Here is a 211,321-nt window from a genome sequence, read left to right as displayed (position 1 = left end):
AACTATTCCTTTTGTCTCCTGCTTTTTGTGCGCATCTGTTCCGAACTATATGTAAATGACTGGGTTACATTTTCATAGTAGTAATTGCATATTTTGAGCTATCTACCTAGTATCTGGTAAATTGTCCAGTTATGTTATTAAAATTATTTTCTATCAAAAGACGTTATGTGCAGATTTAAAGTGTACGGTGGAAACTATTCACATTCTCCAAAGCTCTGCAAACAGAAGATGCAAAATCAAATGTACCCCTGCTTATGCAAAACTGGTCACTTTTTCCAACGTGGGGTGAGGTTTTTCAAACATTTAGAAAAGTTGAAAGAATTGTACAGTGAACACGCATATACCAACTGCCTAGATTCTACAATAAACATTTCCCTATAGTACTTGCTTTATTATGTAAGTATCCATCTATCTAACCAGCAATGCATCTTTTTTTTTTGATACATTTCACCCTGAACACCTCAGCGTGGGTATCATTAAAAACTTCTAGGCCAGTTGTCTCAGAGGTAGAACATCTGCCCAGCCTGTGGATGTCCCAGGTTGTTTGATTCCCGGCCAGGGCATACAGGAGAAGCACCCATCTGCTTCTCTGCCCTTTCCCCTCTCCTTTCTCTCTCTCTTTCCCTACCATAGCCAAGGCTCCATTGGAGCAAAGCTGGCCTGGGTGCTGTGGATGGCCTCCGTCTCAAGTGCTAAAATGGCTCTGGTTGCAACAGAGCAACGCCCCAGACAGGCAGAGCATCGCTCCCTGGTGGGCTTGCCGGTGGATCCTGGTCGGATGCATGCAGGAGTCTTGTCTCTCCGCCTCCCTGCTTCTCACTATAGAAAAATAGGAAAAAAACACACAAACCAAACCTATTTTTAAAGCCACCTCCAAATATCTGTCAATTACATTAAAAAGTAGATTCCACAAAACAAATACTAGTGAGATGATATTTACCTTTTATATAGCTAAAGAAGACTTTAAAACCCAATGGAGCCTGACCTGTGGTGACACAGTGGATAAAGCATCGACCTGGAATGCTGAGGTCGCCGGTTCAAAACCCCGGGCTTGCCTGGTCAAGGCACATATGGGAGTTGATGCTTCCTGCTCCTTCCCCCTTCTCTTTCTCCTCTCTCTCTAAAAATGAATAATAATAAAAAAAAACAAAACCCAATGGAGCCTGACCAGGCGATGGCGCAGTAGATAGAGCATCAGACTGGCATGTGGAGGACCCAGAGTGGAGACCCTTAGGTCGCCAGCTTGAGCGCGGGCTTATATGGTTTGAACAAGGCTCACCAACTTGAGCCCAAGGTCGCTGGCTCGAGCAAGGGGTCACTCGGTCTGCTGTAGTCCCCCGGTCAAGGCACATATGAGAAATCAATCAACAAACAACTAAGGAGCTGCAACAATGAATTGATGTTTCTCATCTCTCTCCCTTTCTGTCTGTCCCTCTCTCTGACTCTCTATCTGTGCCACAAACAAAAACAATGGAAAATGGGAATAATTGGTTCATTTAATATTTACACAAATATTTACAGAATAAACTCAAAATGGAACTAAATACTTAAATGTTAGACTCAAAACCATAAAACTCCTAGAATCAAACGCAGTAAAATCTAACATTTCTTTTCTCTTTTTTTTTGACCCAGAGAGTCAGAGAGATGGACAGACAGACAGGAAGGGAGAGATGGGAAGCATCAATTCTTCCTTGCTGTACCTTAGTGGATAGTCCGACGCTCTATCCATGCGCCACTGCCTGGTCAGGCTCCTAACATTTCTCGTAGCAATATTTTTTATGATACTTCTCACAAGAGAAACAAAAGAAAAACAAATGGGAAACCAAAGAAAAACAAATGGGACTACAAACTAAAAAGGATTTGCTCAGCAAAGGAAATCATAACAAACTGAAAGACACTATACTGAATTAAAAAAATATTCACCGGCCCTGGCCGGTTGGCTCAGCGGTAGAGCGTTGGCCTAGCGTGCGGAGGACCCGGGTTCGATTCCGGCCAGGGCACACAGGAGAAGCGCCCATTTGCTTCTCCACCCTTCCGCCGCGCCTTCCTCTCTGTCTCTCTCTTCCCCTCCCGCAGCCAAGGCTCCATTGGAGCAAAGATGGCCTGGGCGCTGGGGATGGCTCTGTGGCCTCTGCCTCAGGCGCTAGAGTGGCTCTGGTCGCAACATGGCAACACCCAGGATGGGCAGAGCATCGCCCCTGGTGGGCGTGCCGGGTGGATCCCGGTCGGGCGCATGCGGAAGTCTGTCTGACTGTCTGTCTGACTGTCTCTCCCTGTTTCCAGCTTCAGAAAAATGCAAAAAAAAAAAAAAAAAAGAAAAAAAATTCACCAATGATATATCTGATAAGGGGTTAATATACAAAATTTATAAAGAACTCATACAACTCAACACTAAAAAAAAAAAAAAAATCCAATTAAAAAAATGGGCAGATATGTGCCCTGGCAGATAGCTCAACTAGTTGGAGCATCGTCCTGGTAGGCCAACATTGCTGGATCAATTTGTGGTTGAAACACATAACAGTTTTCAACCAATGAGGGCATGAATAGGTGGAAAAACAAACTGATATTTCTCTGTGTGTCTGTCTCTTTCTCTCTACAATCAATCAATAAATTAAAATTTTAAAAATGGGCAGAGCCCTGACCAGGTAACTCAGTTGGACAGAGTGTCATCCTGATACTCCAAAGTTGCAGGTTCAATCCCCAGTCAGGGCACATTAAGAACCAACCAATGAATGAATAAATGGGTGGGACAACAAATCCATGTTTCTCTCTCTCTCTCAGTCTTCCTCCCTCTCTAAAATCAGTCAATAAATAAAAAAAATTTAATTTTAAAAATGGGCAGAGGAACTGAATAGACACTTCCTCCAAAGAGGATATACAGATAAACAAACAATAGATATGAAAAGATGCTCAACATCATTAATCATTAGAGAAATACAAATTAAAACTACAATGAGAGATCACTTTACACCTGTCAGAATGGCTATATCAATAAGTCGCCAAATAAAAAGTGTTGGTAAGTGTGTGGAGAAAAGGGAACCCTTGTACCCTGTTCATGGGAATGCAGATTGGAGCAGCTACTATGGAAAATTGTATGGAGGTTCCTCAAAAAATTAAAAATGAAACTGCCTATGACCTAGAGATTCCACCTCTGGGTATATGTCCAAAGAAACCCAAAACACTAATTCAAAAGAATATATGCACCCCAATATTCATTGCAGCATTATTTATAATAGCCAAGATATAAAAGTAACCCAAGTGCCCATCAGTTGACGAATGGATAAAAAAGAGTGGTGGTATAAATATACAATGGAATATTATTCAGCCATAGAAAAGAACAAAATTTCCAGTCCAGGTAGCTCAGTTGGTTAGAGCATTGTCCTGATACAACAAGGTTGCAGGCTTGATCCCTGATCATGGTACATATAAGAATCACCCAATGAATGCATAAATAAGTGGAACAATAAAAATCGATGTTTCTCTAAAATAAATCAATAAAAAATTTTGTTAATTTTTTTTTTTGTGTGTGTGCATTTTTCTGAAGCTGGAAACGGGGAGAGACAGTCAGACAGACTCCCGCATGCGCCCGACCGGGATCCACCCGGCAGGCCCACCAGGGGGCGATGCTCTGCCCATCCTGGGCGTCGCCATGTTGCAACCAGAGCCACTCTAGCGCCTGGGGCAGAGGCCACAGAGCCATCCCCAGCGCCCGGGTCATCTTTGCTCCAATGGAGCCTTGGCTGTGGGAGGGGAAGAGAGAGACAGAGAGGAAGGCGCAGCGAAGGGGTGGAGAAGCAAATGGGCGCTTCTCCTGTGTGCCCTGGCCGGGAATCGAACCCGGGTCCTCCGCACACTAGGCCGACGCTCTACCACTGAGCCAACTGGCCAGGGCTTGTAAATATTTTTAAAAAGACTAAAATCTTACCATTTGTGACAGCATATATGGACCTAAAAGGTATTATGCTAAGTGAAATCAGTCAGAGGAAGACAAATACCATATAATTTCACTTATATGTGAAATCTAAAGAACAAAATAAATGAACAAACAAAACAGGACTGATTCATAAATACCGAGAATAGACTGATGGTTGCCAGAGGGATGAGGATTGGGGGACTGGGTGAAAAGAGGGGAGGGATTAGGAAGTACAAATTGACAGTTACAAAATATTCATGGGAATGTAAAGTACAGCCTAGGGAACATAGTCAATAAATTATTGTAATAACTAGGGATGGTGCCAGGTGGGTATTGGAAATATGGTGGTGTGCAGGGGGGAACACTGTAAAATACATGATTATCTAACCACTATGCTGTACACCTGAAACTACATAATACAAAATAATATTGAATTTAAAATGTAATTGAAAAACAAAATTTTAATTAAAATACAGTATTATACAAATATTTATTGTTATCTTGGATAGTTAGATGCTAGAAATACAAAAAATATAACAAGATCTTGCCCTTAGGAAAACACTAGTTAGGGCAGAGGTTTTTACTATGGGATCCAGGGGGAGGTGAATAAAACTCCTCAAACTATACCCCGAATTTTCTGTGTCAGCTATGAAAAATGTTCATTGCTTTCATTTTACACTCCTCTCTCTCTCTCTCCCTCCCTCTCTCTCTCTCTTTTTCACGTGCGCACGCACGCACACACACACACACACACAACGGCAAAAGAATAAATAAAAAAATGTAAAAAAAACCCCTATTTGGCCTGTAGATAGCTTTATGAATCGATAAATTTTACTGCCACTCATTGTGGGGACATTTGGTGTTTATGTGCTGATACACACCTTCCTTGATTAATAGGCAAAAAGCAAATCAAGTAACGGAAGTTTGTGGTTATTTTTCCTTTTAGGTCCATTTACATGATTTTTGTTGAGTCCTGAATAATATTTACATAACCATATTGTGGTTGTTTCTAGTCCTTAGCTTTTAGAACCAACCAGGTGACATATATGGAACATCTATTTATTATTCACCATGGCAATGAAAAAATAATGGATTAGCAAAAAAAAAAAAAAAAAAAAAAAAAGGGAGGAAAGAGGCAAGATGAATAGGAATGTAGTGGAATTGCTAACGTCCTCAACTTCATTCCAAGGAGTAGGTTAATACTCTCTAAAGGGCTAATTCAAGATTCAAAGTTTTACTTATAATATTTCTAAAGATATAAAGAAAGCTTCTAGAAGAAATAAAATTAGCAAAAATCAGGAGTTGGAGAAGACAGAAGAGTTGGTGCAAATGGCAATAAATTTCTCATTTTTATTATAAGGAGTCAATAGATTCTAAGTTAAGACACAGATATACGTATATTTTTTTACAAAGTAGCAAGCAATTTTACCTTTCAAATCTAGTTATCCAGTGTCTAAAATAAAGTGGGGGTTCAGTGACTAGTTATTGAGTGCATTGATTTAATGCATATTTTTGGAGAGTCCACTATATGCTAGGCTGTGTAGTAGGAGTTGGGGAATACAATGACTAGGAGAGTCTTTCATAAGTTGATGTTTGCCAGATGGGCAGGGAGGTGGGTGCTGGGTAAAAATGGTGAAGGGATTAAGATGTACAAATTGCCAGTTATAAAAATAGTCCCCAGGATGTAAGGTGCAGCATAGGGAATATAGTCAGTAATATTGTATTAATTATGTATGGTATGAGGTAGGCACTAGACTTATCAGGGTGATCACTTCGTAAGTCATATAAATGTCTAATCACTATGTTTGTTGTACATCTAAAATTAATATCATATTGTGTGTCAACTGTAATTGAGAAATTTAAAAAAAGAGATTATCTGCATTTGTGCATCTTACATTCTATTGGAATGGATACATAACAAATAGCTATATAATGCAATATTTAATTAGTTGCAAGTACCATAAGGAAAGTAGACCAAGATAAAAGAATAGACAGTAAATTATTAATTAATTCATCCCTCAGGCTGTAAATATGAAATCTCTGTTCTAACATATTGAAAATATTTGTTCAGCGATAATTAACTGGAAATAGAAGAAAATTAAGGTAAACCAACCAACCATCAAGGATTTATTATTAAGTAAAACTTTGAGGAAGGCATTCCTGTTGACTTTTCTCTTACTCAAAGGATCTTCCTTTGATGTTTCAACAGTTCTGGTAATTCATAGACCTTACCATCATTTAATTATTATGGGAGCAGAATTGGGCAGTCTTGGAAAATCTGAAGCAGATATGTTAAGATTGTTACAGACATATGAAAACAATTTTTTTTTGCTAATGTTTTAAACTACAATTTACATTTAAGAGTCTTTCTTCCCCTCAGTCAAGTTTTAGAGGATATTGAATACATTAAGGGGACATTGTAAAAAGGTGAAATAGTTTCAAAAGGTGAATTCTACCTTTCATTTGTTTCAGATTTATTCATTTCTGCAAGAATTCAGTCTTCTCTAAAAACTGTGTGCCCCCAAGAGAAAATGAACAAAGACATTAAAAGACAATATAAGCCTGACCTGTGGTGGTGCAGTTGGTAAAAGCATTGACCTGGAACACTGAGGTCGCCGGTTCGAAACCCCAGGCTTGCCTGGTCAAGGCATATATGGGAGTTGATGCTTTCTGCCCCTCCCTACCTTCTCTCTGTGTGTCTCTCTGTCTCTTTCTCTGTCTCCACCCTCTAAAATGAGTAAATAAAATCTAAAAACAAAGACAATATAAAAAAGAAAAATGTGTAAATGGTCAATCAACATGAAAATGGTCAACATTACTAGGGATCAAAAAAATGCAAAAATAAAGCAATTTGCATTTTTGTATCTCAAATTAACAAAGTTTTATGTTTTTGATAATAATATGCACTATTAATTAGAGTAGAAGAAAATATTCTTATGCATTACTGGTAGAATTTCAAATTGTTATGAAACCTTTTATAAGTTTCAGTTACATTCAATTGATGCAATTTGGTATTCAGTAACAACAAAAAATTTTAAATATATGTCTTTTATCCAAAAATATTCTGCTTCCAGAAATTTAAGACATAATTAGGTTGAAGATTTAATTATAAGAATGTCAATAACAGCATTGTTTATAATGATTAACAATTTAAAACAATTTATATATTCAAAAATATAAGAAACCGGTTAAATTATTGTAAAATTGGTTAAGACACACCTTTAAAAATAATGATGTAAATACATACCTATTGACATGGAAAGATGGTAATTTTAAAATGTAGGTAAGAGCCTGACCAGGTGGTGGCACAGTGGATAGAGCATTGGACTGGGATGTGGAGGACACAGGTTTGAAACTTCATTGTCTCCGGACTCACCAGCTTGAGCGTAGGGTTGCTGGCTTGAACATGGGATCATAGACATGACCCCATGGTCACTGGCTTGAAGCCCAAGATCTCTGGCTTGAGCCTAAGGCAGGCATGGCCAACATACGGCCTGTAGGCCGAATTCGGCCCGCTAATGAGTTTATGTGGCCCACGATTAAATTTTTAATATTCTCTGCTACTTTAAAATCTCAGCTACTCAGCCCTGGCCGGTTGGCTCAGTGGTAGAGCGTCAGCCTGGTGTGCAGGAGTCCTGGGTTCGATTCCCAGCCAGGGCACACAGGAGAGGCGCCCATCTGCTTTTCCACCCCTCACCCTCTCCTTCTCTGTCTCTCTCTTCCCCTACTGCAGCAGAGGCTCCATTGGAGCGAAAAGATGGCCTGGGCGCTGGGGATGGCTCCTTGGCCTCTGGTCCCGACAGAGCAATGCCCGGGATGGGCAGAGCATCGCCCCCTGGTGGGCGTGCCGGGTGGATCCCGGTCGAGCGCATGCGGGAGTCTGTCTGACTGCCTCCCCATTTCCAGCTTCAGAAAAATACAAAAAAACAAAAAACAAAAAACAAATCTCAGCTACTCAGAAATGGAAGTGTCTTTGATTATTGGAAATTGAATTATTTAAGAAGATAGGATACGCGGAAAAGAATTCCACATGTGACTACTCTAGGGTTAACTTCCAATAATTGGTCAAATGGATTTGCAATACTTCCTTATTTTTTAAAAAAATTCCATTATAAAGATTTACAACTTTTGTACTCATCTGTAATCGATATGAACTGTTTGATGTTTACGGTGAGGTGAAACCCATATTCTTTTAGGCAGAGTTTGCCAGTGAGCACCCAAGATCAAACAATTCGTTATTTTTGTGGTCAGGTGTACTGAATCAAGTGGCATTGTAGCATAGACAACAGCTGCAGTTGATAACTGAAAACGTGTCCAGGCCATTTGTTAAACTAAATAATTGTTTTATTTGCGATATAACCTCTTCAAGCTCATTCTATTAATTAAATATTGTTTTGATTGATTGAGATACATTTTGGATATTTATACGGTATGTAATTATATTTTTATTAAAATAATATAGTATATTAAAATTTTTTCACTCACATTTATTCATAAACAAATCATATAATAAAATTTTGTTTACTTAAATGAATCGTTTTTGTATTTAACATTTTTTATTTTTATTTTATTTTTTTACAGAGACAGAAAGAGTCAGAGAGAGGGATAGACAGGGACAGACAGACAGGAACGGAGAGATGAGAGGCATCAATCATTAGTTTTTTCGTTGCGCGTTGCAACACCTTAATTGTTCATTGATTGCTTTCTCATACGTGCCTTGACCACGGGCCTTCAGCAGACCGAGTAACCCCTTGTTCGAGCCAGCGACCTTGGGCTCAAGCTGTTGAGCTTTTGCTCAAACCAGATGAGCCCGTGCCCAAGCTGGGGACCTTGAGGTCTTGAACCTGGGTCCTCTGCATCCCAGTCCGACGCTCTATCCACTGTGCCACCGCCCGGTCAGGCACACTTTTTAATTTTAAATTTTCATCTGGCTCGTGAAAAAAGTTTTCTTTCTAATCTGGCCCGGGGGCAAAAAATGTTGGCCGCGCCTGGGTTAATGTCTCTGGCTTGAGCCAACCCCTGTTAAGGCACATATGAGAAAGCAATCATTGAACAACTAAGGTGCCACAATGAAGAATTGATGCTTCTCATCTCTCTCCCTTCCTGTCTGTCTGTCCTTCTCTCTGATTCTGTCTCTGGGGAAAAAAATGTAGGTAAGAAAATAACATGCGCACCTGACCTGCGGTGGCGCAGTGGATAAAGCCTTGGCCTGGAATGCTGAGGTCACCAGTTCAAAACCCTAGGTTTGCGTGGTCAAAGCACATATTGCAGTTGATGCTTCCTAGTCCTTCCCCCATTCTCTCTCTCTAAAAATGAATCAATAAAATCTTAAAAACACATAAAAAAAAAGAATATAGCATGTGTAATATAAGCCTAATTTTTTTTTTTTTTTTTAGTGAGAGGAGGGAAGGGAAGGCAGAGACAGACTCCCACACACGCCCCAAGTGGGATCCACCCTGGCAAGCCTGCTAGGGGGCGATGCTCTGCCCAGGGCGGCGATGCTCTGCCCATCTGGAGCTCTTGCTCTGTTGCAACCACAGCCATTTTTTAGCTCCTGAGGTGGAGATCATGGAGTCATCCTCAGCATCCTGGGGCAACTAGCTCCAACTGAGCTATGGCTGCAAGAGGGGAGGAGAAGAGAGAGAGAGAGAGAGAGAGAGAGAGAGAGAGAGAGAAGCGAGAGAGGAATGGGTAGAGAAGCAGATGGATGCTTCTCCTTCTCCTGTGTTCTCTAAATAGGAATCGAACCCAGGACTTCCACACACCAGGCTGATGCTGTACCACTGAGCAAACCTGCCAGGGCTTATAAGCCTCATTTTTTAAAAATTTTAATTTATTATTTTTTACAGAGACAGAGAGTGAGTCAGAGAGAGGGATAGATAGGGACAGACAGACAGGAACAGAGAGAGATGAGAAGCATCAATCATTAGTTTTTCATTGCACGTTGCAACACCTTAGTTGTTCATTGATTGCTTTCTCAAACGTGCCTTGACTGCGGGCCTTCAGCAGACCGAGTAACCCCTTGCTGGACCCAGTGACCTTGGGTTCAAGCTGGTGAGCTTTTGCTCAAACCAGATGAGCCCGCGCTCAAGCTAGCGACCTCGGGATCTTGAACCTGGGTCCTCTACATCCCAGTCTAATGCCCTATCCACTGCTCTCCGCCTGGTCAGGCAAGCCTCATTTTTTAAAGACAAAATTATATGAAGACATGGAAAGGACTATTAAAAATTAACTAAAAATGGAAACTGGTTAACTGTAAAAATGTTAATTATTTTATAAAAGATTTTATTTATTGATTTTAGAGGGGCAGTGTAGAGAAGCAGGTAGCACCAACTCATGGTAGTTGCTTTTTGTATGTGCCTTGACTGGGCAAGCGCAGGGTTTCTGAACCGGCGACCTCAGCATTCCAGGTCAATGCTTTATAAAAACGTTATTTTTCTTAATTCTACATTATTTTTATTTTTCATATTTGTAGTGGAATTATTTTTTAAAAGAACATTAGGTATAAAAAAAACTTCACAAAGCTCAGCAACAGTCAAACAATCCAATTAAAAAATAGGGAGAGGACCTGAACAGATGCTTCTTCCATGAAGACATAGAAACAAATAGATATATGAGAAGATGCTCATCTTCGCTAGCTATTAGAGAAATGCAAATCAAAATTATAGTGAGATACCACCTCACACCTGTTAGATTGGCTGTTATGAACAAGACAGGTAACAAGTGTTGGAGAGGTTGTGGAGAAAAAGAAACCATCATTCACTGATGGTGGGAATGTAAACCGGTACAGCCACTATATATATGATAGAATGGTGGTTCCTCAAAAAAATTTAGAATAGAGCCTGACCATGCGGTAGCACAGTGGATAGAGCGTCAGACTGGGACGCAGAGGACCCAGGTTTGAAACCCTGAGGTCGCTGGTTTGAGTGTGGGATCATAGACATGACCCTATGGTCACTGGCTTGAGACCAAAGGTTGCTGGCTTGAAGCCCAAGGTCTCTGGCTTGAGAAAGGGGTCACTGGCTTGGCTGGAGTCCCCTGGTCAAGGCACATATGAGAAAGCAGTCAATGAACAACTAAGGTGCTGCAACAAAGAATTGATGCTTCTCATCTCTCTCCCTTCTTGCCTGTCTGTCCCTATCTGTCCCTCTCTCTATCTCTCTCTCTGTCTCTGTCACAAAAAAAAAGAAAAGAAAAGAATAGAATTACCATATGACCCAGCAATCCCTCTACTAGGTATCTACCCAAAAAGCTTGAAAAAATTAGTACATAAAGACACTTGCACCCCCGTTTTCATCACAGCATTATTCACAGTGACCAGGACATGGAAACAACCAAAGTATCCCTCTATAGAGGTTTGGATAAAGATGATGTGGTACATATATACAATGGAATACTACTCAGCCATATATAATGATATATTGCCATTTACAACAACATGGATGGACCTTGAGAACATTATACTAAGTGAAATAAGTAAATCAGAAAAAGGTAAGAACTATATGATTCCACACATAGGTGGGACATAAAACTGAGACTCATGGACATAGATAAAAGTGAAGTGGTTACCAGGGGGAAGGAGGAGAGAATACGGGAGTAAAGAGGGACATATGGCCCTGGCTTGTTGGCTCAGTGGATAGAGCATTGGCATGGTGTATGGACATCCTGGGTTTGTATTCCTGGTCAGGGCACACAAGAGAAGCAATAATCTGCTTTCTCCCTCCTCCCTCTCTCCTTCTCTTTTTTTTCCCCTCTTGCAGCCAGTGGCTTGATTGGTCTGAGTCATCAGCCTCAGGCACTGAGAATAGCATCAGCCCGACAGAGGTTTCCAGGTGGATCCTGGTTGGGGTGCATGTGGGAATCTGCCTCACTATCTCCTCTCATCTCACTTTAAAAAAAACCAACAGATTAAGCCTGACCAGGCGGTGGTGCGTGGATAGAGCGTCGGACTGGGATGCAGAGGACCCAGGTTCAAGACCCCGAGGTTGCCAGCTTAAGCGCAGGCTCATCTGGTTTGAGCAAAAGACCACCAGCTTGAACCCAAGGTCGCTGGCTCCAGCAGGGGTTACTCGGTCTGCTGAAGACCCGCGGTCAAGGCACATATGAGAAAGCAATCAATGAACAACTAAGGTGTTGCAACACGCAATGAAAAACTAATGATTGATGCTTCTCATCTCTCTCCGTTCCTGTCTGTCTGTCCCTATCTATCCCTCTCTCTGACTCACTCTCTGTCTCTGTAAAAAAAAAAAAAAAAGGATTAAAATAAATTAAAAAATATATACCTGATGGAAATCTTTCTTATTTATTTAATTAAAACAAACAAACAAATATTAGCCCTGGCCTGTGGCACAGTGAATAGAGTGTTGAGGTCACCAGCTTGATCCCAGGGTCACTGGCTGGATCCCAGGGTCGCTAACTAAAATAGTACTTTTGCTAATTATTAATTTGTCCTCTCATGGCTCCAAAACCATTCTTTTTCCCTGCTCCGTAAAAATGGATCTGAGCCTTTTAATCTTTTTCCTTTGCCAGCTGACACAACGTTTTGTCAGCAGAGGGTGCTGGAGAGACATTGGAGGAAGAAAGGGTTTTGCTTCTAGGTTCTTGCTGGTGGTTTCCCAGTGACCAGCTCCTGCAGCTTCCCCTGAATGTAAGGAAAAACTCACATCTCCTGTGTGTCTCCTCTACACCCAATACTTTACTATAACACCATTTCTCTTCTGATGCCAGATGTGTGGGTTTTCCACTCATTAAGCAATTCTTTGTCACTTTTTTTTTTCTTTGTCACTTTTGATACCGTGGTAACAAAACTGGATTTAATACCTGATGTAATTGTTGTTTCAACTGCCTCCAAAAATATAATATATATATTTTTAATTTATTAATTTGAGAAAGGAGAGAGAGAGAAAGAGGGGGGGGAGAAGCAACTCAGTATTTGCTTCTTGTGGGTACCTTTGACCGGGCAAGCCCAGGGCTTTGAACTGGTGACCTCAGCACTCCGGGTCAACACTCTATCCACTGTACCACCACAGGTCAGGCAAGAAACATAATCTTAACCAGTCTGGAATTTTCTGGTCAAATATCAGTAATCTGTTATGCGGGTCCTCTTCATCCGCCCCCCCCCAGAAAGAAGGGGCAATTGGCATGATAAAAAACTCTTGCCATTCTCTTCCCTCCCAAAACAAGATGTCCTGGTCTAAAAATTATCCTTTCTTCTTTTCTTTTTTTTTGTTTTGTAAATAGCTTTCTTGCCCACGATCTTCTTCCTATAAAAAAAATTCATTTGATAAAACCCCTTGGAGTGTCCTTCTAGTTCAGGGGTCGGGAACCTTTTTGGCTGAGAGAGCCATGAATGCCACATATTTTAAAATGTAATTCCATGAGAGCCATACAATGACCCGTGTACATTACATATTATCCAATAAAAATTTGGTGTTATCCCGGAGGACAGCTGTGATTGGCTCTAGCCATCCGCAACCATGAACATGAGCGGTAGGAAATGAATGGATTGTAATACATGAGAATGTTTTACATTTTTAACGTTATTATTTTTTTTATTAAAGATTTGTCTGCAAGCCAGATGCAGCCTCAAAAGAGCCACACATGGCTCGCGAGCCATAGGTTCCCGACCCCTGTATCTAGTTGCTAGATGAGATGCTGCCTGATTTGAGAATCACTTAATAACGCCAATTAGCTCTTCACATTTACTTGGCTGAATTTTTCTCCTTTTATTTTTTTATAGTGAAAGAGAGGGTGAAGGGAAGGGAAGGAGATGAGAAGCATCAAGTTGTAGTTGTGGCATTTTAATTATTCATTGATTGCTTCTTATATGTGCCTTGACTGGGGTGCTTTAACTGAGCCAGTGACCCCTTGTTCAAGCCAGTGACCTTTGGGATAAAGCCCGCAACCATGGGATCATGTTGGCAACCCTGCACTCAAGCTGATGAGTTCATGCTCAAGCCAGCAACCTCGGGATTTCAAACCTAGGACTTTAGCATCCCAGATTGCCACTGTATCACTGTACCACCACCAGTCAGGCTGAATATTTTTTAATTTTAATTTTTAATTTACTGTCTTGACATGGTTTGAAGTGGCCCCCTCAATGTAACACCCTCTACACCACGTATCATGCCCCACACCACAAATTTTTTTTAACACACTCAACTTGCTTGTTCTCAACTGCAGTCAAACAAGGCAACACTCTGCCTTCTTGTTATAGCTTTCACCCTGTGAACAAGTGTTTTTTTTCACCATCTATTTAGTGCCCCATTCCCCACATTTTTGTGCTTATTAGTAATTTTACTGTTTAAATGGCCCTCAAGCACCATTTTTGAAGTGCTGTCTAATGTTCCTAAGTGCAAGAAGGCTGTGAGATGCCTTTTGGAGAAAATACCTGTGTTAGCTAGCTAGGCTTTGCTCAGGCATGCGCTATAATGGTGCCTGAGAGTGAAATGTTAATGAATTAACAATATATAGTAAATAGGTGATCCTTCAACAGGAACACAAAGTAAGCTCATGTATTAATTGATGAAAATCTTGTGGCCAGTGGCTCACAAGAACATAATCCTGAATTACCCCTAAGAGTAATATATTAGATAATTCATTGTTCATAGCAACCTTATAGTGTATTACTTAGAATAATAAGAATTGACTGTATTAAAAACCTTTCCTGTTCCAATTACAATGTGATATCTCTCTTCTTATTGGATCAGACTGATAGAGTACTAAAATCATCATTAAATTATTGTTTCACTAATTCGTTATTTCTTCCACATATTAGTAGAGTCACACATTTTCTATAGTAAGTAAAGTTTCAGAGGTTCAGAAAACCATAATTGGAGAAAGCTGATTAATTCACATTTTTATGTGGAAATAATTTATTTGCATTTTTGAAATATATATATATTTAGATTTTGTTTATTGATTTTAGAGAGTGGATAGAGAGAAAAACACAGGAAGCATCAACTCATAGTAGTTGCTTCTCATATGTGTTTTGACTTGGCAAGCCTGGGGTTTCAAACCAGCAACCTCAGCATTCCAGGTTGATGCCTTATCCACTGTGTCACCACATGTCGGGCTGAATATGCACAATCTTTATAGCTACAAATAATGTTGGGTTTTTCATAATTTCAGATATTTCAGATATTCTCTTCTTTATGTATTTTAGAATTTACAAAGGCATTTCTTTTTTTCCAATGCTTAACAATGGAAAATTAATGGAATAAATTTAGCTGGCTGCTCTATTATCGCACAGCAATTATGGGCAGAATAGTTACTTTAAGCTGGTGAAAACGGTGTTTCTGAGCCGGAGACACACTCTACAGTATTTCAAATATTTCTTCCAAATGTCATAAATTCAAAATAGCACATTGCAGGTCTATGATGTCCATCACCCTTATTAAGAAATCTGTTGCATGTTTTAATATCTGTTGGGGCAAGACGGAGGGATGCAGAAGTCTTCCAAACTTATAAACAAGAGCAAAGAATGGATAAAACATTACTTTGTTTCAGCTTCATCCAACATTAACATGGTCGGAAAAGATCCTATTGATCCAAGCACCTTTCACATAAATCAGAGTCAACGTCAAGGCTTTGAGAGCTGCCTAGGTCATAAAGGCTAACTTCTTAGGTTCGGTTTTTCCACATCACCGCTGACATGCAATGATTTCATGACAGAATTGCTTAACAGCATTTCTGCTAACAGATGAAATGAAGAGTGTGATGGGAAGCAGACTTATATCCTCTTTCTTCTCACCACGCCTTCTGACCTTCTTTCCCAGCTAAAACACTCCCCCATATGCACATTCAGATAGAGAGGAAGCGGTGGGGGTGCGTCCTACCCCTATTTCCATAATTTCAAGCCCACCGACCCAAATAAAAATAATATAAAGAAAATATGCATAAAGCATAGCTATCTTTATGGCTCTGTAGCCACAGTCTAAGCAAAAACCTTGTGCTTACTGGGTGCACCCAGCTTCCAATCAAAGCATTCCCTTCCATTGATGGCTCTGGAGAAATGAAGAACGAAGGGCTCTGGAATGAAGGGGTAGGTGAGTGAGGAAATCATGAAAGAGGGACGATTAGATAAGGTTTCCTTTCCAGCCTCCCTCAAGCCTTCCTTCATGTGACAAGGGGAAAGAGAGCTGCTTCAAATTCCTGCCCACACCCACGGGTACAACCCATGTCTCAGAGCTGGTATTAAAGGAGTTCCAGGAACTTCAATGACCTTTTTTGAAGGTGGGGGCCTTAGCCGATTTCTTCATTCATTCATTGGAAAACTGACCTGTTGGTCTTGGAGAGCTTTAAAGCATAGTAGCCTTTTCGTTTGTCAGTAGACATTTCAGTATTAGCAAGAGAAGTTAGAAGATTTTAGACCCTGAGGTCCACTTGGTGGTTCTTATTAAGCCCTGATTCGTCTAAATAAAGTGAAATGATAATGGTTACAATAAACTTCACTGCAATAATTTTTTTATTTAGTTAGTATTTGTATTTTTCCCAAGTGAGAAGTGGCAGGCAGCAGACAGGCAGACTCTCGCATGTGCCTGACCCGGATCCACCCGGCATGTCCACCAGGGGGCGGTGCTCAGCGTATCTGGGGCGTTGCTGTGCTGCAATTGGAGCCATTCTAACACTTGAGGCAGAGGTCATGGAGCTGTCCTCAGTGTCAAGGCCAACTTTGCTCCCATGGAGCCTTGGCTGCAGGAGGGGAAGAGAGAGATGGAGAGAAAGGAGAGGGGGAAGGGTGAAGAGGCAGATGGGCACTTCTCCTGTGTGCCCTGGCCCAGAATCAAACCCAGGACTTCCACACACCAGGCCGATGCTCTACCTCTGAGCTAACTGGCCAGGCCTGTAATAATTTTAATATATTTTTAATGTGATCATTTGTTGGCAATTTAAATTTAGTGCCCATAGCAGTATTTATTCCCTGCTGAAAGGGTTCCTAGCAAAATTCCTGTTTTACATTTTAGCTCTAGTTTCCCTCACTGTTCAGAAATGTCAACGTTACACGACTTTGTTGCCTCGTGATTGCCAGAGGGCTCTGAATTGCAGCTTGCGTAGATGATGAAGCATCATGGTAATGAATTCATTTATCTGGGAGCATCTCTTCTTGTTCAAAGGCCATATTGTTATAAAGTACCGCACCCCAGATTCTGAAAGGCATAGTACTTCATTTCATTGAGTTCACGTAGAGACACCCAGTCCAGATGAATTTTGAAGAGTTTTATTAAAGAAGGAAATTTTAAATATACCGGCCGCATATGGCTGACATGGGGCATCTGCAGGCCCAAATAAATCATGCAGTCCTAAAAATAGTTCAGGGGCTGTTTATATACTCTTGATCACACACAGGTGAGGGAGAGCATGACATCATGGCACAGGCTAGCAACATTTGTTTAGGGCAGGTGTCCCCAAACTGCAGCCGCCGGTGGGCTGCATGCGGCCCCCTGAGGCCATTTATCCAGCCCTCGCAGCACTTCCAGAAGAGGCACCTCTTTCATTGGTGGTCAGTGAGAGGAGCACTGTATGTGGCGGCCCTCCAACGGTCTGAGGGACAGTGAACTGGCCCCCTGTGTAAAATGTTTGGGGACCCTGGTTTAGGGGATACAAAGAAATATTAAGACTTGCAAGGTAACACAATCAAAGATGTTTACAAATCTTTCAGGGTTCAACTTCCCTCACTAACCTAGAAGTATTTTACCCTCAAGAATCCAGGAAGGGGGAGGAACTACAATCAATGCAAGGTGATATGTAAATTTTGCCTCCTATTGAAAGAGAAGAAGTTTCTAGGTTAACCTTTATTTTAGATTTAAAACTGAATGACCTATTGTTCTTGCAAGCTAGAAACTTCTATACTCTTCTCCCTCCCCTCCCTGAAGGAGGGACGGGACAGGAAAGCCTGATAGGAAAGCCTGACCTTTCCTCCCAGAATATCAATATCAATTTTCAGCTTTTTGATACCTTACAACAATACAAGGGAATAGAGATAATAAACAAAGAGGCTTTGGTGAGCTAGGAGCCTGTCTAGCTGGGAAGATGCCATGCTGCTGATTTTGAAGTTGGGGAATGGGGAAACAAAGATTATGACTGAGAATTTAAGCTACCATGGGACTATGGGAGGAGCTAGGGTTTATGGGAGCAGTTCTTACACTAGGCCTTCCTACAGGAAAAGCTCTGCTCTCAGTAAAGCTCTACAGTTGTAACTGTCCCTCCCCTTAACTTCATTTTCTCTTCTACATATATTTCTCCATCTTGGTACACCCTGCAGTGTGTGCACCTGGCTTGCCGTGTCTGTAAGCACTGGGTTACAACCTTTTTCTTTTTTTCCAAATAAATCCTTTTGTCAATGAAACACTTAGTGGACATTATTTTTCAGTTGATAGAGGCCTTTGTGGAATGCAGGGGGCCTCTAGAAGCTGGAAAGGCAAGGAGATGCATTCTCTTCCAGGGCCTCCAGAGGGAATGCAGCCCTGTGGGCCCATTTTAGAATTCTGACCTCGAAAACTCGAAGACAACAAATGCATGTTGTTTTGAGCCACTAAATTTGTGGTAACTTGTTACAGCAGCAATAAGAAAATAATATAGGAAGAATATAAGTAATGAACAGAGATGATTTGGTGAGCTAGGAGCCTGCCTTGCTGGGAAAACTCTGACAGGAAGTTTTGCTTGGAACTAGTAGTAACAAGAACAAGGAGAAGGGAGGGCTAGAAATAGTGTAAGGCCAGTGGCCACCATGGCCATGCAGGTTCACATTGGATTCGGGCAGACGGTTAAGGAACTGTGGAGCCAGAAAATGGTGGGCCATTCTGTTTATTAAAGTCTCATAATGGTGGACAAACAAACAGGCAGGGAAAACTGCTTCCCTTTCTCTCAGGGCTCCCAAGCCCTGACTTGGTCTCCGGTTCTACAACCCAGACTCCTTCTCTGGGCTCACCCTCCAGACTCACAGGACCCCAGCAGCCTCAGCAGGGCTCCCAAGCCCCTCAGCACTCTCCAGCAAAACAGGCCAGGCAGAAATACCCACTCTCCAGCAAATAATTACCCCTCCCCATGAAGGCAGGCAATCAGCCGCCCTGAGGGCAAGCACCTGCAGCCTTATATAGACTATACACACATGGTGCTGCCTCACACCAGTGCAAAATACAAGTGAGCAAACCTAAACACACGTGTTTCACACTTGAAACACATTGGTTTGCCCAACAATAGAAGGGGTCAAAGAACACAGAAAGTGGCAGATTCCAAAGATTTGAAAAGAATGAGTGTATTAGTTGGTTAGGGCTGCCAGAACAAGATACCACATGGTAGGTAGGTTAAAGAAACACTCAAGTTAATTTCTTACAGTTCTGGAGGCTAGAAGTCCAAGGTCTAGGTGTCAGCTGGGTTGGTTTCTACTGAGGCCTTTCTCCCAGAGGGTCTCTCTCTTACTCTGTCCTCACATGATCTTTCCTCTGAGCATGCTCTGCCCAGGTGTCTCTGTGTGTCCAAATTTCCTCTTGTAAGGGAACCAGGCAGAGTGGGTTAGGGCCTATCCAACGGCCCCACTTTTAACTCAATCATCTCTTTAAAGGCCTTATCTCCAGATAGTCACGTGGGTATTAGGCTTCAACATGTGGATTGGGGGGGGGTACAATTCAGCCCATAACAGTGGGGTTGACAAATGGAGAAATGGTCTACAAAATAACTGTTTAGTGCCCAGATTGGAGAATAAGGCAATATACAACAATTCAATGCAAGAAAAGTGTTTTGGGTTTAGATGCCGGATTAGGAAAAGGACTTTCTTTAGTGGAGCAATTGGCAATACATATTTTTTATTTATTTATTTATTTTTGTGAGAGAAACAGAGAGGGACAGATAGGGACAAACAGACGGGAAGGGAGAGAGATGAGAAGCATCAATTCTTTTTTTTTTTTTTTTTTTTATAAATAAATTTTTATTTTAATGGGGTGACATCAATAAATCAGGGTACATACATTCAAAGAAAACATTTCCAGGTTATCTTGTTATTTAGTTCTGTTGCATACCCATCACCCGAAGAGAGATCGTCCTCCGCCACCCTCCATCCAGTTCTCTCTGTACCCCTCCCCCTCCCCTCTCCCTCCTTCCCTCCCCCCACCCCCCATAGCCAGCACACTCCTGTTCATGCCTCTTAGTCTCGCTTTTATGTCCCACCAATGTATGGAATCCTGCAGTTCCTGTTTTTTTCTGATTCACCCATTTCACCCCGCACAATGCTACCAAGACTCCACCATTCCGCTATAAGTGATCCGATGTCACCCTTTCTCCTAGCTGAATAATATACCATGGTGTATATGTGCCCCGTCTTCTTTATCCAGTCCTCTATTTTTTTTACAGTGATTAACAGCCTTTAAGCAAACTCTTGGCCAATACAGCAAGAATCCATGAATGAGTAGTGTCCTTAACATGTTCCCCAAGTCCAAGTTGGCCCCATCACCATGCCAAATCCCCGAAAAATGCAACCCAACCACAGTTCAGTCTGTTAGGAGCCGCCACAGGGAGCAGGAGTCCAGGAAAGTTCCCCACAGGAAAAGTCCGCATGGCACTGGAATTGTTGTCACCATTCTGTACTTTGCAGCTCATGTCCAAGTCCCAATGACCGCTGCTTCTAGCTGGTAATGATTCAGGCAGACTGGAAAAAACCATTTGCAGCATGCGTGGATATGGAGCTTCTGTTCTCCTCTGCCTGGAGAGTTGAGACCAGGATGCTTTTCCCTGGAGCTCTGTGACTGTGGCCTGGTAAAGAGAACCTTGGGATACACTAAGCTAGGTGGCAAAGGTAAATTCATAATACAAGTTGGCATAAGGAGGAAAGAGAGCTCTAAATTAAGAGTAGGTCTCAGCCTGAAATATGAGTGGGGCATTGAGGTAGGAGGGATAAAGGAAACACTATATATTAAGCAAAGCAGCAGAAAATAGGACTATCAACACCCACAACAGAGATCTTTGAGGGAAGAATAAAAAACCTGACTATTCAGGCAAAACATAGTTAAGTGGCCCTTGTGCAAATGAGATCAGTTTACCTGCTTCTTGGAAGAAATACCCTAGGCTCGTCCACAGTGTCGTAGATGGGGCCGACGGCCCTGGGCACCTTCAGCCTTCAGTGGCAAACCCCAGCTTTCTGGGCAAGGTTAGGTCATAGGTGGTTGGAGCAGGGCTGGAAGAGACTGAACCCTCCCTTAGAGGAGCGAGGGGGAAGCCCACCTTCCAGTGTCCCTGTTTCCTCACAGCAGAGGCGTGTAAGCCTGGCAGGCTTTAGCTCAATGACCTTCCTTTCCACTATTGAAGCAGGACCCAGATGGCATCCTATGAGACCCTTTTGGGTGTTGGAGCCTTTAAGGGTGTATCCTAAAAGCTGGTAGTTCCCCTGATCTCTATTGGGCTTTTTCTGCCTCTAGGTATCTTAAAAGCCATTCTCAGAAGATCTCGCTGAGGGGTTTGAGGATCCCCTTCCGCCTATATAAATCTTTTCCATATATCTGGAGCTATTTGGAAAAAAGACAAAACAGTGTTATTAGCTAGATCTAATAAAGAAGGTAGTAGTTTGCAGGCGAAAAAGATTTGGTGTCTCCTGTTCATCAGCATTCAAAAGAAATGTAAATTTTTTTTTTTTTTAAGTAAAAAGCATGATATGGTAGACCCGTCGGAGTCATTGGCCTGGTGTGCAGGATTCCCGGGTTCGATTCCCGGCCAGAGCACACAGGAGAAGCGCCCATCTACCTCTCCATTCCTCCCCCTCTCCTTCCGCCCGCAGCCAAGGTTCCACCGGAGCAAATCCACCCTGGACCCTAAGGATGGCCCCATGGCCTCTGCCCCAGTCACCAGAATGGCTCCGGTTGCAACAGAGCAACATCCCAGATGGGCAGAGCATTCCCCCCGGTAGGCATGCCAGGTGGATCCCAGTCAGGCACATGCAGGAGTCTGTCTGACTGCCTCCCCATCCCCATCCTCAGAAATATACAAAAAATAAATAAATAAAAGAAAAATACTAAAAAAAAAAAGGGGGGGGCATACCCTTGTGCTAAAGCACCAGGGAGCATGGAGTGAGCTTGAGTATGTCCTATGAAACATGGAGATCTATGTTTCTATATAAGTCTTTGAAGAAGGAGGAACTGCTGAAATAGTTTATCAGCATTTGTCCCTAAGACAGCAGTCTTTATAGTGGGAACACCATACGTAAATATTTGCTGTCTGTCTATAGATTAAGGGGGGAATATGGCAAATGCTGAAAGGCCATGATCTTTGTGCTCCTCCCCTCCCCCAACCCCTCCCTCTCCTCCCCCGACCCTGTAACCCCCACACTGTTGTTTATGTCTCTGAGTCTCATCTTTATGTCCCACCTATGTGTGGAAACATATAGTTCTTAGTTTTTTCTGATTTACTTCTTTCACTCAGTATAATGTTATCAAGGCCCATCCATGTTGTTGTAAAAGATCCGATGTCATCATTTCTTGTGGCTGAGTAGTATTCCATAGTATATATATACCAAAGCTTTTTAATCCACTCGTCCTCTGATGGACACTTGGGCTGTTTCCAAATCTTTGCTATTGTGAACAATGCTGCCATAAACATGGGGGTGCATTTCTTCTTTTCAAACAGTGCTATGGTGTTCTTGGGGTATATTCCTAACAGTGGTATAGCTGGGTCAAAAGGCAGTTCGATTTTTAATTTCTTGAGGAATCTCCATATTGTTTTCCACAGTGGCTGCACCAGTCTGCATTCCCACCAGCAGTGCAGGAGGGTTCCCTTTTCTCCACATCCTCGCCAGCACTTATTCTGTGTTGTTTTATTGATGAGCGCCATTCTGACTGGTGTGAGGTGATATCTCATTGTGGTTTTAATTTGCATTTCTCTAATCATTAGTGATGTTGAACATTTTTTCATATGCCTATTGGCCATCTGTGTGTCCTCTTTGGAGAAGTGTCTATTCATTTCTTTTGCCCATTTTTGGATTGGATTGTTTGTTTTCCTGGTATTAAGTTTTACAAGTTCTTTATAAATTTTGGTTATTAACCCCTTATCAGACGCTATGTCAAATATATTCTCCCATTGTGTAGTTTGTCTTTTTATTCTGTTCTTATTGTCTTTAGCTGTGCAGAAGCTTTTTAGTTTGATAAAGTCCCATTTGTTTATCCTGTCTTTTATTTCACTTGCCTGTGGAGACAAATCAGCAAATATATTGCTGCGAGAGATGTCAGAGAGCTTACTGCCTATGTTTTCTTCTAAGATGCTTATGGTTTCACGGCTTATATTCAAGTCTTTTATCCATTTTGAGTTTATTTTTGTGAGTGGTGTAAGTTGGTGGTCTAGCTTCATTTTTTTGCAGGTAGCTGTCCAGTTTTCCCAACACCATTTGTTGAAGAGGCTGTCTTTACTCCATTGTATTGTCTTACCTCCTTTGTCAAATACCAGTTGTCCATAGAGCTGTGGGTTTATTTCTGAGTTCTCTGTTCTGTTCCATTGATCTATGTGCCTGTTCTTATGCCAGTACCATGCTGTTTTGAGTACAATGGCCTTATAATATAACTTGATATCTGGAAGTGTGATACCTCCCGCTTTTTTCTTCCTTTTCAGGATTGCTGAAGCTATTCGTGTTCTTTTTTGGTTCCATATAAATTTTTGGAATATGTGTTCTATGTCTTTGAAGTAAGTCATTGGTATTTTCATTGGTATTGCATTGAATTTATAAATTGCTTTGGGTAATATAGACATTTTAATGATGTTTATTCTTCCTAACCATGAGCACGGTATATGCCTCCACTTATTCGTATCTTCCCTGATTTCTTTTATCAATGTTTTATAATTTTCCGAGTACAAGTCTTTAATCTCCTTGGTTAGATTTATTCCTAGGTACTTTATTTTTTTGGTTGCAATGGTAAAGGGGATTGATTCCCTGATTTCTCTTTCTGACAGTTCATTATTAGTGTATAAAAATGCCTCTGATTTCTGAGTATTGATTTTATATCCTGCCACCTTGCCAAATTCTTTTATCAGGTCTAGTAGTTTTTTGACTGAGACTTTAGGGTTTTCTATATACAATATCATGTCATCTGCAAATAATGATAGTTTTACTTCTTCTTTTCCAATTTGGATGCCTTTTATTTCTTTTTCTTGTCTGATTGCTGTGGCTAGGACTTCCAGAACTATGTTGAATAAGAGTGGTGAAAGGGCGCACCCCTGCCTTGTTCCTGATCTTAAGGGGATTGCTTTTAATTTTTGCCCATTGAGTATGATGTTGGCTGTGGGTTTGTCATAGATGGCCTTTATCATGTTGAGGTATGTTCCCTGTATTCCCACTTTGCTGAGAGTTTTGATCATGAATGGGTGCTGGACTTTATCAAATGCTTTTTCTGCATCTATTGAAATTATCATGTGGTTTTTCTCCTTTCTTTTGTTTATGTGATGAATCACATTGATTGATTTGCGAATATTGTACCAGCCTTGCCTCCCAAGAATAAATCCTACTTGATCATGGTGTATGATTTTTTCCATATATTGCTGGATCCGATTTGCTAATATTTTGTTGAGGATTTTTGCATCTAAGTTCATCAGGGATATTGGCCTATAGTTTTCTTTTTTTGTGTTGTCTTTGCCTGGTTTTGGAATCAGAATTATGCTCGCCTCATAAAAGGAGTTTGGAAGTCTTCCTTCCTCTTGAATTTTTTGAAATAGCTTGAGAAGGATAGGAGTTAGTTCTTCTTTGAATATTTGGTAGAATTCACTTGTGAAGCCATCAGGCCCAGGACTTTTCTTTTTTGGGAGTTTTTTGATAGCTGTTTCAATCTCATTTGTTGTAATTGGTCTGTTTAGGTTTTCTGATTCTTCCAGATTGATTTTTGGAAGATTATATGATTCAAGGAAATTGTCCATTTCATCTAGGTTGTCTAGTTTTTTGGCGTACAGTTCTTCATAGTATTTTCTTACAATATTTTGTATTTCTGTTGTGTCAGTTGTTATTTCTCCACTCTCGTTTCTAATTTTATTTATTTGAGTCCTCTCTCTTTTTTTCTTGGTGAGTCTTGTTAAAGGTTCATTGATCTTGTTTACCTTTTCAAAGAACCAGCTCCTGGTTTCATTGATCCTCTGTATTGTTTCTTTAGCCTCTATGTCATTTATTTCTGCTCTGATCTTTATTATTTCCTTCCTTCTACTAGCTCTGGGCTTTACTTGCTGTTCTTTTTCTAGTTCTTTTAGATGCAGGGTTAAGTTGTTTATTTGAGCTTTTTCTAGCTTCTTGAGGTATGCCTGTAATGCTATAAACTTCCCTCTCAGGACTGCTTTTGCTGTGTCCCATACATTTTGAGTTGATGTATGCTCATTATCGTTTGTTTCTAGGAATTTTTTAATTTCTTCTTTGATCTCAATGTTAACCCATTCATTGTTTAATAACGTGCTATTTAGTTTCCAAGTGTTTGAATGTTTTTCAATTTTTCTATTGTGGTTGATTTCTAGTTTAATGCCATTGTGATCAGAGAAAGTGCTGGATATGATTTCAATCTTCTTAAATTTGTTGAGTCCGCTTTTGTGCCCTAACATGTGGTCTATTCTAGAGAATGTACCATGAGCGCTTGAAAAGAATGTATATTCTGCTGTTTTAGGGTGAAAGGTTCTGAAGATACCTATTAAATCGAGTTGATCTAATATGTCCTTTAAGTCTGCTGTTTCTTTGTTAATTTTCTTTCTTGAGGATCTGTCTAATGATGTTAATGGGGTATTGAAATCTCCTACTATTATAGTGTTGCTGTTGATCTCGCCCTTTAAGTCTATCAAAGTCCGCGAGAAGCATCAATTCTTTGATGCAGACCTTAGTTGTTCATTGTTTGCTTTCTCATATGTGCCTTGACGGGGTGGAGGGGTGGGGAGGTGCTTCAGCAGAGCGAGTGACCCCTTGCTCAAGCTAGCGATCTTGGGCTCAAGTTGGTGAGCCCTCACTCAAGTCAGATGAGATCGCACTCAAGCTGGTGACCCTGGGGTTTTGAACCTGGGTCCTCTGTGTCCCAGTCCAACACTCTAACGACTGAGCCACTGCCTGGTCAGGTGGCAATAATTTTTAAAAGGTTTTCTTTATTGACTGATTTACAGAGAGAGGAGAGGGAAAGCAAGAAGTATCAACTTATAGTTGCTTTACTTTAGTTGTTCATTGCTTGCTTGTCATATGTGCCTTGGCCAGGCAAGCCCAGGGTTTTGAACTGGCAGCCTCAGCATCCACTGCACCACCACAGGTTAGGATTGGCAATAATTTTTTTTTAAAATTAATTTTAGCTTGACCAGGCGGTGGCGCAGTGGATAGAGCATCGGACTGGGATGCAGAGGACCCAGGTTCGAGACCCCGAGGTCGCTGGCTTGAGCGTGGGCTCATCTGGTTTGAGCAAAAGCCCGCCAGCTTGAACCCAAGGTCGCTGGCTCCAGCAAGGGGTTACTCGGTCTGCTGAAGGCCCATGGTCAAGGCACATATGAGAAATCAATCAATGAACAACTAAGGTGTTGCAACACACAATAAAAAACTAATGATTGATGCTTCTCGTCTCTCTCCATTTCTGTCTGTCTGTCCCTGTCTATCCCTCTCTCTGACTCACTCTCTTTGTAAAAAATAAATAAATTAAAAAAAATAATTTTAATGGGGTGACATTGATAAATCAGGGTACATATGTTCAGAGAAAACATCTCTAGGTTATTTTGACATTTGATTATGCTGCATTCCCATCACCCAAAGTCCAATTGTCTTCCATCACCTTCTAACTGGTTTTCTTTGTGCCCCTCCCTTCCCCCAACCCCCTCCCTCTCCTCCCTCCCTCTCCATAACCCCCACACTCTTGTCCATGTCTCTGAGTCTCATTTTTATGTCCCACTTATGTATGGAATCATATAGTTCTTAGTTTTTTCTGATTTACTTATTTCGCTCAGTATAATGTTATCAAGGTCCATCCATGTTGTTGTAAAGGATCCGATGTCATCATTTCTTATGACTGAGTAGTATTCCATAGTATATATGTACCAAAGCTTTTAGGATTGGCAATAATTTGAATAAGGTATGGAAATGAGGTACTTGTTTTGTTGTTTGATAATTGTACTGTGGTTATTTGGGGAAGCTTGGGTGAAGAATATATGGGAACTCTGTACTGTGGGGGTTCAGAGTCACCCCAAGATGTGCCTCTGTGGTATGGGGATTGTTTTGGGCTAAAGGCAACTTTTGTTTCTCCCTTGACTACCTGGAAGAACTTGAATTAGGGGCCTTGACTATAATATTATCAGAAAGAACATTTTTTGGCCTACCTGTATGCAGGGCAAACTACTAATTACTGAACATGGGCTCTCTCTGCAACGATCTTCTGAAGCCTCAAGTGTGTTACCTCATCCCTAGTTCAGGGTGTCTTACATACCTCAGTCCCCCTTTCTGTCTCAGATCCTCTCCTGCATATGGTGTCTCTGACTCTCATATATGTGGGGTTCATTATATATATATATAGTATGTATTAAATTTGGTTATATATATGTATGTATTATATATATATGTATGCATTAAATTTATATATGTATATAACATTATATATATATGTATGTATTAAATTTGGTTATTTTCTCTTGCCAATATGTCTCATCTATATATTATTATTTTAGAGAGACAGAGAGGAAGAGGGAGAACAGAAAGGGAAGCATTCATTTATTGTTTCAGTTAGTTGTTCATTCATTGGTCACTTCTCATATATGCCCAAACTGGGATTGAACCCCCAACCTTGGTGTTTCAGGACAATGCTCTAACTAACTGAACTAATCTACCAGGGTCTTTCCCATGTCTATTGAACTATTAGATCATCCAAAAGATCCTTGAGGGTTGGGGGGAATGTTCCCCACCCCAGTGGTCATGTAAGACATCAATATTTGGGGAGGTGTGGGTGAAAATTATATGGAAACTCTGTACTACTCTTGCAACTTTTTTTTCTGTCTGCAATTATTTCTAAATGCAGTTAAAATTAGAAAATTAAGTAAAATAGGGTTAAGAAAGAGGAGAGACACACACAGAGAATGAAAATGGGTTGGAAATTACAGTGAAGGAAGAAAAAGAATAACATGGGGAAAGAAGCAAGGAGACACTGAGTTCTATGAGGTCAAAGATTATATCTGCTGTTGGGTTCCCAATGATCCCCTGCTTCTAGGACAGTGCCTGGGAGCTCAGCATATATATATATATATATATATATAGGCAATATTCATCGAGTCACAAACTCTGAAAAGAAGGCAGTAGGCCCATTGAGCCCCACTTCACATTCATGAAATTTAAAATTTTAAAATTTGTATTTGTCTCCAAAGTTAGTCCATTGTGTGTGCAGAAAGTGTGAATTCCTCACATGTAAACATTTAAAATACACTGCCATCCTGGTAACTGAGTTTTGGTATCCATTCCCCCGCCCCCCCTTTTAAACCTTTTATTTGGGAGGTATAATTCACATACCATAAAATTCATCATTTTAAATGTATTTAATGCTTTTCTGTGCAACCATTACCACTATCTAACTAGAGAACATTTCATCACCCCCCAAAAACCCCCAATTAGCGGTCACTTAGCACCTGCTCCCCCTGGCCCCCAACACACAACCCCATCGCCCAGCCCCTGGCAACCAGTAGTCTACTTTTCTGCCTCCATGGCTTTTTCTCTTCTGGACATTTCTTGTAAATGGATCATGCATTCTGGAGAGCAGCCGCATTTTGAATGCTCAGCCCACAAAATGGCTAGTGGCCACGGGACTGGGTGTGCGCGCTGGGCGCCCAATCGCGCTGGAGCATTTGGCGGAGGCAGGTACAGGTGGCAGCAGGAGGCGCAGCCGGCTGTGTTGGAGACAGCGGCGGGCGTTGTGCCGGGAGCCCGCGGCGGTCGCTGGCGGGCGCCCACCGCGCGGCATGGCAGGCTGGTGGCGGGCGCTGCTGCGCACAGCCCGGCGCCACCCGTGGCCCACGAACGTGCTGCTCTACGGAGCGCTCTTTTCGACCGGCGATGCGCTGCAGCAGCGGCTGAGCGGCGGCCCGGCTGACTGGCAGCAGACGCGGTGTGTGGCCACGGTGACCATGACCTTCCACGCGAACTTCATTTACGTGTGGCAGCGCCTGCTGGAGCACGCGTTTCCGGGCCGCACGCCGCGCGCTATCCTGACCAAGCTGCTGTACGACCAGGGCGTCGGCATGCCGGTGGTCTGCTCGGCCTTCTACGTCGGTGAGGTGCCCGAGCGGGGTTCAAGGGGCTGGAGCTGGAGGGCCAGGGTCCAGGATTGGGGGAATGGAGGCAGGGGCCAGGACCGGGGCCATAAGCCTTGGTGGTGATGAGTGGGGCGAGGAGGGGGCTGGAGGCGAAGGTGCGAGGGCCTAGAAGTTTGGGGATCCGGGATTAAGGGGGTCGGGAGCGCAGTTCGGATTCTAGGGCTGTGAATAGTCCCAGGCTGGAGATTTCAGGGGGAGAGGCATTGGAGGGAGGCAGGGCTGGAGTCTATTTTCCCCTGAAAAAGATCCACAGAGTGTCTAGGAGACCCCATCCCGTTGTCATAGCAGCTGCAAGCCTGCTGACCTAGTTGTGGGTCAGCCCGTGCTGGTCCTGGGAAAATCCACAGAGCTTTCCACCGGTAGATGTTTCTTTCCAACCCATCAATAAAAGTGAGGGGACTTGGCTCTATAGGGATATTGTTGGTGGAACCTGAGATCTGGCCAGGTTCCCCAGAAAATTTAAGCTCAGGGTCCTAGCCCTGCCTGGGTAGGGTGGGCAATAGGAAGGTGAATCCTATCCTCACATCAAAAGCCACGGAAAATGAAGGGGACCTCTCCTATAGAGGACTCCCTACCTGTGAGTACCCTGGGAGTTCCTTCCTAAGAAAAGCCTACTCGGAGGGTTTGACTTTGGGAACCTTGCTCAGGGCCCTAAACACCAAAAACAATGAAAAGGGCTCTGTGACCTCCACTGTCTTCAATTTCCATAGCCTGGAAGGGAGTGGGTTGGGGAGGGGCAGCCATGTTCCTGGAAAATCCAAGAGTCCTGGACCTGGTCTTGGCATTGGGGATCACAGATCACCCCGAGAGGTCTTCTTGTCAGTGGCTATCGGTGCCTACTCAGTCAGGTTGAGGTAGTCAAGTCACCACCCTGAAGAAACCTACTGCCCCGTAGATCTTATTGGGGGCGGGACGGCAGATTCTGTTCTTTTCTTCACAAACCCCACAGAAAACTTGGAAGGACAGGACTGCTTGATGCGGTCTCAGCCAAACACAAGGCCCATGGTTTCAGGGAGGTCATGGAAGTCAGAGGAATGGAGAACCTGAGAGCAGGGACCCCCTGGTTTGTCAGATATGTGTCTGTTCCCAGGATGTGTCTTCCTGGCCAGATTTGCAAACTGGTTCATGATACCTGTTACTAGTGTTCTTGTACACTGGTGATGGGAGCCGGGGCTGGGAGTTTGGGAGTCAGATTACCATTTAATCCTAACAACCTAGTGAGGCAGGTACTCTTATTCCCATGTTACAGACCAGGAAACCGAGGCTCAAAGGGCTTTAAGTGACTTGCCCCGGGACAAAACATTTCTTGCCGTGTTCTCAGTCTCAATGAGTGTTGTCGGTATGATTGAAACCAAAAGACGCTTCAGTAGTAGGATTTGGGGAGGCCTATGGTTTCGGTCTGAGGCCCCGGAAACTGAGTCCTGCCCAGTTTTTTTTTTTCTTTTCAGATTTCTGGTCCAGTTTCCCTGTCCCCCTGTTAAACTCTAACCGGTAGTGTTAGATGTTTGCTTCAGGCCCTTCCAACTTGGAAAGTACCTATAGCACAGGGGTCAGGAACCTTTTTGGCTGAGAGAGCCATGAACGCCACATATTTTAAAATGTAATTCCGTGAGAGCCATACAACAACCCACGTACCTTATGCATTATCCAATAAAAATTTGATGCTGTCCCAGAGGACAGCTGTGATTGGCTTCAGCCACCCACAACCATGAACATGAGTGGTAGGAAATGAATGGATTGTAATACATGAAAATGTTTTATATTTTTAATGTTATTTTTTTTTATTAAAAATTTGTCTGTGAGCCAGATACAGCCATCAAAAGAGCCACATCTGGCTCACGAGCCATAGGTTCCTGACCCCTGCTATAGCAGAGAATCCTTTGTGTTTTGGGGAGCTTGAGTAGTGATTAAGAGGTTTGGGTTGGAGTCCACACCTGGGTTGGTCTTAAAACTACTATGAACCTCCCTGAGCTCTTTTCCTTCTCTGAATTCTGCCATCCCCAGCTGATGGTTAGGAGGTCAAATGAAATGCACCTAAAGTGCTTAGCACTTAATTAGTGCTGGGTAAGTGGACTGAGGTATTACCAATATTCCACTTGGGTTTTCTGATGAGTCCTGTTCTAAGAATTTACTGCAAAGTGACTAAAAAGATTTTTATTTCCCCTTCTTCCTATTTGGAGTTGGGGGAGAATTATATACCCTCCCTAAAATAGGAGGGTTTTTGTCTTTGCTTCTTGAACTTCTTTCAGGGTTGTTGAACATCAGTTTCAAAATGCTTTTAGGAAGGCTGAATTGGTGTTCTCCTTTCCAGTTCTGATTTAAAAGCTTCTTTCTTTGTTGGGAAACTTGTAGCTGCCAGAATACTCAGGGTCCATCAGCTGTTTTTTAAAAAGGTAACTAAGGGCCCTGGTGAGGCGGCTCAGCTTGCTAGAGCATCATCCCAACATGCCAAGGTCGCGGGTTTGATCCTCAGTTAGGGCACATACCGTACAGGAATCAACCGTCTGACCAGGTGGTGGCGCAGTCGATAGAGCATCGGACTGGGATGCGGAGGACCCAGGTTAGAGACCCCGAGGTCGCCAGCTTGAGCATGGGCTCATCTGGTTTGAGCACGGCTCATTAAAGTCACTGGCTTGAGCAAGGGGTCACTAGGTCTGCTGTAGCCCCTCCCTCCCCAGATGTGAGAAAGCAATCAATGAGAAACTAAGGTGCTGCAACGAAGAATTGATGCTTCTCATCTCTCTCCCTTCTGGTCTATCTGTCCCTCTCTCTGTCTCGCCACAAAATAAAATAAAATAAATAAATAAATTTAAAAAGAATCAACCAACTATGGCATGAGTAAGTGGAACAACGGACTGATGTCTCTCTCCAAAGTAAATAAATAAATAAAAAGTAAAAAAATAAAAAGGTAATTAAGTTTTAAAAATTTTAAGCATTTCACAAAAAGTTTGAAAGGAAGAGAAGTCATTAGTAGTCTCACTATCCTAACACTGCTGTTTTGTGAATTTTCTTAGTTTTTTTTAATCATTCCCCTTTATCTTTTATGCCCTACTATTCTCACTTCAAATTTATCATTCCTTTAAAAACGTATCTAGTTTTAAAAGGGAGATTATATTCTGTTTTCTGTGTTGAGTCAGAAGGACATATTGAGTGAATGAATAGTGGTGGTTACTTTACATATTGAAATAGGAAACTTGAATGTTGAAGTGTTCTTCCTACTAAATCTTTATAAATTCTTTTGGTGTGTGTTTTTGCAAATAGGTATGAGTATTCTCCAGGGAAAGGATGACATATTTTTGGACCTGAAACAGAAATTCTGGAATACATATAAGGTAAGACAGACATTTGAAAATGCAGCCATGGTGTTTTTCACATTTTTCACACTAACCACATATATTGAAACTAATAATCTGTAGGGAGGCACTTTAAGACCATGCAAATAAATATCCTGCTTCCCATTAGAATATTCCACCCCAAACCCAAATTTGGCACCCACTGGCAATTCTGCCTGAACTAGTCTTTGCTGCTGTGATGATTGCCAATTCCAGCACTGGTCCCACATTTACAGGGTGGCTCTTGGCGTTCTGTAAACAAATGCCCAGTCTTCTATCCCAGTTATTTATTCACTTATTTCTCTAATTATTATCAGTATGGACTCAGGGATCCTCATTTTTTTCCCACTGGCTTACATTTCATTACTGTGTGTAATTATTTTTGGTGCTTCAGTGTCCCAGATTTAGCCAGTGAGGTTCCCTTCAAGGTGGCTGCTATGCCTTGTGATAACCCCCACTAAAACAAAACAGAACACTTCCTTCCTTTTATGACAAGATGCTCTAGGTTCATCTTATATCTTCACCTGCCTGGTATCAGACCTGGAACTAGCCATTTCTCTGGGAGTTAGTGGGGAATGGGGAGAGCAGGGTCTGTGCACTAGACGATGTTATGTTCTGAAAGAAAAATATTGCCATAAGAAGTAAAGCCACGTTTGGATGAGTTTATGTTTCTGATCCTTTTTGCTAAAGTAGTGAATTCTTAAATGAATATATATTTTAAATAGCTTTTATTGCAATGGTTCATTGTAGAAATTTTAGGAAACAGATTAGTAAAATAAAAAGAAAATAATAGCACCTTTATATTACTAGTGTAGTACTATTTTTAAGGACTATTTTTAAAACCTATAGCTTTTTTTTTAAAGTTATAATTTACATACCAAAACCTCTATCTTTGAAAAATAAAAGTCCACAATGATGACATTTTGTCAGAATGTACAGGTTAAAAAGCCTGTTAAAATAAATCTATATCAAAATATTTTGTAAAAAACAAAATGTCAGCTAAACTTTTTTTTGTGTGTGGGACAGAGACAGAGAGAGACAGAGAGAGGGACAGATAGGGACAGACAGACAGGAAGGGAAAGAGATGAGAAACATCAATTCTTCGTTGCAGCACCTTAGTTGTTCAGTGATTGCTTTCTCATATGTGCCTTGACTGGGGGCTACAGCAGACCGAGTAACCCCTTGCTCAAGCCTGCAACCTTGAGTTCAAGCCGGTGACCTTGGAGTTTTGAATCTGGATCCTCCGAGTCCCAGTCTAACGCTCTATCCACTGTGCCAACGCCTAGTATTATTAGCAAATCGTTCCATAAAGAATGATTTGGCATAGTTTAAAAAATTTATCGATGATCCTTTAATAAATATATTCCGGCATTATTTGCTTGGGCTAACAGGAAAATTGCAATATATACATATATGTTGTTAATTTTAAAGTGGTTGTCTAACAGAATTGATACTGATTCTGGTAGTCTTTTTATTCTGCACCTGTGAATATAACTACTGGAAATGTCTTGTACCTCACAGCTTTTCCCACAATTCCCCACCCTCTTCTATTCAAGAGACCTTAGTAGTCTAATCGGCTTAGTCTACAATATAATACCACCTCTGTATTATATCTGCCTGGTATTTCTTAATCTTTTATAGAATGAACTTTGGGATTGATTTGTGTGATTAAAAGGCATTCTAATTAAAATTTTTAATTTTTATTCTAGAGTGGTCTGATGTACTGGCCTTTTGTACAGGTGAGTTATTAGTTATTGTTATTATTTTTTTAATTTTTACTTATTTTTTTGTGCCAGAGACAGAGAGAGGGACAGATAAGGACAGACAGACAGGAAGGGAGAGAGATGAGAAGCATCAATTCTTCATTGCGACATTGTTCATTGATTGCTTTCTCATATGAGCCTTGACCTGACCTGGGGGGGGGTAGCAAAGAAAGTAACCCCTTGCTCAAGCCAGCAACCTTGGGGTCAAGCTAGCGACCTTGGGCTTCAAGCCAGTGACCCTTTGGGCTCAAGCCAGCGACCATGGGGTCATGTCTATGACCCCACGCTCAAGCAAGTGACCAGGCGCTCAAGCTGGTGACCCCACGCTCAAACCAGATGAGCCCATGCTCAAGCCGGTGACCTAGGGATTCCAAACCTGGGTCCTCTGCGTCCCAGTCTGATGCTCTATCCATCGTGCCACCGCCTGGTCAGGCTTATTATTATTTTTTGAATAAGAGTTTATTTGAGCCACACTAATGACATATGCCTAGGATCAAGATCTCAAATGCAGGCCCTTGCTGGTTGGCTCAGTGGTAGAGCGTCAGCCCGGCGTATGGATGTCCTGGGTTCAATTCCCAGTCAGGGCACACAGGAGAAGCACCCACCTGCTTCTCCACCCTTTCCCCTCTCACTTCTCAATCTCTCTCTCTTTCTATGTCTCTCTCTCTCTTCCTCTCCTGCAGCGAAAGCTCAATTGTAGCAAGTTGGGCCTCGGGGGTGAGGATGGCTCCATAGCCTCTGCTTCAGGTGCTAAAAGCTCAGCTGCTGAGCAACAGAGCAAAGCCCCATATGGGCAGAGCATCGCCCCCTAATGGGCTTGCTGGGTGGATCCCCATTGGGCACATATGGGAGTCTGTCTCTGCCTCTCCTCCTCTCAATGAATTAAAAAAGAAAAAAAAAATCTCAAATGCTCCCTGTATAGGTGAGTTTTAAGCCACTCAGAATACTAACTCCTGCCATCAGTTTATAGGGAGCCCTAACATACTCTCTCTTTCTGTTACAGCTGACCAATTTTATTCTTGTTCCTCTTCAGTGGAGAACAGCTTACAGTGGGCTCTTTGCTTTACTGTGGGCCACCTTCATTTGCTATTCACAACAGAGTGGTGATGGCACATTCAAGTCAGCTTACACTGTCCTTCGTCCTCAGGAGGCCAACGCAGTTGAAAGGCCCCCAGAGACATGAGAAGTCAAGGATTCTCTGAAAGTGATAATATTTTTCCTTAAGTGTGGTGTCGATAATATACTTTACTTACCTGCAGTTATGTGCTCCATTTGGAAGAATTACTATTCCATAAATCCACTTGTTTCTTAATGATTCATAAGTACTTTAAATTTTATTCACCCTTTCCCCCCCCCATTCTAGTGTGGAAGTATTACTTCTCTAATATTTTTACTTTAATACTTTGGTAAATACCAACAGTGGCAAAATGGCATTTTATAATTGTTACTATTTTTATTCTTGTATTTTAATGCCACTTAGTTGTATTTAATTGATTTAATTATTAATGCCATTTAAGGAACCTGTTTTGATTGTATACATATCTTTTCTAACATCTCAGGTTATTCCAAAACACTCTTGAATCTGATTACCTTTTATACCAAAAATAGTTCTTAATAGAAATTTCTATTTACATAGAACTCAATCAAAGACAAGATTGAATAACCAGATTTCCCCTCACTCAGTACTATATAATTATTTTCTGCTGATACTAAAATTCTGTAAGTATATTTTATATCATAAGTAGTCTATGATTGCTATGTCTTATGTAGAATATATTTTATTGATGTCTTCTATTTTTGTAATTTCTAAGCTAAGTACTTTTCAGTGAATGTTTTTATTAAAAAAATTTTTTTTTTTAGTGAGAAAGAGAGAGAGAGGGACAGATATGGATAGACAGACAGGGAGGGAGAGAGATGAGAAACATCAATTCTTTGTTGCAGCACCTTAATTCATTGATTGCTTTCTTTTGATGGGGGGCGGGGAGGTTCCAGCTGAGTCAGTGACTCTTGCTCAAGCGAACAACCTTGAGCTCAAGCCAGTGACCATGGGGTCATGTCCATGATCCCACACTCGAGCTGGTGAGCCCACGCTCAAGCCTGATGATCCTGTGCTCAAGCAGGTGACCTCGGGGTTTTAAACCTGGTGCTTTGCATCCCAGGCCAATGCTCTATCTACTGCGCCATGGCCTGGCCAGGCTAGTTAATGTTTTTTAGTTTTAAGCATTTTCAGTACCCCATTTCTCAGACATATGAAATCTGACTTCTTAAATATATTGAGTGAAGTTTCTGGAAAATAAAAAGAACAATATTTCTTCCTTTGGAAGAACTCTATTTCATAGGCTTCCAGGGAAAAGAGTTACCCCAAATTTCATGATGATGTTATATTTTTAAAAGTCCATGCTGGCCCTGGCCAGTGGCACAATGGATAGAGCATTGGCCGAGTCTATGGACATCCCAAGTTTGATTCCTGGTCAAGTCACACAGGAGAAGCGACCATCTGCCCCCATTGCTCTCCATCTCCACCTCCCACAGCCAGTGGCTCGATTGGTTTCAGCATGGCCCCGGGCCCTGAGGATGGCTCGGTTGGTCTGAGCATGTCAGCCTCAGGTGCTAAAATATGTCAGTACTTTAAGCATTGGCCCTAGATGGGATTGCCAGGTGTATCCTCGTCAGGGCACATGTGGTAGTCTGCCTCACTATCTCTCCTCTACTCACCTAAAAAAAAAAGGTCAATGCTTTTTTTTTTTTTTTTTAAAGATTTTATGTATTGATCTTAGAGAAAAGAGAGAGAGAGAGAGAGAGACAAAGGTGGGAGGAGGGGAGGAGCAGGAAGCATTAAATCATAGTTGCTTTGCATATGTGGCCGGACTGGGCAAGCCCGGGTGTCCAGCGACCTCAGCATTCCAGGTTGATGCGTTATCCGCTGTGCCACCACAGGTCAGGCTAAAAGTCAGTGCTTTAAACTAAATTTTTATAGATAATCTTTAAGGTCAATAAGAGAAACTGGATGCAGTCTTTCAGATTTATTGTTTGTCTCACCTCAAAAGGAGTGGGTTTAAAAATTATATGACTATCTCAGGAAATTTCACCAATTTTACCTAAAACCACAACTCTATTGCTTCCAATGAAGCATGGCACAAATTTGAAGATGTGCAGCATCCTGAGAATTTTTTTTTAATTTTTTTTTTTTTGTATTTTTCTGAAGCTGGAAACGGGGAGAGACAGTCAGACAGACTCCCGCATGCGCCCGACCAGGATCCACCCGGCACGCCCACTAGGGACGATGCTCTGCCCACCAGGGGGCGATGCTCTGCCCCTCGGGGGCGTTGCTCTGCCGCGACCAGAGCCACTCTAGCGCCTGGGGCAGAGGCCAAGGAGCCATCCCCAGTGCCCGGGCCATCTTTGCTCCAATGGAGCCCTGGCTGCGGGAGGGGAAGAGAGAGACAGAGAGGAAGGAGGGGGCGGGTGGAGAAGCAAATGGGCGCTTCTCCTATGTGCCCTGGCCGGAAATCGAACCCGGGTCTCCCGCACGCCAGGCCAACGCTCTACCGCTGAGCCAACCGGCCAGGGCGCATCCTGAGAATTTATATTTAAAATTAATTTAAGAATGTATACTTAAAATTTTAAGCACACAATTTGTAATTAAATTTATGTAAGTCATAAGTATATAACGTCTAAGTATATGATTTATTTGAATTTTGAATTTTATTTTACATAATTGGGACAATGATAGAAAATTTCCAGATAGTTTAATTCAAAATAAAATAACATAGATGGACCTTGGGAATATTATGCTAAGCAAAATAAGTCAGAAAAAGCTAAGAACCTGTGATTTCACTCATATGTGGGATATACAACTGAAACTCACAGACCCAATTAACAGTGTGGTGGTTGCCAGAGGGAAGGGGGTGGAGCCAACTCTATGTTGATGGAAGAAGATTTGACTCTGGGTGATGGGCATACAATGCAATATACAGATCATGTATCATAGAAATGTACACTTGAAACCTATATGATCTTATTAACCAATGCCCCAATAAATTTAATTAAAAATCTATTCAATAAAATAATTTGTTATTTGCATTATTTTAAAAGTAGTTTAATACTGCAGAAAAACTAGTTCACAGTACATATGACAAATTTTGTCATTAAAACATGTATATGGAATAACGGTAGCAGGCGCTACCTGCAGTTTTTTTTTATCTGAGCTTCAGCATTCCTTGTAAGATGGAAGAACAGTGTTTACATTTTGTACAAAGTAATTGGAAAAACAGACCATGTCTATACTGTCAAGGGGGAAAAGCTTATTTTTCATAAAAGAGAATGATAATCTTTACCTAATAATGTGTTACTCTATGCTATAGAAAATATATAGAATGTATTCTCTGAATTTTTGCATGTAACACACTTTCCATTTTTAATGCAAGAGTGTTTTTGTGTGAGAAATGGAACTTATTCTGAATAGTGCACTGTTTGTTTTAAAATGTTGACATCCTTGGTAAAACACACTAGACCTTCCAGGGTTAGGAACCAGGCAGCTGGTCCCTTTCTTCATCGAGATTACCCTGTTCGGTAAGGTTTCTTTAATTTGGTTGTGTGTGGCCCTGCTGTGTTCTTCTGGCCCTATGTTTGCTCAGGTAAAGGCAAAACCTATAACTCATTTCCCTTAACGGAGCTGAGGTAGACTGATTTTAAAGGCAACGTTACCTGATACATGTAGAAAACAAAAAGGAAATCTAGAGGATGTCAAAAGAATTATTGTTGATTCATTGATTTTAGAGAGAGAGGAAGGAAGAGAGAGAGAGAGAGAGAGAGAGAGAGAGAGAGAAAGGGGGGAGAAGCAGGAAGCATCAACTCCCATATGTGCCTTGACCAGGCAAGAGTAGGGTTTCGAACTGGCGACCTCAGTGTTTAAGGTCGACGCCTTATCCACTGTGCCACCACATGCCAGGCCTTTGGTTGATTCTTGTATGTGTCCTGACTTGGGATCAAAACTCCAACCTTGGGGTACTGGGACAATGCTCCAACCAAATGAGCTACCTGGCCAGAGCCTCAAAAGAATTTTGTTGAAATGCTTACAGAATGTGGATTTCTGTTTCTTTTATAGTTAGCTTGAACTCAGGGATCACAAATCCTGTCCTAAGTCCAGGCATTTATCCTGTAGCTCTAATGGCTCCTTCCTGGCATTGTTTTCTGACTCCCTGGTTGTCACTGCATGATAATATCACTGGCCCTGGGAGCTAGCTGCCTTCTTGGACCTGCTGATACCATTAAAATCAAGAGTGCCTGAGTCCTTTACTTTTGGATTGCTGGTTTCCATTTCTGGTCTCAGAGATAAACCTCTTACACAAATAGTTGAAAATTATTTCTCAGTTCAGGGGAGGGGAGATCTTACCTTCTATACAAATGGATGCGACCACCCTGGTGACAAATGCTAGTAAATGTTACTAAATAAGTTGTAAAGAGGATAAAACATGATTATAACTGTGTTAAAAGAAGTTCATGATCTAGTTGGGAGTATAAGTAAAATAAAATAATCTGGTTCTCAGAGCATTTAATCCAATTTATCACTAATTGCTTGAGCAGCATTTGTGACAAATGGTCGATAGAAAGCTTAACTATTACTTAAGTAATGCCACTCAGCTGTAGGTTAGTGGCAGAAGCGGTAGGTACTTTGAAGTCATGGTGCCCTTGTAATCTGGGAAGGCTTCATGGAGGAGATGCTTGAGTGGGGTCCCAAAGGATGGGAAGTCACAAGACTAAAGCTCTGTGAACTGGAGTGATGATGAATGACATGAGATCTTGAAAGAAAGAACGAAGAGAATGGAAAGGCATTTAAGTTCTAACACAGAGGGAAATTTCCACAGCCTGCTCCTCAACTTTGAATAATGTAGATGCCTCTATCCAGTTTACTTGTAATTAAAAATGTATGATTAGCAACTTACCAGTCTTTTTCATTTGTAGGAAAATTAATAAAAGCTAATTTCCTTTTGTCTATGTCATGGTTGGTTTGGTGAGAGAAAATTAGGCAATGTGAGAGTTTGCATGTGTTTTAAATTTTCTAATACCAACTTTGAGAGTAGCATGTGAAAATATTTCCCACAAAATAGATTCAGTAGGGTGATTTGGTGTACAAAGTAATCGATTACTTGTCCACTATACAATCAGTAAAATTTAACATTTAAGGGTTCCTACAAATAAAGAAAGGGTGTTTTAGGAAAACTTTATCTTATAATATATTGATACTCTTCGGGTCATAGTAGGAAAACTAATGAGTGAAAGGGATTACAGCTATTAAAAGATATAGTTCACAGAGGAAAACATTTTTACATTCTTGTACTTCAATAATTTTTTGTTTTTTAATACTTTGAAGAAAAATTTGTTTCATTTTTTTCACAATAAAATCTATAGATAAAGAGATTTAATTTTGGGCCCTGGCCGGTTGGCTCTGTGATAGAGCATTGGCTTGGGTGTGGAAGTCCTGGGTTTGATTCCCGGTCAGGGCACACAAGAGAAGTAACCATCTGCTTCTCCACCCCTACTTCTCTGTCTCTCTTCCTCTCCTGCAGCCAAGAATCAATTGGTTCGAGCGCATTGATTCTGGACACTGAGAATGGCTCTGTGCAGCCTCTGCCTCAGGCACTAAAAGTAGCTCGGTTGTGAGCATGGCCCCAGATGGGGGTTTCCAGGTGGATCCTGGTCAGGGTGTGTGTAGGAGTCTGTCTCTATCTCCCTTCCTCTCACTTGGAAAAAAAGAAAAAAGGAGATTTAATTTTGGTATTTTGGGTTTTATCTAAACAAGTCCTCCATATCAATTATGTTAATTAAATTAAATGTAGTCTCTTTAATTGAGGTTAATTACCCAGAATTACAACTTCTAACTCATTTCTCATTGATATATACTTTACTTTTTTTCTTCCAAGCATCATCAGCCTTTAGGATTCATTTGAAGCTGTCAAAAAAATATGTATATATTTATATTTTGCTCCATCGGCAATTTAAATTTAGTTCAGTGGAATTTTATGTGAATTTCTAACGAATGTTTGTCAAAACAATTTGTATCCAGACAAGCTTAACAGTATATTCTAGAGGCAGCTTTCATTTGAATTTAGGTTCATATTCTGGAAGTATTGGAAAGTTAATGGAGTTTTGTGCCTGAAGGTTCTTTCCCCCAGTTTCCAAAGGCTTTATTGGTAAATACTCTGTAGAAAAGAAAGATTGATTCTGTTGCTTCCAAGAATGGAATGAAGAGCTGTGTCCAGGGATATACCCAGGTGGAGCCAAAGGGTACTGATGCTTTGTCCACTGATGCTTTGTTCATAGATTTAGTCAAAAGCACAAGGCTTGTAGTCAACCAATTCTTCGGGCTTAAAACATAGGCTGATTTCTCTCTCAGCACTTTTTACTGAAATACTGCCGTGAATGATATTCCTGCCAACTTGAATGCAGAAGTCTCCACAAATGGTGGAGAATCTGCTTAGAATCTAATCTAATCTAATTAGAATCTGCTCTAGATTCTAATCGGCTTAGAATCTGCTGGACTAGTCTCCCCAAGCATTATTCTCCCTGTCTTCACCACAACATTCAACACCTCCCAGACCATGGCCACACAGGCCCTGAGTTACTGTACTTTAAAAGCCACGGGCAGAATGGGTGGTTTTACAGGTCAATGCTTTGCTGCTTCAGGAGTTCCTCAGAGGCCCAAAGTAACTTCATGGCCACAGGGTGGGACCCCCTTCTGCTCAGAGTGCTTGATGGTGTCACCCACCAGTATGCTCTGCATGGAGTCTGGCTGGATGAGTAGGAAGGTGTGCTGCTTATTGGCCATGGCCTGTGCTGAAGGTGTTTTAACCTTCCATTGGCTACATTTCATCTAGTTTTGTCCATAATGATTATTAGAATCTAAAGGAACCAAATCACAAAAAATGAAATTAAAAAGCGATTAAAAATTTTTCTTTTAATACTTTTAATGACCAATAAGTGAAAGGAGAAATCTGGAGTTTAAAGATAAAGAACATATAAAGATCTGTGAATAGTGGCCAACAAGTGAATAGAAGAGAATAATCAGTGGGTAACATTTTAAGCATCTATCAATGAAAAGCTTTCTTTCTTTGCCTGACCAGGCAGTGGCACAGTGAGTACATCCTCGACCTGGGACACTGAGAACCCAGGTTCAAAACCCTGAGGTCACCAGCTTGAGCGTGGGATCATGAACATGACCCCAAGGTCGCTGGCTTGAGCCCGAGATTGCTGGCTTAAGAAAGGGGTCACTGTCTCGGCTGGAGCCCCCAGGTCAAGGCACGTATGAGAAGCAATCAATGAACAACAACTGAAGTACCACAACAAGTTAATGCTTCTCATGTCACTCCCTTCCTGTCTGTCCCTCTCTCTCTCTTGCTAAAAAAAAAACCTGACTTTCTTTTTCTAGTTCTCTTTTCCTTTGTAAGTCTGTTTTTCCTTAAGATAATATTCATTCATATCTTCCTCATTTGTGTCAAATGACCATATTAAATCCCCTTCTGTTTTTGACTTCTCCCTTAACCATAACCACTAAAACAGTTCCAGGAAAGCAGAATAATTTTGGTGAGGTTAGGGACCAGAGCATTTTTTTTAAAAGATATTTATTTTATTGATTTTAATTAATTTAGAGAGACAGGAAGGGAGAGAGAGAGAGAGAGACTGTATATGCCTTGACTGGGGATCAAACCAGCAACCTCTGTGCTTTGGAACGATGCTCTAACCAACTGAGCCATCTAGCCAGGATGGGACCAGAGCATTTAAGTGATGTGAAGAGAGATGGTAGCAGAAATGCCTCTTTGAGTCTCTTCTTCCATCTGGGGAAAGAAAAGGGGGAAGGATCATCCCTAGGGAGAACTTTGAAGTGAGTGAACATTCTGGAAGCAGCTTCCATTTGAAATTAGGTTCATCTGAAAAGAAGTGAACATTCTTATGCCTAAGATTTTTAGTTCACATTTTCCCTTTCTTGTCAGAGACCCTCTCCTTTCTCTGAGTATCCCTTCCCTGCATTCTCTCAGTCTATAGTTGTCTATTTTACAAATTAGTTTTCATTTCTTTCCTCACCTCTCAAAACTCTCGTTGTCTTCATGTGGGTGATTTCAGCTAGAGCATTGTAGAAAAGTAGGTTTAGGATGACAGTCTTTCTGGCTGAGTTATTATTATTTTTAGTTATTAACACGAAGAAATCTGGATAGAATTTCAGGAATTTTTGCTGTGGTGAGAGGGGGTGGATAGAAGAGGGTGTATTTTTGGAGGAAGACATCAGATATACTTTACATTATATGTGTCATGCACTTCCCACTGGACTCAGACCAGCCTGACAAAGATCATTACCACATGTCATAAACTTTCCAAAATGGGTGGTCATGACCATTTGCATATTGTATTTCCTGCCAGACTGTGAGCTTCTGGAGGGAAGACTGTATTTCTCATTCATATTTGTACCTGAGATGTCCACAGTATCTAGCACATAGCAGAAACTCTGTAACTCTTTTGAATGAATTATGGCAGTTTATGGATTTCTTGTCTGCTGCTTTTGCCTCTTGATTGGTGCTGGGAAGTCTGGACTGATCGCCCTTCCATTTTCAGCCCCATATGCAGGCAGCAGTCCTGTCAAGCTTGGCACAGCCCAGACTTTGACCTATTTTGGTCCCAAACCCTGAAAATTGTGTTTTTTGGGATGGTTATGACTTGTGGGCTTTGGTTCCCTGGCCTAACTTGCACATGTCCCTCAGAAAACCATCTCTTCACACCTTTCCCCAGCTCTACAAGACTGGATCATTTGTCTTTTTTTTTTTGCATTTTTCTGAAGCTGGAAACAGGGAGAGACAGTCAGACAGACTCCCGCATGCGCCCGACCGGGATTCACCCGGCATGCCCACCATGGGGCGACGCTCTGCCCACCAGGGGGCGATGCTCTGCCCATCCTGGGCGTCGCCATGTTGTGACCAGAGCCACTCTAGCGCCTGAGGCAGAGGCCACAGAGCCATCCCCAGCGCCCGGGCCATCTTTGCTCCAATGGAGCCTTGGCTGCGGGGGGGGGGGGGGGGGGGGGGGGAAGAGAGAGACAGAGAGGAAGGCGCAGTGGAGAGGTGGAGAAGCAAATGGGCGCTTCTCCTGTGTGCCCTGGCTGGGAATCGAACCCGGGTCCTCCGCACGCTAGGCCGACGCTCTACCGCTGAGCCAACCGGCCAGGGCCCTGGATCATTTGTCTTTGAGAATTGAGTCAAACCATGGTAGTTGAGTCTTTTTTTAAGCCACTAAATAACCTTTTTTGATGGTTAATTTTATTTGTCTACTTACTTGGGCCATGGGATACCCAGATATTTGGTCAAACATTCTGGATATTTTTCCGAAGATGTTTAAAACATTTTTTTCCAATTAACTTTTAGAGAGAAATATCGATTTGTTGTTCTACATATTCATGCATTCATTGGTTGATATTTGTGCTCTGACTGGGGATTGAACCTGCAACATTGGTGTTTGGATGACACTCTATCCAACTCAAGCAGATTGCTCTCCCCAATGTGGTGGGCCTTGTCCAATCAGTTGAAGGCCTAAATACAACAAAAAGTTTGACTCTCTCCCAAGTAAGAGGATTCTTCCTACCCTTAGATTGGTGTACTGGCTTCAGAATTGAACTGAAACATCATCTCTTTCTGGTCTCAAGCCTGTTGGCCTTCAGGTAGAAACTATAACATCAGCTCTCCTGATTCTCAGGCCTTCAGTCACAGACTGGAGAGAAACCATTGGTTCTCCTGGGTTTCCAGCCTCTGACTCACCTTGCAGATCTTGGATCACATATTCACATGAGCCTATTTCTTATACTAAATCAATATATATATTTTATTGGTTTTATTTCTCCAGAGAATTGATATAACCTTTGTATGTATGTTAATATTTTTTGTTTGTGATTCATGCCGTGTTGTTGTCTATGGGTGATGACCACCAGCTCACAACTGTTACAGGATTATGCTGTGTATTACTTTACTTTCTGGGACCCTTGAAATCATAATATAGAGGCTGTCACTCACTCCTACTTCACAGCCTCTCTATAGGACCCCAAATCTCTATGATCTGAAAATGGGAATTCAGCCAGGTAGCTAGATAATTACCAAATAACAAAACTCACTGTATTTTCACTTTCTGCTGACAGTGGATGAAATATGCATGTTGTGAATTCTGTGAATGTTGGGGGTTGAGAATTGATTTCAATTAGACTGCAAACCCTTTTGTTGGTGAGTTATTGCAATGCTTGATGATGCTTCTTAGTGAAGAACTCAGTCAAGGTGATTGATACTGTACTTCTCCACTGAGGTCAAATAGTTGGTCAAACATCTGCATGTTGAATATCGCCTTTTTAGTATTCATGATAAAGAGCTATATTGGTTCCATTTTCTAATACTTGTGTCAGTGATCTGTTTCCCTGAGCAGTGGAACCAGAAAGCTTTTTGTATTTTGTATGGAAAGGATTCAGGTGCTTCATTTATAAGTTTAAATGTTATGTATAAAATGTATATATTAAATTTTTGGTATAAAATGATTTAGTGTGTATAAAAAGTGAGTTTTACCTAAGTACAGCAAATGACTAGCTTTTTTGTACTATTGGTGATATAAATATTCTGAGAAATAGTAAAAGAAATGAGATTTACATCCTGTAATCTTTCCTAATCATCTTTATTGCAAATACAAGATTTATGCCTTTACTTTGGATTGAGATACAAGTTGTCCTTATCTGTTTATATGTGTTCTTTGTCACTTACTGAATTCTTCCAAATGTTTGGCCTATTTTCTATGTGTGTATGTACCGTATTTTTTGCTCCATAAGATGCATTTTTTTTCTTCTTAAAGTGGAGGGGAAAATGCCTGTGTGTCTTATGGAGCAAAAAATATGGTATTTTATTAAATATTTTAACACACCATTTGGTTCAGAATACTTTTTTTCTTATTTCCCTCCTTAAAACCTTAGGTATGTCTTATGGTCAGGTGTGTCTTATGGAGCAAAAAATACGGTATATATTCATAAAACTGAAAATTTAGAATTGAAATTATTCCCAAGTGAATATTCAAAAGCCATTTTTTAGCATAAGTAACAAAAAGATGCAGTATTAAGAACCTCTTATTAATACTAAGGAGGCAGCCTGACCAGGCAGTGGAGCAGTGGAGCAGATAGAGCGTTGGACTGGGACACGGGGGGGGGGGGGGGGACAACTCAGGTTTGAAACCCTGAGGTTGCCAGCTTCGGCTTGAGCGTGGGCTCACCAGCTTGAGTGTGGGATCATAGACATGACCCCAGGGTCCCTGGCTTGAGCCCAAAGGTCGCTGGCCTGAAACCCAAGGTCACTGGCTTGAGCCCAAGGTTGCTGGCTTGAGCAAGAGGTCACTCATTCTGCTGTAGCCCCCCCTCCCCCAGTCAAGGCACATATGAGAAGCAATAAATGAATAACTAAAGTGCCTCAAAGAAAAATTGATGCTTCTCAACTCTCTCTCTTCCTTTCTGTCTGTCCCTGTCTGTTCCTCTCTCTGATTCTCTCTGTCTCTGTCAAAAAAAAAATACTAAGGAGGCAAACTTGAGCTTCTGGAGCCCACTAATTCTTTTGTGATTTAAATTCTTTCCTACTGTATTGAATGAAGTAGATCTCCCCAAAATTATTCAGGAACTGAGGATGTATATATGAAAAGTATGTTGGATTGTTATGGAGTTGAGTTTAGCAAACATTTATACATTTGTTCTGTTTATGAATGTATATACACCTGTGCCTCAAGGTCACATTAGCTCTTTCTGTGGTGACCCTTTCTGTATTTATAGCAGGGGTAGTCAACCTTTTTATACCTACCGCCCACTTTTGTATCTGTTAGTAGTAACATTTTCTAACCGCCCACTGGTTCCACAGTAATGGTGATTTATAAAGTAGGGAAACAACTATACTTTATAAAATATATAAAGCAGAGTTACAGCAAGTTAAAGTATATAATAATAATTACTTACCAAGTACTTTATGTCAGATTTTCACCAAGTTTGGCAGAATAAATCTTTATAAAACAACTTACTATAGTTAAATCTATCTTTTTATTTATACTTTGGTTGCTCCGCTACCGCCCACCATAAAAGCTGGAACACCCACTAGTAGGTGGTGGGGACCAGGTTGACTACCACTGATTTACAGCATCTTCATTCTAGGTCCCTTCCTGTTGTTTCAGTACTATAATCAAATTATTATGGATATAATAAGAATATTAAGTAGCTATCAGGAAGTTAATTTGGAGTGTGGGAGTTGGAATTCACTTCCTTGTACACAACACTTAGCTTTTGGTTCTGTAATTTGATAGGGCTAGAACAATGAAATAAATTACAGGTAGAGCTCAGATTTCAGGTGTGTTCAATTTTCATGCGTCATTCTAGCTGAGTGTTTTCTGTATAAGGGTTATAAGTTAGAAAATTGAAATAATAACTACTAAACCAAAGTGAAAATATTCCCCGTTCATGTGATTTCCTCAATAACAGGCCTCTAAATTGAAGATTAGGAGAATGCTCTTGGATGGGGGTCGGGGGGTGGGGATATGTGTTAGTAAATATTCTTGTACATTTTGGCTATTTTACTGCTACTAAAAGAAAGTGGGAAAAAATAGTTTATGCTTGGGTTGAATTCCAGTGAAAATGCTTAATAATATTTAGAGGACTTAACAAAGGGACACGAAGTATTAAATTAATATACTGAACAGTAAGATATAAATGTCACAGGCAGAAATTATAATCTGTTAAAGTTTTACAGACTGTTTTTGTTCCTTAGTGATAAATAATACTAAAGTGAACTACATTTTCCAGGCTTTTGGCCAATACTGAGGAATATTAAAGAATTTCCTGCCAGTGATGTGTGAAATTTTTGAATAGCGCTAATGATTACAAAGAAGTTTATTTTATCCTCTGAGAGAAATTATAAAGAGCAATATATCCATCTTGAGTCATTTCTCAACAGTTTGGATCAACAGCCAATTCTAAGGTGAAGGCTAGAGGAGGCAATTTTTAAATGTGAATGTGTAGAAAGAATGATGAAAGGTACAGACAAATGTTAAAAGTGAAACCAACAGTTTATTTATTACCACTCCCTACTTCCTCTGCCACTAACAATTTATTTGTTACTACTCCCTGTTAGATTCAGGGAGTACTGGGGCTGCCAAAGGGTGTAACTATTGAAGGAACAGAGAGTGCTGCAAAGAGTGTAACTATTAAAGGAACAGTAAGTGCTGATTTGGCTCCTGTGAGGCTGGGAACAAAGAAGGTCAGAGACCCTTATCAGAAGTTTAGGTTTGAAATTCGCCCCTGTTGCTATGCCGGCCCCTGTTGCTATGCTGCGTGTGACCTCCCTAGCCAATAGCTAAACTGCCACATCTGCTTCTGTACTATGCTTGCTCACTTAGGATATATAAGGGCCTGGCTGTAAGCTCCAGGTGCGGCTTCCGTTTGCAGCTCCTTGTGGGCATGGTGTCTCCGGACATCTTGGGAGTTCGCCCCTGCGCAGGTTAAACTGGCCAATAAAGTAACATCTTAACTCCTGAAAGTCTCTGACGTTTGTTCTCATACCCGGTGGATGCTACACTCTCTACTTCCTCTGCCATAGACAACTTTCTTCCTGATCCCCTCAGAACATCTGATATTTGCTTGTGTGTTCCCTTCTAGAATGCTATGTCCTTTTTATTTAAATTTTACTTATTTTTTAAAAAAATTTTATTTATTGATTTTTAGAGAGAGAGGAGTGAGAGAGAAAGAGAGAGAGAGAGAGAGAAGGGGGAGGAGCAGGAAGCATCAACTCCCATATGTGCCTTGACCAGGCAAACCCAAGGTTTCAAACAGGCAACATCAGTGTTCCAGGTCGATGCTTTATCCCACTGCACCACCACAGGTCAGGCTCTAAATTTTACTTCTTAATCAAACTTTATTTTGGGGGTGGGGAGGTCTATGTTAGTATTTCATCTCTGTGCTGCATCCAGGCTGTATGGGCTCTTACGGTTTTCCCTTATGTCTTATGCCAGGAATTAAGGAAGTATGATTTATCAACTCCATGCAATTTAGAGGTCTGGGTCATGTCTGAACCACGGATGTGTCTGTCTTCCTGGAAACAGAACACTGCAAACACTGTGCACTGGATGCATACTGCATGCCTCATACTGCCCACACTGAACACTGTATGCACACTACAAACACTGCACACACTACGATCACTGCACGATGCATGCACACTGCAAACACTGCACACTACTGTTTGCAGACACTGCATTCTGCAAGCACTGCACACTGAATATTGCAAACTGCAGGTTGCAAACACTGCAAGCACTGCACACTGCCAAACACTGAACACCAAATGCACACTGATCGCTTCACAATGTAGTTTGCAAGCACTGTGCACACTGCAAACACTGCACATTGCAGTTTAAAAACAATGCAAACACTGCACATGGCTAACACTGCGTGCCATGCACACTGCACACTAAATGCATTGCAGTGTGTGCAATGTTTGCAGTGTGCGGAGTGCAGCATTTGCAGTGTCCGTAGTGTGCAGTGTGCGCAGTGTTTGCAAATTGAAATGTGCAGTATTCACAGTGTACGTGCAGTGTTCGCTGTGCAGTATTCAGTGTCAGTAGTGTGGGCACTTTTCACAGTTTGTGCAGTGTGCGGTGTCAGCAGTGTGTGCAGTGCTTACAGTGTTTGCAGCGTTTGTACAGGTGCAGTGTGCAGTGTGCGTATGGCATGCCATGTGCAGTGTGAGTGCAGTATGCAGCGTTTGCAGTGTGTGCAGTGTGCATGCAGAGCACAATGTGTGGCATACAGCATTTGCAAACTGCAGTGTGCTGTGTTTGCAGCATGCAGTGCGCAGTGTTTGCAGTGTTCGCACACTGCAGTGTGCAGTTTTGCTGCGTGCAGTGTCCGCAGTGTATGTGCAAGGCGTGGCACGCAGTTTGCAGTGTGTGCAGTGTTTTTATGGCATGCCGTGTGCAATGCTTGCAGTGTGCAGTGTGTGGCATTCAGTGTGCAGTGCCCACAGTGTGCACAGCGCTTGCAAACTGCAATGTGCAGCGTTTGCAGTGTTTGCAGCGCTCAGTGTGCTCAGTGTTAGGAAATTACAATGTGCAGTGTTCACAGTGTGCGCACTGCACACGGCACGCCTTAAAACTGCACACACTGCAAATGCACTGTGCTCACTGTACACACACTGCAGACACTGCACACTGCAAACACTGAACACAGCACACACATTGTGATCACTGCACATTGCAGTTTACAAACACAGCACACTGCGGACATTACACAGTGCACACTGTGTTCAAACTGCAGTGTGAAGTTTTTGCAGTGCATGGAGTGTTTACAAACTAATACACAGTGTTCATACTGTGAGTGCAATGTTCCATGTTTGTTTGGCAGTGTGCAGTGCATGCAGAGTGCAGTGTCTGCAGTGTGTGCAGTGTACACAAACAGTAGTGTGCAGTGTACGCAGTGCAGTGATCGTAGTGTCTGCAGTGTGCGTGCAGTGTTTGCAGTGCATGCAGTGTGCTGTGTGTGCAGTAAGTGTCCTTTATGCAGTATGCATACAGTGAGTGCAGTGTGCGCAGTGTTTGCAAACTGCATTGTGTGCAGTATTCAGTGTCAGTAGTGTGGGCACTATTTACAGTGTGTGCAGTGTGAGGTGTCAGCAGTGTGTGCAGTGTTTGCAAACTGCAGTGTGCAGTGATTACAGTGTCCACAGTGTGTGTACAGGGCGCAGTGCACAGTTTGCAGTGTGTGCAGTGTGCGTATGACGTGCCATGTGCAGTGTGTGTTCAGTATGCAGTTTCCGTAGTGTGTGCACTGTGCGTTTAGTGCGCAATGTGTGGCATGCAGTGTTTACAAGCTGCAGTGTGCTGTGTTTACATGCAGTGTGCATGCAGTGCGCAGTGTCCACAGTGCACAGTGCTTGCGAACTGCAATGTGCTGTGTTTGCAGTGTGCGGAATGCAGCGTTCGCAGTGTGTGCAGTGTTTGAAAATTTCAATGTGCAGTGTTCACAGTGTGTTCAGTGTTTGCGAACTGCAGTGTGCAGCGTTCGCAGTGTGCGTAAGTGTGCAGTGCTTGCAGTGTGCAATGTCTGCAGTGTGTTCAGTGTTTGCGAACTGCAGTGTGCAGCGTTCGCAGTGTGCATTAAGTGTGCAGTGTTTACAGTTTGTGCAGTGCTTGTGTGCAGTGTATATGGCATGCAGTGCCAGCAGTGTGGGCAGTGTGCGCAGTGTCAGCTGTATGGGCAGTGTGTTCAAACTGCAGTGTGCAGTTTTTGCAGTGAATGGAGTGTTCACAGTGTGCATGCAGTGTTCAGTGTTTGTTTTGCAGTGTGCAGTGCTTGCAGTGTGCACAGTGTGTACAGCGTGCAGTGTGAGCAGTGTGCAGTTCGCAGTGTGTGCAGTGTGTTTATGGCATGCTGTGTGCAGTGTGAGTGCAGTGTGCGGTGTTTGCAGTGTATTCAGTGTTCGCGAACTGCAGTGTGCAGTATTCACAGTGTGTGTGCACTGTGTAGTGTTTATAGTGTGTGCAGTGTATGCTGTGTGCAGTGTGTCTGGCATCTAGTGTCAGCAGTGTGCAGTTTGCAAAGCATACAGTGTAAGCAGTGTGGGCAGTGTGTGTGCAGCATATGCAGTGTGTAGTGTTTGCAGTATGTGTAATGTGTGCAGTGTGTAGTGTCTGCAGCATGTGCAGTATTTGCAAACTTCAGTGTGCAGTGTTTGCAGTGCATGTGCAGTGCTCAGTGTGTGCCGTGCAGTATGCGTCCAGTGCGCAGTGTTTGCAGTGTGTACAGCATGCAGTGTCCGTTGTGAATGTGCAGTGTTTACTGTGTGTGCAGTGTGCACAGAGCAGCATGCAGTGTGCGCAGTGTGGCATGCAGTGTGCACAGTTTGCAGTGTGTGCATTGTTTGCAAACTTCAGTGTGCAGTGTTCACAGTGTGTGCAGTGTGCAGTGTTCACTCTGTGTAGTATGTGTGCAGTGTGCAGCGTGGGTGGCGGGCAGTGTTTGAAGTGTGCACAGTGTTTTCAGTGTGTGAAGTATTTGAAAACTTCAGTGTGCAGCGTTTGCAGTGCTTGCAATGTGTGCATTGTTTGCAAACTGCAGTGTGCTGTGTGTACAGTGTGCAGTGTGCGGAGAGTGTGCAGTGTTTTCCAACCGCAATGTGCAGTGTTCGTAGTGTGCGTGCAGTGTTCACAGTGTGTACGGCATGCAGTGCCCACAGTTTTTGCAACGTGTGCAGTGTGCATGCAGTGCAAAGTGTCTAGTGCGCAGTGTTTGCAGTGTGCAGTGCAGTGTGAAGTGTTTGCAGTGTATGCAATGTTCAGTGCTTGCAGTTTGCAGTGTGTGTGCAGTTTGCATTGTCCACGATGTGTGCAATGCTTGCAGTATGCGCCATGTCCGCAGTGTGCTCAGTGTTTGCAAACTGCAGTGTGCAGTGCTTGCATAATGTGTGCAGTGTCCACAGTGTGCTCAGTGTTTGTTTGCAAACCGCAGTGTACAGTGTTTGCAGTGTTTTCAGTGTTTGCAGTGCATGCACAGTGTGTTGTGTGTGTTGCATGGCATACATGGACAGTGTGCAATGCGTGCAGTGTGCTCAGTGCTCAGTGTGTGCAGTGTGTGTGCAGTACACAGTGTGCAGTGTGTGTGCGATGTGCAATGTCTGCAGCATGTGGAGCGTGTGCAGTGCACTGTGTGTGCGGTGTACGGTGTACATTGTGTACTGTATGGGTGGTGTGCAGTATGTGTAGTGTCTGCAGTGTGTGCATAGTGTGCAGTGTGTCAGTGTATGCGCAATGTTCAGTGTGTGCAGTGTGCAGTGTGCAGTATGTGGAGCGTGCACAGTGCGTTGTGTGTGTTGTATGGTGTACATTGTGTACCGTATGGGCAATGTGCAGTCTTTGCAGTGTGTGCAGTGTGCAGTGTGTGCAGTGTGTGGTGTGTGTGCAGTGTGTGGAGTGTGCAGTGTCTGCAGCATGTGGAACATGCGCAGTGCATTGTGTGTGCGGTGTACGGTGTACATTGTGTACCGTATGGGCAGTGTGCAGTATCCACAGTGTGTGCAGTGTGTGTGCAGTGTGCAGTGTCTGAAGCATGTGGAGTGTGCACAGTGCATTGTGTGTGCAGTGTGTGGTGTGCATTGTGTACAGTATGGGCAGTGTGCAGTATCCACAGTGTGTGCAGTGTATGGTGTGCATTGTGTACAGTTTGGGCAGTGTGCAGTATCCACAGTGTGTGCAGTGTGTGGTGTCCATTGTGTACAGTATGGGCAGTGTGCAGAATCCACAGTGTGTGTGCAGTGTGCAGTTTCTGCAGCATGGCTTAGGCAGTGACTTAGGCAGTCTGTGAGACTTGACATAGCTCTCCTTTGAGGGTGAGATCCAGTGTTCACTCCAGAGAAATGGGAGTGGGAGAGGAGGGCTTTCAGTGCTGACTCGTCACCTCTCCAAGACCTGATTTCTTCCTTCTCAGCACCAGGGACCTTTCTTCTCATTTCTCTGTTTCCATCTAACCTCCATCTGTTAAGAAATCAATGTACCAAGGCAAGGTAACCTAATTCTTCTTCATTTCTTCTTCTTCTTCTTTTTTGTCTTGTGAAGCAGTGGGAGTGGAGAAAGAACAAAGAAATCTGTAACTGGCTGTAATCAATTAATTGTATACACCACCATGTTCAGACCAGCTAACTTTTCATTTATTCTTCACAGATCTATTAATCATTGCAGAAACTCTATGTCCTGAGTCCTTTGGGGCTGGACTTTACTCAGAGCTGTTTTTGTACTATAAGAGCTACTTAAAAGTCATCCTTCCATGATGAGTTTCCAAAGTCTGTTTTGAAATCCAAAAGCTTTCCTGGCTGGTTGCTCAGTTGGTTAAAGTGTCATACCTATATCCCAAGGTGGTGGATTTGATCCCTGGTTAGGGCACATACAGAAATCAACCAAAGAATGCATAAGTAAGTAGAACAACAAGTTGATGTTTCTCTTTCTCTCTCTCCCTTCCTCTTTCTCTCTAAAATCAATAAATAAGCCCTGGCTAGATAGCTCAGTTGGTTAGAGCATTGTCCCAAAGCACAGAGGTTTCCAGTTTGACACCTGATCAGAGCACATACAGGAGCAGTTTGATGTTGTTTGATGTTCCTCTCTTTCGTTTCTCCTTTCCTCTTGCTTAAATCAATAAATATTAAAACAAAATTAAAAATAAAATTAATCAATAATTTTTTTTTTAAATCCAAAAGCTAATAAATGACTGACTTCTGGGTTATCTGCATCCCCTCACCTTTTTTTTTTCTTTTCTTTTCTTTTTTTTTACTATCTACTGTTTCCCCTGAGCTATCAGAGCTGGGGAAGGGCCGTGTTATAATAAATGGTGGTGGAAAACTCAAGTTTATAATTCACTATAGGACCTACTACTCACTCATTTATTCAACAAATATTTATTGAATTGAGTACCTACTCTCTCTATTTTTTTTCTTCAGTGAGAAGTGGGGAGACAGAGAGACAGAATCCCACATCACCTTGACTGGGATCCACCTGGCAAGACCCCTACCTGGCAATGCTCTGCCAATCAGAGTGCATTGCTCCATTGCTTGGCAACTTGTTGTGGACCGGTAATGGCAAAAAGCCATTATAGATTCAAGGTTTGGCAGGGGGCTTAAGTTCTACCCCCTCCATCTCCATATTTGGCTTTGATGCTCTGTGTTTGCACCCACTCCCCTTCTTTCCTTGGGTTGCAGGAAGCAATATACATACCCTTCCTCTGACTCTTTGTTTTCAGATGTTTGTAGATTTCACTAATGTATACTGTTTTTGCCTTGGGAGAGTTCCTGTCTTAGCCTTTGATGTGCAACTTTGTATCAGGGTCCTTGATTTGCATAGGTCCATATAATAAAGCGAACTGAGGCTGTGAGGCACTCAGATGCTGCCAGGCAGTTTGAGGAGTCCTCCCGGTCCCATCGGTTTTGTTCTGACAAAGTGTGTTTCCTTAATTCCGCACCGTTATTTGGAAGCTGCGCTGGTCCGCGGCAAGTGGCGCCCGAACAGACGACTTGAGTACGAGGACACTAAAACTGAAGGAAGGTGACGGAACTCCCCAAAGTGAAGTGTGCACAGTGAGTAAAGAAAGTTTTTGGGGAAAGTGTAGTTGGGAGTAAAAGAATATGGGACAGATAGGGTCAAAAGTAAGGGACCTTTTTGTAAAAATGTTTCCATATGAAGACAAATCATTGTCTGAAGAGTATCAGGGTAAGCCGGAAACAGAGGGATGTAAATATGAGGATAACTTGAAGTCTGAGGATGACAGGGGGGATGAAAAATCCGTGGCTATGGCTGCCTTAGCCGCGGGGCCTCCGCTGCCCTCAGCTCCTTCCTACATTCAACCCTCTGCTCCTCCGTTCCCTTATCGGGCTGATTCCATAGTCTATAGCTCAAAATCTGGGAAATCTCCTCTCCAACAATCTATAGACCAGGCTCGAAATATAGGGGAAACAATAGATGGCTTTGCCTGTTTTCCTATTGTGGAAAGACAGGATGATACAGGGAGACTAGTGCGAGAACATGAACCTGTACCTTTTAAAACTCTGAAAGAGCTTAAACTTGCTTGTGCTCAGTATGGGCCTACTGCCCCTTTTACACTTGGTTTATTAGATACCATTAGTGCAAAGGCTCTTCCCCCAAATGATTGGAAGGCGATTGCTCGTGCTTGTCTCTCTGGGGGTGATTATTTGTTGTGGAAGTCAAACTTTCATGAAAAGGCTATAGAGCTGGATGAGAAAAATCAGCAAGAGGAGGTTGCTGTTACTGTAGATATGTTAACTGGAGAAGGACAGTATGCCCACATGGCAACTCAATTAGAATATCGACCAGCTATTTATGATATAATTAATCAGCTAGCCACACAGGCATGGAAATGCCTGCCTATTCCAGGGACCAAACCAGAAGAATTTGGTAAAATTAGGCAGGGTGCAGACGAGCGATTTCAAGACTTTGTCTCACGGCTAATTCAAGCAGTTGAAAGAATAGTAGGGGATAAAAATGTGGGAAAGGTTTTAATAAAACAACTAGCCTATGAAAATGCTAATTCTGCTTGTCAGGCTGCACTTCGGCCTCACCGCAAGAAGGGAGATATAGAGGATTATATTAGAATTTGCGCTGATGTTGGGCCTTCATACATGCAAGGTCTTGCCTTTACCACAGGTAATAAGGCAGGCAAGATTTCCAGGACAAAATTTTGATAAAGGACAGAACAAGCGAAGGAAGGAAGGTCAGGGAAGTACTTTTGCCCGTGGAAACTGTTTTCAATGCGGGGGTTCGGGGCATTTTGCTAAAAACTGCCCTGCTTTCCCCGGATATTGGTCTCGGCCTCTCCCTCAAGGACAGCCAGCCCTTAAGGCTCTGGACCTCTGCCCACTTTGTAGACATGGGAAACATTGGAAGAATAAGGGGAGGCCTAAATGTACTACCGCAGGACAGGGAAACGGACAATGGGGCCCTCCCCGGCCCCATCAAACAATAGGGGCAATGTCAGTGTTTCCTCAGCAAATTCAGATTCCAGCAGGCCAAACATTGCCCAACTCTCCCAGGCAACAACAGGCAGTACAGGACTGGACCTCAGTCCCACCTCCCAATTCGTATTGACTCCAGAGATGGGACCTCAAGCCATACCCACTGGAGTTTTTGGGCCACTTCCCAGTAACACAGTAGGAATCTTGTTAGGCAAAAGTAGTTTAACTATGAGGGAATTCTTTGTTCTTCCTGGAGTGATAGACTCTGATTATACAGGGGAAATTAAAGTAATGGCTCACACTTTGAGGAATATAGTCACTATCTCCCCTGATATGAAAATTGCTCAATTAATCCTTTTACCTCTTTTAAGACAAGGCCAAACCCTGCTAAAGGGACCCCAAGAGAATCAAAGATTTGGCTCCACTGATACTGCCTATTGGATTCAAAAAATAGGTCAGGAACGCCCTGAAATGGAACTAACAATACAAGGGCGTAAATTTAAAGGGCTTTTAGATACTGGGGCTGATGTATCTGTTATTGCAAAACTACATTGGCCTCCTTCCTGGCCCACTCATGCAGCAGCCACAGAATTACAAGGTATAGGGCAGAGTAAATCCCCTCAACAAAGTTCTAGCTTTTTACAATGGGAAGATAAAGAAGGTCATTCTGGATTTTTTCAGCCTTATGTGCTCCCTGGGTTGCCAGTTAATTTATGGGGTAGAGATGTTTTGAAAAATATGGGGGCATTGCTTGTCAGTCCTAATAGTTTAGTTAGCACTCAAATGCTTGATCAGGGATTTTTGCCCACTAAGGGTCTAGGGAAAGAACAGCGAGGAATTCTCACCCCCATAGAAGTGGCACCCAATACCAGAAGGCATGGATTAGGATATCAAAATTTTGCATAGGGGCCTTGGTAGCTCCTGCTACCCCAATAATGCACTGTGCAGACCCAATTACTTGGAAATCAGATAATCCTGTATGGGTAGACCAATGGCCCCTTTCTCAGGAGAAACTTAGGGCAGCTGCTCAATTGGTACAGGAACAGCTACAGCTTGGGCACATTGAACCATCTAATAGTCCATGGAATACGCCTATATTTGTCATTAAAAAGAAATCAGGAAACTGGAGGCTATTACAAGATTTGAGAGCAATAAATAAGACTATGGAAATTATGGGTCCTCTCCAGCTAGGACTTCCTTCTCCTACTGCCATTCCATGGAACTATCACCTTATAGTTGTTGATTTGAAGGATTGCTTTTTTACTATTCCTTTAAGCCCTCATGATTGCAAGCGTTTTGCATTCAGTGTTCCTTCACTTAATTTTCAGGCTCCCATGGAGCGATACCAGTGGAGAGTTTTGCCTCAAGGTATGGCTAATAGTCCTACCTTGTGCCAAAAATATGTTGCTCAAGCCATCTCTCCAGTACGAAGGCAACACCCTAGGGCATACATAATTCATTATATGGATGATATTCTTATTGCTCATCCAGATAAAGACACTGTGTTGACCATTTTGCAACAACTAGAATATTCTCTGAAAAAATCAGGACTTTATATAGCTCCTGAAAAGGTACAGCAATCTTTACCTTTTTCTTATTTAGGACAAATTATTGAGGGACAACAAATTCGCCCACAGAAAATAGAAATCAGGACAGATCATTTGCAAACTTTAAATGATTTCCAGAAACTGTTAGGAGACATTAATTGGCTTAGACCTTCCTTGAAATTAACTACTGGAGAACTGAAGCCACTTTTTGATATTCTTAGAGGCTCAGCTGAACCAGCTTCTCCTCGGCTACTTACACCTGCGGGACAACAAGCTTTAAAGCTTGTAGAAAAGTCCTTGCAGCAAGCACAACTAAAACGCATAAATCCTGAGGAATCAATTGCCCTACTAATATGTCCCTCAAGTTACACTCCAACAGGACTATTGTGGCAAGCTTCAGGTCCTATTGAATGGATTCATTTAGCTGTTACTCCTAAGAAAGTTTTATCTCCATATTTTGATCTTGTTGCCTCCTTGATTATCAAGGGGCGTAGGCGACTTGCAGCTTATAGGTTTTGAGCCACAGACTATTGTTGTTCCTTTTTCAAAGGATCAACAACAATGGCTCTGGGAAACTTCCACAAAATGGCAAATCGCTTTTGCAAATTTTACAGGCCAAATTGATTCTCACTACCCAGCTGATAAAATAGTTCAATTTTCATTAATTACTACCTTTATATTTCCTAAGACAATTGTTAATGAGCCCATTCCTGAAGCACCTACAATCTTTACTGACGGATCCAGCTCAGGAATAGCAGGCTTAATAATCAATGGACAGCTTTATACTGAAACAGTCACCTTAAAATCAGCCCAAAGAGTAGAATTACATGCCATTATCATGGCTTTTCAGCATTTGCCATACTCCTCCTTTAATTTATATACAGACAGCAGATATTTACTTATGGTTGTTTCCACTATAGAGACTGCTGTCTTAGGGACAACTGCTGATGAGGAACTATTTCAGCAGTTCCTCCTTCTTCAAAGACTTGTACGTCAACATACAGCTCCGTGTTTTATAGGACATATTCGAGCTCACTCCATGCTCCCTGGAGCTTTAGCGCAAGGGAATGCCCTTGTTGATCAAGCTACCCAAAAGAAAATTATTGGAGCAACCATGACAGATCAAGCAATTCAGTCTCATACTATCCATCACCAGAACGCTGCAGCCCTGCGTAAACAGTTTCAACTTTCTCGGGAAGCAGCACGGCAGATTGTTAAATCTTGTCCAAGGTGCCCTATATTACAATCTGTCCCTTCGTTTGGAATTAACCCTCGAGGACTCCTACCGGGGCAACTTTGGCAAATGGATGTTACTCATATACCTTCATTTGGCAAACAATCCTTTGTCCACGTTACAGTAGATACTTATTCTGGATTTATAGTAGCCTCTGCCAGAACAGGAGAGGCTGCTAAACATGTTATAGCTCACTGCTTGTATGCATTTTCTATTATTGGACTTCCTAAACTGATTAAAACTGACAATGCTCCTGCATATGTAGGAAAAGCATTTACTACATTTTGTCAGACTTTTGGACTTGACCTAAGGACGGGAATTCCTTACAATCCCCAGGGTCAAGGCATTGTAGAGCGTGCACATCAAACACTTAAAAACCAATTGGAAAAAATTAAAAAAGGGGAATTATACCCTCAAACTCCTGCAAATCTTCTTTGTCATGCTCTTTTCACTTTAAATTTTTTGAATACTGATGTACAGGGTCATTCAGCAGCAGAGAGACTCTGGAACCCTGCAAGGAAAGCCTTCCCTGAAGTGTGATGGAGGGACCCACTCACAGGAATCTGGCAAGGGCCAGACCCTGTTCTCTTATGGGGCCGAGGATATGTGTGTGTTTTTCCTAGGTCTGCTGAAGCTCCTCGGTGGATCCCTGAACGACTGGTGAGACACCATGATTCTAGATGAGAGACTCACTTCACAAGAGCAATTGCATAAGAGTTACTATGCTCTTTTCCCTTTCTCAATTATTATCTAATTTTTTTTAATGTTTTAGATCATTTTATTTTCCTGATCCATTGCTTGAAAAGAGGGCGAAAGGGGGGCCTGATTTGGGTATTGCTGAATAGAAATCTCATACGGCCATCTTGAGATTTTTCGAGAGAGATCTCTGTTTAGTATATATCCTTATTACGTTCCTATTAAGATAGCCCTACTTAAGATCAAGCAGGCCATAGTTCAATCTCTAAAACCCCGGGTTTCACTCTTGATTTGTGTGATTGTATGTGAAGTCTTTGTTTAATGTCTAAGTGTTTTTGTTTATAAGGCCTGAATAAGTCCTTACATGAAAAGTAATGATAATAATAGTTTTGGAAGTGCCGGCTGTAGTATTGAAAACAAAACGGGAATAATTTCATTTCCCTATATAAATATAATTTTGTTTGGAATAAGTAGAGCATGCTCATTTTGGATCCAAAAGACTTGCTGGTTTGGCCAGGCTGCTCCAGGCCGCAAGTGAAAGGCTTGAAGCAGCATAGATTTACATAATAAAGGTGTAAAGATTTTTTTGCTGTAGAAGAATAATGAAGATCACAATGGGATTTTTCAGTTTTGATATGTACTCTCTAAAGTGCCTGTTAATTAATGTTAAGGGGGTGTTTTGATAAGTGTGGGAATGTTGTTTGGAGGTGCTTTTACTCTATTTTTGTTAAAAGTTAACAAAGTCAAGAATTTCTTGCAATATTTGAAGTCAAAATATTGTAAAGTGTAATTCAATTGTAAATAATATAAAAAGAAAGGGGGGGGGAGTCATGTCCTGGAGCTCCTGCAGGTCTACCCTGTTACGCTTTTTACTTCAAACAGTTTATCTTGAATGCTGATGTACAAGAGATGCCCAAATTTTTGTCCTGCAAACTACTACCCTTTTTTTTTTTTACTTTTATTTGATTCCAGCTAATGACACTGTTTTGTTCTATTCTGAATAGCTCCAGATATATAGGCAGATAGGGACCCTCAAGCCCCTCAGCGAGATCTTCTGAGCATGGCTTTTAAGGTACCAAGAGGCCGAAAAAGCCCAAAGGAGATCAGGTAAAATACTAGCTCTTGGCATACGCCCTCAGAGGCTCCAACGCTCCAACTGGAACTTCATCAGGGCCCTGCTTCAATAGTGGAAAGGATGGTCATTTAAGCCAAAGCCTGCCAGGCTTACATGCCTTTGCTGTGAGGAAGAAGGGACACACTGGAAGGTAGGCTTCCCCCTCACTCCTCTAAGGGAGGGTTCAGTCTCTTCCAGCCCTGCTCCATCCACCTGTGACCTAACCTTGCCCAGAATACTGGGATTTGCCACTGAAGGCTAAAAGGTGCCCAGGGCCGTCAGCCCCATCTACGACACTGTGGACGAGCCTGGGGTATTTCTTCCAAGTAGCTGGTAGACTGGTCTCATTTACACAAGGGTCATTTAACTAGGTCTTGCCTGAATATTCAGGTTTTTTATTCTTCCCTCGAAGATCTCTGTTGTGGGTATTGATAGTCCTGTTTTCTGCTGCTTTGATTAATATACAGTCTTTCTTTTATTCCTCCTGCCTCAATGCCCCACTCATAGTTTAGGCTAGGACCTACTCCTAATTCAGAGCTCCTTTTTTCCTTTTTTGCCAATTTACAAAATTACCTCTGCCACCCAGCTTGGTGTATCCCAAGGTTCTCCTCACCACTCCATGGCTGTAAAGCTCCAGTATAGGACCCCTGGGTTCATCTTTCCAGTTTAAAGAAAACGGAAGCTCCGTCTTCATGCGTGCTGCAGATGGCTTTTCCAGTCTACCTGGGTCATTGCCAGCTGGGAAGCAGCGGTCATTGGGACTTTGATGCTAGCTGCAGAGTGTGGAAGTGTGACAGCAATTCCAGTGCATTGTGGACTTCTCCTGAAAGTGGACTTTTCCTGGACTCCTGCTCCTGTGACAGTTTTTGATGGACTGAACTGGGGTTGGGTTGCATTTGCAGAGATTTGGAATGGTGTTGGTGCCAACTTGGACTTGGTGAACACTTTAAGGACATTACTCTTTTATAGATTCTTATTGTATTATTAGCTTAAAGAGTTTGCTTAAAGGCTTTAATTACTGTGATGTATTAGTATACTTGTTTTGGGTATCTGTTAGCATTGGCTATACTAATTTTGTGTTTATTCTGTATTTTCTCCGTCTGCCTCCAAATTAGAAAATCAGATGAGTGCAAATCTCCGCACACAAATTAAAAAGAAAAGGGGGATATGTTGTGGACCGGTAATGGCAAAAAGCCATTATAGATTCAAGGCTTGGCAGGGGGCTTAAGTTCTACCCCCTCCATCTCCATATTTGGCTTTGATGCTCTGTGTTTGCACCCACTCCCCTTCCTTCCTTGGGTTGCAGGAAGCAATATACATACCCTTCCTCTGACTCTTTGTTTTCAGATGTTTGTAAAATTCACTAATGTATACTGTTTTTGCCTTGGGAGAGTTCCTGTCTTAGCCTTTGATGTGCAACTTTGTATCAGGGTCCTTGATTTGCATAGGTCCATATAATAAAGCGAACTGAGGCTGTGAGGCACTCAGATGCTGCCAGGCAGTTTGAGGAGTCCTCCCGGTCCCATCGGTTTTGTTCTGACAAAGTGTGTTTCCTTAATTCCGCACCGTTATTTGGAAGCTGCGCTGGTCCGCGGCAGCAACTGAGCTATTTTAGTGACTGAGGCGAGGCCAGGAGCCATCGTCAGTGCCTGGGGCCAACTAGCTCCAACCAAGCCATGACTGCAGGAGGGGAAGAGAGAGATAGAGATAGAGAAGGGAGGTGGGGAGGGGTGGAGAAACAGATGGGCACTTCTCCTGTGTGCCCTGACTGAGAATTGAACCCAGGACTTCCACATGCCGGGCCAATGCTCTACCACTGAGCCAATCAGCCAGAGCCCCTACTCTATATTTTAAAGTTGGTTTGCAAAGCTCAGCCCCAGTCCCTTGACCATGAAGCCATACCTGCCTGTTCTGGCTTGTATTCTGCTTCTTTTCCCCTGACTTTTTTTTTTTTTTGAAGCTGGAAATGGGGAGAGACAGCCAGACAGACTCCCGCATGCGCCTGCCCGGGATCCACCCGGCATGCCCACCAGGGGTGACGCTCTGCCCACCAGGGGGCAATGCTCTGCCCCTCCAGGGCGTCGCTCTGCCGCGACCAGAGCCACGCTAGCGCCTGGGGCAGAGGCCAAGGAGCCATCCCCAGCGCCCGGGCCATCTTTGCTCCAATGGAGCCTTGGCTGCGGGAGGGGAAGAGAGAGACAGAGAGGAAGGAGGGGGGAGGTGGAGAAGCAAATGGGCGCTTCTCCTATGTGCCCTGGCCAGGAATCGAACCCGGGTCCCCTGCACGCCAGGCCGATGCTCTACCGCTGAGCCAAACGACCAGGGCCTTCCCCTGACTTTTTAGAGCATTTGTAGTCTGTACCACACAATTTAGCACTTAATTCTGTATTACTTTGTATTGTAAGTCATCTCATGTGTGCTATCTTTTCTCCTAAATTGATACTACTTGAAATTAAGAACTATGTTTTATATTTCTTTTGTATTCCTCATGCCCAATGCCGTGCTCAAAGGAGTTCAAGAAATACTTGTTGGTTGATTTTCCCGTAAATCAGTTTGACAGTGGGATGAATCTAATCCATGCATAGAAACTTACTGAAACCAAACAAAGTAAATTTCTTTGACTTTGCTAGCTAGCGAATTAACGAATATGCCATTAAACTTTAAGCATGTGGAGAGGGGAGGAGGGGAAGTGGACGGCGGAAATGAAGACAGAGGGCCGTGGTTCTCAGCTGGGGATGATTTTTGTCCTCAGTGTAGGGTTGCCAGAATCAGCAAATGAAAATACAGGGCACCCAGCTAAATTTGAATTTCAGGTAAACAACAAGTAATTTCTCAGTATAAGTGCATTCCAAATACTGCATTTTGGACATATGAATGAAAGTTATTTGTTATTTATCTGAAATACAAACTTTACTAGAAGTTCTATATTTTACCAGGCAACTCTACACCCAGAGAATATTTGGCAGTGTCTGGGGACATTTTTGGTTGTTACAACCATGGGGGGAGGTGCTACTGGCATAAAGTGGGTAGAGGGCTCGGATGCTGCTAACCACCAGCAGTACATAACATCCCCCACAACAGAGAATGATCTGACCCCAAATGTCAATCATGCCAAGTTGAGAAAATCTGTTCTATGGGATATAAATAGCCTAGTTCTAGGATATCTTTGGTCCCGGTGAGCACAGTGCTTCTTAAGAAAACTTGAAACTTGAAATATGTATACACACAAACACACATGTGTTATGGCTTCAAAGTACAAAAAGCAAAACAAAACTTAGGCAATCAAAATAAATAAGTTTAAATGTCTTTAAAACATAATTTAATGTTGTCCAGTCATCTGAAGTAGAAAGCATATAATTAAATCATCTATATTAAATATAATGTGGGAGGTGGGTACATTTTAATATGTTTGATATTATGTAGTGTACTCCCTTAAAAGAAAGAGTGTCTGGTTTTTACAAAGGTTTAAAAGCCCTGCTGAAGTCAAGCAGCATCCAAAATATTGTTTCTGGATTAGTCCAGTGTGGAGAAGGACGAGGTTTTGAGACATGAAGGATACAAGAATATAAAAGCCACTCAAGGATCATAGCTAAAATAGCCAAGGAAGATTTGGGTGGAGACACATGGCGAACAGGACAATCGAGGACAGAAATTAGAGGCAAGGGAGAAAAAAAGAAAAAGCTTTCCTGAATTATCATGAATACAAAATAATTGTAAATTGCTAAAAATGCTTCCTTTTTTTCAGTTGTCAGATCTGTAAGTTATGTCACTCCTACGTGAATAAACCCTTGGAATGGTTCTCCATTTCACTCCAAGAAAGAGCCAAGATTCTTAGGGCAGGCTAGAGGTCCTGTTATACCTCACTGCCTTGACCTTCGGCCCTCAATTCCTACCCCTTTTCTTCCTCACAGTCTCGAGGCACACTCTTGTTTTAGGGTCTATATTAGTTTATTGTTGTGTAACAAATTACCCAAAAGGTAATTAAAACAGCAAAGGTTTATTATCTCACAGTGTTTCTATGGGTCAGGGATCCAGGAGTCCTTAGCTGGGTGGTTTTGGCTCAGGGTAGCAGGTTACAGCAGAGATGTCAGCTGGGGCTGCAGTCTATAAAGAGGACTTGAGTGGGGCTGGAGGATGTGCTTCCAAACTCACATGGTTGTTGGCTGGAGAACTGTTTTTCACCAGATGAACCTCTCCCTGTAGGGCAGCTCCCAGTATGGCTTTCCCCAGAGTGAGAGATCCAAGAGAGAGAAAGAGCACTTGAAAGAACACCAACACATGCCTTTTCTGATTTAGTCTTCCAGTCACACACTTCCGCTTCTGCCACCTTCTAGTCTATTCTCTTCTAAATCCAGCCCTCAAGGGCATGAATTACCAAGAGGCAGGGATTGTTAGGGACCATCTTGAAGGCTGGACATCACAGGATCTTTTCACTGACTCTTCCCTATGATACACTCATGGCCAACTCCCTCAACATATATATATATATATATATATATATATATATATATATATATATATATATATATATATATATATGACAGAGAGAGACAAAGAGAGGGACAAATAGGGACAATCAGGAAGGGAGAGAGATGAGAAGCATTGGTTCTTCGTTGCAGCACCTTTGTTGTTCATAGATTACTTTCTCATATGTGCCTTGACTGGGGGGGCTACAGCAGAGCAAGTGACACTTTGCTCAAGCCAGCAACCTTGGGCTTCAAGCCAGCAGCCTTTGGGCTCAAGCCAGTGACCATGGGGTCATGTCTATGATCCCACGCTCAAGCCAGTGACTCTGCGCTCAAGCTGGATGAGCCCACACTCAAGCTGGTGACCTCTGGGTTTCAAACCTGGATCCCCTGCAACCCAGTCCAACACTCGATCTACTGCACCACCACCTGGTCAGGCCCCCCTTCAATATTTATTATCTTCTTCAAGTCTTTACTCAAATGAATCTTCTCAATAAGGTTTCCTAACCCCTACCATCCTGGTTAAAATCGCTGTCAGCTTCTATTTACCCTGTATTCTCCAATCCTCCTTACTCCTCTGCTCTGCTTTATTTTTTATAGCACATAATGCCTTCTACTATCTCATATAGTTTATTTATTTATTATATCAATTACTTATATGTCTCCACTATGCCCTTTCTCCAAGCACCAAGAGGGCAGGATTCTTTCTTTTTTGCTCATTTTTCTGTCCCAAAGCCCCAGAAAAATACCTGACACATAATGGGTACTCAGTAGGTATTATTGATGGACTAAATGAAAACCAGAAAGTAGAATAGTTTATTTAACAATTAATTAAAATTTTCTAATGTCTCAAATAGACAACCATAGCTTGTATCAGAGACTCTTATTTCAAAAGAAACACTGGAATGTAAGCAAGTTCAGCCTTCCACAGAAAAGAAGAAGATAGATAGAAATGACAGATAAACTAGAAGTCTTTAACAGATGATGCAGGTAAGAATATGATGAGACTAATATACTTACACACTGCTGACGGGAGAATAAATTGAATCATCCCCTTCTGAAAAGTAGTACATGTCACCAGTTATAAAGTGGGCATAGCTTCTGGCACAGTTAATCAGTCTCCTGAGAATTTACCCCAAAGAAATAATTCAAAAGGAAAAAAAAAAGAAGACACAGAGCAATCTATATATTACAACCTCATGACAATGAAAATATGAAGATAACATGTTCAAATCTAGGTGAATGGTACATTAACCCAATAAACTATTATATTATCATAGAAAAGGATAAGTAGGAAGAATTAAAGAGCTCTGGAAGGGAAACTCTATGTGGCTATACAAACTATTGCCAAACTAAACTAGACTCATGCCTAGGAATGAGAACAAAGCATTGTCCTTTTCTCTCCACAGCTGTAGGATATTCAGTGTCCCATACACAATTCTTCTCCAGCAGAAATGATTTTGGCAGGCAGGAGAGGTGGGGTAGGGGACCAGGACTCGGAAAGTGGAGTTATTGGGTGTGTTCATTTTTCATTAGAGTAGTTTTTGATTTGCATATCTTTGACATATACATATATATATTATTTCTAGTTATGGCCTCTCTTTTTCTACTTAAAGAAGATCTTTTAAGATAAATTTCTTTAAAAGCTGCATTAATGGTCATGAACTCTATTAGTTTTTGCTTGTCCAGGAAATTCTTACCTATTTTCAATTTTGAATTTTAACCTTGCTGGGTAAATTATTCTAGGTTGTAGGTTCCTTTCTTCGGCACTTGCTACTGCCTTTCTGACCTGTAAACTTGTTGCTGAGAAATCAGCTGACAACCTTATAGGATTTCTTATGTTTGTAGCTTCTGCTTCCTTCAAGATTGTCTATTTAATTTCTGCCATTTTAATTATAATATGTCTTGGTGTGGCTTTCTTTGAATTTATCTTGTTTGAAACTCTCTGTGCTTCCTGGACCTGAATGTCTTTAAGAAAGTTTTAAGCCATTATTTCTTTAAATAAAGTTTCTATACCTTTTTCTCTTCTTCTGGGATCTCATATAATGTGAATGTTTGAGCACTTGATGTCAACCCAGTGGTCCCTTAAATTTTCCTCATTTTTTAAAATTCTTTTTTCTTTCAATCAAATTGGTTAATTTACACTAGGCTGTCTTTCAGGTCATTAATACATTCTTCTTCTTCTTCTTCTTTTTTTTTTTTTTTTTTTTTTTTTTTTTTTTTTTTTTACAGAGACAGAGAGAGGGATAGACAGACAGGAACTGAGAGAGATGAGAAGCATCAATCATCAGTTTTTCATTGCGACATCTTAGTTGTTCATTGATTGCTTTCTCATATGTGCCTTGACTGTGGGCCTTCAGCAGACCCAGTAACCTCTTGCTGGAGCCAGCGACCTTGGGTCCAAGCTGGTGAGCTTTTGCTCAAACCAGATGAGCCCGCGCTCAAGCTGGTGACCTCGGGGTCTCAAACCTGGGTCCTCTGCATCCCAGTCCGATGCTCTATCCACTGTGCCACCGCCTGGTCAGGCAATACGTTCTTCTGTGTTAGCCAATCTGATGTGGACTCCTTCTAATGTATTTTGAATTTCAGTTATTGTATTCTTCAGGTCTGCTTGGTTCTTTCTAATAGTCTCTCTTTGATGAAGTTCTCCCTAAGTTCCTCTATTTCAATCTCAAATTTGGTAAGCATCCTTACGTGATCATTTCTTTGAGTTTATTATCAGGCAAATTATTTATTTGTTTCATTAAGTTTTTTTTTCCCTGGGGATTTTTAATTTTGGTTCCTTCATTTAAGAGATATTCTTCTATCTTTTCATTTTGTTTGACTTTTTATGTTTGTATATATAAATTGGACAAAAATAGCTGTGTCTTCTAGTCTTGGAAATGTGGCCTCATGTAGAAGTGGGCTTTGTGTAGGCTGGGTGTGCCAGGTGGTTTGACAGGCCAGTAGGGTGCCCAAGGGGTCCTGGGCACTGGCCTACTGAGCTGGAGAGGTTATAGGTGGGGAGGCCACATGCATACAGTCAGGCCCTGTTGATCCTACTTGCTTCCTTATTCTGGCTGATATTAGCTCAGGCAGTGTGTCCAGAAATGTACTAGCGACCTTGAAAATAGGCCAGAGCACACTGAAAGGGACCCCACACACCCTGTGGAAGCAGATCGGGAAATAAACAATGGTGCTCACCAGCCCCCCTGACTTTGGAGAATACCCTAAGTCCCCAGACAGTTCCTTCCTGAGGCTCTCTCTTCTTCTCTACACACCTCTCTCTTGTCATACAGGAAGTGGTCCCATGTAGAAGCGATCTCTGCATAGGCTGTATGTGCTGAGTAGTTTTGGGAAGCCACTTGGAGCTGAGCCTCCGGGTAGGGGGCCTGGGGCTTCTGCCTGCTGGGAGGAGCAGGTCTCAGCAAGGAGGCCAGGTGGCTGTGGTGATACCCTGTTGTTCTTGCACGCTCCCTTTGTTTGGAGAGAAAAGGCAGAGTACCTGGGAACTAACAGTGGTGATCATGCAGGTAGGCCAACGCCCCCCCTCCCCGTAGAGCTTCTGCTCACCCTGTGGAAGTGGAAGGGAATGTGACCAATGGCACCACCGGTTCTTCCCCACAGCTCCCAGAGGGTCTCCCTGGCTTTCCAGCCTTTTACATTTCATCTGTTTCTCTTGTTTCTTGTCAGAAACTCTTCATCCAGGGCTCAGTTGTCATTGCAGTAGTAACTGCTTTCTAGATACGTTTCCATTTGAGTTTGCTCCTGTGAGGGGGTGAGTTCAGCACCCTCCTGTGGTGCCACCATCTTGGGCCTCTCTCTCTGACTTTGTTTTTTTTTAAAGTGGGACTCCAAAATATCACAGCATAAAGTGAGACAGTTGCCATGTCTAGTTAAACTGGTTAATGTAGACAACACATCTGGGAAATTCAAGTTGTAAAGTAAAATTTTGGACATTAAGCAATTGCTTATTTGTCATAGTTGTAATGTTTGTTTTTTCATTATAGGTTGTGTCAGCAGGGTGAACTTGCAGAACCTGTTTAGTTTCTTCTAGATTCTATATCTTCCATAAAGGTAATAGTTGGCTGGTCACACTGGCAAATTTTACTGTAAATATTAGATATAAACAACACACAATGTGGTAGGAGTGGGAACAGAGAATTAAGAGTCACACAATAGTAGAGTAGGTGAGTTGTTGGGGAAATGGTTCAAATTAGGCTTGTTTTCCTGCTGTGTAGCCATAATGCCTAATGTAACCAAGGACACCGGACCTTGAGCACTGCCTTAATGTAAGCACGTTATGTAACCAAGGACACGGTTATTGGCTAAGTGCCACTACTGTATTGTCTGATTAGCCATAAAAGCCCAAGAAGAAGGTCAGCAACCTGCTTGCTGCCTGAGGTCTGCTGCCTGCCATTGCTGCTGCTATGGTTCTTCTTGTTGCTACTGCCGCTGTCCAATAAAGCATGTCCTATCTGCCTGCATCATCTATGGCTGCATGCATCTTCTTCAGCTCTTGGCGCCTTGGAGCCTTGCATCCTGTGCCTCTGAACGTGAACCCGACAGAAGGGATAGTGGCTTAGACCAGTGGTCCCCAACCCCCGGGTCGCGGACCGGTACCGGTCCGTGGGCCATTTGGTACTGGTCCGCAGAGAAAGAATAAATAACTTATAGTATTTCCGTTTTATTTATATTTAAGTCTGAACGATGTTTTATTTTAAAAAAAAAAAGACCAGATTCCTTCTGTTACATCCGTCTAAGACTCACTCTTGACGCTTGTCTCGGTCACGTGATACATTTATCCGTCCCACCCTAAAGGCCAGTCCGTGAAAATATTTTCTGACATTAAACCGGTCTGTGGCCCAAAAAAGGTTGGGGACCACTGGCTTAGACTAAATATTTGTTGAATGGATAAGTAACAGGCATTCCTGAAATTTGTGTTGAAGTAGTGAATGAGTAAAGTTTCCAGGCCCTCACAATTTTTTTTTAAATGGTCCTGTTGGCTTGAACAGGCAGTTGTGCAGTAGATAGAGCATCAGACTGGGATGTGGAGGACCCAGGTTTGAGACCCCGAGGTCGCCAGCTTGAGCGCGGGTTCATCTGGTTTGAGCAAAGCTCACCAGCTTGGACCCAAGGTTGCTGGCTCGAGCAAGGGGTTACTCCATCTGCTGTAGCCCCGTGGTCAAGGCACATACGAGAAAGCAATGAACACCTAAGGTGTTGCAACGAAAAACTAATGATTGATGCTTCTCATCTCTCTCTGTTCCTGTCTGTCCCTATCTATCCCTCTCTCTGACTCTCTCTCTGTCTCTGTAAAAAAAATAAATAAAATAAAATAAATGGTCATGTTGGGGCCCTGGACAGTTGGCTCAGCGGTATAGCATTGGCCCAGCGTGTGGAAGTCTCAGGTTCGATTCCCAGCCAAGGCACAAAAGAGAAGTGCCCATTTGCTTCTTCACCCTTTCCCCTCTCCTTTCTCTGTATCTCTCTCTTCCCATCCCACAGCCAAGGCTCCATTGGAGCAAAGTTGGCCCGGGTTCTGAGGATGGCTCCATGGCCTCTGCTTCAGGCACTAGAATGGCTCTGGTTGCAACAGAGCAAGGCCCAGATGGGCAGAGCATCATCCCCTAGTAGGTTTGCTGGGTAGATCCCGGTGGGGCACATGCGGGAATCTATCTCTCTGCCTCCCCACTTCTCACTTCAGAAAAATACCCCCCCACACACACAAACACACACACATACACAAATGGGTCTGCCATGTTTTCAGCATTTCATAGTAAACATTTCTCTATAACATGACTGTGCAAACTTTCAGCTGGAGTCAGAGAAACTCAGATAGCAATTCTTAATTCTCTAGTTTCATTAAAAGTAAACATTACTTAATACATGCAATTTGGAAGACAAGTCTTTCAAAACAGGCCTTTTGTTGGGGGAAAAAGGCAAAAGTAGTCCAAGCAGTGGAGACTCTTGTGCTACTAAGTAGATACTCTTCAGATTAACTTGACATTTTTCAAGACTTCAATTTTATTTTCTTCAGTACAAATTCAAAGAGCAGGTGCTATTTAGAAAGTGTTTTTTTATGCTGTGCTAGGTGTGAGGCTATAAGCGGTGTGAGGATAAACACTTTCAAAAAGCCCAGTGGCATTCTGAATATAATTTGGATGCTAGTATCCAGAAGACATCAACAGAGCAGTTGTTTATTCAACAATAAACTAGGTGTGATTACTTTTGTGTTTTTGGTTTGGTTTTTTTGTTTTTTTTTTTTGTATTTTTCTGAAGTTGGAAACAGGGAGGCAGTCAGACAAACTCCTGCATGCACTCGACTGGATTCCACCCAGCATGCCCACCAGGGGGCGATGCTCTGCCCATCTGGGGTGTTGCTCTGTTGCAACCAGGACCATTCTAGCGCCTGAGGCAGAGGCCATGGAGCCATCCTCAGTGCCCGGGTCAACTTTGCTCCAATGGAGCCTTGGCTGCAGGAGGGGAAGAGAGAGACAGAGAGGAAGGAGAGGGGGAGGGGTGGAGAAGCAGATGGGCGCTTCTCCTGTGTGCCCTGGCTGGGAATAGAACCCGAGACTCCTGCACGCCAGGCCGACGCTCTACCACTGAGCCAACCGGCCAGGGCTGGGGTTTTTTTGTATCACATCTTTTTCCCCCCCTCACAATGGATAAAATAAAATTTCTTTGACATTCTGTATTGGTAGTTGCAAACTAATGACCAAATCTGGCCCACAGAGTACTTTTGATGGCTCCCTACCATGTTTGAAGGCTTAGGAAGTTTCATATTAAAAATCTGGGTTTAAATTAAGTACATAGAAGAAGACATAGGTACTCAACTCATGGACCTGGGTTTTAAAGAGCATTTTATGAATTTGACTCCAATGTCAAGAGAAGTGAAGGCAAAAATTAATGAATGGGACTACATCAGACTAAGAAGTTTTTGCTCAGCAAGAGAAACTGATAACAAAATAAACAGAAAGCCAACTAAATGGGAAATGATATTTTCAAACAACAGCTCAGATAAGGGCCTAATATCCAAAATATACAAAGAACTCATAAAACTCAACAACAAACAAACAAACAATCCAATAAAAAAATGGGAAGAGGATATGAATAGACACTTCTCCCAGGAAGAAATACAAATGGCCAACAGATATATGAAAAGATGCTCATCTTCTTTAGCTATTAGAGAAATGCAAATCAAAACGGCAATGAGATACCACCTCACACCTGTTCGATTAGCTGTTATTAGCAAGTCAGGTAATAGCAAATGTTGGAGAGGTTGTGGAGAAAAAGGAACCCTCATACACTGTTGGTGGGAATGTAAAGTAGTACAACCATTATGGAAGAAAGTATGGTGGTTCCTCAAAAAACTGAAAATAGAACTACCTTATGACCCAGCAATCCCTCTACTGGGTATATATCCCCCAAACTCAGAAACATTGATACGTAAAGACACATGCAGCCCCATGTTTATTGCAGCATTGTTCACAGTGGCCAGGACATGGAAACAACCAAAAAGCCCATCAATAGATGACTGGATAAAGAAGATGTGGCACATATACACTATGGAATACTACTCAGCCATAAGAAATGATGACATTGGAACATTTACAGCAAAATGGTGGGATCTTGATAACATGATACGAAGCGAAATAAGTAAATCAGAAAAAAACAGGAACTGTATTATTCCATACGTAGGTGGGACATAATAGTGAAACTAAGAGACATTGATAAGAGTGTGGTGGTTACGGGGGGGAGGGGGGAATGGGAGAGGGATAGGGGGTGGGAGGGGCACAAAGAAAACAAGATAGAAGGTGACAGAGGACAATCTGACTTTGGGTGGTGGGTATGCAACATAATTGAAAGACAAGATAACCTGGACTTGTTATCTTTGAATATATGTATCCTGATTTATTGATGTCACCCCATTTAAAAAATAAAATTATAAAATAAAAAAAAAAAATAAAAAATAAAAAATCTGGGTTTAACCACTACACCCAACACTAATACAAAATAATACTGAATGTAAACTGAAATTGAAAACATTTTAAAATAAGAAATGCCTCTGGATTCCTAACATCTCTTGAAAAAGTGGATGATCTGGTCACATGGTTACTCTGGTCTTCCACTAAGCAGTGAGCTGCAGTATCTGTCTTCACTAGATGGCTCACTATGGATTTCACTCCTTAGTGTCTTACAAACTCAAGAATGAGTTTGTGCTTATTATAGTTATAACTATTTCTAGCTTGTTTATCTTACTAATACTGTGGACCAGCAACAGTTTGTTTTCATATTCCCGGATATCACGCACGCCCAATGTACTCATTTTCATTACCTGCCTGGCCTCAGTAGGAATTTGAGTTTGCAACCTCTGATTTTGATGGCAGACTATGCTGGTGACATTGACTAGATGACCACGCGTTAATTATAAACTTATTTGATAATGAACATAGTACAGTGAAGTGTCATAGTATTATAACGATATTTCTTGCATTTGTCTGTTGATGTAATGTAAACCTGTTCGTCAGAGCCGGTCTATTTCCATCTTGCTCACTATTTAGCACATTACACTAATAGTGGTAACATTTGATGTGGTACAGCATGATTCAGCTTTTCCAGTCCACTCTTTGTGGCAACATCAAATGTTTCCTTCTCTGAGTCAGCATTAGCTAAAATGCTACTACTGACCCTGTGTTTTATTAGATCATAGACTTTTAACCACATAACTGTGAACAGTTAAGATTTTTCTTAATATTGATTGCACATGTAGGTCCCATAATTAGCCTGTGTTTTTAGCTCTGTGATCTGTGTATGGCTGCTACAGAGCCAGAGGGGGAAATACAACAGCATGTTCTTTGTTATGTAAGAATCATTACATTGTAATGAATAGGCAATATTAAATTGGGCTGAGGAGTCATATTACAGTAATCCAATATTTCCTTTGCAAGTCTCTGAGGTTTATACAAGGAAATCTGTCTTAAGAACAAGAAGAGTGATTCTGAGGCATGTGCCTCTCAGTATCTTGGTTTTATTTACTAGTCGTGTGATCCTGGGTAAGGAGCTTACTTAACCTTTCAGAACCTCAATTTATTCAGGATTAAGTGAGATCATATATATGAGAGCTTGACAATGCCCAGCACGATCAATCTCAGCATCTTTCCAAGGGAGGTTGATTCTGAAGATCCACAAAAGGATAGACTAGATCAGCCTTTCCCTTGAAATGTATTTTCCCATGGAATATGGGATCACATATTGTATACATACTGGATACTGCTTGAATAGATTTAACAGGGAAAAAGAAAAAAGATTGAGTATCTTCTCTTCCACTCTGAGGCCAAGCAAAGCAGACCATGACACTTTAGTTAGCATTTTTTTCTAAACTGACTAAAAATTATAGCATCTCCTTAAAATTCTGGAAATACACCCCAGTTTTAACCCCAGTTATAATGCAACTATTTCCAATTTGTTTATCTTATTAATGCTGTGAACCAGCAACAGTTTGTTTTCATATTCTCGGGTGTCATGCAAGCCTTTTTTTCCTTGTTGAAGTAATTTCCATAATTTTATCAGTTTGTATTTTTCATTTTAATCATTAACATTAAGTCAACAAATATTTAAGCTGTTTATGTCCCAGGTGCTATGCTAGGCATGAGGAATGGCTGAGGTGCATTAAGAGAAGGACCCTGCTCTCAGTTTGCTTATGGTCCAATAGAAAGACTGATAGACTTATAAGCAACTTACAGCTCCCACATACTGTGTGCCTGCAAACTGCAAGCAAGATTCTGTGCTATGCTCTTTACATAATGTGCTAACGGGTGTGGTGTAGCAAATAGTTGTTGGTTGCCTCTCCAGCATTAATTCCATCCATCTTCCTTACAGCTCTCAGTTTCTGTTTGAGGATCCTCAAGGGGTGGAATTCATAAATGAGGTTAAATCCAATCAGTGCATTTCCTGCCCCTGGCTGCAGTGATTGATTCAGAGTTGGTCATGTTGCCTGCAGTAGTCCAATTAGAGTGAATCTCCCAATTTTTTTTTTTTTGCTGGGAAAACAGGACAAAGGCATTCTCTCATTTTCAGTTTGGGGTGTTAATACAGATACAAGACCTAGAACTGCTGTAACCATTTCTATTAGCTTGAATGACACAGAAAGAGGAGGGTAGCCCTGAAAGAATCTCTGAGAAACCCTGATGATTCCATACCCTCTGGATCAGCGGTTCTCAACCTGTGGGTCGCGACTCCGGTGGGGGTCGAATGAACAAAACACAGGGGTCGCCTAAAGCCATTGGGGGAGAATGTCCATTTTAACACTTTAAACTTTAAGAAAACAGTTATGTATTTTACCACTAGAGTTTCCCAACTGATGTCCCTGCCTCTGGTCTTATGTTACTTCCACTCTTTCACCCCATTCTCTCCAGTCCATCAAATGACCTTTCGGAACTACTGACTACCTCTCTATCCTGCTTCAAATCAATGATTAAAGTCAATAGTTCCTTCAATGGTTCCCTGTGGCCTTCTGAAAAATGTCCAAATTCTTTTGACCTAAAAGGCAACATGGGTTTTTTCTGCCTGGCCCAGCCCTTGACTTGCACCTACATTACAGATCAATTGCAGCATAGCACCGTGGTGAGCGCTGCCCAACAGGGGCCTCAGTGTCCTATAGACTTGGGTTCAATATGCAGTACCAGTGTGACTTTAGGAATCTCACTTAACCTCACTGAGGCTGTGTCTTTATCTGTTTTTTCTTTTTTAAGGTTCATGTGTGGGCAGGTAGATAACAGAAGCTATCTCATAGGCTTCTAATAAGCCCTTGGCACAGAGCCTGACATAGAGCAAGCTCTCAGTGTAATAGCTGTTTTCGTTGGAATTCCCCAAACTCATTACACTTACATATTTGTGCCTTTGCACCTGTTGTTGCAGCTGCCCTGGAAACCTTTTGCCCTTCACTTAATTAACTCCTTTTTATCCCTCAAAACTTAGCTCAGATGTCACCCCTTCCAGGAAGCCTCATTTGTCATCCTGTTCATCTAAATCAGTGCTCCTGTGCTCTCCGACATGCATCCCAACCAGGAGTCACCTGGAAACCCTTGTCTGGGGCCAATACTCAAATCAACCAAGCTATCCTCAGCTCCCGGGGCTGATGCTCAGACCAATCCGGCCACTGTCTGCAAGAGAAGAAGAGAGAGAGAAGGGGGAGAGGGAGGGGGAAAGAAGCAGATGGGTGATTCTCTTGTGTGCCCTGACTGGGAATCCAATCTAGGATGTCCACACACTGGGCAGACGCTCTATCCACTGAGCTAACTGGCCAGCATCTGTGCTCTCCTCTGCCACGTTACTTTTCACAGATGTTGAGTTACCTGCATATTTGATTAACGAAATGGGGAAATCATATATTAACAAATGTGACTTGTTTATAGACAGAACCTAGCAAAACACGATGTTCCTGGGGAAATAGATAGGACAAGTCCTTGGTTGAAACCTTTATATCACTTCTCATGAGAATTTTCCAGTGTGTATTCTGTGGGATACGGTTTTGAGAACCTAGCTATTATCTGATAAGAGGGTTATTTGTTCAAAGAAGTGTGGGAAACAAAGGGTTACCCAAAACTGAACAGTTTTGAGAGCTTTTAAGATTCTAATATTCAAAATGAATTTCCAAGAGGGTAATATATTCTGTGGTGGCTACCTGCATCAGCCCACAGTTTCTGCCAGCTAATGGACATGCTTCTTCATGGCTGAACCCTGGCATCTAGCACAGATAATCTGTACTTCTCTGGAACAGCATAGGTGCTAAGAAATATCTGTTGAAAGAGTAAATGTTAAGTGAGTATTGCATTGTCTACTACCATTAGCTCAATGGTAGTAGAAATAAGAGAGAAAGGAATTAACCATAGGTTAATCAGTTTAGATTTACCTAATTGATATCAGTATGATTTGTAGGTCAAAATGCAAATTTTTAGCCCTGGCCAGTTAGCTCAGTGTATAGAGCGTCTGCCCAGTGTGTGGACATCCTAGATTGGATTCCCAGTCAGGGCACACAAGAGAATCACCCATCTGCTTCTTTCCTCCTCCCTCTCCCCTTTCTCTCTCTCTTCTTTTCTTGCAGACAGTGGCCGGATTGGTCTGAGCGGCAGCCCCGGGAACTGAGGATAGCTTGATTGATTCGAGTATTGGCCCCAGACAAGGGTTACCAGGTGACTCCTGGTTGGGATGCATGTCGGAGTCTGTCTCTCTATCTCCCCTCCTCTCACTTAAAACACACACACACACAAATTTTCTGGCTTGAATGGCTGGCTGGAACAAAAGTGTCACATCGTGGTAGGGAATACAGAAGATAGATTTTAGATGACAGGTTAATGGAGCTGTCCAACAGAGAGTTGCATATACACATATGAAAATATAGATTTGTGAATATTCAGCACCTCTTTGCTCATTTTACTATATAGTTTATGTCAACCCTCTTCCAGAGAGGTCCTGACCTGTATTGGTGATGATTGAAGAGTCTAAGATTGGGTCTGTATGTACCTAGTAAATATGGGTAGGATGCAAGGATTTTGCTCCCTAGATGGAGCAGTATTGTGAAACATCCAGAAATATTAGCCCTGTGTACAAAGTTTCCTATTAAATCAATTCCACATGAAAAAGTTGGTTGATTTGAACATAGCATATAGCAATTGTGTTATATGATTTTTTAAGCTAGATGCAAATTAGGGAGCATTAGATGGCTTTTTATTTTGTTTACTCAGTTTGTTCATTCATTTAGTCAACGAAAATTTGCTGAGTCTCTACCATGTGCCATTTGATATTCCAGCTCTGATGATTCACAAGTGAGTAGAACACATTTCTACTCCATGGGTATACTCATGTCAGTGTGAAAATTATAATAAGTTGTGCACGCTTCTGGTGAATGTTATTTGGCGTGAAATTCTGGAGGATGGCTTAATAATGGGCACCAAATGCCTTCGACAATGTGCACATCTTTTTATTGTTGTTAATTTATTCTGTTCATTAGCTTCCACATATGAGTGAAATTATATTATACTTGTTTTCCTCTGACTGGCTTATTTCACTTAGCATAATACTTTTCAGGCCCATCTATGCTGTAGCAAAAGGTAAGACTTCCTTCTCTCTTACAGCTGAATAGTATTCCATTGTATATATGTATCAGAGCTTTTTTATCCATTCATCTACTGATGGGCACTTGGGCTGCTTCCAAATCTTGGCTATTATAAGTAATGTTGCAATGAACACAGGGATACACACACACACACACACACACTTTTTATTTATTTATTTAAATTGATTGGATTGACATGGTTTCAAGTGTCCCACTCAATATAACACCCTCTACGCACCGCTTTGTGCTCCCCCGTGCCCCATGTAAAGTTTCTTTCCACTCCTTTTTGTTTCCCTTTGCTCCCTTGCCCCATATCCATCCCTCTTCTCCCTCTGGCTCTTACTACCTTGTCATCTGTATATATGTGTTATGTGTATATCATTTTGGTTAATCCCCTTATCTTCTTTGATCTTGTCCCCTCTTCCTCCTTCCCTCTGACAGATGTGCATCTGTGCCCAGTGACCTTGCCTCTGTTTCTATAATATTTTGTTCCTCAGTTTATTATGTTGATTAGAGTTCATATATAAGCGAGATCATATGGTATTTGTCTTTCTCTGTCTGGCTTATTTCACTAAGTATAATGATCTCCAGGTCCATCCTGGAGATCACAAATGGTAATATGTTCATTAAGCTATAAGTTCAATAAGTATAATATGTTCAAAATTTCTTTGTGTTTCACAGCTCATAGCATTTCATTGTGTAAATGGATCACCACTTTATTATCCACTTGTCCACTGTTTCCAGTATATATATGTTCTTGGCATGGCATATGTATTAATTCAGCACTTCAAGGAATTTATCCTAAGGAAATAAAGGACAACTGCAAAGCTTTAACTGCAAGATTCCTTACAGCTTTGTTGATAATGTCCAAGAAGTGGGGAACAATTTGATTGTCCGCAAACCAAGGAGGTTAAAGAAATTATTTTGCAGATAGCAGGAAGCCAGTGGAGAAAAATCCACTGGAGGGTTTGTTTGTTGTTTAGTACAAGGATGGTATTGTGTGTGTGTGTGTGTAATTTTAGAAGCAGTGTAGATTATGGTCTCCAGTGGGGAACAATTAGAAAAGAAAGTTTTTGCAGTAGTTTGGAATAAAGGTGTTGCAGAATTGAACTAGAGCAAGGGAGTGGGAATGGAGAGAGCTCCCTTTGGGAGACACAATAGGATTTGTTGACTGACCATGGGTGGGGGAGAGTGTGAAATATTGCAGAGTCAGATACTGAGGATAAATCTGATATTTCGAATTTAGGAGAAGCCGGTTTTTTTAGGGGGGAACATGAGTGTGATTTTGAACATGATCAGGCTGAGGTTACAAATCCTCTCTTGTTTATTGCCATGGTGATCCCTTGAGAAGAAAGGAAAGCTTTGAGAGGAGATATGGATTGTGATTAAGTGTTTGGGCTCTGAGGCTGGCTGGTTGAGACTGAATGCAGGTCCTGCCACTTAGGAGCAAGCAATTTAATCAGCCGCTCTGAGCTATAAGCCCCAATCTCATAGAATATTCTTTAGAGTATAGAGTTAAGCAGGGTAAGTCTTGCAAAGTGTTTCGTGTGTAGTAACTGCCCAATACGTGTCAGCTTAAAAAAAGAAAGTATTGTAGAAAGCACCATAATAGAGGGAGGGTCCCACATGCCCTGGGGATTTTTCTCAGACTCTCTCCCCACCCTATGCAGACACGCGGCCTTGGCTTCACTCAGTTACTGCTCCGGCTTCGCTAAAACATCTGCTACCACTCACTGAGCACTTCTTACAGAAATACCAGCTCCCTACTCTCTTACAGATGCAGAGCTTCACATCCTAAGGCTTGAACATGTATTTCCTCAGCTTCTTTTCTCTACCCTAAGCCTTCTTTAATAACAATACACAGTGTGCTTTCTGGCACTCTCTTTGACTTTATTTGCTCTTCCAAATCCACTTCCCTCTTTTGTCAGTTTTCCCAAGGTTGATATTTCCAAGAAGTAGGTGGAAATATCCAGGAGAGGGACTGGGGAGGGCACGTGCAAGCCATTGGTGTTGAGGCCACAACAAAAGATAGGTTTAACTAGGAAGGCATGCAGGATGAGAAGATGAAAGGATATACACACTGGAGAACCATTACTGAAGTGGGTGAGCAGTGGGGAGAGAGCTCGGGAAGGAGACAGAGAAGGGAGGGCTGGAACTTAGAAGCCAGAAGACCCAGGAGAGAGTACAGTCCTGGAAGCCAGGTAAGGTGGAAGGTTAGAGTACGGCCTGGCCCCTAGTAGTACACTTTTTTTTTTTTTTGGAGAGATTAAATAGGATGATGACTGAAAAGAAACTATAGGATATGGCAGTAAATACGCCATCAGAAATCTTAGAGCAGTTTTGGTAGAACAAAGGGGAAATGAACTGCCCAAGGTCGCTAGGACCTACCTAGGTGGTCTGTTTCCAGAGTCCATGTTCTCCATCGCTCTGCTCTATAAGTAATATTTTTTGTATGCCCACTAAAATGTTGGTTGCGTGTCTTGAGTATTTGAGTGTGTTGGAAACTGCTGGTATGCTATTTCATTGTTATACATATATACATGAAATGCCACAACCCGAACTCATATTTGCACACTGAATTCCATGTTCACTCTTCCCTAAGCTGAGAGAGGAGGTTTCTTGACAAGTTTGATTTATTGTACCCATCTGCATTTACTTTAGATGTCTAAGAAATACATCCATATTTGTTTTATGAAGGCTATGTCCGCCCAAGATATTGATTACAGAGCTTTACAAACAGAACAAACCAACAGAATATCCCAGTTTTGGTGAGAGAAGAGAGCTGTGATAACCCCGGCTCTGCATGTGAAAAGCGTATGGCTCTGCTTCGGTGTCTGCCTTGCGTGTGTAAATAGCAGCTGCTTTGCAGAACGGTTGACATGGGGTGGGCTCCTGGACCGGGCCTGAGACATGCAACTTGGTCCAATTCTAGAATTTTTTAGTCCTTTGTGAGTGTTATTCAGTGCTTCCTGAGACTCCTCAACTATAAAAATACAAGATCTCTGCTAACCATCTGTGTAGGAAAGCATGGATAACACTGATCTGCATTGAAGAAGTCTGTAAAAGGAGGAATATTTTATTATGACACGTCATGACAACACAGAGTTAAATATTCTAGAATTTATGTAAGGGCGATCTTGATATTTTGATGATTACAGCCTAACACTTAAGCCAGTTTTTAACTTCAAGTTATGATAATAATTATCATATTAATAATAATAAATGAGCCTAACCAGGCAGTGGTGAAGTGGTTCAAGTGTCAGCCTGGGATACTGAGGACCCAGGTTTTGAAACCCCAAGGTTGCTGGCTTGAGTGTGGGCTCATCAGCTTGAGCACAGGGTCACTGGCTTGAGCCCAAGGTTACTGGCTTGAGTAAGAAGTCACTGGCTTGGTTGGAGGCCCCCCTAGCCCCAAGGTCAAGGCACATATGAGAAAACAATCAATGAACAACTAAGGTAATGCAATGAAAAGTTGATGCTTCTTATCTCTCTCCCTTCCTGTCTGTCTGTCCCTCTCTCTCTCTAAAAAAAAGAAAAAGAAAAAGAAAGCAATCAATGAACAACTAAGGTTCTACAACTATGAGTGATGCGTCTCATCTCTCTCCCTTCCTGTCTGTCTGTCTGTGCCTGTCTATTCCTCTCTTTCTCACTAAAATAATAATAATAATAAATGACATCACTGTGTTAAGCATGCTACATATTGTAGATAACCCCATTTTATAGGAAAGGAAACTGCTCCTCGGAGAGCTTCAGTAATTGATTCAAGGTGCTATACAGGATCTTCACTGAGGCAGCTTGGCTTCAGAGCTCCGGTCTTACCCACTAGAACAGCGGTTCTCAACCTGTGGGTCGCAACCCCAGCAGGGTCGCCTAAAGCCATCGGAAAATACATAATGCATATCAGGTATTTACATTCCGAATCATAACTGTACCAAATTACAGTTATGAAGTAGCCACCAAAATTATTTTTTGGTTTGGGGTCACCGCAACATGAGGAACTGTATTGTGGGGTCACGGCATTAGAAAGGTTGAGAACCACTGCTCTAGAACTTTCTCTTCCAAATCTTTTTTTTTTTTTTTTGTATTTTTCTGAAGCTGGAAACGGGGAGAGACAGTCAGACAGACTCCCACATGCACCCGACCAGGATCCACCCGGCACGCCCACCAGGGGCGACGCTCTGCCCACCAGGGGCGATGCTCTGCCCCTCCGGGGCGTCGCTCTGCCATGACCAGAGCCACTCTAGCGCCTGGGGCAGAGGCCAAGGAGCCATCCCCAGCGCCCAGGCCATCTTTGCTCCAATGGAGCCTTGGCTGCAGGAGGGGAAAAGAGAGACAGAGAAGAAGGAGGGGGTGGGGGTGGAGAAGCAAATGGGTGCTTCTCCTATGTGCCCTGGCCAGGAATCAAACCCGGGTCCCCCGCATGCCAGGCCGACGTTCTACCGCTGAGCCAACCGGCCAGGGCTTCTCTTCCAAATCTTAACATTAATATTTCTTCTCATGTGAACAATGATTTCTAGAATTCTCACTTTCTAGCAGCAACACTTCTTATATTTCTTCGAGTCACTGGGAGATCCCCCCCCCCCTCAACCCCCATCTTAAGCTTTTCATTGAAACACAGATAAATTCCTCTCTGGTTGTTCCACTGGTTCTGTCATCACTGTGCATGACTGACAGGCTGTGATTCAGCCGGAACACAAGGCGCAGCACCATACTGACTACTGGGGGTGGTGGAGGCAATCCATTTAAATGGCTAGCAACTTTTTTCTTTCAAATATTTCTGAGTTTCCAAATGTTTTCCGGGAACCAAAGAGAGACAAAACTGATCAATGATAAAAGAATGCCCTATTAGGAGAAATTGGGGATATTAGGGGAATATCCCCAATTAGGAGAAATTGGGGATATTAGGGGAAGGAGCCCATTTTGGGAGGGTAAAAGGGGTTCAAGCAACATGAACACACATCCATGTCCATGTTCTTTCCCTTTCTCCTTGATTTAAAAGAGAACAAAAGGCGCATCACGGAAACAGGAAGGGGTCTTTGTGATGTTTTCTCATGAGTACTTTTGTAAGATTTAAACTTTTAAGATCGCTGCCAGATACAGAAGAATAGATACAGTCTTGCTAACAGCCTATTTGCTAGTTGCAAAACGACTAATTCAGTAAAACCCCACAATAATGCTGGACAAAATACATATTCAATGGGAGACAGAAAGGTGGGTAGGGTGAGATGATGGATGGGAGGAGTTTTCTCAGCCCATTTTTTCTGAATTGGGCCAATGCAATGGAGCAGGGGTCCCCAAACTATGGCCCCCCAGCTGCACTTCCGGAAGGGGCACCTCTTTCATTGGTGGTCAGTGAGAGGAGCATAGTTCCCATTGAAATACTGGTCAATTTGTTGATTTAAATTTACTTGTTCTTTATTTTAAATATTGTATTTGTTCCCATTGAGTTTTTTTACTTTAAGATATGTGCAGTGTGCATAGAGATTTGTTCATAGTTTATTTTTATAGTCCGGCCCTCCAACGGTCTGAGGGACAGTGAACTGGCCCCCTGTGTAAAAAGTTTGGGGACCCCTGCAATGGAGCAACTAACTAGGGAATTCCTGGAATCACTGTGTCTGTTTTGCAAATTTCAGTCAGCCACAGAACCTCAAGTGATCTCCATTCACATACAAGCTAGAATGGACAATCACTGTCAGGTGATGCCGGACCCCAGCCAGGACCAGGACAGGTTTGGACTGTGTGGCCCGACCCCTGGAATACCTGCTGGCTGGCTGCACAGGCTGTTGTTCCCAGTCATTTCGCTCACTTTGTGATGATGCACAGTGATTTAGATGTGTAAACCTCTCACTTGATGTCATTTTTCTTGGTAGCAGCTTTATTGTGATATAATGCACATACCATAAAACTCACCCTTTTAAAGGGTACATTTCAATGGTTTTTAGTGTGGTCCTAGAATTATTCAACTATCATTGCAATCAATTTTAGAACATTTTTGCCATCCCCAAAAGAAACCCTGTACCTTTTAGCTGTGTCCCTTTCCCCCCTTCCCTCACCTCCAGCCCTAGGCGACCACTAACCTTTCTTTCTCTATAGGTTTGCTATAGATATACTTTCTGTATAGATACAGTTCTAGACATTTCACATAAACAGAATCATACAATATGTTGTCTACTATGATAGGCATCTTTCACTTATAGTGTTTTTAAATTTATCCATGATGTAGAATGTATCAATGCTTCATCCCTCTTTATTACTAAATAACATTCCTTTGTAAGGATTGCCTTATGTTATTTATTCATTCATCAGTTAATGGACATTTGAGTTGTTTCCACTCTTTCAGCTACTGTGAATAATGCTGCTAGGGACAGTCATGCACAAGTTTTTGTGTGGATGTATCTTTCTTTTCTTTTGGGTATACCCAGGAGGGGAATTGCTGGATCATATGGTAACGATGTTACACTTTTGAGAATCTGTCGGACTGTCTTCCAAAGTGGCTGCACCATTATACATTTCCACCAACAATGCCTGATGGCTTTAATTTCTCTTCTTAATGTCATTTATTTATTTCTCTCTCTGTCTTTCTTTTAGTGAGGGAGAGAGAGAGTGTCAGAGAGACAGAAGGAGAGGCAGGGATAGAGGACAGGAAGGGAGAGAGATGAGAAGCATCAATTTGTTGTTATATCACTTTAGTTGTTCATTGTTTGCTTCTCATACATGCCTTAACCGGTGTATCCAGCGGAGCCAGTGACCCCTTGTTCAAGCCAGCAACTTTGGGCTCAAGCCGGTGACTCTGAGCTCAAGCTGGTGAGCCTGTGCTCAAGCTGGATGAGCCCACACTCAAGCTGGTGACCTCAGGGTTTTCAACTTGAGTCCTCAGTATCCCAGGTTGAGGCTCTATCCACTATGCCACCGCCCAGTCAGGTACAATGTCATTTTAATAGGTTTCTGTTTTTGGTTTGGAGACTTCTGTTGACATTTGACATATTCTCAAAAGGCCAGAACTCAAAGCATCAGCCAGTACGATGTAATAATAATAATAATAATAATAGTCATAATATCTTGTATACTTATATTGAGGCCTTTTATGTGCTGTGGGGCATTGTCTCACTTAATCATCATGACAGTCCTCTGATATAGGTAATGCCATTTGAACTTTAAAGATGATGAAAGTGCGGCTTAGAGAGATTGTGACATGTCACACAGGGTCACACAGCTGTCAGGTGGCAGAGTCAGGGCTTTGAACTCAGATCCTTCCGATTTTAAAGACTGTATTTTTAAAAACCATGCTATTCTGATAAGCTCAGCACCATGGACATTTGAAATTGTCAATATGCTGGATAAAGTATCAAATTACTAAGGTGAGATTGCATTATTTTCCCTTTCAATCAACCGAAATGACAGTTACAAAGGTGTCTTGCACTGGCCCCTGCTGCCCTGGCCCTTTGCAGTCATCCCTCACCCCTCTGAGTCCTTGGCATTCCCAGCAGAGCGAGGCAGTGAGCCAGGATGAGGAGCCAGGGCTAAGAGAGCCACTTAATAATTCCACTTAGACTGTTACCTCGGCCACTTATTGAATTTAAGGCATTATCTCCCTCAACTAATGCAAACAGGGTCTGGGCACTGCTGTGGCAGGGGTGGTTTTGTCGTCTAGGATTACAGAATTGTATTACTCACACTTTTTAGAAACAAAATTTATTCATTTTTGAATGATAGAGCAGCTTGATATAGATGCTGAAAAATTCAGAAAGCTAAAAAGAAAAGGATTTCCATCAAATCTCAATATTTTTGTGTATTTACTCCTAGTCCTTTTATTTTCCATGCATTAAAAACATCAATTTCCTTTGATTATAAAAGTAATGCATATACCTTGTAGGAACATTGGAGAAGTCAAATAAAACATTTATTATATTAAAATTCATAGTTAGTCACTATCAACATTTTGGTGTATGTCATTGTGTTTTATTGAACATATATACATCATATATGAACATATAACAAATTTGCAATCACAGTATTTTTAAAATTAATTTCTACCTTTGTTCTATGAAGTAATTAATATGACTGAGGTTGCGGTGTACACTTGATCTTAATAGAGAAATCAAGAACAATAGCCTATACTTTATATTACAGTTTGTATTCTCTTCTTCTTATGTCTTGATTAATACTGTGTTAAATGTTTTTCCCATGGTATTTCCAACTCTTTGTAAACATCATTTTAAATAGGTATATGATGTTACATTGCATGCATGCTATAATTTAATTAGCCATTTCTCTTTTGCAAGATATTAGACATTTCCTAGATTTCCACATTTTGTGTAAATTATGAGAAATATCTTGTGTTTAAGTATATTTTAATATTTCTTTTAAAAAAATTTTTTTACAGAGAAAGAGAGAGAGAGTCAGAGAGAGGGATAGACAGACAGGAATGGAGAGAGATGAGAAGCATCAATCATCAGTTTTTCGTTGGGACACCTTAGTTGTTCATTGATTGCTTTCTCATATGTGCCTTGACCGTGGGCCTTCAGCAGACCAAGTAACCCCTTGCTCAAGCCAGTGACCTTGGGTCCAAGCTGGTGAGTTTTGTTCAAACCAGATGAGCCCATGCTCAAGCTGGCGACCTCGGGGTCTCGAACCTGGGTCCTCCGCATCCCAGTCCAATGCTCTATCCACTGCGCCACTGCCTGGTCAGGCATATTTTAATATTTCAATTTATTTCTTAGAGTAGATTCCCAGGAGTAGAATGATTAGATCTAATAGACCTGAGTATTTTTTTTTCTTTTTATTTTTTTAGCAAGAGAGGGACAGGAAGGGAGAGAGATGAGAAGCATGAACTCAAAGTTGCATCACTTTAGTTGTTTATTAATTGTATCTCATATATGCCTTGACCAGGGGGCTCAAGTTGAGCCAGTGACCCCTTGCCCTAGCCAACCTGGCTTAAGCCAATGACCTTTAGGCTGAAACCAGCGGCCATGGGATCATGCCTATGATCCCACACTCAAGCTGGTGAGCCTGTGCTGAAGCTGGTTGAGCCTGAGCTCAAGCCGGTGACTTTGGGGTTTTGAACCTGGGTCCCCCGCATCCCAGTCTGACGCTCTATCCACTGTGCCACCACCGGTCAGGTTTTTCTTCCTTTTTAAAAATTTTTTATTTAGGATCACAAAATATTTCAACATACAAAAAGTAAAGAGAATAACAACAAAGATCCCTGAACCCACCAACTATCTTAAGGGTTATACACCCTTTTATTTAATTAGTTTTTTAAAAATATTGAGATATAATTTCTATACATAAAGGGCATATTTCTTAAGTGACTATTGCAATAAATACATCTATTCTTTTTTCTCTCTCTCCATATATATATATATATTGATATGTATGTTTGTATATATACACATATCCCAATATATCACCAATCAGATTATACATTTCTAGCATTTTAATAAGCATCTGCTCATGTTGTTTCAGTACCTTTCTAAAAGTAACCATTATTCTGACATTTATCACTATAGGTGAGTTTAACCTGTTTTTGAATTTTCTAGAAATTATTTAGTATATACTCCTCTGCATCTGGCTTTTTTGCTTAATACTATGTATTGAAGATTTATTCATTTTGTTGGTCTTTTCTATTGCCGTGGCCATAAACACAGAAACAACATATAATAAATGTTAGGGAGGATGTGGAGAAATTGGACCCCTTAGCTGGTGGGAATGTAAAATGGTTCAGCCATTGGGTAACAGTTTGGCAGGTTCTTGAAAAGTTACACAGGGAATGCCAGATGACCAAGCCATTTTACTCTTAGGTAACTCACCCCAAAGCACTTAAAACAGGCACTCACACAAATACTTGCGTACAAATGTTCATAGCCAAAAGGTAGAAATGACCCAAATGTTCATCAATGGATAAACGGATAAACAGAGTGTGGTGTTTTCACACAATGGAATATTATTTAGCCATGATGGGGAGTGAAATACTGATACATGGTACAATGTGAATGAACCTTTTTCTTTTTTTAAAGAAGTAGATATCTATTTTTTTAAATGTTTGTTTTATTGATTTTAGAGAGAGAGAAAGGGTTGAGAGAGAGAGAGAGAGAGACAGGAACATCAATCTGGTCCTATATGTGCCCTAACTGAAGATTGAACTGGCAACCTGTGCACTTCAGGGCAATGCTCTAACCAGCAAGCTATCCAGCCAGAGCATGGATGAACCTTAAGAACAGTATGCTAAGTGAAAGAAGCCAGACATAACAGGTCACATGTTGTATGATTCCACTCATATGAAGTATCCAGAATAGGTAAATCCACAGAGAGCAAAAAGATTGGTGGTTGTCCGGGGCTGGAGGGAGTGGGGAAAGTGGGTTAACTGCTTAATGGGTGTGGGTTTTCCCTTAATGGGGGAAGAAGTGTTTTGGAACTGGATAGAGGTGGTGGTTGTACAGCATTGTAAAAGCGCATTGTCACTGAATTGTTCACTTTAAAATAGTTCATTTGATGTGAATTTCACCACAATAAAAACATCTAATGCAGTCAAACATTATTTTTCTTTATGGTTTGTGTTTTAACATACCCTTCCACTACAAAATAGTTAAGGTGTTCTTCCATATTATCCTAGAAGTTTTTAAAATTTTGCTTTTCTCATGTAGGTCTTTAATCCATCTGGAGAGAGAGAGAGAGAGAGAGTATGTGAGATGGGAAATATAAGGATATGATTTTTACTTTAGTTTTCTATTTGGTTAGGCAAATAGCTCAGCATCACTTATTAAATAGTCTATTCTTTCTTACTGATTTTTAAGGCTTTCTCTGTCATATATAAACTTTTCAAATATGTGTGGGTCTCTTTGGGGGTTCTTAATTTTCTCCTTATGTCTTAGGCTTTATAATAGAGTTTGATATCTGGTAGTTAAGTATTTTTTTATTTTCTTCACCGTTGTCCTGTCTATTCCCAGCCTTTGATCTTCTATATAATTTTAGGGTCAACTTGTCAAAGCTTATTTTTCTTTTATTTATTTTTTAAGACTTTATTTATTCATTTTAGAGAGGAAAGAAGGAGGAGAGAGAGAGAGAGAGAGAGAGAGAGAGAGAGAGAGAAGAGGGGAGGAGCAGGAAGCACCAACTCCCATATGTTCCTTGACCAGGTCATCCCAGGGTTTCGAACCGGCGATCTTAGCATTCCAGGTCAATGCTTTATCCACTGCGCCACCACAGGTCAGGCTCTTTTATTTTTTACATTTTGATATTTATTTACAAAAATGGTCCAGAAAGGGATTGGGCCAAAATTACAAGGTGATAAGTTGTTTTAAAATAAAACTTAAAAAAAAAAGTTGTCTTCCATTGTATTGTTTCTAGCAGACTAGAGTCAGCCTAAAAGTCATATTAAAAAAATTTATCGCCTGACCTGTGGTGGCGCAGTGGATAAAGCATCGACCTGGAATGCTAAGGTCACCGGTTCGAAACCCTGGGCTTGCCCAGTCAAGACACATATGGGAGTTGATGTTTCCTGCTCCTCCCCCCCTCTCCCCTTCTCTAAAATGAATAAATAAAACCTTTAAAAAAAATTTATCGCCTGACCTGGCTATGGCACAGTGGATAGAGTGTTGGACTGGGATCCGGAGGACCCAGGTTTGAGACCTTGAGGTCGCCAGCTTGAGCGCTGGCTCATCTGGTTTGAGCAAAGCTCACCAGCTTGGACCCAAGGTCGCTGGCTCGAGCAAGGGGTTACTCAGTCTGCTGAAGGCCCATGGTCAAGGCACATATGAAAAATCAATCAATGAACAACTAAGGTGTTGCAATGAAAAACTGACGATTGATGCTTCTCGTCTCTCTCCGTTCCTGTCTGTCTGTCCCTATCTATCCCTCTCTCTCTGTAAAAAAAAAAAAAAATTATCTTTCCTATTGAGATTTTAACTGGGAATTGCACCAAAGAGAATTGCCATCTTTATGTATCTTTGAATTAGGCATATCTATCTCTTCATAATTTCAGTTCATTTTTAATGTTGCTTAACAATGCAAGATAAAATTAATTAATATTTCTGGTAATGGAAAATGGTTTTCTCCTCAGATTTTTTGCCATTATGGTTATATTTTAAATTTGACTAATATTGTACTCTTTAAGTCTAATTTTGATATCAAGATCATTGTATCTTCATAAAATGAGCTCTGAAACAATTTTTACAAAATAAGAATTATTTTGTAAAATAATTATCTATTATCTGGTGAAACTCACCTATATAACTGTCTGGGCCTGTTGCCCTTGTTGGATTGAGGAGGAAAATAAATTTCTATATTACAATTCAGTTTTTGTAATGGCTAGCTTATAATTTCTTAAATATATTTTGATAGTTTAGTTTATAAGGAAAATGTTCTTTTTCAACTAAGTTAAAAAAGGTTTTTGTATTTGTATCATGTCTACCTTTTCTTCTTCATGTTACTTATGCCAGCCTATTTTGATGAGTCTTGAGAGGTTTGCCTTTTTATTAGTTTCTTCCTTCCAAGCAATCAGCTTTCGGCTTTGTTGAATCTCTCTAGTGCTTCTTGGTTTTCTATTTCCTTAATTTATACTCTTATCATTATTTTCTTTTTTCTGCTTTACTTAAATTTTATCTGTTCTTTTTTCTTAATGTCTTTTGAGTTAAACACAACCCATTTTTTCCACCATTTTAACCATTTCAGTTCAGGTGTTAAATACATTCACATTGTTGTGCAGCTGTTACCACCACCCATCCCCATTCCTCTTTTCATCTTGTAAAACTGCACAGCCAACCCTAGTCAACAGTAACAGCTCACTTCCCCCTCCCTTCCCTGACCACCAACATTCCACTGTTTGTCTCTATGAATTTGATGACTCTAACTACCTTATATACTGTATGTGGAATCATATAGTATTTGTCTTTTTGTGACTGGCTTATTAGACTAACATCCACAGGTTTTATCCATGTTGTAGCACATTACAGAATTTCCTTCCTTTTTAAGGCTAAATCATATCCTATTGTATGGAAATACCACATTTTGCTTATCTATTCATCCTAAACTGTTTGTTTTTAGCCTTACATTTTTTTTCTTTCTTTTTTTTTGGGGGGGGCAAGTGTGTATGCACGTGAGAGACAGACAGTAAGGGAGAGAGATGAGAAGCATCAACTCATAATTGTGGCACCTTAGTTGTTTATTGATTGCTTTCTCATATGTGCCTTGACCAGGAGGCTCCAGCTGAGCCAGTGACCCCTTGCTCAAGCCAGCAACCTTTGGGCTCAAACCAGCGACCATGGGGTCATTTCTATGATCCTACACTCAAACCAGTGACCCTGTACTCAAGCTGATGAGCCTGTGCTTAAGCTAGATGAGCCTGCGCTCAAGCTGGTAACCTTGGGGTTTTGAACCTGGGTTCTCAGTGTCCCAGGCTTACACTCTATGCACTGTCCCATGACCTGGTGAGGATAGCCTTACATTTTTTTTTTTTCTTCATTTTTCTGAAGCTGGAAACAGGGAGAGACAGTCAGACAGACTCCCGCATGCGCCCGACCAGGATTCACCCGGCACACCCACCAGGGGCGGTGCTCTACCCCCCAGGGGGCGATGCTCTGCCCATCCTGGGCGTCGCCATATTGCGACCAGAGCCACTCTAGCGCCTGAGGCAGAGGCCACAGAGCCATGCCCAGCGCCCGGGCCATCTTTGCTCCAATGGAGCCTTGGCTGCAGGAGGGGAAGAGAGAGACAGAGAGGAAAGCGCGGCGGAGGGGTGGAGAAGCAAATGGGCGCTTCTCCTATGTGCCCTGGCCGGGAATCGAACCCGGGTCCTCCGCACGCTAGGCCGACGCTCTACCGCTGAGCCAACCGGCCAGGGCTAGCCTTACATTTTTTAATGCATTCATTTAAGGCTATGTACTTAACTTCCATAAAAACTTACAAGTTTTGCTATGTGATTCTTTCATGGTTCTCCAGGTCTAAATATTTTATGATTTTTATTATTTCCTTTTTCCCTTAGGAGCTATTTAGAAATTCATTAATAATAACTTTTAAAGATTCTTGTTACCAGTTGCTAAATCATTTTCTTGAAGAGCCGGGCCATTTTACACTTCCACAAATGGTCCCACATAACATCTTAAAAACAACAACAAACAAATATCCCATGTCCTGTAGCACCCCCCCCCCCCTACAAAATACCATACCTGTTTAGGCTAGGGGTCAATATAATAAAGAGCCTAAGTCTGGATTCAAGTGCTGACCAGACCACTTGGTAAGTGTGGGACTTTCGGCAAATAACTAAATCTTTTTGAGCTTCAGCTTCATCCTCTGTAAAACAAGGCCAATCAAACAGTATCTGTTCCACAGAGTTTTGGAAAGTGTTTTGGCATCTAGCTCTCATTCAATAAATGTTATTATTATTATTATTTTTAATCAATCAAGCTTCTGATTTTACTTTGTAACTTTAATGCTGGCATGCTTTGTTAGTATGACAAATACCTAGGTTTCTGGGCAGTAAAGACCTATATACCAAACAGCTTTTTATACTCGTTTCCCAATATTTTTGTTTCTCTCAAGTTCATGCAAACACATACAGAGTCGACACAGGCACTCCCACAGAAGACTGTCCCATTTCATATTCAAATTGTACACACAGATGCAGAAGACAGAGATTCTTACAAAAAAAACACCCCTCATTCAGCCAAGCACAGAACCCACAGATCCAGGTCCACATTCACACTTCTGCATACTCCCCACAAAGATGGATCCATCGCCCACAAACAGAGACACACAAATCCCACTCAAAACCTAGCAGCCTGCTGACATATCACAAGCTACCCAAAGTGTCAGCCCCATTCAGAACATCGCCATTGGCTCCACTGTGGGCAGGGGCCTTGTTCTTACTTCCTTTGGGTTGGCTCTATTTTAGTTGTTGTTTTTGTTGTTCTCCTTAGAGTTATCATAACCCCTTGTTCTGTCTTACCCAGCCCCCCCCCCAGCCTCCATTGCGCATGCGCTCTGCATCCCTCCCCTTCCTGGGTACCAGTCAGCGCTCCCGGGCCCTCGCGGCGGAAGAGATGGAGCAGCGTCACGAGCGCCCGGCCCCTTAAAACCCTGCTGGCTGGAGCCGCCTCCCTCCCGGCAGCCCGCGGCGGGGATGGAGTAAGGGAGTACCCATCGACCTGCCCGCGGGGATAAGCGATGGAGTTAAAGCAATCTTTATCTACCCATCTGGAAGCTGAGAAGCCTCTGAGGCGCTATGGGGCGGTGGAGGAGACGGCGTGGAAAGCGGAGGGACTGGGGAGAAGTGAGTACTTCCGAGGAAGGAGGGTACATTTGGGGATCCGTGCCCTATAGCCAGCCGGTGGTCGCAGGACGCGGGGCTGTAAGGAGCGGACTAAGGAAAGCGCCCCCGCAGCGGGGATTTCAGGGCAGGAGGGGATGCGCAGCTCTGCGACGCGCTCTCCCGTGAACAAAAGGGGACTCTCTGGGCTGGGCTGCACCTGGAGGCTCGGGAAACCGCAAGGCAGCTAGCGGAGAGCCTGGGGAGGACTCGGGAGTCCCTAATCTGTAAGCTTGTAACTGGTCTTAGAAAGTAGGGTCTCGCCCGCAGCCCAGAACGGAGGGTCTGTTCTCTGGCTGGGATGCGCTAGGACTCTGGGGCCGTTGGACCATCCTGGAAAGCGCCCACGTCCCTAGAGAGGGGGGAGTGTCCGCTGGGTTTCCACTGTGCCTTTCCCCGGGCACGAGGTTCGGGGCACATTTGAAATGCCTGGCGTTTCTTCCCACCTTCTACTGGGTTGCGGGTGGGAAGGAAAGGGCTAAGGGAAGGTTTAACCCTGTGCACACCCTCTCCTTTCTTCCTCGACTCAGTCAAAGTCTTTGGTTTGGATACAGTCCTAGAAGGTAGTTTCTGAAACCGACCCACTGTGTTTGCTCGTTCTCTCCACTGTATTTTGGGGTTAACGACATTTCCAAATGAACCAAAGATTTTTGTTTTTTAATTAATAGGACTTTAATGGAACTCCTGCCCTCAAAGTACAGAGGCAGACTCAGGGTCACCAGCCCTCCCTGCAAAGCGAGGGCGCTTCCCAGTGCCCCTGCCCTTGCGTTGCTTGCTCTAGATGGGGCCTCCTGCTGGGTTGGGAAAGGCCCACTGCGCTTCTCAAGGACCCTCAGCTTCCTGCATTGGCACTGAGTAACCCTGCTCAGCACCAATCTCAGAGCTATGTTGGGCCAAACTATTGTGAATGTTCTCTTTTTCTGCCTTCACCTGGTAGAAGACTGTGTGTGGGGGTAGGGGTGGGGGTGGGGCGCTTTCTTCATGCCTGTAATTACAAATTCAGAAAGTCTTCCTAGAATGGCTCAGCTGTGTTCTGGTTCTCACGGATTCAAGTTGAAATCACAATCAACTGCCTTAGTTTTGCTCCTGTAACCCATAGTGCTCCCAATCTCTCTCCTTCTTTCCTTTTCTTTCTCTTTTTGAAATATTGGTCTTTTCTTCTGTTTCATCCTTTCAAAGACACTTTGGCTGACAGCAGGGCTGAGGGTCTCAGACAGGCTCAAAATAATACCCACAATGGCTGCCTTTTATTGATAGGCTGCCATGTACCAGGTCCTGTGTAAGAACTTTAAATGCACCAGCTCATTCAATCCCCACAATAGCTTCCCAAGGTGAAAATTACAACTCCCTTACCTAGATGGGAAAACTAGGGCTTGCTAGGTGATGTGGCAGAGCCAGGATTGGAACCCTAGTTTGTTGGACCCCAGAGTCCCTTTCTGCTTTTAATATGAAGGTTTAGTACTTCCATGTTTTCAAGAGGCTTTCTAAATCTGTTGAGAGAGTCCCAGAACACATTCAGTCGTTTTGTTCGTATGTGGCAGCCCCATTGATCTGTGGAGCTCACAGGGGCCTGGAAAGAATGTTCAGAGTAGGAGCTATATTCAAATAAGCCCTGGGTTTGAATCTTGCCTCTATCCCTTGCTGGCTCTGTGATGACTTTGGCACATTACTAAGCCTCCCTCTGCCTCCATTCTCTGAAATGGAGATAATAATAGTTACCTACCTTATAGCTTAATTGTGAATATTCAGTAAGATGATGTATGCAGAGCTCAAGATAAGTGCTCAATACATATTTGCTGCTTTGATTATATTATTATTGCATCTGTAGAAGGAACCTGCCTTTATCCTTCTCAAGGAATTACATAAAGCAACACCTTGGACTAACGCTGCAATGTTAGTCAGTTCCTTAAAAATTCCATAATAAATCCTCCTTATGTTTTCTCATCATAATTGTTAGGAAAATTTTCAAACATATAGAAAAATTGCTGTGAACACTTAATTCATAGCATATGAGCTCCTAAAATTTTTGTACTTCTAAGCCTTGGGCTGCCAACTGTTAAAAAGCCTGGCAGAAAAGCCTTCTCATCCTCTCACTTCCAAACCATGGAAGACTCTTGTTTTCTATTTAAATGCAAGACCACAGTTCCTTAATCTATGTTTGCGTGGATTCCTAAACTGGCTTGTTTTCTTTTTGCCCGTTCAAACTTGAAATGTGAAAGCACTGACTTAGATTCTCCCTTTCGCATTTAAATCTGGGATTGCTATCTTTAGCATGTTTTGATCTCACAACTCCCATCTACGTTTTTTTTTATTTTATTGGAGTGGCTTTATTGGAACTCCCTCTCAATGCCTAGGGGATCCATGGATCCATCCTATAACATCTGGGGGCTCCATTTATTTATTAATGAAGTGTGAAAATTAGTACTATTGATTCTATGACATAGCGGTTGTCAGGTCAATGTTGCAGTGCGTGAAATCCTGGGGGGGAAAGAGAGGCTCATTAGAAAGAAGACAGGCTCTGTTTAACGTCTACATTAAACTTCTATATTAAAATATTTAAATATTTCACGTTGAACACTGAGTTTGTGGTACTTAAAAAGAACTGAAGAAGGAGAAACTATTAGCTAAGGTTGTATTAACTGCTGTCTTTAATGTTAGCTATCGTTTTTAGATAGAAGAAATGTAGAGTAGAGTAGGAGAGAACAGGAGTTTTGAAATCATGAGAAATGAATGGCTTCAAACCAGCTCTAACTTTGTCACCCTGTGGAAATTGTCGAACTTTTCTATGCATCAGTTACCTCATCTGTAAAATGGGAATATGTTGTTTCAAAACCTTGGAAGCTTCCTGGGTGAAACATGAAACTGACCCCAGTTTACAGAGACCACAGTTCCTTAATCTATGTTTGCGTGGATTCCTAAACTGGCTGAAGACAAATGCAAACACTCCAGATGGGTAGGTGACAGGGTTTATGAGCCATACAACTTGCCTGCAAGACTTGTCTTGGGCGCCACAAGATAGGTAGCTCTTTGTCCCCACACACCAGAATCTTAAAGTTTATATAGAGGCCTTAATGGGATTCAGTCACATATATTGTTCAGATGGTCTCAACAATACCTTACCCTCTCAAGGCTACATCCTTGGAATAGCTCCCACTATGGGACCAATGAGCAGAGCGAACATGTCAAAGACAGGGGAGCCTACAGTTTCCCTGTCCAGCTTTAGGGCCAACAGGTGGTTACACCCTCTCAGTGATCTCTTCCCACAGGATAATAATAATAATATTATTATTATTATCAGCACTTTGGGCTGTTCGGGGGATTAAATGAAATAACATATATAATGCATTTAGCACACTCAATCAATGCTGAATGCTGAATGGTTGTTATAATAGGACATACCTGGATGGTGTCCAATAATATTGGGAGAGGTTATTCAAAGCTTGCCTGTCAGTTTTTCCTTGCATTCATTTCTACAGGTAATGGTTGTGTATATACCACCTTCCTCCTCATGGGAATGTGTGGGGAATGGCCTTGAAAACCACCTGGCATTTTTTCATCTGAGGAAGATTCTAAGCAATTGCTCCCATCTGCCTTTGACCGCATTTTTCCGTTAGCAGTGATTTTTTTTTATACTCAGAAAATATATAGTGACCTTTCAGTGTAGTTTGATATATAAAAAAATACTGCTTTCAACCAACTGTAATTAATTGAGGGAGACACAAAGACAAGATGCCTTTTGAGAAAGCACAGAGCTTTTTAAAATCACAGTTGGTTGACTGTGGCCATTTCTTGATAGATTTGAATGTGCCTTAAAGGATGATCAAGATTTTGAACAAGGGAACTGAGGGGAGGACATTCCAGGAGAGGTCACAACATTGGCAAAGAGGAAGAGGTAGAAATAATCTTCTTTGAGCAGGAGATTAGAATAAAATGGAAAGCTCAAACAGCAGTCTTACCCTGAGCCAGGGGAGAGGATTATGATTTAAAAGCCCAGGCAGGACCCAGACTCTCGTCCAGGGAGATCATTAAATTTGCAGGCAGATCATTAAATTGGCCACTGTTTCAGGTTTAGTAAACAACATAGATATGAATTGCTGGAAATCTACATATAATAGATTCTTGGGAAAGGTTTTGTGTTGCTTTCATCTGTTTGATTAAGTATGCTAATTTTGTTATTTCAATCTTATTTTATTTTGGCATTACTTTCTTTTTTTCTTATTACCGAAGTCGTACATGCACTTTATTAAAAAAACTCAAATTCATCTGAAATATAAAAATAAAACGTGAACAATGACTGTAATCACTCCTCAGCCCCATTTATTCATTCGGTAAATAATATTGAGTGTTTTATAAGTGCCAGTGTCCTAGGGGCTGCAGGTACAGTGTGGAGCAGGACAGACAAGGTTCCTGTCCTCACGGAGCTTCTTCTATTCAGGCAAAAGCAGGACATGGGCTCGGAGCGAAGGTGTCAGATAACACATAAGCAAACACATAATGCAGTTTAGCTAATGTGTTTCATGGAAATTAATAGGGGAAGGATGTTTCCCATCCAGTAGTCAGGGAATGCTTCTAAGGAGGCAACATTTTGCCAACTAGATGTCAAGGATCCAAGCAGCAAATGCAAAGACCCTTGCTGTGTTAGAGGAAGGGGCAGATGGCCAGGATGGCTAGAACTCAGAGAATCAGGCTAGAGAGTGCGGATGAATCAGAGAAGAGCCATACTAGGTAGGACCTTGCAGGTTATGGTTCAAAAAAAAAAAAGTATACATTTTATTCTAATTGCAAGAGAAGCAGCTGATGATTGTTAAGCTTGAGACTGACATGCGCTGTTTTGTTTTTAAAAGGTCACGTGGGCTACTGGATGGAGAATAAACCACAGAGGCATGCGGTGATCAGTATAGCTTAACCTTCTTTGTAGTCCCTGGTTCCTTCCTAATCAATCTCATTTTGAATAAGTCATGGGAATTTCCTTGAGGTATGATAAGGGGTGAAGGCAGCGTGGGCTGTCTTCTTGGAGACTCAGTATTGGGGTAGGATTTAGGAGATGTCTATACAGTCTTTGCACTGAGCCTGGATAGGCAGCTGACTGTGTAAATTATTACAGGAACTCTAATAGTGGGAATCTGAAGATTACCAATAAGATAGTATCCGGTATGTACTTTAAACAAACCCAATTATTTACTTTGCTCTGTGCTTGTTCACCACTTTAAGTTTCATTTTTGCAAGCGTTTCCTTCATATGTGTTAATTGAAGGAAAAATCCATTGTGCCTGTTCTTAGTCTCTGATTAATTATTAAACACTTATTAATAATAATAGATCTTAATGAGTTTTAACTATGAGCTTGAGCTTATTAAATTCTCATAACAAGTCTATTAGGTCAACGGAGCTCTTATTCTCTTCTTACATTTGGGGAAACCGAGGCCTGGGGAGGTTAAGAAACTTGCCGACAATCACAAAGCTAGTAAGGTGTGGAGCTGGAGCCTGATCCTAGTCCTCCCTGACTCTCAGTGTTCCTAGCCAGTGTCCGTTTTTCCTGGCGCGGTGCTAGATGCTGCAGAGATTAGAGATGGACCGAGACACAGCCCCCACTCTTAACGGAGATTTGGGGGAGTGTGAGCACACATGAAAAGAACACCATAATTTACAATACCAGTAAAATGAAACAAACACGAAATAAAGGTGCAAGGGAAAATGAGAAGAGATTGGCTTTTTTTGGGGGGGGTCCTAGCATGCCAGCCTGCAAGAGTGTTTGCACTGGTCCTGCAGGCTAAGCAAGGGTCCAGTGGGCGAGAAGGGCATGTCAGGCAAGCTGCCAGCCCCAGGTTGGGAGGCAAAGATCTAAAGGTCAGGCCCACACACTAGCTTCTTTTTTTCCTGTTTATTTCCCCTTGCTCTTTGTCAGAGGACTTGTAGTCTGTCTGGCTCTCGTGTGGATCACCTATTACCCGAATGAGCATGGAGTTTGGAGACCAAGCACAAGTGGAGGCTCTTTTAGTGTTGCTTTTCAGAACATCACTCCGAAAGCTCCCCAAAGATGCTTACCACGTAGTCCATTCATTCCTTCATTCCTTCACTAGTCACTTATTCAACATGCTTGAGCCCCTACTATGGCCAGCCTCAGAGGTACAGAGTTGCAGAAGACCCACACCCCATCCGTATGCAGTCTCTGGCTGTCTATGTTCCAATGCTTTTTCTGCTGCTCCCTAGCCAGTTGCCTGACGTTCCTAGATCTCAGTTTCCTCACCTAAAAAATAGAAATGTACTTCACACCGTTGAATTGTACACTTAGAAATGGCCGAGATGACAAATTTCATGTTATGTATATTTTACCACAATAAAAATGTTATTGAATGATTTTTTAAAAGTGAAGTAAAAAATCTTTAACATAAAGGTATAATTCATACAATAACACACACCTCTAGTAGGTCCAAGCGGTAGTACCGAGGAAAGGTGCTGGGGTCTGGAAGAGGGAGTGACCCTTGAAGTCGCCTGAAAAAATAGAACATCTTTTATCACTGATTGGGGGAACAGCACCTGTGAAGACAGATAGGAAATAGCACATTTGACCTCGGAACTGCAAATGTTTCAGAAATGCTTGCAAAGTTCTAAAAGAATAAGGGAGACACGACCAAAACAGGAGGAGAATGGCTTTCGGAGCCCAGGGTAAGTTTATAGGAGGCTGGATCCAAGAAGGCTCAGCTCCCCATTCCCTGCAGAGTTCTGGAAGGGCAGTTAAGGAAGGACCAGATTCTTAGAATAAAGTCGGATTTGTTAATAATTATTTTTCTAGTTAAAACATATTTATAGACAGGGATTGTTACAGGAGCAAAACCAATGATTCTATGGGAAGTAGAATAGAATGATTATAAGAAATAATACTCATTCGGTAAGTGATATTTTTATCATTTTACACTTCCTGTGTGCCTGCTCTGAGCATGTGTGTACACACGTCCTTGTGATACACCCTGTGATGTGAGGTACAGTGGAGCCACTTATTGCTCTGTTTTACAGATGAGGAAACTGAGGCTCAGAGAATGTAAGCCGATGTTACTCTGCTCATTGGTGGTAGAGCTCGAACTTGAACCCAGCATCAGTGACTTAATCCTTTCTTATTTTTCTGGGATTCATTGAGGCTGCCATTTATGTAGACAGATACAGCCAGTTAGACATGTTTCTTAGTGCTGATTCATACTGATTCTGTTCTCTGGTTTGTTAATTTTCTTTTCCATTACAAACACGTCCCTTGTAAACTTGAGGACTATTTCTTATAGCTTCAAAGGACCTCCGGGGTGAAACGAGAGTGGGAGTGTGAAGACATTCACAGAAATGCAGTGAGAAGACCCTTTCTGTTCTGAAGACTTGTCGCTTTACAGAGAAAGGCCTCTTTTGGGTGATCAAGAAAGACTTCTTCAACAACAGAGAGGCAGAGTAGTCTAGTTTTTCTTTTCTTTTCTTTTCTTTTTTTATTTTTCTGAAGCTGGAAACAGGGAGAGACAGTCAGACAGACTCCCTCATGCGCCCGACCGGGATCCACCCGGCACGCCCACCAGGGGCGATGCTCTGCCCACCAGGGGGCGATGCTCTGCCCCTCCGGGGCGTCGCTCTGCCGCGACCAGAGCCACTCTAGCGCCTGGGGCAGAGGCCAAGAAGCCATCCCCAGCGCCCGGGCCATCTTTGCTCCAATGGAACCTCACTGCGGGAGGGAAAGAGAGAGACAGAGAGGAAGGAGAGGGGGAGGGGTGGAGAAGCAGATGGGCGCTTCTCCTATGTGCCCTGGCCGGGAATCGAACCCGGGACTTCTGCACGCCAGGCCGACGCCCTACCACTGAGCCAACCGGCCAGGGCCAAGTCTAGTTTTTCCAAATGAGAATTCTGCCTGCATTTGAATCTTAGTTTTACCATGTATGAGCTGTGTTACCTTGGGCTGGTTACTTAACCTCTCTGAATTCCAGTCTTCTCATCTATAAAATGGAGATGATAACATTACCTGCCTCATAGGGTGTTGAAGAAGATTGAAGAAATAATGTGTTAAAGCCCTGGCATAGAGCCTGGTGCTCTCAGTAAATGGTGGTAATGGTGTTGATGATGATATTGATAGAATAGGACATAAAATGGGCCTTATCTGGGTAGTATTGAAACAACTATAGAAAAGAAAAAGAGGAAGTTCTAGTGGATGGACCAGCCTCAGGAAAAGAATGGATGTGACACGCTGGCCATGTGTAGGTTGCCAGAGGCATACATAAAATTGGCTGCATTGGAAGAGTGCTTGAAGTGTAAGGTTGGTTGAGCAGGGCCATTAGACTCAGCAGATTAAAAATGACAGGCTGTATGGAGCCATTGCAGAACAAGGGACAGAGAATAGCATTTTAGGACAACTTGTCTGAGAGTGTTTGCAGCTTGGGTGGAATGGGAGAAGCCCTGAGGGTAAGACCAGCCAGGAGGGTTTTGACATCTGCTCATGAATTCACATGCGCTGGGGTCTGAGTCAGGGACAATGGGTTGGGAGGAAAGAGCTAATCAGATGTCTGGATGGGATTAAGCGTTAGCAGTTGATTACAGACAGGAAAGAGAGAGGATCTTCTAAGTGCTGGCAATGTGCTAGGTGGGAAATAACGGTGTTGTTAGCCTGGTATCTTAAGAAATTTAAATACATCAGCATTAAAAAAAAAAAAATAAGGCCCTGGCCGGTTGGCTCAGTGGTAGAGCGTCGGCCTGGCGTGCAGAAGTCCCAGGTTCGATTCCCAGCCAGGGCACACAGGAGAGGCGCCCATCTGCTTCTCCACCCATCCCCCTCTCCTTCCTCTCTGTCTCTCTCTTCCCCTCCCGCAGCGAGGCTCCATTGGAGCAAAGATGGCCCGGGTGCTGGGGATGGCTCCTTGGCCTCTGCCCCAGGCACTAGAGTGGCTCTGGTTGCAACAGAGTGACGCTGGGGAGGGGCAGAGCATCGCCCCCTGGTGGGCAGAGCGTCGCCCCCTGGTGGGCAGAGCTTTGCCCCCTGGTGGGTGTGCTGGGTAGATCCCGGTTGGGCGCATGCGGGAGTCTGTCTGACTGTCTCTCCCCGTTTCCAGCTTCAGAAAAATACAAAAATAATAATAATAATAATGATAAATACATCAGCATTGTGCTGCCCACTCTAACTTTTAATAGGGTTTAAAGAGGTGCAGGGATTATGGGTTTGGGAGAAGTAATAATAATGGCTCTTCATGTTTCTATCACACTCTCCAGTTTATACTTCTGTGTTTTCTAATTTACTCTTTACAAGAAAGGGCAAAGAACAGAAGTTGTCATGCCCCTTTGAAAGTGTAAAAACAGGTTAAGGATTCACCCCAGGGTAGGGGTACAGCTGGTAAGGTCTGAGCAAGGACACAACAGTCCAGGATGCACCAGTGTAGAACTTCCAGGGGCATATTTATGTGAATAACATAAGAACAACTGCATTATAAGATGGTAATAAGTATGTCTGGATTCCCTAAAATCCAAATTAGAAAATGACCACAATGAATGACACTAATTATTGTGTTCATTTTAAATTCACAAACAGGTAAATCATTCATTCATGTACTTGTCCATCCATCCATTCATTCAAAACATCCATTCAATACATACTTACTGATGGGCTCTTATATGCCAAGTATTGTGCTAAGCTCTTGAGAGCACAGTAGCACTTGTTTTTTTTTTTTTAAGTGAGAGGAGGGGAGATAGAGAGACAGACTCCTGCATGCACCCTGACTGGGTTGTCCCTGTAACTCCTATCTGGTGCCAATGCTCAAATCATCAAGCTATCTTTAGCGCCTGAGGCTCTAGCTCAGACCAATCAAGCCACTGGCTGCAAGAGGGGAAGGGGGTGGTTGAGAGGGAAGGGAAGAGAAGCAGATGATTGTTTCTTATGTATACCCTGACCAGTGGTCAAATTCCGGATGTCTGCCACCAGGCTGATGCTCTATCCACTAAACCAACTGGCCAGGGCACAGTAGCACTTTGAGTAAGATGTATCTAGTCCATGCCTTCGGGTAATTTAAGGTCTATTGGTAAAAATAGAATTACCATATGATCCAGCAATCCCACTTCTGAGTATACACACAAAGTCTAATTTAAGAGATATTCAGACTCCCATGTTAATTGCAGCATTATTCACAATAGCCAAGATACAGAAACAACCTAAGTGCCCACCAACAAATGAATGGATAAAGATGTATATGCATTGTATATACAATGGAATATTATCAGCTGTGAAAAAGAAGGAAATCCTGCTACTTGTCATTTGCAACAATATTGATGGACTTTGTGGTCATCATGCTAAGGGAGATAAGTCAGACACAGAAAGACAAACACTGCAAGGTTATCCCATTTATGTTGTACTCCCTCAAAAAAGTCAAATTCATAGAAACAAAGAGTCAAAAACTGGTTGCCAGGGCCTGGGGGGTGGGTGGGTAAGGATAATAGGAAGAGATTGGTAGAAAAAAGGTAGAAACTATCAGTTATAAGATGAAGATGGTCTGAGGAGCTAATGTAAAATGTGTTGACTATTGTTGGTAACACTGCATTGTGTGATTGAAATTTGCTAAGAATAGAACTTCAAAGTTCTCACCTACACAAAGAGGTAAATATATGAGGTGATGGATATGTTAATTAACCAGATGAGGGGAAACTTTTCACAATACATATGTCAAATCACAATGTACATTTTTAATTTTTAAAATTTATTTATTGATTTGAGAGAGAGAGAGAAACATTGAGCTGTTGTTCCACCAAATTATGCATTCATTGGTTGATTCCCATATGTGCACCTGGCCAGGCATCAAATTCCCAGCCTTGGCATATTGGACAACACTAATCAGCTGAGCTACTTGGCCAGGACCTACACTTTAAATATCTTACAATTTTATTTGTCAATTATACCTTAATAAAACTGGGGGTGGGGGATGATCTCCTGGGATCTGTCACTACTTTTTATGATATAAAACAAAAAAGCCAAGAGACAGAAACAGAATACAGGTCAATTTGCTGACCCTAATATCCTCGTAGCTAAATATTGTCCAGAGATTAATTCATTTTGTTACAGGCATGTTTTTGCAGGCCCTTGAGAAGATGAGTCATACAAGGGTCAAACCAATTGTTATGGGCTAACCCAAGTGCAATGATTTGATTCTGTCTTCCTGCGAGTGCCGTGACCACAGAAACCCTGTGTGTCATGTTCACTGCTAAATGCTGGATGCCCGGTGTCTCCTACACCGCCCAGCACTTAGAAGCCTCTCATTCAATCAATAGTTGCGGGATGGGGTGGCTGTTAATTCACAAACACTGAGGTGTAAATGATTTAATTGTATTTTGTAAACCTTCAAAATCATCCAACTGAGAAATATATAAATGTAATTAGTTGGAGTCTTGGTCTCAATTGCCTGCCCATTGCTTGGTTTAGGAGGTTTGTTCCTGATGCTTACAGTTTGACTCTTGCTTTCTTGCTTTGAGGTAAGGGCTGAAGAATTACAGATCAGAGACAAAGCCTTTATTGCGAACTGGCAGGGCACTTAGTGCTGTGATGGGTGTGGGCTGGCCTAGGTGCTTTCCCTGTACCATATTTCTTTGATTCTTAGAGGTCAGCAAAGGTGGAGCACATTATTCCTGGTCAATCACACCTTTCTGCAACAACAGAAACAAAAAACAGCATGGCCCCATTAAATGTACTGGTCCATTAAAAGATCTTTTAATTTCATGCAGAGAACAGAATCATCTTAGGCGCTGCTGGTGAAACTGTTGAGTGTTCCAGCCTTTTGGGAAAGCAATTAAATAACATCTATTAAATTTAAAATATAAGTGTTGGAGAGGCTGTGGGGGAAAAAAGGAACCCTTATTCACTGCTGATGGGAATACAAATTAGTACAACCACTATGAAAGAAATTATGGTGGTTCCTCAAAAAATTAAGAATAGAATTATCATTTGATCCAGCACTCCCTCTACTGGGTATCTACCCCCAAAACTTGAAATCACTGGTACATAAAGACACATGCAGCCCCATGTTCATTGCAGCATTGTTCACAGCGGCCAAGATATGGAAACCACCAAAGTGTCTCTCGACAGAGGATTGGATAAAGAAGATGTGGTACAAATATACAATGGAATACTATTCAGCCATAAGAAATGATGACATAGTGACATTTATGACAACATGGATGGACCTTGAAAACATTATACTGAGTGAAATAAGTAAATCAGGAAAAGCTAAGAACTGTATGATTTGACACATAGGTAGTATATGAAACTGAGACTCGTGGACATAGATAAAAGTGAAGTGGTTACCAGGAGGAAGGGGGTTTGGGGGAGGGGAGAGGAGAGGATGTGGGGAAAGGCATAAAGAAGGACAAATATAAGGTGACAGAAAATAATTTGACTTTGGGTCATGGGTATACAACATAATCAACAGTTCAAATGCTATAGAAATGTTTACCTGAAACGTATGTACTCTAATTGATCAATGTCACCATGTTAAAGTTAATTTTCTAAATAAAAACTTAAAATTATAAAAAATAATTTAAAATACTTGTGCTTTGACCCAGCAGTCTGACTCTTGGGTCTCTATCCAATAGAAATAAAAACACCAGAGTACAAAACACAGGTGCAGAAACAAAACAAATAAACAAAAAAACCCAAATTGAATATAACGTGAAGGCCTATCAGTAAAAGAATGGTTAACTAAATTATTGTTCAACTATGAAATGTTATGAAGCCATTAAAAAGGAATAAATTAAGCCCTTGCTGGATAGCTCATTTGATTAGAGCAGTGGTAGTCAACCTGGTCCCTACCACCCACTAGTGGGCGTTCCAGCTTTCATGGTGGGCGGTAGCAGAGCAACCAAAGTATAAATAAAAAGATAGACTTAACTATAGTAAGTTGTTTTATAAAGATTTATTCTGCCAAACTTAGCAAAAATCCGACATAAAGTACTTGGTAAGTAATTATTATTATATGCTTCAACTTGCTGTAACTCTGCTTTATAAATTTTATAAAGTAAGTTTACTTCCCTACTTTATAAATCACCATTACTGTGGAACTGGTGGGCGGTTAGAAAATGTTACTACTAACAGAGATACAGAAGTGGGTGGGAGGTATAAAAAGGTTGACTCCCCCTGGGTTAGAGCATCCTCCTAAAGCGCAGAGCTTGCCTGTTCGATCTCTGGTCAGGGCACTTACAGGAGAGCTCCATGTTCCTGTCTCTCTCTTCCACTTCCTCTCTTGCTAAAATCAATAAATAAAAATTTAAGAAGTGAAAAAATTAGAATAATAATAGTGGTCTTAGAAGTATTACTGAGGGGGAAATGAGATCCAGGAAAATGTATGTAACAGGATCTCATTTTTGTAAAACAAAACTCTCTGCCTGTCACTACTGCATATGATATAGATGTACCCGTGTGTGTGTGTGTGTGTGTGTGTGTGTGTGTGTGTGAGAATCTGGAAGCAGAGAGATGAATCTAGGACTGTCTGGTTAAAAAGTTCAATCCTTCTCCTTTACAGTTATTTATAAACTCCCAACTACATTAAATTCCATTGGTATTCCATATCTTTAAAAGGGGAAAACATCTGAAATAGTTCATGGGGCCTTATTTTAAAGATCTGGGTCATAGCAGTGCTGACCGTTCTCACCTTCTCTCATTGTAGTTCCTACCTGCCTGTTCTCTCCTGGTGGTCCCCAGGGCTAGAGAATGAAACAATTCCCTCTCAATAATCTTGGTCTCAGAAATACATTTGGAAAGTAGGCAATCATAAGCAGAGGAAGGGACAAACCAGTTTTTCTTTAACTCAGTGTTTTTCTTCCTGTGTTTATACTCTTTTGTCTTAGTCTGTTCGAGTTGCTATAATAAAAGACTATAGACAGGGTGGCTAATAAACAAGAATTTATTTCTCACAGTTCTGAAGGCTGGACATGAAAAATTAAGCCACCAGCAGATTCAGTGTCTGGTAAAGGCTTCCTGGTTCATGGACTGTCTCATAGGTGTGTCCTCACTTGGTGGAAGGGGTGAGGAGCTCTCTGGGGTCTTTAATAAGGGCACTAATTCCATTTATGAGGGTTCCACCCACATAACCTAATCACCTCCCAAAGGCCCTTCCTCCTAATACTGTCACATTGGGGATTCGATTTTAATGTATAAATTTGGGGGACAAACATTTAGTCGATAGCGCCCTCCTTAGTCCAGTAAAGAATTAAGGAGCTGAAAGCTGGAGATTTGCCCGGTCCCTATGCCAGGGGTGAAATGCTTTTAGCAGGTGGCTTTTAAACTAGGCAATCACTTTGATAAGGAACTAAAGTGCTTAAGTTGTTTCCATTTTTGTTCTGTTTGGTTCTCTACATCCAGCTGGCCAGGAGAGACCATTTCACCCATCCCATGTTTGCGGTCCTGCGTTAATGCCAGAGAGCAGCAGCCCTCCCTCACTGCAGGATCCATCCATCTTCATTCTGTTCAAATAGACATAGAGAGGGTGTCCTCAGAGCATATCTTGGTGCTTACAACCAGTGCAAATGATATCCAGCACTACCAATAGCAGCCCAGAAGGGGCCCCGGTGGCCCAGCTGAGTACCAGGAGCTAAGAGCTCTGCCTTCCTGCCTTCCCAGGGATTGCTTCTGCTTAATAGCGGGGCTTTATTTCTCAAATGCTTACCCAGAGCCAGGACTAGGTTCACTTTATGTTTTTCTTCTCTACTGAGATAGAGATCTCTTTATTGAAGTAAAATTCAAGACCACAGAATTAACCCTTAACCATTTTGAAGGGTGCCGATTCGGTGGCATTTAGTACCTACACAGTGTGCACCCATTGCCTCTATTCAGTGCCAAGACATTTCTTCACTTTAAAAGGAAACCCCAGGCCTGCCCAGGCGGTGGCGCAGTGGATAGAGCGTCGGACTGGGATGCGGAGGACCCAGGTTCGAGACCCGAGGTCGCCAGCTTGAGCATGGGCTCATCTGGCTTGAGCAAAAAAAAGCTCACCAGCTTGGACCCAAGGTCTCTGGCTAGAGCAAGGGGTTACTCGGTCTGCTGAAGGCCCATGGTCAAGGCACGTGTGAGAAAGCAATCAATTAAGGTGTTGCAGCAAAAAACTGATGATTGATGCTTCTCATCTCTCTGTTCCTGTCTGTCTCTATTTATCCCTCTCTCTGACTCTGTCTCTGTAAAAAAATAAAAAATAAAAATAAATAAATAAATAAAAAAAGAAAACCCCAGACCCATGAGGCAGCCCCTCCCCTTGCACCCCTTCCCGGGACCTGGGCAGCTACTGCTTTTTGTCTTGATGAACTTACTTGCTCTGGATGTTTCACATAAATGAAATCGTGTAACGTGTGGCCTCTGGTGTCTGGCTGCTTTCACTCAGCTTCACGTTCTCGAGGTTCTTCTGCAGGAGAGCATGGATCAGCACTTCACTCCTTCTCGTGGCTGAATAATATTCCACCGAGTGAACACACCACATTTTGTTTGATTCATTCATCGGTTGATGGACACTTAGGTTGTTTCTACCTTTTGGTTATTATGAATAGTGGTGCTTTAAACATTGGTGGACACGTATTTGTTTTAGTGCCTGTTTGTAATTCTTACATACCTTGGAGTGGAATTTCTGGGCCATGTGTTAATTTTATGGTTGTATTTTTGAGAAAGGGACAGAGATGTTTGACTTTCGGATTCTCTGGCAATTTCACCCAGCCCCAATCTTTTTCTTATTCAGTCTTCCCTTGAAATTTATAATTTCAAGTAGATAGACAATTTTGCAAGGTGGTATCTATTTAAATACATCAATTATTTTTGTTTTAAAATTATTGATATTAGGGAGAGGCGAGAAAGAGAAAGAGAGGTGGGGAGAGGAGTGGGAAACATCAACTTGCAGTAGCTGCTTCTCGTGTGTACCTTGATGAGTCAAGCCTATGGTTTCGAACCAGTGCCCACAGCATTCCATGTCGATACTTTATCCACTGTGCCGCAACAGGTCAGGCAGTATACATCAATCCTTAACTAAGGTCAGGCTTCTTGGGTTCAAAGCTCACTTCTCTCACAAACTAACCAATTGATTTTAGGCTAGTTATGTAATCTCTGTGGGCCTTCATTTACCCTTCTATAGGGATAATTCCCACCTCATGGAGGCATATTGAGGAGTAAGTGTGATAAGGTATGCGTAATGCTTACACAGTGCCTAGCATATAGTAAACACATAAGAATATGTTAGCAGTGGTGATTACTGTAAATAGCTGTGTTAGTCTGCTTGTGCAGCCATATCATAATACCATAGGCTGGGTGACTCAAACAACAAATTTATTCCTCACCGCTCTGGAGGCTGGCAGTGCAAGATTAAGGTCATGGTGAGGGAGGCTTTATTCCTAGCCTCTTCTCTTTGCTTGTAGGAGGCTGCCTTCTCACTGTGTGCTCACATGACCTCTTGTATGAGAACACAATGAAAGAGAGGAAAAGAGAAAGAGGAAAGATAGGAGAGAGAGAGAGAGAGAGAAAGCTCTCTAATGCTTCTTCTTTATAAGGACACTAATTCTATTTACTAGTGCCACATCCTGATGACCTCAGTTAACCTTAATTACCTCCTCGTAGGCCCTATCTCCAAGTATAGTCATAGTAAGGGTTAGGGCTTCAAGATATGAAGTTCAGGGGACGCAATTCAGTCCATAGCAATAGACTTCTTATATGGGACTAGAAATTTTATTTTAGCATCTCAGTGTTTTAGGGCTGAAAGGACATTTGGAGTCTGTCTCAACCTTGGCACTATTGACATGGACACTTTGGACTAGAGAGTCCTTTGCATCATAGGATGTTCAAGAGCATTTACCCAGTAGCATCACAACACCCTGCCCTTGTGACAAAAATGTCTCCAGACACTGCCAAATGTCCCCTCCAGGGGCAGAATTGTCCCCAGTTGAGAACCACTGATCAGATCTAATCTTACATTGATACAGACACTCTAGTTTTATGATACAAAGAATTTTTCTATTTTATCTCTTCATCTTTGTCCCTAAGTTTCTGCCCTTTTTCTCCAGCTCTCTCACAGTTTTCTGTACACACACACACACACACACACACACACCCCACTGGCAATAAAAACTGTGTTGGATGTCCTCGGGATTAAGCCAGGGGAAACACGATTATGAGTTTCCTGAAGCATAAAGAAATCTCCTCATGCAAAATGGATTTGAATTCCTTCAAGGCATTCCTGCCCGGGAAGATTTCTACTCACTAAGATTGAAGTGAGGAAGAAATTGTTCCTTTCTCTTGTAACAAAGAAAATGCTTCAGGTGGATGAATAGAAATACCCTTCAAACAACAGCCCTTAACTCTGCTACCAAAATGAGAGGGGTTTATGTTGGTCTAGACTCTAGAGAATGTTGACTCTGTTTTCTTTGAAACATTATTTGTGTCCAAAGACTGACTATTTCTTTTTCTTTTTTCTTTTTAAGTAAGAGGAAAGGAGATAGAGAGATAGACTCCCACATGTGCCCTGACCAGGATCCACCTGGCAAATTCTATCTGGGGGCTGATGCTTGAATCAACTGAGCTATTTTTAGTGCTGAAGTCTGATGTGCTCAGACCAACCAAGCTATCCTCAGTGCCTGAGGCTGATGCTCTTGGACTAACCAAACTATCCTCAGTGCCTGGGGCTGATGCTCAAACCAATCAAGCCACTGGCTGTGTGAGGAGAAGAGGGAGAGGAGGGTTGGAGGGAGGGAGAAAGAAGCAGATGGTCACTTCTCCTGTGTGCCCTGAATGGGAATCAAACCCAGGACATCCATATGCCAGGCCAATGCTCTGTCCACTGAGCCACAAGCCAGGGCCTATTTCTTCTTTTTCACTATCCCAAAGAGTACACTGACAATAATGAAAGTTCCAAGAAAGTAAAGCACACCAAGTAACAGATGACATCTCAATTTGTGCAAACCTAAATGAGCACTGTTTCTGGTGGGGTGGGAGAAAGAATGCCTAGTTGTTGTTGTTTTCTAAATGTCTTGGATGAATTATTTTAGTATCGATGTGTACCTATACGTCTCTGTTAATGTCCTGCTGCTTCTATTGCATCTACCGGACATAGAGGATAAAAAGTGTTGCTGGGGATAGTCTAGTCTTGTGCAGTTCCCAAATCTGTTTCCACATTAGAATCCCTTGAATAACTTTTAACACAATTAGCCCATTCTCCCATCTCTCTTCTGAATGGATTAAGAACCCCTTGCTGACTTTCCCAAGGGCTCAAGTCAGGCAGTAGCAACAGAACTCTAAATAAGAGTTCCCTTCCTGATAAAGGACTTTCTCCACCATGATGGCCAACACCTGAAAGTTCTCAGCAAAATAAATGATTAAATCCTCAATTGAACATCTGTCATTGCTCTTGGGAAAACAATTCAACCCACGGGTCCCGTTGCCCTATCAGTGGTCAGCAAACTCATTAGTCAACAGAGCCAAATATCAATAGTACAACAATTGAAATTTCTTTGTGAGAGCCAAATTTTTTAAACTTATACTATAAGTACACTCCTTATCGAGGTAGCGCCCGGACGTGATATTTTGTGGAAGAGCCACACTCAAGGGGCCAAAGAGCCGCATGTGGCTCATGAGCTGCAGTTTGCCGACCACTGCCCTAGATCAGTCATCCACTTCTGAATACAAAAGGTACTATTGCTATTATTATTAGCAACCATTATTCAAAATTTTTTCATGGATGCAAAGATGCATAACCTGTATTTGGTAGACCAGCTGCTCCATTAATTTAGCTCCTTTTCTGAAAAAAACAAAACAAAACATAATATACTCTATTTGGAAAAAATAAGTCTCTATTAGCTAATGCATTTTTCAAAGAAACAGCCTACTACTACCTGACAATGTATCAGTTGCAGTAGGAATTCACCCATGGTTCTAATGGGGCAGAGGAGCAGGAGACAAAGGCATGTTTGAGGGAATATGGGAAAAGAATTACTGTATCTTCCTATGTTTCTATTAAAAGATACTTTTCAGAAAAAAAAGGTAAAATCATGACTCACAAAGATATAACAATGAATGTGTGTTAAAGATTTTATTCCACTAAATTAATGAAGATGTTATAACCAATTCAAATAAATCTAAATACACCAATTTATAGATCAGGAATATTAAAAAAAGGGACAAATGAAAGTAAAACTGATGCACTGGCCAGTGGCACAGTGGATAGAGTGTTGGCCCGGTGTATGGACATCCAGGGTTCGATTCCCAGCCAGGTCACACAGGAGAAATGACCATCTGCTTCTCCCCCCTCCCTCTCCTTTTTCTCTCCCTCTTTCCCTCCCACTCCCAGTGGCACAATTTGTTCTAGTGTGGCTCCAGGCACTGAAGATGGTTCCACTGGTTCAAGAGTATCAGCCTCAGGTGTTGAGGATAGCTCAGTTCTTGAGCATTGGCCCCAAAACGGGGTTGCTGGGTAGATCCTGGCCCAAGCGCATGAGGGAGGCAGTCTATCTCCCCTTCTCTCACCTAAAAAAAAAAAAAAAAAAAAAAAAAAAAGGAAAACTGAGTTTTCCATGAAAGGGGGAAGTCAATTGGATCTCTCCTACACACTTGCATACATATAAGAATTATTTTTACATTGTTATCAGTTACCTACTACTTACAGAGTTATCAAATACCACAAAGATGATGAAAGAGCATAAACTGATAACCTGGATAAGTGACCGCTAGATGCTGTTTGCCACTGAAACACTTTCCCTCCTCCCTACATTACCTATATGCAACCTTGAAGAGGAAACAATGAGAACTCAAATTCTTAAGTAACCACAGTTTTCAAACACAAAGAAAGCTACTAAGTGTTCAAGAGTTACAGTTCGGAACCCTGTCTTTCAGAGAAGAAAATGACTTAAAATGAAATCGGGTCCATTGAAAGGCCAGGCTTAAAAACATTGGCGTCCAGAGAAGACTAGAAAATGATGGAAAAGTCAGCCTGTTAATTATCCAGATGTTCATCTCTTGATGCCAAATGCTGGATACTTTATTGACTGTTTAAAGTATCATCAGATGTTTAGCTTGATTGAAGCTGACAGTGGTTAAATCCAGCACTTGCTGGTTACCATTTAGTTGCTAAAATTATCATATATATATAATATATCGTATATATATTATATATATATATATGTACGTATATTTAAGTTCAGGGTCACTACCATATCATCCTGTGTCTGGCTGATAGCTACCAACCCTGCCTGGTAAATGGATCTGCCTTTCAAGAAAGAGACTGGCTGTTAACACTGTGAGTAGCATACACTGGGAATTTAACACACATTTGCCAACTGCACCAAGCAACTGGAGAAAGTTGCTTCACTTTCTAGGGAGGTAGGGATACTGGGCAAGCAGCTAACAAGCTTCTGAAAATGGTCTTGAAAGAGAAATTACTTTGGCTTCCATGGGATCGGAATCAGGTATCTCAATTTTACAGTATTTACTCAGCTGCCATTTCTGTTATCTAAAAATAAAGCAGAGCAGCTTGAAGTTGACTAGTGAGCCTAAACCCCTCGGTGTTCAATGACTTCCTAGCTTGGCACTGGCTGCAGCTCATTATATGAAGCTCTGGTGACTCCACAGAGGAGCGCATCAGAGGCAGAATTCAAAGATAGAAATCCATGTAGCCACTTGCCATTTTTGCCGCATTTATAAAATCAGCCATCTGGATGCTCATTGTCCAATGAAATGATCTCTTGTATGACTGGATGCCTTTTTTATTTTGAAAGCAGCGTTTTCTAAACCATGTTCTGAGGAACAGCAGCTGTTAATAGGTTTTCTAAGAAAAAGGGAGGATTATCATCAGTAAGTTTGGAAATTGCTGGATGAAAGATAGTGACGTGGGTTTCTTGACTGTAGGAGTCTTGAATCAGCGGATGCATACTGTGAATTTCCACGAGTGCGTGAAACCTGCCTCCTGCCCTTAGTTCGGCCGGCTCCACTGTTGACCAGTGTCTTTTTCACTCTCCCTTCAGCCTTTCATCTCTTCCTTTCACAAAAACTCCCCTTGTCTCCAACGCCAATTACAAACTCCTCTATTATATTTTGTTGGTTGGTTGTGTTAATGTTTTCACTGGAAGATAATATACTTAGCCTGCTCTTCCTCACCCTCCAGAGTCCACAGCTTCTCTTTTCCCCAACCAAACCTTGTTTCCCTCTAAATGCACCCCTGATACAGTTAGATTGGTCTCCTCTACATCCTCATTTGTAAAATGGGGTAATATGTGCCTAACTCGTACAGTTTTTGAGAGTATTCAATGAGATCGTGCCTGTAGGGCTTTGAATTCAGTGCCTCCCACGCATGAGAAGAGCCTGATAAATGTTAGCTGCTATTAATGTTGCTATTGTTTTCTTATGCCATTCTATCCTTCTTTCTTCCATTCTAATTAAACTTGATCTAAGTGGCAGGTCTATTCATAATCCTGCTTCTCCCCTCCTTTTGTTTGATATACATAATTGATCTCCTTCTTATGTAAAAAAAAGTGCAACTAAATGTAGCTTCAAGTCCCCAGTGAGATTACTGTCTCTAAGCCCCTCCTACATAGGAACTAAGGAATTGCCAACAGTTCCAGCCTCACCTCCTCCAGAAGCCCCCATCCGTTCCACCAAACCTCTTCTTTTGCAAAATGCTTCCATTTTTAACGTGGTACACTTTCTGCATCCTCTACAGTATAATGCTTAGCTGTCTTTAATTTGTTTCAGTTGCATAGAAGATTGTCTAGCCTCAGTTGATTAAAAGCTCCTTTAGAACAGAGACCAAGCCTTAATTTTATTTTTAATCTCCCTCTGGTACTTTAATCTCCCTCTGGTCCCTTTAGAGCAGGGACCAAGCCATAACTTCATTTTTCAATCATTAGTTTTTCGTTGCGCATTGTCACACCTTAGTTGTTCATTGATTGCTTTCTCATATGTGCCTTGACCGCGGGCCTTCAGCAGACCGAGTAACCCCTTGCTGGAGCCAGCGACCTTGGGTCCAAGCTGGTGAGCTTTGCTCAAACCAGATGAGCCCGTGCTCAAGCTGGCGACCTCGAGGTCTCGAACCTGGGTCCTCTGCATCCCAGTCCGACGCTCTATCCACTGCGCCACCGCCTGGTCAGGCCTTAACTTCATTTTTAATCTCCCTCTGGTGCTTAGGCCAGAGCTCAGCAAACTTTTTTGCTCAGAACCAGACGGTAAACAGTATTTTAGACTCTGGGGCTGTGCAGTCTCCTTTGGAACTATTCAGCTCTACCACTATAGCCCCAAAGCTGCCATAGATGAAGACCTGAACCAATGACGTGGCTGTGTTCTTTATAAACTTTATTTGTGGACACTGAAATTTGATTTTCATGTCATTTTTTCCGTGTCATGAAATATTCTTCTTCTTTTGCCTTTTTTTTTTAACCACCTAGAAATGTAGAGGCCATTCTTAGCTCATGGACTATATAAAAACTGGCAGTGAGAGGGTGTGGCCTGCAGGCTCCCTGACTTAGACAATGACAGGCACGGAAAAGGTGGTCAGAGCACAACTGACTCTGGGTTGCTGTGGGAGGAGAACGTTCTGGCTCTTCTGCTTGTCTTTTTTTGTTGTTTGTTTTACAGAGACAGAAAGAGAGTCAGAGAGAGGGATAGACAGGGACAGACAGACAGGAATGGAGAGATGAGAAGCATCAATCATTAGTTTTTTGTTGCGTGTTGCAACACCTTAGTTGTTCACTGATTGCTTTTTCATATGTGCCTTGACCGTGGGCCTTCGGCAGACTGAGTAACCCCTTGCTCGAGCCAGTGACCTTGGGTTGAAGCTGGTGAGCTTTTGCTCAAACCAGATAAGCCCGCGCTCAAGCTGGAGAGCTTGGGGTCTCGAACCTGGGTCCTCTGCATCCCAGTCCGACGCTCTATCCACTGTGCCACTGCCTGGTCAGATTCTTCTGCTTGTCTCTTGCCACCCATCACTCACTGGCTTCTTGTTCGCAGAGCTTATCCTGTAGCTAAGGAGAATTCACCAAGAGGAAAGTTTGTAGGTACTTATTTTGAGGGTTTTCCCATACGAGAGATAGGATTATTTGTGAGCAACAGAAGCGGACTTTGGATAAATCAGAGGCTTTCTAACTGTGGGGCAACCTACTGATGAGACTTCAAGTCCGTTTAAGGGGTTGCAGCCAGAACTTAAAAAGAAAAAGAAGAGAAAATATAAAGATGCAGGCAAGGTACTAAGGGTGAGTATTATGTTGTGCAACTTTTATTCCACTTACACCTATGTGTGCTTGTAGATACCAGGGTACTCTGTGTATGTCTTAGTGTGGATCACATTTAAATAAGTTTGCAAAGCACAGGAGCTTAAGGAGAAACAAAGAGTTTATTGAAAGCATGTGGAATCAAGTAAAAGGCTAAATAACCAGGCCTTAAAAAGAAGGAACAGTGACAATGATAAAGTTCCAGGTGGCGTACAGTTCTAGGCGCTGTCATCGGGCTGAGTCAGCCCCACCATTTTGCATCCTCAGGACACTGTGCTCAAGTTTCAAATACCCAGGAGAGGACAGAGAGAAAATCTGAGTTAACCAGAGCCAATACATGTTACTTGCAAATAATCCTATCTCCTATGGGTGAAAACCTTCAAAATTAGAACCAATAAAAGGCAAACTGAATCCTACAAACTTTCCCAGATCCTAGTGCCTCCTCTCAATACTGATCTTTGCAGCTACTCTTGGGCAGTAGACCCTCCTGGTCACAGAACAAGCTCTGTGATCAAAAAAGTTCTGAATGGTGGTTGGGGGGAAGCCAAGACAAGGTCAAAGTCAAACATCGCCAGAATGTAGGAAGTGTTTGATGGTCCAGCCAGATCAGCACCCAACCCGTGGCCAGGTGGACTTTCCCGTGGAAATACAGTGGAGGTACTTCCACCAGGGACAGGACAATGGATGCTTGCAGAGCGAAACCCCTGTACAGATGACCATGAAGGAGTGAAATTGTTTTTTCCTCTTCAATAAAAACAGCTAGTGCTTTTATTTCGATAATGAGATAGTCTGATAATAAGAGAGTTAATGCTTATAACTTTTAATGTTGAAGATGATAAAAGAGAGCAAATGCCGTTTAAAAGAACCCAGCCAAGCTCACATAACCACCGAGAACATCCTGGCAGGTCTTCCTCTCCCTTCCTCGATTCTTCCTCTCCCTTCCCTCCCCCCAGCCCGCCCCTTCTCCTCTGAATCATGCTTCTAAAAGAGAGACATATCACGTTTTGGAGTCTGGTCCTTTTCTCACATGTCTCTACTGTCTTAGGATCCACCTCCCTCCCTCTGGACTGAAGAGAGAGCCCTTCTAGGGTGAGAATGGAGGAAGCCTTCGGGCAGAGCTGTACGCAGCTCGAGCTGGTGAGAACTGGAAGCTTAAGGGAAACTAATGTTTGACAAATTAGATGTAACTCATATAATTTGGAGCTACAGGAACGAGAATAGGATGTAAGAGCAAGACTAATCTGATTCAACAAACACAGGGTTTGATTCATTTTGTGTAAATGGCTCTGCTAGCTGCTGAGGAAGGGAAGGAAGCAGCGATGAGTAAGGCAGAGTTGTTTCCTCCCAGGAGTTCGCTGTCCAGTGGGGGAGAGAGTTCTAAATGGACGGCGGTCCACACCAGCCCATGGGAAACGCGTAAAACAAGAGCAGTGGAGACACAAAGTAAAAAGTAATTAATATGCCATCTTAATAGTTTGTTCTGATACATTTTCATTTCACAAATGAAAGGGCATCCTGCCTCTCTTACGTTCCAGCCTCACTGGGGTCCGCTCCCACCCGCTTGCTTTGCTTTGAGTCCCTAGGGCGAGAAAGCTATTCTTCTCCTGGGAGCTTTTGCTGAATTCTCTCCTTGCTCACCTGGTAAACTCCTCCTCCTTGCACTTTTAGGTCTCTTACAATATCAATACCTGAAAAAAGACTCCCTGATTGCTCCCCCCAGGCACACTGCTTTCTTTTCCATCACAGCATTCCTGTTTTCCCTCAGGCAGGGGTGGTCAAACCTTTTATAAAAACCGCCCACTTTTGCAGTGCTGGTCAACCTAGTCCCTACCGCCCACTAGTGGGCGTTTCAGCTTTCATGGTGGGCCGTAGCAGAGCAACCAAACAGCACCACGATTGGCCCACTAGTGGGCGGTAGGTACTAGGTTGACCAGCACTGCAAAAGTGGGCGGTTTTTATAAAAGGTTTGACAACCCCTGGATCATGCCTATTTCATTTGCCTAGCATTTGACAAGTGCTCAATTAATATCTGTTGAATGAATGAAAAAAAAAAATAAATGAATGTGTTCAATGAGAGAATATACTCGTTTAAAAACAAAATTCAACTGAGTAAATGTTAAAGCTCTTACTGCTTTATTTAACAATTCGTGAATCGGGCAGCAACAGTCTAGAAGCTAGAAAGGGGCTCCAAAGAGCTGTAGAAGGTCAGAGATTTTATAGGCAGAAGGGAGCAGGAACAAAGAAAAAAAAGTGAGTTGGTTATTGCAAAGTTACTTTCTTTATAGAGGATGGCAGGCATTTATCAAGCAGGTGACCTAACTAATGCTGCTGACCAGGTGATTCCTGACAGACTGGTTCCATTTGGGGAGAAGTAGGAATTGTGAATAAATCTTGGCTTGGTCATATGGAGCTTAGCATAAGTGACTCCATTTAGGGGCCTGTTATCTTATTTTTTAACACAGAGTCTAATGAGAAAAGGGAGCCAAGGCCGGTTGTTCCAATTGAGATAGCATAGCTCTGACTATTTAACTGAGGAGGATGCTAACAGCAATGCGGGATGCTAGTTTGGATGTTGGAACAGGCAAAGGATATTAGTGGAAAAACTGGTGAATTCAAATCAAGTCTGTGGTTTAGTGAACAATATTGTACTGATAGTAAAAATTTTAATTTTGGCCAGACCAGGCAGTGGTGCAGTGGATAGAGTGTCGGACTGGGACACAGATGGCCCAGGTTCAAAACCCCGAGGTCGCTGGCTTGAGTGTGGGATCATAGACGTGACCCCATGGTTGCTGGCTTGAACCTAAAGGTCTCTGACTTGAAGCCCAAGGTCGCTGGCTCAAGCCCAAGGTTGCTGGCTTAAGCAAGGGGTCACACTCGCTCTGCTGTAGCCACCCCCCCCCCGCCCTATCAAGGTACGTATGAGAAAGCAATAAATGAACAACTAAGGTGCCGCAACAAAAATGGATGCTTCTCATCTCTCTCCCTTCCTGTCTGTCCCTATCTGTCCCTCTCTCTCTCTCTCTGTCACAAAAAATTGTTTTATTATTATTATTTTTTTGCATTTTTCTGAAGTTGGAAACGGGGAGGCAGTCAGACAGACTCCCACATGCGCCTGACCGGGATCCACCCGGCATGCCCACCAGGGGGTGATGCTCTGCCCATCTGGGGTGTCACTCTGTTGCAACCAGAGCCATTCTAGCGCCTGAGGCAGAGGCCATAGAGCCATCCTCAGCGCCCGGGCCAACTTTGCTCCAATGGAGCCTTGGCTGCGGGAGGGGAAGAGAGAGACATAGAGGAAGGAGGGGGGAGGGGTGGAGAAGCAGATGGGCGCTTCTCCTGTGTGCCCTGGCCGGGAATCAAACCCAGGACTCCTGCATGCCAGGCCAACGCTCACCACTGAGCCAACCGGCCAGGGCTTGTTTTAATTTTGACAAACATGCTATCATTCTGTAAGATGTTAACAATGGAGGAAATTGGGTGACTGGTACATGGGAACTCTCTGCATTATTTTGCAACATTTCTCTAAATCTAAAATTACTGCAAAATAAAACTTTATTTTAAAAGGGGAGGGTGATGAGGCAAACAACTCAGCCAGCAAACCTGGTTAGCACAGAAGCTCCTCGATGGAAACTGTGACTTTTAAAGTCTTTTCTGACCTCTGTTTAGAACTTCTTCTTGAATGCTATTTTTAACTTGTAGTTTTCTTTCTTTCTTCTTTTCTTTTTCTTTTTTCTTTTTTTTTGCTCTATGATACCCAATCCAGATAAGCTTTTCTGAGGATAATAGACTCATTCATGTTTTGTGGGCATGGGGTAACAGTCGAGATTCCAGAGGTGCCACAGTGGACATTCTGTTCCCTCCCAGGCAGTCAAATATGAGATGTCCCTCACTTTCAAGGATGGGAATGAACAAACAAAAGTTAGCCACATCCAAAAATGAGAGGAAAAATACTGAAAGATTTTCCCCCCTGACATACCAAGTTCTAGTGTCTGATTAAATGCAAGTGTATTTTGTATTTTCATGAGAAATATCAGGTCCCCCCCCCCATTTTTAGTCACAATTGAAAAAGAAGAAGTATGAAATTCTATAACTTCTAAAGCCTGTTTTGATGCTGATTGAATAATGGCTAACCACGCTTTTCCGCAATACTTCCGGAGCACTTAAACTCAGTGTAGGACATTTGCTAAGATTCTACAGTGTACTGATCTAACAACAGCGGAGTTAAGCATGAAACCTTACATCTAGGATCAAACACCTTTCAGTCTCCTAGAAGAGAGTCTTCTGTGATCTCAACAGTGTTTCAAAATCTCAGAAAAAAGAGCTTTAAAAATTCATTTCCATTCCTTCATGTTGAAGTGATAGAGATGTGTAGTATGATATATTTAAACCTATTTTGAAAGTCAAGCTCTATTTGAATCAGACTGTAGATATTGAAACATGGCATTCTGGCCCTGGCTGGGTGGATAAAGCACTGTCCCAGCATGCTGAGGTCACAGGTTTGATCCCTGGTCCGGGTATATATGAGAAGCAATCAGTGAGTACACAACTAAATGGAACAACTAAGTGGAATGACAAATTGATGCTCCTCACTCTCCCTCTCTTCCTTCTCTCTGCCCCTTCCTTTTTTTTCTCTCTCAAATCAATGAGGAGGGGGCAGGTAAGGCTTATGGCATTCTGCAAATACCTAACTGATTTTTTCATTCTGTTTTCTAACTTGTAATCACTATAAGCCTAACCATAGGCTATGATTGAATATTAACTGCTTTGGTGCAGAGCAGTGAAGCCTGAACGTGCTAATAGGTTCTTCTCAAACCAGCCTTTGGAAAGTGCCAAGAAAAACTGTCAAGTTTCCAGCCCTACGTGTTGCTCTTGGATCAGTTTCTCTCTTCTGGCCCATATTAAAATCACCTGTGTCTAGACACCATCCCAGTCCAACTAGAGCTTCTAATCTCTGGGGATAGGCGTTCAGTTTATGACCGTAAATGACTGTGTTAAGCTGCTAGATCAAGATCGCTGCTCTGTAATACCATGAACTTCCTGAAGGATCCAGCAGGGGAAATGGAAATCAACACTCAGGAAATTCCATCTGAAAGGCCTCCTTTGAACAGAGAAACAGTTCACTAGGTGGAATTTGGTTATAATGAGTATGTTGTGAGAAATCATCATTCTGGGTGCTTGTAGCATTAGCAATCTCTTGCAATAATGAATAGGGGAATAAAAAAATGTCATCTGAAAATATCTATATGCAACAATGGGAACTACTAAGGTGTTCAACCATCCTGATTTGTCTGGGACTGTCCCGGGTTTAGCCCTGAAAAGTCTCATGTCCCAGGAAACCATCAACTGGTCACCCCACCATTACCTGTTGTGTGGAGATTGCAAGGGTGGAGAAGGCACCTGCTGCCCAGTGGTGAATTCTTTATCCATGGTAAGAGTGACTATTACCCCATGCTGAGTGACTACTGCCCTAGGAGAGAAAAATATTTATTAGGAATGAGCCGGTATATTGAATGCATGATAACCAAATCAACAAAGCAGTGCTAATGTTAACTAGATGTTAAGACAGAAAACAGCTTTTTTTTTTTTAAAGGAATATGCCTTTGACACAGTATTAACTAACAAGGCATTTGACCTGTATAATGAAGTCAGGAAGCCTCTGGTCTAACTTTGCCATCATATTCTCTGAAAAGGCCGTAGTTAACATTCGACTATTCTTTGCAGCAATTCTGGCTAATCAAGTTGACATTTTCCTCTCTCTTCAGGTGGCTGAGATTTAAAAGATTTAAGTAATTTAGTGGCATTTATTGCATAGATATTGTCAGTAAGCTTTTAAAAGGGTCTTCATAAAGTCATTATAAAAACTCAAACAATACAGAAGTGTCCAAAGGAGAAAGTAAAAGTCATTTGCCAACCTCAAACTGCCATCAGATTGAGTGTATATCTTTCCAGACTTTTATTGGAAATATATTAATATGTATTTTTTAATAAAAGGGATTATATTATGTGTACTAAACATAGCTTTTTTTTTTTTCATTCAATGTATCATCAGCATCTTTCTATGTCAATTATACAAGGCTATTGCATCTTTTTTGATGGTTGCATAATTTTCTAATGTCTGGGCAGACCCAACCAATTCCCTATTGATGGACATGTAGGCCATTTAACATATTTGCTTTTATAAATAATCCTACATTAAATACCTTCCTCATTTTTGCACATCTGTCCCATTGTTTCCTCTGAATAAATCCTTAAAAGTGGAACTGCTGGGTGAAAGGTATTCAGCTAGGCTTGGAATGCGAGTGAATTCATTTTATGGGGTTCATTTTGGGACTAAATTGAAACTTCTTCACTTGAGGCAGAAAGAAAACATCATTATTTGAAGGCAACACGACGGAGTAGAAAAAAGAGTAGCAGATGAAGGATCAGAACGCCTTGGTTCCAGTCCTTGTTCATCCCTAAAGTAACCATTTGACCTCAACAATCCCCTTAACTTTTTTGACTCTTGCCTCCAGTTGTATCTTATCTCCTGGGTCTTCCAAATAATTGACAGAGTCATTCTCTACAGTGAAAATATGGCACCTTGCTGAAATCCATGAGGTGTTCACCATTGCCTTTAGGATGAAGCTATGTTCGTAGGTGATCATGCAGCAGCCTGTTTCTCCAGCTTCCTCCCTTTACAATCCCGGTAGGTCCCATTAGGGCTCAGAGTTTATCAGGCCTCCAGGCTTTGGTTCAGGTTGTTCCCTCCTGGAACACTGGTTCCCACGGCTGTGACCAGCTGGCTCCTATTTATTCTTCAATAAAGAGCTCAGGCTTCTTGCTTTCTTGGAAGCATTTCCTGACCCCTACAGGCTGAACAGATATCTCAGCTGTGGCTCTTGGGGACTTAAGTGTTACCTCATGCTTCGTCTGTACTGTAGCACTAATCACACTGTATAATAGTGGCTGACTTTCTAGTCTGGGCCACTCCCCTCTCCTGAGGGCAGAAGCCATGCCATGTTTCTCTTTGAGTCCCCAGTCTCTACCACAGTGCCTGACACATGTAGGTGTTTGTAAAGCCAGTAAACACGGTCACCATCACAGCAGCCTGGCCCATGCAGGTTCTCATTGGATTCGGACAGACGGTAATAAAATAACAGAGCCATGAACTGGTGGGTCATTACCTTTAATCCTAGCTTGTACCCGGCGGGCAAGTAAAAACATACACTGGGCTCTAAAACCCACTCATTCAGTGCTCACAAAGCTACTGACTTATCCGAGTTTCCTAGAATCAAAAGTTTCTAGCTCACTAGCCTCATTCTCCTTTGTTCCCCATCTCCTTCTCTCTGCACCAACTCTGCACAAACTGGTTTCTCTTTCAGCACTCCGCCATCTTGGCTGCCTCTCCTCTCCTCCACGTGGCCTTACTCTGCTCTCTGCTCTCTAATGCTAATCTCAGGAACCAAGAGAGCAAGCTCCCGGTCTGCCCCCATTTTATAATGTAGAAATCCAAACCTTTCATCCAGTATACAAATAAGAAAGTCTCTGATACAAAGTCACTTATCTGAGGCATAATGAGATTCCTCATGAAAGAGCACCACCCCACATCAAAAAGGGTGGGAAAGGCTTAGTCCTAAAACCAAGCCCCAGGCTGCAAGGATCCTGCCTGCCCACACATTAATATAATCCCGCCCCCAACACACATTAATATAATCATGCCCATCCCAAGCAAGAAGGGCAACTAATATCACTTGGGCAATGGGCTTCCACGTGGGCAGCGCCATCTTTAACAAAGTGAGCATGATATATTTTATCTGCCCAACAGTATTTGATAAATCTTTGTAGAACAAAACAATTGATCTGTTAAGTAAGTGATTAGATGCAGTGATACAAAATTCTGATGATATAAGTACCATGAGCTTTTCCTTCTTTTTTCTCACACTCATCCATTCACCTATCAGAGTTCATTCCTTGTCCTTTGTGCCCAAAACTTAGTCTTTCAAGCCAGGAATAAAACAGGCAAGAAACCCATACATTGTCCTCATGGGTCTAATCATGCAGATAAAATGACAATTTATACCTGCAGCAAGTGTTTTGAAGGATGGTTACCAGATAAAAATGCCCAGGTAACCTTTGAACTTCAGATAAACGACAAATAAGTATTTTAACTGTAAGTATTTCCCATGCAATATTTGGGACATATGCTAAAACTTTTATTTGTCTGAAATCAGAGTTAACTAGGCCTCTTGTATTTTTATTTGCTCAACCTGGCAACTGTAAGTCCAAGATGGCATGAGATCACATGGCTGGAGGGCCTGGTCTGGGGTAGGGGAGGGTGGTCAGAGAAAGTGTGAGATGTAGAGCAGAAGGCTTCACCTGGGAGAGGAGTCGGGGAAAGGAGAACGTCCCTGCAGGAGGAAACCAGGTGAACAGAAGCAGAGAGCAGCCTGGACAGAGCACAGAAGAGAAGGCCCAGGAGCTTGAGCACAGACATTGAATTCACTGGGATATGGAGAGAGGAGAAGCAATTGGAAAAGGAATAAATATAGCACATTTTAAAGGAGGTTGCTGTACAAGTAAATGTCAGGTACGGTGACTCAGGTTATTGATTCTAAAAGATTAGTCAGGGAAGATGTGCGCTGGACTCACGCAGTCCTTCTGTTGCCAGATGTCAAATAATTCAGACGTGGAGGCTGGGACGCCGGGCAGCACAAGATTCTCAAACTGTGCGGAGTCATCCCCCAATGAGCCTGACTTTGCCTGTGAACACGCAGATGCAGGGAGTTCCAAAAACTGGAAAGGGGTCTGGGAGGCCTGTTCGTTTCCACTTACACATAGAGTGCAGAAGAACTGATCTGTCAGAGAGAAGCCATTGGGGAAATCTTTTAGTGAATTACAAAGGCTGTATTTGTGACACGGGTGGAAAGGCAAGGTGACGAAGATTAGTGAGTGTCCTGGACACCATCTACTGCTGAAACCAAAGGGTGCCCAGGCTACCTGGAACAAAACCTCGGTGACTAGGCATCATGCTTATCCCCTGGAGCAGCTGGCTCTCAACCAGAGGTGATCTGCTCCCGCCCAGGGGACATTTGGCAAGTCTGGAGACGTTCTTAACTGTCACAGCTGGCTTGGAGGGGTTGCTATTGGCATCTTACAGATACTGGCTAGGGATGCTGGGAAACCTCCTACAATGGACAGGATGGCCCCCCTCCTCCCCAACGGAAATATATTTGGCGCCAGGTGTCAATAGTGCTGAGGGTGAGAAATTTTGGGAGCGGAGTGGAAATGCCACTCTGAATCCAATGACAGGGACGAGGTCCTAGCTTCCAATAGTATTATGAGTGGTAGGGCCTTTGAAAGACCTTTGAAGTCATCCATTGTGCCGTTATTATAGCAGAAGTGTAGCGGGTCCCAACAAGGAGCGTGAAGGAGCCTGGAAGCCTGGCGGGAGGATGTGTGAGGGGAGGGAGGGGCGTAAAAAAGGTGCTTCTCTTTAACCACCTTTTCTTGCCTCATCATTGAACCACTGAATGGCCTGATCGTGGCTTTCACACAGCCTCCTCTACTGTGTTTCCATCGTAGCTTTAAGAGAGATCCTAGTAACGTCTCACCTTAAATATTCTCCCAAAGATGCCATGCACCTTAAATATTCTCCAAAAGATGCCACCTGCAGAGACTACACCTCTTACCCTAGGGTTTTGCTTCCAAAGTTTCAGTTACTCGTGGCCAGCAGTGGCCCGAAAATATTACACGGGAAAGTCCAGAAATAAACAATTCATAAGTTTTAAATGACAGGCTATTCTATGTAACATGACAAAATCTCACGCTGTCTCACCCCTGACGTGAATCTCATCCTGTCTCCACACTGCACACGCTGCTCCCCAGCTGTTAGTCATGTAGTAGCCATCTTGGTTATCAAATCTGTCACAGTGTCGCAATGCATGTTCACTGCCACCTTTATTTTACTTAATAACGGTCCCAAAGTTCCAGGGTAGAGATGCTGGCAATTCAGATACGCCATAGAGAAGCCGGAAAGTGTGTCCTTTAGGTAAGAAGGGGAGTACAGTTCAATGAGATTTTGAGAGAGAGACAGACCACATTCACATAATTTTTATTGCAGTACATTATTGTAATTGTTCTATTTTATTATTAGTTACTATTGTTAATCTGCTACCGTGCCTAATTTATAAATTAAATTTCTTCATAGGTCTGTATGTATGTATAGGAAAAATACCGAGTATACATAGTGTTTGACACTATCTGCTGTTTCAGGCATCTAGTGGGGGTCTTGGGACATATCCCCTGCTGGTGGGAGGGGGGACTTCTGTATGCAGGGAAAGCCACGCCACCCCTCCCTCTCCCTCTTCCCCCCTCCCCACCCAGCTCCTGCTCCTAGTGATGCAACTGCCTTGGCAGTGGGGCTGTTTCGGCCTAGAGCTGTCTTCCCAATGTGGGTGTGCCCCAGCCTCATGGGGCAAACTTGGGACACTTTTTGTATGTGCTTTTTCTTTTTAAAAAAATTTCAGGCGGCCCTGGCCGGTTGGCTCAGCGGTAGAGCGTCGGCCTGGCGTGCGGGGGACCCGGGTTTGATTCCCAGCCAGGGCACATAGGAGAGGCGCCCATTTGCTTCTCCACCCTCCCCCTCCTTCCTCTCTGTCTCTCTCTTCCCCTCCCACAGCTGAGGCTCCATTGGAGCAAAGATGGCCCGGGCGCTGGGGATGGCTCCTTGGCCTCTGCCTCAGGCGCTAGAGTGGCTCTGGTCGCTGCAGAGCGACCCCCGGAGGGGCAGAGCATTGCCCCCTGGTGGGCAGAGCTCGCCCCTGGTGGGCGTGCCGGGTGGATCCCGGTCGGGCGCATGCGGGAGTCTGTCTGACTGTCTCTCCCCGTTTCCAGCTTCAGAAAAATAAAGAAAAAAAAATTCAGGCATAAGACTAGTATAGATTAAAACCTAACACTCTTATATCCACTATCTAGATTTAGCTAAGAACTTTACTTCAGATGAGTGTATATGGGAAGGGGGCGAGGGAAGAACCTTAAATATGTAGCCAAAGATTCCTCTTTCGTCCTCTTCCTTCCCAGAAGTGACCTCTATTGTGAAATTAATATGTATCCCTTTTATCCATGTGTTTGTGTTTTTACTGCATTATATATATAGCCATAAATCATATGTGGTAGTATGCATATGCTTTTCCTACTTATTTTTGCCACTAAACATTGTACTTTTGGGGTTTATGCATGTTGATACACATAGCTCAAACTTTTTGAAATTTTAAAATATATATTTGTATGAATATACCACATATTCTAAAAGTGATGTCTATTGGTGCTACATTGGTGATTTTCAGTTTTTCTCTGTGACCAAACACTACTGTCATGGCCATCTTTTATGTCTTTTGGGGCTCAGAAGCGAGTTTAGGGATGGTATTTATCTAGAAGTGGGAGTGGGCAGACAGGATGCCCATCTTCCATTGTAATGAATATTGCAAACTCTGACTGTACAGCTTTCACCTGCCCGGCAGGGTATGAACTGTCACTTCCTTACATCCACACCAACTACCATAAGCTATCAGAGTTGTTAAAAGTTTGCAAAGCTGATGATGAGTGAGAAATAGTATTTGCTATTTTATTTCTGCATTTTCATGATTACCAATGAAATTAAACATTGTTTCCTATATTTATTGGATATTTGAGTCTCCTTTCTGTAAATGCTTAGTACATATCCTTTTGCTGTTTTGTTTCCTATTGTATATTCGGTTTTGTAAGTATTCTTTATATTTTATAAATTTGTGTATAAGTATTTTCTCAGTCTGTGGCCTGTTTAAAAAAAGTGTTATTTTAAAATAATTGTAAAAAAAAAGATAACTGTAGTTTGCATGCAGTTACAAGAAATAATAGAGAGATGTCTGTCTACTTTTCACCCAATGGTAACATTTTACATAGCTATAGTACAATGTCACAAGCTTTGTTACAATCCATTGACATTATTCAGGTTTCCCCAGATTTATGTGCACTGTGTATGTATCCGTGTGTGTGATTAGTTCTATACAATTTTATCATATGTTTAGATTTGTGTGACTACCACAGCCAACATACAGGACAGTTCCATCACTGGGATCCTTCATGCTACTTTCATAACCACAGTTACCTTCCCTGACTCAGTCCCTGGAAACTGCTAGTCAGTTCTCCATTTCCATAATTTTGGCATCTCAAGAATCTTATGTAAATGAAATCATAAAGTATGTAACCTTCTGAGATTGTCTTTCTTCAGTCACTATAATTCTCTTCAAATCTATCCAAGTTGTTGCCGGTATCAGTAGTTTGTTCCTTTTATTGCTGAGTACTATCCTATAGGATGGATATACCACAGTTCATTCCGCCCAAAGAAGGATATTGGAATTGTTTCCAGTTTAAGGCTATTATAAATAAAGCTGCTATGAACACTCGTAAAATTTTTTATTTGAACAAAAGTTTTGATTTCTCTGAGTTAAATACCCAAGAGTGCAACTGTTGAGTTACATAGAAGTACATATTTAGCTTTCTAAGAAACTGCCTATTTTATTCTTCTAAGCTGTAAAATTTCTGAGGGTCAAATTATTTGCAGTATTCCTTTATTATCCTTTTAATGGCTACAGAATCTATAGAGATATCTCCTGTTTGATTCCTAATATTGGTGATTTGTGTCTTCTCTTTTTAATCTTTGTCAGTCCTGCTAGAGGTTTATCAATTTTGTTGATTTTTTTAAGAATTCGGTTTTTTGTTTTATTGACTTTTTTTGTATTGTTTTGCTGGGCTTAGTTTCATTGATTTGTGCCTTTATCTTTATTGTCTTCCTTCTGCATTTTTGGGTTTATTTTGTTTTCCTTTTTTTTTTAAGGTAGAAACTTAGATTATTGATTTAAAGTCTTTCCTCTTTTCTAATGAAAGTATTTAGTGCTTTTCCTTCTAAGCACTGCCTTAGCTGCATTTCATTTATTTTGATATATTTTCACTGTCATTTTTAAAAATTTCCATTGAGACATCTTAAAGCCAAGAATTATTTAGAAGTATGTTGTTTAATTTCTAAGTGTTGGGAGATTTTTTCTGTTATATTTCTGTTATTGATTCTGGTTTTGATTTCTGTTATTGAGTCGATTATGGTCAGAGAACATAACTTGTATGATATCAAATCTTTTAAATATGGTAGGTAAAGGTTTGTGTCTTGGTCCAGGTCTGATCTATCTTGATTAATGTTCTATGAGATCTTGGGGAAAAAATGTGTATTGTGCTATTGTTGGGTGACTCACTGCTACCTCCAGTTTCACACCTGGAGGAGGACATCACTGACAGGGAGCAAAGGGAGGTAACTTCTGGGGGCTGTGATGTAGGAGTCCCCTATGTTTAATAATTAACTAACTAGCTAGCTAAGTAAATAAATAAGGTTCTAGAGGATTTAAAAATAGCATTTATTTCCTTTATTTCTAGTTATAAAATTAATACATGCATAATTATACTTGTAGTACTACTATAAGTATATACATACCCTATCTCATTTGGTCTTTGTAACAATTTGATGATAAAGGTCCTATTATTATCTCTACTTTACAGACATGAAAACTGAGGTGGAAAAAATATATATTTAAAGCACATTTAAAGATTTACGACACTCCCTGGGCAGTTAGTTAAGCTGGTTAAGAGCGTCGTCCTGAAACAAGGTTGCGGGTTTGATCCCTGCTCAGCGCACACACGGGAAGCAGCCAGTGAACGCACAATTGAGTGGAACAACAAATGAACGCTTCCCTTTCCCCTCCCCTCTCTCTCCTTCTCTGTCTCTCTGAAACAATAAATCAAAAGAAATTAAGCCTTTGCCAGATAGCTCAGTCGGTTGGAATGTCGTCCCAGAGCATGGAGGTTGCTGGTTCAATTTCCTGGTCCGGGCACATACAGGAGCCTCCTCCTGTCTCTCTCTCCCTGCCTCTCTCTCAAAAATAAAAAATCCACCCAAAGTTCCACCCTCCTTAGTTAACCAACATCCTGCTGTATGTTTTTCCACTAATTTTTTAAATATATTTCTTTTGTATGCAACTAATATTCAACTATTTACTTTTCCATATTCATCTTTTTTACTTAGCACTATAGATAGCAAAACATGATCCTCTTCCATGGCCAAAGTGGAGACCCTTGTCCTAAGAGAGGAGCATGTCCTTTCAGTGGCTCCCTGTTCTTCTCATCCTGCTGCTGCATGAAGAATTAATGGGGGGGGGGGCTCAAGAGTGGAACCATGGCAGCTCTAGCAGCTGTTCAGGTGATGGACCTGGAGAGGGGCCATGAGGTGGCAGTAAGCAGATAGACTCAGGATGCACTTTGGCGCTTTGGCAGTATGGTTAACACATCTACTGATGAGAAACGACAGGAGCCTCCAGCTTTGTCTCTTGCCAGTTCCTAACTCGGATATTACGCTGTAGCCATCCTGGGCTGTCCTCCCTGCTTCTCGCTCCACCTCGACTACTCTTTTTCCCCTCCACCTTGTCTACTCCTTTCTCTTCTCCCACTCTCCCTGTGTTCTTTTCCCCTCTTGCACAGCTGACTCATTATTTGGGTGTCAGCGTAAAGATAACTTTCCGAGGGATACCTTTCTGACCCCTAAACTAGCTAAGGTCTGGATGTCTTTGTCTGCCAAGCATATGACCACTTTATTGTTTTTTTTTTTTGGTTTTTTTGCATTTTTCTGAAGCTAGAAACAGGGAGAGACAGTCAGACAGACTCCCGCATGCGCCCGACCGGGATCCACCCGGCACGCCCACCAGGGGCGACACTCTGTCCACCAGGGGGCGATGCTCTGCCCATCCTGGGCGTCGCCATGTTGCGACCAGAGCCACTCTAGCGCCTGGGGCAGAGGCCACAGAGCCATCCCCAGCGCCTGGGCCATCTTTGCTCCAATGGAGCCCTGGCTGTGGGAGGGGAAGAGAGAGACAGAGAGGAAGGCGCGGCGGAGGGGTGGAGAAGCAAATGGGCGCTTCTCCTATGTGCCCTGGTCGGGAATCGAACCCGGGTCCTCCGCACGCTAGGCCGACGCTCTACCGCTGAGCCAACCGGCCAGGGCCATGACCACTTTATTGTTATAGCTGACTCCATTGTCTGTCTTTGAGCTCTGTGAGGACAGGGAGTAAGCCTAGCTTGTTCACCTCTGTGTCTATATTACTAAGCCCAATGCTTGGCACATAGTAGGTGCTCAATAAAAAAGTGCTTATAAGAATGGCCATTGATGCCTGACTTGTGGTGGAGCCGTGGATAAAGTGTCAATCTGGAATACTGAGGTAGCCAGTTTGAAAGCCTGGGCTTGCCTGGTCAAGGCACAAATGGGAGTTGATGCTTCCTGCTCCTCCCCGCTTCTCTCATTCTTTCTCTTTCCCCTCTCTCTAAAAATGAATAATAACGCCTGACCAGGCGGTGGTGCAGTGGATAGAGCGTCTGACTGGGATGCGGAAGACCCAGGTTCAAGACCCTGAGGTTGCCAGCTTGAGCGTGGGCTCATCTGGTTTGAGCAAAAATTCACAGCTTGGACCCAATGTTGCTGGCTCAAGCAAGAGGTTGCTCGGTCTGCTGAAGGCCCACGGTCAAGGCACATATGAGAAAGCAATCAATGAACAATTAAGGTATCGCAATGCGCAACGAAAAACTAATGATTGATGCTTCTCATCTCTCCGTTCCTGTCTGTCTGTCCCTGTCTATCCCTCACTCTGACTCTCTCTCTGTCTCTGTAAAAAAATAAAATTAAAAAAAATTAAAAAAAAAAAAATGAATAATAAAAATCTTTAAAAAAAAGAATGGCCGTCGTCACATTCAGTCTGCTGATAAGTTTCAGGTATGAGAACATGCAGCCAAACAGGCTATAGGAAGACAGTTGTAGTACTCAGGGCTCTCAGGTCCAGACACCAAAGCTAATTCAACTGGCTCAAGCTAAAGAAAAAAGTTACTGGCTTTTATGTCCCTGAATAGACCATGCTAACTTAAGGCATGGTTGGATCGAGGGGCTCAAATACAGATGAGTTCAGTTCTGGTTCAGCAGGACTCAATTTCTCCATCTTCTTATCTATATTCTGCATCCAACCTTATCTGGATTGGCTTCACTCTCAGACAGGTGCTTTCTGTGTGGTGATCTCTGCAGCACCAACCTTGCATTAGCCATCAGCTAGCAATTTCAGCAGAGAGGGAATACTCTTCTGCAATAGTTTCAATAAAAGTCTTGGGACTGACTCTCATTGCTCCAACTTGGGTTATTTGCCCAGACTATGGCAGGAGAGAAGGGAAGAGGTGGTAGTGGAATATTTTCATTGGCCAGGTTCTGGACTACATGCCCAGTTCCCTGAAGGAACATGCAGGCTGGGGCAAAAGAACAGACATTATTCAACAGTCACTGGGCTTGAGAAGCTAAACTCTGAGGCCAGAAGCTTGATCCTGACCGTGTCATAGGTGTGTAAATCGCCTGGCCATTCAGGTCTTCACACTGCTCATCTACAAATGGGACCATCACACCCCTTTAAATCCCAATTACTATTTTTTTTTGATTCATTCAAACCAGATTTATTGATTTTAGTGAGAGAGAGGAAGGAGAACAGAGAGAGAGAGAGAGAGAGAGAGAGAGAGGAACAATGAGCTGTTCCTGTGTGTGCCCTGACCGGGAATCGAAAAGGCAACTTTGATGCACGTCTGACACTCTTCACACCCAATTACTATTAACTGTTAACACTGGGAAGCTATCACTTTCCTTTTTTATCCCACTTGCTTCATTTCTTCAGAGAAGCATTTGGATTGTCTTTGATTTATTTCCCCCTTGAGCAGCGTGACTTATGAGGAAATTATGCAACTGCACTTTATATTCATTTCGGTCACTTCAGTAATTGGTTCTGAGACACTGTTTATCTCTCCCAGACCCATCTCAAATATAAACAGCTATTTCTAGTTTTCATCAGAGGCAAATGGGGAAACATTTGTTTTCTTTAGATGAAAAGGAAAGGAAGTAAACAAACAACAATAAAAACTAAGCCAAAGCCTAAAACCAATTCGATGACACCCAAGGTGTCCTATGCACCATTTTGGTAATACTGTACTCAACTAGTCGCCCCACCTGCAAACAAGTAATTCTTAGGAGCTGGCCTAGTTAGTGCACAACTAAGGGAATAATTACAAATTTGGAAAATCCATTGAGAGGCCCATGCTGATGACTCAGAGACTGAAAACTGGAAGATTGTTTTGCCCTTAAAGCTACCTTTAAGGATTCTTTTGGTTGTAGATAACTGAAACTCATTTGACTTAGCCAAAAGGGGATAGTGTTTAAGGATTCTGGGGCTGTATTAGTTAGGGTTTTCCAGAGAAATTCAGTGGGAGATATATATATATTTAACTATTATGAGGAATTGGCTCATGTGATTTATGAGGGCTGAGAATTCTCACGACCTGCCTGGGTAATTCAGTCTGAGTCTGGAGGAAGGCCTGAGAACCAGGGGAGCCAAAGATATAAATACCAGTCTGAGGGCAGGAGAAAGTGAGTTGAGATGTCCCAGTTCAATAAGTGAGGTGGGAAAAAAAGGGACCAATTCCTCCTTCTTATTCCTTTTTTCTTTTCAGGCCCTTAACAGATTGGGTGCTGCCCACCTACATTGGGAAGGGTGATCTACTTTACAAAATCCACCCATTCAAATGCTAATCTCATCTGGAAACACCCTCAGAGACACACCCAGAAACGATGTTTAATCTGTGAAACAGAAAATAACCATCATGGGTGTTTTACAAACCCATGGGTGGAGTTCCACTGGAATTCAGGAAGGGATCAAAGCATGTGGTGAGCTGCAGGCGGTCCCTTCCTCCACCTGCTTTTCTCATCTGTGTTTTTCTCTTCATGTCTTCTCTAGTCTTCTTTCGCAGAAGAGTGGCTTTCTCTCTTTTTCAAAAGTAGAGGCAAACAGTTATCAGGTTTATGTTTTAAGACTGCAGTTAGATTGAGGCAAAAATCTTAATCTCAGTACCAAAATCTCAGGGAAGAAGCCTATTGGTTCACTGGTGTCAGATGTCCACACCCAGTCCAATCAGATGTGGGAGATTGGAGAAGGGTGGGAGTATTGTTGTATGAACACAACCATGTGGATGATCAGAGAAAAGCGATTTCTCAGAAATGTTTCTAAGTTTTTTTTTTAAAAAAAGCATTTTGCATTGTGCTACTAATTAAATTTCACACTGCAGTGAAATCTTGTTGCCCTTCTTTTAAATAAAGCTGAGATAGTCTATTTCAGAGCATAGTTCAGTTTAGGGGGCCAGATCATTGCGGTTTGAAACCTGGCCCCAGTATTTGCTGGCTGTGTGATTTTTAGACAAATTACTTCACTTGCCTCTGTGCCTTTATTTTTCTTTGTTTCTTTCTTTTTTAAAAAAGATTTTATTTATTGATTTTAGAAAGAGGATACAGAGAGAAAAAGGTGGAAGGGGGAGGATCAGGAAGCATCAACTCACAGTAGTTGCTCCTCCCATGTGCCTTGACCAGACAAGCCTGGGGTTTCAAAAACTGGTGACCTCAGCATTTTCAAGTGGATGCTTTATATGCCATCATAGGTCAGGCTATGCTTTGATTTTCACATCTACCAAATGGGTATAATAATAGTACCTACCTGATATGGTGGTTGAGACCACTTAATGTGTTAAAATAAGTAAAAATGTTCAGAACTCTATTGGCAAATAGTAAAGGCTATAAAGTTCATTTCAATTACGGCTTAGAATATTACTTAGATGCTACAAAAAGTAGAAGATGCTTGAAAGAGAAGTTTTGTGATTATGGGAAAATAGGGCTAAATAACCATTACTAAAATTGACTAATATCATTGCTATTGCCTTTGGGATTATTACTTGAATTCTAGTTAGCAGTTTTGGTTTATAATCTTAAAAGTTTAAATAGGGGTTCTTTCTAAACAAGCTTATGTAAGTAATTAGGAATTCTGTTAATTACCTGAAAAAACAATAAATCGTTTTAATAAATTATCAGTATAATAAGTTTGGAATGTAAAGCCCTAGTTTAAAAAAAACAAGTTGGCCCTAGCTGGTTGGCTCAGTGGATAAAGTGTTGGCCTAGCAGATGGATGTTCTGAATTTGATTCCTGGTCAGGGCACACAAGAGAAGCAGACATCTGCTTTTCTCCCTCTCTTTCTCCCTCTTCCCTTCCCACAGCCAGTGGCTTCATAGGTTTGAGCATCAGCCCCGGGTGCTGAGGATGGCTCAGTTGGTCCAAGCACATCAGCCTCAGGTACTAAGGATAGCTCAGTTGACTTGAGCTTTGGTCCCAAATGGGGGTTGTCTGGTGGATCCTGGCTGGGGCACATGTGGGAGTCTGTCTCACTGTCTCCCCTCCTTTCACTTAGAATAAGAAAATTTTAAAAAAGCAAGTTACAGAATCTGTTTTCCTGAATGTCTAAAGGATCCTTAACTACGAGGGTCTGAAAACCTTTTCTTAAAAAACTGATAGTAAATATTTTTGTCTTTGAGGCCATATGGTCCCTGTCCCAACTATTTAACTCTGTTGTAGTGCGAAAGCAGTCCTAGGCAGTACATAGACAAATGGGCATGGCTGTGTTCCAATACAGCTTTATTTATGGACACTGAAGTTTGAATTTTGTATAGTTTTCACATCATAATCTATTATTTTTATTTCCCCCCATAATTTAAAAATGTAAGAGCAATTCTTAGCTCACAGGCTGTACAAACACAGGTAGTGAGCTGGATTTAACCTTTGGGCTGTAGTCTGCCCACTTTACTTTAGGACATGGTTGTGTTGGCATTCTGGCTGCAGGCGGCAGAGGGACAAGGGGGCTGCCCGGGTCCCACAGCCCTGTTACCCCAGAGGCATTTTCACACCCTCCTCCTGTTTCTCCTTAGACATTTCTCTTTGAAGATGTAAAGTATTTGTGTGACTCTCTTGGTCGTAGGTCACAAAAAACTCAAGCAACCTAAGCGAAAAGAGAATATACTGGGATGTCTCACTCTGGGGTGGTTGATACAGGGGCTCGAAGTGCCTCATCTGTTTCTCTTCGTCTTTTGGCTCTCTCCCTCTCTGTGATGGTTTGCTTTCAGAGATCCATATGGTGGCAGGTCTGAGTCCAGCTGGAAACCAGGAAGGGTTTCTCTTCTCTTAAGAGTTCACACAGAAGTTCTCGACTTGATTACTTGTGTTTTGTTATTAGGCTTCATGCCCACCTGAACCAGCCCCAGCGGCTGGGGAAACAGAACTCCACCCCTGGGCGAGGTCAGCTCCACAATCCCCAAGACCTGGGAGTGGTGCCGAGTTTGGTAATAGGGGGCCTATTACCACAGAAAGATGAATGGATCCTGGGAGGAAGAATCGACAAGCATCCCCTCCACATTGGGGACATCATGCTATGACATTTAGAATCTAAATGCCCTGAACAAACTGAGTGGAGCTTTTGCCAGGAGCAGGAAGTTGTCACTCACACCCCCTCTTCTGGAAGGAATTGTCTTCCCTTTGGCAAAATCCTTTTTGAGGGTTCTAGTTCCTTTTGGAGACCTATGTTTGGCAAACCTGGAACTACAGAAAGGTTTAGTTTTCCTTTTCTGTGCAATTGGATGGTCTGGACTCAGAACACTCAGTTGATTCAAATTCCATTTAGGGGAAACAGTGACTTGAATAGCTAATGGCCTAGCTCAGCCACTCATCCCCTCAGGAAAGGCAGAGACAGCCCAACCTTCTAGCTGGACTCAGAAAGAACTGTTTCCTGATGTGGGCTTTCCATGATCTCTACTGGAGTTTTCCAAGCTCAGTGGGTATTGCTGACAGTTTACCCTGCTCCTCCCCACATCACAGAATCTTTTTCTACCTTTCCCCAAATATAATTTACTACGTCAAGTCTATTCCATGGTACGCTTCATTCTGACCCTGTTTTTGTTTTACTCTTAACAACCCGTTTCAGATTTAGTGTCCTTTTTTTTTTTTTTTTTTTTTCTTTTTGTATTTTTCTGAAGCTGGAAACGAGGAGGCAGTCAGACAGACTCCCGCATGCGCCCCACCGGGATCCACCTGGCATGCCCACCAGGGGGCGATGCTCTGCCCATCCGGGGCGTCACTCTGCTGCAACCAGAGCCATTCTAGCGCCTGAGGCAGAGGCCACAGAGCCATCCTCAGCGCCCGGGCCAACCCTGCTCCAATGGAGCATTGGCTGCGGGAGGGGAAGAGAGAGACAGAGAGGAAGGAGAGGGGGAGGGGTAAAGAAGCAGATGGGCGCTTCTCTTGTGTGCCCTGGCCAGGAATCAAACCGGGGATTCTCGCACGCCAGGCTGACACTCTACCACTGAGCCAACCGGCCAGGGCCTAGTGTCCTTTTTTCCTCATCCTTTGCCAAACCAAGACTGTTACCCTTGATTATCGGCGCCTACCACTTTAAGAGATGTCAAGTAGGTGGGGGGAAGGAAAACAATTTTTTTCCTTTACCCATCTTAGGCTCTCTGGCTGGGGCCTTATAAATTAGACTGACAAAAGACAAATTAACGAGAGAAAAACAAACAGAAGTATATTTACTTGTGCCTTGCACTTCTATTTGGGAGCACTCAGCGATGAGTAACTCGTAAAGGTGGCTAAAACTTGAGCTTACACGGCATCTTTACAAAAGAGCAATAAGTTTTTTAGAGAAGTGATAAAACAAAGGAAAAGAACTTTGATCTTATGGGAAGGAAAAATATGGGGGAAACTGATGGAAAACAAGGACTAGTTAGTAAGTTTGTTGTGTTGATTCCTCTGGTGCCACCTTCAGGCTAAGGATCTATTGTTATTAAGTGGTTAACTTCCTTCCTGGTATCAAGAGAGGGCAGACAGGTTTGCAAATTTGTCTTGCTTTTAGGCAAATAGGGAGAGGACAGAGAGCTTTTCTTATATCCCCTCCCCCCAATCTGCTTTTAGCTCAAAATAATTCTTATGCCAAAGTGGCATGCTTTGGGGTGGCATATTCTGTTTACCCTTGACAGGGAGCCCTCATGACACACTCCAGGGTTAAATGAGGCCTGGGTTGATGTTTCAGACCCCACCTTCTGTGCCTGGGCGCCAGTGCCCCAAAATACTCTGTCTCCTTGAGACTTGTCTGTCACACCCCAGGCCAGTCAGCCCTCTCTGTGGGAACAGGATGGCCAGCAACCTCTGCAAAGATCCATAGAGAGTAGGAGCTGCAGAGACAGCTGTGGCTGAGTTGGAAGGAGTGGCAAGCATCTGTATAACAGTAGTAGTGTGTTTATTGATTGCATTTATTTTATTTTATTGCATTTATTGATCGCTTGCTGTGACCAGGCCCTGGACAAAGCACTTTGCACACATTATCATGCATTCAAGCCTTCAGCAGCTTTCTGAAGCAGGAGCAAAAGGCTGGTCTTCTGCATTCTTTGCTTGCTCCCTTAACAGTGCACTCTCTCATGGAAGACAGTAACTTTTAAAAACACCATCAGTCTCGTGCCTGACCTGTGGTGGCGCAGTGGATAAAGTGTCGACCTGGAATGCTGAGGTCGCCGGTTCAAAACCTTGGGATTACCTGCTCAAGGCACATATGGGAGTTGATGCTTCCTGCTCCTCCCCTCTTCTCTCTCTCTTTCTCTCTCTTTCTCCCCTCCTTCTCTCCTCTCTAAAATGAATAAAAGTCTTAAAATAAATAAATAAAAATATTTTAAAAACACCATCAGTCTCATCACTCCCCGGCTTAAAATTCTGTTTGTTAACCACTAGGAATAAAATGTGAATTTTTCACCACAGCTACAGGCCCAGCATCATCGGGTCCCTTCCTGTCTCTCCATTCTCTCCTCACCTTGCTCAATTTGCTCCACTCACACCGACCTTCTCTTTGTTCTTGAGCAGGAAGCTTGTTCCATCTCAGAGCTTCTGCATTTGCAGTTCCATCTGCCTCTAGTGTCCTCTCCTCTCTTCTTCCAGAGCCTGCACCCCAGGTCAGTCCGTGTCAGCTCAAATGTCACCGTCTCAGAGATGTCTACCCTGACCCCACTGGCTGAAGGAGTCACCTGTCAATTGCTTTCCACCCATAATCACATTTTGCTCTCAACATAGTCCTAGTCCTGTTAACTTAAAGGATATTATTTCTCATTTTACCTGCCACCCACCTTTCCAATTGCATGGCTGTTTCATTTCTGTACGTTTAGCTCCTAAAACATTGCCTGGTGTAAGGGTAGTTACATTGAATAAACCAAGAGCCCTCTAATGACATATGAGGCCTTGCCCTTTGCCCAAGGTCCCACAGAGGAAGGACCACCCAGTGGGGCAGAGCGCTGAGCTTTTAAAAGGAGTGTGGAGAGAGTAAAAATCAGTGGCTAGGCTGAGCTTTTGCTTCATCTTTGTGCCTAGTTTTTTGTTTCTGTTTTTCAGTGGCGTCCTTTTGTGAAGCCAGGCTGACCCTCTGACTCGAACACTCAGATTCTGCCTCTCTTGCAGTGTGGCTTTTGGGGAGCTGGTTTTCCCCACACCTCCAGTTGTAGCTGGGACACACACAAATTCTGGGTTTCTGTTCCACTGGCATGAGATTCTCTTTATTTTTTTAAATTTTTATTTATTGATTTTAGTGAGAAAGGGGAAGGGAGAGAGAAAGATAAGCATCTATTTGTTGTTCCACTTATTTATGCATTCATTGGTTGGTTCTTGTACACGCCCTGACTGGGGATTGAACCTACAACTTTGGTGTATCAAGATGACAATCTAACCCAGTGGTTTTCAACCACTGGTCCATGAAAGAGTTAACCACCCTGATGTTATATGAAGAGTATAGGCCCAATGATTTAGACTGTATAGTGGAGAAACCTGACCAACACTACTCAGTCAAGGGACCCAGGTCAACATCAACAGTGAGAAATCATCCTTGTGCCCTTGATAGAAAGAGATGAGAATGACAATTTCCCTCTGTGGTCTTTCTCCCATAAACCTGTAACCCCAGTCTAATCTTCAGAAAAACATCAGACAAATCCTAATTGAGGGATAGTCTATAAAATAGCTGATCAGTATTTCTCAAAACTGTCAAGGTCATCAAAAACAACTGATAGTCTGAGAAACTGTCACAGCCAAGAAGAGCCTAAGGAGACACGATGACTAAATGTCGTGCGGTCTCCTGGTTGGGATCGTGGAACAGAAAAAAGATGTTAGGTAAAAAAAGGAAATCTGAACAAAATATAGACTTGAGTTATTATTATTATTATTTTTTTTGTATTTTTCTGAAGCTGGAAACAGGGAGAGACAGTCAGACAGACTCCCACATGCGCCCGACCGGGATCCACCCAGCATGCCCACCAGGGGGTGATGCTCTGCCCACCAGGGGGCGATGCTCTGCCCCTCTGGGGCATCGCTCTGTTGCGACCAGAGCCACTCTAGCGCCTGGGGCAGAGGCCAAGGAGCCATCCCCAGTGCCCGGGCCATCTTTGCTCCAATGGAGCATCGGCTACGGGAGGGGAAGAGAGAGAAGAGTTATTTTTTTTTTAATTCCTTAGTATTTTTAGTCGTGATGCTTTGCCTTAGTGATTGATGTCTCCATTTAGGGCCTCGCCTTCTCATGCTGGACTCTTAATCTATCAACCCCGTTTCCACATTTGCCTCCACTCTCTGCCGCGATCCGACCCTCCCTCTGGCTTCCCGGCTTACCGTCTGTGTTGGGGAACATTGAACTTGGCCCACCCATGCTTGTTTGCACATGAACCATCCACAGGCCTCTCTGGCTGGTTTTCTCTGAGCCTCAAGCAGCCAAAGCTCATCCCAAACGACCCTCACTTACGCTATTCCTCAGTCTCACACTCTCTGAATGAAAATATGTTCTCCAAGCAGTTTATCTCCCCAGTTAAGTTTCCTGTGAGGGATGAAATGAGCCACATGATTTCCAGGCTAAGCAATTTTTAAAAACTGAAATATTACTTTAGACAGTCCCAATTTATTTTCCTTTAGATTCCAATCATTTCAGCCCCACCAAGCGTGGTTTAAAGCAGCACCATCTGGTTCGCCGTCCATCCTGGCGTGACCCAGCCCTTTGTTTACTTCTGAATTGGTTTATAAATTGGAAGTGTTAGAGAGTCTTGGTGGACATTGTGAATCACAGTTCAGGATAGATTTATAATTGTCTATATTCATGAAGCCTGAGCTTGCAGGGCTAGAGGACAGTTTTTTAAAAAAAATGAAACTTGAATAATAGGATGAACCTGCAGAAGTGCTGAAAAACATTAGTTGTTTCTGCAATTGTCCAATTTTAATCGGACAAATGATCTTTTTGTTATTTTAGGATTATTAATTTCCACAGCATCTCGAACAATTCCCTCTGCATTAGAAAGTATATTTTATTCTTTTGTATGCTCTCAAAGTTTTTCAAAAATATGACAGAGCTGTTTGGTGACTCATTGAAGGTCATTTAGAAGTGTTGGGGTGAGGATGCCAACCAATAAACAATGACATTATAGATCGTTAAATGAAATGCCAGCACTCATGTGTCATCACCTTCAAAGCACCCCCCTGAGGGAACACACAGATTTTTCAAATAAAACCTTCCTGGAACTTCTCCTGGGAATGCAGCTCCACTCCAGTCTGTGTTAAGTCTTGGGAACATCCTCAATGGTGATGAACCTTTGGTGGAGAAGGAGTTTGATTTTTTTAAAACTACCAAAAGTATTCTGAGCCAAATTGTGCAAATAGAGTGGGTAATCAAACCATGTGAATATAAATGTGTTAAACTGCTTTTCTTGAATGACTCATAAACTGATTTGAAAGCAGTTGTCAAAGAAGAGTTCGTTTATTAATATATCTCCTTATTTCAGAAGGGATTTAATAATCATATAAGAGTCTAAGAAAAGTCTTAAAAGACTTGAGAAATGTTGGTTTTATTAGAAGTATAAAAGATTCAAAGAGGATTCCTTGAAAGATAATATTATAGAATATTTGTTAAAAGTTTATTTCCACTAGCTTAATATCACACCTTCCCCCACCGCCTCACCCCCTTTGTGGATGATGCCATCGGGACACACAACTTTTGCTGCTTCTCATTCTCCTTAAGAAGGCATGGTAAGCCTGACCTGTGGTGGCTCAATGGGTAAAGCGTCGACCTGGAATGCTGAGGTCGCCGGTTCAAAACCCCGGGCTTGCCTGGTCAAGGCACGTATGGGAATTGATGCTTTCTGTTCCTACCTCTCTCTCTCTCTCTCTCTCCTCTCTCTAAAATGAATAAATAAAATCTAAAAAAAAAAAGAGTGCATTGATACTCAGGAAACCAATGCAGTAATGACTAGGTCAAAAGGTAATATATAAGAGCTAAATGAAACAAGTGTCCACATACAACTACTTCTAATTAAAAAAAAAAAGGCATGGTATGGAGTGATGTATGAGATTGGGTATTCCCAACGGAGGGAGTTCTGGGAAGGGAGGGAAGGTTGTGGCAGAGACTCCCAGAGAGGCTAATCTCTTTCTCTTTCCACCCCCAGCTCCAGCTATGGTGAAAGGCTGAGGTTGGCTGCATTCTCCTTTGATAGTCATGATGATAATGGTGATGGTAATGATGGATGTGATGATGATGGTGATGGTGATGGTGATGATAGTAATTATGGCAATTGACATTCACCAAGACCTCACTCTGTCCTTATGATATATTAACCTTACATATAATCTCTCATTCAACCCTCACCACAACCAATGAGTAGCTTCTATTATTATCACCACTTAACAGAAGATGGGTACTGAGGGAGGAGAAGGTTACATAACCCACTTACCAACTATGCAAATAGTTATTATAGAATGAACAAATATGGCAAACAAGGTTTATTAGACTTACTTGACAAGTGAGAAAGGGGAAACTCAAGAGAATTTAAGTAAATTTTCCAGGGCTCAAGCCAGTAAGGGGCAGAACCAACATTCTGACTTGACTCATACTGTCGGCCAAGTGGTGTCGTGCCCTGGCTGCTGGCACTGAACTGGGTGTGTGAACAATGCCCAGTGAGCAGGACATTGGTCTCACTGCTTGGTTATCCAATCTTCTTCAGTGAATCTATGTCCCTTCCTACAGACCATAGTTTCTACCCTTGAAGATGATAGTGACTCCATTGTGGGACCCTCCCCAGCAGGGTTTTCTTGTTTGTTTGGGTTTTTTTTTTTACTTTTTTTTATTATGTAGACTGTAATAGGCTGAATAATGGCCTCCCAAAGAAACCCCTAACCCATGGGACCTTTAAATATGTTACTTTATATGGCCAAGAGGAATTAAGGTATTCCCAGGAACACTACTGAAAAAGTGGGTCTAAACTGGTGGTAGTCAACCTGGTCCCTACCGCCCACGAGTGGGCGTTCCAATTTTCATGGTGGGCGGTAGCGGAGCAACCAAAGTATAAATAAAAAGATAGATTTAACTATAGTAAGTTGTTTTATAAAGATTTATTCTACCAAACTTAGCAAAAATCCGACATAAAGTACTTGGTAATTATTATTATATGCTTTAACTTGCTGTAACTCTGCTTTATAAATTTTATAAAGTAAAGTTACTTCCCTACTTTATAAATCACCATTACTGTGGAACCGGTGGGCGGTCAGAAAATTTTACTACTAACAGAAATATAGAAGTGGGCGGTAGGTATAAAAAGGTTGACTACCCCTGCTCTAGACCAACGATTCTCTCAACTGGGGACAGTTTTTCCCCCTGTGTTGTTTGCAGATGTTTCAAGACATTTTGGATTGATGGGAGGATGCTACCAGCATCTAGTGTGTGCTGTTAAACATCCTGCAGTGCACAGGACGGCCCCCACGGCACAGAATGACCCCTCCCCAGATCTAAGCAGTGCGTAGGGTGAAAGACAGGTTGGAACAAAGTGCTCAGAGGCTGCTAAGCAGAGATGAGGTAAAACGTTGGCTTTGGCTTTGATTCCTGAGCTCTCAGAATGAGCCTTCAGATGGTCTCACATTCTACTTCCTTATCCCCCAATTTACAGAGAAGAGATCTCAGGCTTAGGGCAGTCAAGTCATTTGCCTAAGGTCAGCAGTTAGAAAGAAGCAGATCCAGGATTTGAGCCCAACTCGGCTTGACTCCGGCATTTTGTTTCTTAACCCCGCTGCTGATTGTGCATTCTCCTCATTACTTTTGTGACCTTGGACAAGTGAGATGTGGCTGAGAAAATAGAAACTTGGAGAAGTTAAAGAACATGTTCCAAGTCACATTAGAGAATAATAATCATGGCCAAGATTCAGAGGCGAGTCAGTTTCCTCAGCTGCAAAACCTTCCTTGCAGGATTGATTGTGGAAATAAAGAGACATTATGTATGAGAAGGCATAGGGCCACGGGGGGGGGGGGGGGGGGGGGGGGTAGGAGTGCTCGCAAGACCCAGCAGCATTTTCCTTTATCAGACAGGCTGGGGGAGGGGGTGGGATGGACAAGCCAGGAGCATCTGAATTAAAAGCAGCTATTTCATCTTGGGAAATGGTGACTCATTAAAAGCAATCGGCCATTTCCCATTATATTCATGTTATAGTGAGAAAGCAAGATGCTTGGTCCATCCCATAATAAGATGTTTGAGGGTTGAAATGAGGTTCTTTCCTACATGAATGATTGATGACAATAAAAGGCTGGGGTGTCACTAGAAGCCTTTGAAATGCATCAGGATATTTGCTTCCCAGTAATTGGGACTCAGATGTATTTCCCGGTGTTTAGACTCTCTGCTGGGTTGATGCCTGTGGTGAGCCAAGGAACTGGGTCCTTGACAGAGGGATGATGAAGCCCCCTCTGGATCCCCGTTTCAAAGAAGGCATGGGTTTGTCAGAGTAGGGGGACTGCAGTTTACCTAGAGGGACTGAGGAACAGCCCAAGTGAACAGAAGTCTGTTGCTCTCCAGATCTGATGACCCTGATTTTGTTTCCTCCCACTGCATTAGTCTGGCTGTTTCCAGGGAAAGGAAATGGGGTGGTAATAAGAATGATACTGACCACTCTGTATCATGGCCAGGCACTGCACAATGTGCTTAATACATTATTTTATCTCATCTCCATGGCAGCAAGTTCATGAGGTAAGAGTTACTGTCCCATTTTACAGAAGATAAAAGAGAGACTTGGGCATATTAAGTAATGTGTGTCCAAATCACAGAATTGGTGGTAGAGCTGGAACTTGAACCAGAATCTGTTCAAATCCACTGTCAGGAGTAAGTTGCTGGTGAGCCAATGACCAACACAGAGCACTGAAACAAATTTGCCCTCTGACACATAAGCCCCAGGTTAGCAGTACAACTTGACAAAGGTGTAAGGTTGGTGGATAATGGGGAAAGGTCAGACCTGGGAACTTTGGCTAGGACCGCCCACAACCAAGTACGCCAAAAGAAACTTCGCAGGAGTCCTTTGGAAAAAAGCGACCGTCTGCCAGCCAGTGAGATTTCACCATGTCATATTAGCTCGACCACCCTAGGGACCCTTTAGATGTCTCCCACGTGGGTCACCACTTGCGACTTCCCTGGCCTCCATCTTTCCTCTGGGCCAGGGAACCTCGCCAGGTGGGATGCGCGCTCTGTACTCAATAAAGCCTTTTGTTATTCCACACTTTGTGGCTCCAGCCCCCTTCCTTCCTTCTTGGTGGGGGAAAAATACCTTACAAAAGGCACAGATTTTGTCTGTTTTGTTTCATTCCCTTTGCTTAGCGCAGTATCTGGAATGAAGCAGGTTTTCAGTGCATGTTTATTTAGTGAATAATAAGAGCAAATATTATGCAGAGAGAAAGGGTTATGGAGAGAACTTTCTATGTGCCTGACACTTACATAAATTACCTAAGAGATGTGTGTGATTGGTCCAGTGTTGCAGATGAGGAAGCCGAGGCCAGGGTCATCAACTGATGGGACCAAGGTCAGCATGCTAGCTGATGCTGACACCCCAAAGTCTGTGCTCATAACTGCGCCCTTCACTTGCCCTCTTCAAGGGCTTAACTTAATTCTCCCACACCAGCTCTTTTTCTTTTCTCTTTTCTTCTTCATTTGAAATCTTTCTTGAATAGGTTACACCTACCATGGTAAAATGTCAAACAATGCAGCGAGTAGTAACGCACCAATGTCAGTGTCTTGGTGATGTTAACAGTGGTGGGCACTCAGTGAAGGGAATCACTATAGTATCTTCTAACTTTCATAGTGATCTAAAATTATTCTAAAGTAAAAAGTTTATTAAGCAATCCAAACAGTAAAAAAAAGGACATATTAGGTAGAAGGTGATTCTCCCGAGCATTGACTCTCAGTCCCCCATGTCCTCCAAGGCTGCCTCTGTGGCCTTTGTATTATGGGTCCTTCTGAAGATGTTTTAAGGTTGCTGGACACTTAATACTTGGTGTGGGACTAAAATAGATGGGCCCGCTTTTATTTAATCACCTTGGTGATGTGAGCTGTTTTGAAATAGTGACTCAAAGTGGCTGATTCATCTTTGAATTAAAAACTTGACAAATGGTTGAGAATTGTCCTTCAGGCTCGAATTCTTATTTAATTTCCAGTGAGAACTCAAGAGTTGGGCCCACTGCTGTTTGTCAAAGGACCCTAAGAACTGCATCCTGTCATGTCATTCCACATCCTGTCCCATATGCTGACATAAAGAGCCTCTAAGACCCATCCAACCCGAAGCGCTGGAATTCCATTCCACAACAGCTTCCCCAGGGGCTGGGAGGGGGATGGGAGGGGTACCCCAGTGGTACTCAGATGCTTCTAGCATCAAACAACATTGAATTACATTGAGGGAAAATGCCTCTCTCTTCCAGTTATCAACCTTTCTGATTACCAAAGAAGAAAGCCTCAGTTTGGTGGTTTGTTTTTAATGCCTCTCTATTACTTCCTAACTTTCTAATTCTTGCTAATTTACCCTGTTAAGAGAGAAAAAAATTAGGCTTTAATCTGAGCCTTGAGCAGTCTACTGTATTTAGCCAGAATTTGTAATATCCCTTTGTTTCCATGAATTTATTTTTATGAATATTTTCTAATTATGCCAAGTGATAGGAACTTATTATGGAGGTGATATGAAATTCCCATTATGGAGTTTATTTAAATGTTGTTGTTGTTTTTTTACAGTCAAAGTAAAGAAGTATTGAGTAAACGATAGCATAGATCAGGGGTCCCCAAACTACGGCCCGCGGGCCACATGCGGCCCCCTGAGGCCATTTATCCAGCCCCCACCGCACTTCCGGAAAGGGCACCTCTTTCATTGGTGGTCAGTGAAAGGAGCACATTGACCATCTCATTAGCCAAAAGCAAGCCCATAGTTTCCATTGAAATATTGGTCAGTTTGTTGATTTAAATTTACTCATTCTTTATTTTAAATATTGTATTTGTTCCCGTTTTGTTTTTTACTTTAAAATAAGATATGTGCAGTGTGCATAGGGATTTGTTTATAATTTTTTTTTATAGTTCGGCCCTCCAACGGTCTGAAGGACAGTGAACTGGCCCCCTGTGTAAAATGTTTGGGGACCCCTGGCATAGATAATGCATTCGTCTCCTCGGGCTGCTATAACAAAATACCATAGATTTAAGTGGCTTAAACAACAGACATTTATTGCACATGGTTATGCAGGCAGGGACGTCCAAGATCAAGGCCCTGACCACTGCAGTGTTTGGTGAGGACCCTCTTCCTGGCTTGTAGATGGCTGCTTTCTTGTTGTGTCCTCACATGGTGAAGAGCAGAGAGAGAGGCAGCAAGCTCTTGTGTCTCTTTTTCCTCATGGGGGCTTTACCCTCATGAATTTATCTAACCCTAATTACCTCTCAAAGACCCCACCTCCTAATACTATCACATTGGGGGATAGGATTTCAGCAATTGAATTTGAGGTGAGGGGATACGCGCATTCAGTCCCTAACAGATGGTACACGGCCGTGGTGAATTCTGTGCAGTGACTGAGGTTTTAGAATGCTGTCCTGTAGCCCATCCGACCTACAGCGTGGGCTTTGGAATCGTGCAGACTTGGGTCTGAGTCCCCACTCTGCCTCTCATCGGTTGAGTGATCTTATCCCATCATTTATGATCTCTCTGAGCCTACCCTCTTCTTCTCTAAAGGGAGAGTGATAACAATAACTACCTGCCAAGGTATTTCGGAGTGTGGCGAGACTGTGCTTGACTCACAGAAAATGCTTATTATGAGCGAGCTCTGGAGCACATCCCAGGTGCATGAGGTTATGAAGCAGAAATAATAGCAAGGGCTGTTCAGAGGACCCTGGGCTTAAATTCCTACTGTGACCCATGGTTGGAAAAGACAGGCCAGGGAAGACTTCTCTTTGGTCCCTAGCAGTTTTACCCTTCTCGGCTATATTTAAATTTTATAAATTGACTTTTAGAGATAGAGAGAGAAATATTGATTTGTTGTTCCACTCACTTATTTATTCATTGGTTGGTTCTTGTATGTGCCCTGACTGGGGATCAAATTTGCAACATTGGCATATAGGGATGATGCTCTAACCAACTGAGCTACCTACCCGGCCGGGACCCTTCTTAGCTATATTTAAATTACACATTTCTAGGAGATTGCCAGCCTTCATTCATATCACCACCGCCAGGACCCCTGTCCCTGGGTAGCTTTTAATTTTCGAGGTTAATGACTAAGCCTGCTGGCGCGTCCCAGTCATGCCTGGTGCTCAGCTCTTGTTTGCTGGTGCTGCAGCACTCACAAGGCATGCATCTCCCTGGTGTGGCATTTGGGGATAAAAAGATGGATTTAGCTGCTTCTTCCCCCAGAAGTGACTCAGCTCCTGGAAGCTCAGTGACAGCCATGGCAGTTGGAGCCCTGAGGATTTCTGAGCCTCAGTGCTTTGCTCTGTCTCCGCATCAGCTGGGCTCGGCCTGGAAATACTCGAGAGAGCCTCCCTCGTAGAGACTGTCTTCTCTGGCCAGCCTGAAATGCTGTCGGTTTCCCTCCAGGATTGGTCCTCATGGATACATTCATTGGCAGCTGTTGGATGCCAGCCTTCTGGCTGGAAATGATATCAAGAAGGGTTCCATCATACTAGTTCTATCACACAAATTCACACTGAAAAAAACCCCAGCATGTGTGAGATTCATTTATTCATGGCCTGCACCAGCGTTTCTCAGAGTCTGGTTTGAAAACCTCCTGCATGATAGTCCCTGGGGGTAGGGAGAGAGACGCTGCCTTTTTAACAAGCTCCCCAGATAATCACCACACCCGCTAATGATTGAAAACAGCTACTTTCCATGTGCCTGATGCAATATAACATGTCCAGTTCTTTCTACTATTAAGATGATGATGGTGGCCTTGGCTGGCTAGCTAAGTTGGTTAGAGAGCTGTCTCACAACACCAAGATTGCGGGTTTGATCCCCGATCAGGGCACATACAAGAATCAACTAATGAGTGTATAAGTCAGAGGAACAAGAAATTGAAGTATCTTTATCTCTTTCTTCCCCTTCCTCTCTCTCTCAAACCAATTTTTTTAAAAATATGACGATGGTCTTAAGTGGGAAGATAATTCTTAAATGAATACAGTAGGGCTTTGGAGTAGGACAGGTCTGTTGTTAAATCTTAGTCCCATCACTTACTCATCTGTGCTCATCTGTGAAATGGGGGTGCTGCCAGTTATTTACCACCCAGGGCTATTTTGAGAATCAAATCCTGCCATGTGACAAATGCTCAATAAGTGTTAGCTATTATCGTTACTGGGTAGACATAGCTTTTAAAAGCCTTTAAACTGGGGAAATGATAGCATCTACCACCTAGGGCAGAGGTTGACAAACTTTTTCTGTAAAGGGCAAGGTAGTGGGTATTTGAGGTTTTATGAGCCACATGCTCTTTGTTGCAGCTACTAAATTCTGCTGTTGTGTAGCAAAAGTAGCCATAAATAACACATACATGGGCCCTGGCTGGTTGGCTCAATGGGTAGCGTGTTGGCCCGACGTATGGACATCCCGGGTTTGATTCCCGGTCAGGGCACACAGGAGAAGCAACCATCTTCTTCAGCTGCCGCCCTCTCTCCCTCTTCCCCTCCCATAGCCAGTGGCTCGATTGGCTCGAGCGTCAGCCCCAGACAGTGGGTTCCTAGTTAGATCGCAGTCGGAGTTCTTGCAGGAATCTGTCTCTCTATCTCCACTCCTCTCACTTAAAATAATAATAATAATAATAATAATAATACATAAATGAATGAGCATGGACAGTGTTCTAGTAAAACTTTACCTACAAAATCATGCTTGGGACTAGATTTGGCTTATGGCCATAACTTGCTAATCCCTGGCCTGGGGCGTTGTGAAGATTAAATGAGATATGGCTTATAATAACCTTAGCACAGTGCCTGGCACAGGGCACTGACTAACTACCACAAAGGATTCTAATTTATTCCTATCTGATTTGAGGCCTAGGCTTCACCCCTTTCTCCAGGGGAAGGAAAGCATCCATACGTGAGACTTTTCAGTAGAGGTATCAGACTGATTTTCTTCCCAAAGTCAAGGCTGAATGTACATCTCAGCACTTGGAGCCTGGCAGTGCCACCACCTCCATCCTCCCCCGAGAACGGAGGTAAATGCCAATCCATGGGGTGTGATGAATTCTGTTGTCACACTCTTCACCCCAGGATGTTTTTGCCATTTTCAGCATCTGTCCCATGGAAATCAGGGCGCCCTGAACCGTGATGTGAGAAACTCATTTATATCTGCGGGGTTGTTAGCCGCGAGCTCTTGCATCCACACAGGCACTTAACTCTCATCTGGAAGCCATGGAATGTGGTTATGGGAGAGAAAGAGAAAGAGACAGAAGGGGAGACAGAGAGACAGACCTGGGTTTGAAATCTGTCTCTGCAATGTTCTAGTTGTGTGATGCTGGGCAAGTCACACCTTTTCTTTCCCTAAGCTTCAGGTTCATCATTTGTACAATAGGGGTTAAATGAGGTTTTATATATATATATATATAGGGGGGGGGAGCCTCCAGCACAGTGTAACACATGAGAGCTATTGAACTTCATTTTGCAAACAGGAAAGTGAAACTAAGTGGTAAAAGGGACTCATTCAAGTTCATTTGGCTGGTGATTGGCCTCAGATCAAGGATCTCTGACTCTGGCCCTCAGCTGGTTGTCACCATGCCTCATCCCCTGGCTACTTCCTGGGACCCCTGCTGCTTCAAGCTGGTGCTGTGCTCCATGTGCAGTGACTAAAACTCTTGAAGAGTGTGACATCACTGTCAAGTAGCTTGTGAGCCTGTGACCAGTCATCACTGTCATGGGCTACATAGTGCTGTCCCAAAATTCATATCCACCCAGGACCTCAGACCTGATTTGGAAATAGGGTCTTTGCAGAGGCAATTAAGATAAAGATGGAAATGAGACCATACTGGACTAGGGTGGACCCTGAATCCATTGAGATAGAAGAGGACAGAGACGGACACACAGAGCTCCAGGAAAGAAGGCCATGTGAAAACAAAAGCAAGTACTGGAGCGATGCTGCCACACGCCAAGGACTGCAGGAGCCACCGGGATCTGGAAGAGGCAAGGAAGGATCCTCCCCTAGAGCCTTTGGAGGGAGCGCAGCCCTGCTGGCACCTTGATTTGGGACTTTGGCCTCCGGAAGAACTGTGAAGAAAGAAATTTCTGTTGTTTTAGCCACTCAGTTTGTGGTGATTTGTTACGGCAGCCCTAGGACTCTAAGATGTGACTGAATAGGGGTAGTGGACTCAGAACTCCTGCACGGGCAAGGGGCAGCGGTGATGAGGCAAAGGGTGTGCACCTTGGAGGCAGACATGCGCTCAACTTTGAGCTTTTGTTTTCTTATTTGTAAAAAAAAAAAAAGAGCACATCTTGCTCCTGCAGGCTTGTGGTGAGGATAGAGAGATGGCTGGCGGACTGGGCCGAGTGGTGATAACAAAGGTAATCGTAACCATGCACTGAGTATGGCACGCCTCAGTTTTCTCACAACTGCCCTGGGTGGCTGCGTCTCTTAGTATCTTCATAATACAGAGGAGAAAACTGAGTCACCAGAGGTTAACTAACTGTCCAAGGCCACACAGCTAGTGAGGGACAGAACTGCAACTCCAACCCAGGCCACCTGACTCCAGAACACACCCTACCTCCCATCCCCAAGTCACCCCGACCCCGTATAGCCCTGCACCCAGAGTTGGCACTCCTTGAAGCTGGTCCTCTAGCTTCATTGGAGCCCAGCACACAGTAATGTCAATTAATATTAATATTTTAACCTTGTTTCTTCCTCTTTCCCTCCTTTCTCAAGACAGGCCTTTTGACTGGTGGAGGGGAGGCAAGTAATTTTGGCTTATAGAACACTGTGTTAGGGGTAGGAGATCGAAGGGGATGGGAATTTACTGAAAGGCTGATGTCTAGTGAAGAATTCAGGGTCAGGAGGTTCCCACAGATGATGAAGCAGTCACGTGGGCTCTTGAGAGTAGGCTGTATTCTGAGACCCAACCAGACAGTCTGCAAATCAGTACTTGTGCCGGTGTGCTGGGCCAGGGCTCCAAGTTGTAGGAGGGAGACAGGTAGAGAGAAGGTAGCTTTCCAAATCACTGGCTGGGATCTAAGAAAAAGGACAAATGCAGGCTAGCAGAACTGAGAAGCCAGGTGTGGAAAGAGTGAGCATCTGTAGGTGATGTGGTGTTGGCCTTAGAGTGGAACAAGAACATCCCCTCCCCTATGTCTCCTTCTCTGCCTGGGAAAGGCCTTAGAATATTACAGCTGCTCCAATAGAGGCATGCTCTCTGGAAGGGTGGCCTAAAGGAATCTCTTAGAAGCATGCTGAGATTTAGCTTTGAGAGCGCTTATCACAGGACTGTTGATAGTGGGGGGAAATAGAAAACAACCTGATTGTCTGGGGGTTGGTGGAGTGATTCATGACATGGCCACAAATAGAAAAGTACCCAGCCTTTCACACTGCCTCTGGGGAAGAACACCAAGGACGTGCAGAAATGCTTGTGATATGTTGTTAAGTGAAAAGAGCAGGTAATAAAATGCAAGATCCTAAATACTTACAGTATGATAAAAACCAGACCTATAAAATGGTGAATGTATATGTATATAATTGTCTATATATGTGTGTGTGTGCACACATGTAAAACATATATTACCCTATATGTACACATCACATGTAATATATAATATAAATTAATATATAAATTTATATACACACACATTGGAAGAATGTACAGCAAAATGTTAATGGCAATATATGGTGTAATACACACACACATATACAAATAGACACACACACAAATATACACATACCTATATATTGTGATAGACTGCCTGTCTGTGTCCCCCTCCATAATATGTTCAAGCCCTTATACCCAGGATGGCCAATTTGAAGTTAAATAAGGTCATAAGGGTGGGGCCCTGATCCTATAGAATTAGTGTTCTTAGAAGAAGAGACACCAGAGAGTTCTCTCTCCCTCTCTGTGCACCAAGAAGAAGCTGTGTGAGCACATGGTGAAAAGTGGCTGTCTACAAGCCAGGATTAGAGCTCTCACCAGAAACTGCCCCTGCCAGACCTAATCGGACTTTCGGCCTCCAGAACTATGAGAAAGTAAGTATCTGTTGTTTAAGCCACCCAGCCTCTAGTGTTTTATTATAGTAGCCCAAGCAAACTAATCCATATGTGTGCATATATATATATAGTGTCTTTCTCTATATATGAGATAGTGTATATGTGGTAATATGTATGGTTCTCTCTCTATATATATACTATATTTATATATATGCAATATATTTAACTCTAACTATATGTGAGACTGGGAGAATGTCCATCAAAGTGTGGATAGTGGTTCTCCTTGGGCAGTATGGTTATGGATGACGTTTTACCTTGTTCTTTTTTTTTTTTAATCTGTATTATCTGAATTTTCTATAACAAATGTATTATTTCATTATTTACCTTGCTTACATTACTTAGTATCCCTGTGATCTAATAATTAATAGTGTTATTATAAAATAATCATCATAAAACTTTTTCCCGCCGAAGGTTGGACTTGGTCTTGGAGGCTGGGACAGGGCAAAGTGGCTGGGATCAAGGGAAGCAGAGGCTCAGGAGCCGGGAACAGTCAGGGACGGTCAAGGCCACACACCCAACCCTGAACAGGTTTTGGTGAGCCCCCCTGAGCCTCTGCTTGCCATCGTAGGTAACAGGGTTCCCACTGAAAATGTGTTTTCCAGTTTTTGAAGGGCCTTCTCCCCCCCTTGCTGTGCAGGCTGAGACCCGTGTGGCTTTGCCATGTATGGAGGTCACTGGGTCCAGACTGTGCCCTGGAATGAGGGAATCCCTGCAAACCGGTGCAGACTCCGGGTCTTGATGTCTGCGTTTCGTGTCTCCCACTCAGGTCAGCTGGACATCATCTCCATGGCAGAGACCACCATGATGCCGGAGGAGATCGAGCTGGAGATGGCGAAAATCCAGCGTCTCCGGGAAGTGTTGGTCCGGCGGGAGTCAGAGCTCAGGTTTATGTGAGTGTCTGGGGAAGCAGCCAGAAAATTAAGGTGGGGTTCATGAGGAGAACACCCAAGAACCTAACACTTACTGTCTATTACTGTGTGCCAGGCACTGCGATAAAGGCATGAGGCATATTTTTTAAAAAAGATCTTATTTGATTCTCACGACTGCCTAGAGAAGTAGGTATCATAATCTTGTGTTTTCAGACCCTGAAGTTGGGATTGAATTCAGGACAGTCGGAGTCCAAAGTCCAAGTTCTTTCTATGTTGCCGCTATGAAGAGAAAATGGAAGAAGGGTGGTGGGCAGTGGTGGTGCCCAGTGCTGGCGTCGTTAAGGGCACACACTCTGGGTTCAGATAGGCCTGAGATTTTTAAAAAATAGAAAGAAAAAAAGCTGATGAGCTTGGGCAGTTTACTTAGCCTCTCTGAGCTTTAGTTCCTCTACTTGTCTGCAGAGCACAGAATTCCTGAGAAATCGCAGGTAGTCTTTTAAGAGAAACTTTCATTTTAAAAATCGAAGTCTGGCAGATAAGCAGTGAGAGTTTTAAAGCAAAACAAAAAAGAGATGGTTTAAGAGGGAATTTTCCTACATCACTTGTCAGCTTCCAACATAAACTTCCCTCCAAGCTTCTAGGCAGGTGCTAGGCACCTCTCACCCATTCTGTCACTGATTTCTCTCACTCCACGAGGCCAGTTATGGAATCATCCCATTTTGCAGATGAGGAAACCGAGGCTCAGGGAAGTGAACTTGCTCAAGGCCATCAGAGCTTGTAAATCGGGGAGTTAGGATTCAGATCCAGCTCTTCTTGCTTTCAAAACTCATATCCTCACAACTATATTATATGACCTTCTCTCTCACCCCATCAAATGGACTGAAATATTACCAGCTGCCATTACTATAGCTCCCTGTCTGCATGGGCCAGACCCTGTGCTAAATGCATGCTCACAAGATCTTTTTACAGGATCCCTTAGAAGGAAGATTCTAGAACATCTCTCACTTTACAGATAAGAAACACCCTCCCTTTTATCTGGGAATAAGATAAACCAATACATAAGTGTTTGGAAGCAATCCTTTCCTCCCCATGTTTTTGTTTTGTTTTGTTTCTTTCCCGCTAAAAAAATTTGAAGTATTGTCTGTGATGGAGAAGTATCAGCTCAGACCACACATTCAATTAGGTCACGTGGTTCCAACAACTGAGGTTGCCCACTTAGCCATGGTGACTTTAAGATGTCTGGGGGCTACCCAAGTCAAGATGAGCGGCAGGAAGTTCTGAGTGTGAAGTGTAGGGAAAACCACTGATTTGGGGCTCGCCCGTGTATTGGTAATTACTGAACTCAAGTAATGGGTACAGTCACTCTGCATCAGAAACAGTGACATTCCAAGTATAGGATCAGGGAGTGCTGAAATTTCCACGCTACTCCTCTCTGTGGATGAAGTTGGGTTAAACGGGAAAGCCAGCTCTCAAAACTTTGGTGAAAAATATGGAATAACTGATAGTTTAGTGGGCAACAAGAGGGTGTGGGATTATCGTAGCCTATAAATAATACATACCACATACGTGAAAATTAGAAGTCTTCCTCCGTTCTGTCTTTAATTCTAATTCATAGAAGTGACCTATGTTAATAATATTGGCTTTGGGCCCTGGCCAGTTGGCTCAGCGGTAGAGCATCGCCCAGCGTGTAGAAATCCTGGACTCAATTCCCAGTCAGGGCACACAGGAGAAGCACCCATCTGCTTCTCCGCCCTTGCCCCTCTCCTTTCTCTCTGGCTCTCTCTTCCCCTCCCGCAGCCAAGGCTCCAGTGGAGCAAAGTTGGCCCTGGGCAGTTAGGATGGCTCCATGGCCTCTGCCTCAGGTGCTAGAATGGCTCCAGTTGCACCGGAGCAACACCCCAGATGGGCTGAGCATCGCCCCCTGGTGGGCATGCTGGGTGGATTCTGGTCCGGTGTGTGCAGGATTCTATCTGCCTCCCACTGCTTCTCACTTCAGAAAAATACAAAAAATAAAATAAATAAATAAATAATAATAATGATAATAATAATAATATTGGCTTTTATTCTGGTGGATAGTTTTATGACTATTCTTTCATTTATTAACATATAAACATTAGTCAGGATGTACTAATTCCCCCTTATAAAATATGATTAAGTTAGTATGTGAGTCTTGCTTTTGCATGTTTTCTATTTTTCTGTTTTCAATTTTTAGTTTTTATGTTCTCAAATAGTATAGTATTTATATTCAGTTCTAAAACTATAATTAAATCACTGTTCTCATCTATAGATTGTTCCTAACGTCACATACACATCACTGGCATTTGCAATACCCTCCTTGTGCTTTTAAAAGAGAACGGCAGAGAACATGAATTCTGTTTTAAGGTACAGAAATCTGCAGGTACTCAGGAGGAGCCAGAGGTTGCTTTTGCTGCTGCAGGGATAAAGGCTGTCCCTCTGCATTTCCTGGCCTTTGCGTTATGTGCACGGGTGTACACACACACACACTTGCATGGATTATTGCCAGCATGTGGCGTATGCCTGGCACATAGCAAGTGCTCAGTGACAATAATAGCTAGCTCTGGGCCAAGTGCTGCACTAAGCTTTTGACTTACGACCTCAGTAAATTTCTTCATCACATCCATAAGTCTAACCACTCAGGGACAAATGTCAACAGTAGACACTTGAATAAATCAAATTATCTAAAGAATACAGAAGGATGTTAGTGTAGTCAGTATATAGAGGGGGGCTTGGAGACATTCTACAGGGGACTGGCCAGCTTCCAGGCCCCTGGAGTCTCCCTTAATGGCCCCTCCAGCCTGCTACAGAATGTAGCCTTGACAGGAGATGCCTGTACCTCATCAATCTCAGAGGTTCATGATGGACTCTAGGATGGCCAGGGTAGAGATCACAGCCCGTTCAGACCTGAACATAAGCCTCATCCATCATCCTTGGCCTCCTAAGCTAACAGGCTGTGTGTGGGCTATTCTTGAATTCAGTTTCCTGGCTATTTCTCAGATCTAGGCCCTCACATAGCTGTAGGTCTTATCGTGTAGGTGGGTCCTATTCTTGTTTCCATTTTGTAGACGAGGGAATTAGAGGTTAAGAAATTTGCCCAAAGTTGTGTTAGCGAATAAGTAGACAAGCTAGAATGCATTCTGACTCTAGAATCTTTATAAAAATGAGTGAATGAAGGGTGGAAAAAAGGGAGGAAGGGAGGGAGGGAGGGAAGGAGGGAGAAAGAAAGGAAGGAAGGAGGAGGAAGGAGGGAGGGAGGAAGGGAGGGAGGGAGGGAGGGAGGGAGGGAGGAAGGAAGGAAGGAAGGAAGGTCTGACTAAATCTATCTAGATAATTTTTAAAAGAGTATAAGCTCCATGAAAGCAGGAATCTTATCCATCTTCCTCACTATTATATCTTCCCCTCATCTTGAAGAGTACCTGGCACTTACTAAACAATTACTATTTGTTGAATGTGCAATAAACTTTTCTTTCATACTCCATTCTTACCCTGACAACTTTCCTTTACACACAGGAGTGTGCGTGCACACACACCCAAGACCCTTGGCATAGAGTTAGAGGGGAAATAGAATTTCAGACCATGCCGTGCATTTACTGGCTCAAGTGAGGAAGCTCTGAATGACAGGAATGTGACAGCCCTTGGCTAAAGCAGTCCCCTTGACTGTAGCTGTAATAACCGGAATTAGATTGGTTTTCTCACACCTGCTCTGATGTCATCAAGTTAATATCCATCAGCTCCCATGGTGACTGTGTGGGTCAGACCATATTTCGTGGTTGAGGGTGTCTTCTCACTTTCACAGTCTGCTGCTGTGTTACAGACTTTATTAAGAACAGGCTAATGACTGTTGCCCCAACACACCCAACGTTTAGCATTATTCTTTCATGGGTTTCCCTTTCCTTGTTTTGTCCTTTCCCTTGGGACTCACAGCCTTTGATGGTTCTCCATGTCATCTTGCCAGAACTGTGAGGAAGTAGAAGGGGGCAATTTATTCATTTCCAGGGAACTAGGGTGAACTCCTGAGAAACAGGCTCCCGGGTCATCCTGGCTCTCCCACGTCCTTGGTCTATGACCTTGGGCATGTGACAGTGCTAAGAACTCCTGTTTATCAAGGGCACTGATGTGCCGCACACGTGCTGCATGCATTGTGAGCATTAGCTCACTTACTTTATTGAATCATCACAAGAACCCTGAAGAGGTGGGCTTTATTCCTTCTACTTTATGGATGAGGAAACAGAGGTTAGAGAGATAAAATAGCTTGTTCAAGGTCACCAGCTAGTGAGCAGAACTAGGATTTGAACCTTAGGTATCTGTCTCAGAGGCAGAGCCCTTAACCCTAGTTTATTATCTTTATTCCCAACACCAGGGCCCCCTTTCTCTTTGTCCAGCTCTTCCGGAATGCAAAAACAAACCCCTGATTGGATGCCCACAATCCCACATTCCCGCACTGCATTTTATCTTGTTCTGGCCTCTTGAATTAAGTGTAGTGGAAATGGAGAAGATTCTACTGAGCTTGGCTTTGCACTTTTCTGTACCCTTCCTCTGGAGATAAGTGATTTATCTGGAGCCTAAAGTGATGAGCTCCACCTTGGAAAGTTAAGGCTGGCTGTAGCGTCCTGTTCCTATCAGGGCTCTCGGGGATCGCACAGTCCACATTGATTGAGCCCTTACTGCAGGCGCAGTCCTGTGCTAAGCCCTTCAGGCACATTATGGCATGGCCTACAGCAAGCGCTTCCTAACCAAGGCCGCATCAGGACCACCTCCCGCATCCCTGCCTGCCCTGGAGCAGGCCCGTGAGGTCAGGTTCACGGAGGGGTTATGAGTAACCGTGGCGGGCACAGGTCCCCGCTGCTCATGCACAGCGCCTATCCTCTCCTTGTCTTCCCTTCGCTTGTCCTCTGGTTTCCCCCTTTGCTAAATGGCATTTAGAGATCTCCCTCTTAAAGTGTGGCAATTTCTGAGCTTCATTTGAACGAGTCAATAAACCCTTCAGTATCACGAAGCCGCCTCTGTAATAGGTGTCAGATGTCCAAGAGATAAAGCTCGACGCCTGCTTTGTTCCATCTCTAACCCTCCCGGACGCCCACCTCCTGGTCCCTCCTGCTGCTGCCCCATCTCCGTGCCCCTCACCAGCCTGGCCTGTGGAGGCTGTCAACAACCTCAGACTCATTTTCTCACCCTAATTCCAGCGCTGAATCACACCATTAGCCTTTCATAACTCCTCCCGCGGTCGCCCGCCTCAGCTCTGCTGCATCCTCTGTACATCCTGATCCTGCTGTTTATCTGGCTCTCAGATAATTAGGTATCTTCGGCCTCTGAGCGGTGGTGGGAGATGTTTATCTTCATTTTACACCTGCTTGCTGGATTTTCATAAAAGGAATAGTGTATGTTGTCTCTCAGCTTGCTCTGGGCAGTGGTGATTCTTAATCAGCAAGAATCCAAACCGCAGCAGGCAGGGGAGACGGGCATGCAAGGAACAGATTTCAGGAGCACAGTCCTTGAGTTCTAATATTTCCAGAGCCTGGACTGGGATCCCAGTGAATTCATTTCATTAAGAAGTACCAAGGCCCTGGCCGGTTAGCTCAGTGGATAGAGCATCAACCTGGCATCTGGGCATCCCAAGTTTGATTCCTGGTCAGGGCACACAAGAGAAGTGACTATCTGCTTCTTTCCCCTTTCCCTCTTCTCCTCCCACAGCCAATGGCTTGATTGGTTTGAGCACTGGTTCTGGGCCCTGAGGATGTCTTGGTTGGTCCAAGCACTAAAAATAGCTCAATTGATTAGAGCATCAGCCCAAGACAGGGGTTGCCGGGTGGATTCTGGTTGGGCTGTATGCAAGAGTCTGTCTCTCACTTCCTCTCACTTAAAAAAGAAAGAAAGGAAGGAAGAAAGGGAGGGAGGGAGGGAGGGAGGGAGGGAGGGAGGGAGGGAGGGAGGGAGGAAAGTACCAAGTGTGATGAAGATACCAGGCCCACCTGGGAGAGAGTTAGGGTGAGTTAACAGAAACTGCCTGAGTTGTAAACAGCAGCTTTTCAAATACTTGCTATTCTGGGAAGGGTTCTAAGTGTTTTACATGCCTTGATTCACTTAATACTCAGTACAACCGTCTAGGAAAACAACACACCCTCATTTTATAGATGAAGAGCTGAGGCACAGAGAGGTCAAGTACAGTAACTTGCTCAGGGTGGTACAGGTTCCACTAAATAGCAGACAATGCTATAACCCAGGTGTTCTGAGTACAGCACCCATGATCTCAGCCATCATGCTGCAGGGTCTCCCAATTGGTTTTGAATTCCAGTTCTACTTTTTACCATCTATGTGACCCAGAGCAAACCGTCTGTTCTGTTTTATCCACTTGTATAATGAGAAAAAGGTATTTCCCTGGCAGCGTTTTCATCCCGGGTAGCAAGGGGTGAAAAGAGAGGATGCATGAAAGTGAATGGCTCTTTCTAGGAAGTAAGCAAGTCAAAATTCCCTTTTCTCCTTTAACGGTTAATGCTGTGGTTTGAGGGAGAGTCGGGGGTCAGGGCAGCTTAATCATCACCGGAGGAAACCCAGAAAACGCTCCTCCCCTGAGAAGCTGGAGAGTGGCTCTCAATCATCAAGTTTAATTCTACCCTGTGGCCTTACTTTACTGTAATTTTAAAATTTTTATACAACTGCATTCCCCCCCCCCCCCCCCCCCCGTTTAATGATCTGATAATTCTGAAGTCTATTAAGAAGAGCTTCAAGCCAGGGGCAAAATGAAGCATGTGCGTTTATGGAACTTGACACACCTCAGCCACGTTCAGAAGTTCTGCGTCACACCAGTTGCACCCTGGGTTTTAAATAGCATCTCCTAAGAACAGGTCACCGTTGCTGGAGCCACTGTACATATCAGGTGGGAAGAGACGCCCTTAACTGTAGAAAATCTAAATAGCCATTTGTCTGGACAAAATGTATAAAATATTTGAGCAGTTAGAGAGGAAAGGGAGAAAGGAGGCCTCAAGAGAAGAGGAAAGGGATGGAGACATTAGAGAGAAGAGAGAGGATGTTCCAGGTTACACCTCTGAATGGAAGGACCTGCCTGAATTTCTGAGCATACTGGGAGGTAGGAATGAGGTGGGGATCTGGGCTGGTCAAATGGGGAAAGACATGCCTCTCTCTGGACAAGCTTCTGTTCTTCCAAGTTGCCTTTTGCAGTCAGAACAAGCTTCAGGCAGAGAAAAATGCTACTCTCTGGGAGCGCTGTCTTACCATAAATATATTTCATTCTCTTGGCTCCAAGGATCTCTCTGAAACTCCTGGGTTCTGGTGAGCAGAAGGGAAATCACTGTTTTAGGCTCTTGTGATGGTTAATATTGTGTCGACTTAACTGGGTTATGGGGCTCAGACATTTAGCCAAACATTATTCTCAGTGAGTTTGTGAGGTTGTTTCTGAATTTAACATTTGGATCTGTAGACTGAGAAAAGCAGATTGCCCTCCCCGATGTGGGTGGGCCTCATCCAATCAGTTGAAGGCATGAATAGAACAAAAGGGCTGAGTAAGAGGGAATTTGGCCTGCCAAACTCCATGAGCTGGGAACATGCATCTTTTCCTGCCTTTGGACTTGAACTAAAAATTTTATTTTTCTTGGGTCTGTGGTCTGCTGGCTTTTGAACTGGAATTTACACCATCCTCTCTCCTGCATCTCCAGCTTGCCATCTGTAGATCTTGGGACTTCTTAATCGTGTGAGCCTCCATAATCCAGTGAGTCAATTCCTGAGAATAAATCTTTTTGTATACTATATGTATCCTATTGTTTCTCTAGAGAACTTTGACTAATTCAGCCCCATTTATTCTCAGAAATTTCCATCTGAATACTTTATCTAGCTAGCAAAGACCTAGGGGTTGCAGAAGACTGATTAAGAGAAAGGGAAATTGGCTCACCGCTTTGGTAAAAACGGTTTTGGCATTTCAGAGTAAAGATGAATGTGTTCTTACTCTACAACCAGTGATTCCTCTCCTAGAGCTGGTTTGTATAATTGGGTGTAGGCAGTAGGCACTAGCCTCATGCAACGATTTTAATTGAAATGGAATGAAATTTAAAATGCAGTCCTTCAATAGTCCTGGCCACACTTCAAGTGCTCATCAGTCAGTTGTGGTTAGTAGGTACCCACTGGAAGGCACACATTTTTGTAGAACATTTTCATCATCACAGAAAGTTCTACGGGGCATCATTGTCCTGAAGAAACTTACACACCCGAACATCAGAAGGTCTCTTCCAGAATGTTTATAACAGCCTCGTTTGTAAGAGCAAAAAACTGGAAATTCATCTGTATATCAGTAGAAGAAAAGGACAGATCAGTTGTATTCTGGTCATATCATGGCATACCATACAACAGTGAGAAGAATACACCGTGGGAATTCACATAGATGAATCTCAAAACCAAGATGTCGAGCAAAGGATTTAGGTAAAGGTCAAAATATGTAAAACGAACAAATATAATTGTGCAGGCATTTTTATAGAAATGGTTAACTTTACAAATAAAAAAGCATTAGCATGAAGTCAGCATAGAGCTTACCTCTGAGGGAATGAGAAAAATACAAGGGAATGGGGTATACCAGCATTTCTAAGAGGTTATTACTTAACTGGAACAGGTTAACCAGTACAGGTTATTACTTAAGCAGAATGCTGGGAATGTAATTGTTTATTATTCCGTAAACTGTATACATGTATTTTATGCATGCTTTTTAATATAGTCTCAAACACAAACACACCGATTTTTTCCCATGTTTTTGTTGTGCTTGAATCCACCCAACATCAAACTTAAAATTGGAACCATTTTTTTTTTTTATAATTTTTTTTTTAATTTTTTATTTATTCATTTTAGAAAGGAGGGGGGGAGAGAGAGAGAGAGACAGACAGACAGACAGACAGAGAAGGGGGGAGGAGCTGGAAGCATCAACTCCCATATGTGCCTTGACCAAGCAGGCCCAGGGTTTCGAACCGGCGACCTCAGCATTTCCAGGTCGACGCTTTATCCACTGCGCCACCACAGGTCAGGCAAAATTGGAACCATTTTTAAGTGTACAGTTCATTGGTAGTTAGAACATTTGGAGTGTGCAACCATCACCACCATCCATTTTCAGAATTTTTTAACTTGCAAAACTGAAACTATACCAATGAATCATCTCCCTCTTCCCTAGCTCTTGACAATCACCATTCTACCTTCTATCTCTACAATTTTGACTACTCCAAAGTAGCTCATAGAGGTGAAATCATACAGTTCTTGTCTTCTTGGACACAAATACATTTTTAAGGGAAAAATGCTAAGAAGCGGGGGATAGTGTATGGTATCTGATACCTTTACTGAAAGGTCTCAGATACCTCAAACTTGGTATGTTCAAGTTCAAGCTTATGACCCCCCCTGTACCCCACACCCCTCCCTTCCAAACTTAGCTCAGCAATTGACTCAGTACCACCTGTCTAAACCCCAAGTTGAAAAATCAGATGCCACCCTTGAGCCTTTGCAATTTGCCACCTGGCAGATTTATCCATTCTCAACTGTGTCAGCTTTACCTCCTAAATCAGTTTCCCACTGTCCACTTTTCTCCATCTCTCTGGCCACCACCCAATTCCACATTCTTATGTCTGTCTTGGATCTCAAAAGCCTCCCTGACATTTAAGGCCACGGTTGCCAGAGGGAGCTTCTCAAAATGCAAATCAGACTGTAGCTTCCAGCTCTAAACCCTTTCCAGAATTTGTGAGTGTGATAAAGCCCACAAAGTCCTGCCACGTCCATTCTCACCTGTCCTCTCCTCTTTTCTTCTGTATCCATTCTCCACCCGCAGACCCCACCTCTGCTCTCCATTCCCACAGCCCTCCTACCTTCCGGAAAGGCACCTCCTGCCACTGGGACCTTTTTGTCCCTGCTGTTCCCTCTGCCTGTACCCTCTTATCCCACCCACCCTGTTTGCCTGGTTAACTTTCCTTCTCTCTCTAGGATTCAGACCCGAGGTCACTTCCAAAGGGAAGCCTTCCCAGCACTTCCTAGTCTGTGTCCTGACCTAGCTCCATAACCATGACCCTTTCCTGAGAAGCCTTTCCCTCCATGTATAGATCGGTGTTCATTGGTGTATGTGCTCAGTGTCTGCCTCACCTACTAGATGCTGGCTTTGATGAGGACAGACGCTGAGCTGTGTCCACTCCCAACAATGTCAGCAGCACCCAACACATGGCCAAACTCAGAGAAGGTGGTCAGTGATTATTTACCTAATAAATGAGCAATAGTTCATTTTCCTGCTTTTCCAGTGCCTGGCCCATTGTAAGGGCTCTCTTGGAGCTGGAAAGTCTGGGTACTGAGAGTTGCCTGGCCCTTTGATGGTTAGAGGGTAGATTGTGGGTCCAGTCCATACTATTCCTACAGAGTGGCAGCACTACACAGTAGCCGGCTTTAGAAACACTTTACTGAGTGTGTGAGTTTCCTGTGGCAGCTGTAACAAACTACCACAAAGTTGGTGTCTTAACACAACACACACACACATAGTCTTCTATAGTTCTGAAGGCCAGAAGTCTGAAAGTGATGTCACTGATATCCCAGTGCCAGCGGGACCACACTCCCTTCTGGAGGCTCCAGGGGAGAGGCATTTTTCTTGACCCCTCCAGCCTCTGGAGCTGCATTCCTTGCATTCTCTGGCTTGTGGTCCCTTCCTCTGTCTTCAGAGAGAGCAGAATGGCATCTTCAAATCTCTGTCCTGACCGACATCATCACATCTCCTTCTCTCTTCTGTGTCAAATCTCCCTCTGACTCCCTCTTATGAGGACACTTGTGATTAATTTAGGGCCCACCTGGATAATCTAGGATAATCTTCCACCTCAAGTTCCTTAACTTCTGCAATACCACTTTGCTGTACAAGGCAACGTATTCACGGGTTCCAGGGGTTGGGACGCAGATATCTTTGTGAGACATTGTTCAGCCGACCACAGTGACTATAGCAGCTCATTGAAGGGCTAAGCCAGAGCTGGACTCCCAGAGACAGTGACAGAGATGGCCACTGCAAGGCTGAGCAGTATGCATTGTGTAAAGAACACACATGAACACATCTTCATGCTTCATCTTATGCCGACTTGTTATTCTTTGAAATCTCCCAAAGAAAAAGCAGAGAGAAAGAGAGAGAGAGAGAGCTCTCACTAATGTGTATACAGGGGCCTGATGGCTTGTTTCAGAAAACTGCTGATTTGAGTGGCAGCAGAGGTTGAGAAGGGCTTGTCCGTATCACTTGCTGGTCTCAATTGAGGGCTCAGCTTTTTGCGCTGTGCTTAGTCCAGAATCAGATAAGCATGGCTGGGCCTCATTTCCACATTTCTCTTCAAATAAGATCAAGCTCTCTCTTGATATTTCAGGGACAGGATGCTCAGAGAGAAATGGGAGGGGGAAAAGAGAGAAACAGTTTAGCAGAGATATCTTGGTGTTTGGGGTCTACATAAGCATGGCGGCCCCCGTCACTTATTAAGACAATATTCTGATTAACATCTTTCGCTTTATTTAATTGGCTGCTCTTCATTGAGTGATCACTTACATAGATCTTTTATCCTGGAACTTTGGCCCACTTTTTGTTTTGTTTTGTGTTTTAGAGACAGAGAGAGTCAGAGAGAGGGATAGATAGGGACAGACAGACAGGAACAGAGAGAGATGAGAAGCATCAATAGTTAGTTTTTTTGTTGCGCATTGCGACACCTTAGTTGTTCATTGATTGCTTTCTCATATGTACCTTGACCGCGGGCCTTCAGCAGACCCAGTAACCCCTTGCTTGAGCCAGCGACTTTGGGTCCAAGCTGGTGAGCTTTTGCTCAAACCAGATGAGCCTGTGCTCAAGCTGATGACCTCGGGGTCTCGAACCTGGGTCTTCGGCATCCCAGTCCAATGTTCTATCTACTGCGCCACCGCCTGGTCAGGCTGGCCCACTTTTTGTCCTGTGTTGTTAGTCCCCTGAAATCCTCAGGTGTTTCAAATTTGATTAGGTCCATCTCAGACACTCCTGGCTGGGTTCTGCCAAAGGAAGGGCAGCCTGTTATTTTCATCACTAGATGTCCCGTTCTCTGACCAGGTTGGTTTTTGATAAAAAGAGCAAGGTGCTCTCGTTCCAGATTAGGTTACACTTATGTTCGAATTCTAGCTCTGCCATTTACAGGCTGTGCGATCTCAGACAAATACCTTCACCCCTCTAAGCCTTTGTTGCCTCATGTGTCAAATGTGAATGCGTCTAATACCTCGAGGGTTGGTTATGAGGAATAAAAGTGATCCTGTAGGTCCTGGCCGGATAGCTCAGTTGGTTAGAGCATCATCCCGAAGCTCAGAGATTGCTGGTTCAATCCCCAGTCAGGGCACATGTAGGAACAGATCGATGTTTCTGTCTCTTTCTCTCCCTTCCTCTCTGCTAAAAGAAATAAATAAAATTTAAAAAAGAGAGAGAGAGATAGATCATGTATACTAAGCACCTGCCCAGTGCCTGCCACAATGTAAGTGCTCATTCAATCTAAGTTTCCTTTCCTTCAGGAAAAAAAATTGAGTTTGGAAATGAACAAATGCGTTGGTAAGATCAGACATTGGGGCCTAGGCTCTCGATTTTTGGTAATAGGTTATTCATTTTCAAAACGGGGCACAGGAGAAGGGAGGAGATTGGAGGGTAGAGTGACGATCACTTCCATGGCAAGGATGTAAAACTGGAGAGGAAAAGGCTCGAGGGGCACCTGAGATGTCTCTTGAAACATCTAAAGAATTGTCGTGGGGAAGAGGGAGTTTGTTCCTTTTATATGGCATTAGAACCAATGCACAGATGCCACAGTGAATCAAATTCCTAGCGCAGCATGAGAGAGGTCTTTCCAAATACTTGGAGCCACAAAAAACTGGAATCTTGATTTGTAATGCAGTAGTTTTCAACCTCTTTACCCTTGGGGACTGGTGAAAATAAGAGACCACTAAGGTCGAAATCACCTGAGCAGAAACGAATTCAACTAATCAGTGGGTCTATAATCCTCATACAGCATCAGGGTGGTTACTTTTTCTTGGACCAGCACTAAATTTCTGGCAGTCTGGTTCACAGAACGGCAATTGAAAAAACACTGATGTAATGAATTTTTTATACCTGGGAATATTCAGGCATTTATTTATTCCTTCATTCATTCAACAGGCATCTGTGATAGAATTACCATGTGCCAGGTCCAGGGAATAGCAATGAACAGTACAGATGAGGGCTGTGCCCCATTGGAGTCCAGGAGAGGAGACAAAAGCTGGAGGACTCCATGTGACAGATGGCCGATGATATAGGAGAGCAGGTGCTGAGGTGCTGTGATCATTTCTTAAGGTTATCATCATTGCCTTTATTCTTTTTTTTTTCCTTTTTTTAAAATTAAATTTAATGCAGTGACATTGATAAATCAGGGTACATATGTTGAGAGAAAACATCTCCAGATTATTTTGACATTTGATTATGCTGTATACCCCTTACCCAAAGTCAAATTGTCTTTTGTCACCTACTATCTGGTTTTCTTTGTGCCCCTCCCCTCCCCCACCCCCTCTCTCCTTCCTCCTCCCCTTCCCCCCTCCCCCACCCCCCACTCCTATTGCCATCACATTCTTGTTCATGTCTCTGAGTCTCATTTTATGTCCCATCTATGTATGGATTCATATAGTTCTTAGTTTTTTCTGATTTACTTATTTCACTCCATATAATGTTATCAAGGTCCAAAACATGGGGGTGCATTTCTCCTTTTGGAGCCATTCTATGGTGTTCTTGGGGTATATTCCTAAAAGTGGGATAGCTGGGTCAAAAGGCAGTTCAATTTTCAATTTTTTGAGGAATCTCCATACTGTTTTCCACAGTGGCTGCACCAGTCTGCATTCCCACCAGCAGTGCAGGAGGGTTCCCTTTTCTACATATCCTCGCCAGCACTTATTCTGTGTTGTTTTGTTGATGAGCGCCATTCTGGCTGGTGTGAGGTGATATCTCATTGTGGTTTTAATTTGCATTTCTCTAATGATTAGTGATGTTGAGCATTTTTTCATATGCCTATTGGCCATCTGTATGTCCTCTTTGGAGAAGAGTCTATTCATCTCTTTTGCCCATTTTTAGATTGGATTGTTTGTCTTCCTGGTGTTGAGTTTTACAAGTTCTTTATAAATTTTGGTTATTAACCCCTTATCAGATGTATTGTCAAATATGTTCTCCCATTGTGTAGTTTGTCTTTTTATTCTGTTCTTGTTGTCTTTAGCTGTGCAAAAGCTTTATAGTTTGATATAGTCCCATTTGTTTATCCTGTCTTTTATTTCACTTCCCTGTGGAGATAAATCAGCAAATATATTGCTCCGAGAGATGTCGGAGAGCTTACTGCCTATGTTTTCTTCTAAGGTGCTTATGGTTTCATGGCTTACATTTAAGTCTTTTATCCATTTTGAGTTTATTTTTGTGAGTGGTGTAAGCTGTTGATCTATTTTCATTTTTTTGCAAGTAGCTGTCCAATTTTCCCAACACCATTTGTTAAAGAGGCTGTCTTTACTCCATTGTATTTCCTTACCTCCTTTGTCAAATATCAGTTGTCCATAGAGCTGTGGGTTTATTTCTGGATTCTCTGTTCTGTTCCATTGATCTATATGCCTGTTCTTATGCCAGTACCAGGCTGTTTTGAGTACAATGGCCTTGTAGTATAACTTGATATCAGAAAGTGTGATACCTCCCACTTTATTCTTCTTTTTTAAGATTGCTGAGGCTATTCGTGTTCTTTTTTGGTTCCATATAAATTTTTGGAATATGTAGTCTATATCTTTGAAGTATGTCATTGGTATTTTAATTGGTATTGCATTGAATTTATAGATTGCTTTGGGTAATATAGACATTTTAATGATGTTTATTCTTCCTAACTATGAGCACGGTATATGCTTCCACTTGTTTGTATCTTCCTTGATTTCTTTTATCAATGCTTTGTAATTTTCTGAGTACAAGTCTTTAGTCTCCTTGGTTAAGTTTACTCTTAGGTACTTTATTTTTTTGGTTGTAATAGTGAAGGGGATTGTTTCCTTAATTTCTCTTTCTGACTGTTCATCATTGGCGTATAAAAATGCTCTGGGCCCTGGCCAGTTGGCTCAGTGGTAGAGCGTCGGCCTGGAGTGCAAGGGGTCCCGGGTTCGATTCCCGGCCAGGGCACACAGGAGAAGCGCCCATCTGCTTCTCCACCCCTCCCCCTCTCCTTCCTCTCTCTCTCTCTCTCTTCCCCTCCCGCAGCCGAGGCTCCATTGGAGCAAGGGATGGCCCGGGCGCTGGGGATGGCTCTGTGGCCTCTGCCCCAGGCACTAGAGTGGCTCTGGTTGTGACAGAGCAACGCCCTGGATGGGCAGAGCATCGCCCCCTGGTGGGCGTGCCGGGTAGATCCCGGTCGGGCGCATGCGGGAGTCTGTCTGACTGCCTCCCCGTTTCCAGCTTTGGAAAAATACAAAAAAAAAAAAAAGCCTCTGATTTCTGAGTATTGATTTTATATCCTGCCACTTTGCTGAATTCATTTATCGGGTCCAGTAGTTTTTTGACTGAGACTTTAGGGTTTTCTATACACAATATCATATCATCTGCAAATAATGATAGTCTTACTTCTTCTTTTCTAACTTGAATGCCTTTTATTTCTTCTTCTTGTCTGATTGCTGTGGCTAGGACTTCCAGGTGAAAGGGGGCACTCCTGCCTTGTTCCTGATCTTAAGGGTATTACTTTTAATTTTTGCCCATTGAGTATGATGTTGGCTGTGTGTTTCTCATAGATGGCTTTTATCATGTTGAGGTATGTTCCCTGTATTCCCACTTTGTTGAGAGTTTTGATCATGAGTGGGTGCTAGATTTTATCAAATGCTTTTTCTGCATCTATTGAAATTATCATGTGGTTTTTCTCCTTCTTTTTGTTTATGTGATGAATCACATTGATTGATTTTCGAATATTGTACTAGCCTTGCCTCCCTAGAATAAATCCCACTTGATCATGGTGTATGATTTTTTCCATATATTGTTGAATCCGGTTTGCTAATATTTTGTTGAGGATTTTAGCATCTATATTCATCAGAGATATTGGCCTATAATTTTCTTTCTTTGTGTTGTCTTTGCCTGGTTTTGGAATCAGAATTATGCTCGCCTCATAAAAGGAGTTTGGAAGTCTTCCTTCCTCTTGAATTTTTTGAAATAGTTTGAGAAGGATAGGAGTTAGTTCTTCTTTGAATATTTGGTAGAATTCAGTTGTGAAGCCATCAGGCCCCGGACTTTTCTTTGTTGGGAGTTTTTGATAACTGTTTCGATCTCATTTGGTGTAATCGGTCTGTTTAGGTTTTCTGATTCTTCCAGATTGATTTTTGGAAGATTGTATGTTTCAAGGAATTTGTCCATTTTATCTAGGTTGTCTAGTTTTTTGGCATACAGTTCTTCATAGTATTTTCTTACAATATTTTGTATTTCTGTTGTGTCAGTTGTTATTTCTCCACTCTCATTTCTAATTTTATTTATTTGAGTCCTTCTGTCTTTTTCTTGGTGAGTCTAGTTAAAGGTTCATCGATCTTGTTTACCTTTTCAAAGAACCAGCTCCTAGTTTCATTGATCTTCTGTATTGTTTCTTTAGCCTCTATGTCATTTATTTCTGCTCTGATCTTTATTATTTCCTTCCTTCCATTTGGGCTTTACTTGCTGTTCTTTTTCTAGTTCTTTTAGATGCAGGGTTAAGTTGTTGATTTGAGCTTTTTCTAGCTTCTTAAAGTGTGGTTGTAATGGTATGAACTTCCCTGTCAGTACTGCTTTTGTTGTGTCCCATAAATTTTGAGTTGTTGTATGCTCATTGTCATTTGTTTCTAGGAATTTTTTTTATTTCTTCTTTGATCTCATTCTTAATCCATTTGTTATTTAACAACCTGCTATTTAGTTTCCATGTGTTTGAGAATTTTTGAGCTTTTCTGTTGTGGTTCATTTCTAGTTTCATGCCATTGTGATCAGAGAAAGTGCTTGATATGATTTCAATCTTCTTAAATTTGTTGAGACCACTTTTTGCCCTAACATGTGGTCTATCCTAGAGAATGTACCGTGAGCACTTGAAAAGAATGTATATTCTGCTGCTTTAGGGTGAAAGGTTCTGAAGATATTTATTAAATCAAGTTGATATAGTATGTCCAATAAGTCTGCTGTTTCTTTGTTAATTTTTTTTCTTGAGGATCTATCTAGTGATGTTAGTGGGATATTGAAATCCCCTACTATTATAGTATTGCTGTTGATCTCACCCTTTAAATCCATCAAAGTCTGCTTTATATATTTAGGTGCTCCTATATTAGTTGCATAGATATTTATAATGGTTATATCTTCCTTTTGGATTGCTCCCTTTATCATTATGTAGTGGCCTTCTTTATCTCTTACTATATCCTTTGTTTTAATGTCCAATTTGTCTGATATAAGTATTGCTACCCCAGCTTTTTTTTCATTTCCATTTGCATGAAATGGTTTTTTCCATCCTTTTACCTTTAATCTATGTGTATCTTTTGTTCTAAGGTGTGTCTCTTGTAGACAGCATAGGTACAGGTTCTGTTTTCTTACCCATGCAGCTACCCTATGTCTTTTGATTGGATCATTTAATCCATTTACATTTATGGTTATTATTGATATGTAGTTGTTTATTGCCATTTTCTTCTTTAAAGGTGTATTCCTTTTTTGCTATATTCTTTTCCCACTTTGATCTGTTTACAACAGGCCCCTTAACATTTCCTGCAGCATTGGTTTGGTTGTAATGAATTCCTTGAGTTGTTTTTTGTCTGGGAAGCTTTTTATTTCTCCTTTGATTCTAAATGATAGCCTTGCTGGATAAAGTAGTCTTGGTTGTAGGTTCTTGTTCTGCATTACTTTGAATATTTCTTGCCATTTCCTTCTGGCCTCAAGTGTTTCTGTTGAGAATTCGGATGTCATCCTTATGAGGGCTCCTTTGTAGGTGTAGCTTTTTTTTCTCTTGCAGGTTTTAATATTTTCTTTTTATTACTTAGCTTTGGTATTTTAATTATGATGTGTCTTGGTGTAGGTTTCTTTGGGTTTCTCTTTAATGGAGTCCTCTGTGCTTCTTGAACTTGTGAGAGTTTCTCCTGCATTAATTTAGGGAAGTTTTCAGCTATGATATGACTGAATAAAGTCTCTATCCCTTGTTCTTTTTCTTCTTCTTCAGAAACCCCTATGATGCGGATGTTATTTCTCTTCATGTTGTCACAGAGCTCTCTAAGAGTTTCCTCAGACTTTTTGACTCTCTTTTCTTTTTTCTTCTCTGCTTTCTTGCCTTCATTCAAGTTGTCCTCCAGCTCGCTGATTCGATCCTCAGCTCTATCCATCCTGTTTTTAATTCCTTCCATTGTGGTCTTTATTTATGATATTGTATTTGTCATCTCTGACTGATTCTTTTTTAATATTTCAATATCCTTTTTTATACTTGCTATTTCTTAATTTAAGTGTTCATAATGACCATCCATTGTTGTTCTAAGATCCCTAAGCATCCTTACAATCATTATTTTGAACTCTGCATCTGGAAGTTTGATTATTTCCATATCACTCAGTTCATCTCCTGAAGGTTTCTCTTGTGGTTTCATTTGGATTGCACTTTTTTGTTTTCTCATTATCTGTGTTTGTGTGTTTTGTTTGTAGAATTGGTTGAGTCTAGGCTTGGTGTTGTCTGCCTCCAGTTTTCAATTGTGTTATTTCTAGGTCTTCTTGGGTTGGTATCAGCTATTATTTGTAATCCACTTTCAGATTTGGGTAGCTTTGAAGTCTTGATTTGTTTGTTTTCTTTTTTTTTAATTTATTCATTTTAGAGAGGAGAGGGAGAGACAGAGAGAGAGAGAGAGAGAGAGAGAGGAGAGACAAGGAGAGAGAAGGGGGGAGGAGCTGGAAGCATCAACTCCCATATGTGCCTTGACCAGGCAAGCCCATGTTTGTTTTCTTAACAGGTGATAGTCTTGTTTACTGATCTTAGCAGGGGGCTTCCTTGAAACTGTATCCAGGAATGCGATGGGTGTAACCTGAGACTCTGAAGGCCTCTTCCACCAACTAATCTCTCTGGGAGCAGGGTGTTTTCTCAGCTTCAGTAGGGGGAGGTGTATCTCAAATCTCCATGGAGACCTGAGTTACTGCCCCTCTTCCCCACTTCTTGTTTTCAGCTGTGTCTGTTGTGCTGATTGAAGCTGGAGAGATGTCTGGAGATCTCTGATCCGGAAGCAATTCAGTACTGTTTTGTGGAAGGATCAGTCCCTCCCCCAGCTATGACCACCTCCAGCACGGATGAGTCAGCTTTTTTAGGTTGTCTCCTGCATTCCTTAGCCCCTCACAATCTGTCCCTCTCTCACTCCTTTCCACTTGGGAGATAAGCTGGTCTTTTCAACACACCTCGCTCCCTGGTCACCAGGCAAGTGGCTGTGAACAGTATTTTCTGCTCTTTTCCCTGGAGTGAGATCCTCTCTGGGCTCTCAGCCTCACCCCCCCCATCTGTTCCTGTAAGCAGGGGAGAGTCAGGCACTCCCTACCAGGTTTGTTGTGACTTCTTCTTTGCTCCTTGGTTTTTGAGAGCTGTTCTTGTAGTCCAGAGTTGGTTTTTCATGCTGATTTTTCCTAAATTGATTTGTATCCAGTTTGGTGGTGAGAGCTGGGCGTCTGTGCATCCGCCTACTCTGCTTCCATCTTCAGGTCTCTCTCCATTGCCTTTATTCTTAAGCACTTGCATGTGCCAGGTAGAATGTTAAATATTTATCTGGATCCCCTGATTTCATCTTTATAGCAACCTGATGAGGCAGGTACTATTATGAGCCATACTTGACAGATGAGGACATTGAGTTTCACAGACTTTGAGAGACTTGCCCAAGATCACCCACCTAAGAATTAGTAGGGCTGGGATTCTAATTCCAACAGCTGACCCCCCGGTTTGGCTCTGCTGAGTTCATCCAGTGCAAATCATGACCTCTCAACCCACTGCTCCTCCACAAAGAATCAGCCCCAGGTGTGGGGAGTTTCTACGGTTCCCATGCTCTTTCTCTAGGTCAGAGCTGATTGGTCCAGATTGGTTCAGTCTGGGCCAATCAGTCTGTCTCCCAAACTACCCAGAGACTGGGCCAGTTAGGTGATGGGAGGTCTGCAAACCAAAGACAGTGAATGATCAGAGAAAGCTGTCTTTGGAGGGAAGGAGATGAACAGCACAATGTTTGAAGAGTAGCAAACAAGAGAGATGTGGCCCCCCAAAGCAGAGAATGAACCCAGCCATGACATTCGTATTCCAATCCCCAAGCAGCCCAGATGAACTGGGCCTGTCCATAAGACCCTGCATCTGAGTATAAGACCCTCTCCAGACCCTTGGAGAAATGCCTTCCACCCTAGTGGCCACAGCCTGGGTAAATCCAAAATCCACCGCTAAGATGCCTGTGAATTTTCAGGGGTTCCATTCTCAGATCTTCTCTGCTCCTAGCCTTGGTTTCCTGCATTCTTCACCCGACTCCACGTGGGTATAAAACTCATGCTTCACCAGTTTCCATAACAACTAAGCAAAATAAAACCCTATGCTATTCCCACTGGTCATTTGAGGAGTCATACAACTGAGGATCACAGAAGTCAGACTGGGCTCTTCATGGCAAACAATTTTAAAATCCATAGTTGATACCTGACATTCCTGGCTGACAAGGTCCTTTTACCACCCTGTACCTATGTGGTTCCTCTTATCTTTGTCCTTTTGCACACACAGGGCCCAGTCCTGTCAGCTTCCTTGCTCTTCTCCTTTGTGTCAGTTGTGTGATCTCATCTCAGGAAGACAGATTTCTGTCCCTGGCTCTAGCAGAGCACTTTCACCCTCTTCTGGGAAGCCCTAGCCCCAAACATTCTTGAGCTCTCAGAAACCCCACCCCAGGTGTTTGTCAAGGTATGATTCTAAGGAAAAATCATTTCTGCCCCAAGATATGTTTGGGTACCAGCTGTTCAGATAATAACACCCCCATTTTCTTACACCTTTACTAAACTATCTTTTCATCCAGTGAGTTGAGTGGATTTCTGTTCTAGCTTGTGCCGGAATGTTTCTATCAAAAACTTAACTAAGCTGAGAACTCTCTTTCCCAGAATTCTTTTCCCTGTCTGGTTCACATTAAAGGTGGGTGATGTGGGTGGCAGAAGGGAAGCAGCAGTGTTTACTCTTTCAGGGTCCCTGGTTAGATTGGAGGTAACTAGACAGGAGAGGGCCACTGAGGTCCCCGCTTGTCCTTACTCTCTTCTACTTCCTATCCAGCTTGTCTTCCTAACCACCAGGTCTGGTGATCAACAGCCACCCACCTCTTCTAGACACTTGGCAGATGAGGCAACAGCCTTCTATAGACCCGTCCGCCTGCTCCCCCTGTGTCGCTCCACCTTGCTAGCTATACGTACCTGGGACTCTTTCACTCCTCCCATGATTGTGGGAAGTCTAATTCCTATAACACAACCCTTGCCCTGTCACTCATGGTGGTTCTGCCTCCCTGACTGAGCCCGGCTGACAGCAGTCAGAGGCTGGAAGCAGTAAAACCTGTCCATTTTTTACTAGGGTGCCAGTTCCCCCAAGACCACTCCTTCCTAATTTCGACTCACTTGGAGTCAAGCGATTACACTGGAATCCCCTGGGGAGTTTTAAAAGAAAATACTGATGCTTGGATTTTACTCCCAGAGTCTGATTTAATTGGTCCAGGGTGTGGCCTAGCCATTGGGAGTTTTCAAAGAAGTTGGGGTGATCTCCCAACCCCCCCCCCCATTGCACAGACATCCCCTAACCTCTTCCTTGGGTAAAGTAGAAGAATCCTGCTGTCCATTAGCTGTTTACAGATGATTCATTTTACTAACACATTTTTTTTTTCCCTTGATGAAAACAGGCTTCAAACAAAAGGTATAAAATCTTCCCTATGTGCTCACTTCGGCAGCACATATACTAAAATTGGAATGATACAAAGAAAATTAGCATAGCCGCTGCACAAAGATGACAAGCAAATTCGTGAAGCGTTGCATAAAAAAAATAAAAAAAAAGGTCCTATGTTGGCCGGACTCCTCGCACAGCAATAGGTACCTCTCCCTCCATTAGCTCAGAGTCGTGACCAGAATCAGAATCAAATGGATGTTGGTTGTCTCCCGCGGTGTATGAGAATTCTGATGCCATCTGTTGTCCTCATTATCACATCCGTCATTGAAATCTATTGATAAAGCCTTTCATTGAACCTAATGCTATATTTTCCAAGAAAATTGTGATGTCGCATTTTCTGAAGGTTTAGGACCGGATGTGGAATTTATTCAGCAATGATCGCTTCCAATTTGCTCCATTTCAGTTCTCCTGTTCTTGACCTCTAAAAACCAAAACATGGTCTCCTTTATTATTTTTATTTTTAAAAAACAATCAAGGGAAGAAGCCAGGTGTTGGGAGATATGGAATTTCCAAGCTACTTCACTGAGGGGTTTTGGGATTCGTGTGCAAGGATGAGAAAAGTGGTTTCTGGATCTGGATGGTACAGAAATGTATACTCCCAGCTCTGTAACTGTGTAAACTTTCAGCCTTAGGTCCCTCGTCTGTACAAGCGCTGTAATAACAGTTCACCCTTGATAGAGTTGAAGATTAAATGAAATAATGCAGGAAAATAACTTAGCATAGAGCCCTGCCCTTTATAAGTACCTCCTACATGTTAACCATGAGAATTCTCGGGTAGGTCTTTCTGTAACCTATGAAAGAGTTTTGAAGCTAGAGTTCGAGCCAAGACACAAACTATCCATTTATAGAATGAGATCTAAATTTCACTTTGAAAGCAACAGTTCAGAAAATGCCTGAATAAACTGCCATTTTGGTTTGACATGAGTTTTCTCCAAATGGAGTTTGCTGAGCTGCACCAGATCCTGTAAAGGGAGCTGTGCGCCCTCCTTCCACCCTCCGCTGCTCGTCCATGTCTGCAAGTGCTCACGCTGCGGCTTAGGCCCTCCATAACTGGCCTTGAGCGGTTCTGGGGGAAACTCCATCTGCTCCTAGAACAACTTAGAGTAAGGCTGCTTCAGTCCTTGTGTGTTCTGGTGATTAAATTCAGGGAGCCTTGCCCAGGGCATCATTAACTGCCTGGAAGAGTCAGCCCTCTAGCCATCTGTTGTCTGTCATAGCTCTGTTTGGTTTCCCTGTGGTCACACTGAGCCCTCTCGAGAAACTTTCAGTTCCTCTCTGCTTGCTGCCCCGACATAGTTAACCAGAAACATGGTCAAGGAATCCACACTGCAGCTGAAAGTAGATTAGACTTGGAGATGGGGCCTGGTTGAGATCTTGGCTGTGTGACCTTATGAGATTCCGTTGGTCCAGTTTTAGCTGAACTTGGAGTACACACTGGGATAATTTTAGATAGTGTTTGGAAAAACTTTAATTAAGAACTTATTTTCCTGGCCCTGGCTGATTTGCTCAGTGGTAAATGCGTCGACCTGGCCTGCGGGAGTCCCAGGTTCGATTCCCGGCCAGGGCACACAGGAGAAGCGTCCATCTGCTTCTCCACCCCTCCCCCTCTCCTTCCTCTCTGTCTCTCTCTTCCCCTCCCTCAGCCAAGGCTCCACTGGAGCAAAGTTGGCCCGGGTGCTGAGGATGGCTCTATGGCCTCTGCCTCAGACGCTAGAATGGCTCTGGTCTCAACAGAGCGACACCCCAGATGGGCAGAGCATCGCCCCCTGGTGGGCATGCGGGTGGATCCCAGTCGGGTGCATGCGGGAGTCTGTCTGACTGCCTCCCTGCTTCCAACTTCAGAAAAAAAAAAAAGAACTTATTTTCCTGTCTTTTAAGGAAAAAATATTGGTTTTCCGTTTATGCTGCTGTAAAAAGTTTTATGTTAAAAATTTTTATATAAAAAGTGAGTCAATGTAAAGGAACATATTGAATAAATAATAGAGGAGAGGCCATGAGATCTGGCAGACATTTCTATGGTGATATGCAAATGACTGAGATTAGGAAACACTTCACCACCCTGAGCAAGGGGCATGTGGCTGTCACCTCTGGTGAGTGGTGGCAAGTAGTCAGCACAGCCAGAGACAGCGCATCTAGTGATGAAGTTTAAGGGCTTTGCCTGTAGAAGAGGTGGTATCCCAGTGGAAATGCTTGCCAGCTGGGTGATTGTAGGCAAATTATTTAACTTTCCTGAAACTCTTTTGTGTGGTATTGTCTGACTCCACCATCAGATGACAAAACTAAACCAATTTAGTAACAAGGTTGCTGTCCTTTATTCCAGGGAAAACAATGCAGGGATTGGGGGGATGCAGTGTTTCACAGTCAGTGGCGCACTCTTCCTGGGGGGGGGGGTTGGGCAAGAGTGAGTTTTATAGAGCATTAGAAGAGGCAACATGGAAACAGGCATGACTGGCTAGGAGGCTGGGGATCTCCTGCTGAGGCTAGCAGGTCCTCTTTTCTAGGCTAAGCTAAGCTGGCTATAGCTGAGTTGGAGGATTGTGATTGGTGTGTGTTAGGTTTTTCTTGACAGGTGTTTCCTGTAAGTGCAGACTGACTTAGGTTTAGATCTGTGATGTGGGCCAGGCCACTGGGGTGGCTCCCATTTTGTGTGTCCCAATTATACAGGTGAACCTTATCACCACTTCTAACACCAAAGGTGGTTTTCTTCTGACACCAAATATGTGTTGCTTTTCCACACCAATGCCCTGATTCTCTGACACTAATAATTAAGTTCAAGTCTGACACTATCTGCTTGGAGTTAAGGTCTGATCTTGCAAGTTTCATGGCTCACTCCCACAAGACTGCCCTCAATTCCAACACCAAACTCAAATCCTGAGCCACCCACACATCTGCCCAGCCAACTACAAATACAGCGTTTCCCATGAATTTTAGATTTTGTCCAGTAGAAAAGCCAGCCCTAACGGTAATGGTTTTATTGTCCTCGAGACTGTTAACCAGCTTTCTACCTAATTTAGCAACCTTATTCTAAGACTGGTATTAAAAAGTGCCAATGAATTCAGTTCCTTAAATGCTCTGAGAATGAGGCTTACCACCTTACTGGTTCTTTCATTAATGGCTTAAAAAGGTTTTTGTTTTTTTTTACATATGTTCATTTTCTATTTGTATGAGTCTCGTTTTTAGATTTTGAAAATATGCTTTAGCACGATCACTGTAACACCAGGTCTCAGAGAGTCCCCTGTGCCCATAATATAGTTCAGTGAGCATTCACAGAGAACATCTATGTGCCAGGCCTACAGAGAAGATGAAAATGGGTAGGACTGGCCCCTAGAGTCAAGGTTCTCATACTTACTTATGGGGAGATAGGGAGTATACAAATTACTTCCTCCTCTGTGAGAAAGAGAAAAGCAGCCCTTGGCAGCTTGGAGCTAGCTCTGCACTCAGAGAGAGTCCAAAGCATTCTCCTGTTGAACATCAACAATTTTGCCAATTGCCAACATCAGACAAGACCATTCTGAGACTGATCAATCAAGACAACTTCCCAAGTGTATCTGAGGGCAAATAAAGAGTGAACATTGACTAAACAACAAAAATGACCAAGCATCTCTGTATCTTGGCCGATATGAGTGATTCCTGCTTCTTCGCCGTGTTCTTGTGACTTTATAGGTAAGAATTATTAAGATGTCCTATCAGCCTGACCAGGTGGTGGCGCAGTGGATAGAGCGTTGGACTGGGATGCGGAGGACCCAGGTTTGAGACCCCGAGGTCACCAGCTTGAGCGCGGGGTCATCTGGTTTGAGCAAAAAAAAAAAAAAAAAAAAGCTCACCAGCTTGAACCCAAGGTCGCTGGCTCGAGCAAGGGGTTACTCGCTCTGCTGAAGGCCCATGGTCAAGGCGCATATGAGAAAGCAATCAATGAACAACTAAGATGTCACAACGAAAAACTAATGATTGATGCTTCTCATCCCTCTCCGTTCCCGTCTGTCTGTCCCTGTCTGTCTCTCTCTCTGACTCTCTCTCTGTAAATACCAAAAAAAAAAGATGCCCTATCAGAGAATCATCCCACTTCCTGACAACATCCAATCCAAAGTAAATCCCCTCTTGCTTTACACTGTCCCCAAAAGCACAGGACACAAACCCAAATCTAATAAGAAGTCAATTTTAAAATTCTTTTATTGATATCTCTCTGTCCAGACCTGAGTTAAGGGGCAATTAAGCAAGTACCAATTCATAGATGGTGTTACAGGCTCACTACAGTGACACAAAATGGGGGAAATTGTCTCTATCAGCACTTCCCTCAGAGAGAGAGGACTTGTGTGGCTGTCAGGAGCCATTTTGGAGAGAAGCTTATTTTGGTTAGAGTTCTTGGCTGCAAGCCACAGAAATCAACCCTGTCTGAAGATTCATGGAAGGTTAGTGGTGGGATAGGGGCTCCTACAACCAAAGGGAGTTTGGAGGACCAGGCTTAGAAAATGGGGAGAAATCCAGAGGGCTCCCGAGGCTCCATAGGACCAGTCTGGCCAGCACACGACTGCGAGTGTCATTACACACCACCGATCAACTTCACCATCCTTTCAGTTTCGTCATTTACTCAGGGGTCAAAGTCTTGGGCAAGAGTTTCTTCTTGGCTGAGCCTGAGGAAGAGGGTTGTTTCCTTTCCTTTTCTAACTTCTCTAATAATGACTGACACAACGAATCATTCCCCAAAACTAGAGTCTGGAGACTGAGCAATAGAAAATTCCAACTTTTCCATTACAGAAGCAAGACACCCCTGACCCCAAGGGTCATGTGTGAATAACAGTAGGTGATCTCTAAACAGCCTTCTAAAGTAGAGTGAGTCCTGTCATCTGCAGAATTTTTTTTTTAAGAAGAAGATTATGCTGAGTTGGTGTCAGTGCTGAATTTCATAGAACAATAAAGGAGAGGCTTCCTGCGGCCTTAAAATAGGCACCCAGGTCAGACTGCTTGGATTAGCACCCAGGCTTTACCATTTAACTAGCTGTGTGATTCTGGTTGAGCCTCTTAACCTTTTTGAGCTGCAGGATCTTCATCTGTAAAAGAGATGGTCACAGAGGATCAACCTCAAAGGGTGTTATAACCCCCATGAGGATAAATTGAGATAATCCATACAAAGCACTTAATGCCTAGCACACAATTCCAAATAAATTGTAGCTAAAATCATCATCACCATCATCACCATCATCACCACCACCACCAACACTACTGGTCATCTTTTTCTCACACAGTGCTCAGCTTCTCTTCTAAAAAAGTGTTGAATAAATATGTAAGGGATATTAATAATATTAATAATTAATATTAATAATAGTAAATATGTAAGAGGCACCCCTAAATTTGCCCACCTGTTGATTCCAACCAGTGATGCTAAATTTTTAGAAATTTTGTCAGCTCATTGGGAGTATTTAAACCATGGAATTTAGAAAATGATACAAACCAAGGCTTATATCCCTTCCCCAATTCCCGGCCAGTTGTTAAATATCTGCTAGAGCACTACTGATTATATCTCTACCCTGCCTGGCTGTAGGGTGCCCATCAGAGGATTCTTGCTGTTTCTTTGTGGTTCACCAAGCCTAGGATCCTGCTCCTATACAAAGGAGGCCAGTAATCAATGGTGCTGAATAAACAGAGGTTGATTTAGTTATCATCAATAGCAGATCTGTTTCTGAAAGTGCAGTGAGTCTAACGGAAATTTGGGGTGGGGATAATAGGTGGCTCCTGTCTCAGAAGACACTGCTTGGTGATGGGACCTTGATAGGAACAGGGATAAGCTCCTGAGTGGCCCAATCCATAGGCTACATAGGAATGGGTGGGTAGAGGGGCTGGGGAGCCTTTCCTGGGGTTTGGAGCATGCAATTGTGTTTCTAAGATGGTTTTCCTTAAGTGGTTGGATGCTCGGTTGACAGGAACGATAGCTTTGGAATTTCTGTACAGGAGAGGCTTGGGACCAGCAATCTGCTCGCAAGGAAAGATCAGGAGATTTATCTGAGAGTTGCATTTGCAGTAGCAAGCCCATGGTTTTTACTCACATTGGATGGTCTAGATCAGGGGTAGTCAACCTTTTTATACCTACCGCCCACTTTTGTATCTCTGTTAGTAGTAAAATTTTCTAACCGCCCACCAGTTCCACAGTAATGGTGATTTATAAAGTAGGGAAGTAACTTTACTTTATAAAATTTATAAAGCAGAGTTACAGCAAGTTAAAGCATATAATAATAATTACTTACCAAGTACTTTATGTTGGATTTTTGCTAAGTTTGGCAGAATAAATCTTTATAAAACAACTTACTATAGTTAAACCTATCTTTTTATTTATACTTTGGTTGCTCCGCTACCGCCCACCATGAAAGCTGGAACACCCACTAGTGGGTGGTAGGGACCAGGTTGACTACCACTGGTCTAGATCAATAAAAATAGCATGGTTTTCTACCTAGTTTTTTACTTACATATTACATGAAATTGGGGAACATGTTTATTGCCCATCTCAAAAACATTTTTAAAACATTGAGGTGGGTTTGAGGGCTAATGGAAATTATGAGATGGGGCTAAAGCCATGCCTCAAGAAAGCCTATCCTTTGGAACTGCCATAGTTTGAAAGCATTTTAAAAGGCTCCTGACTGCAAAGAATGGGGGTACGGAGGCAGAAGGGGACAACTTGGTATATCTAGCTGGCATCTCTTGCCGGCTTGTTGTGGCAGTTGTCAGGATTGTGGAGTCAGACTGTTTACTTTCAACTCTTGCCTTCATTCCTTGTCGGCTGTGTGATCTTAGGTGATTTACTTCACTTCTCTGAACCTTCTATAAAGTTGAGAATAATAATACCCGCCCTATAGATTGTGAGAATTAAATGAGCTGGTGCTGGGCCCAGTGCTCAAATGAATGTTAGCTTTTGTTGGTATCGGCACGAGATAGAGAGCTGGCTGTGGGGGAGGGAAGGCTTAGGAGAGGATGGCTCTGGTAGGAACTCAGCAGGTATTAGAGAAGGGAAGGCACAGGAGGGCCTAAATGCTGAGAGAGCTCAGAATAGAAACTGTATTGATAGCAGCATGCAAAGCAGGATTGCTTGAATTACAATGCTTAATTGGATTTCTCTGGGGGTGACTCACTGCCTTTGATTGATGCTATCACCCTCGTGGGGTCTCTATCATGGGATTTGAAAATTTTCCATCTGCACTTATAGCCTTGAGGTCTTATTTTAATAATAATTTTTAAAAATCCAGGACTGTGCACTCCTCCTTGCCCGCCAGCCAGCTTGTCTTCCTTTCTTCATCGCTTATTTACCGCGATGTGTTAGGCACAGGGGACATGCTAGAACAACAGAGGGAAGAGGCAAAATTCTTTAAAGCCCGCACAGTCTATTCAGGGGGAAACACAAGTGCCTAGCTGTGGTATGACAGGGCAGCCCGGAGGAGGCGGAGCTGACCCCACCTGGGAGCATCGGGAAGGCTCCAGAGTAGATGCTGAGGTTGTCTTGAAGGATGCAGGTTAGGATTTACACAAGCATGCAGGTGGGCTGCTAGCCCAAAAAACAATCCCTGTGGTTAGAGATGAGGCTGATGAGACAAAGGCAAGGAAGTGACCCAAGAGACAAAGGCTACTGCAGTGACCCAAGACTGACCCTGTTTGCCTCTGAGGAACGGAGAGGCCCACGGTCATTTAAAACAAAAAAACCAAAACACTTAAAAAAAATTAGCCAGATAGTACTTGCATATTATAAACAATTAAAATACAGAGAAGCAAATGAAGGAAATAAAAATTCCTTCTCAATTATCATTGTAATATTTTGAATGGAGTCTTGCTGTCTTTTTTTCTATGTATATGTACTTTGCAAAATTGGGTTAATATTTCTTAACCAGATTAAAAAATATCAATAACATCTCTTCTGAGCATCATTTTAATGCCTGTATGGAGTTCCGTTATACACACATACCATAATTTAGTTAAGCATTTCTCTTTTATTGTTGGACATTTAAGTTGCTTCTAGTTTTGTTTGGTTTTGTTTGTTTTTTTGCTGTTGCAAACTAGGCTATATTGCACATAATCATAGCTTAACTCCTTAGGGTACTCTTAATTATCTCCTTAGGATGAGATCCCAGAAATGGGATGACTAGAGTCTAAATGTTTCCAAGCCCTTTGATATAATTTCCTGAATTGTCCTCAATTTTCTTCTCCCATCAGCCCACTGGTTCTTTTTGTTAATTCTCCTCGGGGGCTTTTCATTACTATCTTCTCAAACTCCCGCATCACTAGAAACTTGTCAGCAGTGGAAATACAGAGGACCAAGGCTAGATGGGCCATTATTCTAACCACTCTGGCCTGCAGACTTTCCTCCTCCCCAAGCATAAAACAGGACTCCTGGGCCAACGACTCATTAGAAAATGAGGCTGATTTTGAAAGTCTGGCCTTCCTTGTCTTATGAGATTGTGAGAGAAAATAGAGGACACCAGTTATATCTGAATTTCAGATAGAAAATGGATCATATTTTAGTATAATTATCTTCCAAATATTGCATGGGGGCATCCTTATACTAAGAACGATTTGATAGTTACCTGAAACTCAAACACACACTGGGTGCCCTGTGTTATGATTTGCTGGATCTGGTATCCCTGTCAGTTTAGTGTCTTGCCTTACCCAGTCTATGTTGGCTGTGTTTGCTTAATTTTGTTTCATTCTCAATTCTATTTTCTACATTTCTCAGTTTTCTTTTGAGAAAATATTGCAAGCTGGCCAGCAATAATTTTTAATGGTTATTCTTCCTTGTATAATTGGAAAATTATATATGTAACCAAAGCCCTATTATTGGACATTCATGTTGTCTCTTCTCCTCTTCTCCCCTCCCCTCCCCCCTTGCTTCTCTTCCCCTCCCCTCCTCTCCCCTCCCTCCTGTTTCCTCTCCTTCCCTTCCCTCATCTCCCCTTTCCTTCCCACCTCTTTCCTTCTCTTCCCTTCCCTTTCTTTACTTTCTCCTCCTTTCTCCCCCCTGCACCTGTTTGTAGCCTAATCTTTGTTCACATCTTTAATTCTTTGTGAGTCCCTCAGCCCATGACCTCAGGGCTAGGATTAGGGAGACCCTGGGCTAGAACCTCTCTCCCCTTCATAGTTCGCTGAGCTATCCAAATGGGATGACTTATGTGTCTCAGTCTACTGATTGGAGGATAAAAGTAGAAACTAAGAAACGAAGTCACAACACTTAGTGTCTCCTTCAGCGACGTGAAGGATCAGCGAAGGACAATGCTTTCGCAGAAACTGCCAGATTGCATCAGCAGGTGCCCGCAGGAAATCTGTTGGCCAACCTCATATGCGCTGGGCGCAGTCCAAGTCCCTGCTGGAGCCCAGAGGAGAAGGAGGGTGTGGGCTCTGGACCTTTATTCAAAGCTGCAGGGCCGGTGAGAGCCATCTTGTCTTGCCATGTGGCCTTGGTAGCTGGCTTCAATTCCTGGTGTCTCTTGGGAATGAAAATTGAATCAGCAAGCCTGACACACGCTAGTTTCTCAAGAAGTGTTTTCTGGATGATTGATTTATGGATGAGTCAGCAAATCAATGAATCCATTACCAGTAAATATTCCCCTCTTTGGGCATTGATTTCTTCATCCTTAGAAGGTGAGAGTTCTTCCAGCCCCAGCAACTTGGTTAGTCTCTGATTGCTTCACATGATTCTTTCAGAAGATTAGGGCCCAATAAAATTTTCTATAAAGGAATAGCTAGTAAAATGTTTAGATTTTTTTTTTTGTATTTTTCTGAACTTGGAAACGGGGAGGCAGTCAGACAGACTCCCGCATGCGCCCGACCGGGATCCACCAGGCATGCCCACTAGGGGGCGATGCTCTGCCCATCTGGGGCATTGCTCTGTTGCAACCAGAGCCATTCTAGCACCTGAGGCAGAGGCCATGGACCCATTCTCAGCACCCAGGCCAACTTTGCTCCAATGGAGCCTTGACTGTGGGAGGGGAAGAGAGAGACAGAGAGGAAGGAGAGGGGGAGGGGTGGAGAAGCAGATGGGTGCTTCTCCTGTGTGCCCTGGAATCAAACCCGGGACTCCTGCACACCAGGTTGACACTCTACCACTGAGCCAACTGGCCAGGGCAATGTTTAGATTTTTGCCTGGCCTGCGGTGGTGCAGTAGATAAAGTGTTGACCTGGAATGCTTAGATCACCAGTTCGAAACCCTGGGCTTGCCCTGTCAAGGCACATACAATGAGAAACCAATGAACAACTAAAGTGAAGCAACTATGAGTTGATAGTTCTCACTCCCTAGCTCCTCTTTGCTCTCTCTGTAAAATCAGTAAATAAAAAATATTTTAAAAAAATTTAGGCCCTGGCTGGTTGGTTCAGTGGTAGATCATCGGATTGGCATGTAGATGTCTCGCATTGACATCCCAGTCAAGGCACACAGGAGAAGCACTGTCTGCTTCTCCATCCCCCTCTTACTTCTCTCTCTCTCTCTTCCCCTCATGCAGCCATGGCTCGATTGGAGCAAGTTGGCCCTATGCATTGGGGATAGCTCCATGGCCTCTGCCTCAGGCATTAAGAGCTCAGTTGCTGAGTAATGGAGCAACGCCCCAGATGGGCAAAGCACCGCCCCCTAGTGGGCTTGCTGGGTGGATCCCAGTTGGGATGCATGCGAAGTCTGTCCTCTGCCTTCCCTCCTTTCACTGAATTAAAAAAAAAAATTAGGTTTTGCAGACTATACAGTCTCTGTTACAATTACTCAACTTTGCTGTTGTAGCGTAAAAGCAGCCAAAGATGACACGTAAACAGATGGGCATGCCCGTGTTCCAATAAAACTTTATTTACAGACACCAAACATTGAATTCCATAGAACTTGAATGTGTCCAGAAATGCGCCTTTTCTTTTACTTTTCCCCTAATCACTTAAAAATACAAAAACCAGTCTTTCTTCATGGATTGTATACCAAAGCAGGCACCAAATTTGGGCCATGAGCCACAACTTACCAATCTTGCTGAAAATTCATAAGCAAACACATCTTCCAAGGCAGTCTACTGACCTCTTTAAACAGAGGTTCAGAGTGAGGATGCTCTTTCTCCTTGGTATAAACATAATGACCACTATGTCTTCCAAATGGGCTTTTAGTGGACACATTGTTGTGCCATGCTCTCTCACTCTAGAGCTGAAGGTGGCTCCCATGTTAAGTTCTTTGTAACCCAGACTGCTGTGTCACCAACACATCCTATCTGGGTAGTCTCTTTATTGTTACTTACCCAGGGATGCCACACCCCTTTCTATAGTCAATGTTTGACTAGGCTGCCCCTTCTACTTGAGAGCCTGACACCCTTCTCCCTGACCATTCAGATTGTGCCTCTTCTGTGAGTGGTACCTGAAGCTGAGAAGTCTTCCCCCAAACTGCTCCGATCTGCCTTCCCTGAACTCCAGCCACCACATGGGACTTCCATATTCCCACTCTAGAGATCTGACTGCCGAGGTCCAAGTTCCTATCACTTACTCTGTGGCCTGAGCAGGTTCTTAACACCAGCTGTGATTATACTCCTATAGTGTTTGACCTTTTCACAGTGAGGCCATGTTTATACAAGGTGGGCAAAAGTAGGTTAACAGTTGTTTGTATGAAAAATAATACACTAATTAATAAATAATAATACAAGAATAAACTCTGTTTTCACATACTCACAGCTGTAAATCTACTTTTGCCCCACCCTGTATAATACTTACATAATTTTAAAAAGACCAAAAGTACTCTTTTAGGTTTAAAACAACACTAAACAAATATTGTTGGTAATTTTCTCAGGTAAAATTTTAATTGACATGTAATATACACACAAAAAGGGCAGAAATCCCAAGTGTTCAGCTTGATGAGTTTTTCTGTGTTAGTGATTTTCTTTCTAGGACGAATCAAAACGGAATCAATCTAGAAAACCCCTGGCAGAGAGGGAGGCGACATGCTTTTGGGGATAATGTCACATCTGGGAGTGAGGGTCTGCTTATAACCAGGGGAGAAGCCAGTTAACACAGAGGCCGTAATCGTGCCACAGGGACGAACAGGCAGCCCGGTCTTCAGTGAGGCATCACAAAGGCGCCCCCTTCAGAGACGGGGCGCCTGAGCCCACAGCAGGCCCCACCCTGCTCCCTGGATCCCCAGCATGGTGCAGGGAGATGGCTGGGCTCACGGGCGCCCTGCAGCTGTGTCAATACTTCCTCTCCCTCGGGGAGAGCGTTTAAGCTCATTAATCCGAGAACACTAAACAAATGTATACATTCATCATCTCAGTGCTGTTAGGTTTGAGGAAATTGAAACAGCACACAAAAGTACAACTAATCCTTTTTTATTTTATTTTATTTTATTTTTTAGCGAGAGAGACACACAGACAGGAAGGGAGGGAGATAAGAAGCATCAACTCGTATTTGTGGCACTTTTAGTTGTTCATTGATTGCTTCTCATACATGCCTTGACTGGGTGGGGGTGGGGAGGGGCTCCAACTGAGCCAGTGAACCTTTGCTTAAGCCAGCGACCATGGGGTCATGTCTATGATCCCACACTCAAGCTGGCAAGGCCAAGCTCAAGCTAGTGAGACCGCACTCAAGCCAGCAACCTCAGGATTTTGAACCTGGATCCTCAACATCCCAGGTCGACACTCTATCCACTGTACCACTATTTGGTCAAGTGAGACTAATTCATTATTAAAAAATTTTTTTCTATTGATTTGAGTGGGTGGAAAGGAGTGAAAGAAAGGAGTATCAACTCATTCCACTTAGCTGTTTCATTTAGTTGTACACTCATTGATTGTATGTGTCCTGACCTGGGATCAAACCAGTGACCTTGGTGCAGCAGGATGGTGCTCTATCCACTGAACCACCTGGTCAGAGTTGAGGCTAATCCTTTGACTAAGGACTGTTGACTAAGATTTTTCAGGAGTGTCTGCTCGCTGACAGCCCAGTGACTCTCTCCATACCCAAGGCTAAGGGGTGGGCGTAGCCTTTCTCTCCACAAGTCGTATTTTAGGCATTTTTATGAGGCTACATCCTATAGGCATGGTGGATTGTTACCTCAATCTCCAGTTGCCCTTCCCTCACCAAGAATGGGGTAGCCTGACCTGTGTACACAGTAGCCTTTCCTGTGTACTTACCATGTGTGTACCAAGCACGGGACTGCCTGCTCCCCACACATAAACTTATCTCATTTGTGTACAACCCTAAGGCAAAAGTATTATTCCTTTCAACAGTGAGACCTAGAACAGTGTAGGACTTGTCCAAATTGTAGAGCTAGTTGATGGGACTGAGATCTGCATTTAGGTCTGACTGGGTCTAAAGCATTTTAATTCCTCTATGCACTAACAGAACAGGGCTCCAGGGATCATTGAAATCCCTTGTTTTCTACATGAGGAAACAGAGGGCTGGGGAGGGGAATGGCTTACTCAGTCACTGTAGTATATAATAGAGATATATTTGGTCTTTGCCCCCAGTTCCTGGCACACTCTTGTGATTTCCTGAGTGATAAGGGTACCAGGAACATCTTTTATTCTATTTATTCTTTAACTTCTGTTCCTGGCACCAGACCATTTAAGAACCTGGAAATTTCCAGAGTGGTCAGTGTCTTTTTGTATGCCAATGAGATGACAGATGGCTGGGACCCTCAGACAGGTTCAGGATGGGGGCTGGTCACCAGGAAGACCAAGACATGATTGGACGGTTGAAACTTTCAGCTTCCTACTCCATTTTTTTTTTTTTTAACAGAGAGAGAGATAGACTGGGACAGACAGACAGGAATGGAGAGATGAGAAGCATCAATCATTAGATTAGTTTTTTGTTGTGCATTGAGACACATAGTTGTTCATTGATTGCTTTCTCATATGTGCCTTGACCATGGGCCTTCAGCAGACTGAGTAACCCCTTGCTCGAGCCAGCAACATTGGGTCCAAGTTGGTGAGCTTTTGCTCAAACCAGATGAGCCCACGTTCAAGCTGGCACCACGGGGTCTCGAACCTGGGTCCTCGGCATCCCAGTTCAACGCTCTATCCACTGCACCACCGCCTGGTCAGGCTACCCCATTCTTGGTGAGGGAAGGGCAACTGGAGATTGAGGTAACAATCCACCATGCCTATAGGATGTAGCCTCATAAAAATGCCTAAAATACGACTTGTGGAGAGCTTCCACGTTGGTGAACACATGAAGGTGTTGGGAGGGTGATGAACTTAGAGAAGGCATGGAAGCTCTTCACCCCTTCCCCGTGCCTTGCCCTGTGTTCCTTTACATCAGGCTGTTCATCTGTGTCCTTTGTAATATCTCTATAATAAGCTAGTACCATCGTCCTTCACCATACCATGGTTCATTTTTTGTGGTCTTACTGTATTGTGGATTTTTAAATTGTGTGTATCTAATTTTGTATTGCAGATTTTTTGCTATATCGTGGCATTTTGCAATATATAGGTATTTCTATATATTTATTATTTTAATTATTTTTGCAGTGAAATGAGCATTTTCTAGCCTAAAAAATGAAAAACAATATAAAAAATATAAAAATATTAATTAAAATATTAAAAGAATATTAAATCAAAATAAAATACATAGCATACAGCAGATGAGTAGACAAAGACTCTCACAAATGGAAAATGTGCAGTATATTCAGCTCATGGTCATCACCTTCAGCATCGTCAGTACTGCACAGCTAATTCATTATCATCTTCATCATTCAAGTTGTAGTATATTCATTGGTGAGTATCCATAGAGAATTTTATATGTTGTTAAAATTATGTAGGTTTAAGAGTGTAGAAAGTGTTTAAGAGCATAGGAAGTGTTTATAAGAGTGTGGGAAAGGTTAATAACAGTGTGTGCAAGTTTAATAAAAATGTGGGGAAGGTTTATAGGGGCTTAAAATATATAAATAATAAAGTAAATATAAGGTCGCTGACTTTGGTCTATCACGAGGGGTTCTGGAACCTAACCCCTGCGATAGATGAGGGACCACTGTAAATGCAAGGTCAACATTATCCTGAGTTTTGTGAACAGTTCTAGCAAATTATCGAAACTGAAGAGGGGGTCATGGAAACCCTCAGTTCATAGTGAGTTGGTCAGGTGGCCTGGACTGTGAGTGGCATCTAAAGTGGAACTGAGCCCTTACTTAACCTGTGGGGTCTGTGCTGACTCTGGGCAGTGAGTATTAGAACTGAGTTAGAACAGCTCAGATAAGGGCCTAATATCCAAAATATACAGAGAACTCATAAAACTCAACAACAAACAAACAAACAATCCAATAAAAAAATGGGAAGAGGACATGAACAGACACTTCTCCCAGGAAGAAATACAAATGGCCAACAGATATATGAAAAGATGCTCATCTTCTTTAGTTATTAGAGAAATGCAAATCAAAACTGCAATGAGATACCACCTCACCCCTGTTAGATTAGTTATTATCAACAAGACAGGTAATAGCAAATGTTGGAGAGGCTGTGGAGAAAAAGGAACCCTCATACACTGTTGGTGGGAATGTAAAGTAGTACAACCATTATGGAAGAAAGTATGGTGGTTCCTCAAAAAACTGAAAATAGAACTACCTCATGACCCAGCAATTCCTCTACTGGGTATATACCCCCAAAACTCGGAAACATTGATACGTAAAGACACATGCAGCCCCATGTTCATTGCAGCATTGTTCACAGTGACCAGGACATGGAAACAACCAAAAAGCCCGTCAATAGATGACTGGATAAAGAAGATGTGGCATATATACACTATGGAATACTACTCAGCCATAAGAAATGATAACATTGGATCATTTACAGCAAAATGGTGGGATCTTGATAACATTATACGAAGTGAAATAAGTAAATCAGAAAAAACCAGGAACTGCATTATTCCATACGTAGGTGGGACATCAAAGTGAAACTAAGAGACATTGATAAGACTGTGGTGGTTACGGGGGGGAGGGGGAAAGGGAGAGGGAAAGGGGGAGGGGGAGGGGCACAAAGAAAACTAGATAGAAGGTGACAGAGGACAACTGACTTTGGGTGATGGGTATGCAACATAATTGAACGACAAGATAACCTGGACTTGTTATCTTTGAATATATGTATCCTGATTTATTGATGTTGCCCCATTAAAAAAATAAAATTATTTAAAAAAATGATTTGATCATAAAAAAAAAAAAAAGAACTGAGTTAGACTGTAGATACCCAGTTGGTAGCCTCTGAGGACTAGAGAGATGCTTGGTGTGGAAACCCCACACATTTGGTGTCAAAAAGGCAGAGTGTATAGAAAATCAGAGTTTTTCTTTTAGTCATAGAGGTTTGGACTCAGATCCAGGCTACACATCCCAGACCAGGGCTTCCTCTCTGCGACCAGGCGTTTCTTCTTCCCACACAGCCCAAGATGCCTCCCACACCCAAAACGTGTAAAAGAAGGATCCAAATAAATATTACTTTAAATAGTCCTGTGCTCTGTCAGTCTGGTTTGGCCTTCACACCATGGTCTCTGCTCATTTTCTACTAGGGTCCAGACCATGTCACTTTCAAGGAAATTGTGTGAAACTGCAGCACTAGTCTTCTGACAGAGCCTGGTCACCTCTCCCCTCCCAAAGCCGGTGAAATGACTAACTTTCTTCATTGTCCCAGCATGAAAAGCTGAGATGCAAATGACATGGGCTGGCTTTCTTTTCCTTCCTGCATTAATCGGTTTCTCGGAGATGACATCTGTCTCTGTGGAACAAGCTGGGAGCAGAGAATGTTAATCGTTCAGAGAACGAGTACCATGGCTTATTCAAAAGTTCCAGCCAAGCTTTGAAAGTGATTTGCATGAGCTATTTCAATGTTTTTTTGAGTAATATTATGTAACAGCATTGAAAAATTATCACCATGGAATGCTCACAGTGAGCAGGGCATATGTATGTATGTTTTGATCTTTTATTTAAAATGCACATATCCACATACATGTATCAGTGAACATGTCTTCAGCTGCAAGTAACAGAACATCTGATTAATAGTGTCTTCTAAAAAAATTGTTTAGCCTGACCAGGCGGTGGTGCAGTGTCAGACTGGGATGCAGAGGACCCAGGTTCGAGACCCCGAGGTCGCCAGCTTGAGCGCGGGCTCATCTGGTTTGAGCAAAAGCCCACCAACTTGAACCCAAGGTCGCTGGCTCCAGCAAGGGGTTACTTGGTCTGCTGAAGGCCCACAGTCAAGACACATTTGAGAAAGCAATCAATGAACAACTAAGGTGTTGCAACACACAATGAAAAAAACACTAATGATTTTTTTTTTTTTTTTTTGTATTTCCCTGAAGCTGGAAACGGGGAGGCAGTCAGACAGACTCCCGCATGCGCCCGACCGGGATCGACCCAGCACGCCCACCAGGGGGCGATGCTCTGCCCATCTGGGGCATCGCTCTGTCGCGACCAGAGCCACTCCAGCGCCTGGGGCAGAGGCCAAGGAGCCATCCCCAGCGCCCGTGCTATCTTTTGCTCCAATGGAGCCTCGGCTGCGAGAGGGGAAGAGACAGACAGAGAGGAAGGAGAGGGGGAGGGGTGGAGAAGCAGATGGGCGCTTCTCCTATGTGCCCTGGCCGGGAATCGAACCTGAGACTCCTGCATGCCAGGCTGATGCTCCACCACTGAGCCAACCGGCCAGGGCAAAAAACACTAATGATTGATGCTTCTCATCTCTCTCCATTCCTGTCTGTCTGTCCCTGTCTATCCCTCTCTCTGACTCACTCTCTGTCTCTGTAAAAAATAAATTTAAAAAAATTGTTTAAAATCACAGTTTACATTCAATATTATTTTGTATTAGTTTTAGGTGTATACCATAGTGGTTAGACAATCATCTACTTCACAAAGCGTTCCCCCTGATATTTCTGGTACCCACCTGGCCCCATACATAGTTATTACAACATTAAGGACTATATTCCCTGTACTGTACTTTATATCCACACGACTTTTTTTGTAACTCTCAATCTGTACTTCTTATTCCCTTCACTTTTTTTACTCAGTCCCTCAACGCCCCCCTTCCCTCTGGCGACCATTAGTTTGCTCTCTGTATCTATCTGTTTCTGTTTTGTTTGTTTGTTTATAGTGTTCTCTGAAGAACATATAATTGAAATCGTGTAAGTGAAATTGTCTTTCTCTGACTGGGTTATTTCACTTAGCATAATACCCTTTAGGTCCGTCCATGTTGTGGCAAATGGTAAAATTTCTTTCTTTTTTTATGGCCGAGTAATATTCCATTGTATATATGTACCATAGCTTTTTCATCCACTTGCCTGTTGATGGGCATCTAGGTTCCATATCTTGGCTATTGTAAATATTGCTGCAGTGAATGATTAATAGTGTCTTGAATCTTGGGTGATCAACTACTCCAGTTTGCCTGGGACTCATGGATTTCCCAGGACATGGGATTGTCAATGCTAAAACTGGGATAGTTCATGCAAACCAAGACAGTTGGTCTCTCTACTTAAATCATAAGGACATTTAATGTTCACTTGAGAAGTCCAGATGCAGGTGGTCCGAGGGTCAGTGGGGTGGCTCAAGGAAGTCATCAAGGGAGCAGCTCTTTCCTCAGTTCCCCTAGGCATCCTCAGTGGCTGCAGCAGCTTCAGGACAATGAGGGTTAACAGCTAAGACTCTAGTCATCTTTCTAGGAAGCCCTCTTAGTACACTTCCTCTTATACCTTGTTGGCCCAAAGTAGGTCTCATGGCTGCCTCTATCTGCAAGGGCACCTGGAGGAGTGGGTGCCCAGCGAAGGCAAATAAGGTTGCCATGACTAGTGCTATAAAATAACTGTGTCCCCCCTCCCTGCCAAATTCATATGTTGAAGTCTTAACCTCCAATGGGGTGGTATAGGACAGTGGTTGGCAAACCGTGGCTTGTGAACCACATGCGGCTCTTTGGCCCCTTGAGTGTGGCTCTTCCACAAAATACCACCTGCGGGCGCTACCTCGATAAGGAATGTACCTACCTATATAGTTTACGTTTAAAAAATTTGGCTCTCAAAATAAATTTCCATCGTTGTACTGTTGATATTTGGCTCTGTTAACTAATGAGTTTGTCCACCACTGGTCTAGGAAGTAGGGCCTTTGAAAGGTGATAGGTCATGAGGGTCAAGCCCTCATGAATGAGATCAGTGCCCTTTTAGAAGAGACAAGAGAGATCTTGTTCTCCAACATGGGAGGATATAGCAGAAGGCAGTTATCTGCAAGTCAAGAAGAGAGTCCTCACCAGGAACCAAATTAGCTGACACCTTAATCTTGAACTTCCTGGCCCTTCATAAATCTGAGATATTAATGTTGGCTGTTTAGCCACCGGATCTACCATATTATTGCTATAGTAACCTGACAGACTAAGATAACTGGCTTCCATCAGGGGCTGGAAACATTGCCTCTTAAACAAATCAGGGTTCTGGGAGGAAGGGGAAGGAGGAAGGTCAGTTCTGTGGGAAACCAACCATGTTGGTGGCAACTCACACAGCCACATGGGGAAGAGACACCATGTAAAGTGGTCAAGAGCACAGACTTGGGCTAAATCCCAACATCCACTTACCAGTGTAGGACTTGTGCTTGTTGCTTACTTCTATTTTATTTTCTGTAAAATGGAGATAAAAACAATACCTCTCTCATAGGACTGCTGGGAGGATTTAGATGAGTTTATGCACAGAAAGTGCCAAGGAAGTGACCGGCACATAGTAAATGCTCAACAAATGTTGACTTTTATTTCCCTTAGTGGTGGAACCGACCCCTCCATCTTCTAGAAAAATACCTGGTGTTTCATTAGACAACTTGGAGTGTGGGGGAGGGGGTGTGAGGGAGGGCAAGTTCCTTTCCTAGGGGAATGTTCAGAAACCACTAGGTCAGGGGTTGGGAACCTATGGCTGGTGAGCCAGATGTGGCTCTTTTGATGACTGCATCTGGCTCGCAGACAAATCTTTAATAAAAATAATAATAACGTTAAAAATATAAAACAGGCCCTGGCCGGTTGGCTCAGTGGTAGAGCGTCAGCCTGGCGTGCAGAGGTCCCGGGTTCGATTCCCGGCCAGGGCACACAGGAGAGCTGCCCATCTGTTTCTCCACCCCTTCCCCTCTCCTTCCTCTTTGTCTCTCTCTTCCCCTCCTGTAGCCGAGGCTCCATTGGAGCAAGGATGGCCTGGGCACCGGGGATGGTTCCTTGGCCTCTGCCCCAGGCGCTGGGGTGGCTCTGGTCGCGATGGAGCAACGCCCCGGAGGGGCAGAGCATCGCCCCCTGGTGGGCAGAGCATTGCCCCCTGGTGGGCGTGCCGGGTGGATCCCGGTAGGGTGCATGCGGGAGTCTGTCTGACTGTCTCTCCACGTTTCTAGCTTCAGAAAAATAAAAAAATAAAAATAAATAAAACATTCTCATGTATTACAATCCATTCATTTCCTACCGCTCATGTTCATGGTTGTGCGTGGCTGGAACCAATCACAGCTGTCCTCCGGAACAACACCAAATTTTTATTGGATAATATGTAAGGTACACGGGTCGTTGTATGGCTCTCACGGAATTACATTTTAAAGTATGTGGTGTTCATGGCTCTCTCAGCCAAAAAGGTTCCCGACCCCTGAACTAGGTCTTGCTCTTGCCAGCTGGGGTTTGTAAGTCAAAGACCAAAGCCTAATTGTCTGGGAACTGAGGACCCTCCTTTGGCTGCAAGGTGTTTGGAACCAGAAGAGAGAAAAAGAGAAAAGATGGGAAGCTGGCAGCATGAAAGAAACTTGAGAAAAACCACAATGTTCTCTAATGAGGATTTTTATGGAATTCTGCAGCATGACTCCTGGTGAGAACTTCAGAATTCCATTTTACTTGTTAATGTGTGGTGGATTTGGGCGTGTTTGGGAGGGCTCAAAATCACGCTGAGTGCACTTTTGAGATGAGCAAAGGGTGAGGACTGAGTGCCCCCTAGGCAAGCCTGACACACCTGGGTTACAGGTATGAAAAGAATTGGTGGAGCAGTGACTTCTGGGTAGATGTGGGCCAACATTATGCACCATTTTAGGTTCTTTCTTCGTTCTTGTTTGTATATTCTAAAATTTCTGCAGTGATCAGGGATCTCTTCTGCAATCAGATGGGAATATTATTTTAAAACTTGTATGGCCCTGGCCCGTTAGCTCAGTCAGTTAAGAGCACCATCCCAAAACAAGGTTGTGGGTTCAATCCCTGGTCAGTGCCAACACATGGGAAGCAACCAATAATGCACGACTGAGTGGGACAACAAATGAATGTTCCCCTTCCCCCTCCCGTTTCACTCCCTTCCTCTCTCTGTCTCAAAAAAATAAAAATAAAAATGAAGCCCTGGCTGGATAGCTCAGTTGATTGGAGTGTCATCCTGGAATGTGGAGGTTGCTGGTTTCATTCCTTAGTCAGGGCACATACAGGAGCAGCTTGATGTTCCTGTCTCTCACAAACAAACAAACAAACAAACAAACAAACAAAAAAACCTTTTTCATAGAGTGCTTGAAAGAATTAAATGAGCTAAGCTTATAAAGTGTTTAATCAGACTAAGCACTTACAAACATTTGGTATTATTATAATTATCCTCCTGATATTCATAAAACTTTTTTTAAGTGGGAGTAGGGGAGATAGAAAGACTCCCACACGCACCCTGACCAGGATCCACCCAGCATCCCCAACTAAAGCCAATGCTCGCAACTAAATGAGTTATCCTCAGTGCCTGGGGCCGACACTTGAACCAACTGAGCCACTGGCTGCGGGAAGGGAAGAGAGAGGGAAGGAAGAGAAAGAGGAGAAGAGAAGCAAATGGTCTCGTCCCATGCGTGCCCTGACCTGGAATCGAACCAGGGATGTTCGCACACCGGGGAAAACTCTCTATCTACCGAGCAAACCAGTCAGGGCAAAAAAAAAAAAAAAAAAAGGTTTTTATAGAGAAATATAATCTGTCAAGGTTTTTATTAAGGTTGGACATGTTAGCTTCATTTGTGAAATAAGCTGCTCGTCCAGCAGCGTTTTCTCTCTTTTTCTCCCTATTTCTTTCTAATAGTTAGTAATAATAATAATAGATACTATTTATCAAGCATTCTGCTATGTATGTCCCAGGTGTGTGCTCAGTGTTTGACATGCATAATAATCCTAGGAAGAAATACTGTTATGATTCCTATTTTACAGATGAGGAAAGCGACTCGGAGCAGTTAAATCGCTGGCTGGCTCGTGGCCCCTTTGAACTAGAGCTCTTTGGTGTCAGTACTCTCTCTTCTAACCACTGCCTGTCTCTCTTTTGTTCCTTTTGCCATCTTTCCTTCTCTCATCTCTCAAAAATTATTAATTAGGACCTGTGCCAAATCCATGTTTACAACCCTAGGTTTCTCAACTTTAGCATCACCGACACTTTGGATCGGATAATTCTCTATTGAGGGGGGCAGTGCTGCGTGTTGTAGGGTCTTGAGCAGCATCCCTGGACTCTGCCCCCTATAGGCCAGTAGCGATCCCCACACACACACCCAGTCATAACAACCAGATATGTCTCTAGACATTGTCAGATGTCCCCGGGGAGCAAATTGTCCTCATTAAGAACCAGTGATGTAGCCTGATCTGCATTCTAGGAATAGAAAAGGGTCCCCCAGTTGAACAATTGCTGATAGGAACCCATGGGAACAGTTTGTACCCTTCTGGCAACTCCCCGAGCTTATTTGAGGCAGCTGTCACCTGCTAGGACATTCCAGAACAGGACTTGACAAATGGTTGGCCTGCCTCTGACAACAGGAGATACAGGCTGAAGTGAGACGTTCCTGCCTCTTGTTTTGAGAGCTAGGACACTGGGATTAGAATGGGTAACATGGGCAATTCTTGACCAGCAAAGGGCAGGGAGCCCCACGCTGGTCCGTGGGTGACATTTCTTAATGGCCGCAATAAGCCAGGTTCTTGGCAAAGACACTGTAGAAAGAGGCAGCTCAGTAGACTCAGATGGATGACTTTCTAGTCCTGCTCCCACCCTCTCACATGCTGTGTGGACACAGTTGGGCCCTTTGAGAATATCAATGCTTCCCTCTCTCTCTTCCCACCACAGTAGGATGCTCTGTCCAAACTGGCTCATGTATCCCCTCTCTTGCTTCAATCTTCTTCATAGTATCTGACATTCTATTGTATTTGTGTTTACCTGCTATCTCCTCTGCCTAAATTTCAGCTCACGAGGGCAAGAGAAGCTGCTGCACCCCTGGAGCTATGATAGTGGCAGACACAATAAATGCTCAATAAAGACATGCAAAATAAAAGCCTATATCCCCAACACCCCTCAAGGGGAAGCAATTTGATAATATGTCTCAACAGCTGTAGACATGCCAAGCCCTTTGTACTCAGTTGTTCTACTTCTGAGATTCTATAGGCCCCACACTAAATTATCCAACATGAAGAAGAAGCCTTATGTGAGCCCATGTCTATCCTACAGTGGCTAGAATAGCATAAAAACCTGAAAAACCAGCCCTGGTTGGTTGGCTCAGTGGCAGAGCGTTGGCCCAGCATATGAATATCCTGGGTTCGGTTCCCAGTCAGAGCACACAGGAGAAGCGACCATCTGCTTCTCCACCCCTCCCCTACCCCTTCTCTTTCTCTGTTTCTCTCTTCATCTCCCAAAGCCATAGCTTGATTGATTTCAGTGCATTGGCCCTGGGCTCTGAGGATGGCTCTGTGGAGCCTCTGCCACAGGATCTAAAAATAGCTTGGTTGTGAGCATAGCCCCAAATGGGCAGAGCATTAGCCCCAGATGGGGGTTGCCAGGTGGATCCCAGTCAGAGTGCATGGAGAAGTCTGTCTCTCTATCTTCCCTCCTCTCACTTGGAAAAGAAAAGAAAGAAAAAAAACCTTGAAAAAGCTACCTAAGTAATTAAGATGCAGGTATAATTAAAACAGACCTGATAAATCTACTTGGCAAAATTCCAGGCAGCCAAATATTGTTTACAGTAAGATGAGTTAATATTGTAGCATGCACACAAAAAATTACCCTACATAATGTAAAATTGTTCATGCAACACAATTACTGAGATTATGGGAGTGAACATCCTTTCACACTATTGGTGGGCAATTTGAAAATTGCTGTTAAAATGCATGTGTCTGTGTTACACAACCCAGCGATTACATTTCTAAGAATTTATTTTTCTAGGAATTAATCCTATAAATGCATCAGGAAACAACCCAGATGTCTATGAATAGGGGAATAGTTAAATAAATCACTGTATATCAACACAATGGAATAATATACAGACATTACAAATGAGATTTGCATTACTGATGTAGAAAGACACTCAAGATATATAAGTAAGTGAAAAAATTGCAAAATGTTTCTGTATAATAATGATATAAGCATAAACATTTTTTAAAGTCTGGAGGAATATATACTAAACTGTTTAAAATAGTTATCTCTAAACAATGGAGATTCTCTCTGTCAACGCTGTGAATTTCTGTAATGTTTAAAAATTTTAACAACAAGCTGATAAAAGAATATACACTGAACCTGCCATATGAGCTTCAAGCAAACAGAAGCTGGTCCCATGAAGACTGGGAGGACTAACAAGGTGTCATTAATAGTGTTGGGTCATTTCTAAACAGTGAGATAATGGGCAATGTTTGTTTCTCTTTTGCGGGAAACCATCTGTAAAGAGCACGTGTAGCCTTGGCAAAGGCCAGCCTCCTCCCTGCAACTCTCTTTGTCGAAACTGGGGTGGTGCTCAGGGTGCAGGATGTTTTCCCATGTAACCTGCTGTTGTGCGGTGTCCTGTGTCCCCAGGATGGATGACATTCAGCTGTGCAACGACATCATGGACCTGAAGCAGGAGCTGCAGAACCTGGTCGCCATCCCAGGTAAACGTTTGGGGCTACAGCTGCTCAGCGCCCCCGCCTGCCCCCTCTGCAGGGCAGGAAGACCGTGTGCATCTGCTCCCCTTTCAACGCTGTGCTCCCGGATCACGTGATTCAGACACAACGCTGTGTCAGGCAGACCCGGGTTCAAGTCTTCATTCTGGCCACCTCCTTGACCTTGAGCAAATCACTTTATCTCACTGAGGCTCAATTTCCCTTCCTCTGAAATTAGAGTGGAAATAGTAATAGTACCTAATTCATTGGGTATAATAAGTCTCACTGTGGTAAATGAAACAATGCAAGCCATGTGCTTAGCTTGATATCTGGTTCAAAGTAAGAGTCCAGTAAGTATTAGCAATTATCACTATTATTAGCCAGCTTGGGAATGGGTAGAGTATGATGGTTACAAGCTGACTTTGGGGTCAAACCTAGATCTGTCACTTATTAATGACATGACCTTGGGTAAGTTTGGTTACTTCACTAAAACTCAATTTCTTCATCTGTAAACTGGGACAGCAGTGCTATCTACCTCACAGAATTGTTGTGGAATGAATGAAAGGAAAAATCATAAAGTGCTTAGCATAGTTCCCATCCTGTAGTAAGTGTTTAATAAATTATTGCCATTATTATTATTATTATTAACCAAACACACTCTACCCATCCTTCAGGTCATAGCTCATTTGGCCCCTTCTCCCACGAAAGCCTTCCCTGCCCACCCAGACCGGGTTAGGTGCCCTCCAGCAGGTTACTCTTACCTAAGTCCTTATCAAATAATTGCCTGTTGACTCGTATATGTCCATCTGTAGACTCCATGCTCCTTGAGGGCAGACATGCAGGCCTGGTAGGTGCTAAGAGAAAGCTTTATTTATTTATTTATTTTTTAAAAATTTTTTATTTATTTATTCATTTTTTGTTTTTAGAGAGGAGAGGGAGAGACAGAGAGAGAGAGAAAGAGAGAGAGGAGAGACAGAGAGAGAGAAGGGGGGAGGAGCTGGAAGCATCAACTCCCATATGTGCCTTGACCAGGCAAGCCCAGGGTTTTGAACTGGCGACCTCAGCATTTCCAGGTCGACGCTTTATCCACTGTGCCACCACAGGTCAGGCCGAGAAAGCTTTATTGAAGAAACAAACATAAGTCTGTCTCAAGAATCTTGCCTTGGCTTTGACAGGGAGCAACACAGGTCAGATAAGCACCCCTGTTATTGTTTACTTTAACATTTTTGTCATTCTGTTAGTTCACTGGGTATGTCTCAAGAGGCTGCATTGCTGCTAGGTGCTTAGGCGTTCGGTAATGAACAGAAAATGACTCCCTACTTTAAGGAGCTCACAAGCCAGTAGACAGCCTGACATCCAGTGGAAACCTGTCATTGAATAGAAGTGCAGCACAACTCATTTTAGAGCAGGGCATTGCACTGGGGACATTTAGGGCTGAATAATTCTCTGTTAGGACATGGGGGCTGTCCTGTGTGTTGTAGAATTTAGCAGCATACCTGGCCTCTACTCAATACATGTCAGTAGCATTTCCCTCCTTCCCAGTTGTGACAACCCAGAATGCCTCCAGATGTTGCCAAATATCTCCTGGCCTGCGGTGGGGGTGGGATAGGCAAATTGCCCCCTGCCGAAGAACCACTACTTTAGAGTCCACTGATCTGGGTTTGAATCCAGGAGATACTGGCAGGAAAGGTATGTGGCACACACAAGCAGGTGAGCTGCATTGGCCGGTGGCATGGAGACTTGGGTAAGTGACTGGTTTGTAAGCTGGTACAGACCGCTTGGAGTAGGCACCTTCTCCTGTGAGTTGCTGGGAGGGGCTGCATGAGTGGAGGGCTGCAGCCTGGTACCTGGGAAGCTGGGGGGGTGCCTGAACCGGGAAGAGATAGGGTGACTAGCTTGGGCAGGAAGGTTGTCATTTCCTTGGGGGACTGCAAGTCATGACGGGTCTCTTGAGAGAGCTGAGAGGGCAGGGCACTCTGGCAAGTCTGTGGGCACTGTGTTAACTTACTTGCTGAAAGCTGGGAGGCACTCAGTGACACTGATGAGCGATTTGGGGAACCCCATCCATAGGACCCACCGTGGGAGGAGTGATGCTGCCATTGTCAGTGTAGCAATGGCCAGGGATCCAGATGTTAGAATTTCTACCCACTTCTTCCCGTCCCTTCTGGTTGATGGGAGAAGTCGATTTTCTCTCTTATCCAAATACTATATTCTTTCTGGCTTTGATTTGGTCTCCAAACCTAGAGGAAATTGCCAATGCCTGTCCTAGGCAGGCAGGCAGGCAGGACAAGCTGGCTCATGTTTTTTATCTTCTGAAGGGGTCTGAGCAGAAGGAGTAGAGGTGGGTTTATGTTTCTGCCCTCCTATAGTGTCCTCAGTCCTCGTTCCCAGCCCTGGTTCTTTTGTTCTCTCTTTGGCATTCTAGCCTTTGGCACTTGGGAAAGGACTAATGCCATCAGCATGGAAGGTTCTCATAGGACAGACTGGTTTGCTGTCGCTATGGAGTATTTCCCTCCCAGCACCCCCACCAAGCCCTCCTCACTCTCTGCCTTCTTTGGCAAGACCCCCCCTTGGTACATCATTATCATTTACGGAGCACTCACCACATCCGAGCTCAGAGCTAAGCCATTTACTAACATCGCTGCATTTAAGCCTCCCTGGCTTTATTTGACAGAGAAAGAAACAGAAGCCTGAAGAGGTCAGGTTGCTTCTCCAAGTTCACCCAGCCAGTGAGATAGTAGATACAGGATTCTGAGCCTGGCCCCCCTGACTCAAGTGCTTTCAACGGTTTCACCGAAGTGTTTCTTTGCTGATGTTTTCTTCTTCCCAGAAAAAGAAAAAACCAAGCTGCAGAAGCAGAGAGAGGATGAGCTAATCCAGAAGATCCACAGGCTGGTGCAGAAGAGAGACTTCCTGGTGGACGATGCAGAGGTTGAGCGGCTCAGGTGAGTGGGCAGTGTGTCCCCGTGGACCCGGCTGCTGGAGCACAGCCCTCAGCTTCCTCACAAGCCTGTTGTCTGCTCCTGGGACCCACAGCCTTGCCTCACAGGCACGGCCTTCCCAGATGCCCAAGCTCTGAATCCAAATGAACCCCAGCCTTCTGGCCTAAAAACCCATTTCGCATTCAAGAGAAACTCAAATCTAGCTCCCAACAGTCTTGCAAAGGCCTGTAGATCTTAAGTGAATGTTATTTAAGGAAGTGTGTAGGGAGAAATTATATCACATAACACACAGGGGTGCTTCCTACCCCTTCTCTTCAATGAACTTTCTCTCCACTCATCAAGGCAACTTCCAGAAACTTCTGTTGGTTCCCACAGAACCTCGGCCCCTCGTACTGACTTGCTTCCTTCCCTGCCCTGCCCGCTTCCCGACGCTGTTCTTCCCTTTCCCCTCTCACTGGTGGCTCCAGCGCCCCTTCAGGATCTCCTGTTTGCAGATGCACCCACCACCTGGATCCGGACAGCCAGGGGCCCCGGAGCCGTGGCACACTTGAAGGCCCTGAAGGAGGCCGGGCTCAGGAAACGTGAATGTTGATTCTTGGATATCTTTGTCCTAGAGCAAGGCCTTTGGAGCTCTCCACAAGGAGAGGGGCTCCCAGGGCCTCCTCAACCTCAAAGAGCAACTTCGTCATTATTCCCTGTGTCCTCCTGGGATGTAGCTTGCCTAGCTCCACCAGGCATGGCCCACTGCCTTGGCTCCTGGTGACCCTTAGAAGAGCTGAGGTGACATGCCCTCTGAGACCTGCCATGTATCGCATGGAAGCACAGGTGTCTAGGGTGACTTAAAGGTATAGAGTGAGGTGACTTAAAGTGAGGTGACTGAACCCCTAGCAGGGAGACTGGGTCCTATGATGGTCTTGTCTCTTCCCTGGGGTCTCACCCATGCTCTGGGTAGGCATTTTCTCCATTGTTGATATGTGTCTGCTTCAGAGCAGGTTTATCAAACACAATATACAAATACCATACACACATAACAGAGAAAACATGCATACCATCCACACGTAACACACAACATACATGTATTCCCCATATAGAACACACAGCAGCATACATGTACCATCCATACATAGTACACAACATATATGCACCATCCACAAAGCTTGTTACACGGTCCCACACACTTAACTTCTTGCCTCATTTTATCAGTTCCTTGATGTTTTCTTTGCTTATGCTACTTTTGTCTTTATACATCTGTATTCACAGGGAGCAAGAAGAAGACAAGGAAATGGCGGATTTCCTGAGAATCAAGTTAAAACCTCTAGACAAAGTAACCAAATCGCCAGCCAGTGAGTGCATACATTATTTCTTCCCCTCCCATCCAAGAGTAAAGAAAATGGGAAAGGGGTCTCGGATCCAGAGAAGGCACAACAAAATATATACTTATTAGCGATCGAACTTGTGCACGGATGGCGGTAGGCAGGGCAGCTTCATCATTGTTAGTCTGTGCAGTTGCTCAGGGCCCCATGCCTAGAAGGCTACTCTGATTGCATCAATGTTCAGCTATTCCTGTCTTAAAATTCTTAAGAATTTTGAAACAAGGTGCCTTACATTTTTATTATGCATTGGATTCTGAAAACTATGTAACTATTTCTGGCAGCAGCTGTCATTCTCTAATCACATAGTTTGGTGCATTTCATGGAAGGAGCTGGGTGGTCACTGAGGCAAGAAGGTGGGAACTGAGGCTCAGGGAGCTCTGGTCTCTCTTGGACTTGGAATTTCTAAGGCAGTGGAGCCAAACTCAGGCTTCTCAGAATATTAGCCTCACAAGATACTCAGAGAATAAAGGGGTTTTGTGTGAAATAAGTTTGGGAAATGCTGCATATTTGGCTCTCTATAGGGACGATCCTGTTTCATTAGCATATTAAACAATTAATGCGTCCTGCTGTCAAGGAACTGTCTTCTCTTTGTTGATCCGGTGAGGCTGCTATCAGTTATAAGAAATGGATGCCCGATTCAAACTGTCCCTAGCAATAAAGGAAATTTGGAAGAAGAGCAACAAGAACTAGGGCTTCAGAGATCAGACACTGTTAGAAAGCTGCTTTCCTTCCATTTTTCATCTATGCCCCTCTTTGTATATTAGCTTCATTTTCTCCTGCTACACCTGTCTTCCCCGGGGGCCAGAACTCCAAAACAGGATGCCAGTCGACAGCGGCAAGGCAGCACCACAGATTCTCTCTCCTGGGATCTAACTATACAAACCTCAGGGAAAGATTCGAACTGGCATTTCTTGGATCACATTCCCACCTCCTAGGCCCATCACTGTTATCAAGAGGCTGAGATACTGTGATTGGCCAGATCTGGGTCACATATCCCCTCCTATAATAGCCACACAGACACGAACTGTTATCAGAGTAAAAGGGGCTAGAAATCTTGCTAGGAAGACAAGACTCAAAAATTGCCACTGTGAACTGTATCTGCAAACCCAGTTTCCTTTGATCAAGCATTAACAGCCCGTGAAAACATAGTTGTACAGTGACAGAATAAAGAAAGAGAAGAACCCGGGTTCGATTCCCGGCCAGGGCACACGGGAGAAGCGCCCATTTGCTTCTCCACCCCTCCGCCGCGCTTTCCTCTCTGTCTCTCTCTTCTCCTCCCGCAGCCAAGGCTCCATTGGAGCAAAGATGGCCAGGGCGCTGGGGATGGCTCTGTGGCCTCTGCCTCAGGCGCTAGAGTGGCTCTGGTCGCAACATGGCGACGCCCAGGATGGGCAGAGCATCGCCCCCTGGTGGGCAGAGCGTAGCCCCTGGTGGGCGTGCTGGGTGGATCCCGGTCGGGTGCATGCGGGAGTCTGTCTGACTGTCTCTCCCTGTTTCCAGCTTCAGAAAAATGAAAAAAAATAAAAAAATAAAAAAAAAAAGAGAAGAGCCGTGGTCCCTTCTCCCTAAAATTACATGGTACCTGGCACTTGGTCCCTGGTGCCTGTGTCAATCCAGCATCCTCAGTGGACTGTCCCTCCCAGAAAATGGAAATTGAAAAAACTCCACTTAACACTGTGAGGAAGGAATAAGGAAACCTGCTTTCTGTGGAGGGTTGTAGATAGAAAAAAAAATTCTGGCAAGAAATCAAAACACCCCAAGCCCACACCACATTCCAGGGGCCAAGGGTGGGGGTCAAATGTATACTACTTAACTGGTGCTGAAAACCCAAGTTGAAAAATTAAAATTCATCTAAAACCAGTAAAATCTCTGGGACCCCAGCAAAGCAAATGCAAAATTGCTTAATAGGGACCCTTCAGCATTCCATAATACACAGTTCACAGATAAAACAGCCCCATGAAGATAAGCTCTCAATAAAAATGTAAAACCAATAAATAATTAAACCGTCATGAAAGAAGAAAAGAGAATGTTTGTTCTCCCAAGAACTATAAATAACAACGATCTAAAGAAGAAAATAAATATATTTAAAATTATTAAAACAATAAGCAAAGAAATACAACACCAAATGAAAGAGCAGAATGCTGTGGAAAAGAATAGGCAGATTTGCAAACACATAGCTTTCTAAAAAGTTATTGTTACTGAAGTAAAACCCAATGGATTAAATATAGAAATACAGTTGAAGTAAGGGTTTATAAATTGGAAAACGGAACTGAGGAAATTACCCAGAATGCAGCACAGACACAAAAAAATATGAAAAATATGAAAGAGAAGTAATAAAATATGTAAGATAGACTAAGAAGGCCCAGCTTACATTTAATAGGCATTCCAGAAGAAGAGATAATAGAAAATGAGTGGTGGAGGTGTCTGAAAGGCTAACGAATGAGCACTTTCCAGAATTAAAAGACATGAGCCCTCAGATTGAAGTGACTTGAATAAAATGCCCAGTTATTCATTCACCAAATACTTCTTGAATGCCAGACCCTGTGATAGGCTTGGAAGATACAGTAGAAAGGAGAACTGAATAGGATAAAGATTTAAAGGCTATGACTAGAAGTTGAGGACTGAAAGCCAGTTAACCCACAAGAAAGTGGGAACAGTCAGTATGACCATATGAAATGCATGCCAGAAAAACTAGATAGATAGATAGATAGATAGATAGATAGATAGATAGATAGATGATAGATAGATAGATAGATAGGTAGATAGATAGATAGATAGATAGATAGATAGATAGATAGATAGATATGAAATGCATGCCAGCTCTCCATACCACTTGATCTGTGGAGTTGAAGCAAGGCCTGGCCAGGAGTTGGGGTGGGACTGGGGCTGTAGATGGTCAGGGCTTTCCATACCTCACTTCTCCCTCTCTCCCTTCTTCTCTCTCTTTCTCTGTGTTCCTACCCTGCTGCAGGCTCTCGAGCTGAGAAGAAAGCAGAGCCCCCACCTAGCAAGCCCACGGTGGCCAAGACGGGGCTGGCACTCATCAAGGACTGCTGTGGGGCCACCCAGTGCAGTATCATGTAGCCCTCATGTGGGGTGCCCCCGGGGCCATGGGGAACCCCCTCCCATCCACTTGTCTTCATAGCCCCCATTTCACTGGGGCTCAAGAGCTCCCAGAGGTGGAAGGGGTTGAAGGCAAGCCTGTGACTGCCACCAGGGGCCGCGGGCACAGAGGGCGGGCCCGGCCGCCCTGTATAGAGTGTAGCAATAGGGAGTCCCTCACTGTCGCATGGCCCTCCCCAGAGCATGCCAAACCCAGGAGTCTGTCTCACTGTTTTTCCAACCACCAGGAAAGGTCCTTCCTTAAAAAAGTATATCTCCACTTCTATCTAGCTGTATCTAATCCACCACGCGAATGACTTGGGAGAGGGGCATGATCCCCAGGTGTGTATAGTGTGACTTTTCAACAGTCTAGCACCATGTTGGATACATCCCCCATCTACCCTCCTAGCTCTACTGTCAGGCCTACCCTAAGGGGCACAGCTCCTGTCCCCCGTCTGCCCTTTTTCCAGGGGCTGTGCCCTGGAGGGCTCCACACAGCCTACATACCTTGGAGACACAGGGGGCCCATCTGTAAAGAGTGAGCTTGTGTGTGGTGTCATGGTCACATCTCTGGTTTACTGCCCTCCCGTGTCTGGGCACCGGTCACACCGGGAGCATGTCCGTTCGCTCTTGGTTCTTCTTTCCCGTGCAGTGGCTGCCTCAGGTATGTGGGGCATAGGGGACAGGGGCCTGGGCTGGAGCACACCCAGTGCATGGAAGAGGTAGCAGAACGCTGCAGGCTCGACACCCAGGCAAGGGGGAGACAAGCTGGGGACCCAGAGCAGATGCTGACCCAGGCGCTCGGCCCACACTCCAGGGGCCACCGGATGCAGTGTCAGCGGGACCCCACTCACCAGCCTAACACACAGACCTCCGTAAACAGCAGCGGCAGGCGGGAGGGGCGGCCTGACCCAACCGTGTCCCATCATTTGGTGGTGTATTTTAACCAGCCTAACAATTCCACCTGTGTAACTTGATGTATATACGCTACAGCCAGCTCGGCACAGCCCGTGTGACCTCTCTGTACGTTGTGTCGTGACCGGCCTCAGTAGTTAGCATAACTCGAGATTTGCTGATGTTCAATCATACATCGAAGAAAATAAAAATGGAAACCACGTACACAGCATTTTTAAAGGTTTTACTTTTTCCTTGACTATGGAAGTAATCCATGTACATAGTAAGTCACTTTAAAAGTATAGAGAGTTGAAAGTATAGAAAGTAGAAGGAACTTTTTTTGGGGGGTTTGGGTTCCTTTTTTTAACTCCCCTAATTCCTTCAATTAAAGACCACTCTGACATTTTGGGTTATTTCCTTTCAGTTTTTTTAATGCATTTTTTTTTATGGTTGGCATCATAC

At 43.0% G+C, this 211,321-nt stretch overlaps 2 protein-coding genes, 2 non-coding genes and 1 pseudogene across 5 annotated transcripts; 3 read left to right on the top strand and 2 right to left on the bottom strand.

Moving 5' to 3' along the window:
* Positions 1-3,816: 3,816 nt before the first annotated feature.
* TRNAT-AGU (transfer RNA threonine (anticodon AGU)) lies at positions 3,817-3,892 on the bottom strand. Its single transcript has one exon. It is a non-coding gene; the product is annotated as a tRNA-Thr (tRNA).
* A 24,824-nt stretch (positions 3,893-28,716) lies between these two features.
* On the top strand, positions 28,717-38,325 carry MPV17L (MPV17 mitochondrial inner membrane protein like). 2 transcript variants are annotated; one of them, XM_066274787.1, is made up of 4 exons: positions 28,717-29,129; positions 32,435-32,505; positions 34,215-34,244; positions 35,272-38,325. In XM_066274787.1, the coding sequence occupies exons 1-4, from the start codon at positions 28,820-28,822 to the stop codon at positions 35,449-35,451; spliced, it is 591 nt and encodes a 196-aa protein (XP_066130884.1). In that variant the 5' UTR covers positions 28,717-28,819; the 3' UTR covers positions 35,452-38,325. The 2 variants fall into 2 exon arrangements, with proteins under 2 accessions (XP_066130884.1, XP_066130885.1); XM_066274788.1 differs by lacking the exon at positions 32,435-32,505.
* Positions 38,326-41,455: 3,130 nt separating this feature from the next.
* On the bottom strand, positions 41,456-42,096 carry LOC136335714 (nucleoside diphosphate kinase B pseudogene; annotated as a pseudogene).
* A 51,880-nt stretch (positions 42,097-93,976) lies between these two features.
* On the top strand, positions 93,977-211,084 carry BMERB1 (bMERB domain containing 1). The gene is made up of 6 exons (XM_066274786.1): positions 93,977-94,230; positions 155,735-155,858; positions 202,484-202,557; positions 205,379-205,493; positions 206,751-206,833; positions 209,835-211,084. Exons 1-6 carry the CDS (start codon positions 94,125-94,127, stop codon positions 209,945-209,947), a joined length of 615 nt encoding a protein of 204 aa, XP_066130883.1. The 5' UTR covers positions 93,977-94,124; the 3' UTR covers positions 209,948-211,084.
* LOC136336988 (U6 spliceosomal RNA) lies at positions 177,761-177,867 on the top strand. The gene has a single exon (XR_010731717.1). It is a non-coding gene; the product is annotated as a U6 spliceosomal RNA (small nuclear RNA).
* Positions 211,085-211,321: the final 237 nt, after the last annotated feature.

This window comes from Saccopteryx bilineata, chromosome 4, assembly GCF_036850765.1.
Source record: "Saccopteryx bilineata isolate mSacBil1 chromosome 4, mSacBil1_pri_phased_curated, whole genome shotgun sequence".
Classification (NCBI taxonomy): Eukaryota; Metazoa; Chordata; class Mammalia; order Chiroptera; family Emballonuridae; genus Saccopteryx; species Saccopteryx bilineata.
The sequence above is the reverse complement of the archived record's forward strand: the minus strand, read 5'-3'. Positions and strand labels throughout refer to the sequence as shown.

Excerpts from the sequence above, each read along its gene's own strand:
- MPV17L (XM_066274787.1), top strand. The coding sequence starts at position 28,820 with ATGGCAGGCTGGTGGCGGGCGCTGCTGCGCACAGCCCGGCGCCACCCG. Across the intron at positions 29,130-32,434 it reads CTGCTCGGCCTTCTACGTCG|GTATGAGTATTCTCCAGGGA; the intron begins GTGAGGTGCCCG and ends TTTTGCAAATAG. Across the intron at positions 34,245-35,271 it reads TGTACTGGCCTTTTGTACAG|CTGACCAATTTTATTCTTGT; the intron begins GTGAGTTATTAG and ends TTTCTGTTACAG.
- BMERB1 (XM_066274786.1), top strand. The coding sequence starts at position 94,125 with ATGGAGTTAAAGCAATCTTTATCTACCCATCTGGAAGCTGAGAAGCCT. Across the intron at positions 155,859-202,483 it reads GAGTCAGAGCTCAGGTTTAT|GATGGATGACATTCAGCTGT; the intron begins GTGAGTGTCTGG and ends CTGTGTCCCCAG. Across the intron at positions 205,494-206,750 it reads GCAGAGGTTGAGCGGCTCAG|GGAGCAAGAAGAAGACAAGG; the intron begins GTGAGTGGGCAG and ends CTGTATTCACAG.